General features: G+C 40.1%; 8 protein-coding genes across 11 annotated transcripts in view; 7 read left to right on the forward strand and 1 right to left on the reverse strand.

The window, feature by feature from the left end:
• Window positions 1-13239: 13239 nt before the first annotated feature.
• LOC139200110 (protocadherin-16-like) lies at window positions 13240-84094 on the forward strand. The gene is made up of 21 exons (XM_070829343.1): window positions 13240-15039; window positions 64351-64539; window positions 65226-65457; window positions 65631-65867; window positions 66247-67275; window positions 68177-68364; window positions 68450-68546; window positions 68970-69127; window positions 70582-71422; window positions 73865-74104; window positions 75103-75228; window positions 75398-75607; window positions 75725-76591; window positions 76700-76813; window positions 76897-77108; window positions 77405-77556; window positions 78221-78351; window positions 78672-78958; window positions 79086-79227; window positions 79747-81999; window positions 82030-84094. The coding sequence occupies exons 1-21, from the start codon at window positions 13240-13242 to the stop codon at window positions 82335-82337; spliced, it is 9813 nt and encodes a 3270-aa protein (XP_070685444.1). The 3' UTR covers window positions 82338-84094.
• A 22593-nt stretch (window positions 84095-106687) lies between these two features.
• LOC139199973 (arfaptin-2-like) lies at window positions 106688-111788 on the forward strand. Of its 2 annotated transcripts, XM_070829191.1 has the most exons (10): window positions 106688-106742; window positions 106842-106950; window positions 107318-107426; window positions 107903-107965; window positions 108525-108611; window positions 108752-108855; window positions 108994-109215; window positions 109293-109450; window positions 109545-109719; window positions 110456-111788. In XM_070829191.1, exons 2-10 carry the CDS (start codon window positions 106852-106854, stop codon window positions 110609-110611), a joined length of 1173 nt encoding a protein of 390 aa, XP_070685292.1. In that variant the 5' UTR covers window positions 106688-106742; window positions 106842-106851; the 3' UTR covers window positions 110612-111788. The 2 variants fall into 2 exon arrangements, with proteins under 2 accessions (XP_070685292.1, XP_070685293.1); XM_070829192.1 differs by lacking the exon at window positions 107903-107965.
• A 2866-nt stretch (window positions 111789-114654) lies between these two features.
• On the forward strand, window positions 114655-119884 carry LOC139199960 (FH2 domain-containing protein 1-like). Its single transcript, XM_070829171.1, has 11 exons — window positions 114655-114904; window positions 115855-115916; window positions 116521-116623; window positions 116758-116843; window positions 116930-117030; window positions 117144-117214; window positions 117300-117411; window positions 117541-117607; window positions 117699-117816; window positions 117904-118068; window positions 118152-119884. The coding sequence occupies exons 1-11, from the start codon at window positions 114695-114697 to the stop codon at window positions 119409-119411; spliced, it is 2355 nt and encodes a 784-aa protein (XP_070685272.1). The 5' UTR covers window positions 114655-114694; the 3' UTR covers window positions 119412-119884.
• Window positions 119885-119929: 45 nt separating this feature from the next.
• LOC139199681 (tripartite motif-containing protein 3-like) lies at window positions 119930-137388 on the forward strand. Of its 2 annotated transcripts, XM_070828779.1 has the most exons (14): window positions 119930-120312; window positions 122267-122397; window positions 131114-131287; window positions 132042-132282; window positions 132477-132628; window positions 132763-132943; window positions 133059-133788; window positions 134060-134163; window positions 134251-134418; window positions 134511-134679; window positions 135242-135301; window positions 135547-135617; window positions 136161-136301; window positions 136401-137388. In XM_070828779.1, the coding sequence occupies exons 3-14, from the start codon at window positions 131142-131144 to the stop codon at window positions 136551-136553; spliced, it is 2316 nt and encodes a 771-aa protein (XP_070684880.1). In that variant the 5' UTR covers window positions 119930-120312; window positions 122267-122397; window positions 131114-131141; the 3' UTR covers window positions 136554-137388. The 2 variants fall into 2 exon arrangements, with proteins under 2 accessions (XP_070684880.1, XP_070684879.1); XM_070828778.1 differs by lacking the exon at window positions 119930-120312 and having other exon boundaries at window positions 122018-122397.
• A 3441-nt stretch (window positions 137389-140829) lies between these two features.
• On the reverse strand, window positions 140830-189063 carry frem2b (FRAS1 related extracellular matrix 2b). The gene is made up of 24 exons (XM_070829450.1): window positions 184053-189063; window positions 182858-182947; window positions 165928-166074; window positions 162503-162733; window positions 160177-160302; window positions 159179-159430; window positions 151635-151784; window positions 150511-150720; window positions 150198-150395; window positions 149931-150095; window positions 149506-149688; window positions 149294-149424; window positions 149012-149167; window positions 148442-148745; window positions 148099-148230; window positions 147526-147857; window positions 145149-145341; window positions 144928-145032; window positions 144571-144698; window positions 144334-144468; window positions 143148-143274; window positions 142384-142571; window positions 142144-142290; window positions 140830-141336 (listed from the first exon to the last, which is right to left on the reverse strand). The coding sequence occupies exons 1-24, from the start codon at window positions 189061-189063 to the stop codon at window positions 140830-140832; spliced, it is 9348 nt and encodes a 3115-aa protein (XP_070685551.1).
• Window positions 189064-202670: 13607 nt separating this feature from the next.
• Window positions 202671-212219, forward strand: trpc4b (transient receptor potential cation channel, subfamily C, member 4b). The gene is made up of 11 exons (XM_070828841.1): window positions 202671-202746; window positions 203242-203644; window positions 205095-205613; window positions 208680-209016; window positions 209268-209407; window positions 209679-209992; window positions 210103-210298; window positions 210397-210591; window positions 210852-210893; window positions 210980-211069; window positions 211166-212219. Exons 2-11 carry the CDS (start codon window positions 203267-203269, stop codon window positions 211709-211711), a joined length of 2757 nt encoding a protein of 918 aa, XP_070684942.1. The 5' UTR covers window positions 202671-202746; window positions 203242-203266; the 3' UTR covers window positions 211712-212219.
• A 3939-nt stretch (window positions 212220-216158) lies between these two features.
• postnb (periostin, osteoblast specific factor b) lies at window positions 216159-229914 on the forward strand. The gene is made up of 22 exons (XM_070829129.1): window positions 216159-216298; window positions 216868-216966; window positions 220535-220599; window positions 220846-221003; window positions 221083-221247; window positions 221345-221491; window positions 221822-221963; window positions 222958-223170; window positions 223285-223419; window positions 224488-224636; window positions 224793-224929; window positions 225125-225255; window positions 225368-225498; window positions 225811-225913; window positions 226044-226111; window positions 226498-226543; window positions 226661-226690; window positions 227191-227343; window positions 227423-227470; window positions 227874-227951; window positions 228040-228078; window positions 228955-229914. The coding sequence occupies exons 1-22, from the start codon at window positions 216180-216182 to the stop codon at window positions 228981-228983; spliced, it is 2385 nt and encodes a 794-aa protein (XP_070685230.1). The 5' UTR covers window positions 216159-216179; the 3' UTR covers window positions 228984-229914.
• An 18269-nt stretch (window positions 229915-248183) lies between these two features.
• Window positions 248184-254610, forward strand: part of spartb (spartin b) — an 8152-nt gene continuing 1725 nt past the window's right edge. Inside the window, exons 1-8 of one of the 2 annotated variants that reach the window (XM_070829719.1) lie at window positions 248184-248434; window positions 248924-249769; window positions 251596-251793; window positions 253176-253377; window positions 253495-253689; window positions 253782-253940; window positions 254027-254117; window positions 254309-254355. In XM_070829719.1, the coding sequence (XP_070685820.1) occupies window positions 248927-249769; window positions 251596-251793; window positions 253176-253377; window positions 253495-253689; window positions 253782-253940; window positions 254027-254117; window positions 254309-254355 (1735 nt within the window). In that variant the 5' untranslated portion in view covers window positions 248184-248434; window positions 248924-248926. The remainder of the gene's footprint in view (window positions 248435-248923; window positions 249770-251595; window positions 251794-253175; window positions 253378-253494; window positions 253690-253781; window positions 253941-254026; window positions 254118-254308; window positions 254356-254610) is intronic. The other variant, XM_070829718.1, reaches the window with a different exon arrangement.

The raw sequence follows: 254610 nt of genomic DNA on the forward strand, positions 1-254610 counted from the left end.
CACAGAGCTGTTTTGTATTTGCATCTCCATAAGAAACTGTTTACCACGTCTAACTATTCAGTCCGGTTCCTTGTTATGTAAATGTTTGCTCATGAGCATGACCATACGGGGTCATGTGACCCCTGGACAAATTGTTGTTGAAGTTGGCAAACTTGAGGACTCATGCCTTACCCCTAAATACATAACTGGCAAAACTAAATTCTTTGCACATATATCCTTTTCTGAAAGTGTAAGTGAGGTATATATTAGAGAAATAAAAAAAAAAAAAATCATGCTGATATCTTTAACAAGAAAGTCTGTGCTTGGACCATCAATGTAATAGCATTGCTTAGAGGAACCAAGGCAACCTGTAGGTCATGTGAAGCATAATGAGACACTTCTTCTGGCCCCTGTATGTATTTAGTAGCTCTGCTTTCCCATCTGGACCTGATTTAAAGAGGCTTACGATACATGGGCATTTATAATTTTGTTTTTTTCCTGTTAACTCATGCTGGGTCAGTCTTTATTTACTCTTCAGTATTGATTATCTTTTGTCTATTTGTTGATGTTGATTGACAAGCTTGGCGGACATTGTGAAATAAGAGAACTTTTGCTCCACTTGCTATAAATACAGGAGTACAATTTATTAGTGATAAGAGGGTGTGGGTCACTTATGTTTCCTGTGGAACCAACCGAAAGTTTCACATCTGCCAAAGAAAATGATCACAGCAACTGACTCATGACAGAAAAAAATAGTTTCCATGGTTGTATATCATTTGAGTTTATTCTATCACTCCATCCGTATGATGAATGAGCTCCCTTTTCAGCCATGTTGGTTGTGATCTGCTAGTGCGGTCAGGGGATGCAAGTGTAACAGAATGAGGGTTCAGTGTGCCTGCCTTGGTGAAGAGGTGAAGGAATTTATCCAGGTCGCTCTGTGCTGACCCTGATAGTAATTGTTCACGTCAGTGCCATGGTTGATTGCTATGGTGATCAAAATAACAGACCAAGTAGAGTCAACAGTCTCTAAACTTTCTCAAGTGACAGCATTGTTAAGTGTGGAATAATGGGATTAGAAGCTTTTTTTTTCTTTCCTCAAAGAAATGTTTGGTTGAACAATTTAATTGTTTTGGGAATTCCAGGGCATCCCTCTCAATGCTGTGCATGCCTTTCCTAAACAACAGAACGCATTCCTGGAGAATAAAGGTGATCTCCATCAGAATTAGCTAGACTCCCTACAATGTCTAAGGAATTTCATCCAGCAGGAGAACGACATGCTGGACTGTGTGATTGATAGTATATTAATCAGAAAGCATTCAAGGGGGACAGCCCAAAAGATTTGGTTTCTCTGAAGTGGGTGTCATTGTTATAAACCAGACTGCTGTTAACTGGGTTTAAGAACCAGAGGCTAATCTGATCCTGTTTTGTATCTAGAAGCAATGGAATTTGAAGGATAAATGATATTGGATATTTACTGTAAATGCAGATACTTAGGTTTAGTGAAATGGCATCAATTTCTATTCACTTTAAATAGCAGAAGTGCCCAAGGTTTAATTTCCCAATCACATTCGAGCTGCATCTTCCAGCAAGAGAAATCCCTCTGCTGACATGCTAAATTAGACTATTCTCATGCTTGGTAGATCTTTTTAGCAGAGTTCAGTTCCACTCCTCTACTCACAAGAAGAGCTCTTTACTGCATAGCTTGAGGGATAATGCCAGTTTCATTGATTTTATTAACAGTTCTATATATATACAGTATATATAGAGAGAGATATTTGCACTTCTCCTGAAACTTTTAAAACTTCATGTGTGGATTAACTCTCATTGACTGAAGCTGTTATTGTGATCCTATGTGGTCCATCCAATGAGCCTATGTTTTCTGGTTGAGAACCAGGACAATAGAGACACTTCATGTCTGACTTTGATGACTATGCACGGCTTTTGATAACAGTTAAAGTCACAGTATTAAATTACAGCTATTTCAGATTGGGTATTCAGTATCTTGTGTCCTAGTAACTTCTCAGGCTCCAATAAAGTGTCACCATAATTGAGTCTGACAATGTTAAAGACAAACAGATTAAATCCTGTTAAGTCGGAGTCTTAGCACATTACTGCTGAATATGCCTGCAGTCTGAAGATAGGTTACAGCATGCTTTCCACTATTAGATATTCTTATTCACATTCATCTTTGATATATTTTGTGTTGAACTGCATCCTAAAAAAGCCTCATTCACATGTTCTAAAATGTGTAATTGTAATGTCTTTTGACATCCCATCTCTGGACAGGGTTTGAAGTTTTCCATGTCTGACTATTTAAATGCAGGAATTCTGAAAGATACACCCACAAACAACAAAATGGGCCCAGAAATACAGGGAGCCTAGCCCATAGCTGTTTTCCAGCAGCATTAAACTGTTTAAAGGAGGATTTTTTTCTGTATTGCTCAGTAGATGGGCAGATGTGGCCTGACTACATACAATATGTAGGAGAAAAGCAAAGGAGTCACATGCAACTTGGTGGCTTTGTTGTCAGAGAAGGCATGAGAAAGACAATATTGTTGTGGTTAGTCAGATTGTTTTTTAGCCTTTTTAATCCACACAGCATTTGCAGTGCAGACTGGGTCTTCGTCAGCGGATCCCTGCTTTGTATTTATGTAGTCACACAGATTAATACCTGGGAAGTGCTGAGTACGACCACAGCTTTCCTCAAGGGTCCCTCAACACGCACTGTCGAGAAAGAGCACAATCCTGCAAGTGCACAATCTGCAAATGAATGCCATGCAGATTTTTTAGGTTATGTTCTGTTTTGGAATGAAAATACTAACTCTTCCCTCTGTCTTCTGTTACAGTGTGGACTATCAGACCACAGTTTATAATTCAAAGAGAGTAACAATTCTATACACAGAAGATGGTCCACTATGGTATATATATATATAAGGAATACTTGTTGCGTGAACGGTCGTGAAAGCAAAGGAAACAGATTTATCATTTGCCTGGCAGTTCAGACAGAAAGTAATAATGTTTTCAGGTTGGTGTCTCAAGGAGGTTTGACCTAGCCACAGCGGTGACGGCACAATCACCTCTGCAAGCACTCGGAAAGAAGAAGGATACTTCAAATACACACACACACACGACTGTACTAACTCACTATATACCACCATAACAGAACATTTAGGTTATGAATATCATATTGTTTGATATATACTGAGTTTGTGGGCTTTGATTTCAAGGTTCTAGCTAAGGTATCACAAAGAATTTTGATTTTTTTTCTTACATGAAAGATTTATTGTTGCAATTTTTGGAGTCAGGGAGCAGTGGTAACACTAAACAGAAAACTATAAAAGATCCTTTACATCATGATTAACCAGAGGATGACAAAGAGCTGGTACTCCTAGAGTTTTTCTTAACAAAATGAAAGCCACCTGTGCACTCAATATCTAATATCCTTTGGAGAGGATCCTGCAGTGTAAGTCTATATAGATGTGGACAATTACAATACATACACACACAGCACAGAGATATAGAGTAAGTGTGCTCTAACAGAGTGTAAGTGAAAATACTCTTTAACTTGATCGGGAACCGATCTCAGGTCTTCTCATTCATCACGTGTGTGAAGTACCAAAAAAAAACCAAAGCTCATATTTTCTCAAATGCAAAGCAATCTGGAGGAAATGGTCCACTAGTGCCTCTGGTTAGTGTTTCGTCTCAATAAAACTCCACATTAACCCCCTGGTCTAGCACATGCCCAACCCCCAAAACACCACTGTGTCTGTTTCTGCATCAAATATTTTAAACAACCCACGTTAAAATCTGTGATCCAGATAGTAGAGCAGCAAGGTGTATTCAGTATTTGCAGTGAGGTCTGACTTACAGAATATTTGCATTTAAGAACACAGCTATGCATATTTAAAGAAATGAAATGCATAGCTTTGTAAAAACTAAATTGCACACATTTGATTTAATTTAGAAATGTGAACAGTCTATTATCAGAAAAAGTAATCAAAATAAGGTGCAGCAAAAGTATTGTTGTTTTGTTCATATTGTTCTTAAGTTTAATCATTGTTGTTATTCTTTTTGTTTTCTTGAAAAAATATTCATAAATATCTTGACCAAATATTTTTTCTCTGTATTGTGAGTCATCACAAAGGGGTGAGATTGTGCCTTGTTTGTTTTCAAGGCTTGATTAAATTCTGTTTGGTATTCATGCATGCACTTAAGGGGAAACATTTAAATTTTTCTTTTTGTTACCCAAGGCACACTTGCAAATGCAAACAATGTAAAATCTTGTGAGTGTAACAAACACAACACACACTTCAGTGATTTGTCAGTCAACTGCTGTAAAGGAGCATTATACAGTACGAGTACAATCACGGAGGGAAGATGTAGAAACCGATGAGTCCTGCTCAGCTTCCTAATGTATTAACATTGCATTGGTCAGTTCAATAATTAGCAACCTAGTCTCATTTCATTACATTGTGTGTAGCAGAATGACATTGTGTGTAACTGAATGGATGCTCTTTTGTTCTGGTTGAAATGAGCTCCTCTGGCAAAGCTGCCTGTCACACTCTTAACTTTAATCTTGATTAAACCCGATCTGTTTATTATTTCTTCCATGGACTTTCAGCACAGCTAAAGGAGCCAAGCTCCGTGGTTTCCCCTCTAATCCATGGTCAAATGTCACTGAAATAGCCATCACATAAAAATTACTAAGACCGCAACCTAGTGATGTGGACAGCTTCTAACCTCAAAGTAGAATTGCAGATTTATCCACCATTACAGCACCTTGGCTTTTTTGATTCAGGGTCTCCTATGACTCACAGCAGCAGTCACGACGCTCTTAAGCAGTGAGGATGAGGCGCTGGACAGTCTTATGTATGGAGAGAAAGACATGAAAAATTCACTGCAAAGTTTAAAGTGACCTTGGGTAAATATGAATGTGGAAGTCTTAAAATGTGGAGAGGAAAATCTGAGCTTGAAACCTGAGCTGTACTTCTATGTGGAGTTGCTGATGCCAAATGAACAACAGATTATTCTCTGATGTTTTGAAGCAATTTATCCACATTGAAATCCCTAATCTGTTGGGTTTTTAAAAAAAAAAATATTTTACCATTTATTAAATTCAGAGTAGACAATTCTGTCAGCAGGATATTTGACAATCCATTGTCTAGTCAACAGGAAGTGTTATGTCATCTTTTAACATATTCGCTCAAAATTAATAAGAAAGGATAATTATATTGTCTGCAACAAAAAAAACATTTTGATAAAGACGAGGAATATATCATTTTCTTTGCTTGACAAACACACGGTGACCGACTACACAGACAGTGAATCTAATTCATAAATCAGTAATATGAAACGGCCCTGTGTGTTATCTGAGAGAAGAAATGCAAACATAAACAAAGTCTTTTGTTTTCATTACATTTCCACTATACATCTTATTATACTAACATTTATGAGATTTCATCGTGATGCCTCATCTTTGTCTTCTTACTTCATTTCATGCAATCTTTAAACAGTATTTCGTGTGTTGTTTCCCCCTGTTTTCTTCTATTTTGCTGTTTTGCGACAAAGCCAAACACATTTTCACTTTAATTTGAGGTGTCTGGCTCCGTGTTCCACCAGAATGAGTGGCATCAAAACACATAAGGGACAGATAGTGCAAATGACACGGATGGCCGTCCCTGTGGGAGTAAAACTGTAGGCTATTCTGATTTAGCAAAAAAAAAAGAGCATTATCTGATTTTGTGTTTTTGTGTGTGTGTGTGTGTGTGTGTCAGTGTGAATGTACATGTGGATCAGCATGTACGTTCCTGTGTGTGTGTGTGTGTGTGTGAGTTTGCCCCCTCCTCCCTCCTGTCACAGTAATAATGAGTTGCTGCCGGCACTGGAACTCATTCCACTTGGTAATATAGCAGTTCACAGAGAGAGAGCGGGGAGACATAACTAGGTTGCTTGGAGGGAAAAAAGGTTTCGCCAGCAAAAATATTGTGGTAGGGATGACACTGACCAAAGTTTTATTTAATTTTTTTCCTCAAAAGTTTTATTTTTCCAAATCAGGACAAACAGATCAGATTAAAGCTATGTCAGTATATTCACACTGTCACCAAATGCTGTCATCATATTTGGCTAATGTAACTTAACGTCATAAACCGTTTTTTTTATGTTTTGGGTGAGTCACTGGTTAAAAGATGTTCCTTTAACGATAACAACAAACCCATAAAAAAAAAACAGCAGATGAAAGCAAGATGATCAGTTGCATGCATTCACCCCACTAATATGTCAACTGTTTCTCAACAATAAGTATGACTGCTGACACACAGCAGGCCCCTCTGTTGTTCTCTTGTTTAAAGGCTCCAAATGCAAAGCAACATGGGTTTAATAACTTACAGAGCTTCCAGTGATTGACAACAAAGTGAAGCAGGGCTATGGCTCCAGCAACATTAGAGATAAAAGCGGAGCTCCTCTTGGCAGTTGACTAGGGATGTAGACTAGATGTGAGGAAAAGTTAGGGCCCTTTACTTTCTTCTAGCCTAGGATGAAAAATACCCCCAGGAGGTTACTTGATCTCCAACATCTGAAGGAGAGCACATCCGTATGATGGCTCCTGCTGTGTTTGTGTTGAGATGGTTTTGTTATGATATGTCGTGAAGATGAATCCTCGCTATAACACCTGAAACACTGCAAGCATGAACAAGTGAATATGATCAATGAACATTTTTTGAAGATTTACACTGCGATTACCCCTAATATCCGTCATGGGAAGCTCATTTTTACATCTATGTCAAAATTAGTCTGTATGTTGTTGAATTCCCTGGTATTCCAAAAAAGCTTTGTGGGGATGATATTTTAAAAACATCAAATGAGCTTCCTCTAACTGTTATGACAGATAAAATCTGATGCTTAACATTTCACAACTCCACTCCACCCAGTGTAAAACCACAGAAATGTGTTGCCACATATTGCGACAGCACACCGATCTCAAACATTTGGTCAGTTTTGAGACTTTTAAAAATTTCACCGCATCACTCCAGATTCTCCAAAAGCTGTGAGGCAACTCTGCGATGAGCCTCGTGGAGCACTGAGGTCCGTGTCACTGGTTTACACTTCCCTTTTGCATAGGATGGTGGCACCAAAGTTCAGCAATAACCTGCCTCTCTGCAGTTAGTGTGGCTCCTTGTGGCAGCAGCAGCAGCAGCAGCAGCAGCAGCAGCAGCAGCACTACGGTGAGGAGCAGGAGGCTGCTCTCCGTCACGTGTTGAATAAATTAGATTTGGAGGTGGAGGGTAGGGGGGTGGGGTGTGGGGGGGGCGCGTCCACGGCTCGGCCCCACACTGTTTGGTTTCAGTCAGCGTGCTGTAGCAGCAGTGTGTCTGCGACCAGACAGGCAGACTGCGGATGCCGATAAGTTGATAACTTCCATTGGAAGAGGACTGCAGGAAAGTTAAAGCACGAGTTGCAGTTTTACTTGAAATATTCTCCTCTGGCAAGTAACCGGGAAGATCTAAATAGGGATTTAGTGAAGAAACAAAGTGCGAACAATCGGGGGAAACTCTACAATCACTGGCAAAGGACAGGCGCCGTTTTAAGTACTGAAATGGATGTAACTTTTACTTTGGACTTCGCAGGGGAATACTGAGAGGAATCTGGACATCTTGAAACTCGTCTTGTCTTCTCTTAAATCACAGCAGAGCAACAGATGAATGTGAGTATCCAACACAGCAACACAGCACAGATCTCCTCACTTTTCAAGTAACTTGATGCGATGGAGTTTGTTCATCGGTGCGGTTTAAATCACGTTTTTCTCTTCCACTTCTTTCATTTTGGGCTCACTTTGCTCTCTGCTCATTCGCAACTCATCCACAACTATACGTGACTTTTCTTTTCTGCAGAGCGGTTTGCAGCTCCTGTCATGTTCAGACATCTGTGTAGCAGCAATGAACTTTAAATGTCATTGAACGCAACGCTGCAACCTGGCAGAATCACCTTTAATAAAAGACGCTCGTCCTTTTTTAAAAAAAAAAATCCTGTCACTTTAAAGTTAATTTAAAGAAACGTCCGAATTGACACTATTTCTGCAACACACGAGGGCATGTCGTGTGTCAGTTCACAGCCTTCACACTTACTGTTTTACATGCAAAAGCTGCTCATGAAGGGTATTATTGCAAGTTCTCCCGTGACATGTTCGTTGGTGTATTAATGATGTGACTGCAGTGATTTGCTCACTGCGCGCTCAGCTTGCGCGCATTCCACTTTGGAAAAGCAGCCAAATATTTTTTAACCTCGTGTCAGGTCGCACTTTTCTTCAACTACTCTGAGACATTCCTCTCAAATTGGTCAACCTATGGAGTTATTTTATTGTCCTCCGAGTGCTGTGCTGCAGCCGCTGCCGCTGAGCCTTTGTGCCTCCCTCTTACTCTGGTTGAGCACACACCAAATGATTATCCACATGTCGGCACAGTCATTGTGTTTGGCGGACTTGTGTTCATTGACCGTGAATAGGTGTTCCTTTCCCTCAATTAATAAATTAATTAAGTCTCTGCTGGGCTCCATCACCGCGCACTTAAGTTGTGAGTGTGATGGTTGCCATGGTGCCGCTGAGTAATTATGCAGCCTTCTTTTTTTTTGACTTTACACACAACAGGGAGTGAAGGCTCCTCCTTCCTTTTTTTTTCTTTTCCCCCACCACCATTCATCAGTCTCAGGAGAACGACACAGTCCTGCTTTTAGTTTAACTTGTGTTCCACCTCTGTGGTTGTTGAGTTATGGAGATGTTCAGTTCCATTTATGCTGCCAGTCTATAATTAATGTGAGGCTAATTGATCTGTCCCTGTTTTCCACCCATCCACCCCTCCGTCCATCCATTCACACATCCTGTACCTGCTTAGCTTTTGAGCAATCTCAGTTTTCCTCTGTTGTTGCATCTCCAGTCTAGAGTATTATTAGAATACTTGCTTCCTCTAAGACTGGGTTGAGTTATAATATGTAGCTCAAAGGAGAAACAAAGCAGCACTGATGGATAAAACCAAAATGTGGACTTCCACAGCTTTTATAACAATCCAAAGATTATGTCATAAAAAAACCCTCTCTGCACTGTGCATGAAGTAATCATTTCACTAGTCTTGTCTTTGTAGCTTGCATATGCTGTTGATGAAGCTAATGTTCCAGACTCCTACAAAGGAATGAAAAGCACTAGATATGTTTCTCCCTAGATGGCCACACCAACACCACCCAGAAAGTTTCTTGCTGCCTTACGTTTGGCTGCAGTCGCTGCGGTTTTACTCATCTCCTTGCAGCGTCGTCATCAGTAATATAAGTCAAGCATACATCAACCATAGCCATTGTGGGTGTCATGCCAGAGGGCTGTCCCCTCTTGGGTGTGTTTTCTCATTCGTAACCAGACCTACAATAAATAATATACATCAATGCTGAAAGCAGGAAACCTTTAGTGAGAACCCCCAAATGTTTAAAATCCCAATCCGTCCTGTCCTCTTGAGAAACATAGATGTGACTGTTCACATATGAGGGGAACTTTGACCTCGGTTGTAGTGATGTTGTGCAAACACTCTTTGCTCCCCTGCTACTGTAACTCGATGCACATGTGTTTTTAATGATGCAACTACTAGTACCGCCAAGGCAATATCAGATGGTGTCATCTTCAAAGGCACAAGGTGTGTGTTTTTTTTATCCGGAACATCTTACACAAACAGCTGAACCAACCCATGCTGCTCTTACTGTGGGAAAGAGATCATGGTCCCTCAGAAACCTTCAGCTCGTCGTGAAAAAGGAGCCCGTGTGTTTTCCCAATGCTTGTGCATGTGTATCTGACGCCTGTGATGGCTTTTCCTGGCCTTTTTACCTACCGGGGACAGACTTTTCAAAGACTAATGCAGGGCACAGAAACACAGCACTTGTGAGAGGCAATAGTCTGGCAAACATTCAGAGCCTTTTAGTTTGTGTTCGTGCTAAGCCTGTCATCCTCATGTCCAGTCAATCTGCAGTTCTGTCTGTGGTTTCCATTACAGTTCCATTGAGCCTCAGGCAGCCTGGCATGTTCCCGAAACCACAAAAGTTTTCTTTGAGTTAACTGGAATCATGGCATTGAATTAGAAGCTCATTTTACGAGTCTGTCACTTTGGTTGTCTCTCGTGGCCTGTTGGTGGTGAAAATGGTTTGGTTGTGTTAATTAAAGAAGTACAGCTGAACAGCACTGTAGTCGGGATCATGCTTTAGATTAATTTGGACATATTTTAACCAGTATTGGATGTACAGTTTGTATCTCTGTAGGTCAGATACACTGACGAGAGACTATCTCAAATATGTGATTGTAATTGTAAGATATTATCTTAAGGAAAGTATTCAATAACTATTATTCAACATCCCAGATGAAATGATATTTCTTGGCCACTTTGATGGTTAAAAATCATGGAGGTTTGGCATCCTTCTATCTAATGTAGGTATTTGCTCATGGACAGACAGCAGTGTTTGTGCAGATGTATTATCTATTGTAGGTTTTGCGAACCAAAGGCTTAGTTGTCTCGATTTTGTAGTGAAAGAAAGACAAACTGCCCCTCACAGAAGTGGAAAATTGGAAAATAAATAAGCAAATGTATTTTCAGCCATTGTGAAAAATGAATATTTGACACATTTTGCCAGGCATGATGTTGACCACAGTGGAGAGGTAGAAATGCAGCCCTGATGTTCCCAGCATTCACTGCTGCCAGGGATTTTGATGCTGTTTCCAGTCATGCTAGCAAAGTGCCCAGAATGATATCCATTGTATTCAAACAGAGGTTTCATTCTACATGTAAATCCTAGAAACCTTGGATTTGGTCGGTTGACTTGGTTTAGAGGATTCAAAAGAAAGTGGGTCAGTGCTATAGTAACTGCGAGCAATGAAATGTACATAATGTGTTGCACAAATCATGTACATTTCATTGTTCATTGTGTTGAGTTTGCCAGAATTAGAAAAGATAAGTTGAATGAACCTCTTCTAATTTGCAAATAAAATCTTTTAGTGTCTTTGCTGCAGGTACATGGGGGTTAATCCTCCTGCAGTTACATCATCTCAACAAAAGTTTTCACTGAAGTTTAACTACCAGCAGGAGGGACTCACCATGATGTAGGACAATGATGCAAGGAAAACATCTGAATCCAAGCCACAATGGGATTGGCTTACTAAATGCAACAGCTTTCATCCATCAGCAGCTATTCCAAACTGTTTTTTCCGGATTGCTTTCCCTGAGCTCTACGCACGAATAGGTTTTTACTTTTTATTTCCTGACTTCTAACTGGCCACTAACTTTCAGGCATGAAACTCTCTGTGATGGAGGATTGGATGGGTGGGTGACAGTATTTGTTATATATTTGGTGAACTTCTTAGCTTTTAAGTGCAGAGATTTTTCTTTAACTTCATACGGAATCTTTTAAAACCATATATGTCCTTCTTAACCTGGTATTGTGCAATTAGCCTACCCGACTGTGTCTGCTATATCCATTAGACTACTCCGCTCTGCAGAGGTCCTTCACTGTAGCTCAACCAGAGAGTGCATTATTTCAGTTGTGGCATTTGGACAAAGATTCTGGCCTTGAAAGGCTATCCTTTGTGCTTTGGAGAAAGCTTTGTAAAAGTGCATCCCCAGTGTTGCAGTAAAGTAAATCAATACTGAGACTTTTAAAGTTCAGGGGCTGTCATGGATCTGCTTATGTTTTGGCCAAGAACAGCACAATCCAAAGAAGGCAAAAGTATGGTATTTAATTGTGAATTTGTAGTGCTTGCCTTTAAGGTCCTAAAGCAATATGAATCGGGAAGTAATCCAACAAATTGATCTAGAGCTAACTTTTATTATGAACACAGAAAATATCTTAACAGCACCAATTTCATATTTCAAAACAAGCAATGCTCCATTGGTTTCTAACTATTCACACTAAGCTGAATATAAACAGACTGATGATGTCTAAGTTAGCATCTTCAGTGTTGTGGGCTACGAATCAAGGCAGACTGAAATTAGTCCCGGAATCTTGTGTGCTTATGGCCAACTTCCAGCAGCCCTCAATTACAATGCTGCAGAGCCAGAAAAAGGGAGAGAGGTAGACTGCATGGAGCCCTTCAACTCTGCTGTACTGCTCTGTCACTCAAACACACTGTCACCACCACGGCCGAGACAGATCGCCACTCTGCGTTCAGGGACACATGGGAGGCATTTAGTGCACACACACGCACACACAAATGCGCACACGCACACACACACACACACACAAATATACAGATGTTTTGTAAATGTTTCCTTGCAGGTATCAGTTAATCCACTGGGGGGAGCCATGAAGAGCTTTCACTAGACACTCAATTCCTCAAAATTTAATACATTATAATGTGCTTCACTATATATTTCCTCCAAAATTTACTTAACAGACAAGTCAGAGTAGTTATGAATTTAGAGAGAACCACGGACAATTGGAAGCTGCTTTCTTTATGTAATGAAAAAGACACAATAATTTTCTGTGTGCCAGACACTCGGTGGTTTTGGATTATTCTGCAGATGGTGACAGTCTAGTTGAACAATTTCCACATTGCTTTAAAATGTCTCTCATTCTCAATTACAGATCCTCTGCTGTGGTGTGGGTCCATTGCCAGTGCGTGCCTATTGCTTATTTAATGAATTCTAACACCCTTGTCCCTGCTTAAATATCAATATTTGAATTTTTTTCCCACTTGATGTAACATCAGTTCTTATAAGTAATGGATTTTTTGGGAAGACTTAAATATTTTAAATGGTTCTTGGATGAGTGTTTAAAAAACTGCTCACTCTATGGGAGCCAGGCTCTCACCTTCCTGACTTATGTGAGAGGGTACTACTTTGGTGAACACTGGGTAGAGATTCCTGCACCTTTTTAATTAGAATTGAACAGCCATAGCCAAAGACTCCCGTCTGAGGTAGTATCCTGCAGCCTGCGGTTTTGATGTTTCTTTAGCAAAGGAGAGCTTTTTGGTATGTAAGAGGAACAAGGTGTTGACTTATTAAGTGAACTAAGAAGTGTAGGAAAATGTTATGTGCAGGGTCTATTGTACGTACTGTGGTTGGGAACAGAGCCCATAAAACACATGGCAAAGTGTTTAAGGCATATACTTATTTTTCTTAAAATAACTTGCTCTGTATTTTGACATAGAAATAATACACCTTTTCTTAGTTTGTGCTTTTGTTAAGTTTTGACATTGCTCAGCTTTTCCTCTTTGTGTGTCTCCAGGTTTAAAAAAAAGCAGCCAAAATGAAGACAGCTGCCAAGGGTTTTGGGAAGTCTATAATGGACCCTTCGCACCGTGAGTGTTGGTGGAACAGAAGGATAGTGCTAATGGTGTATGTGGCCCTGGAGCTTGTAACAGTCCATTCACCTGTGGTTCTGGGGACCCTTGAGCTACAACTGGACGAGGAACAGCCAGCAGGCACAATTGTAGGTGACATCAGTGCAGGACTTCCCCCTGGAATCACTGCATCCCTGTACTTCATCTCCGACCACGAGGGCACAGGCGTGGGTAGTGATTTGGACATAGATGAGAGCACAGGCATTATTAAAACCGCCAAAGTTCTGGATAGAGAACTTAGGGATAGATACAACTTCATTGCAGTCACCATGACAGGTGTGACAGTGGAGGTGACCATCAAGGTGAATGACATAAATGACCATGCCCCAATGTTCCCAAGAAAACGGGCCACGTTTAAAATCCCAGAGCAGACAGCCATCGGCACCAGGTTTCCTCTTGAGCCAGCGGCTGATGCTGATAAAGGCCAGCTTACAACACAGGGTTACCTTATCAAGGATGGAAATGTTGGCCAGGCATTCACCTTGGAGACCAGGAGGGGAAGCAATGAGGTTCTCTATCTGGACTTAGTGGTCAATGCCATTCTAGACAGAGAGAAAAGATCCACCTATACTTTATCTCTGGAAGCCTTTGATGGTGGTTCCCCCAAAAGGACTGATCAGATGACATTAGATATTACTGTACAAGACATTAATGACAACGCTCCTGTTTTCAACCAGAGCCGCTACCATGCCATTATATCTGAGAACCTCCAGCCAGGAAGCAACATCCTGCAGGTGTTTGCCACAGATGCTGATGAAGGAGATAATGGGATGGTACTGTATGAAATCAACAGGAGACAAAGCGATCCAGACCGCTACTTTGTGATTGACTCTCGCACCGGCATCATCACACTCAATAAGCCGCTGGACTTTGAGATGAGGAGAGTTCACGAGCTGGTGGTCCAAGCACAAGACAACGCAACCCAGCCAGAGGTGACCAATGCCTTCGTCACCATTCATGTCAGAGACTACAATGACAACCAGCCCACCATGACCATCATCTTTCTCAGCGAGGATGGATCTCCCAGAATCTCAGAAGGTGCACAGCCAGGCCAGTATGTCGCCAGGATCTCAGTCACTGACCCAGACTATGGAGAGTACGCCAATGTCAACGTGTCGCTAGAGGGAGGAGATGGAAAATTTGCCCTCACCACTAAGGATAGCATCATCTATCTGATCTGTGTGGACCAGATTCTTGACCGGGAGGAGAGAGACACCTACGAGTTGAGGGTGATGGCAACAGACTCAGGTACGCCTCCTCTTAGGGCCGAGTCCTCCTTCATCATCCAGGTGACTGATGTCAATGACAACCCGCCTCTCTTTGACCAGCCAGTATACAGGCAGGTCATCCCTGAAGTGGTGTTTCCTGGGAGCTTTGTATTACAGGTGACAGCTAGAGACAAAGACCAGGGGCCCAATGGGGACATTAACTACAGCATCCTGCAAGACCGAGGTGCTTACTCCAACTGGTTCAGTATAGACTCCATTACGGGGATTATCACCACTCTCTCACAGCTGGATTATGAGAAGAACCCCAATCCTAGTATAACTGTGGTGGCCACAGATGGAGGGAAACCACCCCTGTCCTCCTCTGCTGTGGTAAACATTGTGCTTCAGGATATAAATGACAACGAGCCTGTTTTTGAGAGAAACTTCTACAACGTGTCCATCAAGGAGAACACAGCTCCAGGGACCTGCATTCTTGAGGTAGGACATTTCCTTTCAGATTCATTTCATTAAAGGTGGTCAAGTTGATTGATTTTGTAAACACACTGAGCTCATGCAAGGGTGAACTCAACTTGGGGGCAAGCGTGAAGAGCATTACAAATGGAAATGTATTAGATAAATATCAGACTTTGCTGATTCCTTTCATTCCTCTATGAGGAGTTATTTTTAATGGTAAAGCTGTTTAAATTGGACTGTCTTGCTGAGGATTTACCTGCAGTTTTAGGCCAAGATGATCCCTTCTTTGGCTGTCCTCCCTTTCACCTCTCAAAAGGTTTCCAAGGTAACGGAGGCAGTGTAAAGTCCTCTGTCAGCCTATGCACAAAGGGGTTTTTCACATATTCACAGGCAGAGACAAATTCAGGGCTTTATCCAAAGAAATTGATGTCACTTCACTCTCAAAAGGCACGTTAATTAGGCTAGTTGAGCGTGAGAAAAAATGGCTATAGACGACAAGATGAATTAAAGTTCAGACAAATTACAGCACCCCTGTGACTGCAGTCCCGTTGCATTAAAACACGTTTTTTTCTCAAATCGTTTTTGGCCATCTTATCAGAGAGACAGCCCTCACAAAAAGACAGCTCATTAGTTGTTTCAATCGAGTAATTGAGTAATTTCTCAAGTCAGCAAGCGTTTTTCTTTTCCTTTTTACAAGAATAGACGTTCATACAAATTCTATTTCGCAAGAATCTGCAGTAGTATTACATGGATCAAGGAGTTGGAAACAGAGTGGCCAGACAGAGGACCCAGCAGACGGGATCTTGGCCCGGGGTTTGGCCTTGGGAGAGGGAGGGCTGAAGGGAGACGCAGTCTTTACCGCGACTCCTGGCTTGAATGCAGAAATAGAAGCTATGAAGGCTTCTTGTGGGAGGTCCCCTAATTATAAATCACGGGGACCACAAGGGTCAGGAGAAAGGAGAATGTACTGAAATTGATTATGGAGTTTGAAATTGAACCAAAGAATAATTAAAAAATGTATGTTTTGGAGAACTGTGAAGCACTACGATCACTCTTTCCAATGTGGGCTGAAGTTCATGTTCTATGAAAATATCTGAAAACCCATATGTTGTTTTCTTTCAAATGAGAGATGGTCAGACTTTAGTCTTTCCTCTGCATTGCCTCTAATGGCATTACTACCTGCTCTCAAACATCTGTAGGACATGTTTGATCCGTGGCCTCACAGGCTCCAAGTATGAAGTAGTTCTTTAAAAGTCACTGCTCTCTGGCCTCTCTTGGGCCTGCCTGGATGGTGCAGACGTGTGTTTGGCGCGCCATGTGAGAACAGACTGCTCTCACTCAGGGTGCCAGCTCTACATCCAAACATCTCAGCAAGACATCTAAAGACTGCCGTTTTCTTCTCTGAGGATGAAATTCCCAATGTCCCTTTTTTCTGCACACAATGCTGTCCAGAAAAACCATTACATTATGGGTATTGTGATCACTAATTCAAACGTTTGAAGTGGCTTGATTTTTTTTTTTTCCCCTCCGCAGGTCACCAATGCAGCAGCTCATGATTATGCTAATATAGTCTGGCTCCATAGTGCTGTGCCTGTGATATTTTGTCACTTTTTGCCATACATCAAATGGTTTATGGATGACTTGAGAATTAGATGTGCGGGGAAAAAAAACGATACCTAAAAATACGGACTTAAGCCTATTAACAGCAATCAGTCTTGTAATTCAATATGCACGATCTACTGCAAAGAAAATGGGTCATCCTTGAGAGTGGAAATCAAATATGACATGAAAAACAACATTTTAAAAACCACAAGCTGCATTGTGGAATGCGTTTCATGAGCCATTACTAATTCTATTCTCCATTATTAGTTTCCAAACTGTGTCCAATTTCACAAGTTTTCTGGATGGTGTAGATGTCAAATATAACAGTTACATCACAGATCTGATGCTATAATGGAACCACAACCTCAAAATAGCTTGCTATTCCTCTTTCCATACATCTATTTGATCTATTTATATGGTGAATGATGTTCTGTTGCACCATTTTACTTCTCAGTTTTACATTGCGGATTGCAAGCATGCATTCACTCGAGGTACTGTTTCACTGTATTCTGCCAGTGTGCGTTTTATTACAAGTGTGTGATAGAAAAGTGAACTAGATGAAAAAACAAATCATTACTTAAAGGACATTTAATTAGGTCATTGGGCACACTGTTGGAGCTTTTTATTCCAGACATATGGAGAAGACTAATACAAGATGTCATTAGTGGTAATCAGGCACTTCAGCCAGCCTTAATATCTCCAAATTCAGTAGAGCAAAGCCTGGTTCCTTTGGCTTTGACAGTGATTTGCCATTAATTCTCCTATGTGTTTTTTCACTTATGAAGTAATGAAGCTTTCCAGTTGGTTATGTCAGAATCTTGCATTGGGGAATAATTTACACCTCATAACGTTGTGGTTTTTGGTCGGTTTGTCTCTGCTAAGAATTGTCCCTCTGTCTATTTCGTGGGGGTCGATATGGCTCTAGTAGAAAGGCAAGAGGGGGTCTCCAGGCAGCTGAGGGGGAAATGAGCCCTGACAAGCGCTGGCATGAGTGGCGGAGGTGACATGAGCAGGGGGGCTTCCTCGTCTGTCCGTTGGTCTGTCCCTCTCCAAATTCTTATCTGATCTCACTTCATTTCATATTAGCTGGGTGTGAGAATAGGCCAGACCTAATTTTCAAACCTGCCTCCCCCATGTTCACGACAGAATGGGCCGCTTGTCATCACTGGAGCCCCCTTAGCAACATGAGACGAACACTGATTGCTGCGAGTGAAGGAGCAAACATTTTGACATTTTTCTTTCTTGAAGCTGTAACACAAACTTTTGCATTTATCAGTTCCTTTGCTGCCCAAAGTGCTTCCTGTCTCAGTGATGTCTTGGCAACCTTTTAACTAAACACATCACTACTCTTGAAAAAACACTGGTTATATTGTATAGAATTATTATGCTTTGGCTAGGATTTCTTTTGTGCAACAATAAAATGAGTAGGTTTTTAGTTTAGATAAGTGCAGATGGAGATGCACTGCTTTTTAAACAGTGTAACATCCAGCACCACTCCAACACATTCATTATCTCACCGAATTCTTTAAAGGCAGACTTGTTGAAAGAGGTACCTCAGTAAAGTGGTACTCTGAATCACCTCTCCATTCCTGCCAACTTAAAAACCGTCAGTCTTCTGGGAAAAAAGAGTACTCATAATTTCCCTGGAGAGAAAGTGTGAATGATTAAAAGAATGTGTTTCTTTCACACTAGTCCCACATAGTTTCCACAGTCCTTTTGTACTACATTGACCACCTACTGGTCACCTGCTAATCACACTGATTCCAATACATTGAACCACCGTGTCCTTGAGCTGCATTACAAGCTGTATTTAAAGTGTGACTACCACAATGGTGTGAGGTAATCATTTTCCTAGTCCAAAAATGTTCATAATGCTCTCTGCAGTACAGTCAGGATAATAACATGTTGTTCACTGTTTAGTTGAAGGAGTTGCTTTTGTTCAAGCTTCCTCCGGGGACTAGCCTGCATTGCTGCAGTATATCATGCTGTATATAATCTCTACTTTTGTGTGTGCAAGAGTACGTGCTTTACATTCCCTGTAGAATTGAGTCATCACTTTATAATGAAAAATTCTTTAAAAAGTTAACACTGACAGTAAATTGATAACGTTGCCAAGTGGCATGTGGGATTTAAAGAAATTAGTTTGTTGTCATCTGTTTTATTTAGACAATAAGTTTCCTTTTTGTTTAAAAAAAACAAAACATTTATGTTTTGTAGCAATCTGCTTCGCCACAAAAAAGTTTCCTCTCTCAATGTTTTAGCTGTCGACCACATTTACCAGCAGATCTCAGTGTAGTGCATAAAAATAGCTGATTTTGACTTTCACCCAAACTAAAGTTCTGCAAAACAGCCATGTAACGAGTTGATGTCTGAAAGGAACACCTGACTCTCTTTACACTGCCACTTTTTCTCTGCATTATAAACTTTACTAATTTCTGAAGTAGAGCTTTTCCGGTGCACCCAAATGAGACTAACTATGGAGATAGTGAAATTGCCAGTTTCAGACTCGTATTTAGGTACACAAGCCATGTAATCAATTCTTACCAGACATTTTTCTGGGGATGGCTTGTGTCAAACGAAATGTTCACTTGTCTGTTTTAATACCAGACTGGCCTGTCTTCCCGTGAGATTGGTTTAGCTTGAGGCGAGCTGACTCTGCTTTTGGTCTCCTCTGTTTCTTTTTCCTCCTGCTAACTACCAAGCTTCGCTGTGGCTCTGCGGTATAACAGTATTTTCAGGGAACGGTAAAATTGCAGGAAACTGGATGTGCTACTTAATGTGTTCGAAAATGTAATACTTCCTTGAACACTTACTCTTGGGCCTAGCAGGGGCACTGAAGCGAACATAAACACTGATGTACATCTGGATGGAGTGTGGGTGTTCAGGTCAAAGTTGCTGTGCATGAGACAGCTGAGTGCATTTTATTGTGCTCAGACGTCCATCAGCTAATCCATCGCTTCTCTCTTTCAAACAGCACAGGAAGAGGAGAAAGTTGCGGTGAAACTTTTACTGTTATATGGCTGAATACAGAAGCTGGTAGGAAATACTCTTCATTAGTGGAAAACCAAAGCTGTGGGCATATGAACACCAAACTGTGAAACAGAATAGACAGACCACTGCATTTGTGGACTATTATAATTATTATTGTTATTATTTCATTCAGAGCCCAAGATATTGTCATTAAAATAATAGAAAATGGAGAAAAGCAGCGAGTCCTTATGCTTCAGAGGCTAGAACAAGGATATGTCCAACATTTTTACTTGATAAATGACTTTAAAGATGGTTTGCTTTAGATTAGTAACCACTTTCCTTTAATTATCATCGATATACCACATATTTGACTCAGTTTGTATATTTTTTTTAAAACTATTTTTGAACTTTGAACTCCATATCTTTGAAACTCATACAGGTGAAACCACTACCCAAAATTTCACTGTAGCTGTGTGTTCTGTGGGTGCTGAGTGGTAAAGCAAGCAGTGTTTCCAAGTCTTCAGGGTGACTGTGAAGGGTCAGTGCAGGCTGTGATTCAGCCTGTGTTGGCTGTGAAGCAAAAGTTGTTAGAGATAAAAGTCTGCTGTAGGGGTTTCCTGCCCACATCTGGCAAGGAAGGAAGATGAGCTTACATGGCTCTCTCATGGGACAAGAAATTTCATTAGTACAGTATGTCTGCCAGACTGTCTGCTGCAGGTGAGGCAGACCTCTCAGCACCGCTTCCAAGTTTCTCTGAAAGGGTGTGAGTGTAGTGAAAGGAGAGAGAGAGGAAGAAAGAAAACAGTTGATAGTCTCCTGAGGGACAGTCGGCCTCTGGCAGCTGTGACAAAGCTCCGACTCAGCAGCTGTATCCAGCTGTTGATCCCTCCTCTAACATCTCTGACTCTGAGGGGTGGGATCTCTTTCACTCTTCCTGTCTCTTGGTGTCTGTTTGTCTCGCCTATTCCTTGTCTGTCCAGACGTCTTATCTCCTCTCACTTCCCTTTCCCACACTGCGATGTCCCCTCTGTGATCCAAAAACACCCCTTCACTTCCCCCTGTTTCCCACCGGAGTGGCGACATCTGGATCAGAGCAGGTGAGAGCAGCATATCTTCCTGCCTGGGGATGCTCAGGCCTCCCTGGAGTGATGCGAACACGCTGCTTTGTGGGTCCCAGTCAGACCAGCCAGGCTTATCCAATTTGATGATGCAAGAAGAAATGGGTGTAAATTACCAACAGAGTGAAGTCAGACTGCAGGTGTGTCTGCATTCACAGCCACGTTGTCACGTTGCTGCGTTCAGGCTCAAGAGGAGCAGTTTTACTTGACCTTAGTAAATACAGACAATTACTCACTTTGCCTCCCTCCTCCTCTGAGAGTACTGAATGGGAAGGGGGGGGTAGACTTAGAGGCTCGCTGTGATGAGGGCTGCCAGGCCTTCTGTTCTCACAGCCCGTGGTCCCCCCTGCACATGTGCAAGGCAGTTGGCATTGCTAAACAAGCTGGGCATCAGGAAGCATCATCTGCTTGTGATATTCATTCTGTTCCAAAGCAAATCTGTGCTAAATCATCCATCCCGTCCCCTGCTGTCCATCAGAAGCCACCAGACTGGAAAGCAGACTGCTGAGTGACAGCTTGCCAGGTAACAGAAATCAGTGACCATGAAACTAGATCCCAAACAAACAGCAACATATCACTTTTTTATTGTGATGATGAAGTGCAGGTATTGTAGGGTGGATACTCAGTTGCCAACATGTTGTATTTTACATTCATGAAAAAACTGCCTCTTTCTAGAAAAGCATGCACTATATATACACTGCCCAAAAATATCATAACCGCTGAGCAAATTGTCTCCATATCCAGAACTTGACTGTTACAAAGAATGCATCGCTTTTGTCTGCCAGCAACCTCAGGCCCCCTTTTTGCTCCAGCTTTGCTGCTGCACTGACTGCCAGTTGAAATAACGACTGAGAAGAATGTTACTGAGCCCAAACAAGCTCATGGAAAGAGTGGAGCATTCAGTTACAGGGCGTGTGGTCAGATCATCTGATTTCTGCTCTCAATTAGATCAATTCTGGTTTACGACCAGGTCTGATTAGGGCTGTGAAGGTGGCTGAGCATAGGGATTAGTCAATTCCTCAGCTCCCCATTTGAGTAATTTCAGGAAAGAAGTGGTAAAACAGGAGAAACATGTAAAATACAAACAAGGCCAGAGGTAAAGATTCCAAAGCCAAGGCTATCTCTCTGTGTGGTCAGGAAAGTGGGGGACCTACGCTGACACTGTCAGAGCAGGATGTTTTGCAGATGCTTGTTAACAGTAATGATGCCATGAATGCTCTCAGCTTCTGTGTGGAACAAATTAGTGCTCAGGGTTCGGTATTCAACCTGCATACTTTTTTTGTACCTTCTGAAACATGACCAGGCACCATGTATTGAAAATGCTAGCTCAGATTTGTATTCCTTCTTACTAACTGTTTTGATCAGATCGTTTTACCATTTTACCAACTTGGTAACTTTACCCTGCATTTTATTTTTCCAAATTTCTTGTATGGCTGTTTGTTTAAAAAAAAAAAAAAAATTAACATTTGAAAAGTTTTTTCACGTAAGAAGTTATCTTCTTTTCTTTAAGAGTTTGCATTCTTTTATTATACTTACTATTGTATCTTATTTATTGTGCTTACTCAAACAAAAAGCAGCCCTAATAGCGCTGAAATAATGAGTTGATTAATGAATTAGCTGATCAACAGCAATTTTGATAATTGATTAATGGTAGTTATTTAACAACCATGCCAAACAATGTTCTGGTACTTGTACTGTACCTGACTCAATTGTAGTGGGTAAGTAGCTTTTTTCAAGCCTTGTAAGACAGAGGAAAAAGTTAGCAAGAGCGAGAACGACAAACCACACGGAGAAGGTGGTTTGTGGGGTTAGACGCTCCACTTTTACATTGCGGTCACCCAACGTTGTCTGTCTTGGCTTCAGACAGAGAGGCACCCAGTCCTGCTCCAACCAGACTCCCAGTCTGTGTGTACTGATGCTCCATGGTGGTCCACCCTCACACTGTTGGTTAAAGCCTTCGCCACATCTACCAGAAACTGTGTGTTATAAGGCAGGACATCTGTTATGCCTTATCTATTCTAAGGTAATGTATTGATGGTGCAGATTAGTTGTAACAAGGAGACAACTGCTTAGCGCAACGCTGACTTCCTCTGAGCATTAGGAGGTGATTTAAAGATTTAGCGGGGAGCTAATTACCGCAGGGTTGCATACCTCATCAGTAAGGCTAATTTGGTCTGGTGCTACAGAGTTTACGTTGAGAGTGGTGTGCTGCTTCTTTTAACCAGCGTGTTGAAAGGCCAAATCTTTGTTTAGATTGTTGTGTATAGCCTGGTGCTGTGAGGAGCCTGGAGGCAGTGTGGGGAGCAGTGGGACTCTCTGCTGTAATTAGGTAGAGCTGGTATGCAGGAGTGCAGGACTCAAGATGTGTGATGTGGTATCAGAAAAGGCGAACAAAAAGCCAGGGACTGGGGAGTGCGTATGTGCGTGTCTTGGTGGAAACAGGGCGGAAGAAATTCTCTAATCAGTGCCCTGGGTTCCTCCCAGATTGCTTTACAAATGCATCTTATGAGATCCAAAGCATCAACACGGGAGACTCAAGAGCAGAGAAATTTATGAGGCAGATATAATTTTGACTGTCCATAGCCAATCAAAAATGATGAACAGATGATCCTCCGCACCACCTTTCCATTCCAGCATAGGCTGAACGCTGGACGTGCAGCCAATCTGATCCAATTGGACACATATTGGGCTGCAGTACCTTGGAATGTGAAATGAAAAGTACTGACCTTACATTTTTGTGTTTTTACTATGAGTGTCTTGTGCACCCTGTACAGAGGCTCTCTTTCAGACTTTCAATCGAGGCTGATCGCCCTCATAGGATGTATGAAAAAAATACCTCATGGTTAAACGCCCAGAAATAGTGTGTATTGTCTGCAGCGTTCTCAGCTAAGTCAACTCACAACTCAAATTGCTGCAGACAAGGAGCTGGTCAGTGTAGTAGTCAGGATAATGGAGAAACAAGTTGTTGATGCTTTCAACAATCCAATTCATCATCGCCAGTGCTACAGGCATCCAGACATCTGGTTTCAGAAGCCGTCTCCAGTCAAACCTGGCTGTGTCTTTATAGAGGATCCCTGGAAATGATGCAGAGTATATTTCATCAGATCCCTGTCATGTGCTACAGAATACTTTATCATCTCCATTTGGCCCCTCTGCCCTTCTTTACAACCAGGTAACCCTTTTAATTACTTGTTCTCTCAGTGCTGCTCCAGTAACGTAACATGTATTTTTTGCGTCATAGTAATGGAGTGGCTTGAGTACAACCTTACTCTCATTAGTGATACTGGGCGGTGATACTCGCATGTAATCTCACTAAAGAGGTCTGTGGGGGTGTACAGATGTGAATGATCTTGGTTTGCAGATCTGTGCAGATCTTTGGTCTGATGTCTGAAGAGAACTAAAGAGTCACCTGCTGCCAATTTTTACTATCAACAACTTCTTGCTTACAGGACCTGATTAGCCCAGACAGCGCATGAGATGATTAATGTAGCAATTTGCCTTTTGTATATGAAGTCACGGCATGCTGGAATAACACTAACTCATTCAGAGACTTGCCTTGGACTGGGTAGCTTGTCTTGTAATTCAGGAAAAGTCAATGAATGGCTGCTTGATTGTTTTGTTTCCTTCCTGTGTCCCATTCACAGCTTTCGAGTACAACCACGGTCTTCTACTGCAGAGGTTTTACTCAAGGGCTTTATGGGAGGGGAGGGAATTACTCAAGTCACTTTTTCACTGACATTTTTCTCGTCCATCGGGACTGTGAACTTTCAATCATGCTGGTCTAATGTCTTGACAGTCAAAGTGTCCTGACAGATTGGCCAGGACACAGGCAGTTTCATCATCTCAAGTATAACAAGAGCTTTGATGAAAAATGAATTTAGTTTTCAACCCAGGGGGAAGCCATTGAGTGATGCTTAAAGTTGATTTTGACAACATCTGAAAAGTCTCCTGGGCTTCATCCCATGGATGTGTGGTCTCCAAACCAAACAGAATCTTTGATAAGACAGTAGACATGTAGAGTCTCCTAATTGTTGTGCTGTAGGATAGATAATACCCTTGGGCAGAAAATGTCATTTCATGGTCATGATTTCATGTAAATCTGCTACAGTAAATGTACAGTTTTCAAATTGTACATTAAGATTCCAGTGCGTCCCTTAACGTAACCGTCAGTGCTGTGAACATCCTGTAATGTTCGTGGTAGTTCTCTCTGCTGCATTAGAAATGTCACTTATCGGTGTCCCTGAAAGAAATTAAAATACCTGACTGGAAAACTGACTTTAAACATCCTAACTCTATCCATAAGCACAAAACTTTTCATTGATACCACTATGTATAAATCCGAATGTTGAAGCTTTTGCTTGAGAAGTTGTGACAGAGAAGTGCTCTGTCACAATGCTTTGGCAGTCACCTTTTTAATGAGCAATAATATATGGAATATATAATGACCGTCATACAGTGTGAAAGATGAGGAAATAATTGGGCTTCTTTTTGAGACTTTAAATCTCTGCTGGTTTCAGTAGGCGCTCTTCCCCTGTCACCATTCCTGTCATCTACACCATTTTTTATTTATGGGCCTTCATTTCCACGTTCTATGCACCTTTTATTCTCTTATGGATTACCATGGATTCATCTTAAAATATTGTCCCCCTTCAATATGAAATATGAACTCATAGACGTCCCCTGCTCATGTAGCCTGTCTACCATAAGAAGAGGCAACATTTTATGCTTTCATAAACCACATTTTAGAAGGTAGAGTCTGTAGCAGCCTCTTTTGCTCTGATTGTGTAATTCTGAAAGGAAGGCTTTCTGTGGGGGGACTCGTCCGAGCGTTTCTCCCTCCCGCAGTTCTGTAAATGACTTGTAAACAGGCTGTTTAAGTGTGAAGTCGCCCTATGCCCTGTTGCTTCCGCTTTTTATTCATCACACTAACACATATACACAGAGAAGTATGGTGAATGTTTTTGCTAAAGTGCTGGGGGAAGGGCACCACTGCTGCTGAGGGACTGAGCCAAGCTCTGACACGCTCTGTAGAAAGTTATTTCTCCAGAAGAAGAGAAATTATTCAGAAAAAGACACGTTTTTAGTCAGACAAGTTTAAAATGTAGTATTCGATTAATTACCCATGATGTAATGCTCTAAAATAATTACAAATATGTTACAATACTATCAAGAATTTGATGACGACTTTTCAAAAGTGACATTTTAGGCCTAGCTGCAGTTATCACAATGCATAAGAGTTTGGAGATTTTAGAATGGATAAAAGAGCAAAGAAAAATAAGCCGTGAAGATGCTAAATGAAAAACGGATCAGAAAAAAGGACAGTACTCCGACCTGCACTCTTTTGAGGAGACCGAATGAAGAAAGTGGAAAATGATTGAAACAAATGGGGAATGCGGAAGGACAAAGAGTGAGAAAGAAAGCAGATGCTGTGAGGGAAAAGGAGGAGATTTACCTCATGCAGTGTGCATGCAAGAGTGGCGTGTAGATGAAGCTCAAGTGGTTGTTTGTTACCATGGCAATATTGGGAAACGAGGGAGGTGTAAACACAAAACCCATCGATTTCACGGGCAAATCATCATCCCAAAGTGTCTGTTTTTCCGTTGTAATTGCAGTGGAGTATTTACTTCTGGGACAGTTCCTCAATGAACTCACAAAGTCTTAAAAGATCAGCTACTCTGCTGCAAGTATATACATAGTCCTTGGATATTTTGTTTTGTTCAAGTTACTAGACTGTTAAGAGTTAAACTGTCCTTTTCACAGAGTTCATCACTGTTTCTTTTTGGACTGTCTCGGTGTCTCAGCTATCACACGACATTATCAACACATCCTAGAGGTCTGGGGAACATGTAGCGGGGTCTGGGGATGTTTGTTTGGAGATAGAAACATCATGATCTCTTGGCTAGAGAAGGTACATTTATCCTGGTGTATAAACACAGCATATAAACTGAGCTATCCGATGAATCTATATTGTATATCAACTGAGGTTTTCATTTGGAGGGGGAATCAGGGGGGTAGCTGGGGACTGAATATGTTTATTCAACATGTTCGCCCTCCTCAAACCCCCCATCCTCACATGTTGTCAGTGGCTGGGCCTCTGCATCTGTCATGAAGGACAGACATGGGGGAGAGTTCACAGAGCCTTTTTCTCTCCCAAACTCGAGCTCTACTCGGACATCTTTGTCCATGCTTTTTGTCTCGCTGTGGGGACTTCCCTTCACGCTGTCCCTCCCAGCTCTCCTGGGTTCTGATAACATGTTGGGGGGCATCCTAATGAAGTGCCAGCATGATTAGATTCAGTGTATCCTTCTTTTTCCACTTAGGAGAGAAGGGCTATCGGTCTAAAAAACACTTCCCTTCAGAAACAGACTTATCCCACACCTACATCCCCCTGTTGCCTGGAGTTGCCAGACATTCGGCCTTTATCTCCTGCATTTGAGTAATGTGAAGAAACAAACACAAATCTGTTATCGAAGCCTAAGTGGGCACTGTGAACAACAATGTAAACATTCAAAGAGAGCTTTCATTGGACTAATGGTGTGTTTGAAAGGATATGCTTGCCTGAATTCTAAATTTTGGTGAAATTGTTAAAAAGTGAAACTTCTCCTGGCAGTCTACTTCACAACATGTTGTTGCTAAACAGTAGAGTGTGCCTTCCTGAATTTGTCAAAACTGAATTCTGGTGTTGGGTCTGGTTATAGGCAGGAAGCGATAAATTAAGAGTTATTAGGAAAATATACATTTTTCTAAAAAGTATAACACTGCAGCCTCCAATGCAGCAACCTGTTTTCCACCTCCAACAGGTGGTTTGGGTTCTGAACTGGGTTAGATCATCTAGCAGTCTAATGCAACTTAATTATATCTGTGAGATGTATTTAAAAATGATAGTCAAATGTCCTCCCCCTCCTTTAGACATTCATTTGGACTGTAACCCTACACAGTATATGTGCGATGCGTTGAAAAGTGATGCAAATTCTAAAGAAATGTGTAAGGATGTGTTTTATAAGGAGATGGGAGAGATAAATTGTGCACCAGTTTGCGTGCCAGTTTGTTCTTTTCCTAGTCTGGGAAGGTGGGACAAAGCTGCTGGATTTGGCCAGTGTTTGTGCTGTAAGAGAAGAGTGCATCAAGATGAGGCCAAAGCACATAAGCTGAAAAGATTTTTGGCCTGGACATACACGAGACAATGCTTCAATCACTGCACATCCATACTTAGATACCAGTGGGATGTGAAAGTTATCCATGACTTAATTGACCTATTTTTGTTTTCTCTCCGTGTGCTTATGATTGAGTTAAAGTCATACAATTGGCTTGCTAATTATTTGACAGGACAAGTACTTATAGAAGGAAGCTTTAAAAATGAGGTTATGTTGATGCAGTATTGTAGGGAGAAGACTACAAAACTTAACAGCCTAAATATGTGATGTACTTAGATATCTCCAAGTGGCCAGTAGGGACAGATAGGCTGAGCGTAATAGTCATTCACCCAATACGACAATTCGCTCAGCTTTGGTGGCTGTTTTTTAAGTTCTGGGAGACTCAGGTCAGTGGGGGGACTCTTGCAGGATTTTGCACTGTCCGCATCCTGGTTTGGCTCGGGCTCTGCCAGAAGGGAAATGAGGAATGATCTCCTTTAGGTCACAGGCCATGATTATGGGAATAAGTATGAGGAAAGAAGTACTTACAAGAATTGTCCCAGTGGATATTTTGTGTAGCTGTGGCAAGTGCTACAGCTTTGGCATTGCAACTTCCAGGCCTTTATAGACCGTTTTAACCACTTAGGTCATTTGTTATTTTGTAGAGAGCCTCCTCTCATCTTCTCCAGCAGCAGCACTACCATTTGGAGCACAAGTGCTTTGTTGAAATCTACGCCTTTTAAATACTCAGATGATTTATTATAAACAATATTGAAATGGGTCAGTTTTGAAATGGGTCAGAAAGGGGTCAGTGAAGGAGTTCATTTCTCATAAACTCTTCTATGTGTTTGCTGAATAGATTGTTTTAAATGACCTCAGCTTCTGAACTATAGACCTTACACTCTAAAATGGTGGTGACTATTCAATAATACATGCTATACTGTTTGCTGTACAGATTTTCTTTTATTTTTTTCATCATTCCAGGCAGCCAGTGTTTTCCATTTAAAAATCAGTTTGCAGGCTCTTGAAACCTGTTGGAGAAGCAAGAAATTTACAGAAGTGTGTGTGATGTCTGGAACATTTGACATAGTGTAGGGTCAAAATCTTCTAGATCAAAGCTTCATTTTTGTTGTATTTTTTGTCAAGCCTGTAGACTTCTCTTCTGGAGATTTGCTGCTTATGAGTCATGACTTTTTGTGATTTTATAGGGGCAGCGTTTTTCTCTCATGAGCTGTCCCTAACTGGCAAACAAACTGTGGTAGCTCTGATATGACCTCTTCTTTACTGGTGCAACTCTTATGCTTTGCCGTCTGTGAAGTTCATTACTGGTTTACAGTATGCATTAAGCCTCATTAATTCGATCCCAGTGGTACACACTCCTGTGCTCAAAGGGGTGAGTGCTGGATTTGGTGTGGTCTCCCCGAGGCTTGGGTGGTATGGTGAAAGGGATTAACGGTGTGACGTCAGAGTGCTCTGACTGGAAAGAGTGGCATGATATGCTCACATAGCTGTGTTCACGCTGGACAGTAGTTTAGTTTCCAATCCTTGCTTAAGCCTGAGAATCTTCAGATGTGGCCACTGAAGGAAGCCAGTGGAAATGAACACCGTGGCAGTGGTGTGCTCTGTGGATGAGAGAGAGGAAATTGCTTGCTCATACAGCACCGAACTAATTCAGGGTTTTGAAATCCTTTCCAGGCTCACCAAAGAAGACTTTACTATATAACTCACAACCTTTGTTTTCTATTTCTCAGCTCATTAGATGTACTAAAACAAAAACAGAGGGGAAACGGTGCTTTTCTAAAGCTGAGTGTCAGACTAGATTGATGGATCAACCATTTCCCCATATTCATGCTATTCTGCGAAGTAAATTATTCAAATGAATTCAACTCAGCCAGAACAGCTCATAGAATACTTTGTGTGAGATTCAGAGCTCATTTAGCTATGGTTGTTAGCAGAGTGATGGGTGGTGCTGAGAGGAAAGCCGATTGGTTCTAAATAAATCAAATAATTCTTTTATCTCTTGCCAAGGAACTTCCGACTCTGCCTTTGCCTTTTATTTAAAAACTTTGTCTCAATCTCTAAAGAAATATGAATAGTTACAGGCCTTTAGTATTGTTTGGGACTTTGATAATTGTTGTCATGACCCCATTTTCACCCTCATACAACTTACAAAACTTACTGTAGTTACTGTTTGTTTAAATCTAGAGCTCTGGTAACCTGTCCTCATTAAGGTTTTATCAACAAGTACATCAGTATCCTTGTTGCAATGTTTCTTTTAACCCAGAGTGCTAATGTGAAGTGAGGGTCTCTTTAGAAGACCAGTCTAGACCCTTCAGCGTACTGTTGCCAGGCTGGTAAAAATGCTGGAGGAGTTGCCACAATGTGCTTGTATAGAATGGCTTATGGCACAAACACGGCACTGTCTGTGTCTGTAGGGACTGTTGATGTGAGACAGCTGCTTTATGATGGTAAAATCCTTCCCTGAAAGCTGAGGACCCCCTGCTAACTTGCCAGCATAACCACATTGTACGTGAATTGACTCAACATGTTGGATTAGCTGGTTAAATACAGTGGCCCTTTCCCTCAAAAGTACAATCCTGACATTTGGGGCATTAGAATACCAACAAAGACTGTTAAATCTTTCTCAGGGCTTTCTTTTCTTGTTTATTCTTGGCCCAGTGTGAAGAAGATAGCAACCTGCATGTTAACTATGCTTCGAAGTGCGACACAATGGAAAAGGATATTAAATCAAAGTTTTAAAGACGAACACAAGAAACTAGATTATTTTTTTTTACATCGCCTTTTTTGTAGATGCAGATAAATAGCTTTCGTGCATAAGGGTTAAAGCACTTTGAATATATACAGTACACTACATGGATGCTGCCAAACCAGCGACAGGGAGTTCTTGCCATCTTGGCAAGTGTCTGCGCAAAATAAATACAGCAAGACAGAAAAGGGAAAAAAGCAAGTGAATATTGGGATCCAAACCAGAAACCGAGCTGTGTAGGTTTTTTCATTTTCCTCTGTCATGCATACAGGCTGAAACACATCTCAACACCACGGAAGAGGGGGACAGTGGTAAAGAGATAGACAGAGGAGGCAAAAGTTGGGAATTAAAAAAAAAACAAGAGAGGTCTGAGTGGGGGAGGAGAAAAAAAGAAAGCGAGAAAATGGAATAAAAATAGGCTCATGATGGAGCTGGTGTCTCGATGAGGCAGCCCACTAACCTCAGAGGCGCCACACTCCCTGGCTTATCCCAACCCAGTGAAAAGGAGGGGCCACACCACAGATCTTTCTGACTGCCAAGGCTCCAGCGCCAGGCCGCCTCTCTCTCCTTCTGTCTGGTCGAGGAGGGACCAGGCATCTACGACTTTGAAAGGCAACAAAGCACCGCTCCCCTCTCTGGATGGTAGGGCAACCCCTCACGCTTCAGAGCAGGAGCAGCCAAGAGCCCCCAGCCAGGTGTCACATCAGACCGGCAGATTTTTTTTTTTTTCTATGTGTGTGACTGCAGGGATGATTCTGTTGGTTTAGCAAAGTTACTGACTCAGTGTGGGAGCTGGATACTACTGAGTAAGAAGCCTGACGTTTGAACTGTCCAGGCAATATGACTGCATGCCGCAGTGTAGGTCACATCAATCACAGCAAGTTGGGAGCCAATATGGACATAAACCTGGCAGGAGATCAATGACCTGAGAGTGAAATTCAGCAGGTTTACAGCTCTCTAGCAGTAGGGGTGCGGAGGATGAACATGTAATAGACAAAATCAAAATGAACGTAATGCACTTGAGAATTAAAATGATCAGTTTGAAAAATCAAATAACAGTCCAGACTTCTGATCTGTATAATTTGCAATCATTATCAGATCAGTCTGAGGGGTCAAAGGGGTGTCCATTTTTAAACCATGTTGACGCCGACGGAGAGTCATTGTACAATACAATACAATACTTACATATACAATGTAAGTTCATATGGAAACAACTGAGGCTCATCTATTAGGAAGTCTAAACTGTCATCTGGGAAATATTGACAGAGAAAGAAGGGAAGAGAACTAGACAGCTCGACATACACGCTCATCTGGAGGATATTCAGAGGAAAAATATTTTCATAACTGTTTGAAATTTTACATATTAAGCGGATTAAGGGGGCTGTACACATATTTTTCCCTCAATTGAAAAAAGAACATCTGGGTTGCATTAGCTGTGTCTCATAAGAAGTATTGTGCTTCTTTGGATTTGTCACTTCACAATTGAAAGAAGTGTACATGAAATATGAACAAATAGAAGGGATATTTTATTGTTGTATTGTTTTTCCATTTTGTATTTTCCCCTCGTAAGGCGAGTACATACAGTATAATTAGATGGCCAAGATTTGGAACCTATATTTTTCAAAGCCACAGAGGTTTGCAATTTGCTGAATGGTTACATTGCTCAGTTATTCTATATCAGGAATTTGTAAGTTAAGTCTTCCTTTTGTTACCAGCGATCTGCAAGATTACAATCTGATTTAATTGCGATTGAATGTCCTGCTCAGTTCCTTTTGCGACAGAACACAGATGAAATGTTGACACATTGAAGTACAATATGCATTATTCTGTTAGAATATGTGTTTGAAGGGGCAGGTTTATGCCCTTGAGATTTTCTTTTTAAAGGTCATACAGATGGCATCCTCTATACAGTGATATAGTATAGTGTCTGTGCATAGGGACAACGGTTAGTAATTCACACAGAAGCATTGTTTTTTTTTTAACAGGGTTCAATAGATCTGAATAGTAGTTTATATGTGGCAATATCTCACAATGTTCAATTGTTTTGTTTATGAAGGAGATTAAAGTTAAAAAAAATGTAGGCAAATCATCCCATGAAAGTGATGTTTCAAACAAGTGAAGATTCCAGTATCACAGTTGCCCATCTGACACTATGTCTTTCTTTTTCCCAAACAAAAAGATTTTTTGCAATTTGGTGAATGTTTAGTTCCTTTAATGTACCTCACAGGGCAAAATTTCTACCACAAGTGATTCCAGTTGGAGTTAAAAAAAAAAAGACATCCAGCTACAACTTCATTTTTAATTTTTCACTTCCTCTCTTACTCACCTAACAACCAAGACCAAATGGATGCCACAACAGTGCTGAAAACCATTTTTGTAAATCGTAGACTTAACTTTTCAATTGTCTTTGAAAATGGTTAACCTCAAAATACCATTGATACCACAAAATATGTTGCTTTAGGCAAATAGGGAGAATACTTTATCCACAAGTCAGTGTTTCCCCCCCAAAAAAAGTCTCATTATTGGTCCATTTGGAGCAAATTAAGTTTCATTTCTGTCCATGTCACACCGGTATTCCTTATTTAGTGTGGTCCATGATAACACTTAGAGTGTAGAGTTATAGCTTTATTGAAAACCACCCAGTTTGCACTCTAAGACCTTTTCATCTGGTAGCAATCTCCCTGTGAGCAGTTTCAGCCACCAAAAGCCCAATCCATCAGCCACTGTCATGTGCTGCAATGAATTGTGAAAGGGAGTGTAAATGCAGGGAGGCATAATGTTCTTTTAAAATGGAAAATACCAGTTTAAACTTCATTTGTGCATAATTGCTTTTTGGAAGAACAGGAAACTAAGGAAATCAATTCAAAATTCCTCTTATTTATTTCATGATGAACACCGTGCATTAAACAAAACACATTTTCTCTTTTTAAACTTGCTGCCTGCTCATTACTCTTAAGATAACAGTGGGATTATGGTTAAATGTGCTGATTTCATACATACAAAACAGATTGGTTTTAATTGGTACCTCTTTCATCTTTTATGAGACTGTCACCACAGTGTGTTTGGGTTCTATGCAGAAAATGAGCAGCAGATTGCATAAACTCTAATGCAAACAGAGAGAATAGGTGGTGTGTGCATGCGATGTAAGTGATTGTTGCCAGATTATACGCACCATATGTATTCCTTTTAGAGAGTAGAGCGTATTTCCTTTTTTATAAATTCTTCCCAAAGTCATTGCATAGCGCAGCCATATTTACCTACTCCAGCTAACTGGTTCCATGCCTCTCAGTTCAAATTGTCTTGAGCCAGTGGACAGATGATTGCAGCACAACAGGTCAGAGAAGGACAGGACAGCCTTCAGCTATCTTCCACTCATAAAACAAATCATATCCGCTCCACTTGAAAGAGTAAGACCTGGGATAATAGGTAATATTAACTGTCTGTCTAAACAGAAGAAAAGCAGCCTAAGAGCATGCAGCCTCCTCAGTCCTGCCCCGAGCATCAGGCGTGCAGTCAGTGCTGCAGTGTGTCCTCTCAAGAAGGTCAATGGAGGGCTGCATCATGGGATTATGGGATGCAGGATGTCTGCGCTGACTAGACCGGGGAAAGGAAATGAGAGGTGTCTAAATAAAGCCAGTTAAAATGAGTCAGACAAAAAGTGAAGAAGCCTCTTGCCCCATTCACTTGCGGTTTGAAATGAGATGAAGTTTATATATATATATATATATATATATATATATATATGGGGAGAGAGGGGGAGAGAGAATCTGAGTGGCAAATCACAGCTGTTGGAAACACAAGCCGACTCACAGTTTTTTCAGCATTATTGAATGTCTCTTGTGGAGGAACGAGCTCTGTCAGACAATCACAATGTGAGACACAGAAGCAAAATAAACCAATTGTAGAGTTTGCTGTATGTTGATAAGTTATTTCCCCCCAGTCTACTGCATTGTAATATTACTATCCTGTTAAAGTTATTGGATTGATGCATACAGAGAATGCCATTGAACAAAAGGCAACATTCAGGCTAAATCTGGCTGCTGACCTTCAACGGCAGGTGATCCTGATCAGGAGTAATCAGGTTTAGAAAATGGATGGATGGGTGGACTGTATCTTATCACATCTCCAAGATGCCACAAAATGACATCAGCTACAACAGTACAAATCTAAAATTATGCACCCATGTCTGTGAAGGTTGACAGCCGTTGTTTGGCTGAAGGTGAATGCAAAAGTTATATCTCGCTTCTGTGTCTTGTGTGTGTTTCACCACAAATTACTACATGTATCCAGGAAACTCTTAAAAGGTTAAGAACTCCAACACAACAACCTGATGGAGTTGACTGCCCTTCTTTGGTCCTCTTTTTTTCTCATTTACATAACTGTGAGTGGTTTTACCAGGGTGAAGTGAGGCCCAGCAAGTAGCCGGCAGTAAGCAGCTGCTTCTCATCTTTCTCTACAAGCATGTGTGTTATGGCTCCGTTCTGATTGGATATCACATAACCCTTGTTGTATCTCCTGAGCCCTTAGAGACTGAGCTATGGGCACTGGCTGTTTCTTTATTGCACAGAGGTCTCTGCACTTTAAAGAATAGCTCATGGCAAAATACATTTAAAATGCATATTTGTCTGAGTCATTCATTGTTTTGTTTTAATTAGACTAAACACAGCAGAACTGAAAGTGTTGAAAAGCACCTTTAAATGTGACTGAGTGTAAATAAATACAAAGTATTTTCAAATTACAATTAATCATAAGTGCTGGATTTGTTTAATTTGACTGTTGTGTATTGCAATGATAATGCAATATAATTGCACTGAACACTGAATACTGAACACTTTTTTCCAATCTTGCATGTCAGAAACATTGTCTATGAAATTCAAATCTAATTCAAGAGTTCAACTAAAGCCCAAAGGAAACACAAGTTTGTGAACTCTGTTGTGTAAGTTCACCATTAGTGGAAAGCAACTGCTCTACCACCATTTAACAAGAAATCTCCATTTCAGTGATCCCATCTTGGAAGAGCTGTTCTCTCTTTCCTCTTGTCAAGGGTCACCCGCTCATTTATAAACCTGGTCTCTTGCCAGGCTCAGGCTTATATCTGTTTCTGTGTTTTGGAAGCTGGCCTTCTCCATGGCTCCTCCACTTCCCGCATCCTGAGCGACGGTCCTTAGGTTGTTTGTGAAATGGAAGTAGTGCAGGACTCCTTTGGGATGTAACAGAGAAGGGTAGGTCTGTAGCCCCCTCACCTCTGTGCTCCTGCAGAGTCCCCAGTGGCTCAGTGAACAGTGGGCTTGGTCTCCTGGTCTTTAGATTTTTTCCTGTGTGTTTGTCTGAGAAAGAGAGAAGTCTTTACGTTTGTGTGTCGAGTGTGGGGCTTTTTGCTTTTTTGCATTAGAAGTAGATGTCACATTGACTTAGTCCAGCAGTCGACTGAGGTCTGGCTAGACTGGAGAACAATATTTTTCCAAGATTGCCCTGGAGTGCCAGTAGCCAAAATGAAGGGATGGTGCCGTCTAAACTTCTACACATTCGTCTTATTGCTCTGCATGATCCATCCACTGCTTTTTAAAAAAAACTTTATCCTTGTAGCAGGTTGAAAGATGCATATGTACAGTTAATAATTATACATTGTCTGTCCCAGCTTATCAGTCTAACTCTACCCTTTAACATAGTGAGCTGCAATGGGGTTTGCATACTGTTATCCTTATCTGCAGGATGCACCAGGCAGACTGCAGGAATACAGTCTGAAGGGTGGTGTATTTACTGAAGGTAAGATATAATGTGTCTCCAGCACATAATTTCTGTGGTATCATTTGTGATTGATTTCAGTTGTGCTTTGTGCAGTTTCTCATATTACACCTCAGTGGAGTTTCCCTCCCTGTTCCGAAGCCCAATTACCTTTCAGGCTTGTTTGAGCTCATCACGTGTAGAAGCAGACTTTGTTTTCTGGAAAAAAATTAAGAATCCATTTATCACAACAAACTAAACACTTTCTTGGATGAGACATAAGGCAATGCCTCACAAGAGGGAAATTAGGCTGCCTAATTTGTTCTCAACAAAAGATCAGGAACGTCCCACATTCCTTGCCAAGGCATTGGATCTATAGCATGTGAAACTAAAGAATGTGATTTTAGTAACTGGCATGAATGAGGAATTGTTTGGTTCTGAGGTGAAGGTCCACCCAATCCCACACTACCCATGCTATGAAATCCAATAGTTCCCATGGTTGATTTTTTTCCCTCCTATTTTAAGCAGAAAATGAGAAAGTGTTGTGGGCAATCATGCACACCTCCAGTGGCCAACTGATTTGTGTTGGCTAGGTTGTTTTTCTGGGCAACTGTCTCAGCCCAGGATTGCACAATGCCCAGGTGGGAGTATCTGTGACCAGGCTGAGGCGAGAGCGGCACACTTTGGTTGCCAGCTTTAGCACGAATTCCATCAACACCCACATGTCGTCTGTCAGCTGCACTAATCTGAAGCTGACAGTTGTAAAAATAGGGCTGTTGGACGTTAGAGCTCCCTTCATTGACTCGTTCTATGGGAGTCCCCTGACTTAATCCTGCAGTTGTTCCCCTGATTGAAAACAAATGCATCTTTCGTCACTGCTGTCATCCAAACTAAAATTCCTTGTAGTTGCTTGTTCTATAGATACAGTATAGATATAATTGGTCATAGTTTGATGTAAACTTGAACATTTACTTTTTTCTCATGGTGAACTAGTTATGAAAAGAAAACACTACAGTATGAAGCGAAGTAAGAGCTGCAGCATGTCACTGGCAGCTGTTTTTAATTGATTTTTTTTTAAACACTAGGCGCCTAAGATTTCAAGGATATGAGAAATGGCAGCAGTAGAACACACAGAAGTGACTTCTGGCAATGGCAAAAAACATATTAATGCATAATTCAAAAGTCAAAGGCATGAAAAGGTTTTTTTTAGTTTAGTTTAGTAAGAACATAAGTGACTTGCTCTGTTCGTGTCTGGCCACAGATCATCAGGACGAGTAAGGCCAAGGGTTAAGGGTCAAAGGATGGCCAACAGTAGGCTCAGCAACTCTGCCTTGCCTGAAACACTAGGAAATCAAAGACAGACTCACTTCTCAAAGCTCTGCTCCAGGATTCTCAATAAAATCAAATTTCTCTGGCCGGGAACAAGAAGAAAAATACACTGAGAGGGTTTCTACCCACGTCTTCCACCTCTGCTGCTCTCTCCAGTTCGACTTTTGTCTTTTCATCTGCGTCTGGTGTGATCTGTTATATCCATTAGTCCAAGGAGGCCTGTGGCTCTTTGTCTGAAGGAATATGTCAAACTGTTAGCAGTGTATGGTGTATTGGCACATGACATCAAGCAGAGAATTTAAGCATGGGCTTCAAAAGAGGGACCGCTGAAAGGCTGACAGACAAAAAGTCCGTAAGCCAGTAACTACAGAGACTATTGTCTCAGCTTTCAAAAAACCTGTCCGAAGGTATTCGTTTGTGATTTGCAGATTAATGCCTAGTAAAATTGCAGTATTTTATGCTTCTGTGTTTAGAGGAAATACTGAAGAAGATACTGAAGTACTGGCATTTAGATCTGAAAAAATAAGGACCAAGTATTCACATGTCAGGGCCCTAAATCAGATTTGCCATCTAGACCACCCCACTCCACCAGCTTAACTTCTCAAATCTCAGTGATTAGTGACCCTATAGCTTTGTGCTTTAATACAGAAAAAAAGCCATAAACTATAACAATGTCTTACATGTTTTAAAATAGGTTGTGAATTTTCAATTATATGACCATTTGGGGACCCTTTAACTGATCACGGTGGCTTAAAGCAAGGCCATACACAGAGCATTTGTTCTATGCAGAGGAAGTCACTGTGCTCAAAGAAAAGATGGCAAACGAATTGACTGACCAAAAGGAACGCATGGATGTCCAAATGACTCTACCAGAAACAGATGGGGGGAGATAGAGGTCAAGATGCTACAATAAAACTGATTTTACCTTTGGAAGATGTTATTTTCAACATAACACACAGTATCTGTGAATCTAGTGACTCATAACACCTGCTGTCAACATACAGTGGTTATTTCAGAGAAAACAGAAGTACATGAAAGGAGGTATTTTGTTCTTTCATCCTTTGTCCAGAGTCAGTGCCATGAAGCGCCAAATAAAATCTTGACATACTGAAGTGAATTTGGGTGACTGTTGAGCCTTGGCTTTGTTGGTTTATGTATGGGTGTTTTGTTATTTCCGTTACCTCCTCCACTCTTTCCAGATCTCCAGCCTCTGTTGCAGCTTTATTTGGCAGTGCACATTGTTGTGTCGCTTGTGGTGTCAAGCAGCAGGTCCACCAAAGTCATCCAGAAGCCAGGCCCGGAACCGTGAGAAAAGACTGCTGTGTGATTGGATTAGCTTTTGAGCGCCACGTTGCTTAATTAATGAAAATGACCCGGGAGCAGAGAGTGAAGCCATTGTCTGCACAGTGACAAAGTCCCTGCCCATCAACAGTATCCCTAACAGGATTTCACAAAGTACGCCAGGCGTTCTTAATTTGTTGGCTTAGACCATTACTGAAGGACCCTGGCAGCTGAGATGTTGTCTTGCCTTTGCTTTGCAGTAGCGAAATTTCAAACAGTCAGTTCATGTCAGGATCTTAAAAAAGAGGTATAATCTTAAATGGCATTTGTCTAAAAAAGTAGCACATTTTCACTTGGCCAAGTGGTAGCAGAGCCTTTTCACTCGTCTTCCTCACTCATCTTCTAACTCTGCAACAACCATGCTGTGCAGTGATTTAACCTTCATTTCCATTTAGCCAGTCAGCAACTCACACCTGCAGATTACGACACAGTTCAGTGCATTCGTTGCACATGTGAACAGTAGCTATGGTTCACTGGATGAAGCGTGAGCCCTTCCCTCTTCCCATCCTCCCTCCATTCCTCTTCCTTTAACTTTCCATTGAAGAGGGATGTGAATGTGGCCTGGTATTATGAGGGTGACGACCCTGCGGGGTCTTCTGAGAGGTTCAGCAGAACCAATGTGACCAGATTAGTTTGCATTCCTCAGTGCTGAATGGCTCTCTCTGGAAACTATTACCTGGAATTACCTCAAATCAAAGCCTTCTTCCTATTATCTCAGCAGGATCAGTCAAATCAGACCTCTCTTTGACTGCCAACTAAGATGTTAAAATAACAACCTGCTCCCTTGACAACCAAACTGTTATGTAGCAAAAAAAACCCAACAAATCCTCAGAGATTTAAATTGGCGCAATGATTTGTTGAATCAAGTATCTTGCAGAGACAAAAGATAATAAAGTAATTAACTAATCTTGTTAAATGTATGCACTGCTGGTGTTTCCCTCTGTGCTGTTGTCATTTGACATAAGCCAAACAAACTCATGCAGCAGGCTTATATAATTTACTAGTCTTTCACAAATAGTCTCACCAAGATAACATTTTCAACAGTACCCACACACATGCAGACTACTTCTGGCCACACCTGTCAGTCTTTCTCCACAGTCTCATGTTTCAATCACTGCTAACACCTACTGACAGCAGCTAAATATTCCCAATGGCTCACCCACTCATCATGTCAATGAAGATGTGTTGGACACAGTGGTGTGCTTTGTGTCTGCACCCTGTAGAAGACAGACTGACTCTTGTGCACCAAGCAGACTGTCTAACAGGTAAACTACTATATGAAAGCAGTTTAGTAAGTTTAGTGGAACTCATGTCCTCCGGCATGGGTGCAAGCAGTGGTTGAGTCTGAGTAGGGCAATTTATGGAGGACACATCTTAATTAATCATTATTTATATTAATTACTCCACTATGTCCTATACTCTTAAAATTACATTATCATTAATTTTCAAAAGAAACATTCAAAAAATAATGAGCAAATACCAAAAATCTCAGAGAATATACAGCAGCCAACATGAAATCTTAAAAATCTTGACTTAAATTGAACTTTGCTAACCAGTAGTGTCCACAAATGTAAAGCTTATGTGACTTTCTAAAGAAAATACTCACATACTCTCTGTGGCCGACACTCCTAATGGGCCTCCTAATACGTGTGCATATGTTTTAAGTTCTTCTTTGACATTTTTAAATCTCATCTGAAATTTGGTAAAGCATGAAAACTGCCGCTTTCTTTTCAGTGCTTTTCCACCAAGGCCTTTTGTTATTCTTGTCCCCCCACAAACGTTCGTGGTTTCAAATTTCTCCTTGGCTTACAAAGATCTGGAAAGCTTTTAACTGCATCTGGAACACTAACTTCATGTGCCGCAAGATAAAAGTTTTGAGTTGGTCAGTACAGTGGACATGTCGTCACAGTGTGATCTTTATTTTCATGATCAACAATAGTGTGAATGCTGCTGAACAGCATTCACACTATTATTATTTATAAATTGGATGTTTTATTTAGATATTGGTTCTGCAAGAATTAAAGGAGAACAAGGATAACAGCAACGGATAGAGCAAAACCTTTGCTGCTTTGCAGTGACTCAGCAGCATAATTTAAACAGAAAAGCAATAAATGAATTAGATCCGTATTCATTTTGGCTATTTTGCGGGCTTTTGATGGTCTTCGTTTTGGTCTGGTGTTGAATCCTAAGCTACTTAAAGTTGGATTTCTCTTTAGGGAGGTGAACAATAGCACAAAGACAAATTATCTACTCGCTCCATAGTGCTACGACCAGGATTCCTGGGCAGCTCGCCCATATAAGTGAATTTCTCGTTCTCTGCTTGAGTGTTTCATAAGATATTTGTGTCTGTGTGTGTGTGTGTGTGGGTGTGTGTGTCTAAATATGAGGAATTTCAAATTTGATCGAGGCACAGCGGTGAGCATTCATGCAGTACTGGTGAACAAAAAACACAGAAAAAGTACCTTTTACCATGATAGTAAGTAAGTAAGAAGTGCATACTTGAAAGTATGAGTGAAAAATCTAACTATGTGCGCAAATCAACATCAGGCATCCATTTTTCTGTCGTCTTTATCTGACTTTAAGATAAGTCGGCATAAAAAACAAGAATAGTCTTTAATTTCCTCTTTGATGAGATTGGCGGGGGACTCTATTCCTTCTTTGGTCTCCCTCCAGTAGGTCTGTGTTATAGGAAAGGTCCTAATCCTCCAGAGTAAAGGGGTCTGTTGTGGGGGAAACTCCATATGGTCACGAAGTGTGCGGTTCCTGGGTCATGCCTGGTGGTTTTTAACAGGATCCCTAGAGCACAGCAGCCTTTTCTTATATTTACCATAATTTGTATAGATCTTAATATGTTTTGAAAATGTTACATGACTAATTGGGAAATTATCCTGTAATCATAGATGTGTATGATTCTCTACGGGTATGTGTTTGTTCCATTTTTGGGGTGTTTGAGTTTAAGTTCTTACATTAACCTGTGGTGGTTCTCATTTAACAATGCCCTGAACTACTTTGAAGAGCTCAATGGTTCACATGGTTTCTGTGACACCAGGCAATCGTAGCTCAGCCCCAAACCTTTTTTTTGTAGACCCTTGTTTTCCCAACAAGGTGTGAAAAAAAAAAAAAGGTCTTACTACAGGAACTCTACATTCTGTGTCCAACACTATCAAGATGGGAGTAGTGAATAGGTTTTATTCCCCTGGTGGTCGTTTTTAACTCACACAACACTTGGAGTGGGAAGAGCACATATAGCCCAGCAATGACCTACTGTGTAAAATGTACATCATAAAAATGTCAGTTAGAGGAAAAGCATTTATCATTTCACAGATCCCCACTTGAAAACATATTAGAAACAAATGGGTCCAGAATCTGGAGGGACGTAGCCTCATAGTTTACAGTTACATACTTAACACCTATAGCTACTATCCAAACTTTTAGCTACCTTTAGCCTCCTAGTGATCTAGCTAAGTGTCCTTGCTTAGTGTCCCTTTATAAGCAAATATGGGATAGGTTTTCACGCCTCAAGTGTGATAAATGTTAAGAAAATGGGAAGTAGGTCACTAACTCAGTTTTAATAGTCTTGTAAAAAATGTAATGTGAAAATATAAAAAGAATTAGGTCATATGATGATACCTGAGCCAAGTCCAAATGCTGAAGAAGACTCAGAGGCCAAGAGGTGGACGTTTAAGTTGTGATTATTTTATTTCACATGGAAAATATATATTATAGCAACAACATAGGCTTAAATGACTCATATTAATAACAGACTGATACAAAGCTTTTAATTTCCTGCCATATTTTCAATATTAGTTGTTTAAATGAGGAGTGAAGAGATTATATATAAATTGGATTTTGGCTGAAGAGAAAAAGCAGCAGCAAATAAACAGCAATGACAAAAACCACTGAGCTAATAAATAAAGACAAACGGAAGAGATGCATCTCCACCTGGGTAAGAATGATGTCAGCTGCTGAAATATAGACTCGGTTAACTTGTACACCGTAAGAAGGAAAAACAACAGCCAATGCAAAGTCTTTATTTCTTCTAGCTGGAGCCTCACATATAAAAATAACGGAAGAATTGGACGGGATTAAATCACAGACATGTTCAGTATGATTATATTATCCCACTGCTTCCCATTATAAAAATAATCACATCTGAACAGGGCTTAAGACTACATGCTATATATTTAAAAGATGAAAGTGGATATGAAGCAGTTTCTTCTCATTGATGTGTCAAAGTCACTGGAAGATAAACAATTGTCACAGCTAATGTGCCTTGCTCACTGAATTCTAAATACAGTAAACCTAAATATTGCTGTTAAATGTAAACTCGATCTATCTGTGATTACTGATGAAATCCTCTTGAAGTTGTCTGATTTACAAGACCCTTAAATAAATACACGTACCTACTATGTGGCTGATATGTATCCAACACGGACCATACTGTACTGTTTATAAGATGTGAATATGCTCTGTGCCAAAGTCACTTTTCAAAGCAGACTTGGGGTCAGCTTTCCCACCTCCTGCTTGAACATAAACCTATTATGAAAAAAATATACAATACCAGTTTCCCCATTTATGGATGATAAAATATTCAATGTTATTACATCTTTTCACAAATGTAACTTCAAGTCAGTGTTAAGTGGTACTGCGAACCCACACCCAAGTTATGACCAGGGTGAATATTTCTTTCTCTATTTGCCAGGCTGAATCTAGAGTAAACATAATTTTCGGTCTTTCTGTAATGGAATTCATCCAAGAATTCATGAAGCACCATCAGTGCAGTTTTGTGCTTTTACTGGAGTTAAACGCCAGCACTCACGTACTGAATTATTACATCTTGCATATAAGGGATGGTGGCCTACATGTTTTATCTCCAAGTTCATTGCTACACCAATGAGCTCGGTAATACATTCACAGACACAACAGATGTGATAACAGAAAGCAGGATTATGTATTTGAATTAAAGCTAAGAGATTTGTGCTAAGAGTTTCTTCTTCTTTTTTATAGATTTGCGTCAAAGATGAATCCAGTATCAAATTGGTTTATTAGATCAGTGTGTTTCACAGTTTGTCTTGAAGTAGCACGTAAGACGTCGGGTACCACCCATCTCTGATACTACATCTATGGAGGGGGGAGTGATAACAGGCCACACACTCAGATCCATGCCGCCTGCTTCTTCGGCACATTTCCTCACTGCTGTGTGTTCATTGCTAATATTCTCATTAGGGCCGAAGGAACGGCCGCCTAACATGTTTTCACAGCCGGTGTGTGACATCATCACATTTCAAAAGTACCTCGTAAACACATAGTCCTCGGCTGAGGTCGGGTCTGGGAAAGCTTATAGCCACCCCTTCACTCGCCTAGTCATTGTCTCTGGAGTGACAGTGATCTAAGAGACACAATGATGAAAGCCATGAAAAAAATCTAAAGTTGAGGAGATTATATAACACGTTTTTAGAACTAGGTTTAAATAGCTCTGCAGGATCTGTTCTTTGTTAAGTTCTGTTCTTGGTCAGCATTAATTACTCATCAGGTCCAAGGTGTTCTCACTGGGCACACTGGCCATGCAATGTGGAGACATTGGATTCATTTTGCCTTTAGTATTTCCTGAAATGTCTACAAATTATCTTGCCTTCATTTGAAAAAAGATAGAAAAGAAAATCCACTTCAAATAAGCAGAGAAATATCAAACAAAGAAAAGCTTACAAAAAAAAAGTCAGTCTGTGGTCAGCCAAAAGGTCTTAAGTCAATTCAAAATAATAAGACCAAAGACTTCAAATGCGTGGAGTGCGTTTTCAACGGTATTGTCCTTTTTAAACCGAGGCCACACAGCACGCAGAACAAAAGTTGAGTGAAATATCACTAAAACTGAGTCTTTGATCTCCAAAGTGAGTGTTTGGCAAAGAAATAGATGTTTCCCCCACAAAACTGCTTAATAGGGCAAAAGGAGAAGCCAGTAGTCATCATCCACAAGCGCAGCTTGTTGGCACTGTGAATTATGCACATGGTGCAAACGGCTGCTGATATCATACCATTAATTATTGATCACTGATTGAAGCTTTTGCTCTCAGTTGATATTTCTGGGTCATCATTTGCACTTTTTCACTTCAGAATCAGCATTATAAAAAATGAAAAGCTGCTGGTATGAGGGTTTTCATCCATGAATAGACACATCAGAGATTGAGGCTTAATTTTTCAGAATATTTCATTACTGCACTTTTTATTTCACAGTAAATGTGGAGAATCTGCCCATTTTATCTTGCTTGTCAAAAACGTGGCACTGCTCCACAGGTGGTGACTGTATCAGACGTTTATTCAGTCCTTTTAAGTGAGGAGAGGAGAGTAGCAACAGTTCTTTTTCATACTAAATAATGTGCAACATACAATTGTCCAGTCCAACATTGACCATGCACCTGGTATTCTCAGTTTTGCTAGTTCCCCCTCCGAGCCTTTGCCCCCTGAAATTATATGTAATCCCTTTGCAGAGTGCTTGATCTGCTTATCGTTTGGCTACACACAGAGCCACTTTCTCCCCCAAAGAATCTATCATGTGACATCTGAATCTTTAACCCATCAAATGAGCTTAAGTTATACTGGTGAAGCTAAGTTTGAGAGATCCCATGACTTGCCAATAATCCACAGTCCCGATTTCCCATTGGCTTTTTGGATTACAATATGTTTTCTTTGTTCCATTTTTCTTTTCTGCTATTAACACTAAAACAGCACACATAACCTTGGGTTTCTTTATGAAAGCCACAACTAATCCCTCATTACCCCACATTCAGGCGTTAATTAAAAGTTTGCAAGTCCTAGTATGTGGTCCTGCTGGTATAGTGGATTCAGCATTTCACTGTGAGAATTCTCAATGCATCTGCAATACATGCATGTGCAGTAGATCTTTTATTAGCTAGTTGCAGTGACCAGTGTTATCGCAGGCTTCTTTTTTACATTCTCCCATATGTCTGTGCCATCATGCTGATCTATGAAAACCAGGGCCCCTCACAGCACCCACAGTTAAAGACACTTTTGTTAGATACTGCAACTGTTTGTAGTTCAAGCGAATAGACTCTAATGTGCTGATGTAATCTGTTAAAGGGAAGGAAAACAGTGTATAGTTGTTGCTGAATGAGCCCTGGAAGGCCCCAGCTTCAGAGGAAACTGGGAACAGGGGGTTGGAGGATTAGTGTTTTTTTTCTCAGACTCTGGCTTTACTTTTCCCCACTTTTTCCTCACAGTTTTTTCCCCGTTTCCTTTCTTTGTAAAAGGGTACTAAATTTGCTCCTGGCCTCAATGTACAATGCACCCTTTTACACTTTCAGAGAAGTATGACTGGCAGATGTAAGTTACTGTTGTATGTTTTCATAAAATCTTACATGGAAATACTTTACAATGGAAGGTCTCAGATCAGTTTGCAGTCTGTGTTTTTTCGACCCAAATCAATACAACAGAGCAGAGGACATCAACACAAAGATTCACTTCAATTTTCAGAAAAAAACCTCAGACTTAAACCATAAGCATGTGGTCACATAATGGTTATGTATTATCTTGAGTGTTGTTGGTATTCTTTAATGTGGCTTTTTTTCCAATCCCAGTGCTTCCAATAAAGAGTAGACATCAGCAGTTTTTTAAACCATAATAGAGTTCTAACCATCATTTTGCTACTCTGCCATGTTAGCAAGATCCTTATGAGTCTTGAGTTCCACAATTTGAGAGAATTGTAGAGGTTTCCCTCTCTGCATCCCAAATTTGATGATTTCCTACTGAAAGCTAAAACCAGGGAGTACGATAATAGATGGACTGACACTGACGCTTTAATATCTCAGACAATACTCTACAACACATGATCTGTAATGCAAGCTGTAATGTTTTCATGAAGACAGTTGTGTCATAAGGCAGGGTTAATCAGCACCATAGGGGTGCCATGTGCTCCGTCTGTTTCTCCCTCACAGTCGCTCTCCTACTGTTACGCTCAACTGGGTCACATTTATCCTCTCCTCAAAATCAACTCGGCTCTTATAGAGCAGTTTGTCCTGCTCAGATTCCATTTCATTTTAATGCACCGCTTGAAACAGAGACATACCAAATCAAAAATAATTCTCCTTTTTAATGACTGGCGAGATGATTTAATTGAACCTTTTCTTTAGCGTCAGAAATGGGAAAAAAAACATCTCTCCTTTTTTCTTTTCATCTCAAGCTAAATCTCAGTCTACTGTTTATTTTCATAGAGTTGTTTATTTAGTTTATCTTTCAGCAGTCCTTTCTTTGTCTGGCTGGCTTAGAGCTGCTCTGCCACTCGCACCAGATCATCCAATACCCACAAACCAATGACCCCAGGACAGCCTCACTGTGTTCATCTTGGCTCCTCTCCCATTACAAGGCACCAGAAACGTAAGACATGGGTGCATGTTCGGACAGCTTATCCTCCCCACTACAGCATTTGAATTGCCTAGTAGCCCCTGCCATTAAACAGCCTACCCGTCTCTTTGATCTGGTCAAGGTCTGTGTCCCTTCTCTTTATCTGCTCTACTGCTTTCATGACCCCTCCTGTATGCCTATACTGAAATATCACTGTGTCTGCTGTTATCTCGCAATGAGGATATGCCTCTGCATCTACACTAACATCAAGCTTGAAATATACTGACAGTTTTATATCAGGAATAAGCTCTTCAGAAGTACAAAGCAGCCTCTTACATGCTAAGGCCATTTTTCATGCAACAGGTGCCGAGAGAATATGTGCCTCTAATATAGAGACCATATGATGATTAATCTGCAGCAAGAACACATACCTGTGGAAAGAAACACATTTGATCATAGTTAGCTCCTTGGTGTGTTACGGTAGACCCATAAAGAATGAAAAAGGCAAGAATAACTTCCCGAAAATATTTTCAAGCTGCATAAATACAATTTCGGGATAGGATGCTGCTAGCGAAAAGTCACATCCTTTACTCACAAACCCACATTTGCCCAAATCAAAGTCTGGTTTGCATGTGGACAGTCTATTGCCTATGAGGAGTGACATATTAAATTTGAGCAAGATGCAAAACTGCCTCATTAAATAGCAGCAAGCTAATGCTTCATCCTAAGAAAACTGGACTACTTTGCCTCTCGTCCTTTTGAATCCTTTCACATAAAATAGTCACAGTACAGCAAAGTTGGTAAACAAGATTAAAAAGAAGTTTATGTAATTTTTGGCTATCAAAGTAAACATTTATCTCTTGTGGTTTATAGTTAACTTTTGCCGCTGTTTAAAACGGCCTCCTGTAGTTCATGACTGATCTTTAGTCTGTCTTTTCTGTGCTTGTTTTGAGGCAAACTAACAGCACCATCTTCTTTCCCCAGTCAGATAGACAAGGAAGAGAAACTGTGACCTTTGACTGGTGCTGTGTCTGTTAGGTCAGGCAGTCCTTACAAACTCTGACACATTCCACTCCTTCCGATAAATCTTTCCTCAGGAATCAAACTGTGATTTATTTCTGCTATTGTCTCAGGAGTCTAGGGTGAAAGCGCTCAACAGAGAGTCACAGAGGTTAGTGCCCAGGGTCTCCCAGCAGGATATGATACATTAACCCATTCAATTCCTCTGTAATGTCCTTTAACGCTGATTTAATTGGCTAATTTGTAACTATTATGGGCATGTTTGAAAGACTAATATGCATGACTATAAATTTGTTCAACTGAACAGTAGCATTTGTGAGACACGAGAACTAATGTAGAGTAATGACTTTCTCAACCACACATAGTACAACTGCCAGTTGGGTACAACAGTGTGGGCCCTATGTAATTATTCTACAAAATAGCAAGGTGCATGTCAATTAAGTGTGAAATATACTGTTTCAATTTGAATTTGTTTATTATGAATAAATAAATGTGTGCGGAATTAATACATATATTCATATAGAATGTTTTTATGCATAAAATGTTTTTATGTACTGGGAAAGAGGGCATATTGTCCATTTGGGGTTTTGACTCTTTGACAAACTAGTGAAAAGACACTTTCATGCTTTGCATCTGTTAACTGTGCATGTTTTATGCATTACTAATGACCTCTGCAGCAAATGCTTAAGGTTAAAATTCAGAAGAAAATATGCTAAATTTGTGAGTCGATTGAATGTGGTTGGTAGAGTGCAGCATTGCATGGCAGAGAATATGCAAGGTACTTTCAAATTTAATTTGTTTGCACCTGTTAATATTAAAACTTAAGGGAATAGAACTTAGGGAAATAAAAAATGCATCTTCTTAACTGATCTTCTAAATAATTAGTGTTGAAATACTGAAAAAATAAACTTGGGCAGAATTGATTATATTTATTTACTTACATTTTTGCAAGAATTACATTAACAGTAGTGGAACTGTCATTCAAAGCTGAATTAAACTGTCAATCAAGTTTGATAGCTCTGCAGTAACTAGTTTGCAGTGATTTTTATGCCACTGTTTTATAATTTAATTTGCCTGTGAAATGACGTGCATTCAGTCGTATAAAAGTGGGAGCTGTTACTTGCTTGTTGAAAAAGATCTCTAACTTGAGAATTTGAGTGGATCAGCATTACTGCAGTTGAAAAAGCAACTGGTATGTTCCTGTGGATCAAATGAGAGAGGAGGAAGAGTGATACTGACATCAGCAGACTGAAGTCTTTTGGCTTGCAGCTGAAGGTACATATGTCTGATGATGAGGAACTCTCCACAGTATGGTATTCACACGAAGCTGAAGATGACGAAGCTGTGCTGGCAACTGATTATCTGTTCTCACACAAGAGAGGATTTGAGATTAACCATAGCACCATGACATATGTTTTGCTGGAACACTGTCCTACCATAACCAAACTAACGGCAAAAGTTCACATTGAACTTTTTGAATGTGTCTGCAGATAAGGAGATGATAGATGATGACCCCATCACCTCTTCTATGTGTATGATGTATGCATTCAATTGTAATGATGATATCTCTCTGCTGTGTTCCTGAGGTCAGCTTAGCTCAGTGTAGTTTGTTCTAGCATTTTCATCACTCATAGAACAAGTAGCCACAAATTGAGATGAAATGAAACACAGAGGACAACTGGAAATGAGGTTTCGGCACAGCCAATGAAGCATCGACTCCAACATCTAAATGACAGAGTGTGAATGCTCCAGAATTGTAGCGTAACATATTAAAGCATTAGATGAAATGTTGTTTTTTGGCCTCACTTGCTTGTTAATAAGTGGGTTACTGCTTGTGGCTTATTTGAAGATCATTTGCTGGTCTGAGATGCCCTGTAATGTCATACCTCAGAACATCAGAGCAGTCTTTAATTACAAAGTCAGAACAACATTTTCTTGGATCATGGAAAAACACAAAAGACTCCAGGGGGAAGTTAGGTGCCAATTTATCTGTGATTTATATTATCCTTCCTTTTTCCTGTGCCATAATTCACTTGTCTCCCTCAAAGTCACGGTTATTGATGAAGGCAGAAGAACTTCATGTGCCTCCCTGACACAAGTGGTGGGTGACTGGCTACCAGATGAAAGACGGAATAGATAGTTGTCGGGCCGAAGGTCACGAAGGGCAGCTGGACGTTTGGCTGACCTGTGACCTAAGACCCCACATGTTAGTCAGAACTTTCTGCTTGATTGGATTACATTAGGTATGCTTTGTACCCCTTTCTGTGTAAATCACACACGCAGATGCGTGAACTCTCACAAACATGATCAAATATTGTGTGTATACGTGGGCTGGGATCGACGCTTGTGACCTCTGAAGACCTCTCACGACTGGAAAATCAGTTGGTTCCAGTCTCTTGCCTTTTCTTTTGGCGTACGTAATGTTGTTGTAAATGACAAAGAAAGAACACCAGAAGTACAAGGCACAACAGAGAGCTAGCACCTTGGCACATCCTCTGCATGCCTTAATGTACTTTCATATACTTTGGTGTCCTTCCTAGCCTCATTTAAAATATCCCCATTCGTTTCATTTGGGGAATCCAGAATCCCAACCTTCCCTTATTGCAGGTTATTGTTGTCCTTTTGGGTGAATCTTCCTGCTCCCCATGAGCACTGACTTGGCTATCAGGCCACTTCTGTAGGCCCAGCTTTATCATTTTTGGGTGAGGTGACTCTCTCATGTTCAAACCACATGGTCTGTATGATGTTCAAACTGGCCCCTAAGCTGGGACCAATTTGCTTTGGGAGACCAAAAATCATTATAAGCACTTAATACCACTTATTAAAATACTATGTGTTTTTGTGATTTGGGTGAATTGACCCTTTAATATTATGCTCTAGAAAAGTAACAACAGATGCCGTTTAGACGTTTAAACCTCTTATTTGTTCGAACTAACAGAGTGGAAAGCTTGTAGAATTTAATCACTGAGCCTTTTTCCACCAGACACGCACAGAAGGCATTCTCTTGCACAGCTGGGCAAGTAATTAATACTGAGGCATATATCCAGGCACTTGATGATAACAAGCCCATCCTATGTAAGTCTTGTTGCTCTGCAAAAAGCAGGAAATGTAATCACTGAACAGACTCAGGCTTGTGGATAAGTGCTCCTGGGTCGTGTGTGAGGTAAATTTGAGGTGTGTACAAGTATACCATGGGGATCAACGGAGGAAGTCGTGGCCAAAGCTAAGCTTTTGTGTAACCCAAACAGGTTTTTATCTTTCAAATGGATGAAATATGTTTGATTCAGACTCGTGTGTTTTCCTTTTTGGAGCTCGCGTGAGTGTAATCTTGCGGAGGACATGTTTACTGTGGACGTCCCTTTTGCTCTGAGAAACAACTGAAGTACTCACTGACTACCTTATGTATACTCTGAAGAGATTGTTTGAAATGAATCACATGAAGGAGGGGACTGGACATGTATACAAGATAAAATATAATTACCCTATCACCTAAATATTTTGCTGAGAACTAAATAAATATCCTAGCGAGGAAATGGAACCCACCTATTGCTGTGGGGGCTCAAAAGAATTTGTGTAAAAAAAAAAACAGCTCATGATTCAGAGCGAACGTCTCAGATGGTAAACATACAAACATCACATAATAACCATATTGAACATGTCAAAAAGGAAATGGGCTCTAACATAACAGGAAGTGTCCAGTTTACGCAGTGACGTAGTTTTACATGTGGAAATATGGAAAATCTCATTATCACATTTTCCAGCGAGTTCGAAAACAAGATAAAAGGTGTAACAATGACAAGAGCGCCAGTATCTCTATCCATCTTCATGTGTCAGAGCCAGTGTTTTATGTGAAGCACAGCTGTTGTTTGTTGTTGGCAGGGAACTGTTTGGAAAGTTATAGTACATATTGCGTGTGTGTCTGTGTGCGCTTATCTGTCTATCTGGACATGATTCTCTGTCTGCCCAGGATGAATCTCTGTTGACTCGCGAAATTATGCAACTCTGTGAAACAAAAGAAAGAGATCCAAACAGACACTCAGCTCTCCACACCGTGGCCATTGCCAGAGCGTGTTGTCTTTATGTGTCCAACTCACATCTGAACCAGGGATGGCTTCCTTCAGGACTGGGCTTATAGTTAAACAGACTTTACTGGAGAAAGCTCACACATGCCAGAAGCCTGCCTGGGCAGTCTTCATTTGTTTGCAGTGTTTATCAGTCAGTGACAGGGTGTGTTTATGTGTATGGTTCCAGTAGGCCTTCATGACCCCAATGCCCTGGCTCCACCCCCATCCTCCCTCCTCTTCCTCGCCTTGCAGACAGCGACATTAGAGATTGATTCATTTCTCCTCCCTCAGGACTTAGTACATTTCTACAAGAGCAGCGCGGTAAAGCTGTGGCTGTAGGAGGTTGGTTGTGATCACCTCCCTTTAATCAGCAGGCTTATAGTAATATGCCTGAAAGTTTACATGGATGATAAAATTCAAAGAGTCCGTCATTATGTCATAAAGCTCATAAGGACATGCAAGATATATCTTGAAACATAAAAATTTGCTTGATGGAAGTTACACATGTGAAGTGCAACTGAAGCACAAGGCGTTACTCAGTTGATATAGACAGCTGCATTGATTAAAATCGAATCGTATCTGATCCGTCAGACAGATGTGAGACAGACAACTGGAAAAATGCTGTTGAAATATGTCCTGCAGACTGTGTTAGAACTGCCTGTGGAAGACATAAACTGTTTTGGTTAACTTTTTGTTATTGACAATATATTGACCTGTTTGTTTCTCAAGCACGCCAGATTCTTTTGTTGGCTTTGGACTTTAGGAGAGTCTGCTGAAATGATAAATAAGCTCACGATGCCGTCTCTTTTAATGAAACAACTCAACATTAACATCTCTGTGTGAATAGATAGTCCTTATTTCATTGAATAACAAGATCAGACCTTCAACAAGGTTGCAATGGAGCTTTGAGTCTCTGAGGAGAGTGGCTGATAGATGACTGATTTCTTCAGCAAGTGAACATTAAATGAAATGCTAGTGCCACATAGCAGCAGAATTATGGTCAAGTTAAATTGTCTCGAAGCCACCTCAAGGCAGGAAGCTCTGTCAACTTCATCATTATGGGGAGCAGGCACTGCCTGGGGTGAGAAAACTGAGTAATGACATGACCTGTCACATAGCGGAGCCACTGCCTAATGCATTCAGGGAACATGTAAGCACTATGCTGATGATCTATTGATTTATTTACATTTTACATCACTGAAGTAAGTGGCTCTGTCAAGCTATTTCAAGTACCAGTCTTAAAGACATCACGTCCTCTGTGCAATAGTACCCATGTAAGAATATAGTGTGTTGAATCTACAGTGCAGTTTCTACAAGACAAATTGCTTGTTATAAACATAACAAATGCAATTTATAAACATTTATTGTGTGTTAAAAATCCTCATACTTAGTGTGCTGAAAATACAGCACATCTGCCCGTAAGAGGTTGATTTGTGTGATCTTCCTATGAGACTGGACAGGTCTAGACACTTCACATAAGCGAATACACACAACACACAATGACACGATACTCTGCCTCTGCTATCCAAACTGCCTTTTTCTTAATTGCTGTTTTCCAGCAAGCTGAAATGAAATTGCAGTGGCAGTATGAGTGTCAATAAACATGTCCTTCACACTGGGGACTTCTAAATCTCTACCATAAAATCAACCACCTAAAAATGTCAGTGTTTTCTGAAAGCTGCTTCTTGTGCAATGCCTTTCCCATTTTCTGTTCTCTGAGAGATGAAAGCAGTTGAAAGATGAAGTTTTTGGTATTTCATTAGGGCACAATAGTAAGAGCTTTCACACCACAGATCTGGCTCCCCCTGCTGCGCTGGGGACCAATCCCTCCCAGTCTTACTTTAACTGCTGACCTCAGCGGTGCCTCAGGAACAATAATGTAAAAGTACACATAAGGCTTATGTATTTGTGCCTACATGTCTGTATCAATGTCCATGTGTGTCACACAGTCTGCATCTGTATGTGATTCTTTGTGCAGAGGAGAGCTCTTAATGCAAATTTAAAATCTCCTTGAAAAAAACAAGGCAGAACAAAATAGATTTGCTTTACGATCAGCCAAACTATCAATGCAGACAAGTCAATTTAAATCTGACGTCTGCAGCCTGTTATTCATTATTAACGATTATATGCGCTGCTTTGAGTTGACCACCGACTGATAAAATTAGCGTGTGGTTGCATGGTACTGGCTTTGAATGTCCCCACTGAAGAACATGAATCCATGTCAAAAATAAAGATTTTACTGTCTCCTAGAGGGTTTTGATCACAAATTTACTGAGAGACAGCTTGATCACAGGAATGGAGCAGCCTGTACTGTAGACCTGGCTCACGCAGAGAAGAGAGGACGAACTCCAGCGTTGAATAGTCTCATCAAACAGGCTCATGGATCTCTGGGAACCAGGGTCCAGCCTGGCTCTGCAACAGCATCTGCAGTGTGTTTGTGCATGCCAGGCTCAGTGGGCATTCTCCCACCCACTGCAGGCAGCTGTAGCGCGAGCCTAGCCCACATCAGTTTCCCTGCACCCCCACATGCTGTGCATGGTTCATATTAGCTCCCCTACGACCTACCCAGACCCCGGGATCCACCGTCTGGCCTGCCTCAGCAGACCAGTGCTCAGTACAGCTATTGGATGGCTGTGAAAGGGATGACTAGCTGAAACAGAGCCAACAAGGCAAGGTCACCTCCCCTAATAGATGTCTTGTGAGTGGATCTTCTCAGCAAGCTTCTTGCATCAGTTCATCTCCCACGCTGGTCTTTGGGTGGGTGTCAGAGGCTGACAGAGGTGACTTTTGTGGTGATTTGGGGCTATTGGAGGATACTTCAGAGATATCCTGTGACCCTCAGTATTGCACCCTGATGCATGTAAGGGCATTTGCATACATTCACTTATGTATATAGTGTGGTATAAATCAGCATTGTACAAGCATTGTGCCCCTTGATATTAAAAGTCAAATGTGGTTATGTTCCAGTTCAGTAGGATTTTACTCTATTAGGTTGATCAAAATAAATGTGAATAAAAAATCTGCAACATCTACAATGCAGCTAATGGCAAAGACAGGTTCCCGCAAACCACTTGTTTTTTAAATTCCTCTAACCTCCACATCTAGGTATGACATTGTCATTCATATTGGTTATTCTTCAATACAAATTTTCTTTCTTTTCTTTCCACAAGCTAAGTAGTGGTCAGCATGTATAAGAAAATAGTGGCAGGTTTGTTTCTCCCATTTGACCTTTGGAAAATAAACAGGGTAATATTTTAAACAGGAGCCTCTCAGATAGCTTACTGAGCTGCTTTTGTCATTCCAGGTGGCCAAGGGTTAATGCCACACACACCAGAATGTTTATGCTTCCAGTGGAGTTTTTTTCATATTTATTTTTCTAGCCAAAGTAAAACCTTCATTGAGAATTATCCATGATATTGTGTGCAAAGAGTTTGTCAGTGGTGGCAAATGCTGCACATTATAGCAAAGTTCTCTCCAGCTGTGAGCCTACACCAAGGTCAGCAACATGTCTGACACGGCAGGCCTTTCCCAGGAACCCCAGCTAACCTTTCCACCAATGTGCTTTTCAAAATCAAATTGAAAACTTTTTTTTTCATCCTTCCACAGGACATTTTTAAATAAGCTACAAATCAAATTCCCCCAGTTTACCTGTTAGGATCATGGCTCACATCAAATATTGACTGAGTTAGTGCACACCGGAGAGCTGAAATCACATTCCTTCTCGATGACCTAGGATATACTTGCAAACAGTAGTACTATACACGGAATCCTTTTATAGAGCAGCTGCATATGTGTATCTACTCTACTTCCTTGCCCTCAGTAGACCTTTTTGTCAACATTATTGCAATATGTAATATTTAATCAACCGGCGTAGATCATTTGAAAGCTGAAAAAAGTATTGCAGCTACCACTCCATTCGTCTCTGTTGGCTATACCTTTTTGCTTTAGCTGCACAATATCTCTCTTCTCTGCTCATTTTGCCTTTCTGGAACCCTTTTCTCCTTAAATGGTTTGATGCTTAATCACTTCCAGATGCAAGGTCCAGATGAAAGACAGACGCCTCAGTTTTGGAAAAAAAAAGTCTAATGAAAGTTTAAAAAAAAAAAAGCAGGCCACCTAACTTCCAAGAACTGAAGTTTGTCACAACTCTCAAATTGAAAACTACAAAGAGTGCCTGCATATATTATACAAGTATTGTAAGTCTTAAAAAGGGCTTAAGAACCCTCCCAGGTTCAGAAACACCTTGAGGCAAGTCTGAACCCTACTTAAAAATTTCTGAATATTCTGAAACTCTTCTTATGGTGTTAGGTTCTGCCAGAATCTTATGTACTTACTCGTGCTTGTTTAGTGGAGGTTCATGGGGACAAAGAAATGATAAAGAATGCTAAGCTGCCACTTGATTACGGATTTAATTTTTGGACATTGACATTGTTTTTGCTTTTTGTTGCATTTTCTCAAGGAAAGAAGCATTAGCTGTTCATTTGAGGTTTTTCTCATTTTTGGCAATCAATCGTCAATAAGTTATTTTTACAGGCATTTACCTTAATTGTGGAATTTGGGTCATACTGATAGGGTTGCACAAGCAATTAGAGAAGAAATATCACTCAAGTACAGCATGGCTCTCCAAGACAAGGTCCTATTCTTATCAACCGAAAAAAAAAACACTATATTGTGAACATTTCTTGCCAAATTGTTAGTCCTGCTATACTGTCGTTGCAGTCCTAATCAAATCACCAAAATAAAGAAATGAATAAAATTTGATGAGTGAGAAAAAAAACCCAAAACTGAACAAACAATCTTACTTTTTTGTGCATAAGATCTTCTTTGGTGACAGTTATTAAGGTTCTGGCTGGATGTTTTTAAATTACATGTTATACCACATTTATTTCATCAACTGTATGACCCTCTATCTGCTTCACACACAGAAACTCAGTCACAATGTTTTGACTCACTTTTTTTCCCAGCAGTGTAGTGGTAATGGTGACTGATGTGTGAGAGGAAAGGAAAGAGACAGAAACCTTATCCTGTCCTGTGTCTGCACTCTAGCACCAAGTGTCATTATATCCCTGTCTTTATATTACCTCCCCTCTGTTCCTCTGCCAGATATATGGACCTTACACTACACTAATCTGCTGCTCTTAACCCAAGTCCTTCACATTTATGTCAGTGCACTACACGGAGAAAAGCCGCTGTTCATGGAACTATTGTTGATTTGGAAATCAATACTTCTTTGTCTCCTTGTGTCAGAAAGTAGTTTCTTTTATGCCCTAAAAGAGCTGAGGCAATCCCATTCTAAGAAACTAGGACAGTATGGCCTGCTGGGGCCATAAGCTTGGCAAAATGTTGCTTTCCTGCAACGGACTAGTCAAAAAAATTGCTCAGGCAGCCAAAAGTTACTTACACCGGGCAACTTAATCATGTCAAGACCATATAATTCTGGGAAATTTACTGTAAAATATTATCTGTTGTCATGTTTATCCTCAGCACATGTGTAATGGATTTTATTAGTGTTCATCCATACTAGTCTGGTCAAATCATTAACTCTGCATGGACAGTTGGAACTAATTTCTATAGTGAAAGGACAGTTCTGGATGAGATGATTTGGCACCTGGCACATCACTGTATATTTTTGGAGAAATCAGTGTGATTAAGATGGTTACTGACCTCGACAGTTATATGGTGTTTTAAAGGGATACCCCAGTACAGCAGATGTATTTTAATGGACATCTGGATGGAGAAAGCACGTGACAAATCTGGAATAGATTGTTCACATAAAGCCATGCAGGGATACTGAAGGAGGGTTTTGTGAATTTGAATTGCTAATGATGAATACAATGCAACATAACTGTTTGCTCTGTAATTATGAAGAATATATCACCGTGCCAATGCCAGTGTAAAGTTGCTGAGGCTTTTACAACAGAAATTATGCAAAGCATAATCGAAAGCTGATGTAAAATTTTCATTCAAAGGAGTCATGCTTGGATTGCTGTATTTGAGTGTTTCCTGTGAATAGAGCTTATTTGGTGGGCCACACACAAAGATTCACTTCCAACCAAAAGGATTTTTCCCCCAAAAGCAAGGGGGTTGAATCGTTGTGGTCCATCCGGTGCTCCAACACATTATAATTGTGTCATGTGCTTCCCTCTGGTCAACATTTTTGCTTTTTCAGACAATGGCGTCTCAGAAAACTGGGGTTCCATTGAATTTGTTGTGGATATTAATGGCCGCCATAGGGTGAATCCTTATTGTTGTTGATGATCCTTTGACCTTTCCCGCAGCATCACCATCGAGCCAACAACTTAGAAATGAATACCATAAAGTTGAGGCTGTCAGGAGAATGTAAAATTTGAGGTTAAAGTTAAACTAGCATGAAGCTGATGGTGAGATTGTCACTTTGCAAAGCAAGACAAAGACAAAGCTATGTCTTTGCATTTTAGTGAATTACCTAAAATTTAGAGAAACACACAATATATCATACCCCCTTACAGACACTGTAAACAAATTTACTATAGACTAAAAGATATTTTTATACATGCTCACCTCACAGCCAATGATGTTTCTTTGACAACACAGTGTAGCATATCTTAGCGCAGTGTTTCTGCCAGGTACGACCTTAATGATACCACTGTATCTGCTCTGGCTGTCTCATACTATGCAGATCTGCTCAGTATTCATATGTAGATGAGCTGAAGAACACAACAAGGCCGCTGGGAGGATTCTTGAACATCCATCACTCCGTATCAAGTGGGAAGTCTTTGGAATCTCATTACTTTTATCACACTTGCACAAAACAGCCAGACATCACAGGCCACACTTTCACAGTATTTAATGTCACCATTATGTAGACCTTACACATGGCTTAAACTATGCAAGATTTCAGCTTTTTCTCTACTGAGTAACCACCAAAATGTTTCACACATGGTTGGTCGGAATCCAGACAATACTGCCTGTGCGGCAAATGTTTGGAGTTTTCATATATTTGTCAACAGTGTGTGGGCTTCCTCCTTCCACCAGGCTGGTGTGGTCTCTGCGTGGATCTGTCGCGTGGTGGCGGACATGTCACAGTGTCTCTGACCTGCCTTTCTGCTACTTTATCGAGTAGTGAAAGAGGCCTTTAGGAGATCTCCGCCCCGCTCTCCTCATCTCCGCTCTCCTCAGAAGTGATGCCAGGACAATAGAGGGAGAGGAGTGTGCACGGCTTCACACCAGCTGTGAAAGCTCAAAGCAACTCTCAGTCCAGATTTTTGCAACTCACCCACTCGTTTGATTTCTTTGAGCCTACGCTTTCCTCTTTGCCTTTACTCTCTTTTAATGATCTCCATGTCACTCCATCAATCTATCACGTGCTACATCTTATTGCTCTTGTGGGAGTCCTGCTGTGACAGGCTCAATTGGTTTTTGCTGTCTTTGCGAGCAAAAAAGTTTAGGTTTAATATTGATTACTTGGCATTACTGAATTAATATCTGGAAAGTTTCCACATGTGACTGGGTTTGATATTGATCAGCTTGACATACATCGAGGTATTACTGGTAGGTTATTATAAAGAAAGCAGCTAAAATCTTCCTTTGTGGGTGGAGTACTCAGCTTCCGTAACTTTTATAAGTCTCCACAGCTGAATAAATCAGGTCTTCTTTATTCTGGATCCCAAGGGATAGGAGCTTGTTCCTGTTCAACATTCACATTGATCTCTGTAATGTAAGCATTTCTTTAAACCCATCTCAGTTGCCAATTGGCCAATGTGTCCCACATGGTGCTTTAAGTAATAGCACACCTCGAGTAAGATAAAAGCAGGCTCATTCATAAATTTCAGCTTAAGAGATATAGAAATGTCATCCAGTATTTTCTGAACACTTCTTAATGCCACAAAGTTCCAGAGTTTAATTTGTGCAGGAGTCACAGTAGCCACTGCTGCATACTCATCTGTCCTTGGTTTGTTTGCAAAGAGTTCCCAGTGAATATAAAGACGATTTGGGTGTAATCAGAGTGCACAATGAATTTGGTCTTGCTCTTTTGGTCCACAGTCATCTCATGACTGTGATGAGCAATGACTCGATCCCCAGTGTTTGTACGTTTGTGCCTTTGCTTATGCACCTAAGGCACACTGATGGGTCATATGCATGCAGAGTTTGATTGATGTGTGTGATAATTTCCCTGTTGGCAAACATTTATATGTGCACTCCGTCATTTGTGGCCTGTTTGGATTGGCAGAGGTGCAGTCCTGATTGGCTGGTTTCTCTGAGGACTACGTGAGACAGATTTGTTTGACTGGGCACTCTAAAATACGAGGAGCATGATTAAAAACTACCTCGCCTTCATTTCACCCCTTGTTGGCCTCAATGGTTTCGGCCCGACATCATTCATTTACTCACAAGTTTTGGCACTAGTTCTTTCCACAGTGGAGCTTTCTGCATGGCAGCACAATAAAGGTGGATAGAGGAGCAGTAGCACTGGGCAAATAAGGTCACGCTGACATACATGTGTCTGCATTATCCACAAAAATTTAAGAACAAGAACTAGAAAGCTGCAGTGGTCAATCATATACTTGTATGAGATTTCTAATTGGCCTTTTGGGTAATTCAACTCTTAAAATAGAAAGCACCCAAATCCCAGATTTGTTCTTTTCCAGGCCTGGCTCTCTCTCAGACCACAGAGAGAGGACATTAGATGGGCTAGAACACTTTGGAACATCCAAAAACCTCAGGATCATTATTCCATTTGAACATATTATACATAAACATACAAAGGCATGTTCTCTCCTGTGAAATCCTGTTCTCTTGATTGGACAGTTAGTCTGTCAGAAAGTCTTCCCTGGAAGGCTCCTGGAATCTGATGGGAGAACCACAAAGTGGCCCAGTTATCTTTGGATTCCCCCAGCTTGTTTTACTAAGGAGTCGGCCAAACGTTGCCTTTCCCCTGCTGATAAGACAGCTCCCATCAAACCTCACTCACACACATGGAGTGTAGGGAGAATACTGCTGGCTGCTGCTGATGATCTAAGATTGTTTCTGCTTTTGAACTTCTAATCCAATAGAAATAGAGTTTATGTAATACCTATACATTGCAGTGAAAAGAGGAAAAAGTCAGTGGGAAACTGAAAGAGAGGCCCTTTGTATCCATGTCAAGATGGATTCAACAAAGCGGGGGGTGGTATTTTTCTCCCCCCTGCAGGTTGGAGTATTCCTACTTATGACTGGCATCTTAAATGTCTTTCTTGGTTATACATATTTCCTTTTCCACAAAATCTACAGTATGCCCACACAGAGTAGGTGTCTGGGTACATGTTCAGACTTTGTTAAATTAAAGCAGTGAACATTTCAAAGGGAAATACTAGTGTTCAAATGTCAAAGTACTGAGATGAATGATGGATGACTTCTCGCTGTGACATTGTTGCCTAACTGGAGGATTACGCAACATATCATGGAAGCTTCAATTTCTATTCAAGACTTTGTAAGAATCTTGTTTCATTTGTTGACATTTACACTTGCTGTGTTATTGATTTATTTCAATCTTGATGCCAGAGCCCACAATTAGATTTTCAGGTCCATGGTTTGGCCAACTGTCCTGCTCATTTTTTTCATTTACATATGGCGTCATATGTCATTTCATCTGGGTGGCTGGCAAATTATAATCTCCTGGACAGATAAATCGCGTTCCAACAAGATGACACTGATATGCTACTATTAACTCAGAAATGAGAACGGAATTGAAATCGCAGTCTCTGCACAATCCAAAATAGACAGATTGCTTCAGGCCTACTACTTATGGTGGTTTAGATGTATGCAAATGTGATTGTGTGGTTTATTATCTTACAGTACATCCCCCCCCAAAAAAGTCATACACTTAACTCATGGAACATATTGTTCTCAGGATTTTAAACCACATATGGCTCCAAATACCCTCACCAGTTTATGCAGTACTTGCAGCCCTGGGAGAAGTGTAATTATTAAAGCACTGGATCCTCTTCATGTAAATTAATTTCATGGCGTACACATCACTCAATCCCCTGTCTCTTCTGAATTTGTTCTGAACAGAAAAGCTCAGTATCTCTGTAGCACACACTCAACCTCTGTACTTAACTCAAGCTGAAACTTTTTAAACTCACAGGGAACCCTCAATTCAATCTAAATTGTGTATTCAGTGTGAATACACCAGCAAGTTTTACTGTATATCATTATAGACTCATAGAGGGAAAAGAGCTCCAATACCCAGCCCACCAAAAGTAACTTTCATTTTCTTTTTTCCCTCTTCTTTCTTTTTTCATTCTTTCTCTTTCATTTTTCAAATTGTCATATCATAAATATAAATGTAGGCTTTTTACACGTGTTTTTTTTATGAACTGCATGTGGGTGTACTCAATGAAAAAAGTTTTTATGGAAGCTTGTGGCTAAAATGGAAAGCAACATGGAGTCTTTTCAAATAACTCGTACATTCAATGCCTGTTATGAATGGGCCAGTCACAAGAGGGGAAATATTTTCCTGCAGATCTGTTGGGAAATGATTGTAGTATATCTGCAGGGTTTTAAAAGTTTTTCTTTTTTTTTTTTACAAGACCCAGGTATTGCTAAAATGCTCCTTTAACTTCTCCTCCAGCTGACACTCATCACACAACTGAAGAAAACACGCATATAAAGCTGTGGGGTTGTTATAAATAACTTGTCCCCCTGAAAAATGATAAAATATTACCGTAAGCAGCAGTCTCCACGCGCTAAGAGATGGAGTAGCTTTCTTGTATTGCTCTTGGTTTCCCCTTTCCTCATGTGGTTTATTATTCTTCTCTTTGGCTTGTGTCCCTGCCAGCTTTACAACTCCCTCACTCCTACACACCGCTCACCCTCTGTCAGGAGTTACAGTAAAGAGTGTGGGGCATGCTCTCTGCTGAGTCCCCAGTCTGCCATCTGCTCAGGAAAGAGATGGTGCCTGAATTACTGCACCCAAAACTTCATCACCTTGAATGAATGATTTCCATCTACTCACACTCACACTGATGCCATCTTTGGAAAAAAAAAAAGTTGGTTTTTGATGATAAGCATGGCTTGTCTTGTTTTTCTTGGCAATGCTCCTGATGACTACTCCGTCTTACACAGGAGAGGCCCCCTGCTGCTGAGTGTTGGAGCACCAGAGCATGAATCAAGCTTCTATTTTCATCCAATTAGTGTTTTCCGAAAAAAAGATTCATTTATAAAAGATGGAGGGAAGGAGAATTCTAATCAACTTGTGAGGTTTAACCCTACTGTAATCTCTCCCAAACTGCGATCCAGAGCCAACACTTGCAAACAATTATACTGCTGGTACCCAGGGGCCCGATCTGATTGGTCTATTTGCCTTGCGCTGTCTTGGGAGATCCTGTAGTAATTGAGTCGGCTCCCCGGCTGATGCCTTGTGAGCTGCTTTTATAGCTCCAGCGGTTCCAGCCCTCTGTAGATGTGCAGCATTATTAAAAACAGACCGCAAGTGGGACATTACATTAGGGTATAATGCGCTGCACTGAAGCATACTGTGTGGTATCCCACTGTTCCCCAGCCGTCCCTGTCACTGTCCTTTGCAGACAGACGCCACTCCTGTAGCAGGCAGTTTTCCCTGCTGGCAGCCCTCCCAGAGTCTGTAGAAGTCATCCTCCTTTCCCGCCACCCGCCTTCATTCCCTCAGAGGCCCTCTCTGCCAAAGGGCCTGTTTGGCTCATGCTCTGCCTCAGATAAACAATAAAGACCGGGTCCAAAGATGCTTTCAAAAGGCACCTGGTATGGTGCTCTTGTTTCAGTTTGTGGATTGCCATCACTCCTACATCCCTCTAATAGAATTCAGACTTATTATTAATGAGTATTGGAAACTGCTGAGTGTATCCAGTAAGACATTTCAGGTTTAATGTACAATGTTGGAATGTTTAACCAATAGCATGTATTCTTCTCTGTAGGTGACTGCAACAGATGCAGACGGCGGCTCCTTTGGCTCCGTTACCTACTCCCTTGGTTCTGGCATTAACAGCGCTGTTCCCTCTCAGTTCACCATTGGCAAGGAGACCGGCCAGATCTGTACTAGTGCTTCACTAGACAGAGATCAAGGGCCGGCCAGCTTCGACTTTACTGTTACTGCAGCGGATGGGGTGAGCCACTGCGTTTTGAAATCATGCTTAATATGAATCCATTGAGCCACAGAGTAATCCTATAAACACAGCAGCCGTGCTTTTCATACAGACAGGAGAGCAAAGACATGGCCAACTGTGCAGAAAAACTTTGATTAGAGCAGCCAAGTAAAAAATAAAAGCTTGAATGGCTCTCCATGGCAGGCTTACTGAAAAGTTAGTATATCCTGTTCACTTTATGCCAAATAATATTTAAAAAAGGTTTAAAACGAAAGAAAATTACTGCGGCCATGTTAAAGCAATCAGATGGAGAACTGCCTCAACTGTCAGGCAGTAACATTTTAACAAGTTAGACTGCCGCCTCCCTTGATTTTGCCACCTGGTCCAAATGAAAAGCCGACACTGTATTTTCAGCAAATGAAAAGCCTATGAAACCGATTGTTTGGTTGGGGCAAGCCCTCTCACCCTCCACAGGTCATGACATATTGCTCTTTCCCAAGGGAAGCTATCAATCTGTATCCCCGCACGAACCTGCTGGGACTATATTTTAGGGGCTACGCTATACATCGAAATTTTAACAGGGTTTACTGCTGGTTTTTACTTGCACTATTAATGTGGCCCAAACCCTGCTTTCAGGTGTGTTTCTTTCTGCTCATGATTTAGTGTATGTGAAAGTATAACAAAAGACCCTTTTGTTTCCTCTGCAGGGTGGACTGAGCTCAGTAGCTTATGTGAGGGTAGATCTGGTCGACATTAATGATAACAGACCAGCCTTCTACCCAGTCAGCTATGCTGTCAGTTTGAGCACACAGAGCGCCCCTGGGACATCTGTTGTCAGAGTGACGGCCTATGACCGAGACTCAGGCGAGAATGGCAGAATTACATACAAAACAGTACCTGGAGGGGCCTCCCCGTACTTTACTCTCAACAAAGACACAGGTTAACACAAGTACTTTTTCATTTCCTGCACATGCATGACTGCATTTTCTGATCGATTATGTCCTGCACTTTCATCCTGCAATTCTATCGCATCATTGTCTTGCATGATACATAATGTTGTGTGATGTAAAAAATTACCTGTTTGAACCTTGTCTGCGGCTTTGTTTTCGTAGGTGTGATCTCCCTGTCTCGGTCTGTCTATGGGAAGGCCAACTCTGTCATTCCCATGGTAATTTCTGCTCAGGATGGTGGTGGTCTGGTTGCCCTTGTCAATGCCAGAGTCAACATTAGCGTGGTGGCAGGGCTGGTGGCGCCACCTGTGTTTGAACAGACTCAGTACTACTTTACTGTGTCAGAGGACGTCTTGCGGGGCACAGTCGTAGGCATTGTCCAGGCCAGCAGTAAGACAGGTGGGGTCCACAAACCCATTCCCTCTCCTGTACTCACTCACTCACTCACTCACTCACTTACTCACAATCACCCAAATTTGAACCCCACAGCCCACATTGAACAATTCAGTATACATTTATCAGTCACACTGGATCATACAGAAAAGTGTTTCTTTTCTGCTCCTTTCCATACTTGTACAAATATGCACTGGGTCACCATACATACTGAAACATCCATCAAAAATTCCATTTCACAACTCTGAGTTTTTAGAGCTCCATTACCGTCACAAAAATTGAAAAATGGCATCTTCTTAGTATACTGTTACTTCAGTGCTTTTAGTACAGCCTCTTGGGTCGTAGTGACATGTCTCTGGTTTTTGTCATCTCTCTCTCTGTCCAGGCACCTCTAAAGATATCTCCTACACCATCAGCTCTGGGGACCCTACAGGCTACTTAACAGTTGATCCTGATACTGGGGCCCTAAGGACCAGTCTGCCCCTGGATCATGAAGCTCAGTCCTCTCTTGATTTGGAGGTACAGGCACGCAGTGGCAACCCCCCTGCCTTTGGCCACACCCGTGTCCACATTACCATCGCAGACATCAACGATAACCCACCTGTTTTTCTGCCTTCATCGTCGGAGTCCCTGCTGCTGCCAGAGCATACAGAAATGGGCACAGTGGTGTATCGGGTCCAAGCTGAAGACAGAGATTCTGGAGTCAATGGACAACTCACCTTCGATCTTTCCTCTCCAAGTGGAATCCACAGGACCTTCAGCATAGACCGCAGCAGTGGAGAGATCCGATTGGTAGGGGGCCTCAACTATGAGGCTGCCCCTCGTTATGACCTCCAGGTGATTGCCAAGGATAGTGGAGTACCCCAGCTTAGCGCCACCTTCATGCTTGTGGTTCATGTCCAGGCAGAGAATGACCAGGGACCTGTGTTCGATACCCTCACATATCGTGTAGAGCTAAATGAAGGGACTCCGATAAACAAACGCTTCCTGCAGGTCAGGGCTCTGAACAGAGAAACCCCTGGCTCAGGTTACTTCAGTCCCCTGGCGTATCACCTGCGTCCAGACGGAGATGCTGCAGGGTTTGGCATTGCTGCAGACAGTGGCTGGCTGTTTGTGAAGAGTGCCCTAGACAGAGAAGTCAAGGACATGTATCTTCTAACTGTGCTGGCCAGTCAAGGCCATGGACAATTGAAGAAGACGGGCAGTGCCACAGTACGGATATCGGTCACTGATGAGAATGACAACTCGCCTCGGCTCACACAGGAGAGGGTCTTCATGGCTGTGAGAGAAAACCTTCCAGCAGGAACAGGCTTTGGTCATGTGTCGGCCACAGACAGAGACAGTGGTCCCAATGGACGCCTCAGCCACCGCTTACTGCACACTGACCGCCACTTCCAGATAAACTCCCACACAGGTGTGATATAGTCAGATTAACAGAAGTCACAGCTGATCTAGTGGATCAGTGTGTTGAAAAGGGGATTGTTCAGGTTTGCTTCATCAGGCAACCAAAGAAAATCTGTGTGTTTATGCAAAAAAACATCATATGTTAAGATGGCTTTGGAGATTTTGAAGAAACACATGCTTAATGAACAGCACAGGCATGAATGAACAAAAGCAGTTAACTGACTGTAATGTCATGCTATCATTATGCTGCTGTTGATATAGGAGCCTGTACAAGAAAAGAAAGGCTGTATGGCTGATATTTATTATTTCTTGAATCTTGGATGTCTTAGATTATGTGAAATGCAAATTTAAAACGCTCGTATTTAGTTCATCTAGTGAATATTTTTTTAAATTCACCTAAACCTTAAATTAAACATGAGCTCGAAAAATTCTCCATCATCGTGGAAAAACAAGCTATCATGATTCCACAAGATTTTTTTATTTGTATCATGTTTGGACTATTTGTGAAAAATAACCACTCAATGTTTAGTCAACTCACGATTAAACTAAAAGATGAGAGACTAGAGTTGCCTCATCCCCACTGTAATGAATTAGCCAGATGATGGTGACAGCAGCACTCAGCTCCTTGCTGGGCTCTAATTGGCCTGCTGAGCCTGTTAGTCTGTAGGTGGAGACTCAGGCTCTGATTTGTGATCAGTTTCTGGCTGAGTTATGAGTCTCTACAGCATCTGCCAGCTTCTAAAATTGTGTGTGTGTGTGTGTGCACATATACATCTGCACACTGTGCATGTCAATTACTTGTGTGTCATTGATCAAAGCCTGCTGGCCCTTAAGTCTCTCATCATTATTCCACTGCTCTGGACTAGTGCCTTGGCATAAAATCCCTCTTATCCACCCCCTTCTCTCCCCAGGTGAGATCAGTACAAGGACGACTCTGGACAGAGAGCAGCAGTCTAGTTACCAGCTGGTGGTGGTGGTTCAAGACGGAGGTTCACCCCCTCGCAGTGCCACAGGCACAGCCTTCATCACAGTCCTGGATGACAATGACAATGACCCAGCTTTCACCCACAGCCAGTCAGGCAAAAACATCCTCATACAGGTGATGCCTTAAGACCAGACAGACAGACAGAAAATTAAATGTCTTCATGTATTTGGTGACATCAATTTGGATGTTTAATCCATAGGTGACAGAGGGTCAGTCCTCTGGGGTTTTACTGGGCACACTGCACGCCAAAGACCCTGATGAAGGAGAGAACGGCACAGTATTCTACTCTTTGTCAGGTAAATTTCCTACAGGAAGTAATAAGTGAACTCATCTGTGCAGAGTAATTATTGAAAGATACATTGTATGTTTTTAAATGTGCTGCATGTTGTGGTTTAAGAAAGTGATAGTATTCAATGACTGTTATTTATTTTCCAGTCTTGTGTTCTCATTATTTTACTTTGTTGTTTTAGTGTGAAGCAATTTGTGCTTAGAATCAGTATAACCACCATACACTCTAGGCCATTATTGGTATTCATGCGTGTAAATAGTGTAACATAAGACATAATGGCTGAGTTGATTAGTAACTTAAATCAATTATGTGTAAAAATGGCTTCAATTTAATGCTGATCAAATTTAGCAACTCACTCGCTTGGTTTGCTTATTTTGCTCTCTCATGTACAACATGTCAATTTAAAGTCTGGACTCTCTGTCTCTTCCAGGTCCCAGAGCTGAGCGTTTCTCTTTGAACCCAAACACTGGAGAGCTTCGTTCATCATCCCCTCTCAGCCATTCGGAGCGGGCTGAGTACGCTTTGACAGTGACAGCCACTGACAGAGGACTGCCCCCTCGCAGCACCTCCTGCTCCCTCACCATTCAGGTCAGACTTTTAATGGAGCCCAGCCAGCACAAACACCCTCACTACTCACCTATTTAATATCAAAGTATAGACTTCGGGCTGAGAGGATCCGTGTCTCTGGGCCCCTCAGACTAGCTGCAGACATATCAGCCTCACTTCTGACAAGCTTCCCTCCCATCCCCTCCCTTTTCTTCCCCTGTGACTTTTCAAAAGGGAAATTTCTATCTGAAATGGAAAAGTGGGTCTGAATCAAATACTCCCAGCTGGCTTGTGATGAGGGCCAGCTGTAGACTGCTCTGATCAAGGTCATACTCAAAGACTTCAACACTTTTTTAATACAGTAGCCCTTTTTGCTATGGGCGGCATAGCTGTACACTCACGTAAAACACAGCATTGAAGGTAATTCATTTAATATTTAATATAGACCAGAAAATGGACACAATGGAAGAACCCTGCAGGAACATAGATTTATAGGTTCCAGGAAAATACAGTTGCCATATAAACAGCTCCAGTAAGTGCAAGTTCAGTTTTTCCTCCTTTCCAACAACAAAAAATGAAAGTCATAATTATTAGTTAATTGGATTAAACAGTGCAGTGTTGTTCTTGCCCGCTGACTCATTTCTGTAATTTCCTTTAATCATCTTTTCAAACTGATTTTCTAAATCCATCAATGATGGGATGGGACTATACCAATTTATTTCTGGAAAACTGCTTTTCCATCTAATGTGGAACCAATTTACAGCTTGTCATTTAACGTTTCACAACAAAGGCAGCATCATTTTTTTAGTTTCCACTCACTGTGGGAACTTTGCTGTGGGGTGCAATGCTGACTATCTAACACTGAGTACCTCATTAATGCTGCTGAAAATTTCATCAGCACGACCTCTGCCTCCCCCTTCCCCCTTTACAGCTGCTTTAATTTTCTCAGTCCATGCTTGTCTCAAAGAAAAAAAAATGTTTTATTCAAACAATGTGTCACGCGTTACTTGTGCTGCTCTTTTCATGCAAAAGAGAGAAGTAATAATGTTATAGTCTTTGAAGACACTTGAACTACTCATCAAAGTAAGTGTAAAGCTAAACACTGGAATGTGTCCCAGCGCTGAATTCACCAACTCTCTCACCATTTCCTCCCCTGATTGTGTTACTTTTATCATCTGTAATTTTGTTATTTTTCTTGGCAGGAACATGGCTATCAGATTAAGTGTTGTACGTGTGATTAGTGTTAGCACGTGTGCTATTCGAGTCTATAAAAAACTCTTGTAACTGGTTTAATTTGTTCCCAGAGAGCATATACAGTACAAGTAAGTGGAGTGGATAAAATCTGTTTTTGCTTTGCCCAAATCCATGAAATATTTGCTGTCTTTGTATCGAAAATTGTAAACTTAAGTTGCCACCGGGCACCTAACTGAAGCATTTGATCCACTGTCTCGTTGCTCTGTCCTCAAATACTCATATAGTGTTTTTCTTCCTTGCAGGTTCTCAGTACTAACAGACCTACTTCTAAGACCAATTCCATATCCTTCAACTCTGTGGAGGAAGCCAAGCCTGGCTCTGTTATTGGCTCAGTCCGCCTCCGTGATAGAGAGACCACAGAGGAAGGGGGGGTTACCTACACGGTGGTGGGGGGCACAGACCGAGACGGGACCTTTGTGGTGGACCGTCTGACTGGAGATGTGTACCTGGCGCGTCCTCTTGACTATGAACGAGATGCACGCTACACCCTGCAGATTGAGGTGGATGACTTCTCTCAGGCCCCTCCCAGCAGCACCCTGGTCCACCTGGACATTGACGTAGAGGACAGCAATGACCATGCCCCTCAGTTCCCTGAAGACCCCATCACTATTGTCATCTCTGAGAACATGGATCCTGGCTCATCCGTCTATACTTTCCAGGCCACAGATAAAGACGGCAGTGGGCCCAATAGCGAGCTGAGGTACTCCATACTTCACCAGTGGCCAAACACCCCTGGCCTACTAACCCTTGACCCCTCCACTGGGGTTCTGTCCTTGAGCCAGGAGCTGGACCATGAGGTCACCTCCAACCTGATACTGGTTGTAAAGGCAACAGATTCAGCTCACGATCCCAGCCAGAGGCGCTGGGGTTCTGTCACAGCGAGGGTGTACGTAACAGATGAGAACGACAATCCACCAATGTTCAGTTCGCCAACAGCTGTCAGTGTGATGGAGGACCAGCCGGTGGGCTTTGTTGCACTGTATGTGATGGCCAGAGATGCAGACCAAGGGGAGAATGGCAGAGTGACTTACAGCATCCAGTCAGGCAACACTGGAGGAGCATTCAGCCTCAACCCTAACACTGGTAAGTCCAGCCTAGGGCCACTGCAGGAGGTAGTGTGCACTTTATGTTGCAAGACACAAAATGAGAGTGTGATTTTACAGAATCATCCATGCGTTTAGTGATAATGTAACATAAGTCATACGTCTAAGAGAACTCAAATCAAATGATAAGTCATGATATTCTAGGTAAGTAAGTCTCTTCTTTTAATGTGTATTCATTCTGGCCTCTGGAATGTTTTTCCTTGTCCTGTGTTTTAGCCACAAACAGCCGATGCATACGTGGCTTTGGGAGAGAGGGAAGCATACATATACAGGGCATTATCAGAAAAGGTTTCAAATGTTGCATTTTCAGTTGTTATATTTATATTACTTATATTTCAACAGCCTCACTTCCTTTTGCTGTTGTTTCTTTATATTGTAATACTAAAACTTTCAGCATGTCCTATGTCTTTATATATCCAGCATATGTTGGAAATTCCAGCACGAGACGTTACTGTGTATTGCAAATCCCTTGCTCAAGTTGAAATATTTTCAATTTAAGGACAGATCTGCATCTGTTTGGGGCTTTTCATTGACTTTTTAAGCATTTGTGCCGCCTTTACTTTACATTGCATGTGTATTCACCTCTCCATGTGCTTCCACACAGCACCCCACTACAATCACCATATCCCCCCCCCCACCCCCACCCCCCACCATAAACACACATAAACTCTTGTAATACTCTGCTTATGTCTAAGTACAGCACAACTCTTGCTTCACCTTTCATGACTTATTTCTCTCAGTTGGAGGCCAGACAGACAGAGCAGCCTGCCAGATACACAACGCAAACACTCACACAAGCGCACACACACACACACGCACACACAACCCATCATCTGTTATTGTGGATCTATTCCCATGAAAGACCAAAGAACCTCCTGCTCGGGCTTCTGGGAACCATTAGAGAAGGGATCAGTTACGCGTGTTTATGTGTACGCACGTGTGTGTGTGTGTGTGTGTGTGTGTGTGTAGGCATGCACATATGTGTTTGTGTGCTTGCGTGAGACTCTGTCACTTAGTCAATGCTGACCTTGGGCTATTTGGTCCTGTGGGCTTTGTTGTGGTGTTTGAGACACGTGTCGATGTAGGCTCCGCCTTCCCCCTGAAGTCGCCAACCAGGATGCCCCCCGGGGCAGCGTGGGGATAGAAACACTCAGGGTCTGTCATGCATCCCACTTCTGCTTCAGCCCAGAATGTGTGCTCACCTTGAAGTTTTTAAATGCACACTGGTTATTTGTTAGAATAATGAGTTAATCCTCTGAGCACCTGGTTTGCTCCTGTTTTGGGATCGGTCATCATGAACCTGTGACTATCACTACACACTCTGTTTTCATTACTTTGGCATCAGAGTTAACCACAATGGAGAAGATTATCAGGCAATTATTTTCAAATATATAAAGTCACAGTGAGACGCATCCTCATCCCTCACTGTCAGAAAGGAGGTCATTAATTTCACTTTTGGAGTATAGAGAGAGAGAGAGCACTGGTGATATGGTGAATTGCTTTTTTGCAAAAGACAACACCACTCAGGGATTAACACATCAAATGTTGATAAATGACTTCTGCATATAACACAAGAAAGATGTATTTGTTGTCTGAGCAACCTCAGCTAACCCTCACACTGCAGTCCAAAGTGTTGGCGCCACAAACCTCACATAGGCTTAAGATGTGAAATAGAAAACATCCAAAATAAAAACTTTCCCCTGTTTCCCACTGTCTTTTTTTCGGCCCATATGTTATCAGTGACCAGGGATACGGCAGGATCACAGAGGAGTCAAACTTGGTGAAAATATTCCAGACAGTAATTCCTACCAGATTAAAGGCTTAGGGGCAAGTTATCTCAGTCCTAGAAAGATACAAAGCGAAAACATGCACAAAAAAGTTAAAACCAAAACAGCCCTCGCCCTCTCTTTCTTTAACAGTTGCAGTTCAGTTTAAAGCATGAAATTGAAATCGAATCAGAGCAAGCTCTACCCTCTTAGGGCACGATAATGAAAAGGCAACGGTGCCCCTAATTTCTACAGAGCACGGCAGGCCTAGCTGTTGCGTGTCTAGGGTGTATGTTTACTGCTTCTTTCTCGATGGCTGCGGCATTCTCCAATGGAAAATCTCGTAAACTGTGGCCAGACCGTTGGGCTGTAACAGCAGTGGTGGTGGTAGCACTCAGGTAGGCAAAGCTCTGTGTGTGGAGGAGATTAGCTCTGATTTGGCCCTCACACGGCAACTTTTCACACTTGCTTTTTAAGTCACTTGACTACACACAACTGTGGAAAGTGGCATGTTTTATTGCCTTTGATAGCATGCTTTCATACTGTAGTTGGCGTGTGTAACTGCCTGAAACAAGCTGTAATAAAGTACACCCACCCACACACACATATACAGGAAGTCTCTCCTCACATTTCACCCCTGATTCATCTCTCTGCAGGCTCTCTGTCTATTTTCAAACCTCTGGACCGTGAGGAGCAGGACGTCTTTAACCTCACAATAATCGCTGAGGATCATGGGATACCTCAGCACTCATCCAGCCAGCTGTTATGTGTCCACGTGATTGATGTTAATGATGAGGTGCCCTGGTTTGAGGAGAGCCAGTATGAAGCTCAGATCTCTGAGAACCAGCCTCCGGGAACTAGTGTGTTGACAGTGTCCGCCTCTGATCTGGACCAAGGTGAGACAAACAATGTGCACTGACTGTTTGTTTTATGTGCTCTTGCTTGTATGAATAGTTGTTATATATACTATCAACCTGTAAGGGGCTGCCAATGAAAATTAGCAATCTGGCACATTTACATGATGTTTACATGATGCCAATAATGTGCATCGTCCCTTCTTAAATAAATATACAAACAAAACTGCAGTTTTGATACTTCTAATCCTGTTTTATAATCAAGAGTGTTTTTCCACTGATTCTGTAATTTGCAGGTCAAAATACAACAAGGTTAGAGCTGGTAATTGGTTAGAAAATCTATGTTAAACATCTAAATTATATATATATTTTGATGTGAGTTCCCAACTTCATGTTGAAATAAAATGAAAAGAAATGCTGATTGTATTGTTACATTTAACTTCACATGTTGCCTAGACATCTATAAAACTTTTCAAACAAATTTAGTCTGGTTTTAACCAAGATACGCTGTCTATGTGTGTGCAGCATTTTTATTGGCTAATGGATATAAAATTGTGCTGCATCAGCAATTAAGATGAGCAAACATCCCTGTAATTCTTTTCGCCTTCATGTGCTGAGTATGTGTTTAAATTGCAGACATTAACAGTTGTTTTTAATTGGGGACTACACAATAGGGTGGGGGCGGGGTACAGAAAGGGTGCATTCTCCTGGACTTAGTCAGAAGCACATAAAACAGAGGGATTATAAAGTTTCTCTCCAAAAGCAATCATTGAAGTAAACAGGTGAGGTTGCCAGACTGCTTTGTGTTAGCACGCAATCTGGCATCCAGACACCTGAGGGTGGGCTGTCATTGCCAAATGCTTAACGCAGCAAAACTAATAACAAACAAACAAATAAGTATAGAAGCTATTAAGTTTTTGTCAAGTATTTACAGGTCAGAGTAATTTACATTCTGAGTTCTGGTGACATTTTCTGATCGGTTAAAATTTTTCTACAATCCATTTTTTATTAAGATATTGTCATTGTGTGTTTCTTTGTAGGACCCAATGGGCAGGTAACATATGGCAGTATCTCAGAGGAGGGTTTCACCATCAACCCAATTACAGGTGTGATAACGACCACTAAGTCACTGGACAGGGAGCACCAGGAGTACTACACTGTAACAGGTACTATCAAACGTCATCACAGATAAAACATGCCCCAAGGTGACTGCTTTGAGATAAATGATATTAAAAGTTACTTTCTGAATTTCAAATATCATATTCATATGGCATTCACCATCTCATAAAATCAGTATTAATGCTGCTGTGTTTTTTTTGTTTTTTGTTTTGACAGTTTATGCAAAAGATGGAGGCCTTCCCCCCAATTATGCCAAAGCCACTGTGAAAATCAGAGTGCTTGATGAGAATGACAACGCCCCTTTCTTTGGACGTCTCTACTACAGCTTAGAGGTGCCTGAAAACCTGGAAGCATTGCCTCTATTTACCCTTAGGGCCACTGATCAGGATGCAGGAGATAGTGGGGAGATAAGCTACAAAATTACAGGTAAAATTTGTTTTATTGTACTATTCGTTTACTAAATGATCGGCTCAACTGGCGATTTTGCATTTGTGCACTTTTCATTACTTTTAATTAACCATTTGCCATTGTTCTACTTTGTAGCGGGAGATCCATCTGGAAACTTCCACATAGACAGTCAGTCAGGTGTGCTGTCCACTTCAAGGCCCCTGGATCGGGAGAAGAAGGCTGGATACACACTAACAGTCAAAGCTCAGGACCAGGGTAACCCTTCCCTCAGCAGCACCGCTGCAGTGGAGGTGACTGTTATGGATATCAACGATCACAGCCCCCAGTTTCAGAGCAGCAGCTACACTGCAGACATTTCGGAAGATGTTCCCATCGGCTCACTGGTTCTGGAGGTGAAAGCCATTGATCTGGACCAGGGCCCCAATAGCCAGGTGGTGTACTTTCTGAGCAGTGGTTCCCAAAGCATGTTCATCATAGACCAGAACACAGGCCGCATTATCACAGCAGCACCCCTAGATAGAGAAAGAACCGCCTCTTACACCTTTGAGGTGTGTGCCACTGACTCCTCCCCTGTTAACCCACGTAACTCCACGGCTCAGGTGACGGTCTACATTCAGGATGTGAACGACAATGTTCCTTTCTTCATTGTGGACCCTCTTATTGTGAACATCTCTGCTAGCAGTGTGTCCAGCCGTCGAGTGTTGGCCACCATGAGGGCAGAGGATAAGGACTTTGGGGCTAATGGCTCTGTGTTCTATCGTTTTGCCAACCCTGTGAGGGGCTTTACCATCAACTCGCTAACAGGAGACATTCAGGCCACAGAGAAGCTGCAGACTCTGACCCAAAGCCAGAGGACTTTGATAGTTCAGGCCATGGACCAGGGCAACCCGGCCCAATCTTCCCTGGGGGTGGTTATCATTTATATAAAGGAACAGAGCTATAGGGGGATTCGCTTCTCTCGTATGGCCCGAGATGTCAGTCTGCAGGAGAACGCTGCTAAAGGTTTGAATTATATCAGTTTTTAACATTTTAACTTGAATTGTGTGAATGGATAATCAAAATGATGAGTAAAAGTAAATTGTTCCAACTGAGTTTTTTTTCACCTCATAGGCACAGTAGTGACACAGACTCAGGCCCAGTACCCTGATGGCTCTCAAAGTGGTATCAGCTACAGTATTTTTAGTGGAAACAGAATGCAGTCCTTTGGAATAAACGCCATTACTGGTAAGTGCAGTGATGGCAGCATGCACTACAAAATGATGTTTTCCAAATCTACAGTGTGACTCATTGTTATTTTTTTGAATTAGGTGAAATATGGGTCCAGAAATCTGAGGGTCTAGACTTCGAGGAGACCCCGAAACTCCGCCTTGTGGTGAAAGCTGAGACGGCATCCTCCAGCTCCTACATGGCTGTCAACTTAATCCTGCAGGACGTCAATGACAACTTGCCACGCTTCCAACTCCAGAACTACGTAGCCTACATCAGAGAGGCACAGGGCTACGACTTTCCCATTATTCAGGTGTTGTAGCATGTTCGCCACATGTTTATTATGGTTGGCTGTTGTTTGAGTGTGACGTTGTGGAACAAAAAGTTTCTGCGCTCTGGAGAAATGACTCTGTTCACTTGCATGTGCTCTCAGTGTCAGAACTGAATATGCTATCATTTGTGCCATGAAGCCAAGTCCATACAGCCTTTTTTTTTTATGAACTCTTGACTTCCAAGTCCAATATTGCGCACTAGTTCATCTTACAAGGAAACAGATGTTGCAAATATTTCTATATTTTCATTTTCAAAATGGGGTGATCATTTCTTCAGGTTGCTGCAGATGACCTGGACCAGGGTCAAAATGGTCAGGTGACCTACTCTATCAGGTCCTCATCCATGAGTGGCTTGTTTAAGATAGACCCACTGACTGGCAGCATCACTACAGCAGCCATAATGGACAGAGAGATCTGGACACAAACAAAGTGAGTTTTGCCCTTTTGCTATCTTTTTTCAGTTTGTCTGTAATCACGTCCTGCCATGTGGTTCCCCTCATCTCATCTCTGCCCTTTACGTATGGATGTTTAATGTTTGTTACTTTGATAATGTCCTTTCCGTCTCACAAATAACTTTCCTGTAAAACAATTTCTTGTGAATATTTTCCTTAAACATCTCCAGATTTAAAAAAGAAAGTAGTAGATTAGTTTAAACTTTTAATTGGATTCTATGTTTCCACATGTTTCCTACTGCTAGAAGTCAATCTTAACTGCCCTTTGAATGAGGTCTTTTAACAAGGACTGCTAAGAAAATGGTTATATAAAGAGAAGAGAAAACTGAAAGAAAATGCAGAATCCAACCAAAGTTATGAAAAAAATTCTGTTTGCCTTGCAGATGGTATTTTAAAATCAAATTACAAACAAATTTGGTTTTATTGATTCTTTAAATCTTATATTCAATCACTTTTTAATATTGGAAATAAGTACTGATAAATTCCGAATTCTTTTGGAGCCCCAGCTTTTGTTAGAAAAGAGTCCTCTTCTAATGATTATTCTGAAACAAAAGGCTGATCTTGGTTGTGGGTGAAACGTTGCGCAACCAGCTTCATAAAAGTAAAAAGTTCAGACACTGACATTCATTTTGTGGTACCAGGCTTGTTGTCACGGCAACAGACCGGGGAACCCCACGGCTGGCCGGCTCTGCCACACTTACTGTGATCATCATCGACCTCAATGACAACAGTCCCATGATTCCTCTGCCTCGGGAGATTAGAGTGCCGGAGGGTAAGTCAGCATCACAGTGCAAGTTAGTCGAGTGAACTTATCATAAAGCCTTACATCTCACCCCCTGGCAGCTCACTCAGCTTGGCTCAATGAGAAAAGTCTGGCCCTATTATGAAACAAGTTATAGCCAAGTTTCTTTGTTCATTTCCTGTCTATTAGATCAAGGCTTTCCACATCAGGATATTTCTTAATAAAGACAGAAAAAAAACTTTTTCGTTTGTTTGGTGTTTTTGCTTAGACTTTCTGTGCCTATTTCAGCTGCAGCCTAAATGCTTCTTCATCTTCTTTTGCCTCCCCATCTTTTTATCACACATATACAGACACACTGATTGGCACAGTTATCACCCAGGTAACAGGAAATGACGTGGACTCAGGACCAGCTCTCTCTTACACACTACACTTGGACGCAAACAGCCAAGGCATGTTTGGGATTCATCGATATGGAGGAGGGGTGTCTTTGACTGGGCCCCTGGACTATGAGGAGAGGACGTGGTACACTCTGACCATCCGCTCATCAGACTCTAAACATCAAAGCGAGGCTAACCTCACTGTGCTGGTGGATGATGTTAATGATAATGCCCCCATCTTCACTCAAGACTTGTATCAGGTACATCAACTCTTCTCATACATAACCAGCTCATACTTTTTAGAGCATTATGAGTATTAGCATGCTTGTTAGATTCTTGAATTATCTGTAATAAAAATCTATTCCTGTACTGTGTGTTTTTCATCAGGTGACTGTATCAGAGCACCTCCCAGCAGGCAGTGCAATCATAACAGTAACAGCCACTGACAGTGACTTTGGAGAGAACGGGAAGATTACCTACAGAGTAATGTCATCAACTAGAGGAGTCTTTTACATTGACCCAAGCAATGGTAAGGTTACTGTGTGCACATTAATGGTTGTTTATAACAGTTTTCTAACCAGAGCCCTTAATTACCCTTCATAAAAATGTTATCCCCAGGGGCTTTTCTTGGATGCACATATGGGGTTTGGAGATATTTGCAACAGGCATTGCAAAATATTTAATCATTTTGTTCATTAAAAGTCATTGAAAGCCAGATTTAATGTTATTTGCTTCAGATGTTTTCCTAGAGATAGTATCTAAAAGTAAGTGTGTTATAAAAGAGGACTCTTTTAGCCTCAAGCAATTCTGCCTTCTATTCTCAAATGCAATTCCCTTGCCTCAAATACTGTTCCCTTAGCATGTGGACACACCTGCTACGGTGTTTACAAAAAGTAATTGCAACTAAATTATCTATTTTAATCATTCATTATTATTTCTTTAATGGCAAACTTCAATGTGTAATGAATGACTGATAAGTAATGATGAGCTCAGGGTAGATTCAAATGGAGTTGCTCTTTTTATGACCATGCTTTTTGTAACCTCACAGGTACTCTGTTCGTCAATCAAAAAACAGAGTTTGATTTTGAGAATCCCCCCATCCTGGTGGTAATTGAGGCACGGGACCAAGGCGCTCCATCCCTGTCATCCATTGCCACCGTTCAGGTACAAGTGTCAGATGTCAACGACAACGCCCCCATCTTCCACCAGTCAGAATACAGAGCCACTGTGTCTGAAGATGGCCTTCCTGGATCAACTGTTCTGACCTTAGAAGCGGTGGATGGAGACATGTCCCGGGACAACTGTGGTTTTGATTTTGCCATTGCCAGTGGCAACTCAGGTAATACCTTCCAGATTGAGAGCAGTGTGCGGTTCTTGGAGGGGCACGGCTTCCAGACAGTCGGCAGCCTGATCCTGGTGGAGAAGCTGGACTTTGAGGCAGTGCCAAGTTATAACCTGACTGTTGTGGTATCAGATCGTGGAATCCCTCAGCGTAGCTCCAGCGTGCCTATCCTCATCAGTGTTACAGATGCCAATGACAACCCTCCAGCTTTCAGCCGGGCAGAGTACAGTGTGGTGCTGAGTGAAGGTGCAGCAGCAGGAACAGAGATCTTGCATCTATCTGCTACAGATCCTGATTCTGCTCCCAATGGAGAGGTGCAGTACTCTATAAGCTCAGGAGATGAGACAGACCTTTTCCAGGTGGATCGGTGGACCGGAGCCTTGAGGCTTCAGAGACCTCTGGACAGCGAGAGACAGTCGTCGCATATGATTGTTATCCAGGCTACTGATGGTCAAGGGCACTACGCTTTGGCCCCAGTGAGTATCGAGGTGAAGGACATCAACGATAACCGGCCCTTCTTCCCCCTTAAACTATTAACTGCAAGCATCAGGGAAAATCAACCCCAGAATGCCTTAGTCAGCATGCTGCATGCAATCGACCACGACAGAGGTGTTTTTGGACAGTTAAGGTACTACATGTTAGACAACTCTAAAGAGGGAAGAGAGGCCTTCCTCATCAACAAAACTTCAGGAGAAGTACGGACTCGCTCTACTTTTGACTTTGAAAAAGTGAACTCCTTCCATTTTGTGGCTGTAGCCATGGATGCTGGCAACTATTCTGCTACTGTAACAGTGCAGGTTTATGTTACAGGGGAAGATGAATATGATCCTGTTTTCACCTCCACAGAGTTTGCATTCGAAGTGCCTGAGGGAGCAAAGAAAGGTCAGATCATTGGCAAAGTACAAGCCAGAGATGAGGACGGAGGCGTGGATGGTATTGTCCTCTACTCTCTTGCAGACAGTTCGCCTTATTTTGAGGTAAATAAATCAACAGGAGCAGTTTTCTTAAAGATGGACAGCTACAGTAGACACGTTAGTCGCGCTAAAAGAGAGGTACGTCTGATGACACTGGACGTGACTGCTCACAGCCCTCTGGAGACGTCCCGCACAGCAGTGGCCAAAGTTACCATAGATGTGACCCATACATCTTTTGGTCTCACCACAGACATGAATATGTTGCTAATCAGTGTCATTGCAGTTTCACTTGGGATCATAGTCATACTAATAATTATTGCTGTGGCATTGTTTTTTGTGAAATTAAGACGTCAGAAGAAGGAGCAAAAAGCACACGAAAGAACACCAGCAGCAGGCACCATGCTGCACAAGTTTGAGGAAACAAAAATAGCAGCAAATGAAATGATTTATCATCAGGCCCTTCCCGGATACACAGCTGATCAAGGGAGCAGCAGCGGGGGTCCATACACTCGTGGAGGATCCCTGGATCCCTCTCACTCCAGTGGGCGTGGCTCTGCAGAGGCAGAGGCAGCAGAGGATGATGAGATCAGAATGATTAATGAATACCCTCGAGTGTCAAGTATCTCCTCCTCAATGCAGGAGCGCATCTCTGCCCGAGGTCCGGACTCTGGAATCCAGCAGGATGCAGATCAGCTATCGGACGTGTCCTGTGAGCCCTCCATAGATTGGTTCAGAGGGAAGAAACTGGGCAGTCTGAATGGTACTTTATTAGCTGGACAGGTGCCAGCCTATAGGGATGAAGGCGGTGGGTATGTGGGTGTGGGACGGGGGCTCAGCATCTCACACCCTAAAGATTATACTTTCCCAGAGGATGGAAAGCCTGCTGTGGATGGCTCCCTGACAGCCATTGTGGCCAGTGATGAGGAGCTTAGGGGCAGCTATAACTGGGACTACCTGCTGAACTGGTGTCCCCAGTTCCAACCCTTAGCTAATGTTTTTACTGAAATAGCGCGTTTAAAAGACGAAACAGCTCCTCCTCATCCTCGTAGGTCATTTCATCAAAAAGCAAAGGCAGAGTCAAGAATCGACCCCCCACCTCTCATAACCTCTGTGGCCCACCCTGGGGCCAAAACTGTACCTCCGAAGCCCGCTGTAGGGAGGACGTTCCCCCATTTGGCTTCGCTACGAAGATCTCCCATCAGCGCTGAGGGGTCCATCTCCTCGGTTGCCATGTCTCCTAGTTTTTCCCCCTCTCTCTCACCCCTGGCAGCACGTTCTCCTGCAGTCACACCCTTCAGTGTCTCGCAGGGCCCATCTGCATCAATGATCAGCACAACTGAACACAATTTGGAACACATCGAGGAGGCAGAACTGAGGATTTAAATTCTAAAGGCAAATCTTAAAGGTGAATTAAAGTCAGTGCTGTCCTAGACATGTTCTACTGTATAACCACAGGGGCTGCAACCTGAAATGAGTCAATGCTATTCTCTTTTCTCTTTCTCAAGAGAACCAGTAAACAAGGTTAAACTAAGAGGTCCAAATAGGTGAAGCTGTGGTGCTTACTGAGGAAAAACTGAACTACATGACTAACTGGCCAAAATGGACTATGCCCTTTTTGTGTGTGAGAAAGGAACTCCTTATTCTTCTGTTGATCAGTGTTAATTTGCACATTCAAATGGAGAGTCATACATGATGTCAATATTTTGTACAAAAGCATTGTCTATATTTTTATACTTACATGTGGTTTCTGACAAGAAATGGCATTAAAGTGTCAAAAGGTTGCTAAAACCTCAGAATATATTTCTATATTTGTATATTTGTTGCTTGTACTGTATACTTGTTTGTACTGTAAGTTTGTTTTATCTCTTGTAATTCTTAACCTTGTGGTTTTAGTGCTTCATTAATGCTTTATGAATTGGGAATTTTGTAACAGATTATTGTAAATATTTATAGGGGAAGAGACATCCTTGCTTGAACAAATGAAACATCAGTCAAAATAGAGTATTGTGTGATCAGATTTTCTACAGATACAGTGTTTGATCTCACATCAAAAGGTAATCATGAATGTGAAATGCTGAAAAGCTGTCTTAGTCCTCAACATATGTCCCCTCATTTACTGCAAAGGAAAATGAAACTTGACATTGAATGATCCTGTCCTTCAGGTGCCCTGGCTTTAATTTCCCACAAACAGCCTTACTGCTTTCATTTTGCATTGTGAAAATAATTCATGTGAGGGAGAACATTGAGCAGCTATGTGGTAAATGTAAAATTGTTTGCTCTATCAACAGCGTAATCATTCTAGAGAATGTAAGCAGGTCTTGGTCATTTGTCTTCTCATTTTAATGTTCATCAGTAAAATGCTAAAGAAACATTACATAAGCTCCATCAGTGCTACTCTGACACTGAAATTCGCAGCAGGTTTTTCTAATTGTCATCCAGATTTATTGTACAGACTTACTGACAAACTATAATGAATGTGATTTTGGACCACATTTGTCCCCAGTCATCAATAGCACTATAAATAATTTTATACTAAGAAATGCTACATGAGGTATGATGGAAGTATGAAAAAGTGTATATTTATGAATGTTCATACCCCACCAGAGAATGTTTCCTAGTTAATGAAAAGAAATTCATGTCATGTAAATGTTCCGTCATAATTCACATAATGCTTTTACACAGATGCCTACATTCATGATCATACAAAAAAAGTAAAAAAGTGTAAATTTGTATTAATTATTACCTTGAGCCCTGTGGCTAAATGTGGATTTCTCTCTCCTTTCAATTATTATAATTAAGTATTTTGTTTGCTTAATCCCCAGTTTTAGACTTGGTAACATTATCTTAAGGAACACTAACATTTTACAGTATTGTTATTTATTATATAGGTAGACTTCAGGAGCTGAGAGGCTTGGTAAATTATTTACACGGATGTTATTTTGACCATGGCCAAATATACATGAACACTACCTATTTGATAGAATGAAGGTACCTTGTTGTTTGTGTTTTGTACTGAACAGTGTTACCTGCCACTTATGTTTCACGTTTGTCCAAACTGTGTGTATACGGTGCCATAGAAGAGAAATTCCTCCAAATGTTCACACATATTCAAGGTTTCAGAGAAATGTTTTGAGCAAAAAGTGCCTGATTAAAGTACTTATGTGAACTCATTCCTGCCTCTTTCACATCTTTCTTAGCTCAGTATGATGGTAATGAGTGAGAATAAACCATATGATACTATGTGCAATCAATCCATAGATGTATTCAGAGCTGCATGTTTTTGAATTACAAATGAAAGATCTCAAAGATAACCAATGTTTTATCAAACAAAAATACATGTAGGTAGTGACGTGACATTTGCCAAAGCACAAGACATGACCAGTGTTCTACCCTGAGGATTATATAAATTTGGCTGAAAGTGAACGCTGATGTTTGCTCTATATAGACCTTTTCAGGAGGCTCAGCAGCATTTCTGGCATCTCAGATCTCAAAAATCTAAATGCAGCTATAGTCACCTGTATTACAATGTAACCTCAAGTATAAAGTGTACAACTCAAATCTCCCTATTGTCCCGGGGGCAATAGGATAAATGGACAAATGTGGGCCTCACATAAAAAAAACACATCTCTTAACAATATTTGACTTAATGATGCCAATTAAGTGTTATTTAGAACTTGCTAGGCATATATGATGCAAGACAATCACAATACCATAAAGAGTTATTTAAACTAATAGCTGCATGATGTACTTTTAGAAATCTCAGTCTATTCCCCAGATCATATATAAAATCTGCGTGGTAAAGTAAAGCAAAGTTGAGTAAGTTGTATGCTTACAGTCAGGGTTTAGTATGATTAGTTTTCATATTGTGCATAAGACCCCTGCATGTGAAAACTGGCTCTGAAATGGTACGGTGATGTAACATCATCAACTCAATCTAAAAGACTGCAAACTATGTTCACATTTTTTACCCCAATGAACTTTTCATCAAACAGCAGAACGTTCAATAAATGTAATAATCTAAACGTGTAGACATGTATCTGTCAGAGCTCTTTTGAACTTGTTCCGACTTTAGAATTAATGTATATCAACAGTGTTATATCAACAAAGTAGTACTATTTTTTATTTATCCAGCTCCACCTGTCATGAGAACTCATTGCATCACTCTAATATTGCCCGAGGCTGGACAACACTCCTGCTGCCTGATGAAACAGAGCTGAAACTGGACCAGTGCTGTTAGTCTGCTCCAAGGCCTGCCTCCGACTGGTTATGGAGCTGAAACCCAAACCCTGTGGTATTCTGAGCAATTACACACTCACACACACACACAAACGCACAAAGAGGTGAATTCATGTGTGTGTTTTTCATCCCTGGACTGGAAATATGGGCGGAGCTGGCTGAATTGGACAGCTCGTTGATGATACACTCAGCTTGACTGTCGTAGCAGACACAGGTTATGAGATGAATGCTTTGACCTAAATCGAGCACCTACGATCAGAGGCCAATATATACACAACAGAACTCAGATCATATGAGTGAGAGGGCATAAGCCAAGTCATTACTCAAAGCTTAAATTAAAGGCTATGAGTAAACCAAATGAAATCTATCATTTTCCCGTCAACACAAAGTGGATACACAGGAGGCTGCTCTGTTAACATGCAATCTTCAGTGCCAGGCTGCTCTTTCCCTTCACTGACGTACTGCTTCGTGTCTTATAGAGCTGTCACTGCTGTCATACTTATATGATAATGAAAATCCTTCAAGGTGCGGTTGTTTTGGTCCAAGTCCGACATTTAGTTCATTTACATAAAACTTAAATTCTTGTATTTTTTACCCTTGATATTATTCTCATATTTTTGCCCAGTATGACCACTGGTCATGATAATATTGAGATTGAGATTTTGGATGCATGGAGTCTGGCAAGCCTAACCTTCTATTTTTCCTTTTGGTTGGACTCAAATGAAAGAGTGTTAAATAATTTCTGCTAAATTCAGATTGTTATAATCTTCTGCTACATTTAAGAAGCTGTTGCCCCTCGATCCAGTTAACATTGTCCTTGCCATTTATGTTTCTCAAGTCTTTACAATAATAGTAGAAATAGGTATAACAGACAAGAATATGAAAATAATTCCTAGACTGAAAAATACCCAACTTCTCTTTAAAACTTTGAAAGCAAACTCATTTGTATTCTAGTTCAGTGTGGTCATTAATCCACCTGTGTTCACACTGTTCATGCTTAAAGCTGCTTTTTCACAGAGAAAGCATTGAGTCTTTGAACCTGCTGGAGAACAAAAGTGTTGTTATTCATATTGATCAGTTCCACACTTTGATCAAAGCATATGCTAATCAACAAATTTTATGCATTGTTGAATGATTTCCCTTTGTTACCAGTATAGCTCCCTTTTGAATAGATGCAATATTCTGTTTTTCTTGCATCACCATTACAGAATTAGTCCTTATTGCTCTGAAAGCATCATGCTCTTTATTGACAGCCATATCTGCAAAGCATTTGTGTTGTTTTAAGATTCAGATGTTGTTTGTTTCAGTTGTGTAAGCAAAAGCTGTATAAGCTGCATAATTACATGGCAATATTTTCTGATGGTACCACACTGATAAACATCTGACAGTATTGCCTTATTTCCCTCATGCAAATTTCAAAGATGTGTCTCTGAAACAAAAGGAGTCTATGAATGACTTGAGATAATTTTAGTGTTTTTCTTTGTAAATGTCATGACATCTTGCATATCACCCCAGAAAAAAGTTTTGTTTTCTCTCTTTGAATGTTAATTAACAGTGACATTTTAGGCTACAGTCTGATCGTTTGCCGTCGGTGCTGGTGCAAGTATTTGTATACAATTAGTTTGGAGTATATGGAATTGGGACACTGTCTGGTCAAGTCGAGCATCTCCAGACATTTGTGAGCTTGACAGCATCGGGGTCTGGCTGTGCAAAATTACACTTCATGATGAATTGCAAACAAACAATCATATAACCAAGTAAGCACGTTGTATGTCAAGACATACTGTCAGATTTTAAGTTGATTCCATCTAATAGACCACCTGAAAATGGATATCGTGGTGTAGTTTTACCAAAAATATGACTCTTGAGCTAGTGAAAAAATATATTTTTGTTAAATAAGAAAAATATCTTACCAGGCTTTGGTACTGAATGAGGCACTAATTGGTTATCAAAAGTGCAACAGATAAGACTTGACCAATGGTCAACACTATATTAATATATTAAGGTTGTCTTTCACATATGCTGCATAGAAAAAGCTCTGTTGTCAAATTTGGTTTGGCCAATTTAGAACTGCCTGCTAATGAAGAGGATCTAACGTGTATGTTTTGACTGAATGATGCAACGTATGTAATATAGCACTGCTTTGTTCTAAGGTTTTTAGTTTGCAAAAGAAGTCCTTTTGTCATCTTTTGTTCTTGCAAAACAGGTCGCTCTCTTGCAGCTTTGCCCCAAGTTCTTGCATAGTTGAACATATGAAGTGAAAGCAATGCAAAAAATGGTAGGGAAAGGTCTTGAAGACATTTGATATTTATTTGTTTATATGTTGATGAGTGGGGAATTGAATTCCCTAACAAAGAAGTTAAAAGCGAATTCTAAAACCCCAAAATCTCAATGCTAGGCAAAGTACCTAGATCATACATTCACATTCTACTGTACTGTAAGTAGTGGAATTGTTTGACTGACGTCATTTACAATTGAAAAAAGTACAGATAACATGGAGGGGAATTTACACTCGACACACGTGTGCATTGGTGAGACAAACTGTAGAGCAACCCTTCTGTGGAGCTGCTCATTTAAAAAGGCACTGGGGCAGGGAGTAGGTACCACAGTATCACATGTTGTCAGGAGACCAAGAGTTTCATGCAGCATGCGTACCTGACATTAAAGGTAGCCAAAAAATTAACCCTTACTCAGATGTTCCAGAGAACTTTTTTGCTCTTTAGCAGTCAGGAGCTTATGTAGCCCTGAAGGCATAATGACTATAACGACTGGAGGATATAATGGTTTTAACATGCCTTCTGTAGAAGGGCTTGTGCCAGGGGTCCTTCTCACTGTCTTATGTTCAAAAGCACTTTCTATAATGAAGCTATACCAAAATAGGCAGACTTTCAAAGGTAGTCAACTAGGGCTAGATAATGTCTCTCTTTTTTATAATCTATGCAGTGATCTCATCTTGATGACATACTATATGATGTGACAGATGAAAACCATCTGCAGAGATCAGTCAATTGTAAAGTGAATCACAGTGAAGGATATGGGCTTATGAATGTAAGGAATGGGAATCTTTGCATTGGGGTGTGAGCTGCCTTGTCTGCAGGCCCTTTGGTAAGGATCAGACTCTTCTCTGGAGAAGCCCAGGCTACCGTCCAGTTAAAATGAGGCCAGACCAGAGAGAGGTCTCTCTGCTCATGCTTGGATTACCCATAAGCCCCTCATACCTGCAGCTTGCACGGAAGTCTCTGCTCCTTGTTCCCTAAGCAGAGGGCCAGGCTCCAGGGATGCTCCATTCTGAGCTTACCACAATCCTTTCTCCAAACACTCCAGAGAGTCTTTTTTCCCCTCTGATCGTCTTGTCTCTTAAGAGTTCTGTTTTTTTCCCCTGCTCTCTCTTCAAGGTCTTGCCAGGCTACTTGCGTGACTAGAGGGAGTGGAAAAAAAGGTTTCAAAACCCATTGGCACGCGAGCCCCAAATCTATTTTTGGAGAGCGTTCTTTTTTTCTTTGAAAACAAAAAAGCCACAGGGAGAAATAGGCAATACTGGGGTGAAGGGGGTCTGTTTCTCATTTGGCCAGGCCTGCCTCCTGTCCTGCCCCGCCAGCATCAGAACCACAGCACTATGGGGAAAGAGGGTGGCTCAGACTAGGGAGGAGAAGTGTTTTTCCTGCAAAACCGCGGCCAAAACTATGGACCCTCATCTTAGCCCTTGTCACTTAGCAACAGGCCCAACCTGCTTCCCATTACTAGGCCATCTGCTTGTGTTTCAGGCTTTACTTTGTTTTGATTTGTTTCGCCCCTTTTTAACTTTTGTCTTACATTCACCATGATTAAATTACTGCATTTAAATTCGTCCTTCATTGTTAATTCATTTTCATCAGGCATTGTTTGGTAGGCCTGCTGCAGAAGCATTTACTGCAATGCAGCCCGTGGCTTAATTCCACTCTGCCTTGGTGATTTGAGCAGTTATTGTGCACAGTGGTTTGTGGAGGAGACAGCTGATGAGCTAGGAATTCAATAAATTATGTATGAGCCATTTATTGTTTGGCAAATGTGAATATATTCTTCACTGTTTTGGTTTGTTTGTAGAACAATATATTTACAATATGGGATTACATCAGCTCAGAATTTTGAGCATTTTGAGTCAGTGGTTTGAAATAACATTGAAATTTGTGATCCATTTCTTTGTATCAGCAAAACAATGATGATGTTGTGTAACAACAAATTACTAGGTGCACGGTGAATGCCCTGTAAAAAATATCCATCCATTATTTCATTTGACAGCAACACAATTAACATAAATTTTGCATAATTTCCCAACTGGAATATGTTATCCTCTTTGATTATTGATGAGGCTGTTTGTTTATGCCGAGTTTATTTACTTTGTTCTATGAAGAGGAGAATACAAAGTGACATGGGATCTGAAAAATACTGTAATAAATTAAAATGATGATGATGTAACTGCTTTTAAAACTTTCATGTAGGCTATCAAGGCTGACAACTAATCTGAGTTTATAATGACAACAGTTGTAATTACACCAACTTGGGCAAGAGATGCTGCAGTCTGTCAGTCTGATGGGCCAACACATTATGGCATGAATGAAAATGGAGAGCTTTGTGGTTGTAGAGTATAATGACTCACAGCAGTGTGCTGCTGCACTGATGACGAAGTGTTTCCCATCACTGATTCTGTGATGGGAAATTTCTTGTAGAGACTTAGGAAAACCAGTGTGGCCTCAACCGATTCTGTCAAAACAAAAGCCTCTTTTCCTATTTCAATCTGCTGTACAGCTGCACAGTACCTAGCTTAATATCTTAATGTACAGTATTGGTTTAGACTATCAAAACCTAGAATCCTAGTTATCCATGAGTCTCAATGTAACATTGTCATTGGTACATCAGCAAATCTAAAGTCTAAAAGAAACATGAAGTGCATGTAGTATTGCTGACATACTCCCCATGCAATACTATCATGCCAAACCTTGAATTTTATAAAGACTGTACCTCCTGCCCCTTAACTCCTAAACACAATATTTGCAATGCACAGTCATGCTCTGAACACAAAGAGGAAACTTATTGATGTTAGTATTGATTTAAGTGTCTCCATGACATTTTATCAGGCAAAACTTTCAGGCTAAACTTGAGGTACTTGAGGTCTGTGGTCTATTGAGTATGTTCTCATATAAGGGTTAAGGCCTAACAAGGTGTCAATTATCAGGAATTAATTCACTCCACACAGGCAATAGTCCTGATAATGGACACTACATACTAAGTAGTTCCAGTGCCAAAGGCCTGTTCATCATTTTAAATGAGTGCGCCTGCTACATAGTATCTAAAATGGGTAATCATAGCGGCATGGACACAGTCAAAGCCTCTGTTTATTGAAACACTTAACAAGCTAACTTACTTTAAACAGCAACTGTAGTCTATGGGCACAATGATATGTATGGATAGCTTGCTAATCTTGTTGTTAAACATAATGTTAAATTATGTTTACTTTGTCAACCATATGCAATGCTACTGACTTAGATTCTTGTTGGCATAACGTTAGCTTTCTGGTTCATAGCTGAGCAGACTAGGAATGTCTCCAGTTTCTCAGTTGTATCTAAGCCTTGTCCTATTGACTAGAATAGTTCACCAATGTTTCCATTGCATAACAACCTTATGGGATGGTAACGATTATTGTAGGTGTTAGTCAACCCCTCAGGTGTTACCAATGAAATGTATGAAGTGTGTTGGATCCTGATAATAGATACCTCGTTGGGCTTCATCCCTTAAATTAACTATTCCATTGTATTTCTGCAACTGACAGACAGTGCAACCTTTACTGAGCAACATGTGGCCTTCTTATAAAGAAAATTCTTTTTGAAGCAGGATGAAGTGGATAAAATCAATCAATTCCACAGTTACTGGAGAAATCAAATTTGATTAAAAACATGAAAGAGTACTTCACTTTGTCAAAATTGGATTATGATTCAAGAAGGATTGATATACCCCATGACAAATCATCTGTGTGACCGTTCAAGAAAATCAAATTTATTTGTTTGTTTGTTATTGCCAAGACCCAAACCTCTGCTGAAGGTCATGTTTTGGTCATTTTTCCAACAAAACTTTGGTCAGACTACATAATGGACCAAATTTTTGCATTTTTTTCATTACACGTTTAACCTCCCAACATTGCATAAGGTCCTAAAAGAAGTTGTTGAACTGCCCCATTTTTTAGCTTGGGTGTGTTGATCTAACCTTGACTTGGAATTGTTGTCTTTAGTTTGATATCTCTATGGGAATCTGGCTCAGTGTTGGGCAAAACCATTGGCGAGTCAGATTGATTGACTGAATGCAAAAAGATTCCAGCTCCTTTCTTCTTAGGGAAACATGGGGTGAAACACTGGTAAGTACACCTCTGCTATAAGCATAGCTGCAGGCAGTTTCAGGGAAAAACACTGAGTGTACTGAAATCTTAGATGTTTCCCCACGTAATGATCTGCCAACCTGCATCTCCTGTTGAGTATACAGGTGCTGAGGGAGTAAGATTATAAAGTGTCCAGGGGAAAAGTGGCCTCATAGTGGCACATAAACATACTTTCTAGACAGATTTGGTCTGATAAACCAACATGTAAGTCCAACTGTTGTAACTGAGGAACTCAGCACTCAACGCCTACTTTAACAGATATCTCTACCTTCCAGCACTATCCATCTAACGGATCTAAGGGGCATAAATCTGGGACTATGAAAACATGTGCTGACAGGCATAAGTAAGAAGACCATAAGGAGTCATGAGTCATTTTCATCTCTCCTTTTATTAAACGTATATTATATCATTTATTAAACTATTCATGTTTTACTTTGGAAAATATTAGAATTACTGTGCCAATACCTCACGCATTCAGCTTTATGCAGTACTGATAACAAAAAGAAATGTCAGCTTAAATCTCTGGAATCATGCAAGCTATAAAGACTATGGGAATCCCATCACAGCCCTGGCCACATGGGCTGCGAACTATGTATATCAAATTATGTGTATCAAATGTGAGAACACCTTGAACTCTAGAATTTGCGTCATTCGTCTACGATACTTTTTTTAGATTGCAGTTACAGAGAAGCACGCTGCAATCGGATTTCATTTGTTATCCAGCTAAAACCTTGTCACGTTCAGATCTGCCTGGTTTCCAGTTGTAAAAATCAGACATGTTTGATATTATCGTGACAGCTCTCACTGCTATTTCACAGACCAGTGCAAATCTTCCACAATCTTGAAAATCATTATAGTATTAGGATATAGGATTATAGTATAGCCTTTAAATCATACAGTATTGCATTTTCCCAGCTTAATAAATGATGAACCTTTGTTGTTGACAGATTCATCCATTTGTGCCTGAGGACCCTCTAAACAGACTGGGACATGTAGATAATGAAAACAAATATAGATGGTGCCAGACAATTGGCTTAGTAACTTTAATAAGTTTATTTAAAAAGTTCACGTCTGGCTCCACTGGCTAACACAATTATTTAAGGCTGAACATTTCCCCTTGACCAGCTGATTAAAAGCATTAAGAAATATCTAATCCCTGATACTTATTAACCTCCTGACATCCTGCAACGGACTTCCAGGCAATTTGGATTTAAACCTGGCGTGTAGACTGATAAAAAGATTTCTGGATCTTTGTTTAGACCCATTGCCTTTTAGGGTCTGGCTTTTAATAATAGTGTTTCTGCTCTATGTTGATGGCATTGAGAACAGTAATGTATGGCAGTGTGTTTTCTTTGAGCCGCAGGGATTCCAGCATGGTCCCAACAGACATGAGCGTAGCTGCCAGCCATGAGGTTTGAACAGTGGACTGACATGCTTAACCTCATCAGTCACTGCACACTTCTTACATTTGCATATGATACTTGGCTGTGGGAAAAAGGTGGGGTACAATAATAAAGTTGCAGCCAAAGGGGCAACTATAATTTATGATGATCCCCGATGATGTTTATATCAAATGCACACACTCTCTACTGCTTTGAGGATTTATTGTGGCACACACAATGAATCGAGAACATATGGCAGTGCTTAGCTGCCAAGTGTTTTTTTTTCTCTAAGGCTCACTATCCTCACTGCTCAATGAAGAGTGGTGAGATTGCTAACATTGAATGGGGATGTTAGCACAAACGTGCACAGTCACAGAGGAGTTAGTGACTCGTGTGCTTTCTCTAGCTAAAGCTCTTAAATATCCCTCATTGTCATTATCATTTTTATTCAGTAGACACCAAAAATGCAGATCAAATATTTTAGCTGAAAAAAAAATCCATTCAACTTTCCATATTTAAACTTTCACATAAAACTGCAAAATGACTCCTGTAACCTTACTGAACAGAGAAACAGACACAATACTTTGGCAGTGGAGTCTTTATCCTCCTGGTCCTGGGAAACAAGACCTTTGTTCATTTTCCTTTTAATCAAGAACAAGCCAGAGCTACACCTGGGATACATGAATGCAAGTAACTGCAATTAACAACCTTTTATTATTCAAAAAGGCAGTACTCTAGACCCCGAGGACCTCCACTGAAAACCACTGCAATATGAGCTCTCTCAGCCAACTCTTCTCCACTCAAACCATCAAGTTTACAACAATGGAAATAAAGGCTCCACACTGTAACCTACTACCACTCTCACAACCACACATTGATACTGTGAGAATCTCTCTAGAATAAGAGCTTGCTGAGTATTTCATATCAATGTCTCCTTTGCTGCAACTTTGTCACATGCTTGATGACTTTTTTTTTTACATGTTCTTTTGACTTTTTTGGTTTCTAGTTCCTTGTTTCTGTCACAATTGACAAACCTGCATAAACCTTTTTCACAACAGACATTTTGGGATGCCATAGCAGAAAAAAACTTCATGTGTAACTGATAACATTAAATGCATTCCATTTAGGTGAGACAGTTCCAGGTTCCTGGTGTTGTGTGAGCTGACCAATGACCACTTGATGGAACTGAGCCGTTTTTAACAAAATGTGTTTCACCTATGCTTTGCCTGCCATACCAAGTCAAAATATCTACTGTGAAAAAGGTCTACAGCAGTGGTCCTCAAAACTACGGCCCGCAGGCCCCCCATCAGAGAAGGGAAAAGTTATGTGGCCCTCACAGGAAAAAGTTTGGGGACCCCTGGTCTACAGCATCAGAAGAGCTTAGATTCAGGTGATCGGTTATTTTCTGTAGAACATGAGCAGAAGATGGCCACTTGGTGAATTGCTTATGATAATTGCTTATTTAACTTGAATTATCTTGAATTAAATAAAAACTAGTTTCAATCTTCCGCAGCATTTTGTCTGATTCCTGACTTTGTGCTGAGTTGTGTAAAAAGCTCAGTGTTAATTTTGTCACCATATGGGAACATGGAAAGTTTTTATGACCAGCATGCTGCTGGTTATTTGTCAGTGGTCTCGCAAATGGCTTTGGAAGCCACAAGTCTTATAAAATAAGTAGCTGAATAATTAAACATCACTAAAACGATATAAATCAGACAGTGAAGGCGAAAGATTGGTAATGATACAGCATATGGTATACAACATACAGTAGAATGTTGTATGTATAATTATTTTAAATGAAGTCTATTGACATGATGACCTAGCAGAAAACACAAAGTTAGCCACTGAACAGAAAAGCTCAAATACATCAAAAGCAAATCTGAAAGCATTTTAAAGCCTTTTCTGTCTAAGTTATCAATTATTTTAAGCTATAAACAGCATCTCAATAATTTACCCAATCTAGACTGCACTTCTCTCTACACAATCACTTTGTGGATGGGACAGAAACTATGATCTTTTTTACTTATAAGTGTTTACATGTGGGTGTCACAGGCAGGCGTGAAAGAGCCTCTCCAGTTTCCATTTACAATCACACACACCACATACTTGGTGCACTCCATTTGTCTGTGAGCTGCTTTGCTTACTTTAAAGATCAAAGTATACTGTGGTGGAGTGTTGTGGATTTTATAGACTGGTAAACATAACCTATTGCTTTGATATGAAAAATCTGCTGAAAAGAGACACATCATTCCAATGACAGCAAATTAATGAATGTTAAGAAAAAACAAATGCACAGCTGTAGTATGAACATGGTACTTTTTGCAATGAAAACTTTTTTTTCCTTTTTTTGAGTATTCTCATAATAGTAGAGTGTTGTATTAAACTCTTCCAGCCACACGCCTGCAGAAACTCAATAGGTCAAGTGAAAGCAATGCTGTTAATTCTATCTTAATACATGGACTGTAGCTTTAATGCAATGTCTGGAAGACATAGAACGGATTACACTGTGAAAGCCCCTATACACTCTTGGTACGCCGTAACAGGTAATTTGATTTATTTTGTCTGATTAGACCTCAATTATTGCCTATGAGTGTGTGGGCAGACTGTGCTTGACTGACATCTCCCTACTTTGGACAACTTTGTTATCCTTGTTACTTAATTCTGAACAGGAGCTGACCAAGGGTAATCAAACTTAATTTTTTACGTTAGATGAATAAGTAAAACTTTTATGTTTTCAATTCAATAAATAGCTCTGCCTGACTTATGCAGAGGTCTAATTAGCCAGAAAAACCACAGTAAAGAAAAGCCATACATATGCAATACTATATGTAATATGTAATACATTTGGATAAACATTTGCAGAAATTGAAATCTTACATAAAACGGAACAGCGTTCACTATAGGTCATGTAATTTGTCTCTCAGTGTGAACGTCCTTCTTGATAAATTTTTTTCTTTCTGTTTCAGTTGTAGCAGATGTGTATGTGTTCAACATGGCAACAATACTTAAATACCACAAAAATAGACTGTTGTGTCTGGATTCTTGGGTGCTATTCTTCATCTCTGCCCTGGGTTTGTCCAGTCCAGCAGGAGGACTTCTGTCGTAAATCAGCGCTCTACAGAACGACAGTGTGGTGAGAGTGGTGGGAGCCAAGTAGTTTGAACTGCACTTCTCCAGCCGGGCGTCTGGAACGAGCCCAGTTACTGAGAGAGCTCTGAACAAGAGCAGTCTGCTTCAAGTGGAAAGTATTTTAGCCTACAGTCGCATCTGCTTTCACTTTGATTCCCAATCTAAATAGATAGTGTCTACAGTGTGTGGAAGATTATGTGTTTTACACTGCTATTCACTTAAAAAATATTGATGTTATGGAGATTTTCTCTCATCATTATAAGCTATTCACTACCCAGGGTCTCCTTAGATCTTGGAGTTACACACTCAGCATATCATAAAACTTAGGGCTCATAATTGCAAAACTTTTTACTGCTCGTAGGAAATTATTAAGTTTGAAACTTTTAACTCAGACAAGAATGTCATTGATATCCTCAGACATTGCCTGCTCGTTCCTTTGAGTCTGCTACATAAATACAGACTTTAGTGTTACCAGAAAAGTTAACCACATGAGTACTGAAGTTTAATCTGACACATATTACCTGTACATATGGATAATGCTAAACATTGTAATTTGTGTGTGTCTATTCTGGTGTATTATGGTAGCAGTTATCATTATAGCTCACAGCATCCATTTTTTTCAACCGCTGATTAATGTTCACTTAACACTTTTTGCTGCCATAGTGTACATAGAGCAAGACACTAAAACCTTTCTGTTTGCCTCTTTTTACTTGTTAAAAAAGTTAAATAATGGAGATGTAAGACATGCAGCAAATAGTAGATGGAAATGGTTGACTATACAAAAACCGATGCAAAACTGTCTTAAGTCTTAAGAAATGTTCTAGAGGGATTTTCAAGCTGGGGCTGTCCGCTTTAGCAGCACCATACCAAGCAAGTCATGATGACATGGGTGATGACACTTCATCACAGCACAAGGAAGCCATACAACACTGCTGTGGTCCTGCTTACCAGCAAGGCAAAGCAGGCCTGCAAACCCCACCTCAACAGAGCCATGTCGTCACAGCCAACCAATGTGTTGTCATGTATAAGCGATGAGAGAGACATTGGGCCCTTAAACAGGAGAATAGTAACGGGAGAAGTATGAAGAGTCAACATGCAGCTCTCACCTTCACTCGTCTGTATTAAGTTATATTTTAGCAATGCAAACAAAACATTTTTCCATACATTCCACAAGCGTGAACACAGTCCCAGGACCACAGGTACTATGACTAGTATCTTTCTTTGGATTATTTAAATCATCTAATTCACAAATTGTGAAATTGTGATATGCTTTTAGCAATTTAATCTACTTTTGCTGCCATATAAACTACCTTACTGTAACACAGTCCTAGCTTAAACATCATATGAGTCAGCCAGAAACTCTCAACAAAATATAGACAAAACATGCATCTGGCTTTCACATAAAACAACAGTAACATGAGGAAAGACTATTATTTATATATAGTCATGAATTCATAGTGCTTTGTGTACAGTAATTACCTCAAACTGGGGAACAGTAACTGGAGAAGGGTGATGAGTCAACACCCAGCTCTGGCTTTCACTCAGCTGTAGTAAGTGAGGGAGAGGAGCGCCATCCCTCTAAAGGAGCCCTGAGACATTACCACCAGATCAACATCAGAACAAACCATTAACCCAGGGAAGGATCTGCATTCTTCTTCTTATCGCAATCTGTAGTCTTAACAATGACAACCACTAATATGCAAATGAAAGCAAACATTGAATTACAGGTGTTGAAAATAGAATACCATATTGAGGCAAGAATGGAATTAGCTTCTCATATATAATACTCTTGACTGAAAATGAATTAATATAGTGTGTCACACACTACTTGTCATGGAGACAGGTATTCTAAGAGTCCCAATATTTATGCATCACAACTACAAAACTAATAAAAAAAAGAATGACACACAACGCTGTTGTTCACACCAATACTGCGAAGAAAATTGATTGCTATGATTAAGTCAGCAGCTAGAAACCTTCCACATATGACTAAGGTGAGAAAGGTCGGCAACATCTTTGACCACACCAACACACTGCAAAGGAAAAAGTTGTGCCCGTGTAATTTGCCTGCTCATGGCTCTGAAACCTACCGCTTTTCCCACGTTGTAGTTACAGGTAGTTGGTTTATCTACATCAGACAATCCATGCAAACATCAATACAAATCTATGCATATAAAATGTAGCTAAGCACATACTGCCAAATACTGTGCACTGTGGAAAGTGGAATGCCCCTCTCTTCTGCTTCTGAACAAAATTAGTCTGTCACTCTACTTGACTCATTTTTCCACCCTTACAATACATCTACAAACCACTATCAGCCAACCAACCTCAGTTTTGCAGGTGACTTGTAAGATTTAAGGTTGCACAGTACATGTGGGATGGCTGCTACCTACAGGGTCAGGTTTGATTATTATGATATCTATTTGGCAAGAGTAGAAAGGAGTCCACTGTGTTGGTACTGTTCCGCCCAAGACCCAGATGCTGCAAGATACAGATCAAAGGCATATGTGGGCAAAATAATGTAATAAAATGATAAATAATGTAATGTTATGTTTATTAAATTTAAAACAGGAATAAAGATTTGATGATGGAAGACTTGAAAAGCTATCGACATTCAGAGATTCAAGATCTCAGCTGAGCTCTGCTAAATTACTGTACAGGATGTTGGTTGAAGGGTCTGCCTGAACTTTGACCATGCAAAATACTGTAGTCTGCACAGTCAGCTATTTCTGGTCATTATGAGATCAGTGTTGAGATTGGAGATTTTTTTCTGGCTCATATTATATAGATATAATAATTTTCATTATTTATTATTTTTGCTTATATTTCCCATGTGCTGATTAGGCTATTTTCTTATTCTTTGCAGAGGAAGCTTAATTGTTCAGTTGGAATAGTGCAATGGCTGCAGAAATATCACTATCACACGAACACTGTATTGCAGTACACTCTGCTCTTTTCTGTCACTGCTTCTGCTCTTTGTCTGCCTTCTATTTTGTTTAGCTCTTAATCACTCATGTTAATATGGAATGCATCAAAATCAAAACATGTTGCACAACTCTTCTTCAGTCCACCACGATTTAAATGTCTATGTCTACTATGAAATGGGGTTAAATTCAAATCTTCACACAGCCAGCCATTGCAACAGGTTTAAGGATTTCGGTTGTGGTCAAAAGCTAATGCAGATATAGATCTGAAATTCAATGTGCAATTGTAATGAAATTCCAGTTGACGTCTTTCAACATTTAGGTGCAACTCATGAACAAGGGTTTGAAAATACAGTTATTTCTGTTAAATTGGATTTTTAAATCATATGTAACCCTTCTTGCTTTGAAAGAAGTCCAAGATCGAAAAATGATGTACATTTAAATCAATCTTGATGCAATGTCAGTGTAATATACATTTTGTGGATTTTAGAGTTAGAGTTGAACTACCATAAGTTTTTATGGGCCTCGGTGATCCTCTCCTGGATTGTGTTGATGAGAAAATGGTGCCCTGATTTGCAAGTCTGGTTTAAAACATCAAAGAGTATTCTTTAGTATTCAAAGAGAGGAAAGCGAATCATGATTTTCCCCTTAAAGCCACTGGAAAAAACCTAATAGTCTCAATCTCTCCTAACCAAGGTTTTGGCCATTTCCAAGGGTTAGCAACCTCTTTTTGACAGCAATTCCATCTTCTGCCTTGTGAGAAACTTTTAATTCAAAGTGAAAAAAACCACACAGCTCCTGAAGCCTCCAAAGAGCATCAAAACACACCCTAAAGACATTTTCTGTTTAAACTGACCATCGTTGTCCAACCCACCATGTCAGTCACATTGAACAGTTGTTTGGAAATACATGTCCAGAAATTTGGACACACTGCTGAATGGCACGTCACAAAATGATACCAGAAGAGACAAGCTGACAAGTCTTCTTTCTGTCCAAGTTTAAATTATTAGTCATTTTAGAGTCAAAATGTAATCTACTTCAGCGTAAGTGCATACATGGTTAAACATTTTTATGTCATGGCAGCAGCCCATGAACCCAATGCTTCTTCACCCAGACTAATGGCGATAGAGCTGCCATTCTTTGTGTTGGCCTACTCAGCAGGAGCCGTTTGGTGTTCAGTGCATTGGTCAAGATCATACACAGTGAAAGGGATCATAGCATCAATTATTTTTCATTATTTGTGACATTATTTATGTCCTTGCCAACGGACATCAATAAACTAACAACTTTCTTATTCAAGTAGCCGCCCTTCACACATGCAATTCAGACTTTGAGAATACAAAGCAGAGCAACAAACAGCTTACCTAGATCAGGTTGGTTCTTTCGTTATTTGTTTTGCTAGTATGCTACAGTACACCGACAAAAAGGGTCTAGTCATTGATGAACATCTTACAATCCGTTATTCCTTGCTAAACTACTTGTTAGGTTACTATAGTAACATGGTAGCTTACTGCACTTATTGCACCAGTCCCAGTAATATTTTAAAACATCTCCTCCGCAGTACGTTCTTTGTAAATGTTTCAGGCCTCAGATTCCTAATTTCAAACAGATTTACATATCACTTTGAACACTGCAAGACACCAGTCAGAATGTACTGTACCTCATAAAAAAGTAGAAGTCTGGCAAAAGTCGTAATTTAGCTGTTCATGCAGTGCAGATAAGGTCTGTAGTTGTTCCATTAACCAACACAGGCACATCTGTGAAGCAGCTTGTACCTTAATGAGTGACAGAGTTAGTACTGGCGTGTAGGCCTTTGGAAAGGGTACCAGGTTGGAGGGGCTCACAGGTCGGAGCTGACAGTGACAGAGGGTGAAAACAGATCTTAATCAACATACGTCACTCAGGTCCACATCTGCTTTATCACATCTCGCTTGTTGCTGTGATTTAAAAGGCAAGACGCCTACAGGTGCTGTTCCACTTACTGCATGCCAGAGGAATCTTATCCCATGTGACAAAGAAAAGAAAGAATAACAGAGGTCAGATATACTACTGTGCAGGACTATTGCTACAACTTGTGCTTCTTTGTGTGATATTTGCTGTGGAATTTTTCAGAATAAATGCAATAAAACTTACAAAACAAATTCACATAAAGTAGATTTACAATGTTATGTCACGTGATAAGACAACAAGCTTATTCTTATCCTTAATAGTCGATGCAATCAGCATGCTCTCTCCTCAGGAGGCAGGGCAGGAAGATTCAGGAGGTTCTGAACATGTATCCTTGGCAGGTATCCCAGATGTACTCAAAAAAAACCTACACTGGTAGATGCAAGCTGACCTGGAATGCTGAATGCTCTGGATATTGTTGGATGTTGTAAATCTCTCAGCAGTGTGACACAGCAGCAAACATATATATGAATGCCCACTTCAAGTGGATAGATGGATGTGATTAAGTTTTTACCAGGAGTCACACCTTCTTGGAAAGTGATTGCCAAGGTGCTGGAAGTGAGGCTCGAGCCAATTGTCAAACCTATTCAAAAGAACAATTTAGATTCAGTCTTTATTGCAGAATGGTGTCCTTTTTATCCTCTCAGCTAACGTAGGCATCATGAGAGTCTGCTAATCCTGGCTACATGTGTTTTGTGAGTTTCGAAAAAGCTTCCAACCAAGTTCCTCAAAGTATCTTGCGTGAAGAACTGCAGGAGTATGAGCCATTTGGTTCCTGTACATTTAGAATCAGAGCTGTGATGGTTCTCTGAGCGTTTTTACGAGCCTGTTCAACACAGGGATGCTGTGTCCACTCCTTTACTTATAATACATTTATGGGTAAGATATCATTGCTCAGCATGAGTCTATAAGGCATCCAAACTAGTGTCACTAGAGCGGTATTACTCTCTTTGCAGATGACATATTCCTTTTGACATCACTTCATGTTTATCTACAAAGTCAGCAAGGATATATGCTATGTATAAGTGAAGGATCATGAGCCTTGAATGGGCCTTGAAGAAAACTAGCCGATACAGATGTCTCATTAGTTGCCCACTGAGGTTTGAGCAACTGCTGTAGGTGGAGGAAGTCATGCATCTAAGATGTTCTCGAGTGAAAGTAGAGAGGATTAAAGGGCTTTCAAGCTATCATGCCCCCAGCCCACCAAAGTGCTATCTCTTGTACACTCCCCACACACAACCTCCAAACTGCCCTGTCCACTGACTGAAATGATGTGAAGAACAGCTTTTGAGTGTTCTGATTGACTTACGTATTGGACTTACTTATGGAATTGTAACATTAGCCTTATTGTTTCTAAACTGGACTTAGAAATAACCTAACCCGCCTTTAAACTCCATTTCTATTATTGTTACAACTTGCCTTTACTGACGTTTTTTCCTCCTCGTGAGCATAATGAAAAGATAAGTGTAATTCTAGGCAATACAAGTCAACTTGACATGGCATGCTGGTTAAAGAGAAGCTGCTGCACAAAGTCATTTGTAATTCTTAGCCCATGTGCCAAGGACAGGCTTTAAATAATGAACAGAAAAGAGAATGGAGGTATAAGTAGTCATCTGAAGTGGCCTCCTTATTACGTACAGGGCATGGGCGATTTGAAGCAAACCTGCCAAAGACCTAAGAAATACTGGTGAATATACATCTTTTAGAAAGTTGTTGTGTATGAGTTGTGTTTATACTATAGTAATATATAGTTATATTTAACATGGTGTTCAAATCTCTTCATATAGCAGTCCTAATTCATGGTTTGAGAAAATGCAGGAAACTAAAATGAATGAGACTGCAAAATTGGAGACCTGCGGAAAATTGCATGACAAAGTAAGTAAACAGTGTAAAGAAAGTAAACAACTGCCCTTTCGTGCATATCCCGACCGCAGCCTCTGTGTGCCAACCAAAGGTAGTGTTCATGAAAACAGAATTAACAACTGCTTTAACACTTCAGTGAAAATGCCAACAAGCCCTTTTTATGATTCTTTAATTGCCCCCTCAGTTTATTTGTGGCCTCTGACTGGTTGTCCCTCTGATTATGCAGGTGAATTTAATTGGAAACATCAGAGCCATAGCAAAGCCTATATTTTCTGGGGGCCATTGTTCTCACGCCATACACCCATGGTCACTGAGCTCACTGCCACAGAGGTAGTTTGTGTAGTGGAGAAAATCTGCCTTGAAAACAAAAAGAACATCTACTTTTAAAATGCTTGATATGTCACTCTGACTAAAATATACCCTGAAGTTTGTTTTTCTTTTATGTGTTAAAATATTGCTTTCCTTGGTTGCTTTGGGACTTGATTTAAATAATAGAAATACTTTTGACAGCTCTGTGTTTATTCTTAAATGAAAGCCTTCAAATTAAAGAAGATAGCAGAAAAAATGGAAAAGACTTCATCTCAGCAGAGATTCATTTGAAAACACATCTGTCAATCAAAAATGTTTCTTGTTGTTTGAAATTTAATTAACCCCTCTAAATCATGCATAATTCCACACAGACCCATATACTATCTATAATTTCTCTGTAATCTAACCTGCTCAAAGGGAGAATTCATAATTACTCTTAGAAAAATAGTCAGCAAAACAAAAGCATATAAATATGTATTGTTCCTCAGTGTGTGTTGTCTGTTCAGATATTCTACAACTGACATTCAAAGCATCCAAGGATCCATTATGATGATGAATTGCTGTTTCACTGAGAGAGTATTGATTGAACCACCAACTGGGAAAAAGGTTGAAAGATTGTTTTAAATGGCACATTAAAGACACCATAAAAAAATTACTTCCATGTGGTCTAAACTGTAAAAACTGTGCGCTGTTTGTAATTCCCATGGAGTAAGGATGCAGGCAGCACTGTTTTGCTATGTTTTTCTGGATCCCTCTGTCTCACTCCAGTACTCTTGTTTGCTGCTGCAGAGCACAGGGGACTGTGTGAGGATGAATTTCCCTCCCAACATCTGGAAGCGTGCTTAATGATCATTAAAACCAAGATGAACTATTCTCCAAAATGACAGGGGGAGGGGTACACTGTGGTTTAGGTCTCACGCTCCCCTCACATACATACGCTAGCTTTGTGACATGCATCACAGTCTCATAGGAGACCCCGCCTGAGCCCCTTAAAATTTAATTTGGTCTTGTTCTAAATTTATAGGCGACACTAAATTTACATTCTCCTGTGTGAGAAACTGGTGTCTTAAAATGTCTATCCAAGGGTGAGAGTAGAGAGAGCTTGACAACTGGTATAAACCCCCAACAGCTGCCCATGTTAAAACATAAATCTGTTGACTGTTATGAAGCATCTGTGAAATTTCCCTCATTAACATGCTGAAACATGAGAATTTGTGATTAAACTCTACTTTAATTATCCTAAATACCTACAGTAATTGCAGCTTGAAATCTTGTACAATGCTGGTAACCAACTGCTGCACATCATTTCCTTTACTTTCACTCCAAAGAAACAAAACAACTGGTTTTAAAATTCAAGTCTCAGTAACAGCAGGCTTTTTGTGGCCCAAGAATAATGTGGAGGTCAAAGGTACCGGAGCTAAAGGATGTTGAGTCAGTCACTCTCTTCAAATGGTAAGTCAAAACATACCCTTTCAATTATTCTCTCACCAAAGTGGAATTAAAGCAGCTGGCCAACCCTGAAATATTTAGATTTGAGATGATGGTACCAGCAGCAGCCTCATTTGCTTTCCATTTCTGTGACCTTAGTACCTGCCCTCTGTAAAAATACATTAATAGACTATAGTCATTGATTGACAAGACTTGTATATATTATGACGCAAAGCATATTACTATATTGGGTCAGTCTGTTGACAGTATCAATTGTAGCCTTGTATATTTGCTCCAGGAGAGAAGTGATAGATATTTTCTTATGCCTAACTAATTTAAAATCACCTTTTCAGTCAGTCACAAAGTGGACTCAACAAAAGAAACTATTTGCAACAAGGAAATGCAGAGATAATACGCATTATCACATATACTATACGCAGATCAGGTGTAAAACTTACATGTGAAATCAAGAAATGAACAGCCCATTAAAGTTAAAGGTCTGGTCACATTACTCCTTCGTCCTAAGAATTTGCTCTCTCCCCCATTCATTTCTGCAGAAGATCACACAATGAGTGAATTCAAGCATGCATTTTCTATTTCAGCCAAAACTTCAGACAGCTCTGACTTTGCAGGTCAGAGTCACCTTTGTCCAACTTTGATGTACAAGGCCGAGAATTAAGAATATACTGTATTATTGTATGCTGTATATGTGTTTCATTACCATATTTAATTCTGTTTAACGCTACCTTTAATGCTTCTACATATCTTAACTTGTGAATTGAATGACTGAGAATGCTTACAGACATGTTCACATACACTTATGCTTGTATAGGATGCAGCACATGCCTTGATGATGATGCTCAGAAATCTATGAATTCTTCCAGGAGGATCAAAAGTGGAACACATAGCATGCCAGTCAGATTGCCTTTGACATACTGACATGAATAACCCAACTTCATCATTTGCTATTTTGTTGTCTTTGATCTTGGGGATGGAGAAGTCTTATTTGATCATATGCAGAATCAAAAGCAGAAGGAGGATGATAATAATGAGGAAAACGCAACAAGGAGAAAAGTTTTCTCAACATGAGATTTTAGGTGTTTGGAAAATATGTCACGCAGGAAATCAGCACATCATCAATGAAAAATTAACCATTTTACTGTGGGAATACAATGTGTGTGTGTGTGTGAGTGGTTGGTTCACTGCTCAGAACTGGATCAGAGAAATCACAGGAAAAAAAAAAACATTTGGAAACCATGTGCACCTCTCCTGCATCCCTGATTGAAACAAATGAGGCAAATAATTGGAAGTGTGGTCAGTTTACTGGGGCGAGGCCTATCTCGAGGCCTTTCACATCTCAAAACAAACGACCGTATTTATACAGTTTGAGTTCATGAAATATTGCAATCAATGTAACAGACAGGATGCAACAAACTTCCTTCGAATGATTAATACCCACAATTTTTGAGGGGAAGACGCCTAATGGAGCAACTGATGCAGAGATACTGTATGTGCAGGATGTCAGGTTTAGTTTTCACTGGTCTGTGGGCTCTTAGTGACATCTTCAGGAGCAGGATAGCACTGCAGCTTGGGGATAAAGCTACGTCAGCACTGTACGACGTGGAAGATGGAGCGGGGGAGGAGGCTTGACGATGATGCTACGTTGAAGGTATTATCCTTCAAATTAAGAGCATGTATTAACAGTTTACGCCCCCAGACTCCCATTTGTTTATTAACACACCCTAAACAGTATCGATTAGAGGTTTTACTCCAAGTGCATTGGTTCTAAAGCAAAGTCATGTGATCTAAAACGGAATAAAAATCTCTCAAACTTTTATTTCGAAGTGATACTACTAAAGCTGATAGCTTGCTGGATGCAGGGATTTTCAGGCAGACTTATATGGAAGCAGGCAGATAACGTGAGCGCTGCAAGAAAAAAGAAAAAAATCATGGATGTAGCAGTGACTGATAATTGAAGACAACGGTGCTTTCAAGTTGAAATTAGTTCACATAGTGCAAACAACGGCTTGTTTGTCCTGCGGACGACTGCACTTGGCTCCAACACCAGGCTGCTACAGTGGTGAGAAAGCTAGCTGTCAAGTAGCAGCCCACTAGCCAAGCCCCATCAGCACCGCTCACATTAGCCAGCCACGTTAGCATCAATGTAAGTGCTGCTGTTTTGTGTCTACTGTGCGATTATGGCTTTGTTAAACTACAATCATGATCCCATCTTTGTGTGTCAGTGTTTGCTGCTGCCTTGCAGAGACTTCATCATGGCAGACAGTATCATGAGTAAGGCTGCTACCATGGAGATCCCCATTAACAGCAATGGAGACACAGGGACTTTGCCAGAGGATGACAGCCTGGAGCAGGTCAGTCAGTCACCTCACCGTCAGTAGCCTTTTGCTGCCTATGATACTATCTCCACTGTGGTTATCTGGCCTTTTTCTCATGACAGCACAATCTTGGACTGTGGTGTTGGGTCCAACTGTTACCTAACCATGCACAGGCCTGCAGCTATGTATAGCAGCTATAGACCACTGTCACCATCAATACCTGCTACTAGGATTGATGTGTTAACAATATAAAGACAATCTTTACATAACATTATCAAGGGTGCTCAGTTTTCTTTTTACACTGTTTATAAACTGCAGATGATGTGGAAAATATGACCAAGTGATTGTATTTCTTGCCTTCTAAATCATTTGAATTGCCACTATTTTGTTGTAAATCCAACAGGATTTGCAGCAGGTGATGGTCTCTGGACCCAACCTGAATGAAACCAGCATTGTCTCAGGGGGTTATGGAGGACCTGCAGGGGGCATCATTCCTACCAGCACTATCAAAGGTACTGCTAGAAAACCTGACTGCCATCCCTTACAGATTTTTTTAAATCTTTGGTTTATTCTTTACAGTACAGATGCAGTCAAATGTGTCACGAATTCAAAGGTGCATTTCGCTGTACCATAGCATAAAATTATGCTAATTACTTTACATCAGTTTATGAGGATAGTCGATCAATACAAAGACCCTGCAATTACTTTGCCAGTTGCTGACACATCTGGCCGTGTTGAATGGTCCCCGTACCAGCATACACACATACGCACAGACACACTCTGCCTATAGTCGATGGCAGGCTGCCATGCGCTGTGCCAGAGATTTGTCACTGTTCTTGCAATCCTTAAATCAATGAAAGAGGTAGATATGTAATACCCCTTTAAGAGACCATACTGAGTTCTTGTCTTTCTTTTATTTTGATGTTTCACTGGATAGCTGCTGACCTTTAGGCTCCTGGTTCATATTACAAACATCCATATCCCATAGGGCCTGCAATTCGCTTCAACCCTGAGTATCTGGACAGAAGACGAGCCCCTGCACCAGGACCAGGTGGCCGTGTATTCTGACAACCCTTTTTTGGTTTCTAAGTTAACCTTTATTTTGGTCTGTTTTGGCCCCTTTATAACAGGGTTTGGTATTGCTTGACCAAAGGAGTTGTATGCAACCTTGCTTGTACCTCTTCAACTCACAGCAACAAGAAGTGTTTTGGCCGTTTTCAAAATTAGGGATGCACTAACCTGAGATTACACGTCTGTCACTTAAAATGTTGTATTGTTGTCTAATAAGAATGTCCTCTTTTGTACTGTAAAATGCACTTTGGATGACTCTTGTCATCGTGTAGTACTTACCTTTCATCCCATCAAGTCCATTTTCATCTTTTTATAAATCCCTTTATTCTGCATGAGAAACCTGCATGGTGGATTATTTCAAAGCCCTTTTAACTACAGCTTATTATTACGCATCCTCCATCAGAGAGCCTAATGCTTTTCTTTCAGTCTACATACACTGCTGTTCAGCTGCATATCTCACTGCCAAGCTCATCTGTCACATATTTCATCCCATGCCTTCCTCTCATCCTCACTCTTTATCACTACCATGTTCATTTCAGACATTCGCATGAAATCCAGGGGTGTTAGCTTACCTAAAAGCCAGTCTGCAGCCAGTCGACTTGCCCAGCACACAAACCTGCATCCAGGTATCACCAGGCTCATCGCCATGTCCACACTCTCCTCACTCATTGTCATGTTCCATGCAATTTCTCTAAATCTCTGCCTTGTAAACTCTGATTACTGGTAAAAATGTATTACAGTGCACATCATTTTTTTTCTCTGTTAGGTTCGTCGAACCATAATCCTAATAATTCAGCTGAAGAAGTTTCTCGTGGTGTAGCAGTGGAGAAATTGGACAGTGTAAAAAAATGGGGCATAAACACCTACAAGGTATTGTGTACTGTGTTGAGATACTTTGTTTCCAAAAGCTGATAAAATGCATTATGTTAGTCCTATTCATCCCTCAATCAGTTCTTCATTTTCTGTGTTCTGGGTTTAATGTAATGTCTTTCCATTACCACTATGCAGTGTACAAAGCAGATGTTCTCTGAGAGGTTTGGACGGGGTTCACGAACAGTAGATCTGGAACTGGAGGCTCAGATTGACGTGTTGAGAGAGACCAAGAGCAAGTATGAGAACATCCTAAGACTGGCCACTGCACTCATCAGTCATTTTCAAAGCATGGTGGAGACACAACAGGCTCTAGGAGACACCTTCACCGATCTCAGCCAGAAGTCCCCAGAGTTGCAGGTACAGTATTGCCAAAGCTCCCCGTGACATGACATAGAAAAAAGGCTTGCTGGTAAAACCTCTGTGTTTGTCTGCAGGATGAGTTTGGGTATAATGCGGAAACACAAAAGCTGTTGTGTAAGAATGGCGAGTCTCTCCTCGGTGCCATCAACTTCTTTGTGGCCAGTATCAACACCCTGGTCAACAAAACAATGGAGGATACTCTGATGACTATTAAGCACTACGAAAATGCAAGGTAACAAACCTTGACATCCCGTTTAGGATGTCAGAAATTTAATCTGAAACAAATAATGAGAGCCTGTGACAGCCTTAACTGTTTTTGATTACAGACTTGAGTTTGACGCGTATCGGTCTGATCTGGAGGAGATGAGTTTGGGGCCCAGGGATGCAGCTACCATGGTCCGCATTGAATTGGCTCAGAATGATTACCAGATCCACAGAGACAAATATGAAAGGCTGCGTAGTGATGTCACCATCAAGCTCAAGTTCTTGGAGGAAAACAAGGTTTGTAGTCTCCAATTTTCTTTTTTCTTTGAAATGCCCATCTATAAAAAGACTTAACCTCATTCCAGTGAAGTACAGGTATATCCCAGGACCCTGTGACATCACTGTTTGGTGTGGTTACAGGTGCAACAGTGCACACTTTTGACCACACCCAACCACTGGCACCTGTGATGCAGGGTGTGGTCAGAAGCCAGCATTAGTTACTGCGTACTGTTTTTCAATGTTATAATCCTTTAAAAAAAGGTCACAATGCTTTTTCAATGTAAAATCTAAACCAATTGGTAAATGACGCATTCTAATCTGTCATTGCTTTCTCACATCAAATTGTTTTGATTTGTTAAATGTGCACAGACACATGCATATTCATGCTGTTGTGGAGAGACTGCCTCAATTTGGTCAAATTGAATACAGACTTGCGATTCGCACTGATAAACACAGAAACACATGAGTCTGTTTGTATTTTGGCTGTTTTTGCAACGTTAATGAAAAATGTCACTGTTGCGTGTATGACATTAATGCCTAAAATAACCAAACAAGCCGATCTGTTACTTCAGAATACATCTTAGAGGAATGTTATGTACTAGTTGCTTTTTTTGTTGATTTCTCTGACACTAATGTGAGCAGCTAGTAAATGTCATCTTAACAGATGTCCACTGGCTGTACATTCTAGTTATTATTAACACTTAAAACTGTGTTAGTAATGGCAGCCATTACCTCTTCTTTTTTTTTCTTCTAGGTGAAGGTGATGCACAAGCAGTTGCTTCTCTTCCATAATGCTATCTCAGCATATTTTGCTGGCAACCAGCAGCAGTTGGAACAAACTCTAATACAGTTCAATGTAAAGTTAAAGCCCCCAGGATCAGACAAGCCGTCCTGGTTGGAGGAACAGTAAAGAGCGCTCAGGGTTCAGCTGTTTGATATGTACAGTGACACGCAGGTCAGTGAAGGACTTGACATTGTGGTTAGATGGTAAAGAATTAATTGCATAAAGGAGTGTATTGTAGAGATAATAGCTGCTGGTGATGAGAGAAAAACATGAGATATCTCTTTTGTAATATTTTTCAGTATCGCATATCACATAGATGGAACAACGATTTCAGTTATATTTAGATTCTTTTGTTACCTTTTGTTACTTTCTTATTCATTAGGGGGCACAATCATTTAAATGTATATCACTTATTCTGTGCAGTATAGACTTTTATTGTGGAGATACCCCTGGGCAGTTTTGCACATGCATTATTTTGTTGCTTTTTATTGTTGAGTATATCACATGGGAGGAATTCCACAAATCAGCAAGTATGGATAATGTCAGAAATGTAAGCAAATTTTCTCTGAAATTATATTTCTTTTTCTTGAGTATGCATGACTGAATCCTATTCTTCCAAATTTGTTCTACAGATTGAAATGAAACACATCAGGATGTGGCTTGATTTTGAAATTTATCCCACCATGTCTCTAATACAGCTTTGTGGAATAACTACCTGAATGGTCAGGTTACATGCACAGTAGGAAAAATGTATATATTCATAAATATATATATTGAATATAGGGATTTTCTCTAACCTAATATACAGTACAATCCATAATTAGTTTGATCCCCTAAAGTTTGGATACCTTCAGATATGTACTTATGAATCCAGCACACTTACAAGTGTCTGTCTTGTTTACTCCAGAGTTTACACATGGAAACAAGCCTCAAGGCTCAAATATGTTTAGGAGTAACTCAGAGTCAATCAATACATCAGATACTTGATGAATACAAACACTTCAACCATCATATCATCATCTACAACCATCATTGCACCAGTGTGCAACAAAAAAAATCAGCATTTGAGACTCATTCGAAGTTTCACATTTTACAACACCAACAGCGAATGGGAACACTGGGTACATGTGCTACCACATGAATTCTAGGATATAATTCAAGTTCCAGTATCTCTTCAAAGATGAATGTATGAGTTCATGTTTCTTATTTTGTTTTATTTATTTACCAATCTGTAACATAACATTGTGTGTTATGTACATTTCTTGTAAGTTCTAGCCAGCTGTTTGTCTTTGTCTTGTCCTGCATTTCCAATAAAATCTTCTTGATGTTTTGATTCACTTAACTGTGCAGTTGACACATATGGGAAGCTCTCACATTGTTGTCACGATTGTTACCGAAAAAAATCACAATATGTGTAATATGTATGGCACCAGTAATTATGTACATCATATTACAATCTGATATATCTCTGTCTTACTTCATAATCATCAAATTACACTCAGGTTACTGTAGAAAAGCACATTGGAGCACATTGATCACTAAACAGTGGTTTTTTTTAATTGTAATTTCTTGTTTTTGTTGCTTTGGGAAACTTCTTTTTTTGCACAAGATGATTAATCTTCTTGGTATTAGAAGTCATCACCAAAGTTTACTCACTACAAATACTGAGTGAAATAAAGTCAGACACACAATCTGGAGATAAGACTGTGTAGATAACAAGTATAGTCATACTTAGCTTATTTAAGTGATTTACTACATGAGGGATTTATTATATACTACAGTATACAAGCTTAGAAGAAACAAATTTTAAACTCTGTGATGGGTTGGACAAATACACATCACATCCTTTGGCCTTCTGTATTCATTTACTGTATTTACCTGCTGTGTGTATCCATCACTGATTTAGTTTCAGTACGTTCTTATTCATACGTAAGACACTATTAATTATGTACAATACAGTGTATGTGAATAATGGATACATGAGAAACCTCAGATTACAATACACATTGTATCACATTGTAGGCCTGCTGATGTTGAGTGAGCTTAGGTGGATTTGAGGGATGTCAAATAAGGCTGAACTAGTTTGGCCTGATGTTATTTCCACAATGACTAACTTGAACAAGCTGGGTGTGTTATTTGTGTAGGTGTGCAGCTGGTAAAACCTATGATCACTGCAATAGAACGATATTTAGATCACACACGTTCTCTTGATGATTCCAGCTTCGCTCCCAGTGAACCTAATCCTATCTGAGTAGGGTGTATGAACGCTCAAAGATCAAAAGCATAAAATCAGATTAAAACACAGAATTGATCCTGCAAACACACGCCTAATCCCCTCTCTTGTTACACTGTACCTTAGTATAAGTGTCAGAGTTCTTATCTTGAAGTGACACACAGCTCAGAGTGGACTATCTGGAGTCCTGAATTAATTCTCCCTTCAGGTTTCTCTGAATGGATCTTAACATTCCCTGAGACTTCCCACTTAAGATTCATTTTACTTTCAAGGCTCATATGCAGGGAAAAGGCCTGCACGTTTGAAAATAACATATCTGGTGTGGAAAAAGTTGCAGTGGCCTTAGGCTGAATTATTATGTATCTTATGTCTAATTATGATTCTCATGTGAAGTGTTGGAGTAGAGGAATGGCTAGTTCTTAACTATTATTGCAACTTCCGAAACATAAATCTGAAAAGCAGGGAATCTTAACATAAGTAAAGTTTAAAATTGCTTGCTCTTGCATAACTTTGCAAGACATAGCTCATGATATTTCTTAAATCTATTAGAATCTATCATTCTAAGGGTTTATCATTTGGGGGACAGAGGTGAAGTGCTTGCAGCTAATCGACTAATCTGTTTGTTTCTCTCCCCCAGGCCACATCGTGTGAGCTGGTCAAGTGGTTTAATATTTAACCAGAGCATGTAGTTTAACTTTAACTGCTGCAAACACATTCGCAGAGATCAATTTTCTTCCCCTATCGGTGGCGGGTCGGTGATCACGTTGGAGGAGTCCATGAATCCAGTGGACCGCTCACAGACAGTCATGACAGCTGGACTAAAAACACAAACTGCAGCCAACAAGCTAAAAGCAGTAAATCCCAGAGTTCCTCTTGCAGGGAAGGCGTGGGCTGCCAGGCGCATAAATGGGAGACCTGGGCGTGTCATTTCCACGCAGGTAGTTTCGACACATTCAACTTGTTGTCACTCTCAACTTTTGATGGTGGAAGTTTTAGCAAGACAGCGGAGGGAGCAGAGAGAAGACAAGGAAACAAGGACAATATGTCAGCAGCTGAATGAAAATCAAAGGTATGTTGACTTTTTCCCTCCTGGTCTGTACCTGACAATACTGTTCGTTTATTAACCAACACAGTAACTTGGTTGTTTTAGCAGGTTTTGGATTAAGGTGGATAAACTGAGTTGGCAGAGAAAAAACAGGACTTATTATTATTATTATTATTATTATTTAGAATTATGTATTATTCTCATAATGTTTTGCCAGCTTCATGAGAGATTACCTCAGTAACTGACCTCAATTGAATATTATGAGGCACAAAGTTCATTTATTTGTTAATCTACGACATTGCACAACCTAATTGATGGTGGAGTGCGGAATATTTCTTTATAGTTCCTCCGTTAGTGCCAGTTATTTTCCCATAACACGTGTGAGTATGATGATAGATTTGAAGTAACTTGAGTATTATGATTCCAAAGTTTATCATAGATTATTATATTGTTTTTCATAAGTGTTGATAGCCTTTTACAGCATAACTGTCAATGATTTTAGGCACAGTGGAGAAAGTCCATTGCAAAACGGTGCTTAAAGTCATAGTGTGCATGTGCATTTTTGTAACTGTTCCCACCCTGTTCTGTGTCTTTCAGTCTGAATACATCATCCTAACTGACAACATTGCGGAGAAGTCCTTCCAGCACAACAGCTGCAGCACAGTCCTATACAAACAGTCTGTCAGATCAGCTTATATTTCACTGCAAAGTCATTAATCATTCCTGATAGTGTGACTGAGACCATGACAGCATCCCAAATCTGTTGAGAGCCCCTTGACAAAAAATGCAACCAGGAGGACCTCCTGCTCCACCACCTCCGCCACCGCCACCTCCACCTCCACCTCCACCTCCACCTCCACCTCCAGCCCCTGGCCTCCCTGTGTCCCTACATGGCGGCCTCATTGCCAAGGGCAGCCGCCAGACCTCTAGGATGCGCAATTTTAACTGGGAAACCCTTCCCAAACACAGAGTGATAGGAAAGCACAACATCTGGACTGCAGATATGACTGATGGGGAATATGAACTGGATACTGATCACATAGAGGAGCTGTTTAGCCACAAGCAGGGTCAGAGGCAACTCAAGGCCCTGAACCGCCAGAGTCTGAGGAACCTGCCAACTGCCACCTCAGGAGGGGGAATGGTGAGTACAACCAGCCACAGGATACAGGTCTATGCCTTTGCTGAATCAGAGTGACACTTTAACCCCAAGGGTTTGTAGCAATAGATTGAGATGTTTGGGGTTTTATTTGTTGTGTAATCCTGAGACATCGAGACTTCTTTGGAACTGGATTGATTGCTTTCCTATGTATGCAGTTAAGATAAACAGGAAGCATTCTTACAATGATTCCCTCGGCTAAAACCTAAAAGGACAACTGCAGCAAACTCTGTATTGGATCTGGATAATGATCTCCTCGTTGCCATAAATCAATCAATGTCTTTTATAGGTAATGGGTCTAGAGTGACATTTTAGAAACGCCACTTTTTTCATATCTTCCTGAAGAAAATAGTCAATTTATGTCTACGTTGACAGAATAGTGGTAAGAAATATAATGTAATGTCTGCCTTAAGAACATTTTGTTTTGATTTAGATTCACTCAATACAAGGGTGGAGTCTCACTATTAATATCTGTTTGCTAAAGGAAGGTATAATTGTGTCCTCATACAGCACTACTCTGTATAGCAGCCTGTTCGTGGATTTATTTCCATTACTTTAAAGGCAGGTCTTAAACAACTGGCAATAACTTTTTTTGTAGATCTATTTATAATCTTCACTGTCATTTCTTTGGTAGATCAGTTGAGGTTGATGGTCTAAGAAAAGTGGGTTCAAATCTGCTGCTAAACTTATACTCTGTCCTATGTCTGCATTTCCAAGAGAGACACTGAGAAAATGTATCACTAATGCAACATGTTATCTTTTCTGTGATTGTTCAATACGATCAACTCAACAAATTCTTAACCTTTGGAAGTGACTATGTGTTTGTAAAGCTGAGGTATCTGTTATACAGAAGACACTGCTCAAGTCAATAGTGAAATTATCTTAGCAACTGACAAGCTGATTATATCCTGGCCTGTGTCTGTTTCTACTCCCAGGTTTCCATCCTCAGCTCCAAGAGGAGCATGAACATTGGAATTTTCCTAAAGCAATTCAGGCGGTGAGTCAGTGGTAGTAAGGTGTGATCGTCTTTGCACAATTGTCTTGTCGTGTTCTACTGTAAAAAAGAAAAGAAAAAAAAAACACAGGATGAGGCAAGCAGATTAGTCTGGAACATGGCTGCCTCATGCTCACAAACTCTTGAAAGCCAACATGTCCTGGCAGGTTTGATCTACACTGTTCTACACCCTCAACAGGTTACTTCACTGTGGTAATCCTCAAATTATTCAGAGGTATTGTAAATGTATTGCCTAGGGCTATTTGGCATATGCAAGAGTTTAACCAGGAAATGGAACAAAATACTACCTCAAACATATGCACAAACGTGTGCATATGTTTTTTTCTCTGTTCCAAATATGTTCCTTGTCAAAGGATATTCCATCAGTCTAATGTCCTGTACAGTGTTTTTCTAAGGGCTGACATCAGAAGTGTTGCTATTTGAGCAGGCTCAGTCTTGTTGATGCAGCCCAACTGTTCCAAAGACACATAAGTGTGGTATTAACATAGACACACGCTGCCCATAAGAAGTACCCACCCTTAGCAAAAACAAGATGATTGGTAACTAAATATCTGAACCCTCTCTGTCTCTTCACCTCCCTCCACAGGCCTGTAGAGGACATGATTAAGGACATTAAATCAGGGAGTGGTCTCACTTTTGCTCCTGGAAAACTGAGGGAGCTTTGCAAGCTACTGCCAGACGAAGGGGAGGTACTAATATTTTTTGAATGTGTCTAATGTGTCCTTTAAATCTTACAACCTTATTGTTTGTAATCTCACCTCAAAAACAATCTAATTGTAAGATTTGTCTGCCTTGTTTTGAAAAAAATTTCCAATGAATGCAGCAGAAGCAGCTGGCCAGCTTTAAGAGTGATCACTCCGCCCTCCCTGAAGCAGATCTGTTTATGCTAATGCTGGTCAAGATTCCCAGGTGAGCTGCCCAAATATGATTCCATGTATTGCAAATGTTAAATGTCAGTGGTACTTTACTAATGGTGAAAATGTTGTGTCTGTTAGTTATGAGGAGCGTCTCCGTAGCTTGGTGCTCAAAGAGGAATTTTTTCCCCTCGTGGATGAACTGAAAGAATTCATTAACACTTTGACAGCTGCTGGAAAGGGTATTGTTTGTTGTCCCGGGTTTTAAATAGATAAGACTCATTACTGATTCAGAGCAAAAATAGAGTTGTAGACCCATTTAGATTTAAAATTCAACATGTGTCTCTTCTTTTAGAGCTGTTGGACTCTGATAATCTCCATTCTGTCATTCGCCTGGTACTGAAGACTGGAAATTACATGAATGCTGTGAGTGTGTTATACGTGTTTGTGCAGTCTTGGAGTCTTTTGTATTTGTGCATCTCTGGGTCTCATTTTATTGTTTTCATCACAGGGTGGCTATGCAGGCAGTGCAGTTGGCTTCCGAATGGCTTCTCTGTTGAAATTAGCGGACACCAAAGCAAACAAACCTGGAATGAATCTTATGCATTATGTCGTGATGGCAAGTTGCTTTTTAAATTGTTATTATTATTATTGCTGTCTGATTTCAATGGGGAATGATTTTTTTTCCTGTGTCTTAAGATGTGTTTGTGAGATGTGATTTTTATACAAACTTTAATATTCACCACAGCAAGCTCAGAAGGCAGACATGGAACTGCTTAGATTTCCAGAACAAGTCGAGCACATTGAGGCTGCAGCAAAGTAATCAGTCTTGTATTAAAAACACTCACCATATTCTAACCGTCTTTTTATTTGCTGTACCATCACAATTCATCTTTTTTTGTTCTTTTAGGATAAATAAAGGTGAAATTGAAGCAGAATTTGAAAGACAAGTAAAGAAACTACAAGATGTCAAAGCTGACACCATGAAGCAGGAAGACCTAAAGGCACAGATGGAGGATTTTCTAAAGGTGAGGAAGCCTGTTGCGCAGTTTAGCCCAGTTTGTGTGAATCCGTTGACTTGTATGTGCTAATGTTTTGATTTGGGCTCCATTTAGGAGGCTGAGGTCTGTTTGGCAGAAGTAGAGACTTATCTTCAGGAACTGCAGTCAGTGAGTGACTCTGTGGCAGATTACTTCTGTGAAGACCCAAAAAAGTTCAAACTGGATGAATGTTGCTCCATTTTCAACTCCTTCTGTGAGAAATTCATTCGTGCCATGCAGGTAAGCCTGTGCTCTTGCATGTTTTCCTTAGTTGAGGTAAAAAAAACCCCTGCTCGATCCATTAAATGTGTCATTTTCTGCAGGAGAACAAGACTCGGGAGGTGACAGAAGTGCAGCGGAGACACAGAGACAGATTGCAGATTGCTTCTAAGCGCAGGTCCACAGCTACCTGCTCCAGTAGAGACAAGGAAATGGATGGAATTGCATTAGAGTCCATACTACAGAGCTTCCTCACCAAGCGTTCCCCTCGGAGGAGACCTGGAAGGCCCTCATCATCTCATGGAAGCCCCACAAGTGGCAGCCCCAAGAATGGGAGCCTTTCAGAAATTATCTCAAAGTCAAACCTCCCCACTGGAAATCAAAACAGAAGAAGCTTATTAGAAGCTAACGAGATAAGCAGGAAAGAGTGGAAGTCAGCAGTTGAACTCACAGAGAACTCTTCACAAAATAAAACCCAGTCTAATAGTGAGGACAACAATGCAAAAGGTGACAGTCCTCATGAAGAGGAGGTGAAAACTTCCAAAAAAGAGAACTCAAGAGGTTTAACACATCCAGCCAAGAGAACTACTAGCATTTCCTCCTCAGGCGGATCTTTCTCAGCCACCACTAACGATGGTGAGGAAGATCTACAGAACAATAGTGAGGAGGAGGCTCAAAAGTTGCGTGAAGCATCTAAAAAAGTTTTGCACTTTCAGAACAGCCGTGGCAGTGTCTCATCTGCAGACTTTTCTCTGGAAAATCAGAAATCTCCCGGACCAAGTACCATCTTGCCCCGTCAACGCACCTTCGATGAAGACACAGAGTGGCATCCTGGAGATCCAAACAATGAGGATTTAGTTAGATTTTTGCTCAACTCTCAGTCCTCCTCAAAACGTAACCTTGGCCGCCGCCATACTCTACCAACCAAAGTCCCTAAAACAGAGGGAGAGGAAGATCATCTGCAGGCTAAGCCTCCACTCAGAACTCCTAATTCTGCAGCAAGAGAAAAAGGGGCACTGCCTGCAGGAAAAGTCTTTGACTTTACTGATGTACCTATTCATAACTTTAGAAAATCTGGTGCTTATGACCAGGATTCTCCATCAGTAGAGAAGAAAAGCAAGACAAATATTTCTGTAACCCATGCTCCAGCTGAGGGCCTCGGGGAGCAAAACCAAGAGGGCAAATCAATGGAGCCCACAGGCACTCGCTTGCAGAGGAATAGTGAAAATACTCCCCCTAGGAGTACATGGATTAAAACTGAAACCTCTGGACTATTTTTTAGCTTTTTAAAACGCCTTGGAGATATGGGCAAACTGCCCAACAGCAAGGAAACTGTGCATAAGGGCACTGATTCTGGTCTATAGACTTTGAAAGATTTGAAAAGTCAGGGGAGCACATGTAACTTTAGAGTTGTAATGAACTCATGGTGATGATGTAGTGTTGCTTTTAATGCTACTTTTGTAAGTTGATGATGGCGTTGTAAAGAGATGGAATCAAGGCTCGAGGAAAATGGTTGGAGAATGTTTTTGACAAGGAAAGGCTATTTTGTATGTCGTACCACTAGATGGCAGAATACAACAGTAACATGGCAAAGTATTGCTCAGAAAATAGGTGTGTTGCTGATTCTCAGGCAATCTGTACATTATCTAGTAAACAAAAGAAAGATAGACACACGCACTGTACAACATTTTTTCCTATTTTTTAATCTTTGAATTTCAATATTTCCTTGACAGAATGGCTTTGTCCTCATCAGCTAAATAAATTGGTTTATACTTACAGTGTGTGCTCTTTGTCTGGATTTAAAGTGTACAACCTTGCAGAATGTGTTGAGAAAGTAAATGAACGTTGTGGGAGCACAAGAAAGCATAGGGATATCTTGGTTTGATTGTTGTTTTGATACCATACATGCTAGAATTCAATATTGTTATTTTCTGTTTTACAATGATGATTATCTTAGTTTTTTGCATCTTTGTTTTCCTCTTCTGTTGACACAGAATCACATCTAACATGCAGAATGCTGGGGATGCTTTCAGGGTCCTGCTCAATTCAGCCATTGTTTTGGGCTTAAATGGGTCAGGGTTACAAAGGCAGCCTGTATCTGAGCAGAGCTGAACCGTGGACTATCCGTGGCAAAGTGAAGGGTGCTGATCTCAAATTAACTTGAGAAGAGATTACCGCTGTTGAAGGGACAGCACCTGGTGGCCTATCATGGAAAAGAACCAGCCTCCCTGCATTTACCCCATGCACACTCTTCGTGGCAAAAATGTGAGTTGAGTTACTGGCTTTTCTTGGCAGTTGATATCAAAGTTACAATGAGAGTGGAAAATAAATATGTATGAATACATGTGTTTACTATATACATGAATCACTGAAGTGTCCAGATAACTCTACTTTCTACATACGAGTATTTACAACTTATATTTATATTCACAAATAGAAAGTCAACCACATATTTATACAGCTCAACAATGGGATTTACTCTACGTCGTGTAATATTTGCTATTCATATTTGAAATTACATAGCAATGTTACACCTTGCAGTTCAGTTTTAGATGAAGGGGACATAAATAAAAGAGTTGGTCTTCTCATCTGAATTTGAAAATGATCCATAGAATTAATTGTTAAGAGTCTATAAAATATCATCTAAAAAAGGTACCATAATGAAACCTTTAATGTGATGAATGGCTTTAATATAGTTATTACATCAACTGTTGTGTTTATTGTATTAGGTGTGGGACCGTTAAATTGGAAAAGCCATAATATGGAGTGGCTATGTATTAGATTATTTGTATTGTCACATTATTTGTTTGAAACGTGATACACACGCTGTAACACATACGGTCTATGGTTTGATTATTATATCATCATCAATATATCACCAGGTAACTGTGGGACATGGCAGTTATTAATTGCTACAAGCAGCCATGAAGATCTTTTCTTTTTAATATATTAAATAAAAATATTGCCCCAGGAAATTTGCTACATTGTGATGATTTATTGTATGATGTTAAAATATACGATGAAATAATTAAGAATTTGGATTCTTCCATCAGTAATATGTTACAAACCATGTAATGAGCTATTTTGACTGAGTCAGTCTCAGCAGCGAGAGTTACCTCCATGTATTGTGTGACCTGCAAGCTGCTGGTGCTGCTGCTGACAGACTGCAGCAGCCATCTTGACTAAACTACGATGGAAGCAGTCTCCATGGCAACTCCACATTGCAGAATAAAACCCAGAGATGACTGTGTTTGCCTCTCACTCCAAGCCCCACCCCCAACAAACTCCCCGCTGTCTGCATCACTACAGCAGCTTCGCACAGTGCATCCACATTACAATACAGGGCCATCTTTTTTCTCCTTCATCCCTTCATTAGTCTTTACCTAGAACACCTACTAACCCATCCCCCACCCCCCCTATGAATAAACCTTGAGAGTGAATGATGCTGCATCCTTTTAGCTTGAGCTTGAGAAAATTGCTTTATTCCTCAAACACCCTTTCTTGCACTTGTATGTGTTTCATTTTCTCCCCTCTGCATACAGCCTACGTTATTATATCTATTATTATTTCCTATAGTTTCATCAAGTGCTCTGATGCCAATCCCCATACCGCCACCTGACTCCTCTCAAATAACTGTATCATCTGTACCAAGACAAGCAAGACTCCCACACTGATTGCATACACCCATCTCCCTGCCTTCCCCTGCACCCTCTCATTTCCCTGTAATCATGGACTCTATATAGTAATTAGCAATTTCCCTGCTCACCGTTATAAGTACAAGAATCTGGGGCCTCGTGAGGCAAGAGCCAACAGAATATAACATGAAGAGTGCTGCAGAAGTGTTAAGCAACTGAATTACAGTCAGTTTCAGGATTACTGCCTGCCAGTTTTATTCAGCGGTATATTCCTTTTGTCTTTATACATCAATAAGTCGTTGCATCCTAACAATTCATAGTTTAAAGGTAATAAACTCAGTCCTTTGTCCTTTTAAGGAAAATGGGCAGTATCTATGGAAGCCAAACCCCTTTGCACCAGACAGACTCTATCCTTCAGTCAGTTCCTGAGATTTCAACTTGTTTGCATATTCCCTGCCCCCTCCATATGCTATTGGATTCTGCAACTCCTCCCATCAGCCATCTGACCAATGCTGCATGCGAGCCACTCCCCTAATCTCCTCCTTTCCTTTCTCCTCTTCCTTACTGTCCCCTTCTTCTCCCAGACAGACCCTGCCCTTTCCTTTCTGTCTCCCGGTCTCTTGATTTTGTTGTAGAGCATTGGGACATTGACAATGGGAAGCTTTCTCTATGGCCTGCAATGCTGACATTCCCCTCCCTACTGCTGGGAATTCATGTGAGTACAATCTGGCCATTCACTTCTTTTTATGGTATCGTATTTCTGCTTTCTCATGTTGTTTGTGCGTTAGCCAGACTCCTAAATAATACAAAGACTCAGATGAGAGCAGATGAATAATTTATTACTCCATCTCATCAAGCATCTGTGCATTGGTTAATCATAGAGGGACACTACTTATTAACCATGATCTCCTGTTTATTGTGATGTATTTTATTTTCTATTCATCAGTCCGTAAAAATCTAAAGTAAGATCATTTATTTCAGTCTTGTTGAAGAGCAACTGTTGCACTAAAACATTGTATTGTTCTGATTCTTTATGGCTTCCTCAACCAGCCCACACACTTCTCCATTTTAGCTCCTTGGCGGCCCTGGCTGCCGGCTCTGTAGCAGGTGGGCATCACTGCTGCAGTCTGAGGGCTGGGCTCTGTAATCAAGCATACATGCTCTTTTGTTTAGAGGATTAGTGATCTTTTGTTGGTTTTCTGATCTGAATTTGTATTGGGTATCTTGCGGGGAAGCTATGTGAGCCCCATGTGAATCAGCGAATTGTTTGCTTATGTCATTCTGTGAGTCCTTGCGTTGCATTGTACTGCAGCAACAGCAACAGCCAATGCATCATTTTCCTACCTCTGGCAAAGACTGTGAGCAGATGGTTCAGTGGTTCCTTATTGATTGGTCTTTTGTTCTGGAAGATGGCTCATCTCTGTGCAGAACTACTGTATCTCAAAAGTCACATGTTAGGTAAGTGCAGCTGATGGAAATGTTTGGCTGGTTTTGCTCTGCTGGCTGCCTGCACTGGGTCACAGGGAGGTTGCAGACGGTCCTGGATGCTGTGCCTGAGGGCAGATACTTAGCAGGGAGTCTCAGATTATGTCTAGTGTTCTTAAATGAACTGGCAGCATGTGTAAGAGAACTGCATTTACAAACCAGCACACTGAATTGTGTCAATACATCTTTTTATATCTTGAAGTAATGACCAAGTGTAGGCTGTTAGGGGCAGAGTTCAAATTGTAACTTAGCTGTGATTAGATACAACCTCTGAATACAGACATGTGGCAGTAATGAAGATGTAGCTGGACCCTTCATGTTGTCAAAATCAATTCACTGTTCACCCACACAACTGATTAATTGATTGATTGATAGATTGATTAATCAGTATAGTTTGGCCCATATCTTTCATTTTCAATGTTTTAATGACTTCTCACCGTCATCTAAATGAGGCAGACGACATTAACTTTTACTGTGGTTATTTTCTTCACCAGTGCACAGACATCAAGTGATACACACCAAATAGGACTGACTTCAGTGTTATTGCTGAAATCCTTTATTTGGCTTTTCCTTTAAATTTCCAATTTGTTGTGTCAGTAATCTGAATTATTGTGTTACCACCTTTTAACCTTTATTACTTGTCATTGTAAGGTCTGTAGAAATCCAAATTTCCCACACAGAACATGAAAGACCAACCTGAACAGTAGGTATTAACCATATTGCAGTGTAACTTGCCTATCTATATATCTATAGTAAATTTGGTAATAGTTGCTACTATCTTTTATTTTGCTGCTATTTCCATTGTAAATTACTTCCCCAATAAACATTGATTATGGCTCATTTTCACACCAGGAACGGCATATGCATATTGATTAGAATTGATTGTACTCTTAAGATTGATGAAAGCCAATCATTAGACCATGTAATTTACCCTCTTTTTAAGATAGATTTTCAAGATGTCATTTTCATTAAAGTCATTCATCATTCATTAATGTCAGCATTTTCACTGGTTGGGAGCATTTTCTTGTGTCCATATATATAACATGACCTAATGAAAAAGAATGTAGTGCCAAAATCACATCAAGCTCATTAGAGCCTACATTTTGAACTTGTCATGTTATTCAAAAATTGATGGAATTTTTGCAACATGCAACACCAGTAATTCTTCATAGTACAAGTACATAGTACATGATTATTGGTAATCAAATCACCAAGGAAAACATTGACAATGTATTTGTGCAGCACATGTACAAGACATCATGTGACCATCTGAGTCACTATTTAAGATCACTCTGTAGCGCTCACTGCAGGCGGGTAAGGGTCGCAGGCAGGGGCCTGTGCTTGTGCACTGATCGACCTTTTATAAAATCTGCAGTGCATGTTTTGCCAGCAGACATACTGCCTGCATGCCGCATTGTCTTGTGCCAGCCTCTGTCATAGTGGGCTCACAGGGAGAGACACAGATGTCTCCTGAATCACTTTTTGTGTCAGTGCTGATTAGCAATTCTGCTGACTACTGTACTTGACATGATGTGGTCACTTTCCTTCATTCGTTGTCAGATCTTACCAATCTAATGTCTGCAGGCAAAGGCAGATGAGAGGAGGCTTCATTGTTATTCTTTTGAAGTACAGGAAATAACTGCACTTTATAATTACAGTCAGTTTCTATAGTACAATGTGACTAATGTAAAATACTTGGTCAGCAAATTTTGGACAGGCATTATGTAGACGTTATATATGCAAATGTATCTCTCACTCAGCCTCTACATTCATACTCAGAAAGTCAGGCAGGCATAAAATATATATAAAACACCCAGAACCCAGTTATAGATAAGATTAGCTCCATTAAAACTGTCTAACATGAAACAAACAGCAGAGGTTCAAACAATTGTTTTATGTTGAGTCTGTTTTTCTCAAAGGTCTTATACAGTATGTCCACATTCTTTTTTTCTTTCACTACGTGAAACCCAGCGTCCACTGCTATGACCGGTCTCACAGAGACTGATGCATTGGGACAGATTCCTTCATCTGATGCAGTGGAGTGTAAAGGGGAGCTTGTTAGTTTGAAGAGCAGAGGTTTCTGTGCTGTGTGAATAATGACTGATGAGTCATCACAGAGCCAGGCACCCTCAATGACCCCACAACAACCTCTTAACACTCTTCAAAACACAGAAATGTACTTTCAGAAATATGATTCTCTGGATGTTTCGTTCTCAGGTTTACATCAGCCTTGTTGTTCTAAACAGTACAAGGGCTTTTTGGATTGTTTTGGCTAGTACAAATGGGACATCGCAATCAGTCACACGTGACCTGCGGGGACAGTTACATTTTAAACAGATATTTACGGCATTGCAGATGATATGTGACATTCACAGTAACGTGGACAGAAGTTCAGATGTTTAGTTCTTAGGGTAATGTAATGAGTCCCTTTGCCAAACTTCCCTTAAAGCTCAACAAAATCTATCAGTAATGGTGAGATTATTCAAAATTAATGTAGGCTAGTTCAGCTGAGGCTGAGTGCACACACGAACAATTACTGCATGATGACACACTTGCAGGAACACAACAGATGTGGATGGAAACATAAACTACAGTCTATATTTAAACACGATCTTGACAGCACATCATTGAGGGCCAACAGTTCCTACTTCAGGTCACTGAGACTTTCGCCCATGTTTACCGGTTCACTGCATAGCTGACTGCTGAAATAAACTAATGGAAAACTCTTGTCTGAAGTCTCTTAGTTTGAAGTCCTCTCTGCTGTGACACATGCAGCAGACATTGCAGGGTACTAACAGAACTGCAAAGGATGTATTCCAAATAATCAAACACACGTACAAAAATAGTAAAACAATGATTGAATCACAGACTTAAAAGATAGATGAAGATCTAAGAAAGGTTACTCAACTCTTAGTCAAACAAAAATACTTTTTATGGCCCTTTAAGTGCAAACATCCTGGAATCCTGAATAGTCATAGCTAGGAAACAATATTAACTACAAATTACAGGCTGTTTAAAGGGCCAGTTTCCCACGTATCATTTGATTGTCAGCCTAGTATAACAGAGTGAATGGCATTTAATTTATAGTGTTCAAAGAATATGAAAATGATTCAACAGCAACATTTCTTTGTAGAGTCACTAACTCAAGATAATCCACAGATTATCACAGATAAACTGACCTTAAAGAAAATATACTTCTTTTAAATTCATATCGTTTTCTGGAAGCAAGCTGATTTATGGATAACTGAAACTATTCAAGTCACATATCACATATAAGGGATTCACACTTGAGAGGTCATATTTTGTTGGATCTTTTCTCAGAATCATATGTAATATTTCTAATAAACAATTTAAAAGGGTGGGCGAGAGAAGTAGATCATCTGTTCAGTCTGGCTTCTTGGATAATTCTTCGTGGTATGTTTTCTCATCCACAAAATATCACTCACCAATTAATCCAAAAAAGTCTTTATTTTTCTTAAATTCACTTTACAATGTAGTGAAGTGCACAAGCAGACATGAGTCATTACTTTTTGCATTATAGAGGACAGAAAGTCTTAGATTGATGGTTTGAAAGCATGGCAGCTCTCTAGTCCAAGTGCACTCTCCAACTCTCAAAGAGTATGGCCTTGACCTGCTATGAATGAAAGGTTTGTTGTGAATTGGTGCTACATACATAGAGGTCTATTGATTGATTGATTGAACTTACAACTACAAAAACAAGCAGCACTTTATAAGAGAGGCATATGGGCAGGTAGCCATGCCCATGTGCAGCAGATGAAATCCAAGCATATTAAACTGAGAGCAGTGTTTTCTTTAAATGTGAGCTCATGTTGCTGAAATCCAAAAAAACCACTCATATCAGACGTCCAAGTCTTCGTGTGTTTTGCACACAAGTAACTCACCTCAAGTATGGAGTGGATTCTACAGTCTGGTCAGTGGATGAGCAATGACTGTCACTGCTTCACTGGTGGCAAAAGTGTTTGAGTAGTCTGTCAGGTCGAGTTTATGTGCTTTTTTATGAGGCATTTGCTTCAATTGAGATTTGAGTTGACTGGGCGTGATTGTGTCATCAGAGTCTGGGAGACACTGTAATCCAGATGGCAGACACGGCCTGACCCTGCAGGAGGACATTAAGCCACTTAACTGTAATACAGGGTGAGAGTGGCAAGAGATGCTTTGCAGTCAAACAGCTGAATTTCCAAACAACATTCACATTTGGTGGATTTTTCTGTAGGCGTCATGTTTGAGTGTGACAGATAAAGTAGAAATTAAAGGCATTTGCATACTGACTTTGATAGCTGACCTCATCAGTATGATGTGCTGACCATGCAGTTCCCTTGACGGAGCTGTGAAGAGGATCTAGTCGCTGCTTCAAACATTACAGTGTACTGCATATGTGGATGGCTAGTTTGTACTGTCACTATTGAATGAATGAATGAATGTGTTATTTTTGTATCTGGTCATTTGAATGACGCAGCCCTTATGGAATTATTCAGACATGTTACCTAAAAACAAAACAAACATTCTGGCATGTTAACCCACCATCATCTAACCGCACATTAAATCATCCAAACATAAACATAACCATAAATCTCTCACAAATAATGATCCATGAGATATCCCCAAAATGGAAAAACAAATATACAAACACAGCACAAGGCACAATAAGCAAAACTAAAAACAAAAACTGCTGCATTTCTAATATTTCTATCAGAGCTATTTTCAATATCTGAGCTCACGGATTACTTCTGCTATTTTTAGATTAATCAGTCTTATTTGGAAGATTTGACTATATTTGGAATAACTTCAGAACCCTTTAGAGCTTTGCAACAAAGACTTGGAAAGTTGTGTATTTAAACCATCTGCAGTGATTTAATTGACTTGTTTTTGTCTTCTCTGCAGTTTTTGCATGTTATCCAGCTTTTCTCTAAGCATATGAACAACTACACATAGCTGCTGTCAGGGAGAGACTGTTTTTAAAGAAAGGCCCTCTGCCTGTGGTGAGGCAAGTAGGAGGAACTGAGCTGAGGAGAGAGCGGATGGGCAGGGAGGAAGGGGAGGGAAGGGAAGGTGGGGGGAGGCTGTTGCAACCCTGAAGGCAGCGGCCAGCCAGCCGAGAGGGGAGGAGCCTTAGGGCTTTGGCTCCTCAAGCTTCCTCTTGATGTCATCGTTCAGCTGCTGCAGTTCAGAGTCCATGTGAAGGGAAGACAGCCCAAAGAGGGGAGGGCTCTTGAGGGGAGACAAGTCAAGGGGAGGAGGGGTAGTCAGAAAAGGGTCGGGGAAGGGCTGGTTGTGCGGACAGTGAAAGGACTCGGCAGAGCTCCTTAGTCAGTAGGCCTTGTAATCACTTGGCAAGGAACAACAATGGAGCCTGCATGCCTCAGAAAATCCCCATCTGCAAGACGTCTGTGGTTCAAATCAGGGCTGCTGATGCTATGAGTGCATTTTTGTGGTTGAGAGAGAGAGAAGAGAAAAAGGAGAGGACAATGGGCTGGAAAAGGAAAAGAGATGAAGGGAGGGGAAGAGATGTGGGGTGGTGGGCTGTGGGCAAAGCTGGAATGCCATTGTTAGAGCTCGCTGCTCTGTGTTTCAGAGAGGGACAGCTGTCTCTGAGGCCCGCTTGTTCATGTGAGACAGGCAACCCAGTTTGCCGTGAATTTTCCCCCATCTCTCCAAAGACAGACAGACAGGTGGTGCCTGAACTCAGCCAGCTGGGAGTCAAGGGAAGGAACAAGGAGGAATTTGGGGAGTGGTGTTTTAAAGCTTCCTCTTTCCTTTCGTTACTCTCAAAGAAACAGGGCCTAGCTATATTTGTCAAGACACTGTTTAGAGCTGAAAGTCAGAGAGGGAAGCTTTAGCTCTTGATGCTAGCTGATGTGCAGGCCTGATAGTTAGCCCCATCCCAGGTCACACTGAGAGAGCATTTGTGTAGATGCAAGAAAAGAAGGAGAAATTACAAGTTCTGCTGTTGGACCAGTGCATGAAAGATGAGGCAAGCTTAAAGAACTGTGCAGCCATATGGCTGAGGCACATGAAGAGGTGATGGATGAGTTGACATTGCTTTCTAATGAAAGGTTTGTGTCTTATTTTAGGCTCTTAACTGGGATATTAAAAAGTGCCGGTATGCAACATCAAAACTAATACTGACTCTTTCTCAGTTGAGTTGATCCAACAGATTTGGTTTGCTTGAATACTTTCTTAGCTACATGAAACCAATTCAGAGATAAAAAGTATCATCACTGTGCAATAATGTTTCACAGTTACTGGTAATGTGCTAAATTCTGATCCACAAGAATGTGTTGGGGACAAAGATAGTATCATTTTAGGTTGGCTTTTAGGTTTGTTTCTCTGCAGTTGTATGAAGTCAAGCTATGAATCTGAATGTAAATTAGTTTAGTTTTTCGTAAAGATATCTCCTAGATATCTCCTTATATCTTTTGTTCAGGAAGAGGTTTTCAGTGTTTTTCAGATATTCTTTTTTAAATGAAAGAGATTGGCACAGTGTGCTGCAAAAGATGTTAGCTTTCAATGGCATTTGTAATAAATCAGTCATATTTCACTCAGCCAACTGGATGTGCTCTTGTTTTTTGGACTGTTTGGAGTAATTTAGCATATATGACTGCACATTATATTAGACCAGCAAATGTCAAAAGAACATAATCCAACAGCATGTTACTTACTGGTGTTGCAAAGAAAATAGAAAGAAAAAAACAGTGCCAACGTAACATCCACAGTTTTATGGAGCACTACATTCCAGTCTGGGGGGGGTTGACATTTACTGTTGCATTTATTTGAAACATTGAATCGTCTTTGCAGTATTTGAGTTTTACTGTAATTCAACATGTGACAGCTCTTCATGCCACCTCTGATATGGAGACATTGTCAGACATCACTCCTTGAATTTTCTATTTATTTCATTCTATCTATTGAAATCTAGATGAAGTGGATAAAGAGCTCTCATTCAAGAGGCGTACCTCAAGGTTTTTAGAGGATGCTTCATGACAGTCGTGGACAACAACGGCAGCTACTGAAATTGTGTGGAAACCACAAGGAGCGAGTGGGTAATGATGTGGTCTCTGCAATGTTTCTAGTCAATTCCCTGATAAAAGGTGTCTTAGAACACAGGATGCACAGAGGGATTCCTAGTCTATGATTTTGTACAGCTGAATTCAACAAAAATACTTACGTATTAGTCAAATGGCTGAAATGTTCTAACATTATCATCACATAAAATAAAGATTGTTGTATTGTAAGCTGTGCTCATGGATAACTTTAAAGCAGTCTGCTAGTATTTTGGTGTTCATGTAATCCTTTATGTGCTTATATGACAGATGTACACCATGTCATTGGCACACTGAGATAATCTGTGCGTGACCCACTGATACAATTTCATGTAACAGAAACTGCCATCTGAACAGAGAGCTGGCAGTTATCCACTCATCTGGAATTCACTGAATATTATACAGCAAAAACAGTTGACATCCTGTATGGTAAAATATTGCCAGGAATTACTCAATTTGTTAACAGCATATTTATATACACATATGCCACACTTCCAACTCTGCTGTAAACACAGACATGTTGGCTCCCAGGCTGCATAGTTACCATGGCTGAAAGTTTTGCCCTGCGGTGTCACATGTATTCATTTTTCTTCCATTGCATTAACTTGATTAGAATTTTCACTTATAAAGTCAAACAGCCTCTGGATATGCGGGTGTTTGTGAAAAAGAAGCTCATCCTACTGACACAGTTTCATAAGGGAGGAAGAGCATAAAATGCCAGCAGACACAGGACTTGGATGAGGTTTTATAATGTCAACAGCATTATGACTCATTTCTTCCTTTGCTCATGCTGAGGGTAAGCGAATACGCCCTCCTCACTCTGCTTGACTGTTTCCTCGAGGCTTTCTTGACCTTTCTCCTGTTTCCTTCTCCCTGTGTGTGCAGGTTAAGTGTTCCTTGTGCCCCCCTTTGAATGTTCATCACTATGGCTAAGCGTGAGACTGGCAACACCAGCCCTGTGGTCAGGCAGATAGACAAGCAGTTCCTGGTCTGCAGCATTTGTTTGGACCATTATCACAACCCCAAGGTCCTGCCCTGCCTGCATACCTTCTGTGAAAAGTAAGCTCTGAGTCAGCCAATCCCACATTATTGTACAGCACCTTTCATACTGTGCGGTTCAAATTTCTTTTCAGGTGACTGACAAACTAATAAAAATGATTTGTCAGTACAAAGATAAACAGTTAGACAGTGGGTGATAATTAAAGATAAAAACAAACATGCAGATCTAATAAGAGCCACAACACATTTGAAGCCAGATTGAAAAATAAGACAGCTCTTTACTGGGGCAAGATGTATTAGAATTTATGTGTTCGTTAATATGGTTATTTTCTAAAATGCTCAAATATAAATAGTTTAGTGCATTATAATGTTTTTTGTATTCCCTCTGCCCGTATTAGGTTCTTTAACAAGGATGCGTGAAAGGCATGTTTACATACAAATTATGTGTAATGGCCCCAAAATACACCACTTAAGCTAACTATTCTCATCATTGTGGCTTCTGCATGATGTAAGGCACCAACCACTCTGAGTTTAGCCACAAGAAAACAGACAGCACTCTTTATGGCAGAGCATTGTTGGCAGCAAGCAGTGAGTTCTATAGTTCTATAGTTGCTCCCTCATGGTGCAGAAAGTACAGTTAGTTAAATAATTTGATGCTCTCTGTTGTGCCTAATAAAAGGAACAGAATCTTAATGTCTTCTGAGCAAGACTAAAAAAAAGTTTTGCATTATTAGACCATGCTGATCCTGGAATATGTACAAAATTGCAGCCCCAGCCCTCTAATTAATTTGTTTTACATCTTGTCACTGTGTAGATGTCTGCAGAACTACATCCCTCCCCAGTCTTTGACGCTTTCCTGCCCAGTATGCAGACAGACCTCCATCTTGCCAGAGAAGGGTGTGGCAGCCCTGCAGAACAACTTCTTCATCACAAACCTAATGGAGGTGTTACAGCGAGACCCCGAGTGCAGCCGACCTGAGGCCTGTAATGTTCTTGAGTCTGCCAGTGCAGCTACAGCCTGTCAGCCCCTCTCTTGCCCCAACCACGAGGGCAAGGTAAGCTAAAAGAAAAGCACAGAGGTTGTTATAAAGTAGGTCTATCAGAGGTCAATTGCAAGTTCATGATTACACAGTGTGCTGTTGTCTCTTATAAAAAATTCGTTTTCTTATCTGCGGTAGAATGTTTAAGCAAATTTACCGTATGCAAATATGATGTTCAGTTGTCTCCTGCTCCACTGCGCCATCTGCAGGTGATGGAGTTTTACTGCGAGTCATGTGAAACAGCCATGTGTCTGGAGTGTACTGAGGGAGAACACAGGGAACATGTGACAGTTCCTCTGAAAGATGTGCTGGAACAGCACAAGTTGGCACTTAAAAATCAACTGGATGCTGTGCGCAACAGGTACAATTACTGATTTTCAATGTCATAATGGATTATGTGATTGTATTTGGAATATCTTTGTAGTGCTGGAAAGGTAAAGAATGCCAGTTTGAAAACTTTATTCTGTGTTCATCTGCTTTGCTTTCTTCTGTCAGACTACCTCAGCTGACGGCTGCCATTGAGCTTGTAAATGAGATCTCCAAACAGCTTACAGAGAGGAAAAATGCGGCAGTGACTGAAATCAGTAACACTTTCGATGACCTGGAGAAGGCCTTACATCAACGCAAGACCGCTCTCATTACAGAGGTGGAAAACATCTGCAGCACCAAGCAGAAGGTCAGGTCTTTGTCATTTTTTTCTTTTAACGGGAGAGAATGAAAAATTGCTGTGATGTGCCACAGGCTAGTTGACATCAGCACCACTGACTGTCTGTCTCTTTGTGATTTCTTAGGTGCTTCAAGCCCAGCTGACCTCTTTGCTTCAGGGCAAAGAGAACATTCAAAGCAGCTGTAACTTCACAGAGCAGGCCCTGAGCCATGGCAGCGCCACTGAGGTCCTGCTGGTCCAGAAACAGATGGGTGAGCGGGTCAGTGCCCTGGCGCGACACACCTTTCCTGAGCATCCCCATGACAATGGACATCTGGAATGCCAGGTAGAGACAGATGGACTGAGGCGCTCCATCCAGAACCTTGGAGTCCTGATCACAACCGGAGCTGTAGGCCATACTAGTGTTGCCACCGGTGAAGGCCTGCGGCATGCACTGGTCAGCCAGCACACTTCTGTCACAGTCACTACTAAAGACAAAGATGGAGAGCTAGTGAAGACTGGTAATGCTGCTCTGAGGGCAGAGATTGTCTCTGCAGATGGAGTGTGCACTGAAGCTGAGGTGGTGGACAACAAGAACGGCACCTATGAGGTTGGATATACAATCCGCTCAGAGGGAGAATTCACCTTCTCTTTGCTGCTATACGAACAGCCTGTGAGGGGGAGTCCGTTCCGTTTGCGTGCTGTTAAGCCGTCAGATGTCCTGCAGTCACCAGATGATGTGAAGAGAAGAGTGAAGTCCCCAAGTGGAGGAGGAGGTCATGTTCGACAGAAGGCTGTGCGCAGGCCATCCAGCATGTACAGCACCACCAAGAAAAAGGAAAACCCAATAGAGGATGAGCTGATCTACAGAGTGGGTGGGTGAATAACTTAACTGCTGTAGATTATGGTAACTGCTGACTGAGCTGTATGATGTATTTTCCCAGAGCACACACTCAGTCATATCTCTGGATGATTTGACTAGCTGATGATAAGGAGCATTAAGTTTTAGACCTCTATTGCTTCCTCTGTTTCCCAGTAAAAGCTAAAGAATTGGATATTCTAAGCAAAGTACAGCAGAATCCATATATACATTATTTTTACACATGCATAGTGCTGAAGAAGCCTGATGTCTTGTTGATATGACAGGAACAAGAGGGCGAGATAAAGGAGAATTCACTAACCTACAAGGCATTTCAACCTCCAGTAATGGACGGATTGTGGTGGCAGACAGCAACAACCAGTGTATACAGGTCAGTGTCTATCATGTTTCAGCTTATTTCATGTCATTGAGGTTTATTTCATTGTTCAGGTTTTGGAATAATATCCTCTTTTTTTAGGTATTCTCCAATGACGGCCAGTTTAAGATGAGGTTTGGGGTTAGAGGTCGTTCCCCGGGGCAGCTGCAGCGCCCCACAGGGGTCACCGTGGACGTGAATGGTGACATAATTGTAGCAGACTATGACAACAGATGGATTAGCATCTTCTCATCAGATGGCAAGTTCAAGGTGAATGGTCTTAGCTTGGTAAAAATGTTTTCACTGCACACGTTCAAAGTTTTCCACTGAATGACCACACTGTCGCCTTGTGGATGTCACAGAACAAAATTGGGGCTGGAAGACTGATGGGACCCAAAGGTGTGGCTGTGGATAAGAATGGACACATCATCACGGTTGATAATAAGGCCTGCTGTGTCTTTATCTTCCAATCAAATGGGAAACTGGTGACAAAGTTCGGAGCCAGAGGAACATCAGACAGACACTTTGCAGGTATTGTTTAGTATGTATTACAAGTGCCTATGATCATTTCATTAATGATGACTCTTGCAGGAAGACGAGATGCACACTGAACGATCCTTCACGTCTCAGGGCATGTTGTTGGGCCAGATTTACAGATTTTATTGATTTCATACTGTACAGGAATGATGATTTGTTCAAATCTCATTTGAGCATGTTTCTATACACCCTTTATTTTGGAGTCTAAAGTAAGCATATGTAGCTGCTTGTGTAATTATAGACATCACAGTCAATGACTCTTTATTGTTGCCTTGATAATCTTGTACTGTAAACAGGCATCTGATCATCATAGTACAAGATTAAGCTGTAAAGAGGCAAAAATGATTGCACACTAATGCATGGAAAATGTGATGGTTGTCTTCCTGTCTGTGCCTCTCATTCAATTTTTTGGGGAACAAACAGTACTGCTGATAGGATTTGCGTGCATTAGTGAAATCCCTCATTGATGTGGCATCAGACAGCAGTACTCAAACAGTTGAAACTCACTCGCTACTTTTAATTTAATTTCTCACTTGGACCTTTTCTCTTCTTTTAGAAAAAAGTGGTGCAAACATTGCACTGGAACAAAAGCTTAGTAAATCTGGCCCTGTTTTCAGTAAGTAATTAATTCCCTTTGAATGTCAACTGAGAAAATAAATCATTGTTCATTTTACATGTTGATGCGTCACCTCTGTCTTGTCTCGCGCATTGTCCCACGTCAACTCTCAGAGTCTATGTGATAACTGTGTGTCTTGTTTTGAAAGTCCAAAAATAGTGTGGAACTTCCTCTCGTATGTTGAAAGCACTGGATGACTCATCTTTCCTCTCTTTCCCTCTCTGTCTCTCCTCTGCTGCTTCCAGGTCCTCACTTTGTGGCTGTAAATAACAAAAATGAAATTGTGGTAACAGACTTTCATAACCATTCAGTCAAGGTATGGCTTGTTGCAAGTATGTGCTTGCATTCTTTATTATAGTAAACCTACACTGGTAGTACTGTGAATAAATGCTTACAGGAGAAATACCTATATATGAACTTGCCAAAGCTACAGCAGACCTGTTCACCACTGTATCTGCTTTGTAGTGCCTCCCTTTTTCAGTAGTTCTGTAATCTGAAGTGCTGGGGCACTGATAAAGGGGGATGTTTCATTCTTTTTCTCCCACAATTAGGCTGCTAGTCTCTTTCATAGGTGTATATAAAACAGTACAACTAAAAAGCTATTTAAAATGATGCATTTTCAATGAAAAGAGAAAAGGTAGAATCAACCAAACAACAGAAAACACAAAAATAAGAACATAGCTGATTTTACAAATTAAAAGGTAAACAGCTTGGTAAACAACATTGTGGCTGAGTGGCTGTGTTGTTTTAAATAATGTCAGCAATATTCTTTGAATCCTATTTTATAAGCATGTTTTTATGATGACCTCCAGCACAGTGTCATTCTTCCATTCTCTTTCCTCTTTAATCCTCCCTGCAGGTGTATAATGCAGATGGGGAGTTCCTGTTTAAATTTGGCTCTCATGGAGAGGGCAACGGCCAGTTCAACGCTCCAACAGGCGTGGCTGTGGATGCCAATGGAAATATCATTGTTGCTGATTGGGGCAACAGTCGCATCCAGGTTGGCAAAAGAAAACTACATTGAATTGAGTGCAGAGAGCCAATTTTTAAGTACATCACCAACTTACCCAACCTTTTCCTCTGTGCTGTATCTAACCAGGTGTTCGACAGCTCAGGGTCCTTCTTGTCCTACATCAACACATCAGCGGACCCCCTTTATGGCCCCCAGGGCCTCGCCCTCACATCTGATGGTCATGTGGCAGTGGCAGACTCTGGGAACCACTGCTTCAAGGTCTACCGCTACCTGCAGTAGAGATCTGAGACAGTCATCCTCACCATAGCAAGCACTGACAACGACACAACCAATGTATTCCACAGGGTGCAATGACTTTTCCAATACAGCCTTTTGATGTGCACATCAGCTGATCTCCCGGATATTATTAAGTGTCTGAAGCTAGGTTTACACTCCTTATGATGTGTATTGAAGGTTGTTTTTAAAGTTGGGTAATGTAGCATCCTTGGGACAAGTAATGGACATAAAGCAATTGGTTTTAGAGCCTGACGATTGTATTATTAAACCACACTTTCTGTGAGACCAGACAGGGTAGGAGATAGATTGAAGTATTTAATGAGCCATAACTTGTCCAAATGCATGAAGTTTTATTTTATCTTAATGGCTAGGCAACAACACCGTGTAGCCATCAGTTGCTTTTCTCATGAACTAGTTAATGCTTACAGTGAAATGAACAGTGCTACGCTTCTCCAGCAATGAAATGTAAAATTTCTCATTTACTGACATCTTACATAAAAATGTCACCACCATCTGTGCATTGATTTGCTGTATGTACTGTACATACATAAATGTATATTGTGTATATTAGATCACTCTGTATGTGTGTACTATGATTTTGAAACGCACAGCCTTTTGGCTATTCAGAGAGCAGCAGTCAAGGTTTCCAGGATTTTAAAAAAATGTGTGTATGGCAGCTGTTAAAAAGTGTGCTTTTTAAACATACCCAGCACATGCTTAAAAGAAGAAGAGTGTCATATTTATTGCTAATGTAAGCAGCACAATAATCAATTTTGTTAATATGTGTTGTTTTAAAGGGAAAAAACAAAATTAAAAAATGCTAATTTATTTTATTTTATACACTAGCTCAGCATTTACAAATTATTTTTCTAAATTGATGTGCTTTCTCTTTTACTTTTTCTTTGGAGCTTCACACTTTATCCCGTTCCTTTAAAGGTAAATTTCATTTTCAAATTTTCACATAAAAGCAGAATTCAGTATTCCCCTACATCTGGAAAATTTAGATCAATGTTTGTGAATCGGAGCAGCTCTTTTCCAAAGCTTTGAACCCACCTTTGTTCTCATTTGGGATGCCATCAAAAAAACTTTTCTCTGTTCACAATTACTTGCTGATTACTTGCAGATATGGGCTCATAAAATTATTATTTTGCCTTTAACAATTAAAGAGCTTTATTACATTACATTACAGTGCTAAAAGTCATAAGTCAGACAGAATACACATATCTCAGGAAATCCATCCAAATTAGATCACCATGTCAATGGAACAACTTAAAATATTTTTATTTGTTTTGATGGTATCAGATTTTGAGGAAGACGTTGGGAGCCTTGTGAAAAAACTATTAATCTGTGCAAATTTAACCAACACAATTATGTGGATGGAATATGAATTCTGTTTTGCACTTTTTTTTGGCTTTCACATTGGGGAAATGTTAGGATTATTAAATGATAATTTATTAGATGACATTTGTCAGCAAACTCGTCCATGCTTTAGAATACACTTGCCTATGATACTGTTGTAGGCTACCCAACAAAACGCTGTTAGATCTGAGTTTCTGCCTGCGCTACATCAAGCCATGACTCCCTAGGAAAAACCTGTACCAGTAGAGCTGTTGCTCCTCTTGCTCCCCCTAGTGTTCATTCTGTGTAAAGTCATAAGAAAACCTGGTGCCACAGCAGAGGGGAGACCAGGAGCAGGAAGAAGGCAGCTTCCTGGTCTGACATGATTACTCACTAAACAGTGGGACAACAACATTCACCCTAAAATGTAGAGATTTTTTTTTTGCTGCAGGATATGCCCCTAATTAACCAGTTAGGTCAACCAGGAAGCTGCTGTTTTTCGTGCACTTGATCTGTTGTTTGACTTGTTGCCAAACAGGAGCCCAGACGTCTTTTAAGAGTCAGGGGCTCACCTTTTTGACATGTGTCTGAAGCATTTTACCCTACGCTCTTTGTGTCACACCAATACAAAAAGAAGTTTTCTCTATGAATATGCACTGGTAATAAAAGCACATGGTTTACTGAGTTGTTGTGTATGATTGTGACTATTCATCATTCTTGACTCACGCTGAGGGGAATTGGATCTGTTTCATTAAACTTGATCACTGAATGGTGGTAATAATGAAGTAAGTAAGAACAGTGGGATCTTGGTATACAATAAACACAAAAGAAGAGAAGAAAGAGAGAAAAGTCTGAATAGATTCAGCAGTCACTTTTTAAAGTATGTATGGACTTTCATCTCTCTTGTCAGAAGTCCTGGGATTGGGGATTCAAAAGCTACATTACTAGATTTCTATACAGGTATGGCAGTGGTTGCATGTGATATGAAGAAAAGGTTTAGTGACCAATTCAAAGAACTGATGTTTCGTCAAAAAAAAAAAAAAGAAGTCATGTTTTCCTGAAAAATTATTTATTTGCAGACCACGCTGTGCTTCTGGTCTATGTTACAAATACTTACAGCACATACAGTATGCGTTTTTTAACAGTAGCCATTCCCAAAACATCCAAAATGGTATATTTATAGGTAATACATATGTATATACATACATACATATATGTGCATAAAAAAGCATTAGAGTGGAATAAAATAACCACAGTACATTGATACAGTGTCAAACCTAGATTAGCAAGCAAATTGTGCACTGAACAAAAAGATACTTAGGGTAAACATTTCATGATGGTATGATATCACAGGTTGCATAGAATCGTTTACAATTTCAAAACAAAATTACAAATAAACCTAATATTTATAAAGTAGTGACTATGATGTTAGTGTCTATTATAGGATTTACAGTAGCATGAGGTAATCGGATTTTATGGCAATCAGGTGCCTGGATATGAAAAAACCCCAAAACAAAACACTGAGAGTTTGTATGATGTTATTTTATCTTATGTGCAAGCTGTTTTAATGCAAAAATGGAACATAACCTCTATATTTGTATTGTATATTGATGCAATATGTCGCAATATATGCAATATTGTATAGTGTCACAAAGACAGTCATACAGTTTGACAAAGATAGGTCCAAAGCAAAATTAAAAATGGAGAGGAAATGTTAATTGACTAATGTTGGCAGAAAAAAAAACAAGCAGTGAAAAATAAATAAATACATTCAAAACTAATGAATCAGGGAGAGTACAGTAGTTCTGACAATGAAGATGATGACTGAGGATTAAACATTTAATTCCCTTTAAGTGAAATCAGACAAACTTCTTAGACGATATTTCAAAGTTTAAGAAAACGAAACAGCACAGTCAACATAAAGCTGTTGTGAGAGGGATCTGGAGTCCAAGCTGTCTCAACTAATCTACAGTAGTCACCACTTACATACCAGTTGTGCCAAAAGTGAAGATAGTTCCTGCTCGAAATAGTGGACTTGGAACCGCTACTATAGTACACTGTACATTGCAGACCAGCTGTCTTGAAATTCGCTTCAGTACAACAGACTGTAATTTGATTTAGTGCCATGTCAATTATGACGTCTTAAAATCATATTATTTCAACTACCACATATTAAGTTGAATTTAACAATAAGAATTGGCTCATGGGATATACTGTAGAACACAAACTGGTGGAAATACAGTGGGTCCAATGCATTTGTTACAACTCCATTCATATCAGCTTTTTCTTTTTTTTTTTAACATTTCAAACAATCTTAAAATACAAAAATAAACAAATGCAAAAACATGAGCACAAGGAAACAGTGTGAAACATAATGTCTTACTAATCACTCAGGACAAACATAACATACATCATAAAACCTCAAAATCCTGTGATTTCTTAGGCACGCACTGAATCTAAGAACAAATCATTCTCTATAGGAACACGAAGGTTTACCCAGTGTAAGCAAACATTGGACAGTGTATTGATGCAGCAAACCAAACATACAAAGCCCATTAACAACTAGTACTGCCAAATATCCACCTTCTCTTGACCTACTCATTAAAACACCAAATGCCATTCAAGTTAGGAGGCATCTTCTATAGCACCTTTGGAAAATAATAACTTTTTTTGGATCAAGTGGCATAAAAAGCAAATCAATAAGTGATTGCTGAACTTAACAAGTGCCTTGAAACAGCTGCTAACAATGTCCCGTCTCCAAGTTAGTGTCCAGACCACTCCCCGGCCGTGGAAGTGATGCAGTATTTCAAGTAGATTTCTGAATAGAATCAAAGCTCTTGTAGTTTGTGTTGCTTCACACACAATCTTCAATTTGTATCTAAATGTGAGGCACTTGCAAAATAAAAATATTAACTAAAACTCTCAATCATCAGTCTGTTTGTTAGACTTCTGAACTGTCACTGTTACTGAGGGCTTGTGTCATCATGGGCTCTGTGCTGCTGGAGCTCTTGGGTACGTCTTTCTTCTCTCGCTTGGATCGGACCAGTAACACCACCACGATGATGATGAGCACCGTGAGGAGCAGTCCGACAAAAATGCCAATGATCAACACTAGTCTGTCATCACTGTTGTCTCTCTGGTTCAACTCACGGGGGATGATGCCTTTGGTGAAGATCTCCCTCTCTGGACTCGTCCTCTGCTGGCTGCTGCGGTCCAGTGCGATGTGGAGGATGTTGGTGCCGCGGTTGTTACTCACACCGATCTCCTCTACTACGTCAGGCACATCATTGGCTGACCTTCTGGAGCGATGTTGACCCTTTGGAAGGAGATTTGTGTGCTGGCTCATCACATGGTACTCCAGGCTTCTCTTCCCTATGCCACGGTTTGCGTTGTCTCGAGAACGGACGGTGTAGATGGTGTGAATGTACCACTCTCTCCCTGCTGACACCTGGACAGAGCAACATTTTTTGTTTTACTAGTACCTGTACATCATTTTTATGGCAAAGTTCTCTGCAAAACACCAGGCCCTTCTGTTGATTCCTAGGCATTGAGTAATAAAAGAAAAAAACCCACCATAAAATAACACTAACAAATAGAACTTGTGCCCTTCATGGGCCCATTTTGATGTTTGCTGTAGTATTTTTTCTGTACTAGTGTATATCTGGCTAAACACAACACTATTACCTGATACATACAATACAGTATGTCCAGTCTTCAGTTTTCAGTCATTGGAAAAATGCTCATTCGGTCTGCACACACACTAAGACTGACTTTTTCTTCTTAACAAGCCAAGAAACACAGACTCACTGACCAGACGAAGTAATCTGGACTCAATGAAAGGGGAGAGTCATATGATCCTGTCATCAGAGGCCATATAAAGGCCAGCCCACGTGCTTACAGGATTGTAACACTCGTTGCAATAAGGTTTCCATAAAGATGCAGAAAGTGTCAGGATGGTGAGATCTTTTTTTTTTTTTGCCTCGGCTTGTTAAGTCGAAAAAATAACAACATATCAGTAGAAAAACAGGCCACTTTCTGCCACTATTACACTACAGTATATTTTCATCCTGCTCTTTCCACTTCTTCTCTACACAATGGTGTATAGTTTACAAGCCAGCCTGATTTAAGTGTTCAAACAAAAACGCAAATTCCAGCACAAAATAACCTCTGGAATGCATCACAGTGAAATATGAGAATGTGAACTGTTCAAGGGTATGTGCTGAATGTGTTTATTGTACTAAGCATTTATACTGACTTGGAAGAGAGCTGAGGAATCCATTCTGAAACCATCTGACCCAGGTTGTCTCACTAGGGCTAAAGCACCGGGGTCATCCACCGCCAGGAAAGCATTAAAAGCTACATTGCCAAATGACCGGGCCTGGGTCTCTGGCTGGGCCTTGTCCTGGAGTGAGAAAATGACACAGAAAGGAATATTACGGGTTGAATGGACACAAAGCACATGTGACATAGAGAGAACTATATTTTTGTTGCTTACAATTATCTTGAATCTGTAGAGTAGTGATGGAGCATCAGCCAGACAGCCAAACTCAAAGTTGCTGGGGTTGTATTTAGGGACATATCCATCAGCTCCGGTACACAGGAACACTTTCTCGATGTTACAAATAAAGGAGTTGCCCAAGTTCTGCACTGGATCCACCATCACTCGGCCGTAAACTGCATCCCCTGTGGGAAAAGAAATAGTCTTAATCAGTGCAGAACACATGCAACACATGTGCATAAAGTTGATGGTTCAAGGAAAAGCTGTCCCAAAAAGGTTTTATTCTGTCCACTGATGCAGTTCTCTAAAATTATTTTATTTTTGTCAGACTACAATATTGAGAAAAACATGAAAAATCTCAGCTAAAACAACTCTGTCTTTCTACACTCACTTGGACAGCAGCTTCAAGGACTTTTAAAAGACTTTCAAGATCTTGTTGAGAGAAATAAAATTCAGGCTCTCGTAATTGGCTTGGTTTGAGAAAAAAAACTTGAAAGTGATCAGAATGACGATCCATGGAGTCGTCATTTTCCTTTCATTTTTATCCTGTTGGGTCAGGAAGTAATGGAGAATGTTTCTGCTAAATCAACAGAAATATTCATCACACTGATATTTCCTTTTGATCTGTAGAATGGAGTCCAAGGAGATAAGATTACAGCCATCCATTCAGTTTCAAAAACGTTTTAGGCCTTGTTTGTTTTTCTTTACATTTCACAAATGTTCAGCAGTTGGTATTTTATGACCGCGTGTTATTGCTTTACCCTGAGAGAATGCAGTGTCACTCTCCTGGCCGAAGCCCATGGAGCCATCTGAGAGCCAGAGTGACCGTTTAGAGAGTAAGATCATCTGCGTGTTCAGACTGAACTCAGCAGGCACAGGGTCGCTGACCTAGAAACACATAGAGGACAAACACACATGAACCATATTCAGAGACAAAGCCAAGCAAGGTTAACAATATAGACACTAGGTGAATAATCTTTTTTGATCTTAGTCAATACACATTTGCAATTAATGTAAAGGAGACACAGTATGTTTGGTTATTTGTCATTGTGAATATGACACATTTAATTATGATGCTTAATAATGTACGTTCACAGTATGCTTGCATTTGCAAATACTTCCATTGCCCTCAACATACATATTATAGATAATCAGACTAGCAGCATAACAATGTGAATAAAAAGATAGAAAGAAATAAAGAAAGAATTTGTAAGACATCTTGCTGGGCTTAGGAAACTTTGATGTTGATTTGTCATTAATTCTGGCATTTTATGGGCAAAAAGATGAATGCATTTGCTCAGATCTGCTTTCATTTCGTTCTAGATGGACTTCTGATAACTGGGTAGTTAGATGTTGGCACAGCATCAGCAGCTGGACACTGCAGCACTACAGGTGCAACTAAATTGATTAAAAGGGAGAAGTTGATAAGACATTTGTTAAGAGGAGTTGCAGTTTTATGAGTATTTGATAGGATGGAGTGAACCAGGAGGGAGTTTCTTCTTAGATTTTTCAAGTGATGGAATAACAGAGAGAGACAAGAAAATAAATGACTGAATAGGAGCCAAAGATGTGGCTTACAGGAACTGATGAATGAAGGCGAAGGGGTGAACAAATGAAAAATGTGTCATCCATAATTATTTGTCAGATTCACAAGAAGAAGCACATTAGTGGCACGTACTCAAACAAGGTGTTGTTAGTCCAAATGTGTGACTTAATTTAATTTCTAAATGATCTATCTAAACTTATAGTATAGATAGAAGATCCTCACATGTATTTTGAATATCATATCATTTATATGTTGATGTAAATTTGAGAAAATATCACTGCTTATTTTGGTCAATATTTTTTTACCTTCTCCAACATCCTGATTTTGCTGACTAAATTGCCCACAAAAATCAATGAACTTTCCCATTTTTTCCTAATTAACTTTAGACAAGGTGAGGTCACCTGCTGAAAGCGGATGTCCACATCGAAGGTAAGGGGGTCTCTGGGATTGCAGACAGGAGGGATGGTATACTCCAGGCTGGGAGGGGATGTACATGGAACCAGCTTTATTGTGTACGTACCAGAGTAGTCACGCACCTGAGAGGGGAAATTATGTTCAGTAAATGTTAGATGAATATAAAAGTTAGTGAAAATGGCAAAAACTTAAGCTGCTTCTTGGGAAACAAACTGTTTACTTACAGCAAAATCAGAGACAAATGTCCACTGCTGGATGGGCTGGTTATAGGTTGGCTCACTCCTCACAAGACTGAGGTTAAAGGTCAGACCAGGGTGGTCCGGACACATGACCATAGAGGTGAGTGGTGAAGCTAATGGAAAAATACATTAATTAAAATACATGTAACAGTATAATTAAAATGCTCAGTTGCAAGTAAAAAAACTTCAGACTTCATGAACAAAAAAAAGACATCTGACAAAAAAAACTAATACCATCAATTCTAATCACACCACACATATTCACTAAAAACACACCTTTTTAGTTGCAAAATATTACAACATAAAATATACTCTACATCACTTGTACATGACATACTCTACCTGGATGTGCAAACACAAACAGGCCTCTGAAACGAGCCTCAGTGCGCAAGGTGACTACTAGTCGTCCTTGGCCATTTATACGCATACTGGTTGGATACAGTGCACCTGCAAAGACAGTCACAGGCAGCTTTAATTTGGCAGTTCGTTATCTCATGTAGTGAACATGACACATTTTTAAGCAATACACTGTTTTATGTAGAAAACTGCTGTTGAAGTTTTACCTTGTAGTTCAGCTTCTGGTGGGCTACCGATACCATCCCTCCATAAGATGGCAGTGTCGTACACAAATGTGAGCCGTAGCTCTGACTGTAAGTCAAAGTGCTGCCATCCTCCTGCTCCCACAGGGGAGTGGAAGACGTAGGACACATGGAGCGGGACTCGTAGGGTCACATAGGACTGGACCAGATTCAACACCTGCAGTGAAATCCAACATGTTGTGTCAGAGAATATGAATTAATTCATACTTCACAGGTTAACTTAGCTTGGTTATAACAATATCAAGAGAAAAACATGAATACACCAGTGCAAAGTGCAAGTACAATTGCTCTGGAGATAAAGAAGAATCAAGTTTGGTTTGAATGGTGCTTCATTAAGGACGTGCATTAGGGAACTTAAAACACACTTGTAGAATCAGAATCACAATCAGGTTTGTTGGCAAGTAAGTTTTCACATACAAGGAATTTGGCTTGGTATACTTGGTAGACTTGGTATACACTAAAAATAGTATTATATAGTATTATATATAGAAATAGACATATAAACAAAGATAATGGAAGTGCTGTAAGTCAAGAATTATTAATGTAAAATACTTTCCATTCCTGAATAATGCCTATATCTATAATGTTAACTTCAAGTAGGTATCATCAAGTTCACTTTAAGTTCTATGTCTATAATATTTGGACACAACCATTACAGTTAAAGACCTGCCTTTTTTATCATCTCAACTTTTTGTGATTTAAATGTGCCCAAATAATACCTTTAATACAAACAAAACCAAGCATGCACAATATTTACATTTGTTGGGGATATTGAATTGCTCCAAACTTTCCTTTTTGAAAGAGCTGTCCTACAATGGTCGAAGGATTGCAGGTGGTGAAAGTTCTCTGAGGGAGCACTCTCTGGTATCTGCACTTTCCTCTGACCTGTGAGACGTACCTGCCTGCACTGGCTCTGTGTTCATGTGGAGACGTGCCTACGCCTCTGGGCGCTGAGAGCTCAGGCAAATGATTTGCGGAAAGGCCTCCTGACACAACCTGCTGGGCCTTAATAGATTCCTATGGCCCCGTTAAGCTGGGCACTAAGCCCTACACTGTGACACTACACTGGCCCCGGGCTGCACAGAGCTGTCTCCACTCCGCCTGTCTGCCCACTTAGAAGAGCACTCGGGTCACAGGGCACCCACAAACAAAGGCAGTGTCTTTTTCCATTGATCCTGCCTTACAGATCCTCAAACCAAACCTGTGGCGTTTCAGTCTGTGCATCTACATACCGTCTTTTGCTCTGTTCAACAGTAACCATAGCAACAAAATCTACATACAGAGCTGTATAAAGAGCTGAATATATGCCATTCCCCACTTGACAGAACAACAAAAAGAACAAGCGAGTTTCAATAGCTACATTTCTGTCCTTCATGGCTTCTTCATGACTGTCTAAGTGGTCTGAGGGAAAGAAAAGAATCTATTTCTTTCATAACTAGTAGTCTGAGGGTTAAAAGAATCTTTTTCTTTCATAAGTTGTTACTTTCATTCATAAATTATAGGATTATCTCTGGTCAATGTGGTCACTAATCACTGAAGAAAAAAATCATCAGCATGTGTTGCAAAATATGTGCAATTTCTGATATCAAGGTATTAATGGTCAGGCTAAAGTTTATATTACTGGCAACAGCCTGCTTACTTGTCAAGACATGATTATTCCCGCCTCATTCACATTTACATCATGTAGCTACAGGCAGCAAAGTTCCACTTGTTGAGAAAGGCTGTTATCACCTGGGTGTTGCCTTTGTTATTAAATAAACCTGAAGCCATGTAAAATGAGAAACTCCCATTAAGATAACAAACCAATATACACTCTTATATACCTTTAGCCAAAATATATTTGGAAGTGCTGTGGGGCTTTAATTAATAATCCTCTGTAGGGAGTGTAGTGGAGGTTTTCACCATGATGTGCCCAGTGCACTCTTCCAGCCGCACTCTTCCAGGCTGCTGCTTATTGACTTGCAACTTTGACAAGTCAAATAACTGGTCTTACCAGGAGTTGATGGAAGCAGGGTGTTAGTCATTACTAAAGAGGTTAACATGGGTCTCGAGACAATAATGGATGACTTCTCTGCAGGCTAGTATTTACTTTATGATCTTTAGAGGAAAAAACAAGTAGGGAAGCAGAATTTTAATATGCATGTGAATGATTAATTAGGATAGAAAATCCAGGAGTATCTTGAAAAGAAAATGGGACTCGTTACAGGACAGAACAGACCAGTAAGTGCGTGGACTCCACATTCCTATCCTCATGGGGGTCTGCTGCTTTATTGCACCTCATGTCTAGAGATGACAAAAAGGGGTCAGAGGTGAGCTAAAGCACAAAGGTGGGGCTGCTTACCTGTCCATCAGTCCCAATGGTACCTCCACAGTCACTGAGCAGCTCAGACATGTCATAGTAGCTGGTGAATTCCCACAAACAGGCCTCCAAGTTCAGGTTTCTATAGAATCGTAGTGTACTGGATCCCCTGAGGGAATTGCTGTACTGGTAAGGGGAAGTCTCGCCGATCACCTCTGGATTTTTGGTGGCTTCAGTAAGGAAGCTGTAGCGAGTCTTGACTTCAGTGTAGTCCAACAAATTGGAGCAGCGATGGTTACCAACACGGGTACCGTCTGGGCTCAGTGTGAGCTCAAAGTTTGACAGGGGGCGGGTGGACACTACAGGCAACATACCTGAGGGAGAATATACACATATCAGTCAGAAAGTGGAAGCACAGGAATGTTAGATTTACAATTATGAAAAAACTAAGTGAAATTGTACATTTTTTTTAAAGAATGTGTTTGATGTGTGACATATTGAACCAGGATATCTAAGACTTCCCTACCTTGAGAGGGGTTTCAAACCAACAAGCTCCCTATAGAGAATATTTCCACAAACAGAAATTACTCTAAATGTTCAATATGCTGTTCTTACCATCAATATGTGGCATGGTGACAGTTAGTTTGATGAGGTTGGGGTGGTCTGTGTCTTCTGTTCCAGTGTACCGCAGCTTAGCAGAGAAGGGCTCAGCCCCCACTGTGCCTACAACACGAGGCTGGCACATTCCTGCAACCACGTCGTAAACAAACAAACATCAAACGTTTTGTTTCCCTAAAAATCCTCCATAGAAAATTCTTTTATGTTCTGTTCTGTCAGAGCAAGGATAGCAAGCACTGCGGTGGGAGAAGTAAAATGTAGCCAGCAGCTGCTTATCGTATTGAGCCATTTCCATGGGGGAGACTAAACATTTTAAGCTTAGAGAATGAGCTGCACTCACCCTCTTCCATGCTGATGGACATTATGGGGCTACTGAGCTCCAGACCTTCATCCCCATTAGAGTTCACGCCCCTTGCGGCACACTGAACCCTGGAACCAGCCTGGAAGTAGACTGAGTCCAGAGTGATGAGCTTGGAGGAGGTGAAGAAGGTATCAAAGTCTGCTTCCCTCATAGGGCTGGTGACGCCATCGGGGCCGGTGGGGGCACTAACAAGCCAACGATAACGAGTCAGGGTGTTGTTGATGTTCTCGCTTACACAGATGGAGCCTGTTTTGTCATAGTCTGGGTACTTTGGGTTACAGGCCTGGAAAAGGGAAAAAAATACATGCTTGTGAGTGAAATGCACCCAAAAATGCCTGAAGCAGCCAAAATCATTTCTGTATACTCCTGATGAGCCCTCAAGGTAGCTGATAATTGAGCAAAGTGTGCACATCGCTAAATACTACCTCATTAACAGTACTTACCTGTTAAAACTGCACTGAAAAAAGCTGTCTTGCTAAATGAATCATTTGAGTAAATGACTGAAAAGTATGTCACAAAGTATTTATTGGACTATCACTTGGAACATACAGTGACACAAATGACAGGGTATCCGGCCACCGGGAGAGAGTCCCTGGTCTTGTCGATGTCATCGTAATGCAACAGAGAAACCACTCTGGGCACCGCTGGGAAGGTAACGTCTGCCATGCTGTCGGTCTCCTCGATATAAATTATGGCTTTGCTCATCTGTTGATCGACAAGCAGGGGCAATTAAGAGAATGTTAATGGAGAACAAATTGCTGCTGCCTTCTAATATTCAGGTAGTTACATCCTTGACAGTTAAATTAGATGGTAATTTGGCTTAATGTTCACCTTTGTCTCTGCCACCATGTTCTCATCAGGCTTCAGGTGCACAGTGAATGCCTCCCTCATTTCTCTGACACTATCATATAGAATCTCCACCTCCACATAGTGCTCTGTGTCACCCTCTTTGAACACAATTTCTGCAAAGAAAGGAGAGACTCAACAATTTCTAGTAAATAAAAAAAAAAAAGATGTTGTGATATAAGTGCAGTATTATTTACCCTCAGAAATGGGATGGTAGTCCTCCCCAGAGGTAGCAGATCCGTCCTTGGTGTGAACTCGGACAACAGAGACCTTGGAGGAGTCTCCAACGCGAAGCACTGAGATCTTCACCACAGACACTTGGCCACTTTCCTTTGGCTCATTCACACTGAATTTGGTCTCTCCGAACCTAATAATTGCCTCTGAGAAAAGCATGGCATATAGTTTTACTTATGCTAGCAAGCTGTGATTTTAACATTAGAGCCTACCACATATTAAAGCTAAATTGCATTTGTTGCTCCCGTGGCAATATCATGAAAGACACTGTGGTAGATATAGGAAGACTGAGATGTATGGGCAGAAAGAAATACACAAATTCACAAATATTGTGGCATCTAAACAGAAATACTGTAAGAAACATGCAACAAAAACTAAGCATTCTTACTGTCTGCATCATCTTTAATCTTAATGAGCGTTTCATTCTGCCCCCCAATTGAAGCTCCAAATGGAGATTCACTCTTGGGGCTTCCCAACACAAGTCGCAGCTCTTCCTCTTCTTCATGTTCTGTGTCATCCACTAGGTCCAGTACACACGGCTTTTCAATCTCTCCTGAAAAAAAAGGTGAAGGGAAAAGATATTTAGCTACTGCATATGTCCTTGTAATTTATTCTGACCAAGCAAAGGAGTGTTTGCTGGGTTTTACTACAGCACCTGGTAAGAAGGTGATGATGGAAGCATCTGTGTTGGGCCTCTCATTGAAGTCCATCATAACCTGGGCTGTCCCCTGCCTGCTGTAACAGCGAACCGTGGACTTGTAGCTAATATCACCACTACGGTATACTGTGGCTGATATCTGCCTGGAGTTCTCATTGCCAACGTACACAGCATCATGGAACTGCACCCTTGGCACTGAAACAACATAATTAAACCCATAAATAAATATTAAAAAAGCAGTATAAACATCATAAATAACTAAGTGTAACCTTTTTAATAAATTGTGATAACAGCCAAGATGTTCACTCACAGTCTGAAACTGAGTCATTGATGAGGATGGTAGCCTTGCTTGGCTCCCCGAGGATGCCATTCATGGGCATGCGGAGTACCAATTCAAACTTCTCTGGCCCTTCCAGCACCGGCTGGCCCAGGTCATCCAGGATAGTCACACGAAACGTCTGCATGGTGACCCCCGGGGCAAAGTCCAAATTCCGGCTGATCCCCACGTAATCCATACCAGCTGCTCCACAGCACAATATAGGTCAAGCGTGATTCAAAGTATGTGTGCTTAAGGGATATAGTGGATACAGCACAAATGGACTACAGTACTTGATCTTGTTTTCACAGCAGTTCTCATGTTACTTCATAATTCATTTGTGAACGCCAGGCAGTGAGCAAGATGAAAGGCTATAACCTTCGTGCTGACAAAATGACGCTTTCTGCCTCGTGGTTGATAGCAATGAACAGTTGGAATTTGTTGCGTGATTAAAAGAGAGCGGCAAAGAAACTGGATATTTCCCTGAGCGCAAACAGGTTATTCATTTGCCATTCTTTGAAGAGTCTAGGTATCGAGAGCTCACCCTTTGCCAACAGGCTTTTCTCATGTACTTATGACCCAGTTATGTGCGTAAGTGTGGACTTGCATTTCTACCATGCCGCATATGATTAAATGCTAGTTATTTTTACAGTCATAACGCAGGCAAGCGCAGAGATGTTAAGAATCTATACAAGGGGGAGAAGACTGCCTGAGGGCAGGAGATAATAGAGGCTGTAGGCAAGGCTTGAGGAGATAGCGACCAGTCTTAGAGTCCAAAGCGCTTACCAATGAGCAGAACAATCAGTGTGCATTCCTAAAGCACTGTCCTCACTCAAACCACCATTATCCTCACAAGACTGTGCATATCTGATGCCTACAAGAAAAGGGCCCAACAGAAGAGCCCTGACTCCCCCCCTCCCCTAACCTAAAACGCTGTTTACATTCCCCAGGTCATCCACCCAACATATTCAGCGTTAACATCTCCTTGGACTCTTGAGCTCAGGAAAACAAAGAATGACAGGGTGACGACTTAAGTCTGTTGTTCTCTGTGGTTTACATTTCTCTAAGCACTAACTAGCTAAAGCTGTCAGAGAAAGGTGCCCTGCAGGTACACATACCCTCAGCTGAGACAGGATCTGTCTTTCTGGAGCGCACTGTGACGGTTCCTCCTTTGGAAAGATCAGTCCCTGTCCTCCACACCTGCACCTCCACAAAGCCATCGCTCTCATCCACGTGGTAGTTTGTGTTGCCAAAGTAGAAGATGGGAGCTGGGAAGAACAACAGAGGAAGTGACGGACATGATAAAAATTACACGGGAGGATGGAATTCATAATCATCTTTTAGCTGTTTGACAACAGGATACTTGAATGTCTGTTGTAATTGCAGAGTTGAATCTGTAATAGCTAGCATGGTCTGTAAGATTACCACTGATTACAGGAGAAATTGAGTGAATGTTCCCATCGAAACACCAGCAGATAGTTAACACTGTAATTGCAGCCCTTAAACAACACTTTCTAACTTCCTGGAATGATGTTTTGGGGGGATTTCTACATCTGCAACAAGTAGTACAAGACATAAAGCAGCCTGAAGACAGATCTAAATTTCCTGGTTTTGTTCTGGATGGGCCTGGTGGTGCTGCTGACTTTGATAGTGATGAGTCTAAGAGGCAGACATGAGGCCTGACAGGAGGTCTGGGGGATGTAGAGCTCGGCGTGCCAGCCCAGGCCTGCCTGTCTGCAATTAGTGTTTCTATGAGCTGAGATTCCACTGCAGCCAAACTCACCAACTATTATTCTATTTAACCCTTTCAGGGCTGTTTTCTCCCAACAATCTACAACATGTCATTCTGCTTGTGAAACAATGGCTTAAGAGCTTGGACCTCTGTACACGTTCCCCTTGGGTGCTGTGGTCAGCCACTGTAACACTGTAAGAACTGCCATCACAAAGAGCCTATTTATGGACTTAAACTGCAGGGAGTCAGTCATAGTCCTTTAGACCAACACAGAAATAACATGAGCAGCCAACAACTGAAACCTGGCCAAAGAAGCAATTTTCACTCAGTACAAAATGCACACATTCTCATAATTGATCAAATACATCATCGTTATAATGACTAATGGAAACAAGCCTCTACTGAGCCGGAAAACTGTGTGCTTTTAAGACCAACTGTGACCAAATACTGAATAAATTAAATGAATGGCAATGGCCATGGGCAGAGTTGTGGTTTCCATGACAATGGAACTCTGCACCTACAAAACGGTACTTAGTTGTTTCTCATCACACAGCATGAGGCAAAAGCAAAGTGGGAATGTGGAACTGAATGATAAATTAATTCAACAACAACAAATCCATATTGTTGTAACTGCATGATGATTATGTTATCTAATGAAACCAAAACACAACAGCTGGAAAAAAAGAGACTAACTGTCAGTCGGCAGAGTTGCAAGGCACAATTACTGCTCAGGAAAAAAAAAAAGGGTTATTTTGTAGTTTTCGTTATTCTTCCAAGTAATCTGAGTCTCAGGTGACATTGCCTATTTGCAGTCTGCTTTGGTAGTAACAGCTCTATATTGGCAAGATAAGACAAGTTCTAAAAGAGGAATAGTCTTTGTAGGCTATGGCTTGGGATTTGTGGTTCTCAAAGGAGCCATCTATGCAGCTGAATTAATATTTCTCCTATCGGCAAGCAATGGACAGAAAACTTTTATGCTTTAATCTGTCCTGAGAGCACAGCCGGGACAATGAGTGCTGCATCGAGAGGCTTGCAGCTGCCAGAATTTCTCCCCACAGAGAAACCAAACAAAGATGGTTTTGGCTGCCTGCACTGGGTCCCCAACAGGAGAAGTAATCAGATCTACTAGCCTGAGGTTGGCAGCCAGGAACTCTGGCCCTGTTGTACTAGTCCAGTAATCAGATAAGGTTTGTGAAGCAGACAAACAGTCAGCTTCAAAGAGCTACGGCCCATTAACTGAAAGGTAACCCACTGGCTCCTTGGCTCCATCAACCCAGCCAACAGCAGCCTTCTACGCCACACAGCACATCTAAAGTTACCTAGATGTAAGGGGAGATGATTCAGATTTAGATCTACTTATTATGTAAAATTATGTAAGGTGCAAAGACTTTCATTTATTCAACCAATTTAATTAACTTTAACAATAGACTTCATATAGTTATTCTGTTAAATTAATATTGTTATTAATATTACCCTCACAAAAAAGGGAAACACTGATCAAAAAAGAGTCAACCACTCAGTTTCTTCTCGGGAACTAAAAATACAAAACACAAGACAGAAGTAAGAGCACCATAAATAATGTCATTATGGCAGTCAGTTCATTGGGCAAAATGCCAAAATAAAAAACCCAAACAAAGGGAATATCTTAACTGTTGCATATGTGTGAACATAAAATAAAATAAAAGGCACAAGGAGAGACACAGGCATCCCTAAGGGGACTGTTACACTCCCACTGACTGCTTGATTTCACTTGAACTTTGCATGACATTCCCACAGCGTGAAGTGGCTTCTCTAATGGTGAGATTCAATTGAGCCCTGGCAATTGCTCCTCTGCCCACTGTGTGCTCAACAAATCTCTCTGCAGCAGCAAAAGCATACAAAAGCATCTCCACATTAAGTACAGAACAATCTACAACTTTTACCAATGACGACTGTGAGATGCACTTTAATTTTCAAAGAATGCTCTGGATTGAGTGTCTTAGCGTTGTCTGCTTAAGTACTTTGGACATCTGTTTATATCAGAATGAATGGGAATCCAGGTGAGACATAATGACAGGGTTCGTGGGTTCCCCCTCGATTCAGCCCCATTCAGGATATAATGCACATGCAAAGGAAGCCGTCCTTCTTTAAAACAGCTCATAATCATACCTTCAGAACCAGAGTGAAATTTACAGGCAACTGACACAAGACTATAAATACATGTGTCAAGTCCTGCTTTACAAGCATTCTCATGTCTCACAGCCCCAACCATGAAAACATCTTCCCGGATGCTGAGTAAATATCAAACAGCAATTATCCCTGCAAGAAAGAACACGTTTTTCCAAACCCATCGCAGCCAAAAGCCAAAGTGGAAACTGTAAGGATGTGGCCATTTATGTGCAGATGGTCTGCCGCTGGGAAAATAGCAAATATTCTTTGGATAGCTGCTGTCCATGCATGCTACTGTAAAGTTGCAGTCTTACATGCCAGAGGATGTACTGTTATGCAGTAAAAAACAGAAACATAATTCATGTCCCTCGTGTAAAAAGTAGACAACATTATCAATGAACTTGGCAAAAAGTAATTTGCAGCAGCAGCTCCATAGCTCCTTGTGTCTACTTTTGCACAAGTTAAAGACTTTGGTGTGTGTGTGTGTGTGTCTGTGTGTGTGTATGTGATGATGAGAAGGAGATAGAAACGAGTGTGAAAGGCCATTTGGCTGTTTGTTCAGATCTCTTTATTAGCAGCATAAAACATAACCTTTTGCACACAAGCACAAACACTTTCCTGCTAATTACCGCAGTTGCTTTTATGCCTTTACTGACCTTCTCGATTTGTACCTCCTTTTGTTTACTGTTTGCTTCAAAGCTGTGTTGTGCTGTCATTTAGATTCTGCTTGAATGTATTCCATTCCATTATTGTTGTAAATAAATGAGCAAAACTGCTCACTCTTCACTTCAATAGATTTCAATAGATAGGGCATGTAGACAAAAACATGCACTTAAAGTCCAAATACATAGCAATTTAACTATAATTGTTATAACATTGGGACATTTCTGTAGACCCAAAAATCTAGAGGCCACCCAGAGGGATTTTCTTGAGTTTTGCTTACACTTTCTGTCTGAGATCAGGTGCTGATTGAGGCAGAAATATCAATCCTGTGTCATGCATTAGTGTTTTGTAGTTTTCATTTTAAACAAAGCTGATCTGAGTCACTCCCTCTCAGTAGGTGAAGGTGTGCTAATTAGAATAATTAATGTTTTGGTTGGAAAGAAAGCACAACTTCTTTTCCATGGCACAGGTCTACAAAATTGTTTATTAGTGCAGAAAACTGCAGCTCATTCAGGTGTGTTTAGGTATAAACATTATCATTTTAGATTCCCATAAATTGTTGGATTAACATCAGAGCCTTGGAAGACAATAGGAGCTCCACCTTCTACTGCACTTGTGTGGTTTCTTGCACATGCTTGTATCTTAATAGGTGGCCAAGACTGCATTAGCACGGAGCAGTGGAGTGCATACATTGGTGCCCTGTGGCTTCTAATTTCATTATATTGTGCTCCTCTGGTTTGCTGGCTTGAAAAGAAGACATATTGCTCACACGCATTTTTTTGCTGATATCAGTAGTGTGTGTTTCTAAGAACAATTTGAGCCAACAACTTGGAGTAGCGCCTGAGAGCCCTCCTGGGGAGCCCCAGCATAGACCTCTCACAGGCAGGGACAGGTGCTCGGCCAGGCACCTACACCTTCCTCCCACTCAAAACACCCACTGGACAGATACTGCTGTAAGAGGGGTGACAAAGAAAGATGTGATGCCCCCATTTACCTTCCTTCCATATACTGTGAATAATGTTAGGGGGAGTTAGAAAAGAATCTGGTATATGTACTTAAATGTGATACCAAGCAATCATAGCTGAACTTAAAGTGGGAATGAATCTCATGCTGACTTTCTTCTCTTTCAGACAGAAGACTGCTCTTGTTCTGCTTGCCTTGGAGCTATTTACCATTCGACTTCACCATCAGTGCCCAAGCCATTTCATTATCACCTTTTTCAGAGAGACGTGAGGGTTTGACACCACCTTATTTCTCTGCACGCTTCACATTCCATTTATTCAGTGGATGGCAGCAATCTACACAACAGCACCAGCACCTAATCCAAATTATACTTTGAAGGTGTTGATCCGCCAGTGTGTGCATGTGTGTGTGTGTCTTTTTGTGTATATATGTGTTCAGGCAGCTGATCTGATGGTTTAGTCAGTCAAGTACTTGTGTCTTAATAATAAGGAGCCAAATTGTCAGACAATAGCTCCAGGCATTGTTGCTCTCCACGTTGCACAGGAAATCTTGACAACAGTTAAGAATCACAATTTGAGCATAACAATGAAATGCAGACAAAGGATGCTTCCATAAAAGGAGGATGTAGTCTGGCCCTTACAGTCATGCTGTATGGGCACCTTTGTGAGTCGAGCGCTTTCCGACAACTGATACGCATAAGGAGATTTTGATCACTATTCAGCCACCCTGACAAAGGCAGAGGCAAAGAAAACATGATTGTAGATAAAAAAGGAGTAAACCTGAGTATAGTCTGTCAACGCTGGTTGTCAGTCTGAGTCAAGTTAATCCTATAATGCACTGAGCATTCTTTTCTCCTGTGTCTGTGTGATAATACACCAAGGATGTCTAATGAAGGCAAAGGCATGCCAGAAAGTCTCAAATCTGGAGAGAGGAAAAATTTTTTGTATATTTTATAATGAACTGACTTTTCAAGCTACAAAAATTGGATTGCTCAGGCAAGTCATTGTTTATAACGGTTAAGATAAGACAGCACACTGGCTGACTTTCTTTAAACCAGAGGCCATCATAAAACAGTTAGCCTTCCACATCTCTATGAAAAATCTGTAATGCATGAACATGAACATGCTATTTATCAGTAACAGGAAACCGTGCCCCACTAAAGAATCTATCTAGATCTTCAACAATTAACACTTTGTCTTTGTTCTTCTGAGACCACCTCCAAAGCAATCTTCAAGTTAGCTTATCTTATCTTAGACTTAGACTTTCTTTATTTATCCTATATATCCTTTGTAATGCTTCCAAAAAAACCTGCATGCTTTGTTTTTTAAACATCCTTGACCCTCATTTTATATACGTAAATGACAAGCAACTGTACAGCACAAAATCAGATAACTATAGTAGGATATTAATCAACAATGTCAGTGCGCTCTCTGACTTGCGAGGTAAGAGCCATCCATAAAGACTGTGATACTGCGAGGAAATGTAATAGCTTAGTTGGTAAAACACTTCTCTGTGAAGCAGGCTGAATGCCATAAGTACCAACTGTTGTATATCCTATTAAAAACTCGTGCATCTTAGCAGCTGTGTTGGCATTCTGGTGTTACTACCCAGGAGTAGCACAGGTCAAAAGGCCCTGTGCTTACTCTCAGGTTACAAGACACACTGCTACAGTAAGAAAACATTCCAACCTCCTGTTTCCTCAAGCAGGTCAAACAAATCCACTTCAAGTGTGTCTGCTTCGTGTCCCACAGGGAATGGAAGGAGAGAATAACCTGTAACCACTGTGTGAAAACTGCTGCTGCAGGAGCCCCGAAGACAAGACCTCTTCATCACAAGTTCATGGACAGATGATTCACATCCTTCGCACTGAATGTGGCTGATGATCTAAAGAAAATATGTGATGTGTCACTACATTTCTTGGGAGGGGGAATAAAAGGCAGAATTTTTCAGTGTTGCTAAAGTGCAAGAGGTTGTCGTTAATTTATGTGATAATTTTAGCAGGTGTCAGCAGCTGAAGGAAAAGGTGCGAACAGCACGATAATCATCATTGACCAAACTTGATATTTTGTGTCAGGTGGGGCTGTCATTAGCTAGCTGGATCAGCTCTGCATTGTGCTCAAACCATGATAGGTTTACAGTTTAAAGACTATCACGTTTTACGCTGCATATACAGTACTATGAAATGGTGGGGTCTCCTACAACAAAAAGACTCTAATTCTAAGTAATTTGAACATTTGAAGAAGATTAGAATAAACCTCTATGAAGCTAACTTACTTCAATTACATGAAAAAAAAACTCATTTCCCAATGGTCATGATTTTCTGACTACTTAAACCGAGCAATTAGACAGAATGCTGAATTGAACATTGCATCATCACCCCAATTATCTAGCTTCAAATGGGCTTTGATTGAAGGAAAAAAAGACAGTTCCGTAATCATGAAGGGTTTTTCAACTCCACTGTTGGCTGCCTGCAATCATAGAGTCTTGACTTCACAGCAGTGCTTCCGAAGATCGTCAGAGTGATAGGGAACTGAGGAATGGCCGTCAGGTGTTGGGGAACAAAGAGGCGTCAGGAAGATACGGGAGACTATAAGCCCTCCAGTCTGAGCCTGCAGATACAAGATAAAGGCCTCGCCTCCAGGAAGGAGGCTAGCACACTCAAACCCTTTCTCTGCGAGACATTGTCAGACAAGCACAAACACACACAGAAGATTCAAACACACATTTCACAAGCACACCATCATATTTGCCGTCTGTCTCCCCAACTGCCTGCCTGGTTGAATGTCTCATATTGAATCAATTTATGCAGCAAAAAATATTGCATTTGCAGAACTTTTTTAAAACTAATATTCAGCTACTGTGACAGTGTTTATCCATTCAATCTATAAAATAAGAGATTACACAACAGTAACACCTCAAACTAAATCAGATAAAAGACCTTTAGCCAAGAAAACAGATTTATGCCCCCTTTTCTTGATGTTCTAATCAGAACTGGAAAAGCTTTAAGAATTAAACGAAAAGTACAAAACTGTATCTAAACCTTACACTAAAGTTTGTATCCAAATGCTACAAAGTGATGTGCTAATAAAAGCCCTTTGAATTCTTGTACCTGCAGAGACTGGAACCTGTATTATGATTGGTGAAATGTGAACTTACCGTCTTCCATATCAGGAACGATTGTGATTCTGGCTGTAGGGAACTCGGAGCCAAGGCGGCCCCCCATGGGCATGCTGAGGGTGACGTTGAAGCTTTCCTCATCTTCATACAGGGAGTCATCAATGATCACAACCCGGCAGGATTTCTCCACATCACCTTTGTCAAAGCGCAAGATGCTGTGATGGTCCTCAGGCCGGGAAATGTAATCAGAGTAAGAAAGCACTGTGGTGGGGACAGTGCCTGTGGCTGAAACTGAGTGGGCAAAAAACAGAATACAGGAAGCAAAGTTAATGATCCAAACCCTGCCGCACATCAGTATACTTTTCTTCACATGCAAATCAACCCATAAAAATGATTTCCTTTTTTCCTTGAAATAATACCTGAGGATGATATGCTTAGAAAATATTCTCTTAACTCAGTTATTGTTTTTATTTAACAAATAAACCCATCATAACTTGTGCAGAACAACCTAAGCTCTTTCTCAAATTACAAGCAAGCCTGCTTCACCAAAAAATCCTCCCATTAACAGAAACATTTTGATCCATTTGCTCGTCCATTTTTAAAGGTTACATCAGGTGACAATCAAACAGCTGCCATCGAGTCAGCGGTGAAAAGTGAACTTGCTTATGGGTCTCCTTTTTCTCTGTAACACTGATTACCTGTCACTTTGCACCTACATTTGATGTGCAAGAGCCAGCTATTTCAAAGTTAAAACTATAAAACTAGTGCAAAAGTAATTAGGGCTCAACATGGCAACCTTCACCATCTGCTATTGCAACATATGGTAGCCTTAACAGATGTCAGTAATAGTAATTCAGCTTCACTCTAGATCTAATTTGAAAGAAGAGAGGTAATCAAGATGAGTAATAAGTATTGGGGTCAAGCTGAAGAAGATGGGGGCAACAATGTGTTCACTCAAGAAATGTGGCCCACTTTGTCACTTTGTTCGTCATATCTCGATTTACCCTCTAAATTTCAACACGTAGTTATTGTGTTACCTTGCTGGGTGTAGCAGATGACCATGAGCTCCTGACTGACATCTCCACTTCTGCGCACTGGGATAAGCAGCTCACCAATGTCCTCCTCTATGTTGTATGCAGCTGAGGGTATGAACACTGTTGACTCTGTGTGAGAAAAATAAAACATCACCACATTATTCATTGAGATTGCATTTGTATTATTTCACTTGAATACCGCTACATTAAACCCTATCTGACTTTTGGTATGAGGAATTTGCTTGCGTACGAACAGTTCTCTGGCAAATTGAATGTGACAAATTGAATGTCAAGTGAATTGAACTGAATGATTGGAGATGAAGAAAACGGAAAAGATTCACAACGTCAAATCATATGCAATGACATCAAAAACATTTAATACAGAGGCTTGCAGCTTACACACTGGGGACAATGACAGCTCTCATTAGAGCTCTGCTGATAGTGAGTCGGTTTAGTCTGTTTATTCATCAGCAGCAAATATTCCAACCTCAAGGCTGCTTGCACTGATACACAGAATAACAAAGAGAGGCAGCTCTGGTTATTGACCCAGTAAGTGATACAGATGGATGTGGAAAATGTTATCTGTGAGATAGTGCTTTTTAGGAAAAGAGTGAGGAATCCTGAGAAGATTAAAAAAATGTGTACAAAGCAATGACACTTGGTTTCATTTAAGACGTCTATTGTTGATGCATACATTTGCTGGAATAAAAGGGTGTGTTAATTCTGTTTGCAAGCAGAGACCCGTTTAACAATTTGTTTTTTTTAACTCAACAGTTTTACTGGCAGCTCTCCATCTCTTTGTTTCCCTTCTTCTTTGAGCTGCATATGACACTCAAGAATGTAATGAGCTTGCAGCATCTCAGCCATGAAGCCCACAGCTTTGTATCCTTCCCAGTGAGCATAATGGTCACCCACATTAACAAGGTGCTGGTAAGTCAACAGAACTTGACCTCTCCTTTCCCATTCTGAGGACCATGCACACAACTGCATAGAACAAGGTGGCCACTCTACTTGTTGAACCTAACACTCAGCTGTTCCAGTCTGAGCCAGTCTGTCTGGCGTAAAATAATTCATTTTTCACAGTTTCATAGTGACAGCCCCTGGCTATTCTATTTTTCTGCTCCCGGGGAAAAGAAACAAAAAATACATTTTTATAAGTCCTCAAAGTTTATTTGACCTTGAGAGGCCATAATACATCAAAACTTTAGAAACCACAAACAGTGTAATAATATGGTAATAGACATATGGCTGTGGGAAGACAATATCTGTTTAAGGCATAAGGAAACAAAAATAGAATTCCACATCTTGCAAAGAGATAGCTGCCAGTTTTGTTGATTGCCCTCCAGAGACTGATGTTATGTGAAACAAAGTTCCTACTAAACGTGTTAATTATCATAAAATGTTGACAGCAAATTATTCCTTTTCAGCCAATGAAGCCCTTTGGGATGAGGAGAAGTATTATCCATATTTATATTATGCAGTTCTCTATCTCTGCTCTGTTACAGTCAAGCTGTTTTCAGAAACACCGTTCATCTGTTCTTGTAGCGCTCATTTCACATGCGAGTGAGGTGGTTGGCTGCATATCCTTTTGACCTTGTTTATCTTCACTTGCGGAAAGAGAGTGCTGTCCATAAACACGGTTTGCTTTTTCCCATTATGTGGCTATTTTCATAATCAATTCGGGATCAAGATGTTGTTGCATCCTCTCAGCTTTCAGTTTTCATGTAAATTAATTTAGCATTTAAAATATTTTGTGCTCTGATGCCCTCAGGCAGGTGGACAGAAGCATTTTCTCAAAATATGAACATGAGTGAGATGAGGGCTAATGGTTTCCTGGACCTAAACTACAAAAAAATCCAACTATAAATACTCTTACATTAATTTGTAAAAGTAAGTAAGATGTAATCAACTTTGGTGATTTGTTTGTCGTTCATCGCTTTGGTTTACTTACTTTCCCTCAAAACGGATTGCCTTTGTTTTCTTTCGTTATTGATTTTCATGTTCTAACATACAGAGAATGTGCATGCACTGTGTTATTTGTACTGTGTTATATTTGCTGGTCATTGAGGCTGCACCCCTAATATATAACTGACGTCTTTGTCTGTTCTACAAAGGATTTCTTTTTGTTTGATTGTTGAACTGTGCAAAATGATGAGTTTATCTTTGATTTAAGAAACATCAACTGTTCAATGACAAAGCCCCAACCTGGAAAATGTTCTGCCCTCAAACTCCACTGTAGCGCCACTTATAAGATTTAAGTGTGCTAAAAAAAATTTTGTTTTTGGGTTATAGTTTGAATTAAACCTCTGAAAGTGAAACCATTACTGACCATCATCAGGGTCCAGGATCTCCACAGTAGCCAACTCTGGGAATTCAAGGGCTGCCATCACTGGCTCAGACAGAACGATCTGGAAGTTTTCTGACACTTCATATTCGTTATCTGACAGGATGCGGACCTTCCAGATGGCTGTGGTCTGGCCTGGATTGAACTGCACCTGTTTCTGAGATTTCCCCCGGAAATCTTTGTCCTTCTCTGCAGTGCCATCCTTTGTGCCAATACCTTAGAAATTACATGGAAAAACTGGTTATTATGGAAAACAGGTAACATCTGCTGAATCAGTGCAAATACCATACATGAGGCATATCAAAGAATGCACTGCCTTGGTCAGTTTTTGATAGTGGCATCTTTTAACACAAACTTTTCATACCAAACGCATTTCTACAATGTATGTGTATTCTGTGAATCCTTTAAAAACAGGAAAATATCACACCCCAGTTGGTCAAACTCAATAATATCTGCCCATCCTCTGGGTGTGGTTTCCCATCTCCAGTGTTTGAAATGGCCGTGGTTGGAACGAAGCCAATTACCCCTCATGTCTGCCTAGAATCAGCAGCAGTGGTTGGAGGTTAACTTGCATTGTCTGACCTTCAGCATGTGAGCAGTTTGATGGGGCCTACGGTCACTATAGCTGTGACACTGGCAGGATTCCTGTTGAGCAGGAGCACTGAGGCCGGTGAAATGTCACACAGCCTCTCCACTGTTTTTGCTAAATGGCCACACAGCACACAGCAGGGGTCTGGCAGTAAATAGAAAGAACATGGCTGCACACCCGAAGGCATTCCTATGAGCTGCCACAAATGTAGAAAACAAGAAATTACTGGATAAATGGAGTATTGGAGCAACATTAATTTTTCTAAAAAAAAAAAAGCTGTTTGTTCACTACTGAGGGAGGAAGAAAGGAGGGGAAGAAAACCTAAAATATCGCATCAGGACTACACACAGGAGCTTCAAAGACCACAGATTGAGAAATGCATGAGTTTGGGTTTTTAAGAAAATCATCATTCTGTCCTTTGATGAAAATAAAAAGTGGGCTTTGATATGCAAGTACAGACAGAAGGAAAAGGCCCCTGCACATATGTGCTGAGATAAAATGGTCAAGCTCAATGGAGCTTGAAAAATCAAAGAGTCTTCAAAGAGTGGCTAGTATGATTTGCTCTTAACTCTATCTCCTGCACAATGCCTGTGCTGGATGGCCCTGATCACAGCAGTCACTCTGAGGCTTCATGATAGGTGGTTAAAACTGGTGCCACCTGCACTATGCATGTTGACCGGTGAAGGAGCAGCCCATCAGTGGGCTCCTCTGATCAGTGTTCACTCAGGTGATTCTGGGCAAGAAGAGATATCCCCAGTCTTCATGAGAAGGCACTGGCCTGGGATCAGTCACTATCTCATAACACAACACTGAGGCAGATGGGTGGTCAGAATTGTCAGGCTGCTCTAGCGGCCTGATTATGGTGGTTAATCAAAATGGTTCACTGCTTTTGCTGTCCTGTCCTCAGCAGCAGAGGAAGAAGGAAACTCAAATGATTACTGTACTTGAAAGTTATGGATGCCATGAAGGATATCACTGCAACTAAGTCAAGATAGTGGTTGTTTGTCGTGTCCCAGCAAGTGCAGAGATGTTTTTGAAGCACGTGCGAAAAAATAATCTGTCCAAAATAATTCTTTCAAGTTAATTATTAAAGCCTGTCATGCACTTGGGTTGCTGTCTGAATATTTAAATAATAATAATAATTATTATTATCAATAATAATAATAATATTATAATAATATACGAGCATGTTAAAATAATTCTAATACTTACAGCCTGAACATGGCAAAAGGTTTGACGGGCAAATAACAAATACAAATGAATGTAAGTGTTGTTCTTGATGGAAATTGAAAAACAAATATTTCCAAGGCTATTTGATAAAACTGACAAAAAAGAACAGTGTGGTGTATGATCAAAGAATCAATGCCTGAGGATGTAAACATGTGCTCGCTTAATGTAATGAGCATAAAACATAAAAGGTTTCATAATTTATGCATTTAGAAGGAAACATTTCTGGTTCTGACTTGAAAATCAAAATTACAGCTTCTTTTGTATGCTTTCCATCACCAGCATAGAGAAGTACATCATCCTCCCTCATCCATTCTCATTCTCCTTCTGTCTCAATCATAAGAAAACTGCTCTGTGAAATGCTGTGGTTTGGATTTGAAACACAAGCACATAACCGTAATTTCAGACATTATGAAAATGCAGGACATGTTTTCTCTGGCAATAAACACTGGGTGCATTCAAAGTTCAAAGTAGCTCTTCTTTAATTTATAATACAACCATTAATAAAACAGTAGCTATGCTCTAGAAAATCAAAACACGGGGAAATTATTTAATTGTTTGCCCGGGCTCCTTATACAAGATATATTATTTTGTTGTTTAATATTAATTCTCAAAGAGATCATTGTTGGGTTATCACACAGGCGTTTCAGTTGATTTCTCATTTTGAATTCCTTTTGTTCTTGAACCTTATCAACTTGAACAACAAAATATAAGTATTTTTCTTGTTTTCACAGACATTTATTTCTTACTGTGAATTATCACCAACTTATTATGCCTGCATATCTGCAAAGTATGTGATGATCTGCCTTAAAAAGTGTATTTTTAATTTCATGGGTTACTGAAGTAGAGAAGATAAAGTGTGGAGTGTGAGACACTATAAAGGTCAACAAAATTTCCATATGACCTCAGAGATGTTTCATTAGTCTGGGGCACACAAAGATACAGATGACGGTACAGTAAATGATCCAATGAGATTTGACCTTTAACATCAGGTCATTTTAATCACAGTTAATTTTTATGGACAGAATAAATGGTGGCACTAAAAAAGGTCAATGGTGCCCATAGTAAGAATTCCTGCCACTCATAAATCCTTACAGCGGCTTGTTTTTTTAGCAGTTAGTGTTCGTTTAGTTCCACCCAGTAAATTGCCTCCAACAACTCTGTGTGACCTTTCTCATGTGCGCATGCAGTCTCTGAGTGATTGTCCTGTGCTATTGTGTGATTGGAACATAAACACTAACCGGAGGAGAGAGGTGAAAGGTCATGGCCTGTGTGATCCTTAAGATTGTCTTTGCCACCCTTAGAGTTGTCCTAAAATATGTCAAAATGTGTATATACAGTATATGCATGTGTGTGTATGTAGTTGTGTCTGAGTGCTGTACGGGTGTGTTTGTCAATATGTTGGCCTCTAGCACTCTGCTATATGTAGATATTTAAAAAGTTTGAAAAAAGAAAAAGAAAATTTTATGGATTTAAATAATTAAAATTGTGCATTTATTTATTTATTTATTTGTGATTATGGATATTTTCTGTCACCTTGGATGTAATTATTATTGGTTGTAACATGATAAAAATAGAGGCAGTGCCTGCTTACTAACGAAGGAAGTCTCCCCCAGGTAGCCCCGACGTTTCAGCACCACCTCCAGGAACTTGACCTCTTCATCCACCACGTAGTGCTCCTTCTCTAAAGAGATCCAAGCCCAGTTCAGACGAAACTGCTGGTTCATCAGTTTGTTGCCTCCTGTGGATAAATGCAGTTGATAGTTTAAGAAACTTATAATTGCACCTCACATCATCTCACAGCATCGGAAAACAGAAGAGTGTCAAATAGCCTGACAGAAATATGATTATGCAAAACATGTTTTGAAAATTGATATAGCTATTTGTTCTGCGGTGGCAAAGGAATTTTCAATACCCCTTCAACACCCCTTGTTAGATGGATTTCTTGGTTACGTTCTGCACTTAACTTTGAGGATCCTATCCAGCACTCAGTGGGAGCTATGAAGGGAGCACAGCCCTTAAGCAGAAGGAATAAAGTTTGTGCCGTCTAATTGCTTCAATTCTAATTAAGATAAAAGGTGTCTGTTTCCTGTCTGAACTGAGTTTTTTCATCCTCGCCTTTTGAAGTTGGATTCAAAGTCCAAGGCTACCGTCCTGGAGGCCATCCTTGCTATCTTTTGACCATAAAGACTCAAAGCAGAGTCTCATACACAGGAATCACAAACAGATACACAACCACTGACAAAAAAAGAAAAAATGTGATGAAAGATGTACACACCCTGCTGCATGTAGAGTACTGACTAGCCTAGTCTAAATAATAATCTACTGATTCCTAAAAAACAGCATGCATCCACTAGACAGCACAGTGAGAGCTGCTGCCTGCTGCTCTACTGGATAGGGACGATGAGATACAGATGACTGAGCCACTAAACATCTGGCAGTACTGAAAGTGTTGGAATAAAAGTGAAACTGACGAAGGGGGTGGGGTGGGTTCAGGGGCATTGTTCAGAGGTTTCAAAGTGTTGCTGTTGTTTGTGTTAGAGACGACTGAGAGTCTCCACCCCGGTTGTTATGGTCAGTAAATCTGTTACGTCCAACTGACCGCTCCACTGTGTCCATTTCCTTCTTTGATGGGCACGGTGAGACCTATACACATTCACCCTGGCTGTTTTATTATGTGTGAGGGCGCATGCATTTACGAGTCTGTGAGTCGGAGTGTGTGTGCACATGCGAAATGTTCTCTGCACCTGTTCAGAGCTTTTTCCTTTGGTCTAAAGGCCCACATACAGTATTTCTTCACACAGCATGAAAAAGGGTCTTAATGCCCCTGACATAGATTCTTTTTGACAATATGGAGCCATAACTTGGACAAAAAGCACAAAGTCAGTGTGACACACAAGGACAACAGGGAGCACAAAATGTTCTTTCCCCCATCTGATACAAAGACAGCAGCTCATTTAAATCATTTAGTTCATTAATCCATAATGAACACATGGAGGCACTTTGATGTTTTTTACCAGTTAGACGACTTAAAGATGTGAAGAATAGAATGCGGTGAGAAGCTAAAGAAACATGTTTTTCCTTAATTTATCTTTGTAGTTCTAGTTACGGGCATTACAGGGCTTTATCAAAAATGTTGGGACAAAGAAGAATACAGAAGAAAGGTGCTGGTGTTCCATGAACTTATAGATTCAGAGCGAACTTCAGACAGACTGGGTGATGTCAACACTGAGCTGTAATTGGGACAAAAGGTTGTAAAAACCATGAAGCTTGAGCAGAAATCAGAAATGAAACTGTTCTACTTTCTCTCTCCTGCAAAATAAACACAATGTTTGAATCATTTAGTTGTATGCATTTCATGAAATTCTCATGAACAGAGTCTCCTGGTCTCTTTGTAAATAGGCATTGTTTTTTTTTTTAAGCTTCAAAAGCACCACTTCATATATAGACATGGTCCAACATGTGACCAACAATCATTCCTGACCTTATCATGACTGACAGCATTGTTTTCTTCACAGTTAATACTAAGTCAATTCGTTTCAGCATTTCCTCTAAAGTTGCAATCCACCAAATTTATGTTTTTATTTGGTGTAACTTCTATCCTCTAACGAAAAGTCTGTCTGGTATTGCAATGATGACATTCTCGAGGTCTTCCACAGTTCAGGATTTTTGCTTCATGTGTGTTCCATATCCTTCTTGTGGAGACAGGCGACCTGTGTATGACAGGACCTCCCTACTGCGTTTGGATTAAAGCCAGCAGCATGGCACGCATGCCACCGGTAAACATGTGTGATCTCTGAGTCGTGAAGGAGCCTATCCTCCACTGAGGTAATGGAAACAGAGGAAGCCTAGGCAATTCATCTGACTGATGTTGGCACAGTTCTGTAGTAGTTACAACAAAGCTGAGACTCTTGATCTCAAGCATAATTCTAGTAAATGGAGAATATAAATGATATGTGTCATCTCAGGCAGGGACATTTTAGGCTTGTTTATCATTAGGATTTATCCTAAGTACCTCATACATTTCAATAACAGCATGAAATGGTTATGCATGTGGCATGATTATTTACATGACACTGAAGAATCAGGCAACACATCAGGCTAGGCCTAAAAAAGAGGTAGCTCTCCCTTTCAAGATGAATCCAATTAAACACCTGTTTGCTTTCAACAGATTTTACAAACATAACATGGCTCTATCAATCATTTATTTTTCATATGCAGCAAGGTGTGAGGACGATACATCCAAAAGCAGCCTTCAAACCTCAAAACAATAATTTATGTTCACGCTTTATATTACATACAATCCCACCATGACAGGAGAAAATACTGACTTTAGGAGACCTTAAAGCCCTTGTAAAGCCGTTGCGTGGCCCTCCGGGAGCTGGGGAGTGGAGGTGCTCGTTTCCAGAGGACCACTTCACTCCTCCAGATTTCTTTCTAATTAAGATAAGCAGGGGTTGGAGTAAGTCCACTTCAAAGAGGCCCCAAGGAAAACACCAGAGTTAATCTTTAACCAGCATTCACAGCACTGAGACAGAATTTAGTGAACAATATCGGTATCTCTTATGTTCAGGGTGGTGCATTGCTGTGCAGTACAGCGCAGAAACATACATCATATTCATATTCATATTCATGAATGCATCGCATATACTACTCATAGCAGGAATATGAGCTTTATATTAGACTGTATTTCTACATTACACCCACACTCTGTCTTGCTAATTTCTAGTAAGCTTTTCAGCACTTGTGGTGTAAGTCTCTCTAAGTAATAGTGCCAACAAACTGTCATTCTCTCCTATTTTAACCACTTAACCACGACCAGCCTTGTACATAAACCTTTTCACAAATACCCATATTCAGTTCATGTAACATGCACTTCTATAAACAAGTTCAGTCCAATCACATTTTGGGTGTGTGAGGAGGGACAGAAGCCTTTTGAGAGGGGCCAAAGAATGTGAGAGACTCGACTGTGCCAGCTTAGTGCCTCTGTCTCCTCCCTGCATACATGTTGCAGACGGCCCTTATTTGGTCACCGTCAAGCATCGTGGGGCCATGATGCCCCGTGGACCCTCGTCTGTTCATTCAGCCAGGCGCATAGACAGGCGGCCCTTTGCCCACAGAGCCAGCACAACACCGATTAGGGAGGATAAATTGGGACAAGCCTGTAAACCCTGTTCAACAGATACAATACATCTAAAAATACTTAATGATCATATACTGCAAATTAACTTTGTGTGCTAACAGTTTCAATGATCTGCAAGAACTGTAAATAGCATTCAAAGGACAAGCAACAAACTATAGAGACAGATGAACAATTGTGCAGAGGAAGAGCAAAGGGCTCACAGGCCAGAGAGTTCAGTTTAGTTTTAGGTGTGCGATTCAGAAGGAATCCTTTCAAATGTTACTAAAAAGGATCACACTGGATGATAAAGCCACATGAGCTTCTTATTTTAGAATGTCTTTATTTCATATGAAGTAATTAAATCTGAATGGCTTAGTATAACACTTATATATTGTTTGTACAACAAGACTGCAATTAAATGAGTTACTTTATATATTCTGTACAGTTTTGAGGTCATCGAGGTTAGAGCTCAAGCTTTCCATAAACTATTCATTTTACATACTACCCCTTAGTCAGTAATCTAAATACTAAATCATACAACATTTGCTTCATATGCAGCAGCACAGTTTCTAAACAGAGGCCCTACACCAAGTGTTAATGAGGAGTTTATTTCCCCATCCCTCATTAGTTTACATGTATACAAATATCCAATAATGTGGACAACAAAATGCTGGATAAGGAATTTTTTAACCCATAATAGAAACATTATGAAGCAGATTTAAGTGCCTTGTTTAAGCCAATTCACTCATATTAATTACACAATTTATCAAAGTCCCTGAGTCTTTACCAAACAGGTAATAATTTTTCTTAAGCAAACAGCTGAAAGTATTTGGTTCCACAAGTAACAGTCTTTTTGGTTCTTAGACCTGAGTGGCAAGATGGTGATAAAGGTTAGTAAATCTATTGGTCTGCCTATCCAACCTTTTGATTCTTTGATACATATCCCATCAGTTACTGAGGGCAGCCGACTTTACCTTTAAGAATAATTAATAGAAAATGCCGTTCTAAAGAAAATCTTTGATAAAACTTAATTTTTATGATGGGCGGTGAAGATATTCTTTCATCACAACCTACATTAACTCTAAAGAATGAGTTTTCTTTGGGTTCCACAGTGTACCAGACTATACCAGCATACTTTTCATCTCTCCAATTAAGGGAAAAGGGATATGATAATCCTGTTGAAGGAAAGAAAGCACATGGCAGAGGAGAGAGAGCGAGAGAGATATGGTCTAATCACCCTAAGCCTTGTATCAGCAGTAACGAGTTGGCCACGGCTTGAAAGATTTAGAACTGTTATGATTTCACAGGCCCTAAACCCTTTTCTACTAGCACAGCCTTTCAGGGAACTAGTCTGCCATAAATTTGGCCGCTCCACGGGGTCCTTTCTGGCTGCTGTCGCCTATGTGTCCACTCTGACACAGTGGTCACTCTGAGGCGACATTTGAGGGGCCTGAGAGAAAGGCCAAAGGCACTTCTGAACAAAAGTGCTGGGTCAGAGAGCCATGCAAGGCTTAAGGCAAGCAAGGCTTTACTCTCAGCAGGGAAAGTTCTTTGAGATTAACATCTGAACTACAGCTATAGAGGTAATCTTAGTGCTCTTTCCAAATTCGAAATACAACGGTTAGTTTCTTTTCTTATATTTACGATGAACATATCACGAATAAAGATTTGCTGAAGTCGATCAGAAGATGCAATAGCCAAGAGGTTCTTACGCAGTACTCTTCTGCTCAGAAATGTGACTTTCTGTTCATTAGTTAGCTAGCTAGAGTATGTTAGATGTAACGAAATACAGGATATAGGTGGGGACTTTTGGATCATATTTTCGCCACTTTACATTTGTAGAAATAAATAGCATAAATTATTCTGTTCTTCCCTTTGTTCATACTTATGCAGACAAAACCAGACACTAAGATACACAAACTATCATTTCCCCTGCTAAGACTCACTATATAGTACTGAGGATTGGATTAGTACAGAAACTGAATAGTTCATCTGAACAAGTACATATTTTGAAAATGCTGCACCATTTGCCAAACTCCACAGAAGGTTTAAACTAGTTCACAATTTCACTGTCTTCTGTGAAAAAGACACAGTGCTTCAGTGTTTTTATAAATGTTGTCCTCTACAGTATGACTGACAGTACCAAACCTTTTAAAGCAGAGCAACAACCTTCATCCTGTTCCCATGCTTTCTGTTTTTGATTCCAAATTGCAGCATAAGGTTGTTGTGGAAACTGCTCCGTGACTTTCTTCCTGGGTCACAAAGTAGGAGCACCCTCGCCTGTGTAGAAAGGCAGTGAGGAATTCCCAGAACGCTTATTTCTGATGGGCCCCTTTATTTGTGGCCCTTGAGAAAAACGCATCAAAGGAAATGCTGTACAAAGTGATTGTAGAGGAAGGTCACTTTTGTCGTCAGAGTCCGCTTCATGCTCTAGTGTCCTCACACACAACCACAAATATTTTCTTTCATCATCCGTTACAGAAAACACTTTGGCTGGAAAGATTTTTTTTTTACTTTCCTGAGGAACATTCAAAATTATTCTGTCAAATAATATGAATCAACAATATGAGCACACGTGAAAAAAGAGCAGACACCTCAACTCAACACAGTGCCCTTTTGATATTTGCTAGGGTCACTACTTCTCCGTGTCTACAAATGACTGGTATCACATACATGCAAACATCCTGGGTTTTAAAGTATAATCCTATTAGCCTCGCCTGAAAATATTAGTTGAAACAGAATCTTTCCAAACAACTTAAGGATTAGCAAACGGCCAACTCTGGATGCACAACTCTGCAGAAGATCTGCTCTGTCGCGGGTTGCTGATTTCCAACCGGGGGCACAGGGTGTCCTGCCAAGTACCCAAGGTCAGGACTTATCCCTGATCATGGCTACATCATTAGAGGTGGAAAACAGACTTTTCAGACTTCGGTGGACACAAGTTATTCATAAGTATTTCCTTCTTTTTGGTTATAGTACAATTACTGAATTAAGATTTACATAAACTCCATCTTCAAAGATTTAGAACAAATCTACTTACCATTAGATACATACAGTGTGGTGCATTTGAGTAGTTCACAGTATAATTACACTGACAGTTAGACCATTCAACATCCTTTGTTGTAAGTTCAGCAGGATAATGTACCTGAAAAATGAAAAGCGAAAAAGTCTAATTCTCCTGTATCTCTGTATAAGCGAGTAAGAAAATCAATTAGCTGACGCTGAGATTCACAAACCATGCAAAGAGGTATAAAAGTCACTGCTGAGGACTTTGTTTCGATTGTGTAGGTGAGGTCAGACGAAGTATTCTTTGATTGCCCTTGAATGGCATTCCTGCCTGTCAAAGAGGATGCAGCCTAGAGTGTCTTAATTAACAGTCAGCCACACGGTTTAGAGAGCAGAAGCCCAAACTCTCAATAGCAGGGGAAATAACAACAAAAGGCTGAATTAGCAGCTGCAGGGCTTTAATCGGAATTCACATGTAAAGGTCATTGTGGATTTAAAATCGAGAGTTTCTTGCTCATTACCAGTCAATTATGTACAGTACGGATGCCCTGACAGCCACAAGGCTAAAGTTACTGAAGTAGCTTTGACAAATCTGTGACCCACTGAAATACAGAAAAATAATATGCATAATAGGAAAATACTGCAAAATATATCTACGATAAATTAAGTATTATATAGGAAGTTGTTACAACACTTTTCTGAACAGTTAGCTCTAAAATAATAACAAAAAACAAACAAGATTGTCAAGTCATGTCACACACTTCCTGACTGAGGGGATGAGCTCATAAAGACAAATATCTGTCTCCGGCTGAAAGGCTTGCATTGTTACAAGAGTATGTGTTAAATGTACCTCAACTCTCCAATGCTGCCGGTGACTGAATAGAGAAAAACAGAGGTAGTGAAATAACAAGGAGATACACGGGGAAGTGTGAAAATGTGAGAGAAAACAAAGCAACATAAGGATGCAGGATGAAGGGACTTGACAAAAAAAGGGGGCGTTCTTTTTCTTGACCCTTGAATGCACAGTGTTTGCTCTCTTGTCAGACCGAATAATGGTGGACTGTTTGCTGAAAGCAGCAGTGTGAGGCCATAGAATATAAAACCCCATCCCAGTCCCACGGACTCATGAGCTCCATACTAATAGAGCCAGGGGGTTGTCGAGGCTGTTCTCAGGGCCAGCCTCTATTGGTTTCATTTATAACAACGTCTCAACTGCATTTCACAGTTGTTACTTGCAAATCCTCATATGTAAAAAGGCTTTTGCCAGAGAGAAAAATGCTCCATGACAAGCTAAAATGGTAATTCCTAAAGAAGTGTTAAATGACTCTTGGTTTTTTGTTCATGACTGGTGAAAAAGAGCCTTCAAGTAGAACTGCACAAACCTGCATGTTAAAGATAAGCATTCTAGTCTGTGTTCATGAAAGGAGAGAGAAAATGTCTATGGATTTAGTGTTGTTATTGTCTCCTTCTTGTAATACTGAAATGAAGATTAGTCTGCACATGTGGAACACACCCAAGGTTCAAAAATATGTACTGGTTTGTTAAAAGAAGATTACTTCTAAGGATGCTTGCAAAATTTTAGAAATACACTCAACTACAAGTATTTTCCCCTGCATCTAAATCATTGTACAAACAACCTCTGAATGTCTTTGTTGGAGAACGTTTACTTTGAAAAATCTCAAAGAACTTTTAGTGCAAAGTCAGAGACACAGGGATTTGCAGGGCTGAATCCTGTGACTTTGTAGTATAAAAGTGGCCAAAACTTATATGTATGCAGCTTTTGTATGCACTATATACCACACTGCGTAATACGGAGATTTAAATGTATGGACATTATTTATATGTAGTATATGACTTTCAGAGTGCAATTTATTGGATTATGCTGCGTGAAGCATAGTCCTCTAGTTATCTTATTTTTGAAAAGCAAACAAATTATATCTAAATCTAGCACCTGGGTATCAATACAGTAAATCAATCCTGTCGTATCAAAGATTGTTCAATTCTAGCCTTTATTCTATTACCTCATAGAAGATGTAGCATATACTTCCTACTAACATAAACTTGCAGGGGCTGAGCTACAGCAATTCAAAAGTATAGTTTGTATATTAGTAAAATAGCTTAGGTCTAGTGTTGATATTACAGCATGTTGAGATTGTGATATAGGTCTAGAGCTACTGTTAATGTTTTTGATGTGTGACCAATTTAGTTACCTGGCTGCAAACCAAATCTTCCTCTGGCAACAATAAAGACAATGACAGTCAGTTCAGGTTAAGAGGCACTGAAACTACAGTATAGGCTCTAACAATGCAATGCAGCGAGAGATATTTATCTATTTAATAATCTTTTTATCCTGTAAATGCATTTAATATGGCACAGAGAGCAATGCCGAAAAAGATGACAGCATTGAAGTGCAGCAGTCTTCACAAGGTGAAGCTCACTGGTAGGTACAGGTAGACAATGACAATATGATAGTTCCCAAACAAACCAAACACTTTAATTATTATCACAGAACTGAATGAAATGTGTCAAAAGCTCTCAACAAAAGCTAAACCTCAAAAAGCTGCTCTCCTTGTCGTGCAGCTATTCAGATACCATGGGTGTTCAAAACTAACACAAAGATGCATGGCCTGGTTTGAGGAGCACAACACCAGAACCCCTGAGGGATGGAATACAGTAATAAGATATGATGAGTTTTATTTCACAGGCACAGAAAATTATTAGATCTAAAGGACAAAATCTAAATGTCAAAAGGGATAAATATAGACGGTGTGTAGAAGTTGCATTATTGCCTACAGCTCTATCTGTGACATTTTAACTCATGCACACTGAATGCCCTTTAAAAAATGATTAACTCTCTTTAGAAGGTAAGTTAAATGCAAATGAAATCGGTTAGATGACTGTCCCAAAGGTTTCACAAGGCTCCAATAGCACTAAAAGTACTCTCCCTGTAATGAAACCACAATATACTGAAAAAAACGGACTCATTGAGCAGTGCTAACCTTTAAGGAATTACAGAACAATTTTGTAGTAATTGTAATAGCTTCAGTCAATTTCTTGGGGATTTAGGGAGGAACTGGATCCACTGTATCAGATTTCTCACTTATCTAGACATGGGCCCTGTGGCCTATGTTTGTTTCCATCTTCCCATTTGCTTGCTAATATGTAACTCTTCACTCCAAGCCCGTGTCCTGCCATGATAAGCAGTGGCGTGGTCTAGTTAATATCAGGCAGCAAGACAGTCCTTGCTTCACGGGGGGAGGTATGGTCTGAGCTATAAACATTTCCCTGGTTTTTCCAGACATGTTTTAAGGTTTTTTTTATGTTCCTCAAAGCGCCACGAGACAAAAAACACTAAAAATATTTGTTGAACACTAATCAGCACTATGAAAAATATCAAAATAATTTTCATTCATATGTAGATGAGGCTGCATACCCGCAGAGTTCACATAATACATTGCAGCCATCACAACTTGTCAACGCACGCAGTGTTTAGAGAGTGAACTGCACATCAGCACATTCATGTCATCGCTACAGGCGACAGGAAGCAGCTTGACGCCTTGCCCCCACCAATACTGGGACCAACACAGCACTTCTATCTTTCATCTCCTCTGACTGCTCTTCCCTCCCATTTCTCAGCTAGATGACTTCTCATATGCTGCTTATTGGGCTCCACTTATGGAGGGAAGCAGGTGGTGGAGGTGGTGGTGAGAGGGAGCTTGATCCACACACAGAATCCCAAAAGGCTTTCATCCACACCTTTTATGAGATGAGAGCCCTGTTACTCTCAAGACACACTCCTACCATGTTCATAGTGACTGTATAACATGCAAATATCTCAAGAGAAATCGCTTCAAACTGTGTAACATTTTCAATTCCCCTCTATTTTCTTGGCATACTAAAATGCTGATGATATCAGATTGAAAGGAGATGGTGTTTTTCCTGGCCTACATTAGTACTCTAATCAAAAGAGACAACAGCTTGAAATCAAAGACAAAGCAGTTATCAATTAAACTCTAGTCAATGCCCAGGATCTTAACGCAAGATTTCAGCAGTGCCAGCTTCATCTCTGATTATGGGATCAGGCAGCTGGCCCTGAGATGGATAGATGGTAGATTCTTTGCGTGTGCAACTGTGTATATGTGTGTGCATGTTTGCGCATAAGAAGTGTGTACAAAGGAGGTGTAGCCTGCATCGGGCTCCAATTCTGAAACCCAGAGGCTCAGCTGGAGAGAGTTGTGACACTACAGCCTGAGCCCAGCTGTCAGAGGCTTACCATGCAGCAGGGCTGAGAGGAGCAGCTCCAGCCCACTGCTGGGATTCAGGGGCCAAAAACACATTATCCAGGGTGATTTTGCAAAATTGAACAAAAGCTCTGCTACTGTGAAAAAGAGAGATGTCACCGCAGCGACCGGAGTATCGTTGACTCTCTGGGAATATCAGATTTGTCAAAACACAGTCTCATTAAATCATTTGATATATAATGGCCAAAAATCAAACAAGACTCAAATGGAATGCTCCCATCAGATAGAGATTTTTTGTGTGCCAGATTTTTTAGAGATGTTCAAATATTCCAAAACGGTCTCATTTTGCTGAACATTTCAGTTTTCCATTCCATTGTACACTGTTATCTTCTTGTGTAGCCAGTGCTATGTATAAATACATGTACTCATCAGGTTTGGTAGAGTAAATGCGATCCTTGACTGTCTAAACTGATCACACAAACTTCAGCCTACAAGCTTTTTTCCACAAAAGAAAGATTTTCTACAAACTCGGTGCTTGAACAACCCCAGTTCTGCTAGACTGATATCCTAAGGCAGGTATGACGACACATATCATCATCCAGGGAACAAGCCTGGGCCTGGGGTTTCTATACTTTGGGGAATTTGTCTTTGCTTTGTTAACCTTGACTCCACACACTTACTTTGGCAGCATATTCAGACAGAGGAAGGGAATCATCAAGCAGGGTTTTCCAAGGGGAAAGTGAGGACACAAAAGTTTAAAAGGCTCTCATAATTAGTCATGTTTCACCAAATATCTATGTGATATACAGTCACTACCAAAATGAAAAATAAATCAGGCATTATCTATCATTCATGGATTGTCTTGTCTGTCCCAGCAGACACGTCTACGAAAGCAAACATGGGCTGTTTAGCTATAATCTGCACTCAAAGACAAAAAGAAATTCCAATGGAGAAAAATAGGCATACAACTAAGAGTTTTCTACTGATATTAATCCAACAAACTTGAGCCAAGAAAACCCAAACAAAAAGACAGAAAAGTCCTCATTAGCTAATTCAATGCCCATGTCATAATTTTACAAGAGAACCTCTCACTAGTGTGTTATGATTTACTTGCCTCGTAGAATGAGCCAAACATTAATAACTGCTGTTTAATCTTTTCCTAAGAATAATGACGTTGGTTCAAGAATGTTAGATGACAATGACCCTTACAGAGCCCTTGCAGATGAGCACAGGTTCTTCACTTGTTTGTCTGTTAGTCACTGCAGCACTGTCTAGATATGCTTTTTACTTAGTCATCTCTGCTCTTCACAATAACATTGAATTAAAAGAAATTTGCACACACACCTCATTATGTTGTGTTAAATGGAGAGGACTGGTGCTGGGTAATAAACATTGCAAATATGACTGAAATACAGACTGGTTAGAAAATGATGAGACAAAGTTAGAGACTAAGGACATGCGGGATTAGTGAGGCATGTAAATCATTCTCCATCTAAAATGATTATCCTGAATTCTCTCTGTAATTCAGTTTTTCATCCCCAAAGTGAAGCAGCTGTTACCCAGGAATAGCTCCTCTAATCATCTCCCAGATGTTTTCTCAGAAAATATTTTTCCACAACAATAAAATAAGTACCTAATATTTTATTAGCTGCAGCACAGATGGGCTGTGAGGAAACTCTAACCACCTAAAATCTCTTTAAAACGCAACAACTGGACCAGCTATGTAATTTGCTGAATCTTAAAACATACTTCATGCATATGATTCATACTACAGGTCCCAAGGACAGAGGAATGTTATACCTCCCAAGACAATTTCATTAATAACAGGGTAGAAACACAGAGAAACTGCAGAGTCATCATCATGCCCTGTGATAGGGATAAAATAGCATACACAAAGTCTATATTAACCTCGCAATGCATGTGAGTGCATGTTCTCCCTTACTTTTGTTGCGCTCTAGCACGTTATGGGGAGAAAGATAATCCCTCCTAACCTGGGATTAGACAGGAGAGGAGACAAGGGAGATGGATCCAAGTATGCACTCAGTGTCACAAGTGATTACACACCGATAACATAGAAGATGTAAAAGATCTACACTGCAGATGTTACTGCAGGCCGAAATGGTTCGGAGGATTTATTAGGTTTAGGTACTCACTCTGAACTTATCTTGTTACGCGAAGCAGAAATAACAAACAAAGCACGCTTGTTGAGGTGGGTGCTGCAGACTTGCATTGAAAACTGAAAACATTCCTCTCAGTTTCAAGGGTTGCCATGTCAGAAAAAAATGTTACCGTCTGGAATTTGCTTTGTGCTGTGCAGACACACTCCACTACAAATTCAAATTATTGATTTTCATACTCTATGCATTTTACATACTAAACAGGTCTCACTAGTCAAATGTGAAACACAAGGAAACTTTGGACATAATTATGGAGTCTGACCTTCAGAGGTAGAACATTTTTTGAACTGAAGAATCAATTATCTTTTTGTTGCCTCTTTGCTCAGTGAAAGACAAAAAATCTGATAGTTGTGAGCTCCTGGAAGGAAAGACAAAGACCACAGCAGTGTTCTGTCTGTCATTAGGATGCTGACTGCCTGGCTGGAAGCAGACAGGGATTCAGCTCCACAAATAACTGCTTGGGAATGCCAGTGCTCGTGTGTGCACAGGTAAGCTCACCTGAATGCACTCAAATCCCCAGGAGACAAGGGGAAGGCTGGAGTCCAAAGAGACGCAGCAATTAACTAATTTAGAATGACAGGAGCAGCCCCCTGCCTAGCACGAATGCACGCCTACGCACACACACACAAACATCTACATACCCATAGTGTTTTAAAGAAGACACTTGTTTTAAGTGTTTTAAGTTATTAAAGAGGTTCTGTTCGTGACTTTACTGTCCAGGTGTGACTTGTCTCCAAAACATTCAACAGACACACGCAAATTAGAAAGTGTAATTTCAGTCCTCTATGATGATTAATTCAAAGCTTTGACAAGCTTGGCAAATGACACACAAGCAGTTCTGAGAAAATAAGCCCTGTTATCTCCTGTTTGGCAAAAACACCTTAAATATGGCTGTAAAGGAAGCTTTCATAAATAACAAAGAACCTGGAGACAAGGGATAAAATGACACATAAAGTCCACAAATTACCCATGATTATAAAATTACAGACTATTACAAAGAATGTGGTTTGAAGTGTTTTCAGAATTATTTTAAACTTTGTTCTACCACAGCAGAGTTAAAAGTAGCAGTATTTCAGTCATACTGTCATACTTCCTTTAATGTGACACATACTGATTAGAAATGATGCATTTTGGGATGTGGCCTAATTGCCATGTTGTTATTTGTGGCAAAAAGCCCATTTGGTGTCATAATGTAGCCAAGCTCACTTAGTGAAACAGCAACTTCCCTTCAAGCCAAATTACATAAGCATAATTTATCCAGCTAAACAAAAGAATGTACTAAGTGAATGTGATCCTTTTTTATCAGTTCCTAGAAAATCATGAATATTTGCCCAATTTAAGTAAAGGTTATTATTGCCGAGTAAGAGCTGGTCAGGTCCAACATAGATTTAAATTTGGGCCCTGAACACTCCATTTAAAGTTAAAATGATACATTGAGCAGAAGATGCATCGCTGCCAAGAAGAACTCAGTCCCTGGCAGCTCAAATTAAGAGAGCAAAGACTGTGCCCCGTACCAAGCCAATCCATCCTTCGGAGAAATTATGATCTCAGCTTCAACAGCTAGAGCAACCTTGTGGTCAGATGTCAAACTGCTTTAAGTATTTGGATTGAGCATAATGAATGGCTTGGCACTTTCCACTCCTTCTCCTATTGCAGAAGAACACACCAAGAGTAAATTGGTACCCTACCCTGTAATGAGTGCAGGATGTAAATCACTTTTTTGGATTGACAATGGAGCCAGTAGAAATCCTATAACGATCACTTTAGTGAGCCACTGATCCCAGTACAGCAAACTCATCATGTGGCAACAGGTAATATCAGCTGCTACAGCTAGTGCGGTAAGAGTGACAATTGATAAATTATTCAAATAATTTATCCAGCAAAATCTTAAATTTGCTGTAGGTAAAGTTTGTCGCTTCCAGCTTAAAAAGATTTAGTGCTTTTCTCAGTTTAATAATAATAATGAAAATTAACTAATTATTTAATTGGACAAAAGTGTGACTTTGTGGTCCATGGGAAAATGTCATAAGACATTTTCTACATCAAATGATTAATCAATTCATTTAAAAGAAAACACTTTATAATCAATAATCATTACCTGATCATTGCCCTGATTTCAATGCTGTTTATTGGTACTGTAAATATTTACTGTAAATACAATACAATACAATGCATTCATGTGCATACAAATTAGTTGCATATGCTAATTAGCAGTGATACGCACACTCAAAACTATCCACACATTCACGGTTCATCAAAGCTGTTAGCAAACACTCCTGGACTCCCACTGAGCAGCTGAAACATGAAAAGTAACTTTTCACCCTAAATTTCCCATTGAACTTGAAGTGAGGAGGAGAATGTTTTCCACTGCTGAACATGACAGAGTGCAGCTGTGTGCCAGTATACACCATTCAGCTCCACCCCACCACCACTGTTCAAAGAGCTGGAGGCTCTGTCTGGGGATTTAGGGCAGCCACCAGCACAGCTTAAATCTTATTAAAAAATGTTCACTGACTGCCTCACAAGCTGCAGTGCAGTATGTGTTGAGTCCTTATGGATGGGTCATCCAACATGACTCTTCATCAATTTTTCAAGCTATTTAGATGTCACTATAAAGCACAATTCCCATGTCATCCCCTGTCGCATTTTAGGGATATGTGATGTGTCTGACCACTGTAATTGTCTATTTTGTTTTGTTTGAGCACATAACTATGATTGACAACAGAATAAGACAGGTGCTGTTATAAATCTTCTCATCAAGTCTAAAACTAATATAAAAGATTGCAGGGAGCGATGATTAAAGTTAATCTAATTGCCAGTTCTAGAAGATAAACCACTACGGGCGTGGGATACAAGTATGTCATCCAGCATCAAGCAAGCTAGAAAGAGAAAGAAAGTGACAGAGAGAGAGAAGCCCAGAGAGATCCATGACAAATAACCCAATTGGGATAATAATAAATGGACCAACTGACCCTCACTCAACAACAAAAGAGCTCTGCATGGGCTCTGCACTTGCCAGCAGCTCAGCTTACATTTGGTGTCACCTCGTGATAAGGAGTTGTCCCCTGCATTTTAGCCATCACTCATTAGCACCCCATCCACCTGTTGGCATTGATGTTAACCTGTCTATTATTCCACTGAAGGCAGAGATTAGTCCTGAGTCGAGAGATGAGAAAATGTACAGGGGCCCACTGAGGTGCTTGTGGGAAAAGAGGGCCCCTATTAGAGAGGTCCTTTGTGCTCACTCATCACGGCTGAAGGGTAGCAAAAAGGACACACTGTCAGGCACGCTGCTTCTGCTAATCGGCAACACTGGCATGATTGCCTCAAACCACTCACTGAGCCTGTGCCTGATTACATATCTACAGTGGAAGGAAGGTCTCCACTAATTGTTCTACTAATTACTTACTTGCTAAATCAATCATTACTTTCTATATCAGGAGGCCCTTGCATGGAAAAAATAATGGGTGATCATGGATGGGGTGCTATAAGACTGAGCTATAAGGCATACTGCACAGTAAGAGTTATGGGAACGCTCAGATAAAAGGTTTATTAAGCGTGGAAGCTTTGGCATTCTCATTCTTTTGCAGAACTAGTGCTTGACTGGAAATCAACAGAGCATGACATAAACAAAAGTTTCCATAAATAATGTATTTTCTTCCCTTCTAATTCACTGCATTTTCTCATTTACTCATGCTGAAATAAGAAACCGTGTGAAGTTATTGTTCTGGAAATCTCTCACACCTGTGCACACAGCTTTTGATTAGTTATTCTGCTAAATTAGGCACATTATAAAGCGCTGGCAATCTTTTTCTCTCCCTTCTTTAAGAAATACAAGTTTCTTAAAGTTGACATAGTATTAAAAAATGTAATATTTCGGCCTAAAAAGTCAGCATGACATAAACTAATTTCAGCCTTAATGATGTGCTTACCGCAGAGTATAATTTGAAGAGGGCATGTTTAAATAAAGTAACTTACCAGTATCCTCAATGGAAAAATAGAAGATGTCATTTGTAACGTTGTCGCCGTCCTTCAGAACATAGCATATGTACATGTCATCAATTTCAGCTGAAAAAGAGACACATTTGCATAAATATTCATGATATCCTTCTCATAAAAGTTTGCATCAGTTATCTGGCTTCAATTAAAAGAAGGCAAATATGTCCAATTTTTTCCTGACTGTCAATAACTACTCCTGAGCCCTGCTGTACAAAGCAGGCTGAGGCTGTGTGATGAATAGAGCACAATGCATGTCGGGGGAATCCGTAAGGAGAAACTGCCTGGTAACAAAGGCTGTATATCTATTAGATTCCTGGGTGACTTCTAACATAAATAATAGCTTGAATGTTGGGGCTCATTCACAGCAGTCTGTCTGCCATCCTGAAAGTGTGGTGCTAAACGGGGTTCTTTATAGCCCTGGATCTGGAAGATTTTGAAGTTTACAGCCCTGGCTGTCTTCAATATTTGATGTCCAAATATCTCTCTTCAAAGGGACCGATGCATGAAAATGCATAGCTACAAATTTCAAATGCCCAGAAGATAGTGTCTTTATTTACTGTCTGTTTATTCTTGTGAGGACTCTTGAAATATTGAGCAGGCCTCTTGGGGAATGCATCTCACAGTGGCTCAGTAAATAAAAGCAAGGATAACATGGATATTGACTCTGTACTGATACTTCTGCCCTGATATTTGGCATTTGCCAAGACACCCCTCTAGTCCGCTTGAAATACACCTACAGACTACTCTGCATCCACCCTCCACCCCTTCCCCTGACATCTTTGCATGTTCACACTATTATGTCTGTAATCTCCTTGTCTTCTGCTCAAAAATATGACTCTAGTAATGTACAAAATCACTGTCACTTTTCTCCCTAAGTGAAATATATTAGGCACTCCTCTAGTGAGGTACGGTCAGCCTGAGGCATTGGCATACTTCATCTCTGTAAATAGGCAGCCTCTTGAGTGAAAACAAAAATCTTTATATTTGAACTCAGCATTATTCAGGCATCAAATTTTCATTTCATTTTGCAGAGTGAGTACATGTAAAATCGAGTGAATTTGAGTGTGAGCCCCAGAGAATTACAATCTGTCTTTAATGTGAGTATCTGCGGTACATTGGCAATCTCACAGAATGTCACAGGGTTTCAAAGCTATTTAAAAAGCATCTCTCTTACCTTGTGTGAAGGTGGTAATGGTGGCATTTCCTTTGCTGAGGTTGATCAGGTAGCCATGCTCTGGAGCAACAGTAATGCTAAAGATGACAGAAGCCTGAGTGCTGTCTCTGTCCTCTGCTTTAAGGGTCTTACTGGTGATCACAAAGCCCAAGTGACCAGTCTCAAGAACCCGCAATGTCGGGGCGCCCTTGTTCACTACAATCTGTGGCACCCCATTATCCACCGGGAGGACAGTAATTTTCATCACTTGGGGCTTTCGAGTCTCAAATACTGTGTCAGGGAAGATGAAGAAGTCTGTGTGAGTGCCATCAGTGACAGTGAAGGAGAAGCTGTCCTCAGCACTCTCTGTACCATCGTGCTTGTAGCTGATCATGTTTTCATTCAGGTCTTGCTTTGTGAAGGAGGTGACAGGCAGGGTGTTGTTAAAGAGCAGGCGACCATGAACTGGGACTTGAGTGACTGTGAACTTCAAGAGGCGGTCAACGGTGTCTCTGTCCTCGACTGTTAACTCAAAAGGCGTGATGAGTTTGTTCTCTCCTTCGGTCACAACCAGGCCATGCATTGTCACTACAGGCTTTTTATTGTCCACATCAGTGATGGAAATGCGGAAAGTGCGAAACACGGGGTTGTAACCATCAGTCACTTCAAATTCAAAACTATCCATTTTTACTTCATCGTCAGCAGTGTGGATGTAGTAGATTTTGTTGCCAGCCAGCTGGATCTGTGTGAAGGATGAAATGGGCATCCCAGGTGTGTCGGTGCACTCCAGGTGTCCTCTCATTGGAGCTCTGGTGATTGTGAAAACCAAGTGTTCATCTGGACTGTTGAGGTCACTGGTGCTGAGCAGGTCTGTTGTCAGAGAAACCCTGCCGCCCTCTTTAAGGGATACACCTTTACTAATCACATCTGGGAAAACCATGTCAATGCCTCCCACTGTGACATAGAAGTACCGGTCAATCAGAGGGTTGATGCCATCTGTCACATCAAATTTGATGAGGTCACGAATCCCCTCTTGCCCGTTATGGATGTATATAATAAAACCCTGATCCACTTCATTCTGTGTGAAGTTCATTCCAACTGTGATATTTAGCAATGTACCAGAAGGCGTTGTCCTCTGTAAATATCCCTGACCAGGCCCATAGCGAATAATGTAAGTTAGCGTGTTATCCTCAGTGTCCAAGTCAGTAGCTTTTAAAACATTACTGTTGATGACTTTCACGTCACCGATCTCAATTTCAAGGCCGTCATTGATTGCCATCCTTGGCGTCTCGTCGTCCACAGGGATAATCATAACTATTACTGTTTTCTCTACACTGAATTTTCCGTCTGTGAGAACAATATCAAAGCTATCCTCTGTGGTCTCTGAGTCATCATGCTCATACACAATGCTGGAGGCTTCCCTGATCTGATCCAAGGTGAAGTTAGAGACAGGGACAGTGCCGGTAGTGAGCTGATTGAGAATAAATCCGTGCTTAGGGGTTTTGGTGATAATGAATGTGAGCTGATCAGAGGGGAGATCTGCATCAGCACCATTCAAAATGGGAGTGTCGATGACTATGTTCATGCCCTCCATAACTACAAACTCTCTCAAGTAAATCGCAGGCTTTTCATCATTAGCAGGGATTATGGAGATAGGGAAAAAGTGCCTTTCAGAAAAATTGATGCCATCAGAGCATCTGAACGTAAACCTGTCCTCCACTGGCTCGACTCCTTTGTGAATGCTTTGAACATAGTAAATGTGATTCTGTCTGATGTCCTTGATGGTAAAAGCACTAATAGCTGTCCCGGACCTGGATTTCTCTGAGCCTGGAGCTGGGGAGATATTTTCCACATATCCTGAAGTCGGCTGTACAATGATTGTACAAAGGAGGTCATCATTGGGGGTGTCGACATCATCAGTGCTGATATGAAGAATCTGAATGACATTCTTCCCTCCCTCAACTACTGTAAACTGTGGCCCAACAAAGACCTCGGGAGCCTGGCTGTCCAGGGGAAGAATAGTTACGTGCACTCTGACACCTGTGATCTTATTTCCTCCAACTGTCCATTCATCAGACATGTCTGTCAAAGTGAGATTGAAAAAGTCCTCCTTTGTGGTCAAGCCTATTTCCCCACTTGTATGAGCATAGACTACATGGCCGTTAATGATATCAGCTTGGGTGAATGTGCCAGATGGGACACCTCTCACCAGAATTTCACCTAATGATGGCGGGTCCTCCACAATGAAGGTCAGACGGAGGTCATCTGTGTCTTCATCTCTTCCCTGAATGACATTACTTGTGATTTCTGTTGCTCCATTTTCCAGCACATCTATGTAAGAGCCAATTGTACCAGCTGGGAGACTGATAGTTGGAGTCTCATCATCTATCGGCTTCACACTAATCTTTATAATAATTGGCACAATGTGGACCCCATCGCTGACATCTATTTGTATGGAATCGACCGTTGATTCATCTCCATTATGGATGTATGAAATTCTGCCATTTCCAATATCCTCTTGGCTAAACGTGTCTCCTTTTGTCATGTCAGTGAATGCAAACTGGATCTGGCCATGCAGTGGAGGCTGAGTAACAGTGAACGATATCTGTTTGCTGTCTGTGTCTGTGTCTGAGGTGTCCAGCTCAGCACTTGTAATGGTGTGTATGCCGCGTTCAAGCACAGTAAATCCAGAGTTGGTTATTTGAGGTGGCTTATTGTCCACAGGCTTCAAAAGTATAGTGAAAACTCCTTCTATGATATTTCCGGAAACATCCTCCACAGTGTACCTAAACTGCAAAACATGAGTGATAATTCCAAGCTCAAGATCAGGTGGTTTGTAAGCTATTTTATGGTGGTTAATTTGTGCCTGAGTGAAAGTTGTGACTACAGTGTTTGGCTTGTCAGTTAATACCAGAGCTCCCAAAACAACAGGGCTATTCTCATCTGTATCTGTCGGCGGCTGGATGATTGTGTATTTGAGATCCCGATCCTCTGAGTCCAGGTCAGTGTAACGGAGGAATTTCTTTCGGAGGTAAGTAAGTTGATACTCATGCACAGTCATTTGCAGAGTTGTGCCAGGATACAGGTCAGGTGGGAGGTCGTCCACAGGGAGAATTTTGATAACGAAAGAGCTCTCACCGGATTGATTTGGTGGGTCGTTGTCATCTTGAACTCTAAACACAAACTGATCCATGACTGTGCTCGTGCTGTGAGGCCCAATGTGTTTATAAAACAGCTTCCCATCAGTAATGTCCTGCTGCAGCCATTCAGTTACTACTTTCTCATACAATTCATCCTCTCGATTAAACTTCCAGGTTGATGGGTCCTCTGGGGCCTCAGACTGACGCAGCAAAACCTGCCCAATTGTGGAAAAGGGAGGCTCTATTGTGAATTTTATTGAGGAATCCTCTGAGTCGATGTCTGCTGCACTGAGCATAAGTGAGGAGACTGGCATCATTTGGTTTTTGAATAAAGCCAAACCAGTGTTGGCGTTGATTATAGGAGGCTCATCATCAGTTGGCACAACAGTGATGGGAAACAGAAACTCCACCTCATTTGTGCCATCTGTCATTCTGAAAATAATATTATCACTGTATGTGTCTGTGCCATCATGTTGATAAATGACTACTCCGGCGTCGAGGTCAGCCGGGGTGAAAAATTTCCTCCTAGAGCCCAGAACGGTTAATTCTCCATGCCTCAGCCCATCAGTAACAGTGATTTTGACTTTGTCTAAATTGTCCTCATCGCTGATTTCCAGATTCTGTGAGCTGGACAGAGGCCTGGTTTGACCCTCATACAGTAACTGGCCAGTATTCCTAGTCACCACAGGGGCCAATGTGTTCATAGGCTTAACAACAATCATGAAAGCAAAAGGGTCTGACACAGCCCCCTCTGTGTCCACAACCTCAAACTCAATCTGGAAAATCCGCTCAGTGTCTGAATCCACAGCAGGGGGTTTGTAGGCGATTTTCAAGTCTTTGAGGTCTCCTTGGTAAAATGAGGTTATTGGTAAATTCCTATCATCTGTGCTCACTATGTAGCCCTCCTCAAAGGACAGGGTGGATGTGATGTTGAAAATTAATTCATCAGGATTAGACTCAACATCCTCTGCAGCCAGCATATCCGTGGTTATAGCTGTCATTACAAACTGGTCTACTTCCATCATCATCATTGCAACAAAGCTGGGTTTGGGAGCTGTGTTCTCCTCTCCATCCTTAATCCTCACCAAAATTTGGAAAAATTCCTGCTTGAGCAAATTGCCTTCCTTATCAAGTAACTCCACAAGCATTGGAATGTAATCTCTGTTCGGTGACTTCAGAGCAAAAGTGTGCTGATAACGGATGTTCATTTTAATAAATTCATCACAGTCCACCATTGTTCCAAGGTTATCCTCGTCCACAAGTTTTCCGTACCTGGGCAGCACGCTGCCACTGGCGAGAGAGGCTATTTTGCATTGTTGTGCATTTTGATCATAGGTGAATTCTAAAATTCTTCTATCGATGGGGTTACTTATGTCGAGAAGTTTCTCAACAGTGAGTGGCATATTTTTGGTTAACACTTCCAGCTGTGTGAAAATGACCTCCACCTCCATCATGAAAGGTATTATAATTGTGTCCGTTTGGGTGTCATACCTGAGTTGTAATCTCACTCTATCCCTCGGAGGACTCCTTGAGCCAAAGTGAGAATACTTCACGTCGTTGGGGCCAAATTCACACGGAAACTTTTTCGGAGATAGGTGTCCAGGCTTTTGAGACAGGGGGTCGTTGTCCAGAACTGTTATGCTGCATCTATCACCGGGCTGAACTTGGATAACCAAATCGTTAATGGGATCAATGAAGGCTGATCTCCCGAAAGGCACGCGGATCCCATTATTGGCAACCAATATCGTGTCCTCTGACAGCTCCGATCTCAAGGCGTATGATAATCCATGGTTGTCAAAAACCTGCGCAATTGCATCACCTGTCAGAATCACCGCAAGCAGAAACAAAGCCGCGCCAGTCCCGTGCAGATGCGGGGGGATAATCCAAGCCATTTGTAGTGTGGAACCGCAGCGGAGACACGTTGAACTTTGCGCATACACCTTTATACACTAAGTATGACGGTTAAAGTTGCAAGAATATAAAATCAGAGTTGGATAATATCACACACCTTTGGGCACTAAGGTGCACCATTCTCTCGCGGCAGCTGCACACTGATAACCTAAACTTCATACTCCGCCAAAGCAGGAGTAAGGAGAGTTACGCCCTCCTCTCAGCCGATTGGTTAATATCTCAGCTGGAATGCGTTTTTAAGGTTTTCAATGGACGTGGTTTGTGTCATTCTGCGCAGACAAAACGATGCCGCGTCGGCTGGACCTCAGCAGGTTGGATAAGGTAAGGAAAATAAACGAATAAGGTGACTTTGGGGCATAAACTGAGATTTACAGCCTGCAGTATGAGCAGGAGTAGAATTTATTTCCGAGTTCTTTCATTTGACACAGGTAAAGCTGAAAAAAAATCTGTTTGTTAGATTTTGTTTTTCAACCATCTACATTTGGTCAAAGCTATTCGTTCACTCCAGTTTATTCCTAACAATAAAGGAAAAGAATCAGAGGTGCAACTGTTTTAAAGAGCATTCACTGATTCACTGTCTGACTGGAGAAACGCTTTGTCTCCCTCTCCTGGTTTGTGCTGCTGAGGAGGGAGGATGCTCCACACACACCCTTCATCACCAGCAGAAATCACACACTCCCTTCGATGTTATACACCCTCTTTTTCCTGATGAAAGCAAGGCCTGTCGTGAAAATCTTAGGTGAAATAGGTTCTCCATTGCATGTGCAGTGCCACTGCCGTCTAACTGTGTGTTGTTTGACAAGAAACACATACTGGAGTTAAGTCCCCACAGCTGCCTTTGACTGTGCAAGGTGGTTTAGTGTGTTTGCAGTCATACACACCAGAGCTAATGGAGAGGAAGCACTGCAGGGATTCGAGTGACCACTTTCATGCGATGCAGCCAATCCATGTGGCCATAATACAGCCACCCATCATGACAGATTTCACCCTGCAAACAATCCACACTTGAAGCATGAGTCAAAGTTCTCTTTATTGAAGTTATCCAGTGACATTGTCCTATTTCCTGCTATGCTGCTCCCTTATCACACAGGTCCTCCATGTGTCAGACACTTCCCCCAGCAGAGCATTCTCCTCTGACTCCTGACAAGCCCAGTCATGATCCGACCTCTCTGCGCTACTCATCTGGACAGCCACTCTTGATTAAGAGGACACCCACACAGACATTGTGCAGCACAGCAGGGCAGGTCAAAATGTCTCCAATATATGAAAAGTTTGGCATGGTGAGCACCACTGCTCATCCAGATAAGAATCACAGATATTTTAAAGTAGGTGTGTCTGTGGGGAAGCCTGAGCATGTTGATCAGAGATGGAGCAATGCAAAATCTTATTTTCTCATGTGATGTTTGAGCTTTTTCACGTTAAGTTAAAACATCTGATTTCTGCTTCTATTACTGTGGTATCCATTGTACATACACAGACACACACACACAGACACACACACACTCTATATGTTTGATTTACCCCTCAGCCTTTGTATATATTAGATGTACACACATACCTCTGCTCCCCTGCCAATGTGTAGCATCCCTGGAGTTTTATATTGCAAGGAAGAATTTAACTTCAAGTGCGCTCAGTCCCCTCTGATACCTTTTAGATTATTTTCATTCCATCCACAGATCTGTGAGTGCAGCCATTGTGTCTGCACATGCCTATAGTTGCACATTAATGACATACAAACCGTCTCACAGCTGGTATGTGTTGAAATCAGTACACAGTAGCTGCCAAAACAAACTGTACAGTTGAGTTGCACTGGACACTGTTGACAGGGTCCAATTATAAATATAGCCAAGCAAACTGCAAGGCAAAGCCCCTAGGCCTTGACAGCTCCTAGTTACAAGAGAAAATGAAAAAGAAGATGAATAGAACTTTCTGACAGAAGCGGTGGCAGAGAGGGAATTGGATCATACCCAAACCTTCAGGCTTATTTTTGAGGCGAGTGGAAGTTTGATGATGTTCTGTCATATCACATTTATATCAGATTTATTGTAAATGACCAGTCCTTCTTAGAAAATAGAACTGCCAGTCTGTAAAGGAAGTGAGGATGCCAATCGTACTCCCAATGTGCTCATGTTTTATTGTACATGGTACAGGTGGGGCTAAGGATGTTTTCTCACTGCTGAACACTGACAACAAAATATTCAAAGTTGTTTGTTCAGGAGCTCATCTAGATTTCTTTGTGGCTATTAACTCACAGAAACACTTTTTTTGCTTTGTGATGACTCTGGTGACACCAAAATATGCTTCTACCAGCAGTACAAAGATACTGACTGCCTAGAGGAAAACAAATATTTACTTTAGAGGCATCCATATTCTAAAAATATCCTCTTTTGCCTGTTGTTTACAGCAGACCTAACGTTCAATTTCCTCTGAAACTGAATGAGCTGAATGCTTTACCTTGTTATCACTGCACACATATCGACAGGCCAAACACTGGAAGACTTGCATTCCCTCCTTTTTGTGACACCATTGTTATTGTAACTGAGTTAACAGAGACATACATCATGTAAGGTGCCTTGAGCTCTGAGAAGTGTCATGACTGATGTCAACCTGAGACATGGATAATGAGGGGCTACAGAATGGATCATCTGTGTGTTCAGTATGACCTCAAACCTACAGCCAAAAAACTGTTTGTATCTCATGTATCTCTATTAATATTAACAACAATTTTTATGGATCTGCATGCTTGTATCATAATTAAGTATTTTGTGATACTTTGGAATAATTATAACTGGAAAATAGCCCTATTCTGTACTGTCTGTGTCAAGCAAATGAATAAATACAATTGTTAATGTCAGACAAAATCTCTAGATAAAACTTGACATTAGGCAGTATTGGCAGTTGTATTATGGAAAAAATTAATTGGAACTGATTTGAGATCAGTTCCAATTAATTTTTTTCATAATACAAAGCTACACAAAATCATTATTAATATTATCAGCGTTTATTCTATCTTTTTATCTGTGCATTGTGAAAGCAGCATCTGTCTCTTGCTAGAAATGCTTTTGATAATTCTCTCCTTTGGTGTCACCCCACTGTTTGTCTCAGCGTTGCTAAAGTGACTCCATTCTAACAATTGCTTAGACTTATCAGGGCTATTTTTGTTGGTGGTTATTCCCTAGACACAATACAACCCCGGTCTCACTGATCTCATTAAGGCTATTTTAGTTGATTACGTCTCTGTCAGGGGCAATTCTTTTGATGGTCAAAGCTGGAATGGTGGCACCAGCTACTCTGAAGTCCTTCACTACAAAATTTAATTGTGTAACCTAAAGAAACACAACGCACAGCCAACCGGCAGCCAAATCCATCTTCCCCATTTTATGTTACTCTTGGGATACTACGGAACAAAAAAGGCAGCAAAACCAGTCAAGTTTAATCATATTCTTTATTTGTGCTACTAAATTCCCCAGTGTGTGTGGACCCATGTATTAAAACTATAACATATTACTGTAAGTTAGGTTTTTTCACAGCATGCTTTTAACAAATAGGTTCATTGGTGTGCTTTGCAGAAAACAAACAAGACAAAAATAGATGAAGGACAAGTTCTAAGAATGGGGACGCAAATCTATTTGTGCACATGCATATATGTGTGCATAACGGTATGTAATTGTAACGGTATGTTAAAGATCACTGACCGCATTGTGTTGACCTCTACTTAAAGCTGAGCACAACCTCAGACTTCGGCGGTTTAACTTCAGAATGCTGGAGTGAAACCATAAAATGAAATGGAGAGTGATGCTAATGTGACTAATGTATTGGCATTTTAGTAGAATAATATGCACCTCTTTTCAATTTTCAGACCTCTTAAACAGTAAAGTTTGTTTAGCAGTGGACAAGGAATTTCAAATTCAGAAATGTAAAGGTTCATTGATGCTCTAATGTAAATGCCATTCAACACAAAACAGTAATAATCCATGTGTTAGTCAATAGCATAATATTGTGAAGTGATAAGTGATTTTAATCTTAAAAGGAATAATAGTTTCATTTTATTTCTGTAACAGTTGAGTATAAATGATTTATGATGGGGATTAAAGATTTGCCACAAAACTGCAAACTTAAATTAAATATTCGCTGATGTAACGTATAAGACAAGGTAAATCAAAATTATGGCAACAGAGAAAATACAATATTCAGAGTCTCTTTTGTGGTATCTGTATAATGTTGCATACAGACTTGTGTTAAAGAAACCTGGCCGGTAGCGCAGTGGATAATTGCGCATGCCATTGGCCTGGGGAATCTAGGTTCGACTCCCTCCCAGTCCCTGCTACCAAAAATGGGCGAGGGTTACGTCAGGAAGGGCATCTGGTGTAAAAAACTAATGCCAAAATCTACAAGCGGATCATCTGCTGTGGTGACCCTGGAAGGGAGCAGCCAGAAAAGGGACAACAACAACAGACTTGTGTTAAAGGACATAAATATGTCTGTAAAATCATACAATGACCTTTTCCGTCCACCTACAGTCCAACAGATTCAAATTGAAGATTGTTTTCCATTTCATTATGCAACACTTATGTTACTTACTCATATTTATAACAGATGATGATTTCCCAAATATTTTAAAAATGATTAAATACTATGAAACAATTTTAATTAATTCTGGTTAACGAATAGTTTTACATGCAGTCTTACGGACAAGTGGTTCAACACGCAGTCATTCTGGGCTGATGCTGAATCAAGGTTTCTGTCTGTGTGAGCAATTAGTTGTTTGATGTTGTTACACTCTTGTAAGGACACCATGTTACAGAGAGATTTTAATGAAGTACGATGTGTAATGCTGTGCCCAAAAGCCTCTAACAGTGCAAAAGCAATTGTGGAGGCACCAGGGCACTGTCAAAACTGCCTTCATTATATTCTGACTAATCTGACTGTATGGTGGCAGTTAAGGACACAAGCAAAGGCCAACCAGCAGACATTTAACCATTCATCCGTAACTGAAAAATATGTCTTTGACTTCAGGCTTTTATGCGTTATTAAAACTCAAAATCTTGGGCTTCCTGTGGAGCTGCGGTCGCCTACAGGCCAAAGGTTACATCATTTAATCGGATTGCTGCCAGCTACCCTGCAGGCCTTCCTTCTCCTGATGAGTTGTAAAGCCGAGAGGCACTTAACATGTATGCCCACCCCGCGGGCTGAACTCATTTATACTCCACAAAAATAAAGAAAAATGAGAATTCACCTAGTGGGAGTCACTGTGTGACATCTGCACATTGTCACATCATCAACAGAAAATAAGTATTATGAGATTACTGATGTGATTATAAACAAAAGTGCAAATTGTGTAATCCGTGACTCTCTCACGCAAGGGACAGGAAATGAAGGAAAAAAAAAACTCCACCAATAAACTAAATTAGTGCAATAAAACAATGTCATTTTTTAATATACTCTCCCAATTGTTGCACTAAATTTAAGGATTTTATGATCTTGTGTTTAGAGGACTTAACAGCTGCATAGGGGCCATTCCTCTTTGCAGCATTTTATCCTCCTCGACCCTTTTGAGTTTCCAATTTCTGCTGAGCTGAATGCATTCTCTTTCTACTCTGTTTGATCTAAAGTTGGGGACTAAGTCAGCAACAATATCATCAAGATGAAACAGTGTGCATTCACTAAATGCTCAAGAAAAAGCTGCACACACTGCACATGTGAGGACTGTAATGCTTTCTCTTGGATTGTGTTTCACTGTTATCACAGCTATGATATAATTAAGATTTATTTCTTAGAAAAAGAACCAAGAACATTTTGTTGGATTTACTCTGATGTAATCAAATTTACTGCCACAGAGTGACAGTGTCTATGTGGGTGCCTATTGTTCCAATATTGTGGGAAATGTCTCAAATATTTCTTAGTCCCCCTGCCAAGCTGTAATTGACTTAATCTTTCCATTAGCCTCAAGTCCCCAAAGTCAGCTGTCATCTGTTAGAGTTAACTGTTGTAACAAGGTGCTTTTTGTGCTATCTGAGACATGTGAGTTTTAGCTATGAGACCTAAAGGTGATTTTTAACCCCCTAATCCCCAGCACTGCACACAAACATACATCTATGAGTACCACACACACACACACACACACACACAAACACACACTCCTGCTGACAGTTTTAATAAGCACCAGCACACAAACTGACAAACTCTTGCTCATTTTTGTCAGGTGATGGGGTGTTGCTGATCTCATTGAGTTTGGTAAATACACCTGCAGACAGACATAAACACAACCTATAACCTCCACGTATCTTCACCTCTCCACAGGTATCAAACAAAGATAAGAGTCCTGCAGCGTATTTACAGACTATCTGCAATTCTAAGCTACAGCATTCAAACATGAATATATATATATATCTATAGATTCCAAGAGCTGTGACTAACATGTACCATATACTTCACTGTCACTGCCAGAAGATGGCAACATCATATTATACATCTAGAGTTTTGCATCATTAATAGGTCATTTAAATGATTACAACAGCTACATAAAGTTAGGAGACTAATAACAAAGAACAATACATAATTCAACCTGCAAAAACAATTGAAAGTATTTACTGAGGTGAATTAGATGTGACTATGTCTGTTAGGTATGTCTGTTAGGTTTCATTGATTAATATGAAGCTAATTTAAAGTGACAGACATAAACACAATTATTGTGGAGGAATTTTTAAAATGGGATATCTAAAGCTAAAAACAGAGGAAATAGCTGAAATCCTCAGTAAAAGAAACTGGAAGTCGAATTTGGATGATAGCGTATCACATTTTTAGTTATATTATTGTAGTGAAAATGTATTAATGTCCTGTCTGCACTCAGGTAGTAAACATTATTTAACAATGATGCCATACCGGATGTGTTTGCTTTGGTTCCTAACCTGTGGATTGAGCTAAATACTGTTGCTGTGCTGTTTCACTACTGGCAGGCCCAATTAGTTCAAGACCTTATCTAATGACTTTGAATTTCTGCTGCCAGCTTGACTATTGCATCAGTGTTCATTTTTAGAAGCTGGGTCGAAACCTGGCCGATACATATTACATCTAATTGACAGAGAGCTGTACTGCAATCCCAAACGTGTTCTACAGTACAGCCACGTGCAGAGCAAAGACTGACAGCCTTCTGTGAAGTTAAACCTGCCATGCAAAACACACGTTACATTTTGCAAATACATTGATTTCACCATTAAATATTTGACATTTTTATTCTGAATGCATACTTTAATTCTGAAAGTATGCAAACTATTTGTTATTGTCACACATAAATGACTTTTCTGCTGACAATTCTGCTGAAGCAGCTCAGAGGAGACTCCACAAACCCAGTTAAAACTTATGGAATAGAGTGATTTTATGCCAGATGTGACACAAACACTAGAGCGCTTGAAGCCTGATATTGGAATGTAAATGTTTAAATGCAAAAATTAAGGAATCAGAATCATTCTGGCTCATTATAAAATACATTTTAGCTCAAGTGACAGAATTATTATAAATTATACTGCCAGCACTGCTTAATAATAAAAAAAATAAGATTCAGTCACGGTGAATGTCTTCAGTAAGTGCTGTAAGCTTGTACATCTGAAACCTGAGCTTAAGTTTTTTTCTCCTACTTTACCTCAGTTTTTATTATTTATTACATGCAGATTAAAGACATAAACCCCAAGTGTTGGCACATGAAAGTGAGCCATTGCAGACTTTAGAATAGTGAGAGCAGTAATCAACATGCCGGGAATTGGGTCAGAGGACTCTTTGGCAATAGCAAACATCATTAACAAACATTTGGCCCAGATTTGCTAACCCTCACTAAACATAAACCTACGTAGGAAGTTTATATGCTTCTCTAACAGCTTCCATGTAATTTACTCAAAGGGATCCTTCATTGGGTATGTTTATCTCTAACAGGGGAAACAGTCAGGGATTTTTTTCAGGTCACAAGTACTGAGCTGCCAACAAAGAGCAGATAAGACAGATAGACATTTATAAAATAAATGCCATTAGTAGTCTTGTGGCCTTAAAAATCTGTGCACCAGACTGGACTGATTGGGATTTTGGCAGAGAAAGAACTCTCTTTCTGCCCTCTAGTGGGAAGTGAGTTTAATGATTATTGAGCTAATTAAACTGTTAATCATATTTTGACTCTATACAGTACATTCACATATAATGTAAGAGTATGGCTTATAAATAAAAACAAGCATTTGTGTGTTTCTCACAACTGTCTGGGCCTGTTTTACTGGTGTAAACATCACAGACATTACACCTTCGGTTTAGTTGCAGTTTAGAGCTTGTACAATAAATTTGGGAGTGATAACAGGTTCCAGTCCTGAGAAGGCTACAGACAAATAATGATATGTCACAGAGCCCTAATATACAAATTGCAAAAATAACAGATATACCTTTGTATTGCATATTGTCTGGACCAAGAAGAGGAAATACATTTCAGTACAGGTCACATTCTGCAGTCTGACATTCAGCTCTGTCTATCAACATCTCTCTCCTGTCATCCAAAATAAAAAAAATACAGTAATGCATAAGCTGATGATACTGTGTGACCTTAACTTAAATTGACAGGGCAGTGATATGGCAGGCAACTCAACCAGGAGTCTCTAAAAATAAACAGGTAATATTCGAAAGGTGGCCACCTCGGGGCCCTTCCATTTCAGTTGGAATAAATAGAAAAGGCGCTCTACTGAATGCTCCTCGGGGCAACTGTGCAGCAGCTGCCTCGACTGTGCTCTGCAATACTAAAAAGCAACAAGGGACAAAATCAAAGGATACAGCATCTGCTCATATTGTAACAGATTTTTTCAAATACCACTCATGACCATATTGATCATTTTGATCATCATTGGGTGGTGATATTAGAATTTCATCCTGAATCATAAATTGCTGAATACATTTGTTTACTTCCATTCATCTATTATTTTCCGCTTCCGGGTCGGGTGGTGGTGGCAACAGGTCAAGCAGTGCACTCCAGGTGTCCTTCTCCCGAACTATGCTTTCCAGCTCCTCCTGGGTGATCCCCAGGCGTTCCCTGGCCAGATGAGGTATGTAATCCCTCCAGCAGGTTCGGGGCATACCCCAGGGCCTCCTTCTGGTTGGACGTGCCTGGTAAACCTCCAAAGGTAGGCGCCCAAGATGCATCCCGACCAGATGCCCAAAACACGGAGGAAACTGATTTCAGCTGCTTGTATCCGTGATCTAAAGAGCTGGTCCACTATTCCATGACCAGGACAGAATCTGCATTGTTTCTCTTGAATCGAAGGTTCAATAATCAGGCGGAGCATCCTTCCCAGCACCCTGGTGTACAGTTTTCCAGTGAGCCCACAGGGCAGTGGCTCCACCTTATTCCGTCAGGCTTGGCCTGGCTGGGCCCCATTTAGTTTACTTATTTACATAATTTTGACACCATTATATTACATTCTCGTTCTCTCAGTGGATGAAATTCCCAATACTACACAATCGGTTAAGCAACTCTACTTACATCCGTTACTGTACCAAACAAAAGGACATAAAACTATTGAATAAAGGTAGACAAATGGAGTAAATAATCTAAAGTATGACTGTTTCAGAAAAAAAGAAAAAAAGTCTTCTGAGCAGCCTATTTAGCTGTCCAAAAATTACAATAATTAGCTTAAAAAATAAATGTGTTTACTTCAAGTGAAACTGATTCACAGCTGCAAGGGCACAGATGCAGATAGCTTTTACGTATAATTAATGTCAAGGTGTCTACAAATTTTTATTTGAGGTGAAACTGCAACGTGATCTTTTTCTCCTCAGAAATCCAAGTCTGTGGGTTATTAACCTTTGTCAATGTGAGCGTATGCTTAGCTTTCTTTTTCTTTGTCTTGTTTGAATGTCACGTTGAGCTCAGATTTCTAAGAACTCTATTATTTTCTTTTGACTTAATTTTAAACCTGGAGCTAGAAAATTGTTGTTTGATCATTTAAAAGAAAATTGCCTCCTTGACAAATAACCAGAAACTAAAAAAGGGGTACTAGGCAGTTTTCTAAGCATAAAGACCTGTGCACAAGACTGACTTTGAGGAGATTACTATTCACTCGACCCAACTGCATGAAGTGAGAAAGTCACAGATTGAGAGGGACTGCCTCATATCTCATATCAAGTCAAACTAACTAAGAGGAGATTTATTATGCTGTGCATTTAGGTGGATGGAGTTTCATTATAATTAAGCTTCGTTTTGGTAATAAATCTTGTCAAATGTTTAAAAATTCTCTGGATGCCACTTATAGTTCACTGTTTAAGGCTGCAAAGTTGTCACTCCATTGTCAGTCCTTGCAGGAGCATGTGGGATAGATTCAGGTCATTAAGGAGATTCAGCTCACCTGGTCTGACAGCCTGCAACACTACTTAAACTGGTGATCGTCGACCCCTTGCCACTTCTCCCTCCTGGGTTTTGTTTTATTTGTTTGCAACGCCATACAACATGGATCATATTTTCTTCTTCGCCAGTGTTGCATAGACATCCCTACATGTTTTCAGCTTGTCATTTATTTGAGACCATGTTTAAGTTAGAACTGATGTTGTGTGTGGTTTCGTCCTTCTGTAGAACAAAAATGTACAAAAGTGTGCTTTTAATGAATCTTTAAAATGGAATGGAGTGAGTTGCACTTTAAAATGATGTTGTGTAAAACATGTTTGCCTAATTAGAGCCATTTGGCCCAACTGTGTAAAACCATGGTAACCCATGACCAGCTTTTAATGTTTAAAGAGGTTTCACAATGTATAAATAATGTATGTGAAAGTCCAATTTCATATGGTGTCCATAACATATTCTCTCGCTGTACTGCTGGATAAGATTGTGCTGATACGGTTGCATTTGTAAGTGCACAACCCAGATTGCTTTGATGAAGAGTGTGATGAGTGATGATAATAATGACCGCAAGTCCTGTAAGTGAGAGATTCTGTTGACTCAGAGGGAGTAAAATGTATGTTATCATACACTGTGTCCTCTCACACATATAGTAACTGCCAAAATCACACAAACGCACAGACATTTTTTTTTTCCAGAACCTAACACATGCTAATTACAGTGATTATGAGGAAAAGGGGCAGATGCTGAATGTGAACGCATCCTCACAATTGTATCTTCTTACAATAAAGGGAACAGCACTGTATATTATATGTATATATAATACACACATACATGCATACATACATATAATATAAACCATATATGTGTATATATGTTTATGTGCCTGTTAAAATTGTAATCAAATTTATATATTGGTTTATTATTTTATTGGCCTAAGTTTTCATTGGTCGACCCCGTAAGACTGCACACAACGTACAAATGCTTTTACACATGATTCTTTTAGCCTTAGGAAACTGCTCTTTCAATGAAATCCCAAAAAGTATCATTGACAAACCTTTTCCCTGTATTGAGGTAAACATCAGCTGCATCTCAAGGGGGGTGGAAAAGATTAATGTACAGTGTGTTTTGCTCTTCTTGCCTGTGGATGTGGAGGAAAGAGGTGGGTTGGCAAGAGGTTTTTTTAAGAACCGTGGAGGATCCACACTATCAAGCTAAAGTCTGATGTTTAACATCTTACATCTTACTGTTCTCCCTGCTATCATATTTACCCTTTAAGAGTTTGTTGGAATAATAAATTGCAGTCTTGTTAGCAGTATAAAATAACCCAAAACAGTCCTCGTGTTGCTAAAATGCAAAATGGAGGAACGTTGGACAAGGTTGTGCTTTTCATGTAAAAATCTGCTACAATTCTAAAGGACAAATTTTGCACGAGTGTCTCAGTCTCAGTAAATCATGTCATTTTTTTATATATCGGCAATATCAGGCGAAAGGGCATATCCTTGGGATCTCCTTTACAATGGTATTTATGTCTCCACTGTGATTTCCAACAAACATCACATGATATATTTTCAACATTGTCTAAGCTGCCTTATAGCATTCTTATTGGGAGCCTACTACAGCAGTAATGGTCGCCTTCATTTGTACATCCCCCCCTCCGACTTCACTCTGCACACCTTATTTATTCGGCATCAGGATTTATTTATGAACCTCATAAATAAATCCTACACAGCTACAAAGAAATGCACATGTTACTTTGTGCCTAAAAGATGCATGAGTAATCTGTTTGCTGACATGTTAACAAAAGCAACAGTCGATGGTATAGAGAAAATATAAGTTCTGTGTGTCACTGGCACATATGTATTTCAGAATGCTAACTGCTAAGGTAGTTAATTTATCCAGGAAAACATAGGCAAAGCGTTAATAACATTTGGAATTGCTGTACATACAATCAATTATAGTCATGCTTAGCCACTGTCCTAATCATGCCACGGGCTAATAAAGCCTATTAGGGGGATGTGTTGTTGCTGTACATTGCAATGCAGGCCTTCTTGACTGTGATAAATGTATACATGAAATAGCCACTTTCTCACATTTGTCTTTTGTCTTCTTTTTTCATTCCCTCAGCAATGTAGAGCAAAGAATTGATCACAAGGCAGATGCAGCTAAAGTCAAGCTGAGGTCAGGAACACGAGATGTTATTTTTGTACAGTACTGTATACACCAGAGAAAGGGCAGTAAAGGGGTCCTACACATCTAATTAACTTATCTTTCTATTGTATCTGTCTAGGCCTTTAGAGCTAAGGAGAGACAGATGATCAGCAAGTGCTTGCTGTAAATATTTGATTCACAAGAATTAACTGATATTGTTCAGAGATGCCCTTACATTACTCTGACTGTAGATGTCACATGATGCAAAAACACAGAACAAAACCATACTGAGAATCTGTTGTTTTACTGGATCTCTGCATCAGGCAGTTGTGAAAATTCAGTCAGTGTAGTCTTAGCCACAATGACAGTGGATTTTGTTTTTGTTTCTTTTTATCACATTTCACATTATATCTTGTGTTTTCACCTTGCTTAATGGGTATTAGGGAGACTTTAACATGACCTTAAGTTACCTGTTTTTTTTTTTCTTTTTAGTAGTTTTTTAAGGTTTTTTTTAAGTATTGATCAGTGACAGCGGCTTAGGGACGTTTAACATTAAAAAATGAAGTGAATAAAAACAAACACAAATTAGCTGATTCTGAAATAAATACTTTGAATTTGACTTTCAATATGCGTGCAATCCATGCATTTTTCTTCACACTACAAAATTCAGAAAGAAAACAAACACGTCTATTTTGGGGAAAAACCCCAAAAAACAAACCCTACTTTAACGTGACTTAAAATATTAATGTAAAGTCACGGCATCCCTTTTGCATGATGTGGAACCCCCCCCCCCCCCCCCCCCCCACCCCCACCCCACTAGTTACACTGTGAAACGGCAAAGCCAAGGGTGAAGGGGCGATGATGGCTTAAGATGCGCGGTCTGTGCACAGTTTGAGTGCAGAGGATATGTAACCTCTTGCTCCCACATGATCTGACTCATGTACTTGGCACAGAAATGGGCAGGTCAGTGATGTGTCCTCACAGCCCTTACAGACGGGAGAGCCAAAGGGGCGGGCACCGGATCGCTAGTTAACAGTGTCTTCAGTGGAGAGTTCAGAGACAAATAAGATGAGGATCAGACGACGGAAGTTTTCCTTCCTGACAGCCGCAGCCTCTGCTTCTCCGTCGAGTGGCTCATTAGTAAATCACAACAGAAAAGGTAAAGCTTCAGTGTTTATTCAGATTTTTTGGACATGGATATGATTATATGTAATGATGCATGCTTCTAACGGAAAGTTATCTCTTTTAGTCACCTGCTGTGAACTGTTGTAATGTTTTGTTTTCCTTGAAATGAATAAATGATAATAACTTTTAATCAGTTTTCAGATTCTGTTGAGGTTAACTGTTGTGGATCTGAACAGGATGTGTTTTCAGTTGAACAGTATGCTCACGTGTTTTAATAATATTCTAACTGAAAAACAGAAATACTTTTTCTTTTGGCCAAACATGCTCTAAAAGGAGGATTTATGAACTAAGTCTGAGCTGAGATGCATTTATGTTGTTTTATTTTCTAAATGACATTGCCTGTTTCACGTGGGTGTATAACAGCACAGTTCTGACAGTTCTTCTTTTCCCACTGTGTCTGAAACATCAAAGCTAACTGAAACTTTAACACATATTTTCCTCTGTCTTGTTATTTCTCATCCATTCTCAGTTGAGACTGTGATGCCGTAGCAGCAATGTCACAGCTGTATTACAGGAAAACTGACAACTCCTCATACAGGGACCGCATCCCTCTACGGATCGTGCGGGCTGAATCTGAGCTCTCTGTCTTGGAGAAGGCCTACCTGGGGGCTGTTGAGAAGGGGGACTATGCCAGTGTGAAACAAGCCCTGGAGGAGGCTGAGATCTACTTCAGGATCAACATCAACTGCATCGACTCCCTGGGACGCACCGCCCTGCTCATTGCCATTGAAAATGAGAACCTGGAGATCATTGAGCTCCTGCTCAGCTATAATGTGTATGTGGGTGATGCCCTGCTGCATGCCATCCGCAAAGAAGTGGTAGGGGCCGTGGAGCTGCTGCTCAACCACAAGAAGCCACGTGGAGAAAAACAGGTACTATAGATCCTTGATAACATCCCATATACAGTTTACATTCCCACAGGTTTTTATTGTGAATCTTTTTTGTGTGTTCAATTTGGGTTCATAATTTTTTTTCTGAGCCTCTTTGCATCCACAACAGAATATGAACCATATTCTATGTTATGTTCTATATACTCAAATGTGTATTTGTCACTAAACTGTGTACGGAGGTTCCAGAAGCTTCTGTCAAGGTTGTGATATTGATGAACATGGTTACGTTTGGGCAGAGGTATCACGATGCCTCATTGTCAGATACTAATTTCCAGTTAGGCTTACAGGGTGGGTTTTACTATGTAATATTTTCTTCTCAATTACATCCAATCTGCAGAGTTTATGTGAACTGCAAATGCATTTATGTCCTTGCGTGTACATAAAAATGGCGTCAGTGGGCACAAGTGCGTATGGTCTGTGTGGTACCTTTAATCTGCTTCAATGAGAAATGTGTTTACTGTCACGTTTAGCAACAGGTCATATATATCAGTTGCATAAAATACACTACATTGTGCAACAGTTAAGCTTGTTTTCATAATTTACTTGTGTCAGTGTTTTAAAATTATGCCCCCTCCCAGCAGGGCATATTTGTTTATGTGGTTCTGATTGTGTATTTGTGGGAACCTTTCTGGGTCCCGCCCAGCCCTCCTGAGCTAGACTGAAGGACTCCACAACACTGGAGAGCATAAGCAGTTTAGAAAATATAGTTTGGGGTTCTGGTAACATGCCTGCCTTTCATCAACACCAGTGCTTGTTGCACAGCAAATTCTAAGCTACTGGGTTGGTACAATATAAGCATTTAGATCAATTTTATGTCAGATTGAAAGAAATGGCTTCAGCAGTGAGAGGTGTTTAGTCATTTTATCGTTTAGTGTAAATCTACAGATAAAAAAATAAAATAATTACTTGATTTATTCCCTCGGTCTCTTTGTTTCAGGCATGGTTGCTTATTTATGAATCCCTATTTTCTGCTTGAAAGCTGCTGCTCTGACACTCTCTCATGTTGTTGGTCTTTTGCTACAGCTTTTACAGCTAAAAGTCTTCCTTCATGTTTCCTACATCAGGCAGTTGCTTCCCAATAAAATCTTGACGCCATTGTAAATGTTTATGTTTGATGCTACTGTGTCTCCCTGAAATGGACTTGGTGTATTCTGTGAAGGGAAAGAAAAAGAAAAAAGGATGTAGTTGTTTCCAGCCAGGAAGATATTCTGAGGCCAGCTGAGCCACAAGCCATTAACCGGATGCTTGCTGTTAGACAAGATGGTCAGAGACCCAGGACAAATGAAATTAGACCCATTCAAACCAGTTGTTTCAGTTCCTGCAGAGGGTTTCAAAAGAAGTTCTCTGTTGTGAACTATCTGATGAAATAATGTTTCACTGTAAATTTTCATGTGTTTTCATGTGGGCATTTCTCTTTTGGCTTTCTGAAAAGGTCCCACCAATTCTGCTGGACAAACAGTTTTCAGACTTCACCCCAGACATCACTCCAATCATCCTTGCAGCCCACACCAACAACTATGAGATCATCAAACTGCTTGTACAGCGAGGTGTTTCCATACCTCAGCCACATGCCGTGCGCTGCAACTGTGTGGAGTGTGTGTCCAGTTCAGACGTGGACGGCTTGCGTCACTCACGCTCTCGTCTTAACATCTACAAGGCCCTTGCCAGCCCATCACTCATTGCAGTCTCTAGTGAAGATCCTTTCCTCACAGCTTTTCAACTTAGCTGGGAGCTGAGGGAGCTCAGCACGGTAGAGAACGAGTTCAAGTCAGAGTATGAAGAGCTGTCCCATATTTGTAAGCAATTTGCAAAGGACCTCTTGGACCAGACGCGAAGCTCTAGAGAGTTGGAAATAATCCTCAACTACCGTGATGATGTCAACCCTCTGCTAGATGAGACGACTAATGATCTGGCCCGACTGAAGCTGGCTATCAAATATTGCCAGAAGGAGGTAAGCTCTGTGGTGATAGCGATACTCTCTTTTTTTCACGTTGCTGCTGTAGTGCAACAACAGTTTTTTTCTGAATATCTTCAAGGTGAAAGAAAAGCATGGGAGTATGTCTTGGTAGCACTGGTACACATACAGTCTTACTGAGTTTTACAGGATAATTAACACTCATGGAATAACAAGGATTACGTATTAAATTCTTTGAACAGCATGGAATGACAAGAGTGGTGCCAAGATGAGCAGTAAATGGCCTGAGATGGGTGGAGATGTCCTTGGGGAGGCGGGCTCTTAGCAATGCATTACAGTAGCCCTCTTAGGCAGTCCCATGACAATTGGATAATTGGGGATAATGATGGAATAAGTGATGGCCATTTCCCTGAAAGACATACTCATAATATTTTAATTAGGGAGGAAACCTTTTACTGTTTTTAACATCTTTGGAGTATTCATCCCCTGAATTCAGTGCCACCTCTCTGTCTTTTATTGAGAAACAGAATTATTTCAAGTAGAAGAAAGATCATTGTTCATTGTTTTGTTGTTTCCTGCATATCAGGTAACAATATTAAGAGTTTCAGCAGGTCTCTTTTATTTTTTACTCCCATTTAAGAGAATAAAGCTCTAGTCTGTGCACAGCAGTTGTATTTAAAGGCTCATACCACTTGTGCAAATTGATTTTTGCACACTGAGACATTTGGCAATGTGAGAATGAAAGTTCAGTGTGATTGTTAGCAACTCTGTGATTGTTAGCAACTTTCTGTGACACCATGGCGAAGAGGTTTTACAGCTGAACTTCGAGGAGTTCAGTACAGTAGTTATATCACCAATGGGTATTGGGCAAGATTTCTTTCAGATTACATTTCATAGTGATCATCCACTACCCACACAATAGCTACTACTACTACTACTACTGCCTCTGGAAAATACTGCATGTGCTACGATGGAAACACATCCAAAGATAGCACTCACCTGAAAACAATGTACTTTTTAGATAGAAGACTGCAGTACAAAGGAAAAAGTTGGTCCTCTTGACATTCTTGGATTGCTTAAAGTGCTTACGTACGTATCTGTAGAAACAGTAGAAAGTCATTAAAATTGATATAGGAGTGTTCACTGCTTATCCGACTGCATAGCGACTGGCCAATGAGCAGTTGTTGTGTACTGTCAGTGTAGTATGTTGTGTGTACATGGAACGCCAGAGCCTATTTTCTATTTAATAACAACCAGACAGATTGCACACATCTTTGAACTGGGCTGTTCTGAGGGTTTTCCATTTTGGACTTCTTCAAAGAAAAGGCACTAGACCGTGTTTATAGAGTTTTGATAGACTACACACACCGCCAGCACCTACTGGATGTCAACATTATTTGTGGCAAAATGATCCATTGATGTATTCACTAATGATGTTTCCTACCATTCTGCTGTCTACGGCTCTCAATCTGCTCTGGACTCATTTGTCTCATCTTAAATTATAAATGTTTTCTTGGACCTGTAATGCTAAAATAGTGATGAAGCTGTTAGTAAAGGTAATATGGTAGCAGATTAAAAACATGGAACGTTTCATCAAATGATTATTAGATTTATTTGCTGATCAGAACTTTACTATTAGGTCGGTATTTATGAAGTTCATTGCAAATCATAGCTCACAGTTAAGCTGACATACTCCCATATTTCTCATTCATAATTAAGAATCACATGATGCCATGTGACCTGAGAACTCTTTCAGTTCTTTGCCGTTCACACAAACTACTACAGTGTTGTGTAGCATGACACACAATAATAGCTTATTTCATTTTTTATAGCTATATATAGCTTTTATAGCTTGTTTTTTCATTCTTTAGTTATAGTGCAAAACATAGTTTTGTGTTTTATAGAAAATCACACTCCTGTATAAGGGGCATTTCTATGTACAGTATGCATACAAGAAAATATAAAGATTACTACCTACTGACAGCTACCTACAAAAAATTGCAGAATAGTCCTTTATGTGGAACTGATATGGATAATATAATACAATCAACAGATTTGAAATGTAATTATTTAGCTTAATTAATTAGCATTATGCAGTATGCCATCACGATGCATGTGCCGTTAGACAGAATTAATACTTGTTTTTGAAGGGGAGAGTAGTGTGACATGTGCATGAGGTGATTTTCACCTTCCAAAAATGTCCTCAGACAAAATCTGCTCCCGCCAGATGCTACCTATTGCCTCCAGTCATGTTATGGCAAGTCAACATCTCACAAGGACAGATAGCAAGCATTAAAGATGTCAGATTCTTAATTGATAGATGACCTCATCACCCACAATTTAACGTTATATTGTACTGTAATGGACATCCATTTGGCATAACTTGGTTATGTTGAAATCAACTTCCATCACCATCTGCAGATGTCCAGTAAATGTTTATATCAAATCTCACAGAGCAACAGAGGGTTAGAGAACATGAAATTTCTGTCTTGCATGCTTGCAAGTTAAATGTCTGTCATTCATTTTGTATCTGTCACATGTAGTGTTTTTAGAATTCTTGTGTTTGAATGTTATTTAAGTGGTGCCAAAAATAATACAGACAGCATAAGCAATTGGCTTGCAGAAGAAGTTGCATTTTTATTGTTTTTACATATATTTTAGGAAACATCCTTATTTAGATTAAAAACATATAAATGCTAGTAGGGGTTTATGCTATTTATTTCAGTTTTATAGAGAAAATGGTTAAAAAGCTAAAAACTAAACTAATTCCAGCCAAGATAGTACAAAAGTAATACAACATACAAATTGCACATTCCAATATGGGGCATTGTTGTGACACTACTAAGCGTGGTGTGCAATACATGATTGACATTTTGATTACAGTCTTCACTGTCTTGAATTTATGTTGTTTGTTTTTGATTTGTGTTGTTTTGTGTCTAATTTTGTGTTTGTGTACTGTTTGTAGGTCAGGAGAGGGCATAGTGTAAGCTCAGTGGCCTTTGTTTTGATTTGTCCATACTTTTCTGCATGGATTTCTAAGACAAAGAGGTAAATAATGAAGAGCTGGAGTTTAGTTAACATGTCTTCCTTTGTCTCTTTCAGTTTGTTGCTCAGCCCAACTGTCAGCAGCTGCTGGCGTCTCGGTGGTACGATGAGTTTCCAGGCTGGAGGAGACGTCACTGGGCAGGAAAGCTCATCACGTGTATCTTTATTGGCCTCCTCTTCCCACTGTTATCCATCCTCTACCTGATCTCTCCAAAGAGCCGCTATGGCTTATTCACTCGCACGCCCTTCATCAAGTTCATCTGTCACACTGCTTCCTACCTGACCTTCCTCTTCCTGCTCTTCTTGGCCTCGCAGCATATAGCTGCTGCAGACCCAAACATTCAGGGCCCAGCACCCACCACTGTGGAATGGATGATCCTGCCCTGGGTGCTTGGTAACAATGAACACACACACACACACACACACACACACACACACACACACACACACACACTACTGTTCATCTGCATGTTATCATGCACTGTCGTACACACATTTTAAGAAAGTCAAACTTAGGTGCTAACTGTGATTACGACCGTACTGTATGTTTGCAACTGTACTATCTGCACACAGGTTGTTTGTCACATTTTATCTGTGGGACTACACTTGAGTGATGGTGACCTCGTATTTGTTCATCTCTCCTAGGTTTTATATGGACTGAGATAAAACAGATGTGGGATAGCGGTTTCCAAGACTATGTAGATGACTGGTGGAACTTAATGGACTTCATAATGAACTCCTTGTATCTTGCAACAATTTCTCTAAAGATTGTTGCCTATGCAAAGGTACTGTACATCTTACCGTGCAAGGTATTTGACATTCAAAAATATTCTTATCTACACATTATATCAATGATTGCAGAATTTTTACTTACTTAAAAAACAGGTATATTAATCCCACTTTTTAACTTTGCTGCAGTCTAAATCATAGTTTACATTCAAGAGGAAAATCTAAATAAATGGTATTGTGTAATCTTGTATTTGTCAGTAGAAAAGTAAATTTGTGTGCTGTAAAACTTGAAACTTTGCAGCATCTACTTCCTTTCTTTTTTTACAGTACAGTGGACAGAAACCCAGAGACAGCTGGCAAATGTGGCACCCAACTTTGGTGGCTGAGGCATTGTTTGCCATCGCCAACATCTTCAGCTCCTTGCGGCTTATCTGTCTTTTTACGGCCAACTCCCATCTGGGCCCCTTACAGATCTCACTGGGCCGCATGCTCCTGGATATCCTGAAGTTCCTCTTCATCTACTGTCTAGTGCTGGTAGCCTTCGCTAATGGCCTCAACCAGCTCTACTTTTATTATGAAACAAATGGGACCAATAATTGCAAGGGTATTCGCTGTAGCCAGCAGAACAACGCCTTTTCAACGCAAGTTTAAGTTTTTAAATAAATTGTGCCTGACAAATCTGCATTGTTAATAATTAATGAATTTGTTTTTCAGCAGTGCATAATGTGATGTATGGTTGTTTGCTTTTCAGGCTGTTCGAGACACTGCAGTCATTATTTTGGTCTGTATTTGGCCTGATTTCCCTGTATGTGACCAATGTGAAACCAGAACATGAATTCACTGAGTTTGTGGGCACTACCATGTTCGGCACGTACAATGTCATATCCCTAGTAGTGCTTCTGAACATGCTAATTGCAATGATGAACAACTCCTACCAACATATTGCTGTGAGTGGTGTTGCTTACCTATTTTATAGGTGTACCACAATTTTTTTGTATTTCTTTATAAAAGGTTTTGATAAATTGCTGTTTGTTTTTCTTTTCAGGATCATGCAGATATAGAGTGGAAATTTGCAAGAACAAAATTATGGATGAGCTATTTTGAAGAAGGGGGAACTTTGCCATCTCCGTTCAACATAATACCCAGTCCAAAGGCAGTTTATTATTTAATTGGATGGATAAAGATGCATTTGTTTAAGAGACCAAGCATAAAAAGGCTTGAAACCTTTGAAAGTTTGGGGGTAAGGAGTTTCCAGATATTTGCTCTGATCAATGTTGTCACCACTGTATTTCATACATTTTCAATGCCTGTCTGGTATTATTCCCTCAAAGCGGGTGGCTCTAAAAGAATTAAAAATAAATTGGATTACCTGTTCTCTTCAGAAATTGATTAGCCACTATTCTAATACATATCACAAGACCTCCTATTGAGAAAGGATGAGAAAAGACAAACAGAAAAGATGTGTTGCTTTCTTATTAATTTTTTTTTCTGTAATTGTAGAGACGTGCAGCGGAAAATGTAAGATTAAACCATGAGTATCAGGTACTAATATGTTTTCCATAATGTACTGTAATGTTTTGCTTTTGACTTGATTTTAAAATGAATCTGTATTTGTAATCTGTTTTTAGGAGGTTTTGAGGAACCTAATGAAGCGGTATGTGGCCGCAATGATCAGAGATGCCAAGACTGAGGAAGGATTGACAGAAGAGAATTTCAAGGTAGTATGAAGTTATTCAACATTGGAATCAATTACCCATTTTTTCATTGCTGTTATCTCTGCTGTTGTTTAATCTCTGGTTCTGGACAATTGATAGGAACTTAAGCAAGATATCTCCAGTTTCCGCTATGAAGTCCTGGGAGTGATGAAGGGTAAACCTCTAGGTGGGGTTGCAGGTAAAGTTGCAAGCTCTACCTTGGCTTACCCTGGAAACCCATTCAAATATTCTCCCAAATTCACTACGGAGGAGCCTCAACAGAAGCAGAGCCAGTTTAACGTGACCATCACCACCCTGCAGAGTACAGCTGCCAACACCAGCAGCTCTGTAGGTCCTAACAGGCAACCCAACGGATCAATTGTTCTGTCCACTACAGAGCAGCTTCAGAATAAGCTATCCAAGGATGTCTCAGAGACTGAGTCCCTGGAAGGACAGAGCAGAGTCCCCTCTCAGAAATGTGATAAAATGTGTTCTTTAGAGGAAGTTACGTTGGAATCCAGTGAAAAAATCCAAGAACAACTTCAGGATGAAGAAGTGATCGTGGAGATCTTACAGAAAGTGGAGAAGGACATTCAGGAGATTGAACAATCTTGCAAAGAGCATGTCAAGGAAATGAAAAATGGGCCAAAGAAATATAAAAATTAATCTGTATCTGCAAGTGAGAGATATTAACTGTTGAGTTTTTGGATTTAATTTTTCATTCATTCATCTATCAGTTGTAAAATAGTTAAGGTAGTCAAGATAAACCAATTATCTCATAGTAAACAATACTGTAGTTGAATTTTATATTCAGTTGAAACAATCCCATACCCTGTAATGTATATAATGATATAATAAAATTTTCATCTCACATTATATTAAATGCTTTCATGCAGTGATAGAATATATTATACAAAAATACAGATTGAGGATTGACCTCAGGGAATTTGCTCAGGGAATTATGAAGCAAGTTAGTAATTCATGTTTTACCTTGAGCATTTAATTCCAAAGAGCCCTGACACCCTGCTGCCTATCCTCTCCTCTTCCATCTTGTAGTGTCCTCTTACTGTGATATGCAAAAATATCCTAAAATATATATGTCTATAGAAAAAGCATTACACCTTATATGCTGACAATATCTAACCCTTTTTGCTAAAACCAGTTATACAGGTAGAAATAATCAAACTCAAGTTTATTTGTGTTTAATACCTGACCAAATTTTGCTTTTCATTTGAACAAATTATCTACTTGATTAACAAGCAATGCAGCACCTAGCTAATTCAGATATTTGGGTCAGCTTCTCTTTTACTCCACCATTACCTCCCTGATCTGTTTAGAACGAGAGCGAACGTTTTACCCCTAATTCTTATGCTAGAGGAATGCAATGCAATCTAGTTGAGATTTGTTGCAGGATTTATTCCTCAACCATGTGCGCCATCTGCTATAAGCCATGTACTATAACAGTAAGGGCCGTCTTATGATTTGTGTGTATCCAGTGCATTTTTGTAACTTTTAATGTAATGAAATTACTCCATGATTAATAAAAGAGAAGCTTATTCAAAAAGCAGTGTTTCATTCTTTTTTTTTTTACACATTCAGAACACAACATGTTGCTCCTCCTCTCAGCTCGGGGTACTCTTCCCTCTTTTCAACATTTGCATATTGACATTACCAACATTAAGCTGAATTACATGGCACAAAGATAAGAGAAAAAAATAGCTGAAACTTCTGTATGAATGAGTTGTTATCTTGATTTGCTGTACTGCTAAAATCTTCCTTCTCATCTTGCGTGCTGGAGAAAAGATTTCAGTAAATAGTTTGTTACTTTCTTTCTGGCTGTGTTTACAGTCCTTCTAACCAAGTGCACTAAATACACAGTTTACATTGATGTGATCCTTCTGAGAGATTTTTTACTTGTACTTTGTGGCGAAGCAACTCAAAGCTCTGTTGCACTTTCTTATTAGCAGGATAAATGCTGTTTTTGTACATTATTCATATTACCTAAATGCTGCGAAAAACCTCAAAGGTTGGATGTTGATTTAGTTACCTACTACATTATTAAATTTAGGAGGTTTACTACTATTCTACACTGTTGCAAATAAAGTTGGAATAATTGTTCAATACCCCCAATTTTGTTAAAGCCTGAATACACAGTTTGCAAAGGTTAATTGTGGTTTAAGTTTCACTGTGATATGTTTGGAAGAGTTTGATCAATAAAGTTGAGAAGATATACACTTTATTTATCAAGAATAAATCACATTGTCACAATCATTACATCATTTCAACTCTTTCTATATGATTTGGTGATTGTGGATGGAAGAATAATTATCTTGTGTTAAAGGTATGCTCTTATCATGAGGCACCAAGCACCCTCTAGTAATGTGTTAGCATGTAGGCTAAAAGACTAGAGCGGTTTTATGGTCTTAAATATGATATGTAAATAAAAGCATCACTGTATCGAGACAGTGCACCACTCTATGTTAGTCATACTATCAAAGTGGGAAATGCCTAAGCCTTATACATTTAGATACATAGACCTACCTTTTAGCGATGTTAAATTCACTGAGTTTATCTGAGGTCCAGTAATGACTGTATTACTGCTATAAGCATAGTGTTTACTAAGCATAGTAATTGATAATAGAAATAGTAATGTTTTATTAGCATTATGCTATTTAAATTTACTCATTCTGTATTTGCACGTACATTCAACTTCACATCTTCACAGCGTGAAGCTACAAGCAACTTGGAGTGCTAGTTGAAGTCTTTAGGTTTCTGTTACCATAGCAGCTGAGAGCAAGTCACACTATCTTTAGAAAGCCAATCAACAGACTGTTGGGGACTTTGGACCATATCTGAAGAACTCACTCAATCACATTTTCCCCCTAATTTCCATTTACAAGTTTGCCTTTTAGTGAGGTACAAAGAGAGGAAATTGGGATTAAAACTATTTTATCCAGTCTTTGTGGCACATGTGGTCTTTGTATTCGTGTGTCACTATGTGTGAAAGTGACTGATTCAGACAGAGAGTGTTCTGATTCAAAGTGTAAGAGCGGCTGCATTTAATTATCGCTGTAGTGAGTTAATGGGTGCCATTATTTCTCTATGCAACCTAGTATAGAGTCTTTAGTTAGAAAGTTGGCTGTTCATTGGAATGCTGGGATTGTAAAGTTAATGTATTCCAGTCTTTGGGATTTTAGGAGAGATGAAAAGCCCAGGTAGAGATTTATGTGTAAGTGCTTTTCTTAAGGCTTCGACAAATCAAGTTCATAAGAGACTTGTGTGTGGTGTTAATGGATGCGTGGCATGATGACTACCTCATTTTCTGATATTTCAAACCTTTCTCCTTTCACGCTCACTGGTTAAACATACGGCATATGGTACACAAGAAAAAGTGAGACCACTGGCTTTCAGTCTCAAATCTGTGCTGCAGTTTTGGATTCTAGGCTTACATCCTGGGCTTTGTCGTTTTCCCTTTTTCACAATCCATTGACTTAGCTGGCCAGGAGGACATTACTCTCCTGCTCACATTTGGAACATCTGCTAGCCAGGAGGCTGAACAACATGTGGTAGAATGAATGATGTAAGTGATGCCAATTGGGTATGCTGTGTGTAACAGCACAGACTGATAAAGCTTAACACACATATCTACACTTACAGAATTAATGTTTAAAGGGCATAAACAAAATTATCAATTCTTTTATCAACCAGTGCCATAAGTCATTTTGCTTATTAGAGAAAATAAAATCTTTTTAAAAAATGGTTTCATGCTGTTTATTAGATGCAACTCATTAACAACACTTCCTTTTAACAATTCTGGGAATTCACAAAGTGTATATCTGAGCCATTTAATCTTATATATACTGTATATTTGATCATGCTTGTGTTGTGTTTGTAGTTACAGCCAAGACACTATTGTTAACATGGAAGTACTGTAACCTGTTAGTTTTTGTGTTACAAGACTTGCTGATCACTTTGATAGTCTGAGAATCAGATCAGGTTTTGTGGCTCAAAACAGTAAACATTTGACAATATGATAATAGGAAGAGGAGTTTGATAGATATCCAGTTTGACTTAGTTGGGACACAAGCAAACATTTTCAGATTTAGAACACTTAAAAAAAAACATCTGAACATCCAAACTGAAATCGAAGACTTAGTTTGAATATAAGTTTGGGTGTTCTGGTTGGGTTCTCTAGTCCTTCATAGTTTAAATGCCTCTCCAGTGTAAAATATTATGTGAAAATATTTTCAAAAGTAGCCCCACAGCAACACTGAACGATAAGCGGTGTGGATAGTGAATAATGAAATGATTTTCCATGTAAAACAGTGACGCTGTAAGACTGCCCACACTCACTCCCACCACTGGGTGGAGCAAACTACTTTCTGAAAGATTTATACAGTCAACACTGGCATTTGTTCACAGCAGAGATTATGCAATGTTTCTTTGTTAGCAGTCCAAGTAAATGACAGTTTAATCGAAAAGATACAGCTGGGTTCAGTATCTCATTTGCTCATTATATATGTCTTTCAATGTAGCACTCAGCTTCAGGGCTCTAAAAAATTAGAGCTATTTTGTAGCAGTGCAGAAGTATAGTTACTTCTTACACTTACTACTTACTACAGTCTATTTAAAATCTAATATTGAGACTTAAACTCTGAACAAAAACAACAAAAAGCATGCTAATGTGTCCAGATAATCTCTGTTGTTCTTAATGTAATGCAATCAACGGTTATTTTAAAGAATTCTTGATCAAGTACCATTGCCTTTGTGATAGAGTTGTAATGTGACTTTAAAAAATGTGCAGAAAATGTATTAGACAAAATAAGAGATTCAACAAAAATGTGCACAACTTTAAACCTGCAGAAAGCAAAATATTTGCCGATGTGTTGGAGCCCCTCCATAGATTATTACATATATAAAAGAATTAACAAAATATAAATCATCAAAATTCATCATCACACAAAAAATGATAAACGCCCAGTATATTTGTGTGGTTTTTGAGAGTTTCTGGGTGGTCCATGTATGCATGTTGCCATCCTCCTTTAGTGGAGGGTAAGTCCTGTGATATATAAACTCCCACTCTGAGTCTTCTCCCGTTACTCTGGGTTTGGAGGGGCTAGCTGAGAAATCAAGGATGAAGCTTCTTTTTGTGGCTGTATTTGCACTCTTTGTGCTCTCTACATTTGACAAGGCTGACTCCTCAGCTTATGACAAAATAGTCGCCCACAGTCGCATCAGGGCCAGAAAAGAAGGGTGAGCTTAACAATATTTTTCATTATGATTATAAAAGAGTTTGACACCCATGTGATGTCATGTTATTTCATTTTGCATGCAGCAATACGGAGCCTTAAGCATTACAAGCTTCAGTAGTTCTTATCCTTTCTGCAAATTTCCGTCTTTTCTATTTTTATTTGAAATATGCTATATTGTATTGCAATCAATCTTCACAATTGTTCATTTATGGCGTGTGTTATGAAATGTTATTGAATAATATTACATTTCACCAAGAAAATGTGTATACCAGCAGGGTTATAGTCAAATCATACCTGAAAACTGACAAACCAATTTCATATCCAGCTGGCATGGCTGTCATTATTCACATTAGACTGAGTCTGTTTTTAGGAGCAGCAGGGGTAGTTGCCAAATAATTTTTCACACTTGACTGTCTGTGTCTAAACCAGCAGGGCTGTCTAAACCAGCAGGGCTGTCTGTGTCACATAATGATTTGAATATGAATTATTTCAAAGTTTCCATAGAATCTTGTTTGCGTGTTTTACCGAGGATTAATGCTTCGTCCCCTTTTCACTCTCAATTCTCTTCAGTCCCAATGTCTGCGCACTCCAGCAAGTCATGGGGACCAAGAAGAAGTACTTTAGCACTTGTCGTAACTGGCACCAAGGGGCCATCTGTGGAAAGAAAGCGTAAGTGTTGTTTCATGTTTCCAACAGGAAAGTATTTTCTCCTGTTCAAAGTTGAACATTACAAGCAAAGTCAGTGACTGAAAAGTTTAACCTGAGAATCAGTTCTTTAACGTTTTGAAAATGCAACTTTTCTCTTCAGCATCTGGTTCATCTTCCACTGCTTCTTCTTCAAGGGTTTCATGGAAACTTGAATGTTTCCATAGAGAAAGACATCTGTTATCTTACTTTGAATTAAACTACCGCTTTAAATGAAAAACACATTTATGGACAGAGCCCTAAATCCTTTGTACCGAAGACTGTCCTATCCGAACCTATAAACTGAAAGTTAGGGTTTTCATAACTTAGGACGCCTGGTCGTCGTTGGATGCCACAGTGGTGAACCACTGATTCCAGGATATGATGTGGCTGCAAAATGTTCACTGTATTCATGAATGGAAAAGCGTTCAGCTCAATCATTCTAGACAGCCTCTTTTTCTCTTATTGTTCCAGCACTCTCAGCACTTTTGTGTTTAAACATGGACCGAAGCCATGCCTATTTTACAGTCTCTCTCCCACTCTCTCTCACACACTCACATATTCAGCTTGCCCTCTATGCTTGCATTATGCCTAAGTCATGCTTAGCTCTCTAAATAGGCTTAGCTCTCCAGATGAATACACACTGCTCACTGAACTTGGCAAATGATAATGTTGGAAACAGCCAAAGAATTTTATCTATTTCAATGGGTTTGCCATGGGACAATGGAATCAATCAAAAGACAACCGAGCAACAGTTGAATTCACATGATAAACTGATTTACTGATTTATACCAGTTACAGTGAGCTCATCCATGGTCTTCTGAAAGTCCAACCTATGAAAAGCACTGATTCCAGTTTGAGTTACTGTACATAGTTATTTATTTAGTATTTTTTTTAGATTACATTTTCAGTAAATTGATTTATGATTCAGGAGATGGACAAACATGTTACACAGTGTAGACATGATTTAATTCACCACATGTACATGATAATAATAAAAAAGATTAAAAGTTTAAACTGCTCTACCTTTCCTTAACACATTAGTTAGCATCATGACACAGATCATATATATTTCTCCAACCAAACTTACAATATAATCCTTCCATCGTTCCTCCCACCATGTCTTCCTCAGGCTCTCCAGATGTTTCCCAGCAGTTCACAAGCATTGTAACAAAAAAACTTTTTGCATTTCAGTTTAATTATTTGCACGATTTTTTCAGTTAGTATAGCTATAACTTAAGTTTCACTAATCAGTTGTAGATTGTGCCTGTTATCATAGTTCATGTATTTACACCACTGACGTCAGCATCTGTGTACCAGACTGCTTTAGACCAATCAGGAATGGTATAATTGAAATTATCGCAAAGGTTAAAGTCAAAAGGTTGCAATACAGTAAGACATGTCTCCTACTTCACCTATAAGCAACAGGCAAGCATTACCATCTCGAACATGTAAAATAATTCCGGCCTATTGACTGACCAAGATGGTCTAATATGGTTTGAATTGCACTTTTTACACTAATTTCTGGGAAATGGTGCTTAGTGCAACCAAAACTCCAAACTGCCCATTAGTGATGGGTTGCCTTATACAGCAATATGTTTGACAAAGTTATCATGAATCTTAGTGGAACAGTTCTTTTATAGAGATGCTGACAAGTCAAAAGTTTCCAACTCCATGGCCAGACACAATCCCTCTGTGTGGGAGTGCAATGTAGCGAGGGGTTTTGCTGACTCTGCCCCAATGGGGCTTGTGTGATCTCATCCCAGTCTCCATTCAGCTTTGATTCCAATACAGCTGTTAAAGAGTTGCAGTTAGCCATGACCCAGAGGCCTTGATCTGTACCTTGTGTGAGCAGGGAGGCATCAGCACTAACAGGAAAATGGTCTCTGCTTGAAATCTTCTTCTTTTGTGACCAAGTCTCAATATCTAATCATTAATTGCTGGTGATTGTTAGCTATCTAAGTACGATTGTTCTTGTGTATAGTACATTTATGCTTGTTTGGCTAAAACAAAAGGTAAATACATTTTCATAAAGTGTGAGTCATAAAGCTGAAATTTCATGCCTCGAGTTTTTGAGTGAGTGAGTGAGTGCAACTAAATAAAATTACTCTATGCTTAACATCTTTTAGTGAACAGATAATTCAATCCAGTTATGTATATGTTTGTCCTTAATCATGTTCATAAAGTCAGTATTGTCCACAACAAATGCACAGTTAGATATAATACTACTCTTTGTGTAAATATTTATTTATCATTACAATATATATTTATTTACTATTGTTTATTTTCTACTGTTGTTTTCTTTATTTCTTTTTTCTATTACTGCTTGTCTTGCCCCAGCCTATGTTGCTGCTGTAACATGTAAATTTCCCCCTATGGGGGATCAATAAAGTAAAAGTCAAAGTCTAAGTCTTTACACTGTGACATTTTTAGATTTAAAAAAAATGGGATTTGATAATGTTCTTTGTATTTGTCATGACTATTTTAATCATTTTGAGCTAAAAAAAACAAAAACAAAAAAAAACAACGAAAAGACAGAAAAAACAGAATAGACAGAGTGTAAAGAATAAAAACTGGACAATCTATAGTAATGAACTCCATAGCCAACTTTGGACACATGTGGTATTGTTTACTCGTAATGGGTACATTTATGGTGTTCTTTATATCTTGTGGGCCTTTTTTTTGTTGCATACCTGTTAGTTATTTGAGGTGAACTTTACATATCCAAATGTCTGGTCTTTCAAGAGTTGGAAGCAATGGTATATTTCCAGCATGTTCAAACTTGCTGATGCCAGAGTATAGTCATGTTTATATGTAACAGCTGCCCTTTGAATTTTACAATCCTCCTCAGGCTACATTGTCTAGCACCATTTACAGTAAGAAAAGAGGACACACTGCTTCTCACATGGTTGTCCATAAAGCAAATAAACATTTCTCATTTGTATTTAATACATCTAAACAGAAATCACTACTCATTGTCTAAATTATGAAGGTCTCTAAAAAAAACCTACAAAACCTCTGGTGAAAATTGAGTAATGCTATTTTTCTATTAGCTCAATGTTTTCCATACAGACCATCAAACCCTTTCAATGTTCCTTGTGTCAACTAAAATTTCCTAAAACGCAACTCTAATTACACTGCAGTTTCTCAAGGCCAAAGTCTCAATGTTTCTGAGGTTAACCAAATGCCAAATAGGGTCCAACTAATTGTTCATCTTCAAAGAGGAGGTCTTGGTAATATAAATCTACTACTGTAATGGTAGCATAATCCTTGAGGCACCCTTTCCATTAGGTTTTGGCCTTAGCTGCTGGATCACATCGTCTGTTTGGGTAATAAAGGAGATAATTAGTAACATCTGGAAGCACTGAATTCAAAAAACCAATGCCAAATGATGATTCAGCTGAAAAAACATTGCAGCTAGAAAATGTAAAAATTTCTCTCACAGCTATGTTGAAAGATGCTTGAAAACAGAGTTTGAAAGTATGTGATACTTTTTTATTTATTCATTTAAAGTGGTAGCTACAATTGTGTGATCTGTGTGTTTTGCCTGCAGGACTGTGCTGTATGAATGCTGCCCAGGGTACATGAAGCTGGAGGGCATGCGTGGTTGCCCTGCAGGTACAGTGTTTTAAGCATAAAAATGTAGTCAGTGTAGGAAGGTGAGATGAGGTCATATCCTCCAACTGTGCAGCAGCTGTGTGCTATTTTTGAAATCCAAATAAACTAGAATAAAATCCCTTAGCATATTGTTAACACATGTACAGTCTTTATTTTCAAGCCCTGAATGCTTCAAAGATTTCTTATTTCTGTCTTCAGAAGGACAAGCTGACATCTAATGATGCTTATTGTAAATTTATTTTTTAGTGGCCCCCATTGACCATGTGTATGGCACCTTGGGTCTGGTGAAGGCCACCTCAACCCAGAAATACTCTGACATTTCGAAACTAAGGCCTGAGATTGAGGGATCTGGATCCTTCACCTTCTTTGCACCCAGCAACGAGGCCTGGGAGCTTTTGGATGAGGTCAGTTAAGAGCAGAACAAAAAGCTCTGGAACCTCTGTGTCTGTAAGGTTTTAACATTTTATTTTACTCACCTAACAGACAGTGAGGAGCGCACTGGTCAGCAATGTGAACATTGAACTGTACAACGCTCTGCATTATCACATGGCCAACAAACGTTTCTTGACCAAAGATTTAAAGAATGGAATGACAGTCACCTCCATGTACAATGATCTTGGTCTCCGTATTAACCATTACTCCAATGGGGTGAGTCTTACCAATCAGTATCAACATGGCAGTATCCTTGTAGTTTTACCAAAAACACTTTTCAGCAGTAGAACATTGAAATGCATGTCATTTGCAGGTAGTGACTGTGAACTGTGCCAGGATTATCTATGGAAACCAGGTTGCCACCAATGGCGTTGTGCATGTCATTGACCGTGTTATCAGTGCTGTTGGAAACACAATCCAGGATGCCATCGAGGTTAACGATGACTTGACAACTCTGACTGTGAGTACACACACACAGGGATAGATGAAATAATGTAAGCACCTCAATTACAAAGACTCTGAAGTGTCTGCAAACACTGTTGCAGGTGGATCACAGTAAGTTGCATACCCATTAGTAAAACATGATAAATAAAGTTTCATTTGTGGGCCCTGAGAAAGTTACAAAGTTATTACAAGCATGCAGTATGCAGTTGAAAAAAATGCAGGTACATCAGAGTTTGCATTTGTTATTTAGTCAGTTAGAATTTAGTTTTAAATTAATTTTTCAAATAATTATCTTGTAATATTGAAGTTCCCTAAATATAATCCTGCTGGTGAAATCACAATGTAGGATCTGGCTCAAAACGCTGGACTGTTGGAGAAGTTGGGCCAGCCAGGACATTACACTCTCTTTGCTCCCACCAATGAAGCTTTCGATAGTCTGGGCAGCGATGTATTGGAGAGACTTCAGAGCGACAAGGACGCCCTCAAAGGTAAACCACACTTTTAGAGGACTGTTGCTATTCTTTCGTGCCCAAAGATCACCCAAGGCCATTTAAAACATTACAGTGTAGACTAAGGATTAATATTCTGCAGAATGTGAGGATCAGTTTACAGTATATTTAATGATGAAGGTAGAGGACAAGAAATGTATTGCTTCCCTGGCGGCATGTCCGTCATCCGACTATGTCACCCGTAAAATTATGTTTTTTCACATGTTTAACTTCTTCCAATTCAAAACAGATGAAACCACAATGAATCTGGAACTTACACACATTTGGCAAGCTTGGCAAGCAAGGTTGTGTCGAAGAGTAATAAAATTAGGTTCACAGTCTTAAGTCATGCCTGAAATTGTGGCTGGAAAGTCACACAATGGAGCACATCATTTGACACTTATTGAGGTATTGTTCTAGGGGTTTAGATTTTTTCAGAGTTATATATATATAGTGAGTAGATGAAGATCAATGTACTGCAGCTTTCCCTATTTTTCTCCAACATTTGTGACTGATTGATTCCAAAATGTACACCATGAATATCAAACACAGCAAGCTAACATCTTCACATACACAGTGACTGTAAGCGCTTGAAAAACAGCAAAAAAGGGCAAAATTTCAAAATTGCTAACATTAACTTGTTTTGCATCGGCACTGAGAGGCAGGAAACAGCTGCTTCATTGAGCAAGCTGGTCAAACATGCAACAACCCAAAATGTTTTATTAGCCCACAGCTTGGCGTATGATGTGAGATCAGACCATTTCATAGAGTTAAACAGAACTGTGAAGAAATCACAAGTGTTTTCACTTAAGGACCCCAAGGATCCAACGGGTCCTCGGGTTACAAGGACGTCATATCCTCAGCTGCTGTGTAACATGAGAAAGAACATAAAACAATCCGTGCAACCAACCCTACGACCTGCTCTGCATTCAGTGAGCATCCACCTATACACCTACACCACGCATTAATTTAAAACTTTGTCCTGCTTTTTCAGCTCTTATTAATTTCCACCTCCTGGACTCAATCCAGTGCTCTGAGGCCATCATGGCTGGCAGTTCTTATGAGACCATGGAAGGCAACAACATTGAGATAGGCTGTGATGGTGAAAGCTTAACAGTTAATGGCATCAAGATGGTGCGCACCAAGGACATAGTCACCACCAATGGTGTCATCCATCTTATTGACCAAGTGCTCATGCCAGACTCAGGTTTGATTTCCATATCCTCTTTTCCTATTGTACCTGGTTTACTACATATATACATTTGTTGTGCCTGGTGGTGATGTATTTTCAATGATGTTGGGATTTCCTGTGCTCTTTAAGCTAAGCAGGTGATGGAACTGGTGGGAGAATCCCAGTCAACCTTTGGTGACATGGTCTCTGAGCTGGGTCTTTCTGCTGACATGAGCCCAGAAGCTGAGTACACTTTGCTGGCTCCCCTCAACACTGTCTTCACTGGTAAGTCACATACTAATCATTACATCATACACATCCCTCCATTTTGCCCTCATCAGCTGGCTAAATATGAACTATGGCTGCTCAATACAGTCTGGAATAAAGGGGGATATCACACATTGACTCACGAATGAATAGCTGTGCATATATGGAGCTTCAGGGAAATTATAGATTTATTGAGACACTACAGAAGCTTAATGTCATGTAAGACCAAATGCCCACTTCCCCAGAGAACATTCCTGGACCTTAACCAAAGGGAGTAGTGATGTTTTGTTTCTCTCTGTAACAAGAATGTGTTATTGATAGAGGCAGAATACTTTTATCTTCATAGGCATTGGTTTTAAATGGGTGTAAGGAATGCACAAAGCAGCAACAGCTGGGTGTAAGAGGAACCTTACATTCAAACCATAAATTCTTCCATATACAGTTCCCCACAAATCATGCCTCATGTCTCACACTGCACAGTACAGAACTTTACAGTAAATCAAATCACTGATAGTGCAGGTACATCTTGCCTTCGGCTGTTGCTCTCAGGGCATTATGGCCAACATAATAAGAATAAGAATATAAATCCTATTTCTGTTGCTAAAGCTAATACATTAGATGTAAATGTACAATGTAAGATAGATAGATAGATTGATACTTTAATAATCTTTAACAGGAAATTACAATAGCACGGCAGCTTTCCAAGCAGACATACACCAACAGTGCAAGCAGATAAAATACAAAACAGTCAAAAACCTCACAGTTAAAATACAATAAATAAATTAGGTTCAGAAAAATAAAGGTAAGAAGGTTAAATAAAGGTTCAGAGTTATTTTTTTCCATTAAAAAACCTTATGGCAGCTGGTAAAAAAGACTTCCTGTGTCTCTACGAATTACACCTTGGTGTAATCAGTCTCTGGCTGAAGGCACTGCTATTGATCACCCTCAGGGCGTGAAGTGGGTGTGCAGTGTTGGCCATTATTGAGCCTAATTTGCTCAGAGTTTAAATTAACTTTTCAAATAATTATCTTGTAATATATGTTTGCTTTTTAATGGGAAATGTATAACCATTCTTGTTTTCTTCAGATGAAGTGATGTCCATGGATCAAAGGCAGCTTAAGATTATCCTGGAGAGCCATATCTTGAAGAATAAGATTGTCCTAGGACAGCTTTACAATGGCCAGCAGCTGGAGACCATTGGAGGAAAAGTTCTTAGGGTCTTCATCTATCGCACAGTGCGTCCACTTCTCTGAAGTTGTGCCTAAAATTTGTGGCTGGATGCCACTAAACATACACCATATGCATTACCCCTTTCATTTGACCATTAATCCTCATATCTTTGTGACATAACATTACTCTCCTTGCCTTTAACTTGTGGATTATTTCTGCAGGCTGTTTGCATTGAGAATTCCTGTCTGGTAAGAGGCAGTAAAGAAGGAAGTAATGGGGCCCTTCATCTCATGAGGACTCTGTTGAAACCCAGCGAAAAATCTATGTTTGAGATTCTGACAGAAAGTGGAAGGTTCAAGTAAGTACCGAGCAATGCTAGTGAAAATGGACTGTGGTATTAACATGCAGCATAATACTTAAACCACATCTTTCTGTATATTTCCATTAAATCCACATGGCACATATGGGAATGAGAAAGTGCTGTTGTTGCAATATATCAACCCTCAGTGGTTTCTGTAACAGCCAAGTTAATGTTTTCTTCTCTGTGCTACAGGATCTTTTTGTCTCTGATGGAAGCTGCTGACTTGACTGACCTACTGAAACAGGAGGGAGATTTCACTCTGTTCGCTCCAAGCGATAAAGCTTTCGCTGCTTTGAGCGACAGTGATTTGGCCTTGTTGAGAGGTCTCCCTTCTATCCTATCTTTATGTGTCTCAAGCACATGTGTTGCTACTGGAAAATCACACAGTATAAATTAACTTGTGTTTGTTTGTGTGTTTGCTGGTCTTTATTTCAGGAGACATAAATGCTCTCAGAACCATCCTTCTGTATCACATCAATAATGGTGTCTTCATTGGTGGTGGTTTGGAGGCTGGGGTGACAAACCTTCTCAAGTCTATCCAGGGCAGCAACCTCAAAGTGATGTTTGTAAGTATTTAAGCACCAACACTGAGCGTCATTTATCTTTAGTCAATGAATGTTATATAAGCTTTATACCTTCGATTATTATACATATGTAATTCGTATAAATGAATAAAAATATATCTTAATTATTCAGTAAAATCATGGCAGTGCTAATAATTATTATCTTATAAAATCCTCATTTGAAACTCAGTTACATCAGCAAGCTTATAACATTATTTCCTATAGAACAGAGTTAATTCCTCCTATTTTGAAATACAGGTTCATTCAAGCCCCTCATTGTGCCTTTTTCTTATCTGTAATTGTTTTCTCCCTCAGGCAAACAAAACTATGCAAGTGAATTCTGTCCAAGTTCCTGAATCTGATATCATGGCCACAAATGGAGTCATTCATTTTGTTAACCAAGTCTTGTATCCTGGAGGTACACCTTTCACCCAATCAACTTTGTTAATATTTCTTTTTATAAATCTGTCAAGAGTTCCACTCCTTGCACTGTCTTTATTGCTGTTATAAATGCCCGACTGCAGTTAACGCCTTGCGTTTTCTTCCAGATATCCCTGTTGGAAGCCAAGATATCCTCATGCTATTAAACAGGCTCATCACTTACATGCAAATCAAGGTGCCGTATTAAAAATTGATTTCTTGTTATTAGAGCCGCAAGGCTTTTCCAAGGAAAGGGGCAGTTTTATTTCTTTCATTTGCTGCCAAAATACAATTTATGTAACTCAACATGAAGCACAAGACAAGAACCTGCTTGAAAACCTTCAATGTAGAGCATTAAGCTAGTGGTTTTGAGAAAGGGTGTCACGGTATGTTCACCCTGACTGAGCTTGACAGCTGCCTTGTTTTGGTTTAACCATGATTATTTCCACAGGTTTATTAATTATGGGTTTCTATGCAGCATACACATTTTTATACAGCTCTTTTTTGGGCTATGATGATACTGTACAATCATCATTTTGTCAATATATAATCTGCTATAACAGGTTTTTACTTTTTTTGCAGTACATTTCAGGATTCAAATATCAGGAAATCCCCCTTACATTTATGAGTAAGTGGCAATGTAATTACTTGTATTGTTTTTATTGTATTGAAATACAGTACTTTTAATCTCCCAATAGAAAATTGTCACTGTCATTAACGGCTTTATATTTCTTGTTGTTATTAGAGAGGATCATCACTCAAGTCGTGCAGGAAGGTACAGTAATGATGATTAAAGAGTATCATCATCATGTGGTTCTTAATCAGTAATTCCTGGTCAATCACAGACTGGACATGTAAATCTTGACAATTCAGCACATGCACACACAATGCAAGGTTTGACCTCAAGTAGAATTAATCAGAAACAGGGAAAGGAAATTTTTCTTCTGCAAATTGTTAATTCTTGTTCCAGCCAGCAATAAAAACTGATAAACAAGTAATACATAATTTACATGTTCAAAATAACAACAAACATAAATACAAAAGTAATACAATTTACACAATAAAAATAGCAGTGCAAATATGATATCTAATAACTACAGGGCAGAAGTTCTTTGATTATGACTCACATTTTGTAAAAGCAGTCTTTGTGATCCAGGTAAAGGTCCATTTGTTATTATAAATGCACACAAATGGAAAATTCTCTATTTCTCACGGAGCAATGCTGTGCTGCCTGTAATTTAAAGGTACTGAAACACGCCTTCTTTGCTTTTATAGTTCCTGATGTAACCAAAGTTACCAGGGTCATTGAAAGTCAACCCTCAGTCACCAAGGTTACCAGGGTCATCGAGGGTCAACCATCCATCACCAAGGTTACCAGGGTCATTGAAGGTCAACCTTCTATCACCAAAGTCACCAGAATTGTCTCAGGTAAACATGTTTGAATCAATATGTCAGTAGCTTTATGTCATTTATCAACTTAAGAACTCACAAATCTTGTCATCTACAGGTCCTCAGTACTCAGCCAGCAGTGGTACCATCAACGTCGACCTGGAAGGTTAGTAAAACGTATTCATATTTGAACATCAAAATTTAAGGATAACTTTTGTTATTTTAAGCATTTGGGCTTATTGTTTTAAGTTGTGTGACAATAATGATCAATGGTGTCCAAAGTTTTACTGTTCTCTTCTCTGCATATCACCCTCAAAGTGATAAAGTAACATAAGGGAATGGATGTAAAGGTGTGATTAAGTAAACGTAAATATCATACAAATTAGGTTTAGGTACAATGTGAATGTTATACAATACAGTTATATAGTGTTATAATATAAAACTATGGCTAAAAGAACAAGAATATAATTCAATTATTCTTTAAGGCAAAGTTTTTCTACAGAACAGACAATGCATCTCCAGAGAAAATATTCCGGTGTCACTATAAAGATGTTTTCTTTTTCCTTCAGGAGCTGACCTTTCAGAAATTGCCACCATTGAGGGGGAACCTAATTTTGACGCTGAAAGACTTAGCAAAATAATCAAAGGTGAGTTTGATCCATTTACACGTCTCAGTGACTAGAAAAGAATGATTCAGAGACAATGTGTGACCTACATGTTTGTTTGCCTTTATAGAAGGCAGTTCAAGAAGAACCACTCCTCGAAGAGTTGTAGGTAAAGGAAAAAAAAAAAAAAAGAATCCGCCAGTCTAAAAAAATCCTGCATTTCAATTAATGCAGTGTTGCCTGTGAGCTGATTTCAGCAGTCAACTCGAGTCCGCTGCTATGTTCACATGGTAGACTGTTCTCCATGCATCATGTATAGGCTGCAGTGCACCCCTTCAATCGTAGCGGGTGCAAGGAATAATCCAGTGTTTTGTGGAATATGCTTGAACTTCTCAATTTCTTGCTGAGAGTTAGAAGAGAAAATGAATACCACACCCATGTCTGTATGGTAAATATGAAGCGACAGGCAGCAGCCAGTTAGCTCAGCTGGAAGACTGGAAAGTGGTAGGTGGACATAAAAAAATGGGCTGTTTCCACCTGTTTCCAGTCTTTGTGCTTAGTTAAACTAACTGGCTGTTGGATGTAGTTTCATATTTGCAATACAGACATGGGAATGGCATCAGTCTTCTTATATAACCATTAGCAAGAAAACAAATAAGCATGTTCCCCAAAATGTCTAACTATTCCTTAAAGCTGACTGTGTGCTGCTCACTCTTTTGCTGCAATGCTTGCTTCCACAAAGCTCACATGAAAGCTATGCTGAAACTTGGTGCTAATGCTGCTGCAGCTGCTGCTCATACTTTAGGCCCATATGAGCGCCACTGCCAGCATCTGCCTATAGGCTCGGAGTCAATAAGTTCTTATTATCACTTGACACTTCCTGCTGTGTTGCTCATGGGGTTTCCTTGTGGGAAGTGATGAGATCAGAGCCTAAATGCTAAACTGCAAAGCAGTATATATTCTACATTTACATAATGTAGTTATGTCTATAATCTATGGCTGACTGACATGTATTCATGGTTCTATCCTTTTCCTTTTTTACTAGCTGGCGGCAGGAGGAGGGCAAGGGAGTGAGCATGGACGGATGACAATATCAACGCTGTAAAGGCGACATCAAGAGCGACACCAAGCCCAGAGGTTAAATCTGGTATTTTAATACAGAGGATAAACTTAAAATGTCAGTGATTTCAAATATGTGCTGATAGGTATAAGTGACAAAATCATAACTATTCTCATAAACAATCAAATGGCTTTGAATGTATATCTGTTATGTATGTACAATGTCTGAAAAGAGTCTTTTAATTCAACATAATGTAAACGGTGGTCAAATAAGCATTTCTTTCTGGCATGTCTTTAAAGACACAGAGCAAGTCAGAGTAGCAATAAAATCTGCAATCTAAAAATGCAAGTCATTAGTGTAGCAATAAGAATATGTCAATCCCAGTCCTCTTTGTGTCTTTGTTAGAGGTGAAGGTTGAAGCAACCAACTGTTTGGTAAGATATATAAATTGCAGCATTATAACGATTGAAAAATGCTGATTTTTTTTTTCAAACTTAAACTGTCGCATTCTTATGTTTCACTGTCTGTAAGTTGTTTAAGGTTTCATGAAAATTTTGTCTATGCTTGTATCGTTTAAAATGATGTAACTGCAAGTTTTCCTCATTTTATTTTTCAAACATACAATAAAGTGCATTCTCTCATATACGTAAATATGCCAATTTGAAAAGAGCATTTGAAGAGATTGTTGTTTGTAATTGTTTCTAAAGTCCTTGTAAGGTCCTTGTAAGTTGTTGACACTTATTTAGAAAAAAAGACTTCAAAATATCAAATGTTAAACCTAAATATTATGTCTGCATTTTACACTTCCAAGGTCTTAAATACTGTAAGATTTCAGTCTTCATTTTCAATGCTCCAGTCATTTAAGAGGAGGTTTGGCAGTCCACTTATGGATATTTCCAGGGAGACATCAAGTAAAATATAAAATAAACTGGGTCTAAAATGCAACTCTCTTTTTCCATTTTTTATAGAAAGTCTGTATCTGTATAATACATCTATAAAAATACAAATAACTTGCTATGTACGTTTCATAATGTGAAAACAAGTAAATGATTCATTTGAACTTTTATGACAGTGTTTATCATTTTACAATACGTATTATGAAACGACTGGAAATTTCTATATGTTTATCAAAAGAATGTGTAAACCATATATAACTTGGTGTTTGTAGAGTACAGCCAGCTGAAATATTTGCCCTGAGGTTGCATGGACTTTGTGTGACCTGTTGGGTCAGGCCCAGCTCCTCTGTGATTTGGTTCATGTGCAAAAGTCTTTGGTGCAGCTGATGGACTCGACTAGCTAAAAATCTGATTAACTGCCAAAATACAGAAACTCTTAAAAAACATGGCAAAATGGATAAAGCAAATTTTTGTTCCTCTGTACTTTTACGTTAAGAATAACTTACAGTATGCAACAACAAGTTTTGCTAAGCCAGACAGCTGATTAACTCCTGCTTTGAGTGATTAAGTCTTATTACTTATTACTAGTACTTATTATTAGTGTGTTGCCATTTACATGCTGCTTTATTTAATATTTCATCGTAAGTGAAATTCTGTCTGTCCATCCAGTCAGTATCCTGAGGAACAGCTAAATAATAACTTGCCTGCCAGTCAATCAAGAACTACAAAAATATCTTGGTATATATCTATGTATGACAAAAAACAGAAAAATAGCCTTTAAATCCTGTACTGTGTTGCATAAATGAGCATATTAACATCTGTACTCAGCGGTTGTTTCAAGAAGTAAAGTTCTGTCAATGGCTTGCTTGCTTTACACCATACCAATGAGGTCACTTTGTACATTTGTGATTAATACATGTAGAGCTGAGAGGATTCATTACTGAATGCACGTCATCACAACATATACTACATAATATCAATCTAATATACATCTTGATAAAAAAATAAATGCAATTCACATCACATTACTGATGTTATGCTGCTATTTTTTTCACCATGAAGAAGGAAGGAGAGGCATAAGGTAGAAGTAGAAGCTTGTGTTAGTTCCAGGGGGATTTAATGTCTTATGTAATGAGTCTTTGTAATTCAAAGACCCTAATTCAGTATCAGTGAAACATTCTCATCTGCAAATATATGTATATGTATAATTGTATATGGTTATTGGAGGATATTAATGATTGTCTATTTGTGGTGGTGGTCGGCTGGGAACCAAGTCTCCATGACCATAAAAACAAAGTTATCCTCCCGTTTGTTTTGATTGTTTGTCTGTTTTTTTATAATAAAAAAAATTCTTCCTTCACTAAAATCCCAGAGGAATTAAGTTATGTTATGATATACACTGTTGCCCATAAAGTTGGAATAATTTTTCAATACCCCCAATTTAGTTAAAGCCTGAATACACAGTTTGCAAAGGTTAATTGTGGTTTAAGTTTCACTGTGATATGTCTGGAAGAGTTTGATCAATAAAGTTATACACTTTATTTATCAAGAATAAATCACATTTTCACAATCATTTCATGAGAAGAGGTAAAAAACATTTTATTCCAACTTCATGGGCAACAGTGTATATACACATATACATATGATAACTATTTAAGCAAACTGCTACAGTAACTTTCTAATCATACTGAAGCACGAGGAAAACATTCTGCCTTCAAACACTCAGCAGGCAATATTTCATACATTTACAACATTGTCTGAGAATTGAGAAAGCATCTGCTGGAGAATCCTATTGCTTTTCCATTTCCCATCAATTAAAAGTCTTTTATGAGACTGCTGATATCACCAATAATGGGTTCAAATTTTACTTGACTTGGCGTGATAGTTTCCCTTCGCTCATCACTATCACCAACAGACAGCTGTTTGCTCGTCCTTAAGTAAAACCACACATGCAGCAAATTCATTGACAGTATCTTTATGCCAAATGAGCTTTCACTTGTTTTTCAGGCTTTGTAATTTTGTGACTTACCATGTGTTAATGACATGGGCTTTCTACACGAAACAAATCAACCTTCAAAGGTGCATTATGCTGTGGGTTTTGTACAAAATACAATTTTTAAACTTCTCACTGCTAGAGACGGAATGATAAAGAGTGATCCAGAATTCAATAATCAATTAAAAACCTAATGAGCTGGTTGGGTTGGGCATTGATGCAAATTAACATCGATGCAAATTAGCATTTACAATTGTATTGATTAAAGTAGGATGAATAATGTGATGTTCTTGATGTACTATACAAGTACACCTCATCATATCTGCAAGTGTGGGAGTTCAGAGAAGGTTTCAGTCTGCTTTTAATTGGCACAAGTCAATCATGTAAGCATACCAGAAGAACTCACTGGGCCAGTAAATGTGTATATCAGGGAATGCCTTGGATGCAGCTGTGTGAAAGTGACTCGTCATCTGGATGCAACTCCAAAAAACTGACATGTTCCTGGCACAGCGACTGTGAGCTCAGCTTCCACTGCAGTGTTATCATGTATAAACTTGGCCACGATAAATTAAAATCTGTCCGTATCCATAAGGAATAGGAAATACAATTGAACATCATCCAAGCAGTATAGCAATTTGAAAGGTATTCATACTAAAGCAAACATGAATCTCTATCCTCCTACTGGGTACTGAGTGACAGTTCCAGGCCAAGTAACTATTTCTTTACCTTGCATGACTGCAAAACCATAACAAGTTGATTTTATAGACATCTATTTTTTGCTAAAATATAAATGAAGTCCTTTTTTCTACTGTTCTGTTGTACAAAATGACCATAGAGCAACTGCAGAGATTTGAACATTGTTTGAAAGTAGCTCATCAGTAGATTACAAACTCCTACTAGCTATTCTAACACGCACGTCTCATGAAGCAAGAATTATGCCTTATGCTTTGGGCTTATTGTAGCTTTTCTATTTGCTATTTCTTATTAATCCCACTTTATTTCACATTGTAGGCCTGTTTACATGTCCACTCTCAAATCCACTGTGGTGTGTTGCCTTTTCACTTGGCATTTTAAGACATTAGACCTAAGGTCAGTGCTCTAGTTTTTTTAACTTTAATGTAAAAAGTCTATAAAACTACCCGGACCTTCCATATTATTGGGCCCATAAAGCATGGGTACTGGAGTAAACAAATATGCGCTGATTTATAGATGTCTCTTTCACAATGTAAGCCAACGGAAAAAAAGTCTTCTTGGGCCCAATGAAATTACATGACAGACACCATTGTTGTAATTGCACGGTTTGGCCACTATGTAAAACTGGCTTCAAAGGCTTGCACACTTCCTGGGGGTTTGTCTGTGCGTCCTCATGGCTAAATTTTCAGGCTTTAGAATCTACCTCTTAACAGGAGACTTTGGCCAAACACAGGAACATTCCTACTGGCTATTCTATAAATGCAGACGCTCATGGAAGTCCCTTCGGATGCTGGTGAAAGCCTGATTAAATGGTGGAAAGCCCTGCAGAAATAGTAGAGGTAAAGTAAAAGGAGTGCTATTCCAGCATTGACAACAACTGCAGATATACTGCAAAGCAACCCAAAAAAGGAGGGAAAATTTATAAAAGGGTCTAAAAGAGAAAAATGCAATAAAACACGTGTCAGGATCAGCTAAGCTTTTATGAAGTGTGCACAAATGCCCATGCCACAGGCCCATGCCCGCCTGGTGGAAAGGACTTAGGAGAGGAGAATTGCTCCACCACCTTTAATTACAAGGCACTCTAATCTGTCAATGTTGTTGTTTCCAGTGATTGATTACTGAGGAACTATCAGTTCTAATGAATACATTTACAAGCTTGTCTTTCATCAAATAGTCAGGTCAACTTAGCAGTTCAAAGAAGTGATCGGTACACACCTAAATGTTTGCAGGACTATTATCAGGTTTGGTAGCTGTTAAATCATCCAAACTAAAACACTAAGTATGGTAATTTGTCATTTTACATAGCTGATAAGGATCTACAGAGCAGTACAACTTCAGTTTTTGTGGTATGTGTCATCCAGGGAAGCAGATTCAAAAGTTACATAAGCTGTCATGCTGTGACATACTGCCAACTCAGTGACATAAATAGAGCCCAATAAATAATCTTCTGTATATTCAAATTGAACTATTTAATGAACATCTTTTGCCAAGACTTTTATTTACTCTAGCATTGCATGGCTGTAATTATAAATGGCATCATAAACATTAATTATAATAAAGCCAGATATCCGAGACATCTCTCATCTTATGGCTATGTCCAAAACAAACAGATTTTAAGCAGACTGTTTCCACTGATGAATACCAAGATGTTACATAATATTTGGGCTGCTAAACAGATGCATGAAAACATGATTATAGTTTCATCCCCTGGCCTAATTTATCATAAAATAATTGATTTCACATAGATCTCTTTCCTTGTTGATAGCTGCCAATAAAGTTTAAAGGACATTTATATCTATATTTATCTAAATTTATGAACAAGCATTTAAGAGCAAATCTTGCGTAGTGAACTCTGCAGATAGAAAGAGAAGCTGTCATTATATTATAATATTCCATATGTTGTCCCAAACTGTGAGTAAAATGCTCACAAATGGATACAGTTAGATAAATACAACGGAAGACTTTTCCACAAACATAGCCACTGTAAATTCTGACCTGAATCAGAATTATTGTATTTGTATGCGTACAATAAGTTTGATTTCTGTTTTCCCATTGCTCTCAATGTATTTATACAGAAATCCAAATAAAGTAAAACAACATATGTATAAAAAAACATCTCAGCAACTCATTCGTTCTGTACACAACTGCTGACTGACAGCCTCAATTAGTTTTTCGGTCTAACAAATGAACAACTCTGTTCAATGCCACAGTCATAAAAACATGAACAAAACTGCTGTCACAAACATTACGTTACCTTTAGCTTATAGCAAATGCTCACTTAGATCAGAAGCTGTGGTTTGTGTGCTTTTGTTGCTGGTAATTCAGAAAAGTCTGTCACTGAGCGTAATTTGAATGTTGGCTGCACTTTCACTGCCATTCTTGTGCACCTAGCTGGTTAGTTTTACCTTTATGGAAGATAGTGTATGCACAGTGACAGTAGGCACAGCAGGTAGGCAGGTGTGTAGGTAGACAGACAGATCACCCATCCAGTCATTTCATTTGAATGACTGACCGGGTTTATTATAATCTTGCGACAGGCACAGACAAAGCATTTTTTTCTTTTATTTGCCAAAGTTTTTTCTTTTATGGATTACTGACAAACTGTTATGACATTTTCAACCCATATAACAAGAAGTGCTTTTAAAATAGGTTGCAGACGCTGCCTTTTGGCTCATCTTTCAAGCCCAGTTTAAATGTTCTGATGCAAGAATAAAATGGGCTTCTGAGGCATACCATAACCCACATGCTGTACACTAAATAGATCAGTATCTCTGTGATTTGTGTTGCCTTCAAATGGAGTTTATATTCTGGTCCTGTGAGAAACAACCAGTCATTATGTTTTATATTACTTCAAGCAGGTCCAAAATACTGATCATTTGGCTCCAGTTTAGACACTTGCATAAAAAGCAATAAAAAGCACACGTGGGTTAAATAATATCTTGATTTGGAAAAAAAACACAAGTCTGTCATTATTCATTTCATGGACATCCACCTGCCAAAATCAACTTTAGTTGTAAGTAAATATGACACAATACAAAAACAAATATTCACAACAGCTTCTACCACCAATTATCCACCAATCGTCAAATGTTCAATGGGGTTGTATCTGTATCTGTAACAAATGGGAAATTCACTGGAATATTGCCACACAGAAGCAATATCTAAATGGACAATATTAAATGTATATACATATCTGTCCAAATCACTAAAGAATGGCCCCTGTGACTTGCAAAGTCATGTGGTAATAAGGACTCTTGCTGTTGTGGGTTGGACGGTGAGAGCTGGATTTTACAGTCTAAGTTTTTATGCACATTGTATTTTGTATGATTTCATGTGGTAGGTTTTCTGTTTTATGTACCTTCAGCATACTTTCTGTGATTTCATGTAGTACGTTTTTTGCTTCACCTGCAGCAAGAAATCCCACGTAGGTCAGCACAGTTAAAAATGAGCCAAATTTACTGTTTTCTGAATTCCCTTGGAGATGCTTGAATGGTACGTTTAGAGGTATAATGCATAGGTTTTTATTTGCGAGTCCACTGTAATTAGTTCGTATATTTGGAATACTTACACTTAGTGTTTCTCTCTTTTTTTGAAATTACAAACCTGTACTGATGTTGCTGGGATTTATAATGGTTTGCACACACACATATGAAAGTAGTTGTCACTGCAGTGACAGATCACTACTATCCTGCTGATGTTTCCATGGAAATTTAAGGGCAGGTCCTTTGCAGGTCTTTAAGGACAGGTCCTTTGCCTTCAATAAGAAAATTGTGGCGGAGATAGTTATTATTTTCCTGAAACAGAGCCTTTTATCCATACATAATTCACTTTTCCTCCCCTCATCTTTTCCCTCGATCTGTACTTTCCAACTCAAGGCTCCTCTATCTTAAATTTCTTTTGGAGATGTCAATCTGCCACTGTGCGTCTAACCTTATTCCATACCCTGAGATAGCATTTTGTATCTTAACATTCAGACCAGTAAGATTACAAAAAAACCCATTACGGACAGTCTGGCCACCAGCAGCTGCAGTCTCATGTTTTTCCCAAATTCCATGACTGGCTCAAAGCACAAGAGGGATCAACAGCATGACACAACTTCCTGAACAGTTATCCAACAAAGGCACATGGACAGAAGGGATTTGGTCATGTTCAGATTTTATGGAAAATACATGAAGCTCTCTGATAGTTAGATCTCTAAGATCCAGTACTGGGATTATTCCCTCACTTGTGATAAATATAAGAATTCCAGGATCATTGCAACAACTTCGCTGACAGAACATCAATCTGGTTTTTGGTTTTTTGTCATCAGAAAAGCATCACTGAATGTACTATATACTGTGCAGTTGTACTCTTGGTGACTGGTTTTGTATCACAACCTGACAGCATACAGCTCCTGCGTGCCAACGAAAAGACACATGAGGATACAAAGTTCAATTTGTTCTTGGTTAAAGCAGTTCATCGCCTCAAGGTTCAACACCTTTCATTACTTGGGCCAACCCAAATACAGTGAAATGCCTAACTTACTGTATCATATTTTTATTGAAAAGAGACAGAACAGATGAGACAAGACAAGACAGAATGTAATAAATTGGGTGGCGTGACAGGATTAGCACAGCAGGACAAAAGTGCATTGAAGACTAGCAACAGTAACAACATAATAGATATAATCAAAGGTTAGTAATTATGATTGCATTTACTGTTACGTTTATCTTGTTGATCGTTTGAAATGGTAGTCAGACAGCCTGGTTTGCAGTAACTACTAGATTTACTGATTCTTTGTGCTCTTTTGACCCAGAAACAAGTTCAACAGCTGGGGAATCTTTTTTCAGTGCAACTTCAGTGCTAAAAAGAAGAATGTGGTCACTTGTCTAATATGACGTTGAAATGAGCATTCTCCTTTCCTCTTGAGCACCATTCTCCTATATTGCACACATGTATTGGACAGTGTAGTCATGACACACTTTATTTTTATTGGATATTTACTTGAGTGCTCTTGGCTTAAGTGACAGCTAGGAGAATACTTAATATTACTGGGCAAGTGCAATACAGTTTTAATTGGACAGTATAACCAACAAACCATCGAAAGTTTGGCTTCATTTTTGTTATTTCATGACTCAACCTTGTGGAAGACATCCAGATATTTTCCACTTTGCCAACAGAGGGCATGCAGCATAGTGTTCGACTGTGTTCTGTATACAGATGGTGTAAAGTTATCTGTCACACCACTGAGTGATGTTACCCTTTAGAATAAGATTTACCACAACTTTTATCATTTTGGTTTAAGAATTTCAGCAGAATTTCAATAATGAGGCTGTGAACATCACACTATAAACTCTTAGGCAAGGAGGCGAAGTATAATAAAGAGGAACTGTACAGATTTTACACATTGGGATCACTTTGTTTCTCAGAAAGAGTGACATTTTCTTGAACCCTATTGCTAGATAATATGGTCAGTCAATATTGGATGATTCTGAAAACTCCAGAATATGTCAATGAATTGTACAATTTTCTATTCCTACAATAACTGTGAATGACAACTGAAATATAGTTAAGGTGACAAGATGATTATGGCTGCTTCAAATAACATATGATTACAGCACGGTTATACTTAGACGAGTAAAACACCTGGTTACAAAGATATCTAATAAAAAGGCATGTTAACTGCAGGTATGTAGGGAAGATTGTTATCACACTTTTTACTCTCATGTGAATGTGAAAGTTGAAATGGGTATCTCTTTTGTCTTATAACAGCAAGTTATTAACCATCAAAAACACTTTTGCACATTGCAACAACAAACACCATCACAGCACTGGATGCCACAAGTGTAACAACCAGTCCCTGAAGCTGTAAGACAACCAGCCCCACCTGATCTCTTGACAAAGGCTTTATGGTAGCCACTGCACGACTTTAGACATTAACAGAAAAGCAGACTAAAATTAAAGATATTATCTTCTTTTTTTTAATAAATGTTTGATAATGAAATACCCAATCGCTTACAAACTTTTATTACAAAAACAACAGCACATTAAAAAATACTCTGACCCATAAAAAACACAAAGTCTCTTCTCGCCTTAAAGTTGTGTGTGTCTTACACAAAATGATCAGATAGAAATGAGCACGACATCATCAACAATGCACTTTAGTTTGGTTGTAATTTCCCTGTCATGGGACTAATAAAGTAAAATATCTTATCTTCCATCTTAATAAGCACTGTGACAACCAACCTGTGAGACAACCAACCCTGCTGTCCCCTAATGGGAAGCAAACTCCAGTCACTGGCACAATACAATAGACGGCACAATACTTCCTTCAAGGCTGGCACTGGTTGTAAATCAGGAGCTGCGGAGTCATCCAATAAAAACGTAATTCCAAGGAATTTTGGGAAGACTAATCTGAGATGATAACCTGAGAGATGAAATGACCTCCTAATTTTAACAGGAAGCCTGCATTGCAACTCGGGGCATGGAGGAAATACACGCTGCAGGAAGGAATCTGTTTTTGTGTCCCCCACATTTGTAGACTAAAGTTGCTTCATTGTTTATTCTGTGACCTTAACTAGTTGGAAAAACAGTGGTTTTTTTGTGGTTACTTGTTTTCCGTGGAATCCAAATATTCAACGTTTTTTATGTTAACAACGCATCAGAGTGGATTTATGAACACATACACAGCAAGGAGCCAAATAAACCCTTTATGTGACCTCAGGGAATGATGATGAAAACTATCCACCTCATGTGCATCAAAATTAATTCGTTAGTGCGCAGATTTACAGTATAATTATTGTTCATTTTAGGCCACAAATGAGAATTTTGTTTGTGCTGCTGGACACAGGAGGAGGAGGACAATATTTCACTATTTTCCTTCAGGATCAGTAAGCTGGTTGCCAAAAACACTCCCTTTCCCGTCTTCCAGCTGTTTCTGGGAGACATGAGCCACGTAGATGGGATTCCCTGTGCTTTCATGGTCCAGATTTCCAGTCTGCCGTTTCCTTTCTGTCCAACCAGTGGGAGTGTGGTAGTCTTAGACAGTGTTTCCCTGTGACTGCAGGGAGACAACGTTTACAGATTCATGCAAAATTGTGAACACTATAATAAAAAGTTTTTTAATTACATTTCACAAGACGAGGATTTTTGTCTGTGAGATATAGCACATCAGCTGTTTTCTCTTAAATGAAAGCAACAGACTTTTCATGCGTAGCATAAATGTCATTTAAAGAGAGAAAAAAAAGGTTTCATTAAGGCCCCCCTGAATTAACCTTATAATCCCCACGGACTGCAGCAAGTCCACCATTACATATTCATGTTGACAAGCATGGTTCAAGCCCATAGAAGTTTATTTTGAATTCAAGCCAGAGTCTCCAAAGAAATAGGATATGTCAAGCTAAATTACGGGAAAATGTGTTCATAAAAATTGACTTGGAAATTAATATTTTCCCTCATTAGAACCAGCAGACGGAATGAAATGTTGAAAAAATGTTTAAAAATTAACTTAAGATTTATAAAAAAAATACTGTGCTTTGAACGGCAATTTATATTTGCTAAGGTTTTTACACAAAAGTACAGTTATTCTTAAAATTACATCTACTCCTTCTGCCTGGCTGAAAAGTCCAGAATCTATGAATTTGCAAAACTGCAGGATACAGGATGTACTTCACCAAGCGCTCTGTTCTGTTCATGTGCTCTGGATGCTTTGAGTTTGCACATGATGGACGGTGATTGCCTGACTGCTTGTATTTACATGCCTTGAACTGAGATTTCAGGTGAGCACAGAGAAACTTTCCCCCTTCAGCCTTTTGGTGATAAACTCTACACACATCATTCTGCACGCTGAAGGCTAACTGAGGTAACAATGAGCAAAATACATTGTTTGACTGGAGGTGGACTTTAATCACACTTTGAAGCTCTATTATCATTGTCAATGTTAAGATTCAAGGACTTCATCATTAACTCGATAATTTACTTTTTTATGGGTTTGTGAGATACAATGATCCTGCCAGGTTCATATGTAATTATTCATCCATAATTTATTACATTTTCAGATGTCAGGTTCTTCAGACTGTGAAATGGGAATTGATTGTTTCAGTCAAAGCCTTGAGATAAAACGACACAGCAGAGCCGCACCTAAATGCATCTGGTTAATTCCTCCATCTGTGCTAACATGCTGAATACATTTTCATTTTCCATTGAAGACTGCTGTAAGCTATAATGTACTTGCAATGTGATTACCAGGCATTTCAAGATACTGCTGCAGGTCATCATCTTTTTTTCCACACTCACTTTACAAACCTTGTCAGTCATGATGATAATTACAGTATTTTTTCTCTGTCTTAGGGATGCTTGCTCTCTTAGGAGTACTTTGACTGAGTGCACCCAAATTGATGGAATCTGTTTTCCACATGTTATGTATTATGTACCTTAAAAAATCATAATTAATTAAAAAAAAAACTTTTATCTTTGAAAAAGATCTTACTATCTAAATTAAGTTTTATTTCTTAGATTAGTTTTTGGCTGTCTTGATGTTGATTTAGCAGACCCAGTATGTTTGGCCTTCCTCCCACACTTTCCTGCCAATGACATTTTACTGTCCTGGGAAACCACACCAATGATGTTTGCATGTGTTTGTGAATCTTCCATTACTGGCTTTGTCATTAGTATGGCTAATCCACTTTATATCCTTCAAATATGGTCAGTGGCTTTGGGTTCACATGCTAGATATTCAGATCTTGCAAATATGGCAAAATACATTTGACCTGATTCATAGTCTTGAACTTGGTTCGTAATGATAAGCAGAGACAGAACTTCAGAAGCACACGATAATGACTAATGATCAAAATGTGGTTCAGCAGACTGACTGGAAGCAAAGGAATTACATGTCTATGTTTGTACAGTTTCAGTTCTGAAAGTATACAATGTGTACATCGTAATGAGCATTAATGGGGAAGAAGATAACTACTAGAAGTGCACTTAGCTGCATGGACTGAAAGTATAAACAGAGTGATACATAAATATCATGTTGCCACAATCATACTGAAGGAAAGCTACTTGATGAGCCTGTATGGGAGTAATTCCCAACCACATAAACACAATTCACTAGTTGAGCCATGCACAGCCAAAACTGAAGCTGCCACTCCCTTTGATAGTTTTATAGGAATTACAGAACAAGAGGCAACACTGGGCAAAATGAACTTAAAACTTGGATTCGGAATTTTTAGCGAGGGAAATGTCTTTACCCCAAACTGTGTCAAGGCTAAAAACCTCCCTGAGTTAAAGTTTATGGGAAACATAGTTTAGTACAAATGACGCCAGCTATCTCAGTCATTTCTCCTGAGGTCAAATGCTCATGTGTGTATTGCTGTCAAGCTGCTGGAAGAACTTACTATAGCCTCAGGTGAAGCTATTAACTTTAAAATAGCTGAGTGATTTATTGAAGAAACAGGTTTTTTTTTCTCTCTCTTTTTTTTTTATAATGAACGAGCACTACTTAAGGGTTTACCGTCATGTTATACTCAATAACTCCTAGTATAAGACTGTTTCAGATTAGTTGTACCACATTCCATATTTAGCTCTTTGAAGCAGATACAGCAGTTAAAAACTAGGAACAGAGTGTTTTTCCAAATATTAGAGCCTTGTTTCACCTCTGGAATGATAGCTCAAGACTCCGCAGCTTCTTGGAGTCAGAAAAGAACAGGATCTCTCTGCCCATAAATCATAGGGCAGGAAAAGGTTTACTAGCAACTGTGATCCAGTCCCGTTTTCCTCATCCACCATCAGGAAAAAAAAACTTTTTTTGAATTAGCCTCCTGTAACTTGCAAATAGGAGGAGCACATTTACATTTAGTGAAAGTTCTTCATACTACTTCAGCGTCCTCTAACATAGCATGTAGAGCAGACAAGTGTTCACAAGACTGACTGATAAGATCTAGCATCAATCTGCCATTTCTCACCTGGCCATATGTTTAGTGTGAGTACCAGTGTAATAAATTCTCATCATACCTTTTTAGACAGTGAGTTACAAGGGTCAAATATGTTTACCTAAGGCAACACAGTGCATGCAGTCTGATATTTACATTTTTCTCTGTAGCAAAACTAAGAATTATCACGTCCTAATAGAGGTATCTTGCCATGGGTTTCTGCAGTTAGTTTAATGATCCAAACAAAAGAAAAGATATGAAACTGCAATTTTCTATTAACTGGGATTTATTTGAACAGTTGCTGGGAGCTTGCTGCTGGGTAAACCTTTTCTTGAAACCAGAGTACATTTTTGCTGCCTGAAGGAGAGACTTATTGTAACCACTATATACTGTGGGGACAATAACTTACCACATTATGAGCCCCAGTGGACAGTTGACAGGAAACTGTGACCTAAGACTCTGATGTCCTTTAGGAACCACAGTAATTCATATGGGTTTTATTAGGTTTGCACAACAGGTATGCTTTTAGGTTTCAAAAATAATAAAATATAGGACTGAGGACACAGTTGCCCTGTTTTAATCAGCTTTGTTTTTACAGCTTCTGTAGGAAAATAAAGACAACAGGCTTTTTGATAGTAGCCTTGATTGAAATCATGTGTTGTCTGTTTTACCCCTCTGTATTGGTTGCTTACTTTCCATCTGGTTCTGTCTATAGTAAAGTTTATTCTATCACCCTTTAATCTGAAATCTGTTTAAACCTCATGAACATGGAACTTCAATTAATTACACATTTTAGACTTTTTTGTGAAGATGGTGATAGAATATTTGTATTCTGTGACAGAATGCGTTGTTTCAAACGGATTTCAACATGTGTGAATGTAATCATTTGCCGTATCTAATTATCTTCATATGGCAGTGCAGTCACATAGTTTTCTTGTTATGTTGACAGCTTATTTAATGGGCTTTCCCATGGAGCTATAAATATGCGAACACTGGTAACATTAATCACAATTGACCACTGCAGCTGAGGCAAAGACTAAAGGAGAGTATAGTATTAATTTGACATGGTATTTCTCTCAGTAACATTAGCTGTTTGAAATCTTTATGTAAATTACACATAAATACCTTACATTGACATTAGAGCTGCATGGTTTTGCTGCAGGATGCAAAAATGTTTTTACACCAACAAGACCCATTTATGATGCTCTGTTTGCAGTGTTGCCAATGTTGTGCTTCTGTACTGTTTTTGGCGTACAGGCAGGGAGCTGGTTTACACAGGTGACATGAATACCTGAGAAAGCTTCCAACAGCCCTCTGCATACCCTCTGACTTCTCCTCTACCCTGTCCTTATTTCAAAGGCATACCAAACATAGAGATGAATCATTTGGTGACATCGTCGTCAATCACTTTTACCGTCATTTTTCCCCAAAAACATGGACCATAGCATATTGAAATTATATACGTTATGGAACAAATATGGACTTTTATGTCTGAAATAAAGTGGAGCATTGAACACCACATAACAGGCTGCAATAACTTATTGCCATAATTTTACCCAAACAACAAAACAGGTCTGTGACATATAACTCACTAATTGTTGAATGTAAATGGCATGTTCTAATGTGTTCAGTGATTAATCCGAAAACCAGTAGTCTAGAGGTCAGTCAATTAAATTTGAGGACAAAACTCAAAACTGAAGCTCAGTTAACTGGGATCAATTGAATCAATAAACCACTTTGAATTTTAGTTTGCTTTTTCTTTTTCTTTCATCAAGCATGTGCATATCATTTGAACGTTGGCCGAGTTACCATTCCTCATTAATCATTGTGTTATCGTTCCTTTCCCTGAGCTCTGAAACACGTAACTCTGCTCATTTGGGGTAAAGAATGCTGACAGGCTGTTTTAGGTTAAATAAAATCTTAATGTGGCCTCTTTGTGTGTGGTAGCTGTTGATAAAGAACTACAACAGAACAGCAATAGTAAGTAAAATAAATAAAGCAGTTACAGCATCATTCCAACTTTTAACAGTGCAGCTTTAATTATCATCAGTGGCTGTTCATGCTTTTTTTAACACGGGTAAAACAAAAAAACTACATTATTATGTCGATGACCTTTGACCACAGCACATCTATTATTGTATAGATTTAAAAGAGAACAGCTTTCCAACATGATGAAGGGCACATATGTTGTTCATATGTGAACCAACACAAAAGACGTGTAGATGTGTATCCCGAGCCTGTTTCAGTTCCAGACATTAGTTGTTGTTAAATTCACCATGACGAAACATAGTGGATTTACACCTCCCTTTGGAGCTGCAGATGGCAAAATAGTCAACAGTATGGAGGCATGCAAAATACCTGCAGTATACTCAGTATGACTGATGCACTCGCCTTCAAGCGTGACAAGAACTCCAACAACGGAACAGAGTGATTTGTTAGAGTATGATACACACATGATACACGAGTCATGAGATGCACATAAACCATTTTTTTTGTGAAAAAAGTTTGGACACCTACAGGGCCACATACAGAAAAACATACAAAGGACTGGGCCACTCACAAGCAGTGAGCTTTAATGCTAACTTTAATCCACTAGAGGTGATGTATATCGCCTCACCTCTGGTGGATCAAAGTTGGCAAAATCAATCAAATGTAGGTAAATTCTGCTTGATAACTGAATATGATTCAAGAAAAAAACAGCCTTCACATTAGTGGGCTTTCATTTATTAGTTGTGGTACAAGCTGGTCTTTGCCTTGCAGGCTTTTGTTCAGTGTGTTAAGGTGATCAGTGAGATCCACTAAAAATGCCAACCATCAGCACCTGCATCAGCATCAGAGAGGGAAGCTTGAAATAGTCTGTGCTAGAGCCCTGGTGCTCGAATTAACAGCCTTACCTCCACTTTCTTGCCCCTCAGCGGACACCTTAGATTCCTTTGCGCTCGCCTGTCCCAGCTGGAGCCCCATCTGTCCTACCTCCACACAGCTCATCACATTTAAGTCCCATCATGCCAACTGCATCTGGCACAGCTTCAAAAACATCCTCACCCGTCGTGGTGCTCTTTAGACTGCTAACATCAAGCAGCTCCTCCGTAATGCAAAAGTGATCTTCATTAGTTATTAGCTGTGCTCTCATCGCACACCGCATCTGAAACTTTCTACACTAACTTGCTCTCTTACACTTCCTTAATTCTGCCATGTTGGGTCACCTGTAGCACATTTCTTCTTCTATTACTCATTTTATAGAGAAGCTGCCTCGTTCAAGACCGTTACTCCACCTAGCGGTGAGACTAAGAAGTACAACACAGTCCAGCGCAGGTTCCATGTGTGGGCCGCATTCCAATACATTTTTAGAATCTCCTGCGCGTCGTAGATTGGACACCCCTGACGTAAACCATATGAAGTGCATACACAAGAACAACGACACAGATAAATACAGAAAAAATTGAAGTACAAAGAGGTTAACTTACCCTGTGGTGTATTTACTGGTGAATTTATAAAAAGGAGAATGAATCATCAACTTTTTTACTCACTTTGACCAAAATTATGATAATATGGACAAAAGTAAAGAAAATAAGGAACATCAGAATCTTAAAGACGGATTTTATTAAATAAATAAATGTGGTTTGTTTGTGATGGAGAACAAAGGTATAACTGGACATGACATAGTTAAATCCTACACTGTTGCCTCCACATGTGTGAGGAGTGTGTCCAGTATCAGGTTGTCTGTGCAGGATGGAGGCTGGAGATGATGTTTATCACATGCCTTTGTTCTGGCTCACAGCGACTATCTGCACACATGCAGAAACTGGCGGCAGTCAGAATAATAAAATGTGGACATGAACAATCATGGAAAAGTGACTTTGTAGTTAATTATGCATGTTGGTTTACACTGTGGACTTTTAATGACTTTAGCCTTTTCTTTTTAATGCCCATGTGCTGCAGAAAGGCAATTACATGGTCATTATTGGCAAATTTATACCAAGCTGCAAGTCTAATCATTCCCATGCTTGGACAAAATGCTTAGATTTATATGATGGCTATAAAAAGTTTTGATGAATTTATGTCTTCCTCCAGTCCCATGTCTCATCAGATGGTTCCATTTGAAATAGGGTTTGGCGCCCTCTGCAGATTATAGTTCCCACCTTCAACACTTATTTTATGGACACTTTAAAGAGCAGATTAGCAGCAGTAGCCTGTAATAATGTGTCTCTATGTTCAACATGACCTACAATGTTTTTTTCAAATGTGAAAGAAATCTTCATTTTTTGCTTTACTACAGAGATTCCAACAACTCTTCACATACAGTATGTCAGGATGTCTCCAAATGGGTCAGCATTTGCTTTAAGAAATTTGAAAGAAGCACAGAAAGAGTGTTGTTCAAAGAGTGGAAACATCATCAAACAACCATATTGTGTATGTGAGTAAAGTGTCAATTTCCGTCACTCCTGCTGCGGGTGGCCAGTAAACTTGGAGAGGTCACATGTTGCAGTAAAGCGGTCACCTCCTGAACAAATTAATCAGGTAAGTGTTGGGTCTTGCCCCTATAAATCATGTGGGAATAAAACTTTCTCAGCCGTTGCCTCTTGATGAGATCAGCTTGGTATAATTAGGCTACATATAGATTTTAACTACTGGGTTCTTTTTAACTTGCTTTTAAAGGTTTTAGGATAGGAATGACTTTATTCATTACCAGTCCATTTTAGAATTGATTTTTTTTTTATTTTAATGATCACTTTTAAAGCACTGCATGGCTCAGCCTCTAGCTACATCACTGAATTACTGTTTCCTTATGAGCCTGGTGATTTTTCCCCAATGTGTCTCATTGGTTTTATTATTACTGCTCTTATCTCTACTATTCAGTATTTTATTCTTTTATTTTGTTTTTATCTTAACGGTCTGAGTTGATTGATCTCATGTCCCAAACAGTTTTAACCATGTTAAGTACTTTGTACCTTTGTTTTCTAAAAGTACTATATAAACAAAGTTTTATTATCATTATTAGGCAGAGCTGTATCTATCTATCTGTCTATCTACCTGTTTTCTTTTTCAATGCAAATTAATCTTAAACTTAACTAAACCAGGCCACTCATGAACCATTAATTTAATTGATGATAATTCTAATTACATCAATTTAGTCGATTTTGAAAGTACCTACCGGAAGTGGTAGTATGCTTTTAAATCCATGCTGACTTTAGCACATACGCTGAAGTCTATGGCATTGAATAGCGCTGCAATTATAATGTTACTTTTACTGTCAGAAGATAATCAGTGGTGGGGAGGCTTGCTTCTCCTATCTCTTATTCCCTTATTATTCTCACTGAACATCTTTATTCTTCTTTATTATCTTTATTTATACTGAAGTAGCTAGTAGTATCTTGTGCTGGTTTATTTCTGATCGCTTCAGTCTGGTAACTGAATTTTGAAAGTATTTACCGGAAACCGGAAGTATTGCCATATCTGCAGTGACGCTAACGTACTAATTTGAATGTGTTGCAGTTCATGTTATTGACCACTAGATGGCGACTGGATTCTTAATTCAACTGCGTCGAGACCACAAATGTATTTAAGGCATTGTCATAGGATGAGTGTTTACTGCCCTCCAGTGGCCAAAGGGAAGAACTACAAAATATATATTCAGTCAAGTGTGCGCCGATGCTGCCGCGGCAGGTTACGTACACTTCTTGTTAATACTTTCAAAATAAAATCAAAACCGTAGCAAACGCCTGCCACGGTGCTTTGGCTGTGAAAGGTCAATACCGTGAAGTCAAGAGTAGAGAAATCTCTACTCCGTGTAGAGGAGGATCTGTGAGAAGGTCTGTCAGAGATTAACAGACCATAATTTCACACAGGAAGACGCGTTGCGGATTGAAGTCAACGCCATTTGATCGCCCGAAGGATCCGCTTTGACAAGTTAGCTAACTACAACACAGCTAACTGGCTAATTAAGCTGTTCAGAGTTTTTTCCGCTCATTGGGGTAAGCCTACACACCGTTAACTAGCTAATGGATAAACTACTGGTAACTAGTTAATATTTGTCGCTGTTATATTAAACCATGTTGATGTTGGTACTGTGAAAGCCGGACAGAGACGTTAGCTGTTGTTCGCCTGTGTTAGCAACTTTATTATCAACATTAGCTTTAGCCTCCCTCAGTGACCTCTTTTACACCAGAAAGCCCATCACACATTAGAGTGAGTTAGGTAACACGGGTCTTATTGTTCTGAATGATATAGATTGACTTGTGATTGTGGCTGATGTGAGTTTAACACTGGGGCTGAAGTTAAGTCACCAAGCTTAAGTAGATCAACCTGTAACTTTAATCAATGGAAAGTATTATTAAGTGTGTCATCTGAAGCTGTAGTTTCTGTTGTCTGGTCCTTATTAATGCTGTGTGTGTGTGTGTGTGTGTGATCTGTCAGTGTCAAGCTGTAGTAATGAGGCTAATTGTGATTGTCTTGTTTCAGAGGGAATGGAGAAAGCTAAACAAGATGCATTCGACAATGCCAGACTTCATGTGATCAAAGATGGCTATGAGAGGGCCTTTGAGTGCATCAATAAGGGACTCACAGCAGACGAAGCTGGAGACAAGGCTCAGGCCCTGGAGCTCTACAAGCGAGGAAGGCAGCACCTGGTCAGGGCCATCAGTGTGCCCTCACTGGGAGAGGAGTGTGTCGGCAGCTCCTGGCAATCAGCCAGAGAGATGCAGCAGAAGATGCAGGAGACGCTGAACAACATTACCACTCGCTTGGCCATCCTAGAGACCAGCCCTGACCTTGGATCTGATCCCACACTGAGTGCTAGCAGTGTGCCCGGCCCTGCTGCCACGGGCAAGTCTGCAGAGGGTCTCTACCCAGCACTGCCCACCAAAAAGAAGCCAGAGAGGCCAGCTCCACCAAATCTATTTTCTGCTAATGGCCAGGCAGTAGGAGCTGTAGGAGGCATGCCTGCATGCAGCAGCGAGGGTCTGCCTCTCTCGCCTACCGGACAGCTTGCGACTCCAGCCGAGCAGCCTCCAGCTTACTCTCCTCAGGCGGCTGACGGCCACCTATCTATCTCATATGGGACAGATGCAGGGGAAATGTCACTGGTTGGGGATGAGTTCTACAGTCGTACGTCTAACTCGACACCATCTCCCCAGAGTATTGGTGAAGAGGGAGAGGAGCTGCTGTACATCCCTCATGGTGTACAGATATTCTTTGTCACACCTGAAGGGCAGGTGAGCGCTCCATCATACCCGGGCTACCTGCGGCTGGTGAAGTTTACTAGTGATCACTCTGCCAGCATGCCCAACCGACCACCAGCATTTCTGCAGGTAAGAGAAGCTCAAAAAAAAGCTCGGTTAAAGCTCAAAAAGACTAGATAAGCCAACCATTTGATGCAATAACTGCAAGTGAAATGTCACCACTGCAGTGTCACCAGCTCTCTTGTGCCCTTTAACCTGATTTTGTAAGATGTTTGTTTGGCTCATTGAGCCCTCTTCGACTGTGAGTCATCAGCAAGAAGAGATAGGCCCGTTAACGATCCCTATCCCTTGCCCTGTGGACGCGATCATGTGAGCGCTGTTTACTCTGTGCCTTAATCCCAATGGGTTTATGGTTATGATGTCATCTTCCGGGGAAATCCCACGTTAGTATCGTTAGGGGCTCAAAATTAGACATAGATGGAAGCTCATTCATGACATTAACTCCCTACACATAAAGAAAACTGATCTTATGACTGATCTTTCTCAAATTGAGAAAAAGTACAGTATGTGTGGTACTTTATAAAGCAAAATTTAAACTATGGTACTGAAAATGCACAGTGAGATACCATAAAATATTTGCCTCTGTACAGTGATGCAATCAAATACTGCAGCAGCACTCCTAATGACCTAACCTCCAACCTAACCAACCTAGCCTAACCTCCTAACAAATCCTACAATTATGAGGATCATAATGTTCAGTTTTTGTTGGAAACAACAGTCAATACATTTTTATTAATAAGGACAATTAAATGTTGTGTTTCTGTTTCCAAACATCTGCCGTCATTGCTAGCACCCACCAACACATTCAGTTGCATCTTAACAAGGAAACAAGTTGATTTGTTGTCACCAGCCTCCTCCTGCTGAAGCTGTTCTCCTCTTTTCTCTCGTACCTGACCAGCTGTCAGAGCCTTGTTAGTAATGTGAATAATGCTTTTAATGGCCAACACATATCAGCTAGTGCCTCATTCTGCTGGTTTGTCTTTTCACCCACTGGAGGGCTTCTGCTCTTGCAATCATAGTAGGCAGTGTTGTGATAAATGTAACTCTTAAAATAGGTTTACTAACTGCTAGTGAGAACAGGTTTTGGTAAAAATGGAAATTCAACAAAGCTTTTGCCTTAAAACTTGTTATGCAGACCTGTAAATGAGCGGTCCAGCAGCTGAGCTTGTATAACAACATTTTTTTTTATTAATCTGTTTTTCTGACTTGATATAATTTAGTAGCTGACACTGACACTGACACATTTAGGTACACTGTTACTTTGTCCTGCAGCTGTTTTACTGACCTCCGGGCCTTTGAACCACCGCATTAGTTTGCAAATGTGGAGCTCATATTTAAATACTACTATAAGTGATAAGATAGGAAATTACTTGAAGCTATGTCAACTTTTTTTGTCAAAAGACTGAATCAATACTTGAACTCAGGGTTCAGGGTTTTTTTGTTTGTTTTTTTTAAGCAATATTTTGCCCTACTGTCTGTTAAAACAGCCAATACACGGACAGCAGTGGATCATGGGACATAAATTTGACTCTTCACTGGGGAATTTCCCAGGTGCTGTTGCCAGTCGGTGACATCAGTGACTCACATGAGTGCCAGTAATTATCTAAACCCTGCTTACACTGTTATGCCCTATAATCCCGTTAGACATGCAGCAGTCGGAGAGAGACAGTGTCCTCTGGTTTGTCTTCTCTCAGACAGTTCACTGTGTCGCACTAATCAGAATTCCCATTAGACATGTAAGGCCAGACATTTTGAGGTTATACTTGAAAGCTCATAAATTCATTGATCATGATGCTTTGTTGTGTATTAGGGCACATCTTTCAGAAGTAAAGACATTTTGGGCTGATACACGTCTTGATGGCATCACACATGTGTTTTCTTTTGCTTCTTGGCAGGTGTGTGACTGGCTATACCCCCTAATGGCGATGAACTCTCCAGTGTTGCTGTGTAACACTGGTGTGTTTATGTTTCCGGACATGATGGCGCCAGCTCCAGGCTATTATGTGGGGGTGGTGTTGTCTGCCGAGCTGCCTGCTGCAAACAGAGAACTGTTCCAGGACCTGCTGACCCAGATGACGGATCTCAGGGTTCAAGTCAGTGTTGCTGTGCGGCAAGACTGGCAACAGCACAACATATGTTTTGACATTCTTTGGGCATCAAATGCAAATGTGGCCTATATATTTCAATAGATATATCAGAGCAGGTCATCTGCAGCTCAATGGCATTTATTTTTATGTTTTATGTTTTTATTTTCATTCTCACTATTCGAATGTTGAGAGAAATGTATTTCTCCTGTTTTCGCATCAAAATATGTCTAACAATTATTTGAAATCGCCAAAGAATTGTTACATAATGGCTTTTGGCAAATCCTCTTGTGCCAGTGGGGAGAGCTATTTTAGGCAAAGAGACTGAACTTGGAGTGCTCTGCCGCCATTAGTAGTTGCAGGCATATGGGAGGGGATGCATCTTCATATTGCCTGTTCTTTGAAAGCTGAGACCCCACTCATCAGTCTAGTCGTTCCATAATATTAATGTAATACTACAATACCTGAGCTCCAGCTGCTAATGTTAACAAATCCATGTCTTTTTAGATCAGGATGGCCAGCCAATGACAGTTAAAAGTGCAGACTAGCCTAAAAAGTGCACCAAAATGATTGCATTTAATAGATGACTTATGATTTCACTGCTGTTTGGCAGTTCCTAAACAACCTCCACCCTCCTCCAAGTCAATCATCACAAATAAATTCTTCAAGCATAAGAAACAGCGCAAATATTAAATCTGTTCTGCCCCTGAAAAAGATTGTAGTCACAGCTGTGCATGCTGTGCAGCTTCAGAGTAAGAAAATTTCAAAGTTTTTCAGTGTTTTTCGCCTGATATGGACATCTTGCTCCTGCTTACTTCTGAGCTGGCACACTTCTCCAAGTAACCCCAGCCTCAGCATTGTGGGGATTTGAGACAGGCAGGTGAGGAGAATTAATTAGTTATAATACGCTTATCTGCAGCAGTTAGAACAACCTCAGAGCTACAGCTGAAAGACAAGTGCCAGTTCAGCCACGATGGAGGCAGAGACGCTGGTTCAGATCAGTGCCAAACAGGGTCCTTTCTGATGTATGCAGTCAGGCTATTAATCTTCTCTGATGGACGTGATTCCATATCAGCAAGTAGGCACTTTTGTGTTGTTTTCATTTATGGGTCAAGTAGAAGATTTAAGATTTTCAGCACAAAGGGAGACTGTTTTCTGGCTGCACAGAGATATTTTAAATTGGCAAACAAACAGTGCATTGTAATGAGAGGTACAGAATAATAAGAGAAGCTATTGTGTGAACTGAGGGGGGTTACTTGGAGACAAGCATCTGAACGGAGATGTGTACAGCTTGCACAAAGTAGCAGACAAGTTGGTCAAAGGTTTTGACTAACAAGTAGGTCTTAGCCCCTTCATCTTACAGTAGCTAACCAATGTGTCTGTATGATCAGGCTCCAGATGAAGCTGAAGAGACCATTAATCTCAGTCAGAAGGTATCCATCGCTACACCTGAGGAGACCGCACCTGAGGAGACCGCACCAGCCGAGACCGCACCAGCTGAGACCGCACCAGCCGAGACCACACCAGCAGAGACAGAGGATGATAAGGCTCTGCCTGAGTGGAGTGAAAAGGTGGCAAATGGGATCCTGACAGGTAAGGTCAAACTGCACCTTCCCCCTAAAATATTGTTTATTCTTTATATTTTATCAATTAGTTAGGAAATATACGAGACAGCATGACTATCCCTGAGCGATCCTGTCATCCTCTCAGGTGCGTCCTGGCTAAGCTGGGGTCTCGTGAAAGGAGCTGAGTACACAGGCAAGGCCATTCACAAAGGGGCATCTAAACTCAGGGAACACATCACTCCAGAGGACAAACCGACGCACGTCAGCCCCACAGTCACCAAAGGCCTCCATGTTGCCAAGCAAGCAACAGGGGGAGCTGTCAAAGTCAGCCAGTTTCTAGGTGACTAAATCGTCCTCAGTCAGCATGTTTTTCTGGCCTTGTGTGGTTATTTGGCAGTGGACCTCTAATTGAGTAATGCTGTGTTACTGCAGTGGACGGAGTGTGTACGGTCGCTGGCTGTGTCGGTCGTGAGTTGGCTCCACACGTCAAAAAACACGGAGGCAAGCTGATCCCAGAGTCTATGAGGACAGACAAGGATGGGCGTTCCAACATAGATGGAGCCATGGTGGTGGCAGCCAGTGGAGTGCAGGGTAGAGTGCAGCTACACTTTATACTCTTTAAGATGAAGTTACTAAAAGGTACTAAAATATGCCTAACATACTCTGTATTTGCTCAGGATTTGCAACCATGTGGACTGGTTTGGAAGCAGCAGCAAAGGACATTACTACGAGTGTAGCATCAGAGACGGTCACCACTGTAAAACATAAGTAAGTCTTACCTTCTACTGCAGATAACTTGTTTGCCCACTCTCACTTGCTTTTTTTTTTTAAAGAAATGCAAATGTTTGCTCAATACTGCTTGCTAGATAGGTTTTTGATGTGTATATTGCAAATGGCCTCTTGCATTATACATGAAAAACCAAACACGCACTCACTTACCTTTTCAATTTGCTTTACAGATTTAGGGGTCTACAAACCATCTTTGACCCACCTAATGAGAAGAAATGTAATTTTTCCTAATTATATATAGCTCTGGAACTGCACCACTAATCACAAGCATGACATGAGCCTCTTCTCTTTTTTTAATTTTCTTTGGAATGATTTGGCTCTTTCACCAAGCACTCTAAGTCACTTTTCCTGTGCCAAGTCACTGCATTTCCCCATGTTGCAATTCACATGGTCGCTCTGCTTTTCGCTGACTTCTCCAAATGTTTTTAATAGAAATTTCACAATTAGCAATGTCTGTCCTTCCTGATTTTCT

Source organism: Pempheris klunzingeri, chromosome 4, assembly GCF_042242105.1.
Source record: "Pempheris klunzingeri isolate RE-2024b chromosome 4, fPemKlu1.hap1, whole genome shotgun sequence".
Classification (NCBI taxonomy): Eukaryota; Metazoa; Chordata; class Actinopteri; order Acropomatiformes; family Pempheridae; genus Pempheris; species Pempheris klunzingeri.

Bases quoted from the DNA above. Each gene is read 5' to 3' on its own strand.
- LOC139200110 (XM_070829343.1), top strand. From the start codon at position 13,240: ATGAAGACAGCTGCCAAGGGTTTTGGGAAGTCTATAATGGACCCTTCG. The intron at 78,352-78,671 runs GTAAGTCAGCAT...ACACATATACAG, and splicing joins GGAGATTAGAGTGCCGGAGG to ACACACTGATTGGCACAGTT. The intron at 78,959-79,085 runs GTACATCAACTC...GTTTTTCATCAG, and splicing joins TCACTCAAGACTTGTATCAG to GTGACTGTATCAGAGCACCT.
- LOC139199973 (XM_070829191.1), top strand. From the start codon at position 106,852: ATGGCAGACAGTATCATGAGTAAGGCTGCTACCATGGAGATCCCCATT. The intron at 108,856-108,993 runs GTATTGTGTACT...ACCACTATGCAG, and splicing joins GGGGCATAAACACCTACAAG to TGTACAAAGCAGATGTTCTC. The intron at 109,451-109,544 runs GTAACAAACCTT...TTTTGATTACAG, and splicing joins AAGCACTACGAAAATGCAAG to ACTTGAGTTTGACGCGTATC.
- LOC139199960 (XM_070829171.1), top strand. From the start codon at position 114,695: ATGCGCAATTTTAACTGGGAAACCCTTCCCAAACACAGAGTGATAGGA. The intron at 116,844-116,929 runs GTGAGCTGCCCA...TGTGTCTGTTAG, and splicing joins ATGCTGGTCAAGATTCCCAG to TTATGAGGAGCGTCTCCGTA. The intron at 117,031-117,143 runs GTATTGTTTGTT...CTCTTCTTTTAG, and splicing joins TTTGACAGCTGCTGGAAAGG to AGCTGTTGGACTCTGATAAT.
- LOC139199681 (XM_070828779.1), top strand. From the start codon at position 131,142: ATGTTCATCACTATGGCTAAGCGTGAGACTGGCAACACCAGCCCTGTG. The intron at 131,288-132,041 runs GTAAGCTCTGAG...GTCACTGTGTAG, and splicing joins CTGCATACCTTCTGTGAAAA to ATGTCTGCAGAACTACATCC. The intron at 134,164-134,250 runs GTCAGTGTCTAT...CTCTTTTTTTAG, and splicing joins GCAACAACCAGTGTATACAG to GTATTCTCCAATGACGGCCA.
- frem2b (XM_070829450.1), bottom strand. From the start codon at position 189,063: ATGGCTTGGATTATCCCCCCGCATCTGCACGGGACTGGCGCGGCTTTG. The intron at 162,734-165,927 runs GTAAGCAGGCAC...GTAATTTCTAAG, and splicing joins GGGGGAGACTTCCTTCGTTA to GTATTGGCACAAAGGATGGC. The intron at 143,275-144,333 runs GTGACCTCACCT...ATGTGTTTCTAG, and splicing joins TGGACATCCGCTTTCAGCAG to GTCAGCGACCCTGTGCCTGC.
- trpc4b (XM_070828841.1), top strand. From the start codon at position 203,267: ATGTCACAGCTGTATTACAGGAAAACTGACAACTCCTCATACAGGGAC. The intron at 205,614-208,679 runs GTAAGCTCTGTG...TGTCTCTTTCAG, and splicing joins TCAAATATTGCCAGAAGGAG to TTTGTTGCTCAGCCCAACTG. The intron at 209,993-210,102 runs GCAAGTTTAAGT...TTTGCTTTTCAG, and splicing joins CAGAACAACGCCTTTTCAAC to GCTGTTCGAGACACTGCAGT.
- postnb (XM_070829129.1), top strand. From the start codon at position 216,180: ATGAAGCTTCTTTTTGTGGCTGTATTTGCACTCTTTGTGCTCTCTACA. The intron at 221,492-221,821 runs GTGAGTACACAC...ATCACAATGTAG, and splicing joins ATGACTTGACAACTCTGACT to GATCTGGCTCAAAACGCTGG. The intron at 225,256-225,367 runs GTCTCCCTTCTA...TCTTTATTTCAG, and splicing joins TGATTTGGCCTTGTTGAGAG to GAGACATAAATGCTCTCAGA.